At 41.0% G+C, this 288,358-nt stretch overlaps 1 protein-coding gene across 2 annotated transcripts; it reads left to right on the top strand.

The window, feature by feature from the left end:
* Positions 1-152,188: 152,188 nt before the first annotated feature.
* gpr139 (G protein-coupled receptor 139) lies at positions 152,189-268,811 on the top strand. Of its 2 annotated transcripts, none has more exons than XM_073060563.1 (3): positions 152,189-152,283; positions 202,002-202,154; positions 265,340-268,811. In XM_073060563.1, exons 2-3 carry the CDS (start codon positions 202,028-202,030, stop codon positions 266,272-266,274), a joined length of 1,062 nt encoding a protein of 353 aa, XP_072916664.1. In that variant the 5' UTR covers positions 152,189-152,283; positions 202,002-202,027; the 3' UTR covers positions 266,275-268,811. The 2 variants fall into 2 exon arrangements, with proteins under 2 accessions (XP_072916664.1, XP_072916663.1); XM_073060562.1 differs by lacking the exon at positions 152,189-152,283 and adding an exon at positions 201,467-201,591.
* The last annotated feature ends 19,547 nt before the right edge of the window (positions 268,812-288,358 follow it).

The raw sequence follows: 288,358 nt of genomic DNA, 5'->3' as shown, positions 1-288,358 counted from the left end.
CACCCTCTCACCCAATATCAGCAAGACCAAGGAGCTGATTATAGACTTCAGGAGAAGGAAACCGGAGGTCCATGAGTCCGTCATCATTGGAGGATCAGGGGTGGAGAGGGTCAGTAATTTTAAATTTCTAAGCATTATTATTTTGGAGGATCTATCCTGGGTCTAGCATCTAAGTGCAATTATGAAGCAAACATGGCAACATTTCTATTTCCTTAAGCATTTGTGGAGACTCGGAATGACATCTAAAACTTTGACAAACTTCTATAGATGTGTAGTGGCGAGTATACTTACTGGCTGTATCAGAGCCTGGTATGGAAGCACCATGGCCCTTGAATGGAAAATACAAAATAAGTCATGGATATGGCCCAGTCCATCATGATAGGCTACATGAAACCCAGTTGCATCCCCACCACTCAGGACAAGCTCTCTTCTTACGGCTTCCATCAGGAAGAAGGTACAAGAGCCTCAGGCTCACACCGCCAGATGTAGGAACAGTTACTACCCCTCAAACATAAGGCTTTTGATCCAAAGGGGATACTTCTCTCAACTTCACTTGCTGCATCATTGAAATGTTTCCACGACCAATGCATTCATTTTCAAGGACTCTTCATCTCATGTTCTCAATATTTATTGCTTCTTTATTTATTATTATTATTTTTTTTCTTTTTGTATTTGCACAACTTGCTGTTTTCTGCACGCTGGTTGAACACCCTAGTTGGGTGATCTTTCATAGATTCTGTTATGGTTATTATTCTAAAGATCCATAGAGCATTCCCACAAAAAATGAATATCAGGGATATATATGACATATATGCACTTTGATAATACAATTTGAATTTTACTATATGTTTTGATGCTTTGATTAACATGTGACAAATACAGCTAATCTTTTCTTTAAGTACTGTGTACATACGAATTACAGAAAATAATAAACTGCAAAAGTATTTTCACAGAGCATGGTGCAGTGGTACTTTGGTAGATACAGTGACAATAGAAACTTGGCTGGAAATTCAGTAATAGACCTTTTTTTTACAGAATAATGCTTTGGAATATCAATTATTGTACGGAGTGAAATACAGTAACAACTATTTCCGGGTCACTTCAAGTCACTCGTAAGCTACACCAGATGTTTATCAGCATCAATATCTTCTGTGATCCTAATGTGATTCTGCTCTAGGAATGCATGATTTGGTACAATTCATTTCAGAGCGCTGAAGCAAAACTTGGATTAAATTGTCAAGGGAGCAGCTGTCACTGAGCACTCCCAAGTAACTAGACATTATCAGCACAGTGTGAAACTAAGACACTGAAAGGTAGGCAATATATTTCACTCTTTCTTTGCCCACTCTACACTGCATCATTTCTATTGCCTTTTTCCTATGCTGCCTATATCCAGTCCACCCCATAATTTTAGGATGCTTCTTTGAATGCAAAATCCAAATCCTATTCATACTCCATTTTCAGAAAATCAAGATCTATCCTTACTCATCTCACCAGGACCCCCATCTCCTAACCAACTCAAATATTAGTCTACCCCTTCAAGTCCTCCCAGGCTGGGCTCTCATGGCCTCTAACCAGAGAAGATGTTAGCCTCCAGGAAAGGAGTATTGGATGGCACATTTCCTGCTATTGCGCAAGAGTCCTTGGTTGTCGACTACAACTGAACATTTCAAATGGGGGTGTAGGCCATCAATGATCAAAATAACTGATAATGCCCTACTGCTGCATCATCTTAACTTTACCAGATCTATAGAAAATTTTCAGAGATGATAATGTTCAGCTGCAAGTTGAACCGGAGAAATGGGTTTGCTCTTGGAAGAGAAAATTTTGAGAAAAAAATTTGATAGAGTATGTAAGTTTGTGCTAGGTTTAGATAGGATTAGCTGTTCCCATTGGTGAATGGTTCATGGCTAACTGACATAAAATGACAAGCTAAAGATAAGATCATAAGCTTAGGAGTATGCTTAGGAGGATGATGGCACCTAATGGTGACTCCTTTGCTTGTATCTTTGGAAACAGCTCTATTTCTATCTTTAATATATCTGTTTTTCCTTTTCAGGGTTCTTTTGAAGACCCTGACCTGGAGTTACAGGCTGACTTCAGTTCTTTGCAGGAATGGGACCTGCTCTTGGAGTCTCACAACTGGCCGCTTTTTGATATGCCAAGGGCATGGCCTAGAAGACTAGCCCACCTTCAGGGTGCCGGTTTTTCGTGGCTCTCAAGATGGGCGGACTTGAGGTTGGTGCTGCTGCCTGGTGCGTCACGGGAAACGGAAGATCGAAAGCAATGAGCTGGCTGTGAGCTGTGTGCCCAGAGACCCGAAATCTTTGGGTACAGAGCTTGAAAGAAGCAATGCAGCAGACTTTTTAACACCATAAATTGGTGAGTTGTTTTGTTATGTCTCCCCCCTCACTGCGAAACAGGGACACCTCTTTTTCGCTTATTGGGGAGAGAGAGAGCCTGTGTCGAATTACCAGGTGAACAAGTAGTCTTTGGGGTACTGCATGTCTGTGTCTTTATTGATGCTTTGCTGCACGCTTGAGTGTTCAGTGGGGGGGGGGGGTGCCGATGCTTTTTTTGCTGGTGGGGGAGGGGGGCATTGCTTTGCTGCTGCTTATGCTCGGGAAGGGGGAGCTGGGAGGGACTTTGGGATTCTAACATTTAACTGTCATTCATTCTTTGAGGCACTCCTCAGTTTTTGTGGATGTTTGCAGGGAAAAAAATTTTAGAAAGTATTTTGTATACATTTCTTTGAAAGTAAATATACCTATTGAACCTATTGAAGACATACAGTAGGAGTAACATTCGGCCATTTTTCCCATTGTGTCTGTCCCACCATTCCAACATGGCAGATTTATTAGCCCTCTGAACCCCATTCTCCTGCCTTCTCCCTGTAACCTTTCACACCCTTAATAAACAAGAACCTATCAACGTCTGCTTTAAATATACCCAATGATTTGGCCTCCACAGTTGTCAGTGACAATGAATTCTACAGGTTCACCACTCTCTGGCTGAAAAAAATCCTTCCCAACTTTATTCTAAATGGATGTCCCTCTATTCTGGTGCTGCACCTCCTGGTTTTAGACTCAACCACTATAGGAAACATTTTCTTCCCTTCCATTCTCTCTTGGCCTTTCAATATTCAATAAGTCTCAATGAGATTCCACCTAAACTCCAGTGAGTACAGGCCTCAAGATCCTGATAGATTCAACACCCTCTGGCTAAAGAAATTCCTCCTCATCTCTGTTCTGAAGGGACATCATTATATTCTGAGGCTGTGTCCTCTTGTTCTGGACTCTCTCACTTTTCACCTCTGCTCTATCTAGGCCTTTCAATATTCAATAGGTTTCAATAACATCTATTCTTCTGAACTCCAGTGAGTACAAGTCCAGAGCCTTCAAACTTTCTCCATTCATTAACCCTTTCATTCCAGGAATCATTCTCATGAACCACCTCTGGACCCTCTTCAATGCCAGGACATCCTTTCAGAGATTAGGGGCCTAAAACTGCTCACAACAATACCAGTTTGGTCAAACTAATGCCTTATAGAACCTCAGCATTATACTCTAGTTCTCTCGCAATGAAAGCTAACATTGTATTTGTTCTCTTTACCACTGACTCAACCTGCAAGTTAACCTTTAAAGAATACCACACAAGAACTCCCAATATATTTTGCTCCTCTGATTTTTGAATTTTCTCCCCATTTAGAAAATTATCTACATCTTTATTCTTTCTACCAAAATGCATGACCTTACATTTCCCTAACCTATATTTTATCTGCCACTCTTTGTCCATTCTCCCAATCTGTCCGTCTTTCTGTAGACTCTCTGCTTCTTCAACACTACCTGGCCCTCCACCTATCTTTGTAACGTCAGTAAACCTGGCCACAAAGCCATCAGTTCTGTCATCCAAATCGTTGACATATAATGTGAAAAGGAGTGGTCCCAATACTAACCCCTGCGGAACACCATTAGTCACCATCAGCCAACCACAATAGGCCTCCTTTATTCCCAATCTTTTCTTCCTATCAGTCAGCCTTCCTGTCAATGCTGGCATCTTTCCTGTAGTACCATGGGCTCTTATCTTGTTGAGCAGACTCATGTGTGACACCTTGTCAAAGAGTTTCTGAAAATCCAAGTAAACAACATCCTCTGACTCTCCTTTGTCTATTCTGCTCTGCCATTTCATCATGGCTGAACCAATTTTCCTCTCAGTCCCAGTCTCCTGCTTTCTTCCCGTATCCCTTCATGCCCTGATCAATCAATGACCTATCAACCTCAGCTTTAAATATACATAAAGACTTGGCAATCATAGCTACCTGTTGCAAAGAATTCCACAGGTTCACCATATCTGGCTAAAGGAATTCCTCCTCATCTCTGTTCTTAAAGGACACCCCTCTATTCAGAGGGCTGTGCCCTCTGGTCTTAGAATTTCCCACCATAGGAAACATCCTCTCCACATCCACTTTATCAAGGCCTTTCACCGTTCAATAGGTTTCAATGAGTTCACCCCTTATTCTTCTGAATTCCAGTGAGTTCAGGCCCAGAGTCATCAAACGCTCTTCATATGTCAAGCCATTGAATTCTGGAATCATTTTTGTGAACCTCCTTTTAACCCTCTTCAGTTTCAGCACATCCTTTCTACGATAAGAGGTCCAAAACTACTCACAGTACTCCAAGTGAGCTCTCACTAGTGCTTTATAAAGTCTCAACATTGCATCCTTGCTTTTGTATTGTAGTCCTCCTGAAATGATTGCTAACATTGCATTTCCTTCCTCACCACAGACTCAACCTGCAAGTTAGCTTTTAAGAAATCCTGCACAAGTACTCCCAAGTCCCCTTGCACCTTAGTTCTTTTTTTAATTTTCTCTCCATTTAGAAAATAGTCAGCCTTTCATTACTTCTGCCAAAGTGCATGACCATACACTTCATGACACTACGTTCCACCTGCCATTTCTTTGCTCATTCTCCTCATCTCTGTAAGTCCTTCTGTAGCCTCTCTACTTCCTCAAAACTACCTGCCCATCCACATTTCTTCATATTATCTGCAAACGTTGCAACAAATGCATCAATTTCATCATCCAAATCACTGATATATAACATAAAAGGAATAGTTCCCAACACAGACCCATTTGGAACACCACTAATCACCAGCAGCCAGCCAGAAAAGGCTCCCTTTATTCCTACGCTTTGCCTCCTGCCAATAAGCCACTGCTTCATCCATGCTGGAATATTTCTTCTAATTCCTTAAGCTCACTAATCAAATCCTGTTCATTACACTGCACCCATTCCAGAATAACCTTTCCCCCACTGGGCTCAACCACAAGCTGCTCTGAAAAGCCAGCTTGGATGTAAAGGAATAGATCATAGAAATATAGCTAAAACCCACCATGTCCACAACAAGCTTAAGTACCAAACTATATGTCCCATTTACCAGCTCTTGGTCCACAGCCCTCTATGCCTTGGTAATGCAAATACTTGTCCAGGAGCTGTGACAGTCCCCTGTGGAAGCATGGGTCTCCACCACCTACTGGGATAGCGCAAATCTTTTATGGAAAAGTTGTTACATTCTGGGACTGATTATCTGCAGGATTGGTAAGAACTAATGAGAGCTTTCAAAATGGAACTGGATCGATATTTGAGAAAAACTACTATTAGTAGCCACCTTATTAGGTACCTCCAGTATTTCTGTACATTCATTGTCTTCTGCTGCTGTAGCGCATTCATTTCAAGATTCAACATGTTGCACATCCGGGGAATCTCTTCTGCACACCACTGTTGTAATGTGTGGTTATTTGACTTACTGTTGTCTTCCTGCCAGCTTAAACCAATCTTGCCATTCTCCTCTGAACTCTCTAATTAACAAGGCATATTTGCCCACAGAACTCTCACTCACTGCATGTTTTTATTTTGTTTTTGCACCAGTCTCTGTAAACTCTAGAGACGGTTGAACATGAAAATCCCAGGAGATCAGCAGTTTCTGAGATACTCAAACCATCCTGTCTGGCACAAATGATCATTCCACAGTCGGAGTCGCTTACATCACATTTCTTCCCCCATTCTGCTGTTTGGTCTGAACAACAACTGAACCTGCTGACCATGTCTGCATGCTTTTATGCATTGAGTTGCTGCCAGACGGTTGGCTGATTAGGTATTTACATGAATGAGCAGGAGGACGAGTATACATAATGAAGTGGCCACTGAGTGTAAATTGCAGTGCTATGGAAAGAAGAACGAATGAACAAAACTTACTGGATTTCTCTGCAAAGAGCTGGCAGGGATTCGGTGGGCCAAATGATCGCTTCCTTTGAAATTATGATTCTACTTTCATATGTCAAAGCCAAACAAAAATGCAACAAAAGGATTCCATTCTGAGTAGCTCTAAATTTTATTCAGGATGAAAAATATTGCTATTATCTAAACAAAATAGATATATTTACAGGCTATCTCTGATTAACGGACACCCATAGATTTGAATGAGTTCCCATATTATTATTAAATTCAAATGTCTGAGGAGTAGTTCACTTGTTTTCTACACTTTTAGTAATTGTTCTTTCTGTTGAGTTATTTTAAGTAGTACAGGTGTTTGTCCCAACCATAATACCAATAACAATTAACTTGGGTGGGAGGAAGAAACGCATCCAATCTATGGTTATCTATTTATTTATTTATTGAGAAACAGCACGGAATAGGCCTTTCTGGCCCTCTGAGCTGTGCCACCCAGCTATCCCTGATTTAACCCTAATCTAATCACAGGATTTGCAATGACCGATTAACTTAACAACTGGTACATCTTTGGACTGTGAGAGGAAACTGGAGCACCTGGAGGAAACCCTCATGGTCACGGGGAGAAGGCACAAACTGCTTACAGGCAGCGGCAGGAACTGAACCCGGGTCACTGGTACTGTAAAGTGTCGTGCTAACCACTATGCTACCATGCTGCCCCAAGGTATTGAATTTGATATAAATTTAATATCAAAGAGAAGAGCAAGCAAAGTAGACTTAAACATAACGAGTAATTTTTGTTGGCCAAAATTATAGCATTCAATTGCAATGACAGGATCTCTTCAATGAGAATAGGATTTATCTGTAATATTTCAGACACTGGTGAAGTGAAACCAGGTACAGATCAGTTTTGCTTTATTTTACATCCAGCAGGTAAATATACAGAGTTGAAGGCCTTTTAGTCGTACTTGTCTCTTCAATAAAAAAAGGAAAAGGAATCAGCCGTAAATCCTTTCATGTGTTAACTTGAATTTACAGGATCATGACTTGTTTAGATAGGGTAAACAGAGGGAAAGTGTTTACATGGACAAACAGTTGAAGGACTCAAGGCAGAGATTTAAGGTTCCAAGCAAGAAACAAAAGGAAAGAGCAAGAGAAAAAACAACTTTTTTACATAATTTGCAATCTCCCTGTAGCGACGATGGATACAAAATCAATCAGGGCTTCTAAAAGAGAACTAGGTGGGCTCTTGAGAGAATAATTTGCAGAATAATGGGGAAAGAGCCAGGGGAAGGGACTAATGGTAACAGGAATGCATAGTATGAGTCAACATCAACTCAATGGGTTGAATAATTAGAACATGAACATTACAGCACAAACAAGAGAAAATCTGCAGATGCTGGAAATCCAAGCAACATACACAAAATGCTGGAGAAGTGCAGCAGGCCAGGCAACATCTGTGGAAAAAAGGTGACGTTTTGGGCCAAAACCTTTTGGCAGGACTGGAGAAAAAAAGCTGAGGAGTAGATTTGAAAGGTGGGGGGGGAGGGGAGAGAGAAACACCAGGCGATAGGTGAGACTTGGAGAGGGAGAGATGAAGCAAAGAACTAGGAAGTTGGTCCCCACTGACCTCTCTCCTGGCACTTATCCTTGCAAGCGGAACAAGTGTTACACCTCAGGGCCATTCAGGGCCCCAAATAGTCCTTCCAGGTGAGGCGACACTTAACCTGTGAGTCTGTTGGGGTCATTTTCTGTGTTTGGTGTTCCCAGTGTGGCTTCTTGTTTATCAGTGAAACCTGATGTAGATTGGGAGACCGCTTCGCCAAGCATTTATGCTCCGTCTGCCAGAACAAGCGGGATCTCCCAGTGGCCACCCATTTTAATTCCACTTCCCATTCCCATTCCAATATTCTGATATGTCCATCCATGGCCTCCTCCACTGTTGGTGATAAGGCCACACTTAGGTTGGAGGAACAACACCTTATATTCCGTTTGGGTAGCCTCCAACCTGATAGCATGGACATTGATTTCTCAAACCGAGTAATGCCTCCACGACCGCCCCCCCCCCACCACCATTTCCCATCCCCTTGTCCCTCTCTCATGTCCACCCATTGCCTCCTGCTGTTGCTCCTCCCCATTTTCCCTTTCTTAATTTTTCCGCAGCCTTCTGTCTCTTTCATCAACTTCCGAGCTCTTCTCCAGTCCTGCCGAAGGGTTTCAGCCTGAAAGGTCAACTGTACTTTTTTTCCAAAGATGCTGCCTGGCCTGCTGAGTTCCTCCAACATTACAACACAATGCAGGCTTGTTGGTATATGATGTGCCAACCTTTTAACCTGTGCTAAGATCAATTTAACCCTTCCCTCACACATAGCCCTCAAATTTTCATTCGTCGTTGTGCTTATCTAAGAGTTTCTTAAATGCCCCTAATGTATCTAGCTGGCTGGTGGCATAGTGGCAACAGCACCGGACTTCGGAGCGAAAGCTCCCGAGTTCGAATCCAGCCAACTCCCTTGCACGCTTTCCATCCGTGCTGGGTTGAGCATCGAGCTAGCAACTTGGCCTCGTAAAAACAAGAAAGCCTGCGAAAAAAATGTTGGGAAATTAACCTGGTCAGGTGTCAGATCTCTCAGTGGGAGAGCACTTTGGAGACCGTGATCATAATTCTATCTCCTTTACAATAGCATTAGAGAGAGATAGGAACAGACAAGTTAGAAAAGCGTTTAATTGCAGTAAGGGGAATTATGAGGCTATTAGAACTGATGTTCTTAGGGAAAAATACAAAAGAAATGTGGCAAATATTCAGAGGATATTTGAGTAGGGTTCTGTATAAGTACGTTCCAATGAGACAGGGAAGTTATCATAACTTCTGTGTACAAAGGCTGTAATAAATCTAGTTAAGAAGAAAAGAAAAGCTTACAAAAGGTTCAGAGAGCTAGATAATGTTAGAAATCTAGAAGATTATAAGGCTAGTAGGAAGGAACTTAAGAAGGAAATTAGGAGAGTCAGAAGGGGCCATGAGAAGGCATTAGCGGGCAGAATTAAGGAAATAGCCAAGGCATTCTACAACTACGTGAAGAGCAAGAGGATAAGACGTGAAAGAATAGGACCTATCAAGCGGGAAAGTGTCTATGGAACCGGAGGAAATAGCAGAGTTACTTAATGAATACTTTACTTCAGTATTCACTATGGAAAAGGATCTTAGTGATTGTAGTAATAACTTGCAGCAGACTGAAAAGCTTGAGCATGTAGATATTAAGAAAGAGGATGTGCTGGAGCTTTTGGAAAACATCAAGTTGGGTAAGTCACCGGGACTGGATGAGATGTACCCCAGGCTACTGTGGGAGGTGAGGGGTGAGATTGCTGAGCCTCTGGCAATGATCTTTACATCATCAATGGGGATGAGAGAGGTTCCAGAGGACTGGAGGGTTGCAGATGTTGTTCCTTTATTCAAGAGCGGGAATAGAGATAGCGCAGGAAATCATTGACCAGTGAGTCTTACCTCAGTGGTTGGTAAGTTGATGGAGAAGATCCTGAGAGGCAGGATTTATGAACATTTGGAGAGGTACAATATGATTAGGAGTAGTCAGCATGGCTTTGTCAAGGGCAGGTTGTGCCTTACGAGCCTGATTGAATTTTTTGAGGATGTGACTAAACTCATTGATGAAGGAAGAGCAGTAGATGTAGTGTATATGGATTTCAGCAAGGCATTTGAAAAGATACCCCATGCAAGGCTTATTGAGAAAGTAAGGAGGCATGGGATCCAAGTGGACATTGCTTTGTGGATCCAGAACTGGCTTGCCCACAGAAGGCAAAGAGTGGTTGTAGACAGGTCATGTTCTGCATGGAGGTTGGTCACCAGTGGAGTGCCTCAGGGATCTGTTCTGGGACCCTTACTCTTCGTGACTTTTATAAATGACCTGGATGAGGAAATGGAGGGATGGGTTAGTAAATTTCCTGATGACACAAAGGTTGGGGGTGTTGTGGATAGTGTGGAGGGCTGTCAAAGGTTACAGCAGGACATTGATAGGATGCAAAACTGGACTGAGAAGTGGCAGATGGATTTCAACCCAGATAAGTTTGAAGTGGTTCATTTTGGTAGGTCAAATATGATGGCAGAATATAGTATTAATGGTAAGCCTCTTGGCAGTGTGGAGGATCAGAGGGATCTTGGGATCTGATTCCATAGGATGCTCAAAGCAGCTGCGCAGGTTGACTCTGTGGTTAAGAAGGCGTATGGTGTATTGGCCTTCATCAATCATGGAATTGAATTTAGGAGCTGAGAGGTAATGTTGCAGCTATATAGGACCCTGGTCAGACCCCACTTGGAGTACTGTGCTCAGTTCTGGTCGCCTCACTACAGGAAGGATGTGGAAGCCATAGAAATGGTGCAGAGGAGATTTACAAGGATGTTGCCTGGATTGGGGAGCATGTCTTATAAGAATAGGTTGAGTGAACTCGGCCTTTTCTCCTTGGAGCGACGGAGGATGAGAGGTGACCTGATCGAGGTGTATAAGATGATGAGAGGCATTGATCGTGTGGATAGTCAGAGGCTTTTTCCCAGGGCTGAAATGGTTGCCACAAGAGGACACCAGTTTAAGATGCTGGGGAGTAGGTACAGAGGAGATGTCAGGGGTAAGTTTTTTACTCAGAGAGTGGTGAGTGCGTGGAATGGGCTGCCGGCAACGGTGGTGGAGGCAGATACGATAGGTTCTTATCAGAGGATTTCAGATAGGTACATGGAGCTTAGTAAAATAGAGGGCTATGGGTAAGCCTAGTAATTTCTGAGGTAGGAACATGTTCAGCACAGCTTTGTGGGCCGAAGGGCCTGTATTGTGCTGTAGGTTTTTTATGTTCTATGTTTCTAAGATGGTGTGCAACCACTTTTACTTGTACATCTGCATCCACCAATCATTTTAGTTCTGCTGGTGATCCTGTTATAGGGTCATAGTCATAGAACACTACAGCACAGAAATGGGACCTTTGGCCCACCTAATCCCCATCCTGAAATATTAATCCACCTGGTCTCATCAGTCTGCACCCGAGCCATAGTTCTCCATACTCCTCCTATCCATGTATCTATTCAAATCTTTCTTAAAAGTTGAAATTGAACCCAAATCCACCACTTCCTCTGGCTGCTTGTTCCACACACTCACTGCCTTCTGAGGGAAGAAGTATCCCCTCATGTTCCGCTTAAACATTTCACCTTTCATCCTTAACCTATGACCTCAAGTTCTAGTCTCACCCAATGTCAGTGGAAAAAAAGTATTTGCATTTACCCTACCTATACCACTCATTATTTTATACACCTCTATCAAACCTTTCCTCATTCTCCTACACTGTAGGGAATAAAGTCCTAACCTAATCAACCTTTCCCTGGAGCTCAGGTCCTCATGACCTGGCAACATGCTTGTAAATTTTCTCTGCACTCTTCCAATCTTATTGATATTTTTCTGTAGATAGGTGACCAGAATTGAACACAATACTCCAAATTAGACCTTGCCAACGTCTTTTCCAACTTCAGCATAACAATCTCCTGTACTCAGTACTTTGATTTATGAAGGCCAATTTGCCAAAACCTCTCCTTACAACCCTATCCGCCTGTGATGCCACTTTCAAGGAATTATGGATCTGTATTCTCAGATTCTTCCATTCTACCATGCTCCTCAGTGCCCTACCGCTCACTGTGTCAGTTCTACCCTGGTGCAATATCACGCACTTGTTTGCATTAAATTCTATCTGCCATTTTTCAGCCCATTTTTCCAGCAGATCCAGATCCCATTGCAAGCTTCCCATCAGCCTTCCTCGCTGTCCACTAGATCCCCAAGGTTGGTGTCATACCTCAAAATGTGCCTGTTTTCAAGACATTGGTGATATGCAGTAATGAAGTCACAGACACCATTTATTCAGGCTGGTTACACCCACTAAACCTGCCACTAACAGAAAATAAAGGTTTAATAAAAGAAGACTTTCAAGTGTATTGGATCTACAGATGATCCACATCAGTTTCCATTAATTATTAACCGACTGCCCTGACCACAAAGCTGCTCCCATTTCTGAAATGTCAAAGCTTCTCTGAGCTCAACATGGTGCAAATCTATCAGAGTAATTTATTTACGTCAGTAACAAATGACCATGTGCAATTTCATAGACGATATTAGATTTATCTTAATCCACCTGCACAGACAGGATGAAAATATAAGCATTTACACACTATTGGCTGATGAATAGATACCATTTCAATTTTGTTCAGTTATACAGCTGCCAAGTTTTCAGGTACTATCTCCCTGGTCGAATTTTGCACTCTACAACAGCTTTCATTCTATTAATAAGTAATGAGAGGACTAATTTAATCAGAATTCCTCATACTTATCATGGACGTAGCTTTACCAGAATTTTTATGGATCTTCTTTTTAATCTCACAACATGGGGGACTACTGCACAGCGGGCTATTATGAACAGATCACGTAATTTATTCTTTTTTGTTCCTGTTGTGAGTTTAAATTAAGCGGAGATCTTGAACACCGACAATGAAATTTCAAGATCTTGGCCTACTTATGAAACAATTGCCTGGAGGCTTGGCTAAAGAGAACTATGTTTTTCATTACTTTTAGATTTAAATACAGTTTTTAGTGGAGAAGTAGAATTTAGAAATATACTTACCATACAAGCCAAACTCTGATATTATTATTCCATGTTAATTAGTTTGCCTAGAATTATCTGTGTAGCCTCTTCCCTAATGGGAGTGGAACAAACAGTATATGAGCAGGGTAGGTGTGGTCTTTCAAGTTGTTACTGGCCTTATAGTGCTTCTCACTACCTCTGTAGAGTAGACAGCATGATCAAAGCCCCTCTCTCCCCACACATTCTCTCTTCCCCTTTCTTCCGTTAGGCAGGAGATACAAATCCTGACAGCACTACCACCAGATTTAAGGACAACTTCTACTCTGCTGTTATAAGTCTATTAAATGATTCCCCAATACGATTAGATAGACTTTTAACCTCACAATCCATCTTGCTATGATTTCGCACCTTCTCGTTTACTTGCCTTGCACCTACTCTGTAGCCGTTAGACTTTGTTCTGCGTTCTATTTTACTTTGTTCTACCTCAATGCATTGTTTAGTGATTTCAGCTGTATGAGCATAATGCACTCTTGAAGTGCTCACAATCTCACAACATGGGTAGAAATTTTACACTATTGCTACCACCACCTCTTCCTCACAGTACTTACCTGTCAATCTACTGGGCTTGCTCATCCGCTATGTGCAGTCTCCCAGATGCGCCATCACGAAATTGTACAATATCCCTGTCTCTCCTCTCCCTGTCACAAGAATTGCACCTGCTTCCCGATATTCTCTGCTGATGGATGAAGCAATGCACAAGCACGAGTCACCAACTCCAGTCATAGGCTCAATCGACTCCTGATCCTAGCCTTCGTAGGGGAGGACCAGCTACCACATCTGAGTGTGAAACTGTGCACTGTCAAATGTGTTACGACTCGTCACTGTTCCCCTGTATGAATGTCATTCAGTTCACTTCTGGGGTTATCCTGGAATTTTTTTTTTTAATTTCAGGAGTTCTGTGAATGATGGTAAACTCAAAATTAATCCTAACAGAAGCAACAGAGTGAACGAAAAGATATTATCATCTGATAACGTCACCTCAACTCGTCATGAGATATTTGTGACCTAACCTCCCAGCTCGATGAACAAACCTACAAACAACAACTTAGCAACTCTTTACAAACTCAGAAGGGTTCCTTCTAGTCCAGGTGGAACAGAAATACATCTTTGGGCACTAGTCCAGTTTGGACTAGCATGCCTTCTGTACGTCTTTTGCAGCTTTCACTGGCATGTACAGAGGAATCTGACTTCACATCACAAACCATTCTCCTGGTACAGGTGAGTTCTGCATCTCATTCTCACTTCTGCCTGCCAGCCTAAATTTTGCTCTAGTTTTACAAGCACCAGAGAAAATTAAACTGTGGCAGTCATTTATACTAGTTGGGCTTTGCTCCATTCTTTATTGCAGATGTTTCACTTGCCTTACTTTATTCTCTTGTGAACCCATTTATTCCTCTGCGAGTGAAAGAGTGGATTTATGTTTTTTTACAGCCTAGGCATTTGTATGGAGGACAGATTATAACATTTGTAATGAAGATCACAAATGCTCTTTACGTGCCAGATACAATTTTCTATCACTTGAAAAGGAGGAAAATCAAATGTATTTTCCTGTTGACAGTCAATGCCTAACAAAAATCAATAACACTGAAATTAAAGGAAATGTTTTTTTTACCCCTAAAGCAAATAGACAGTCTCAACTGCAAACTTTAATGCATTTGGTATCTTGGGAATATTGGGCTGAATCTTGAGCAGGGCACACAAAATGTTGGAGGAACTCAGCCAGTCAGACAGCTTCTGTGCAGGGGAATAAACAGTTGATATTTCAGGCTGAGACCCTTCAGTAGGATGGAAAAGAAAGCAGAATGAGAGGGTGAGGGGAGGGGAAAGAGTACTAGCTGGTAGGTGATAGGCTGAGTGAATGCCTGCTATGCATGATTTGACAAAATGTGACATCAAACAGTGTCGCCTCTCCCCCGAGGAACAGGCAGCCTGTCTGGCTGAGGCTGAGGAGAGGAGAAGCCCATGCAAAGTTGCAGGGTCAGAGGACATACCTGTTCAGGTGCTGAGGGATCGTGCAGCCCAGGTAACAGACATCTTAATGGACATCTTTAATATCTCTTTGCAACAATCCACTGTCCCTGCAGGCTTCAATACAGCCACCATCATGCTGGTGCCCAAGAGAGTGACTGAACTGCCTGACTGATTACGACCCAGTGTTGCAGGCCTCAACGATTATGCTTTGAGTAGCTAGTAATGGATCGTATAAAATCCCACCTAACAGCTTCATTAGACCCTTTCCAGCTCACCTACTGCCCTGACTGGTTCACTGATAACGTCAGCACTCCACTCCATCCTGTCCTACCAAGAAAACACTGCCTTATACACCAGGACGTTGTTCATCGACTTCTGCTCAGCATTTATCCCTCTGAGGATGGTGGGCAACTTGTCCTCATTGGGACTCAACACCCCTCTCTGATAGAAAGACCCCAGTCAGTCCACGTTGGCAGCAACAACTCAAGCTCCATTACGCTGAGCACTGGTTCCTCTCCCCCCCAGGGCTGTGTGCTCAGCTCACTGCTGTTCATGATGCCAACTCACAACTACACTGCCAGATCCAACTCGAACCGCATCATCAAGTACGCTGATGATACAACCTCAACGGCATTAATGATGCGTCAGCGTACAGGGAGGAGGTAGAGAAACTTGTCAAATGGTGTAAGAACAACAGCCTGAATCTCACCATGGACAAGACAAAAGAGATGATTCTGGATTTCAGGAAGGCATGGGTCGACCACTCTCCATTGTACATCAATGGCTCTGCCGTGGAAAAAACAAAACTGAAACTGAAAAGCACGAAGTTCCTTGTAGCACACATAATGGATGATCTCGTCTGGACCTACAACTTCTCCTCACTGGTCAAGGAGACATAGCAACTCCTCACCCCGTTCCAACGACTGTCTACAGGAGCGCCTTTGAGAGTGTCCTATCTGGCTGCGTGATTGTGTGGGATGGAAGCAGCAAGGCACTGAAACTCAAAACCCTGAAGAGGATAGTAAAACCCACCGAGAAGATCAATAGGGTCTCCACTCCCCTATTTGTGTCATTTATGAAGGACACAAATCATTATTGAGACCTCTACCACCCATCCCACAATCTGTTTGACCCACTACTTTCAGAAAGGAAGTACAGGAGCATTAGGTCTAGGACTACCAGACTGGGTAATGGTTTCTTCCCCATCATGTGAGACTAATGAAGACTTTGTCACTAGGACAGTGAGCTATTTACTGTGTTGTGCACGACATGCATTTTGGAATTCTATTTTATTAACTTAACTGTTTTATGTGCTGTGTGTGATATATGTTTGTATTGTGGGTGCACTGTAGTCTGGAGGGACATTGTTTCATTTGGTTATGTAAATGTATAGTCAGATGACAATAAACAAAATGATGGAGTAGATGGGTGGGTAAGCGGGGAGGGGGAGAAGTGAGAAGCTGGGAGGTAATGGAGGTCAAGGGCTGAAGAAGAAGACGTCTGATAGAAGAGGACAACGGAATATGGGGGAAAGGTGAAAAGGAGGGGCACCAGAGGGAGTTGATGAACTGGTGAGCAGAAGAGAAGGGGTGAGAAGGGGTAACTTGTCTTTAAAGTCTTCGCCCTCAGCTACATGCCCCCCTTCTCTATAAATATGAACTGCACATGACCTCGCTTCTGAAGGGTCTCCCAACCTATCAGGCAGTGTGACTTCAGACATGTCACTGCTATTGTGGGCTAACACGACACCCTTGGCAGCCGATTGGTCAAAACAATGTTCAATCTGCATAACTTTTCCCATATCTTTAATAGAATTTAGTACTCTGGACACCCGTTCACTGGGAGTTTGGACATCCACCCCACTCAAAACACAAGCATTATTTGTGGGTATTCTCTTTGAAGTGCACGAAAGCTTAATCCCTGTAGCATCCGTAATAAAGCACCTTAATCTCTCTCCCTGACACTAGTTTAAACACAGGCTTAAACACACAAACTGCTTAATCGATTCTTACAGCAATTACACAGAATTCAGCGAACCCTGGACAAAACCCCACAATGAAGCCCCCTCACCAGGCTCGCATGTGAATTTGGCTTGTAGCCAGCCACGGGACTCAGGCTGCCCATCATAAACAATAGGTGACCAGGGTTGGTATGATTTGGGGTCCGACCAGACTGGAACATTGTGAAGATCTGATTAAAGAAACCTCAACGTGAGTGAATGCTGTGTAAATACTGCACTTACACAATTGTCGGTCAGCAAGAAATAACAAATCGTGCACTGCATAAAGTTATAAAGAAAGTATATTTTCAAATTTCAGCTTTATCAGACAGTTAGTAGGAAAAAGAAAAGGAAAAAAAATAAAAGGGCCCACTATAGTTAACTCAGTCCAAATATGCACATTTAGTTGGAGTTCATACTGGCGTCTGTAACTCACACCACTGAACCCACGGTTTGTGTGAGAGCACACACCACATTCCGAATTTCCCTTGAAATCCATCTTGAAGAAAAGGGCACACAGTTGGGCATATTGGCCCTTCCTCCTTGGAGCATTTCATCTTCACAAAGCACCTTGTGCAAAAGAGATGTTCCTTCCCATGGCATCCTCATCCGTCTTCCCTTCTGTTTTGTCTGCACACCCACCGATAAAAAAACAGGGAACCGCACTGTCCGTCACAAATCTCTCTCCGCCCGGCTCTCTCAAACTTCCTCCTGATTCTGCCATCCTGAGCGGCTGGCACAACATTCCTAAGTTGAATATTACAGACCCTTATACTTACCTGAAACCCAAACACGCTATCAGCAGGCCTCACTGCTTCTACAGAAAGCTACTAAAAGAAATGCTCTACAGTATTAACAGTAAAAGTCTTAACCAGTGCATTACATTTACCCAATGACTTGGCCTCTGCATTATATCCTTGCTTTCATAGTCTAGTTCTCTCAAAATGAATGCTAACATTACGTTGGCCTTTCTTAACTAACTTAACTTGCAATTTAACCTTCATGAAATCCAGCACGATGACTCCCAAGTCCCTTTACACCTCTGATTTCTGAATTTGCTGCCTTTCTAACAAATTGTCTGTGCCTTTATTTCTTCTACCAAAGTGTATGAGCATACAATTCCCTACACTACAGTGCTTCATTTGGCTGAAATCTTTAGTTAGAAAATGGCATTCACAAAAACTATTATGAATAATCTGGCAGAAACCTCGTCTCTAATATACGTTTGTCTGTCTTCCCTGAATTCAACATTTTGGTGTATCACAAAGTTTGGGAATTGTATACTCAATAATGAGACATTATTAAGTATACAATTGACTGTCAAGGTCATATAATGACATAACAAAACCATTGTGGGGGCGTGTTAAATGCTGTCAAAGAAGTTGAAGAGTTATAAGTTTGCTGCATGAAGCAAGCGACCGGAGGAGACAGCTGAAGAAAATGTGTTCAAACTCAAGACACTGGCAACAATATGTAATTTCCAGGCTTATTCAGATAAGATGATGTGAGAATATTTATGATGGAGTCTGACATGATGTGAGAATTCATGAGAAGCCATTTCACATTTTGGACTTTCCATTTAAAGGAGGGTTTATAATAGGCAATGGGCCTCAGTAGTTCAGTTATGAACCAACGGCCCTAGTAATCCATCGGTCAACAGATAGAGTAGGTAACAAATAGAAACAGAAAGCACTCAGAAAAACTTTCAGCCCGGTTGAAATGCAAGCAGTTTATGTTTCAAGCTCAGGAACTTTTGCGAAAAATGGGAAGAAAAGTCAACGTAGAAGTTAGGATCAGGTTTTGCTTCTCAGTCTGAGAGATGTGTTGTTTATGCTTAGACTGTGGGACATGCTCAGAAGACAAGACTACACCAACAGAAAAAGATTAGGTGAGCCAAAATTTTGATAGAATGAAATGGAAAGTTCTGATACAGACAGACGTTACTAAAAGTCGGGGAATTTGATATTGAATCTATAAGGCTGCAATGCCCAAGAGGAAGATGAGATGTTGTTACTCAAGCTTGCACTGGACCTTGTTGGAACAGTGCAGGAGGTGAGAGACAGAAGGTCAGCATGGATGTACAATAGTGCAGTAAAGTGCCAGCAGCCAGAAATTTAGGGACCCTGCTGTAGAGAGAACTCTCATGTGCTCTGCAAACCAATGACCAATATTTGTTTGGTTTCTCCAGTCTAGAGGAGACCACGTTGTGAACGTCGAATGTAGACAATACAACATACAGTGGTAAATACTTTGAAATGTTTTCTCCTTAAAATCATTGACTGCCTTACCCCAAGGTGACTATCCAACTCATTTACACCCCTATGATTGTATATAACTCCAGGGAAAAGTTTCTGTGCCTACGCAGCCCCACCTTATATGTCAAGACCTTCAGTCCCATTAACATCGTTGTGCATCTTTCCAGTTTAATGACTTCTTTATTATAGCTTGGAGACCAGAAATGCCCACAGTTTTCCAAGGGTCACCTCACCAATGTAACCTGATGTCTCAGCCTCTATACCAGATGAAGATACCAGATATACTGATGAAGCAAACTATGCCGAACTGTTTCTCCATCACGCTGCCTAATTGTGTCACCGCTTTCAGGGAACTTTGTGTTTGTAACCATTTAAGAAAGTGAAAAGCACAACTCTGTCTGTTGAAGAGTAGCAGGCAAATCCTGGCTTTGATAATACATTTATCAGATGTTGAGACACTTGAGCAAATGGAATTAGAGAGCTCCTTGGAGACTAATCCCTGCCCCCTTTGTTTCAAACAAACCTTGCTAGAATATATTATAATTTTCTCTCAGCTATCAAGATGCAAAATAGAAGACTGCTAAGAGGATCAAGAAGGGGTAGCCAATATGTTTAGATATTGTCAATAATCTCCAAGATATTTGCATATCCTTTAAAAAATTGGACTGGATTTATACCTGGAGTTTAAGTGTTCTTAGTAGCAAGAACCTAAATATTTAAGAAGAATTTAATAGACAACTTAAAAGGGATGAAGCATGAAACTGCCTAAATTCTGGGACTTTTTAAAAATAATTTGCCAAAAAACAAGTGGTATTTTCTTCATAATTAGATTAAACATTGTTTATTTACTTGTCTTACCCCAATCTTAGACTATCAGGAGTTGGGTCCATAGGTGACAATTACATAGTAACTTTAGTCCACTAAAAGGAGGCAGACTCAATTATTAATAAACATGAAAGCTGAATTAATTGCAGGAGATTTCTTTGAATTTTAATTTTTAATTTTAAGTAGATGGAAATGCAAAATGCTTCACTGCTGTGTTTCTTTGCAGCTCAAATCCAAACCAAGACCACCCTCGATGAAGCAGCTAATTAAGTACCTACACAGCTCATCATTTCTTGCTGTTCTATATTGATTATAATTTCATGTGATGATCGCTTCATTTTTCATTCTTTCATAAATCTTGATCAGGCAGTGAATGAAAGGCTTTTGATAGAATGTGGGAAATAAAAAGAAGAAACACACATCAGAGAATTAATTTCAAATGACTTTTATTTGGTTCGTTTAAAACATAGGAGCAAATTAGGCCATTCGGCCCATGAAGTCTGCTCTGCCATTCCATCATGACTGATATATTATCCCTCTCAACCCCATTTTCTAGCCTTCTTGCTGTAACCTTTGACGTCCTTACTAATGAAGAACAAATCAACACCCACTTTAAATATACTGAATGACTTGGCCTCCATAGCCATCTGTGGCAATGAATACACAAATTCACCAACAAATGGCTAAAGAAATTCCTCCTCATCTCTGTTCTAAATGGACGTCCTTCTATTCTGAGGCTGTGCCGTCTAATCCGAGACTCAACCACTAGAGGAAACATTGTCTGCACATCCACTCTATCTAGGCCTTTCAATATTCAATAGGTTTCAATGAGCTCCCCCCTCATCTTTCTAAAGTCCATTGAGTACAGGTCCAGAGCTATCAAATGCTCCTCATATGTTAACACTTTCATTCCTGGAATATTCACGTGAACCTCCTCTGGACCCTCTCCAATGCTAGCACATCTTTTTTTAAATTTGGAGTCCAAAACTGCTCACAATATTTTGGTTAAGCATCGGTCTAACCAATGCCTTATAAAGTCTCAGTATTACATCCTTGCTTTTATATTCTAGTTCTCTCAAAATTAATGTTAACATTTAATTTGCCTTCCTTAATGATGACTCAAACTGCAAGTTAACCTTCAGGGAATCCTGCACAAGGACTCCCAAGACCCTTTGCATCTCTGATTTTTGAATTTTCTCCCTGTTTAGAAAATAGTTTATTCTTTTATTCCTTCTACCAAAATGCATGACCATACATTTCCCTGCACTATCTTCTGTCTTCCACTTCTTTGTCCATTCTCCTAATTGGTCTAAATCCTTCTGCAGACTTTCTGCTTCCTCAACTCTACCTGACCATTCAGCTACCTTTTATCATACATGAACTTGACAGTAAGGCCATTCATTCTGTCTTCCAAATCATTGACATATAATGTGAAAAGAAGCGGTCTCAATAGCAGATGTGGCCAAACACCACTAGTCACTGGCAGCTATTCGGAATAGACCTATTTTAATCCCACACTTTGCTTCCTGCCAATGCTAGTATCTTTCCTGTAATACCATGGGTTCTTATCTTGTTAAGCAGCCTCATGTGCAGCACTGTGTGTCTCCGAAAATCTAAGTAAACAACATCCATTGATTCTCCTTCGTCTATCATGCCTGTTATTTCCTAAAAGAATACCAACAGATTTGTTAGAAAATACTTTCCCCTAAGGAAACCATGATGACTTTGGCCTACTTTATCATGTGCCTGCAAGTATCCTGAAATCTCATCCTTAATAATGGACTCAAACATCTTTCCATCCACCTAAATCAGGCTAACTGGCCTATAATTTGCCTTCTTCTGCATCTCTCCCTTCTTAAAGAGTAGAGTGACATTTGCAATTTTGCAATCCTCCAGAACCATTCCAGAATCACTACTAATCCCTCCACAATCTCTTCAAGTACCTCTTTCAGAACCCTGGTGCATAGTCCACTGGTCTATTTAACTTATCTACCTTTTGACTTCTCAGCTTCCAAGCAGATTCTCCTTAGTAATAGCAACTACACTCACACTTATAATAGTCCCCTGACACTCTGCATGTAGAACCTCCCCCCCACAATACTATTGTAACATTGCTCATTTTACATGCCTTTTCTATCTCCCATATATCCAATATCCTGGCTACCATTCAGAGGCCTAAATATAATCCCTTTTTACCCTTGCAGTTTCTCAACTCTAACCACAAGGATTCTACATCCAGACGTGTTTGTTTATTACTGTAAATAAAAGTTCTCTATTTCTTCCAGAACATGATTCCTTACTGTTAACCCACAGTACATTTAAACAGAAGTAACATAACAGCGCACCTCAAGACTGTGTGCTTAGCTCCCTGCTCTTCTCTGTTTTCACAAATGACTGCATGGCTAAGCTCAGCTCCCATGCCACCGTCAAACTTTCTGACAACACTGCGGTTGTTGGATGAGTCACAGGTGGTAATGAGTCAGTTTACCAGTGTGAGATAGGTCATCTGGTTGACTGGCACTGTAAAAAATGCATTATTCATTTCTGTTTTTGTTGTGAATGCTGCTTATATGATGCTATGCACCTGTGAGGCTGTTGCAGGTAAGTTATCCATTGCATCTGTGCATAAACATATTTGTGTACATGACAAAAACTGGACTTTAACTTTGATATGTGTTCCTTTGAACAGCTCAGTATATTTCTGTGAAGCTGATCTCAGCATGATTGTGAAACACTGGCATGTGTTCATCTAATCCATCTTCAGTTCTTTGAGTCAATCTTCCCCTAACAGGATTAATCTGTTAGGGTAAGATTGACTCAAAGAATTAAAAGTGGATTGGAAAATCATGTTCATGATTAATTTGTTTGAGAAATCTACTTCTCTGGTTTGTCACTTCACCTTAGAATCAGAATTATGTTTAATATCACTGGCATATATTATGAAATTTGCTGTTTCACAGCAGCAGCACATTGCAATACATAATAATAATTAAAAAACCTAAAAATTACAATAAGAAAATATATTAAAATAAGTAGAGCAAAAAAAAATAGTGAGGAAGAGTTCATGGGTTCATTGTCCATTCAGAAATCTGATTGCAGAGTGAAAGAAACTTCTTAAAGCATTGAGTGTGTTTCTTCAGTCTTCTCTGCCTCTCCTCGATGGTAGCAATGAAAAAAGATCATGTCCTGGGTAATCGTCCAGCACAAATTCTGTCAATGTATATCTTCTATCTATAATCAGATAGTCACCATCTGATGTAATCTCCATTGTAAGGCACCAATAATAAATATATATGAGTAAGTATGGAGCAATATTGACTCAAGAATTTCAGCTTGTACTGATAAGAATAAAGTGGTTGTTGATTCATCTAATTTCCTGTTGGATCAAACATCTAATTGCAAGGTGGCCAGATCACTTCTGAAACAGGGAAGAGCCTTGTAAATGTATCCTTAGGTGACACTAGTGGAAACCTGTCACATACAGATTCCCTTCTGAGTTATGGAGCATCCTGATTGGTAAATAAATCATCACTAGGTCTAAATCCTGGAACGTCCTGATGAAGGGTCTCGGCCCAAAACATCGACAGTGCTTCTCCTTATAGATGCTGCCTGGCCTGCTGTGTTCCACCAGCATTCCACCAGCACTTCAAACAAGCACCAGTTGTTTGAATTTCCAGCATCTGCAGATTTCCTCGTGTTTGCCCTGGAACGTCCTACTGAGTAGCACATTATCTTTATCAGAAGCATTTCTATCGGTAGCTCAGCACCGCATTCAATTCAGGATGGTCAAGAAGCATTAGACATGTTGGTAACAGCTATTGATTAGAGGAGCAGGAGCTAAAGATGGCACCAGAGGTTTTTGCAGACCTAGGCAACTTCTTCTGGTTCATCTGTGGAAAGGCTTATTCCTCTCTTCTCATGTCTTTTTTTTTCTCTTCAGGGTGGCTAGGGTCCAGTCAGAGTCCATGATCTACAGCTGCAGCTCAGACTGCCATTCTTCACTCGTGGGTTCTCTCTCTCCACTCGCTGTGCAGCCTGGTGTTTCGATATCTCCAGGCACAGCCTGTAAGACGTGTGTCTTCGTGGATAACCTGGTTCCTCGCCTATGTCAGTGATTGAAATGTCATGGAGATTGAAACGTCAAGGCGGCAGGTGGTGTACACTGCTGTTAGAAGAAGGCCCCTGCATTTGAGTGTTCTTTCTCTCTCTCGATGGTGAGTGAGACTCTGCTGGTCCTCAAGTGGGGGAACTTGGAGAAGCGATGCAGCAGATTGTAACATCAAAACAGTGAGCCGCTGGTGTCCGCTCTCACTGCTGCATGAGCAATGTCTCTCTCTTTCTCATCTCAGAGACAGCCTGTCTGAGGTGTCAACGTGTTGAGATGGACTCCAGATCATGGTCTCCTTAGGGTCTTTATGATGGGTGGTGGGGGGGGGGGGGGGGTTGTTGCTTTTGCTGGAACAAGTGGTAGGAGGGGAGGGGGGAGGTTTAATGCTTTTGTTGCTACTTGATTGTGGGAGAGGGGGGTGCTTTGGAGTTCTAATGTTTTCTGTCATTCTAACTTTAGGATTTTTTTTCTGTTTCGTGGATGTCTGCAAAGAGTGAAAATTTCAGGTTGTAAGCTATACATTCTTGATATTAAATTGAGTATAGACATTTAGATCCCAAAGGCATTTACTGCCCTAATCCTCAGCCCACCACATCCCCTCCTATAATTGAGCAATATCTGGATTAACAGTGGGATATTCAGAAGTATCTCCAGCTATTCTCTTACAAAACTCCAGAAAAATGGTGGGTTTTTTCTTGAACTAGCTTGAGGGTTCAGACAATAAAGGTCTGCTGGAGATTCCACCACTCCAGAATATCACATCTTCCCTTTCAGTTGCAGATCATTGAGATGGTCTTTTGGTGTTGTAACTCACCTACAATTTTCCTCAAGGCAACTGCTACTCACGTGTAACCTGCCTATTCCCTCACCCCACTACCCATTTATACTTGGGTAAGAAGATGCACAACACTTTTTTAACCAATGCAGGATTAAAGATGAATTTTGATTTAACTTTGCACTGTAGACTCCCATCATTAGTTGGCTTGCAGAGGCTGATTTAAAATTTAATTACTTTAATTACATAATTAATTAAGTTGATTTAATCAATTAAGTTAAGTTTTTAATTAACTCATATTGTAATTCTAGTGTGGCACCTCAGACTGGTACACACTTGTGCAATTTGCATTAAACATACTCTCTAATATACTTCACTGATGTTGCAGAGTGGTTGATAATGCTGGTATGAAACAATTTGACATTGATGCTAAGGAAGCAGGAACAGCGTGTATTTTGGGTAATTTCATCCTCATGTATAACCCTATAGGTTAAATCTCCTGGTAGGAAATTACTTAATAAATATTACAAATCCACATCTTGTCAAAAAATTAGCATTTTAGTCTAATGCACATGGAGAGAAGTGAATGGGTTTGGGTCAATGAGCACCCTGTCCAAATGGCACAAAGAAAAGGTAGTGACTTAGCCAGCTTGCTATCTTTAAATTGGATCAGATCAAAGTCCTTCCTTTAAATTTCCAATCTTACATATCAGAGTACTGGTCTGAAGCCCTAGTCCATAAACCATCATCCAAGACTTTTTAAGCAAACTGCCATCATCAACACCCCAACATCTTGAATTGTGAATTTTTCAAAATGGTGTGATCAGACTTCTTTGTGTAATGATCCATTGGGACAATGTTGGCATGACATATGCTAGTGAATTACTCACTGCACGCTTTCAAAGGTGCTGTGTTTAGTTCATTAGGTGTAACCTCTGCTGTTGGCGACTGGGGAGTGTTGCTGTTTACTGAATAGATGTTACAGTATGCAGTGGGGGTTGAGGAGGACTGTCACTGGGTTTTAAAGAACCTGGAAAGATTTTTCTACAGAAGGTATGTTCTTTGTGTGGGCAGAAGGGAAATAGGTAAGGGACTGCCATAAGGTAGAAGTTGCCAGGGGGAATCCTTCCTCTTACTGGCCTTCCTGATCACAACAGAAGAAGGACAATTGACAGAGGATGAAAGAACAGGCTGCTGCACAGGAGTCTGTATCAAGAATATGTTTACAGAAGTTCCCAATTTATTATATTATCGCCTTGCTATTAAGTAATTTTATGTTTAACCAATTAAGTGAACTGAAATTCATACAACCAATTCTAAGGTTTAATAAACTTAAAAGCATCCCAATTTGTAACTCTAGTAACTAATTGACTTTTATACAATTTGATTCCATTGTACCAAATGGAAGTTCTAAAGATGAATCATACCTTATTTTGTATTTTTGGTGATGGATAGTCATTAGAAATAAACACTAAATGCCTTCTTAAATCATGGGAATTTAATACGTAAATGTATTTTAATAATTCATTTTAATGGACAGCACCTGCATTATTTCTTTGAGCAATCTACATTGATGGAAGCATAAAAGTATAATTTTAAATATTATACATTGTTACAGGATGACCCCTCAATAATAATGATCTGTTTGGCATAGAAAGAAGCTGTATTTACCAAAAAGCATCTTTGTTGGCTCAGTTCACAAGCACATGAATTTACAGAATTCAACACCTGTGTGCATACCTACTAGGTTTCCATGACCCTCCATGAACATTCAAAAAAGAGAAAAGGTAATGCCAGGATAAAATGTCTACACTAGCCAAGTGTTTCTCGTGGACCTGATATCATTTCCATGTTTCCAACGTATAGTCATCCACCTCTGTGATTGTTGGTTTCCAGAGTCGTCACTGCCTGTGCTCCCAAAATCCTCATTCTTATTCTTATCCTTATCAGATCAGTCTACGATGTTTCGATGTCATTAGCTCAAGGTCATCTGACTGACCTGTCTCTGCTTCTGATTGTAAGTGGCCCAAGACTACAAGCAGTATTACTTCCCATTCCCATTCTGATATGTCTATCCATGGCCTCTTCTACTGTCAAAATGAATCCAAGCTCAGGTTGGAGGAACAACACCTTATATACCGGCTGAGTAGCCTCCAACCTGATGGCATGAACATTGATTTCTCTAACTTCCGTTAATGCCCCTCCTCCCCTTCTTACCCCATCCCTGACATATTTAGTTGTTTGCCTGTTTTCCATCTCCCTCTAGTGCTTCCCCCCTCCCCCTTTCTTTCTCCCGAGGCCTCCCATCCCATGATCCTTTCCCTTCTCCAGCTCTGTATCACTTTCGCCAATCACCTTTCCAGCTTTTAGCTTCATCCTACCCCCTCCTGTCTTCTCCTATCATTTCGGATTTCCCCCTCCCCCTCCTACTTTCAAATCTTCTAGAATCTTTCCTTTCAGTTAGTCCTGACGAAGGGTCTCAGCCCGAAACGACGACAGTGCTTCTCCTTATAGATGCTGCCTGGCCTGCTGTGTTCCACCAGCATTTTGTGTGTGAAGCAGTATTACTTCATGGCTCTCCCTTCAGCCTTAGGAGATTTCTTTTGTTCTGACCAGCTCAGACTAGCTCAGACTAGTCTAACCCTGTCACTCAAGCACTGAGTCCAGCCGACCAGATCACAGGCTGCTCCTTCTGCAAAACTGCTATTTACAAAATAAAACGCTTCTTTGACGAGAATGGTCTCAGGTCTAGCAGATCATTAGTAAAACCTCCTTGTGTCCACGTTCAACTGCTCTGGTTAAGTTATCCTGGAGCAAAAATCAATTCACCAAATAGTTCACAAAATGGCTGCTACAAGGACAGTCTCACAAAATGATCACCTTCATTCCCGTCACATGGCAAGAACAAAAACCTTTGCTTCTGTCTGTTTCCACCACCCTTGCCTCACTTGCCTGTTTCCACCACCCTGTTCACTTGTAGTTTATAGTTCTTTCTGGCCAACAACCTGTCAGCTTTAGACATAAAAACACTAAAATTAGAGAAATTTTATAGATATTTACTGAGATAAACCAAATTTATTTACACTCAATATGTTTAACTTCCTCGTTTACATCCTATAGCATTTTAATACCCAGAGCCAGAGTGATTTGCCACGTATTGGCTGATGCAAGATGGCAAAGTAAGCAAAAATAAAACTCCACAGCTTTTCTGACTACAGTTTTGCCTATAAAATATAGGCTGGTGAATTTTTCCCTGCATAAAGCCTGTAACAGTGCAGCATAGGTACAGTATAACATTAAATAACATTCAAGGTTTTTGTGAACTCGTAAGTATCTGAACACAGGTTAGTGATTCAGCCCCTCAACACTGTGGCATTGTTCAGTCTGATTACAGTTAATCTGCATCTTAGTTCTCCTAACCTGCCACCTAATTTATTTTCTGTTACCTGATGTAACAAAAAAACTATGCATTCTTAATCCTTAAAATTAACCCTTTCAGAGGAAAAGAGTTGCTCCCTGTATTATCCATGCAGAAACATGAAGTCAAATTCCATGTAGTTTAAGAAAAGTGCCTGTTGCTCACAGGTTTATTAGTTTATAAGGGGAATTTATCACTTTGCATGGTTTCCTTAAGGGGAAATTTAGCTTGACAAATCTGTTGAAATTATTTAAGAAAATAACAGGTAGAATAAACAAAAGGAAGTCAGAGGATGTTTTTACTTTGATTTTCAGAGGGCCTTTGACAATGAGGCTACTAAGCAAGATAAAAGCCGATGGTATTACAGGAAAGACATTGGCATGGACTGCAGATCGACTGACCTGCAGAAGGCAAAGAGTATGTGTGGTGAACTAGATATACCTGTCTGACTGCTCCTGTGGCTCCTCCCACAGACCCTGCTGACTGCTCCTGTGGCTCCTCCCACAGACCCCTGTATAAAGGCGACTGTGGGCTGCTGCTCTCCCTCATTTTCCCCAGGATGTAGAATGCCACAGTGTGGAAGTATGAATAAAGGGGGCCCATTCTGGTTGGTTACTGGTGATAGTGGTGTCCCGCAGAGGTTGGTGTTGGTTCTGCTACTTTTCACATTATACGTTAATGATCTGGATGCAGGAATTGCTGGTCTTATGGCCAAGTTTGCATATGATACAAAGATGGGTGAAGGGACAGGAAGTGTTGAGGAAGCAGGGAGCCTGCAGAAGGACATGGACAGACATGGGCATGGAATTGTCAGATGGAATATAGTGTAGGGAAGTGTATGGTCAAGAACTTCGGTAGAAGAAATAAAGGCATAGACTATTTTCTAAAGGAGGAGAAAACTCAATAATCAGACCTGCAAAGGGACTTGGGAATCCTTGTGCAAGATCCCCTAAAGTAGTGGTCACCAACCTTTTCAAGCCCAAGATCCCCTACTTCGGCCTTAGTGAAAGGCAAGATCGACCTACTAAATCGTTTAGAGAAAAAACAGCTCGGATTGTACTTCCAACTTGAGGCCCTTTATTTGGGCTAATTGTATTTTAATTATATAAAATGCTTTTGTCAAACTTTCAAATTAATTCAACCAAGAAAACACTGTAACTAGCATATCAAACAGGCCATAGTGGCATCGAGCTCATCCAATAACTCCTTGAATAAGCGGTGCTGAAGCACTTTTGCTCGAATCAAGTTTATCAGTTTGACCACCAGTGTCATTACATGAGAAAAGTCCACGACCTTCCCAGCCAAGGGCTGCTGATGAATCACACAGTGATAATCCAGGAAGTCGGGAAAATCAGGGTCATTACGGCACAGTGCTATACAAACCAACGCGCACATCGCGCATTGCTGGGGCTCCATCAGTAATTGCCACCAGTTTATGAATGGGGATGTCATATTCACAGACATTTTTTAAACTCATTGTAAATATCCTCACCTCTAATTCTCTCCTTTAAGTGCAAAAGAGTGAGCAAGTCCTCCTTTGTTGTAAAATCCTGGTAAGCCATTCTGACAAATACAACAAGCTGAGCTGTTGGCATTACATCCAGGGATCATCAAACTGTCGTGAAAAAATATTCGCAAAGTGACAAGTCCTTTTACACTTGTCGATCCACGTCCTCTGAGCAGCATGTTTGCTGGGTCTTCAACCCCAATTTCAGCTCCTCAACCTTTCTGGTATTGGTAAACTTACTGAGAAACTAGTGTAAGTTTCAGGGGTACGCAAGCTAATGACACCACTGTTTTTGGTCCCCATTTCTTGTACATTTGGGGAATGCTGGAATTTAAAGGGGGAGAAGGGTTGTAATATGAGTATTATAAAGATAAGTTAATACCCATTAGGATCATGGTAATATAGCAATACTCCCACTACGAAAACTGTTTGTAAAGAGAGATTGTTTCCGGGGTTGCGGAGTTTTCCTTCCGGTCTTTTCTGCCCGGTGCACATTAGTGAAAACCTCTGTTTGCGAATATCGTTCTACCTTCCTAGATAAAGTTGTTCCTTTTGGGCATGAAGTTGTCAAGTGGTCCTTTTTCGAAGTAGAAGTTACTACATATTTACATCAAAAGGTTTATCAGGCATAATGTATTTGTGTATTTATTTTTCATTATTTTTCGGGACCTACTGGGAAAGCCTCAAAGATCGACCGGTCCATCGCAATCGACTGGTTGGCGACCACTACACTAAAGGTTAATTTGCAGGTTGAATTGGTGGTAAGGAAGAAAAAAGCAATGTTAACATTTTGTTTGAGAAATTAGAATATAAGAACAAGGATGTAATGCTGAGGTTTTATAAGGAAATGCTCATTTGGAGTACTTTGAGCAGGTTTGGGAGACCATACCTAATAAAGGATGGGCTACCATTGAAGAGAGTCCAAGGAGGTTTATGAGGAAGATCCCAGGAATGAAAAGATATGAGGAGCATTTGATGGCTCTGGGCCTATGCTCACTGGAGTTTATATGACTGAGGGGGATTGGAGATCTTATTGAAATCTACCAGCTCTTGAAAGGCAACATAGCGTGACAAATAGAGGGTGATTTTATAGTGAGGAAGTCTAGCATCAGAGGGCATGGTTTCAGAATAGAAGCACTCCCCTTTAGAACAGAGATGAAGAGGAATTTTTTTCGTCAGTGGGTGGTCAATCTTTGGAATTCATTACCATAGGTGGCTTTGGAGGTCAATTTATTTGGTATATTTGAAAAAAGGTTCAAAGTTCAAAGGTTCAATGGTTCATTTATTATCAAAGTATGTATGCAATATACAGCTCTGAGATTCGCCTTCCCCAGATCGCCACAAAACAAAGAAAACCATGGAAAGCTGTTCAGTGTAACAGCAAACTCCCGCGCAATATAAATAATGGTAACATAATCATCAGCCCTAAAAATCCCTCCCTTCACACAAAAAGACTAACAAAATGCAACAATAACATCAACCCCCCACACAAAAAAATCAAGAAGGAAAGAATATAAAAACCATAAGAATGAAAAATCTATAGTCCATTGTCCAATCTATAAATGTCCTCTGACATTGAAAGAGGGAGACACCACTTGAACGTAGAGGCCTACCTCCGCCCCCCGCCCCCCCAGGCATGGTGAGCCACCACAGAGCAATAGGCAGCTACAGTCTTCTCCAGCAGCGGAGGAGTCTCATCAGTGATCAAACGGCGGGCAGTCGGTGCTGATTTCTCACTCGTCTTCCGCATTTCCCTTAATGTTTCAATCTTCCTCGACACTTCGATCGGCGATTAATGGACGCTTTAATCAGTGAAATGGAGTCGTACATCGGTGTCTCGAAGTTTCTTTGAAGTTTTCTTTCTCAAAGTGGCTTTCAAACTCACTTTGCGGAATCTTCTCAGATGTAGTAAAGCGCTGGATCACTTATTCGATCTCCAAACTGTAAATCGCAGGCTCTAACAGTTCCAGAAACACATTCAAGATGAAAAGCAGATGGAAAAGAAGTGAAGTAAGCATTTTTTGGACTATCTGGAAGACGTTGACTGAGGGAGCATCTTACACAGGTGCCACGTTGACTGGAAATGGAAGTTGGTAGATTTTTGATTAGAAAGGTGTCAAAGGTTACAGGAAGCAGGCAGGAGAATGGAGTTGAGAGGGAAAAGATATCATCCATGATCAAATGGTGGAACATACTCAATTGGCCAAATGGCCTAATTTTGCTCCTATGTTTTACGGTCTCACTTCACCAGATTAAGGTAAATAAAATATCCCAAAGACAGGTGATGTACAATCTTGGGAGAGAGAAATGACAATGAAACATCATATCATCATTTTTCTTCATAACATAATTACAGTTTACAGATGAGATATTATACTAAGGCCTTGAGCAACAATATTAATTACTAAAACTTACTCCAAGTCTTCCTCGGCTATGAACATGTGTACAGCTTATACAAATGAAAGTGAGTTTGGGAAACCAGTGATATGAATTAGGCTGGTTACATTTCTGATTTGCGAACTGTTCAGGTTACAAGCAATTCAGGGAATGGAACCCTGTTCTAACCTGGGAGGATCTTGCAGTACCTGCATACAAGTGACAGTTAATCCTCACTAAAAAAAGTAATTCCTCTTCCCACCCTGTCTCTTGCGAAAATGCCATCCCCTTCTTGCAATTCCTCCGTCCCCGCCGCATCTGCTCTCAGGATGAGGCTTTTCATTCCAGGACGAAGGAGATGTCTTCCTTTTTTAAAGAAAGGGGCTTCCCTTCCTCCACCATTAACTCCGCTCCCAAACGCATCTCTCCCATTTCACGCACATCTGCTCTCACCCCATCTGCCCGCCACTCCACACGGGATAGGGTTCCCCTTGTCCTCACCTACCACCCCACCAGCCTCCAGGTCCAACGTATAATTCTCGGTAACTTCCGCCACCTCTAACAGGATCCCACTACCAAGCACATCTTTCACTCCCCCCCCCCCATTTCTGCTTTCTGCTGGGATCGCTCCCTATGCGACTCCCTTGTCCACTCGTCCCCCCCCATCCCTTCCCACCGATCTCCCTCCTGGCACTTATCCTCGTAAGCAGAACAAGTGCTACACCTGCCCTTACACTTCCTCCCTCACCACCACTCAGGGCCCCAGACAGTCCTTCCAGGTGAGGCGACACTTCACCTGTGAGTCAGTTGGTGTGGTATACTGCGTCCGGTGCTCCCGGTGCGGCCTTTTAAATATTGGTGAGACCCGACGCAGACTGGGAGACCGTTTCGCTGAACACCTACGCTCTATCTGCCAGAGAAAGCAGGATCTCCCAGTGGCCACACATTTTAATTCCACATCCCATTCCCATTCTGATATTTCTATCCATGGCCTCCTCCACTGTCAAGATGAAGCCACACTCAGGTTGGAGGAACAACACCTTATATACCAGCTGGGTAGCTTCCAACCTGATGGCATGAACATTGACTTCTCTAACTTCCGTTAATGCCCCTCCTCCTCTTCTTACCCCATCGCTGATTTATTTATTCCCCCTCCTTTTTTTTTTCTCTCTGCCATTACTCTTTGCTTGTTCTCCATCTCCCTCTGGTGCTCCTCTCCCTCTTTCTTTTTCCCTAGGCCTCCTGTCCCATGAATCTTTCCCTTCTCCAGCTCTGTATTCCTTTTTCCAATCACCTTTCCAGCACCTCCGGTATTCTCCTATCATTTCGGATTTCCCCCTCCCCATCCTACTTTCAAATCTCTTACTATCTTTTCTTTCAGTTAATCCTGACGAAGGGTCTTGGCCCGAAACGTCGACAGTGCTTCTTCTTATAGATGCTGCCTGGCCTGCTGCGTTCCACCAGCATTTTGTGTATGTTATAGAAGTAATTCCTTACCTGGAAATTTCCTTCAACAATCTGATATACATCATCCAAATCTAAGGAATTCCATTTTAGTGTTTATGTGTAGTAAGCTTCCCTACATATTTTCCTCCATTATCTTCTACTGAATATGAAACCAAAAAGCAGAATAAATATCCTGGTGATGTGTCACTCATTAGACTGGGGATTCCCAACCTGGGGTGCACAAACCCCCAGGTTAATGATGAATGATGGGGGTCCATGGCATAAAATAAGTTGGGGAACTCCTGCATTAGACTGAGTATCAAGGGAGGAATTGGCATTTTGGTCGTGATTACATCTGGATTAAATAACAAAATGCAAAGAGTGGTTGTAGACAGGTCATATTCTGCATGGAGGTCGGTGACCAGTGGTGTGCCTCAGGGATCTGTTCTGGGACCCCTACTCTTTGTGAATTTTATAAATGACCTCAATGAGGAAGTGGAGGGATGGTTTAGTAAATTTGCTGATGACACAAAGGTTGGGGGTGTTGTGGATAGTGTGGAGGGCTGTCAGAGGTTACAATGGGACATTGATATGATGCAAAACTGGGCTGAGAAATGGCAGATGGCGTTCAACGCAGATAAGTATGAGGTGGTTCATTTTGGTAGGCCAAATATGATGGCAGAATATAGCATTAATGGTAAGACTCTTGGCAGTGTGGAGGACCAGAGGGATCTTGAGGTCCGAGTCCATAGGACAATCAAAGCTGCTGCGAAGGGTGACTGTGTGGTTAAGAAGGCATACAGTGCATTGGACTTCATCAATCGTGGGATTGAGTTTAAGAGTTGAGAGGTAATGTTGCAGTTATATAGGACACTGGTCAGACCCCACTTGGAATACTGTGCTCAATTCTGGTCGCCTCACTATTGAAAGAACGTGGAAACCATTGAAATGGTGCAGAGGAGATTGACAAGGATGTTGCCTGGATTGGGGAGCATGGCTTATGAGAGTAGGTTGAGTGAACTTGACCTTTTCTCCTTGGAGCAATGGAGATGAGAGGTGACCTGACAGAGCTGATCAAGATGATGAGAGGCATTGATCATGTGGATAGTCAGAGGCTTTTTCCCCAGGGCTGGAATGGCTAGCACAAGGGGGCATAGTTTTAAGGTTCTTGGAAGTAGGTACAGAAGAGATATCGGGGTAAGTTTTTTACTCAGAGCGTGGTGACTACGTGGAATGGGCTGCCAGTGGCAGCGGTGGAGGCGGAAATGATAGGTCTCTTAAATCTTTTAAGAGACTCCTGGATGGCTACATGGCTCTTAGAAAAATAGAGGGCTATGGGTAAAGCCTAGGTAGTTCGAAGGTAGGGACATGTTCGGCACAGCTTTGTGGGCCGAAGGGCCTGTATTGTGCTGTATGTTTTCTGTTTCCAATAATTTCTGCTTTTGTGGAGAAATCTCAAAACATTTATTGAAGCAAAAGAAGAATAAATAATTAAATTTAGATTTTTTTTTAGTGTCAACGATTAAATCCCATAAGAAAACTTAAATAAGGCAATGGTTATTTATCTCCATATACTGAAAACAAGTACGGTAATTATATGATTGGAATTAATGATGAGAATGTGAAATGTAGAAATCTAGAAAATTTGAGTCACTAGTACTTCAGTTCTCCAGGAGATGTTCTGTTGCAATCCTCTGCTGCAATTATTCCATTGTGAAAAACTTAGCTATTCATAAGAAAATAGAACATTTGCACACCCTACGGTCCTCAAGCCTAATCCATTCAGCGCATACAACTGATATAGAAATCTTTTCAGACTAATTTCACCTTCCACATCTCTTGCTTTTCCACCTGGCATTATCTATTCTCAATGCAAAATGGCTTTGCTTCCCAGGTTATTACAGAAAATTAAAGCTCATTAAAATTAAAGGCATGAATAGAAGAGTGACTGGCTAACAGGAAACAGATGGCAAGTATAAATCTTCTTTTCTACTGGCTAGATGCAATGAGAGGTCCACCACAGGGATTGACAATAGTGCCTCAGCTTTTAACAATTTATATAAATTGATTGCATGAAAGACCCAAAGGTATGTTTGCTAAATTTGCAGATGATAAGTAGGCTAGTTGAACATGAAGGGATAAAAAAAGTCAAGTGAATAGCCAAAGATCTGATAGAATGAGCATAATGTGAAACTGCTCATTTGGCAGGTAAAGGTGAAGAAAGAAGCAGTCTATCTAAATGGTGGAGCATTGCAAAGTCCTCAGTTGCAGAGAGACCTGAGGGTTGTATACTTTGATTCACAAAAGACAAGAAGCAGGTACTGCAAGTAAATTGGAATGATTACAGATTGTCCCTGGTCATTGCTAGAGGAATTTGAACACAGGGAGATTATGCTTCAACTGTATATGGTACTGGTGAGAACATACAGTACAGAAACAGGCCCTTTGGCCCATGATGTTAGACCAGCTGTGGAGAGAATATTATACACATTATTGATTTCCTTATTTAAGAATGTTAATGTGTTTGCATGCCAAAAACATAGAATAGGAAGTTTTTCTGAGTAAAGATTGGACAGAGCTGGTTTGTGTGTGTTGGAGTTTAGAAGAGTAAGAGGGGACATGATTGAATCGTACAATATCCTGAGGGCAATGTGAAACTGATAGCAGAATCTAGAACAAGGTTTAGAACACTGCTTTAAAATAAAGAGTAGTCCACCTTACACGGAGTTGAGCTGTTTTTTTTTCTCAGCAGATCATGAATCTCAAAGGGCTGCAAATGAGAAATCTTTCAATATTTTTAAGTCAGGATAGAAAAAATTCAGTAAACAAGGAAATGGTTATGATAATTTGTTGGAAATCAAGATCTGTAGCCATAAACTGATTCAGCTCCTAATTCATGTACCCCATTAACAACCAATCTGATCTTAAAAAGCTGCCCTTGTGAAATTTGAACTGCTATTCCCTCATAACTATTTCAAAATTCTATAGTTTCAAGTTATAACTTTATTTAAAGTTTGTAAGTTTATGGTATTTCAGCTTTTACCTTGGTATGTTAATATTTCAAATGTTTTAAAGGTCAATTAAAAAGTAGTACACTTTAATTATTCATTCGCAGGTTAGACTGCAGCTGATGAAAAATAGCATTAGTTATGGCACAATGAAGATGGATGTTAAAGTTTGTGTCACTTCCACAGCATTGGTGCAAACCACCTGCAACGTTTCCTGCTTTACTGAGCTAAACTAAAAGACTAATGAAATACTGCTCATTTCATCTCCTCTACAGAACCAAGGTCATGTTACCTCAGCAGCTGGAATTGGTCAGATTTATTAGCACTGATAAATTTGCCACAGGTGGCTGTGGAGGCCAATTCAACGGGTATAATTAAGGCAGAGACAGATAGGCTCTTGATTAGTCAGGTCATGAAGGGCTATGGGGAGAAGGCAGGAGCTTGGGGCTGATAGGAAAATAGATAGGTCATGATGAAATGGTGGAGCAGACTCAATGGGCCAAATGGCCTAATTCTGCTCTTATATCTTGTGGTCTAAACTTTATTGTTTTGTGAGCAGTAGTACTGTGCAAGATATTTTTAAAAAATTACTATATCTTGATATAATTATTTGTTATAATAAGTAAATAAATAATGTGAGGTAGCTTTCATGGATTCATGGACCATACAGAAATCTGATGGAGGGGAGGAAGTTGTACCTGAAATATCTAGTGTGTGATATCAGGCTCTGGTATCTCTTTAATGGTAGAAACGAGATGAGGGCTTATCTTGGCTGGTAAGGGTTGTTAATGATGGACAGCTCCTTCCTGAGGCACTGCCTTTTGAAGAGGTTTGTGCCCATGATGTTGCTGGCTGAGCCTACAACTGTCTACAGCCTTTTTGAATCTGTGCATTGGAGCCTCCATAGGAAATAAAACCTGTATTTGCATATGTTCAGAAGGTAAACTCTATCAATATCAGCTCATTCACTGGGACATACAAAAGAATGAATATTACATTTATCCCAATCCACATTCACTTTTTTAAATATTTTAAAACCAAACTTTATTCATAATATAACATATTCAAGAGACTTATAGATAAGATATGGATGCATGGAGTCAGGGGAAGTGTATTGGCATGAATAGTGGATTGATTAACCAATAGAAGGCAGAGAGTTGGTACAAAATAAATGGGTGTTTTTTTCCAGTTGGCAGTCAGTGGTGAGTGGGGTGCTGCAGGGGTTGGTGCTGTTTACCATTTACATTGATGATTTGGAAGAGAGGACTGAGTATAGCATCGCAAAATTTGCTGATGACACTAAACTGAGTGGAAAAGCAAATTGTACAGAGGATGTGGAGTGTCTGCAGAGGGACATAGATAGGTTAAGTGAGTGGGCCAAGGTCTGGCAGATGGAATGCAACATTGGTAAATGTGAGATCATCCACTTTGGAAAGAATAATAGAAGATCAGATTATTATTTAAATGGTGAAAGATTGCAGCATGCTGTTGTGCAGAGGGACTTGGGAGTGCTTGTGCATGAATCACAATGTTGGCTTGCAGGTACAATAGGTTATTAAGGCAAATGGCATGTTGGCCTTCATTGCTAGAGAGATTGAATTCAAGAGCTGGGAGATCATGCTGCAACTATGCAGGGTACTGGTGAGGCTGCATTTGTAGTACTGTGCAGTTCTGGTCTCCATACTTGAAGGATAAACTGGCTTTGGAGGCAGTGCAGAGGAGGTTCACCAGCTTGATTCCAGGGATGAAGGGGTTAACCTATGAGGAGCGATTGAGTCACCTGGGACTATACTGTCTGGAGTTCAGAAGAATGAGGGGATCTTATAGAAACATACAAAATTTTGAAAGGGATAAATAAGATAGAAGTGGGAAAATTTGTTTCCATTGGTAGGTGAGACTGGAACTAGAGGACATTGCCTCAAGATTCAGGTGAGAAGATTTAGGATGGAGGTGAGGAGAAACTGTTTTTCCCAGAGAGTGGTGAATCTGTGGAATTCTCTGCCCAGGGAAGCAGTTGAGGCTTCCTCACTAAATATATTTAAAATACAGTTAGATAGGTTTTTACATAGTAAGGGAATTAAGGGTTATGGGGAAAAGGCAGGTAGATGGAGCAGAGTTTACTGACAGATCTGCCATGATCTTATTGAATGGTGGGGCAGGCTCGATGGGCCAGATGGCCTACTCCTCCTATTTCTTATGTAAAATATACAAAAGAAGAAACAGTGCAAAACTTTCACATTCATAGGCATTACTGTTGGGGAGTATTCTGAAGTTGTGTGAATAGAGCAGATTAATTCAAGCAAGAACTACGGTAGTCTTTAGTTCTTATTGTAAAATGCAAGCAGTAATTTGAAGTTAAACTGTCCCACAGACTAAGAGATATGGTTTGCAAAGTGGTGACCATGAGACATTTGTATATGAACAGGCACTGGAGTCGTGTTAATTGCCCTGCAGTAATCCAGGCAGTTTTGAGTTTAAGTAATTTGTACCATTGTAAATAAGTTCAGAGAAGCTTGCAATTAGCAGAAGTATTTGAACGTTCAGAGGAGTCTCCCACTGTAGATCTGTACTTCAAAGGAAGCATTGTCAACCCAAAGTATTGAAGTAAATGATTTAATTGTAATTGTTGAAACACCTCCTGTTACCATTAGCCAGCCAGTGGTGTAGTGGCACCTGCACTTTGAGGTGCGTGGTCCTGACTTTGAATCCTAGCACACTTTCCATCCATACTGGGTTGAGTGTCGAGCTAGCGACAGGGCCAGGTTAAAAACAGACAAATGCTATAGAAATGTCGGGGTTGCTGCCCAATGTGCAACAAGGCACGGAGGGGAACAGCAACTGTTATCATTGATCTTAAGGGTATAAAAATAAATGTGATTGTGCTTTAAGTTTGTAAGCACCTACCAAGAGTGTCTCTAGAATGATGCCCCGCTTGATGTGATGAATAAAGACTTGTATATCACCAGTTTCAATGTCTCTCCAGTGACTTTGACTACAGTCACAACATTGTGACCCACTGTGTGGCCAGACACTTAGCAATCTAAGGGAATTGGGGAGGGTGAGTATTTTTAAGTGTAGCACCCATACTTACATTTGTTCAGGTCAATTACCACAGGAACATGAAGTATCAAAGAACACAGCAGAGAACTAAACTGGTAGATATAAAAGTGTGGTGCATTTGTCCACATGCATTTGTGTTGGCGCGTGGCCAAGTGGTTAAGGTGTTCATCTAGTGATCTGAAGGTTGCTAGTTCGAGCCTTGGCTGAGGCTGTGTGTGTGTCCTTGAGCAAGGCACTTAACCACATTGCTCTGCGACAACACTGGTGCCAAGCTGTATGGGTCCTACTGCCTTACCCTTGGACAACATTGGTGATGTGGAGAGGGGAGACTTGCAGCTTGGGTAACTGCCGGTCTTCCATTTATAAAAAAAAAACCTTTCCTAGGCTTGCGCCCTGGAAATTTTCCAAGGTGCAATGGTCTATCAAGACTAACGGAGGCCTACATTTGTGTGAGGAACCAGCTATCAGACAGTGTTGGGTAGTTTGGTGAGACATGGCCACCAGTTGCGAAAGATGGTTACTGACCATTTGGGATGCCAGAGGGGTGGGTATGTACTCATTTTGATGATCTGTACAGTAGTGTATGTTTTGTGAGTTTTTGTTTTTAAGAATTTGCTTGTGAAGACAGCATCCAGGTCAGAAAAACGGCTGGTGGCAGCCTCCATTGCCAGTAGTGGTTACCCACAGGTATACACAAGGTTTTTTTAGGGGAGAATGTGTAGATCAGTGTCAATAACTGATCTACCCTTGCCTACAACTGGAGAGGCTAGTTACATTACCAGTGCAGGAGGTGTATCAATGGGGGCAGAGAGAAGTGACCATCAGGTAATAGAGGGAGTGCAGCTTCCTGTGGATTTTTGGGTGTGCCCAAACAATGAGGGTACTGACCTGAGGATAGGCAGGTGCTATCATAGATTTAGGCAAGGGAGAAATAACATGGACACGACAGGGACAGTGAACATGTGTGACTCACAGGATAGAAATAAAGGTGCACCGAGCTGCAGTTTCTGAGAGAATGTCTTAAGGAACCGGAGCTGCAACTCGATGACCTTCAAGGAGAATGAAGAGGTGATAGAACAGAGCTACAGGGAGGTTGTTACCCATAGGTTGCAGGAGACAGGTAACTGGGTGACTGTCAGGAGAAGGAGGGGAAATGCACAGCCAGTGCTGAGTACACCTCGGGCCGTTTCCATCAATAATAAGTATGTTACTATTCAGGGGACAACCTACCTCTAGCACTGTGTCTGGTGCTGAGGCTCAGAAGATGAGAGGTGAAGAGCACTACAGTGTTGATAGAAGATTCAGAGGAACAGATGAGGTTCTGTGGTCACAGTAGAGACACTCAGATGGTATGTTGCTTCCCTGGTGCCAGAATCAAGGATGCTTTGGATCATGTCCATGGCATTCTCAAGGGCAAGGATGAGCAGCCAGAAGTCTTGGTACATATCGGCACCAATGATGTGGGTAGACAAGGTGAGGAAGTCCTGAAGAGAGATTTTGGGGAGCTGTGTAGAAAGCTGAGAAGCAGAACCTCTGGGGTGGTAACTTCTGGATTGCTGCTGTGCCACGTGCGAGTGAGTTAAGAATGGGATTATTTGGCAGGTGAATACTTTGCTGAGAAACAGGTGCAGGGGGCAGTGGCTCAGATTTATGGATCATTGCGATCTCTTCTGGGGAAGGAATGACCTGTTCAAAAGGGGTGGATTACACCTGAATCTGAGGGGGTCCAAGATCTTTGTGGGCAAGTTGGCTAGCTTTGTTTGGCTGGGTTTAAACTAATTTGGCAGGGAGATGGGAACTGCAGCGATAGTGCTGAAGATGAGGTAGTAGGTTTACAAACAGAGGCAATGTATAGTGAGATTCCTAGAAAGGAGAGGCTGATCATAGGGGAAAATTGCAGTCAACGGGATGAGTTGCAATGTAAAAGGTGGATAAAATCAAAAATGTGTTGTATTTGAATGCGCACAGTATACTAAATAAAGTCGTTGAAGTTGTATCATAGTTACAGATTGGCAAGTATGATGTTGCATCACTGAGTTATGGCTGAAAGAAGATTATAGCTGGTAGCTTAATGTCCAAGGATACACATTGTATCAAAAAGATGGGGAGGAAGGCATACCTCTGTTGATAAAAAAAAAATGAAATTATATCATTAGAAAGAGGTGACAAAGGATCTGAAGGTGTTGAATTGTTGTGGGTAGAGCTAAGGAACTGCAAATGTAAAAAGATCCTGATGGGAATTTCATACAGACCTCCCAAACAATAGTAAGGATGGGATCTACAAGTTACAATGGGTGATAGAAAATGCATGCCAAAAGGGTAATGTTACAATAGTCATGGGGGGATTTCAATATGTACATAGATTGGGAAAATCAGATTGGTGCAGGATTCCAAAGGATTGATTTTCTAGATAGCCTATGTGATGACTTTTTAGAGTCATTTTTAGATTGAGCCCATAAGGGGATCAACTGTTTGGGATTGTTGTGCAGTGAATTGGAATTGATTAGAGAACTTAAGGTAAAAGAACCCTTATGGGTGAATGATCATGATATGATCGAATTCACTCTGCAATTTGAGTAGGAGAAGCTAAAATCAGATGTATCAGTATTACAGTAGAGTAAAGGGAGTTACAGAGACATGAGTGAGGAGTTAGCCAGATTGGAAAAGAATACTGGAAGGGATGACAGCAGAGTAGCAACGGCTGGAAATTTGGAGTGCTTAGAGGCACATGATAAAATAGGGCATAGTCGGCATAGCTGTCTCAAGGGAAAATCTTGCCTGACAAATCTGTTGGAAATCTTTGAAGAAATAACAAGCAGGATGGACAAAGGAGAGTCGTTTGATGTTGTGTACATGGATTTTCAGAAGACCTTAGACAAGCTACCACGCATGAGGCCGCTTAACAAGCTAAGAGCCCATGGTATTACAGGAAAGATTTTAGCATGGATCAAGCAGTGGCTGACTTGCAGGAGACAAAGTGGGAATAAAGGGAGCCATTTCTGGCTGGCTGCTGGTGACTAGGAGTATTCCATAGGGGTCTGTGATGAGGACCAATTCTTTTTACGTTATGTCAATGATTTGGATGATGGAATTGATGGCTTTGTTGCAAAACTTGTAGACAATATAAAGATAGGAGCAGGGGCAGGTAGTTTTCAGGTAGTAGGGAGGCTATAGAAGGACTTAGACAGATGAGGAGAAATGGCAGATGGAACATAGTGATGGGAAAGTGCATGATCATGCAGTTTGGTAGAAATGAAAGGGTTGAATATTTTCAAAATGGAGAGAAAATATAAAAATCTGAGGTGCACAGGGATTTGGAAGTCATTGTGCAGGATTCCCTAAAGGTTAATTTGCAGGTCAAGTCTGTGGTGAGGAAGGCAAATGCAATGTTAGCATTCATTTTAAGAGGGCTAGAATATAAAAGCAAGGAGATAAAGTTGAGGCTTTATAAAGCTCTGATGAAGCCTCATGGAGTATTGTGAGCAGTCTTGGGCACCTTATCTTGGAAAGGATGTGCTGAAACTGGAGAGGGTTTACAGGAGGTTCCCGAAGATGTTTCCAGGGTTCAATGGCTTATTATATAAAGTGTATTTGATGGCTCTGGTCCTGGATTCAGAAGAATGAGGGGTGACCTTATTGAAACCTGTCGAATGATGAAAGGCCTTGACAGAGTGAATGTGGAGAGGATCTTTCCTATGGTGGGTAAATCTAAGACCAAAGGGGACAGCCTCAGAATAGAGGGGCATCCTTTTAGAATGGGGATGAAGAGCAATTTCTTTAGCCAGAAAGAGGTGAATCTGTGAAATTCATTACAACAGGTAGCTGTGGAGGCCAACTCTTTATGAATATTTAAGGAAGAATGTGATGGATTCTCGATTAGTCAGGGCATGAAGGGATTTGGGGGAAGGCAGGAGATGGGGGCTGAGTGGAAGACTGGATCAGCCATGATGAAATGGGCAGAGCAGGCTCGATGGGTCAAATAGCTGAATTCTGCTCCTATATCTTGTAGTCTTTTGGTCTTATGGTCTAAAACATGGCCCACAGAGAGACAGCTGCCCCAAGCAGGGACAGGAGACAGGACAGTGTGTGTGGATGATGGCAGGAGTTCCCAAGTGTAGAGGTCAAACACAGTGAAGGATTGTTAGAAGCAGTGCAGTTGCCTGCAGAGAGAGCAGCAAGTAAAGAAACTTCAGAAAGGGGAGAATAAAGAGCAGAAAAGGAATGAGTGTGAGATTACAGGGTAAAGAGAGCAACAGAAAGACGTGAGGTGACAGACACTGCAAGTGTGGAGAAGGAAACTACTGAAACCAATTCAGTAATATCATATGGAGATGTGAAGGACATTGTAACCAGGGTAACACTGCGGGATTAAGGAAAACAGCAGTGACATATCGCTGATCAGAAAAAGCCTGACGGAGAGAAGATAATCCTCACACAGCTGGGTGACCAAGTTGTTGTAAGCGAGCTGCCTGAAAAGAGACCGTTCACTCCCAGGTGGTTAGGACCACAGGCGATGCTCCGGACAAACAACGCTAATGTCTGTGTGCAGACCCGACGAGGCATTAATAATGCCTTACACAGAATCTAAATAATGAACACCAACCTGTTGCATCACATTGGACCACACCTGACAGAAGATGAAAGAGAATGGAAAGTCAAAAGTCAAAAAGATCAAAATATAAACATATTGAGAAAATGGATGAGAAGGGACCTGAGTTAAGACAGACTCCAAGTTCCAGAACCTCGATGGCAAGGTAGTTCGAGAAAGAGGGAAGAAACTGCACACGGTGTCAGAAGACAGCCACCCCAGCTGAATGGGGAGTGAACACAAATGAGCTGGGCCCATTTGGTTCTTGGGCCAGCAATCGAAAGGGCCATCCAAGAGTGGGTGCCACTGGAGTGAGGTCATTACAACCATTCAAATAGAGACCATCCCAAACCTGCACAGAGACTGAGACTTGTTGTCAGATTATTCTGACAATCCACTCTCATGCAATTTACAATAAGAACTGTTGCCTGTGAGCCTAATGCATTTACCTTACTGTGCCTGTACCCACAGAGTAACTGATAGTTACTGCTGAGGCTTGAATGAGGCAAATATAAGGAAGTTTATACAGCAATGGGCCAACAGGGAAGGAGGCAACAAGCACATGAATGACAAAGCTGCATTCTAAAGACTGGTTGGCACTGAGAGGACTGAAGTATCCAAGAAAGGGATATGAACAAATTTTTGGAACATTTTATTGCCATCTCTGCTTGGACTTGTAGATAGCCAGTTAGGGATGATAGAGTTGATGTAGATGCACATAGGGTCATGATGGGTTAGTAAATGGGGAAGGGATCCAAAGTGAAGAGCATTTTCACTACCCTACTTAATTAGATCCTCGAAGTTTGGCCTTCCTGGGACAGATTTGTGTCCAGGGGCCAAAAGGAGGGTATGTTAGTGAGTATTCTGGAGTTGTGTGAATATATCTGATATTAATTTGAGCAAGAACTAGTCTTCAATTATTATTGTAAATTGCAAATAGTAAATTGAAGTTGAACTGACCCACAGAATGAGAGATGTTTATTTACTTAGCAATACAGCACGGAGTAGGCCCTCCTGAGCCTTCGAGTTGTGCCATCCCAACAACCTCGATTTAACCCTAACCTACTCAATTTGCAATGACCAACTAACCTACCTGGTACATCTTTGGACTGTGGGAGGAAACTGGAGCACCCAGGGAAAACCCACATATTCCATGGGGAGGACATACAGAGACTCCTTAAAGAGGACACTAGAATGAACTCCAAACTCCGGTGCCTGAGCTGTAATAGCATTGCACTAACTGTTATGCTACTGTGGTTTGCAAAGTGGTGACTGGGATGTTTGCAAATGCATCAGACAATGGGGTTAATTGCCCTGCAGTAATCTAGGCAACAATTGGCCTAAGTAACTTGCACTAATGTAAATAAGTTCAGGAAAACTTGCAATTAGCAAAACTATTTGAACATTGAGGTGTCTCCCACTATAGATATGTAATAATAAGCATTGTCAACTGAAAGTATTGTAACTGTTGAAGCTGTATTGAATCACCAACTGTTAACCATTGATCAAAAATGTGATGTTCCTTGAGTTTGTGAACCTCTACCAAGAGAGTATCCAGAATGATGACAACAACACACACAAAATGCTGGTGGAACGCAGCAGGCCAGGCAGCATCTATAGGGAGAAGCACTGTCAACGTTTCGGGCCGAGACCCTTCGTCAGGACTCGGGGTCTCAGGGTCCTGACGAAGGGTCTCGGCCCGAAACGTCGACAGTGCTTCTCCCTATAGATGCTGCCTGGCCTGCTGTGTTCCACCAGCATTTTGTGTGTGTTGCTTGATTTCCAGCATCTGCAGATTTCCTCGTGTTTATTCAGAATGATGGCCTGCTTGTTGCGATGAATAATTACTTCTATATCACCAACTTCAATGTCTCTCCAGTGACTTCAATCACAGTTAAAACAATTACATTCAGTAGTGCCAACTTTTATTTTAAAACCATGGCACCACTTTTGCTCGTGCCCTCTAGAGTAATACACCATTTTAATATTTTATGGGTTTCCCTACCTGAATTATCCCCTCCTGTAGTGGAAGAAGCTTGGATTGTGGGACTTCACACTGAGCTGTAGCATTGACTGCACCAAGTTTTGATATGCACTCCTGCAGCCAGTCAACAACATACCTTTAGAGACTCTCACTGTACAAGAAGACCAGCAAGATTTGGTCAGACCGAAAGGCATCCTTCACTGAGATGAAAACTTTCCAGAGCACTAGATGTCTGTCTCAGTTAGAGCCTCTTGGTGAAGCTCATAGGTTGGCTCATAGATGCCAGAGTTGAACCAAAACATCCTTCTCCACAGCCTCTTAGCAAATCTGCAGCCACCTAGAGCAATCCATGAGATGCAGATGATGGGCCAGCTGTAAGAAGGATTTAATTGTAAAGGCACCTCTCACCACTAGCCAAGCGAGCTCTTGGTGCTTTGCTGGTGATGAGGCATTCTGCCAGATGATACAGGCAGTTTACTCGGGGAACCACCCTACAGGCTCCATGGAGTCCCTGTTCATCAGTGTTTGCAGCACCATCCATACTGACCTCTGCCTGAAGGACATGTGGTTAAAGGTGTTTGGAAGAACTATTCCACAAAGGACAGATGGTGCAGCATCATCCACCTGACTGGGTCTTACACAGCACAGGGCCCAGACCTATTCATCTGCAACAACAGGGAAAGATAGAACATCAGCACATCGTGACATTTGGTGCCCACTTAATTTGGTTCTGCACACAGCCTGCTTGTCTGTCTATTTACTGAGACACAGCTCAGAATAGACCCTTCCAGCCCTTCGAGCCATGACAACCAGCAAGTCCCCAAATTAATCTTAGCCAAATCATAGGACGATTTACCATGACCAATTTAACCTACCAACTGGTACATCTTTGAACTATTGGAGGAAACTGGAGCACCCAGAGGAAACCCGCATAGTCACGAGGAAAATGTACAAATGCTTTACAGCCACACATGGAGGTGCTCATCAGGATGAGGGCAATCATCCTGGTTATTGTATACACTTTTGCCACAGCTGTCTTGGGACCCACTGTACTGCACCACCACCTTCCGATAAATCTTCATTGAGAAACCCTATAAAGCAATTACAACTTCCTCTTTCCTGGATTCACCGCTCAAAGACGTTGTAGATCAGGAACATAAAAAATTTATAGCACATACATGTCCTTTGGCCCACAATGCTGTGCTGAACATGTATGTACTTTAGAGATTACCTAGGCTTACCCATAGCCCTCTATTTTTCTAAGCTTCATGTGCCTATCCAGGAGACTCTTAAAAGACCCTATTATATCTGCATCCACAACAGATGCCGGCAGCCCATTCCACACATTCACCACTTTTACTTACATAGAAACATAGAAAACCTACGGCACAATACAGGCCTTTCAGCTTACAAAGTTGCGCCAAACATGTCCCTACCTTAGAAATTACTAGGCTTACCCATAGCCCTCTACCCCTGACATCCCCTCTGTACCTACTTCCAAACTGTAAAACTGTGCCCTCATGTTAGCCATTTCAGCCCTGGGGGAAAAAGCCTCTGACTATTCCACACAATCAATGCCTCTCATCATCCTGTATGCATCTCTCGGGTCACCTCTCATCTTCTGTTGCTCCAAGGAGAAAAGGCCAAGTTCACTCAACCTATTCTCGTAAGGCATGCTCCCTAATCCAGACAACATCCTTGTAAATCTCCTCTGTACCCCTTCTATAGTTTCCACATCCTTCCTGTAGGGAGGTGACTAGAAGTGAGCACAGTACTTCAAGTGGGGTCTGACCAGGGTTCTATACAGCTGTAACATGTTAATGTTAAACAGATTAGATATGGCAAAGTTATTTTCCATGGTAGAGGATTCTAGGACAAAAGGGCACGACTTCAGGATTGAAGGACATCCACTTAGAACTGAGATGAGGAGAAATTAGTTTAGTCAGAAGGTGGAATATGTTGCCATGAGCAGCTGTGGAGGCCAAGTCATTGGGTGTATTTAAGGCAGAGATAGATAGGCTCTTGATTAGCCAGGGCATCAAAGGGTATGAGGTGAAAGCAGAGGAGTGATGATGACTGGAAGAATTGGATCAACCCATGGTTGAATGATAGAGCAGGCTCGATGGGCCAAATGGCCGCCTCCTGCTCCTATATCTTATGATCTAACATTACCTCTCAGATCTTGAACTCAATCCCACAGTTAATGAAGGCCAATGCAGCGTACGCCTCCTTAACCACAGTCAACATACGCAGCAGTTTTGAATGTCCTATGGACTCAGACCCCAACATCCCTCTGTACCTCCACACTGCCAAGAGTCTTATCATTAATACAACATTCCATCATATTTCACCTGCCAAAATGAACCACCTCACACTTAACTGGGTTGAATTCCATCTGCCACTTCTCAGCCCAGTTTTGCATCCCATCGATGTCCCCTGTAACCTCTTCAGCCCTCCACACTATCCACAACACCACCAACCTTTGTGTCATCAGTAAATTTACTCACACATCCCTCCACTTCCTCAACCAGGTCATTTATAAAAAATCACGAAGAGCAGGGGTCCCAGAACATCCCTGAGGCACAACAATGGTCACCAACCTCCATGCAAAGTATGACCCATCTACAACCACTGTCTTCTGTGGGAAAGTCAATTGTGGATCCACAAAGCAAGGTCCCCTTGGATCCCAGGCCTCCTTACTTTTTCAATAAGCCTCGCATGGGGTACCTTATCAAATGCCTTCCTGAAATCCATGTCCACTACATCTCCTGCTCTTCCTTCATCAATGCGTTTAGTCACATCCTCAAAAAAAATTCAATCAGGCTCGTAAGTCATGATCTGCCTTCCACAAAGCCAGGCTGGCTATTCCTAAATGTATTTTACCTCTCCAAATGTTCATAAACCCTGCATCTCAGGATCTTCTCCATCAACTTACCAACCACTGTAGTAAGACTCGCTGGCCTATAATTTCCTGGGCTATCTCTACTCCCTTTCCTGAATAAGGGAACAACATCTGCAATCCTCCAGAACCTCTCCCGTCCCCATTGATGATGCAAGGATCATTGCCAGATGCTAGGCAATCTCTTTGCTTGCTTCCCACAGTAGCCTGAGCTATATCTCATCCAGTCCCGGTGACTTATCCAACTTGATACTTTCCAAAAGCTCCAGCTCATCCTTTTTCCTAATGTCTATATACTCAAGTTTTTCAGTCCACAGTAAATCATTCCTACAGTCACCAAGATCCTTTAGTGAATACTGAAGCAAAGTATTCCTTAAGTATCTCTGCTCTCTCCTCCAGTTCCATACACACTTTTCCCCTGTCACACTTGATTGGTCCTATTCTCTCATGTCTTATCCTCTTGTTCTTCAAATACTTGTAGAATGCCTTGGGAGTTTTCCAAATCCTGCTTGCCAAAGCCTTCCCATGGCCCCTTCTGGCTCTCCTAATTTCATTCTTAAGTTCCTTCCTACTAGGCTAATAATCTTCTAGATCTCTATCATCACCCAGTTTTTTGAACCTTTCATAAGCTCTTCTTGACTAAATTTACAACAGCCTTTGTACACCCATGGTTCCTGTACCCTACTATCCTTTCCCTGTCTCACTGGAATGTACCTATGCAGAACCTCACACAAATATCCCCTGAACATTTCCTGAGAACATCTGTTCCCAATTTATGCTTCCAAGTTCTTGCTTGATAGCTTCATATTTCCCCTTACTCCAATTAAACGCTTTCCTAACTTGTCTGTTCCTATCTCTCTCCAAAACTATGGTAAAGGAGATAGAATTATAATCACTTTCTCCAAAAAACTCTCCCACCGAGAGACCTGACCAGGTTCATTTCTCAATGCCGGATAAAGTACAACCACTCCTCTCTTATCTCTATATTGTGTCAGGAAACCTTCCTGAACACATCTAACAAACTCCAGCCCATCTAAACCCCTTGCTCTAGGGATTTGCCAATCAATATTGGGGAAATTAAAATCTCCCACCACAATAACCCCACTATTATTGTATCTTTCCCGAATCTGTCTCCTTATCTGCTCCTCGATGTCCGTTACTATTGGGTGGTCTATAAAAAAAACACCCAGTAGAGTTATTGACCCTTTCTATTTCTAACTTCCACCCACAGAGACTCAGTTGACAATCTCTCCTCTGCAACCGTGACCCTATCTCTGATCAACAGTGCCACGTCCCCACCTCTCGACTCCCTCCCCGTCCTTTCTGAAACATCTAAAGCCTGGCACACTAAGTATCCATTCCTGCCCCTGAACCATCCAAGTCTCTGTAATGGCCACAATATCATAGTTCCAAGTACTAATCCACACTCTAAACTCATCCACTTTGTTCATGATACACCTTGCATTAAAATAGACACATCTCAAACCATCAGTGTGAGCATATCCCTTCTCTATCACCTGCCTATCCTCCGTTTCGCACTGTCTATAAGCTTTCTCTATTTGTGAGCCAACTGCCCCTTCCTCCGTCTCTTCAGTTCAGTTCCCACCCCCCAGCAATTCTAGTTTAAACTCTCCCCGATAACCTTGGCAAACCTCCCTGGTAGGATATTGGTCCCCTCAGATTCAAGTGCAAACTGGCCTTTTTGTACAAGTCACTTCTGCCCCAAAAGATGTCCCAATGATCCAGAAATCTGAATCCCTGCACCCTGCTCCAATCCCTCAGCCATGCATATATCCTCCATCTCACTGTCTTCCTATATTCACTGTCGCGTGTCACAGGCACTAATTCTGAGATCGCTACCTTTGAGGACCTGCTTCTCAACTTCCTTTCTAACTCCCTGGTGTCTATTTTCAAGACCTCTTCCCTTTTCCTACCCATTTTGTTGGTACCAATTGGCTTCATTGGTTCATGAAATGGCTTCAGTGTACCAGCATGGTTTTAGAAAAAAAGAGGAACTGCAAATCAAGACCTCAAACATGAAACAAATCTCATGGTGTATTGAGCAACCCTAATATAATTTGAATATGTTGATGCCATTTTATCAACTGCTTTGCTCTCCTCAACATGTTTCACTTTGCACTGGAACAAACCATCACAAATATCTACAGAAGTAATGTTGCTGAATGTTTGATTGTCTTAGTATGATTACAAATTTTTGTATCAGAAATATCTCCAAACAATAATCTCTTGGATCAGTAGTCACTATACCAGTTTTTTTTTCATTACAAAGCTAATATATTTATCTCCATGCTCAGCATCTAGATTTCTTTTATGTGCCAAATCACCTAGTTTTTTTTAAAAATGCTTAATTCAGAGGTGAAGCAAGGCCAGCAATTAATGCCTATTCTTGAAAAGTAGTGGTGAGCCAACTTCTTCAACTTGTGTAGCTGTTCCGATGAGGGTACTCGTAATGCTGTTTTGTGGGAAGTTTTAAGATTTAGAACCAGCAACACCCATATATTTCTAAAGTTAAATAGTGTGTGACCTGGAGGAAACCTGTAGCAGTTAGCATTCCCCTCTGCCTGCTGACTGGTCCTTGGTGGATTTGTAGATTTGAGAGGTGTTAGTCAAAACGTTAGAAGTGCCCTTGACAAGTAACAGAACAAATTGAGCCATGGTGTGTCAGCGGTGGAGGTAGTGAATTTTTAGGAGGGTGAATGGGGAACCAATCAAGTGAAACAATTTGAACTAGATGACTCAAACTTCCTAAGTGTTGTTTAAAATTATTTAAGAAAAGTTATTTTGAACTTTCATGTTACATTCAAAGGGTACAATGTAAAGCAGTAACAATATGGGCACTGGAGCGCATCTTGAAATGAATAAATTTAACCTGACGCACTGAAGTGGCACCGTTTTCTTCTGATATTATGGTCCAGCTACATTACAGGAGATTGAACTGGGAGCTGGAATTAATATCTTTGTGCTGTTCCTAGATCTTGAGTTGCTGTGTCCAAGACTATCAGTACATGCTTTAACTAGAAGCCATGGATGACCACGGAGGTGCGTGCGCTGCTGAGGACCCATGACTCCACATTCAGAGCAGGCGACAAGGCAGCCCTAACAACAGCGAGGGCCAAACTGTCCCGGGCCATCAGAGAGACAAAGCACGCACACGCCCAGCGAATCCACAGCCACTTCAAGGACAGCGGTGACTCACGGCGCATGTGGGAGGGCATCCAGGACATCAACTACAGGACAACAACACCTGCCTGTGCTGGTGATGCCTCCCTCCCAGATGTGTTGAACAACTTCTACACACGTTTCGAGGTGGAAAATGATGTGGCGAGGAACACCACTCCTCCTCCCCATGACCAAGTGCTGTGTCTCACCGTGGCCAATGTGAGGAGAACCCTGTGCAGGGTCAACCCATGGAAGGCTACTGGACCAGACAATATTCCTGGCAGAGTGCTCAGAGGGTGTGCAGACCAGCTAGTAGATCTTCTCACTGACATCTTCAACATCTTCCTGAGCAGCACCATCATTCCAATGTGCTTCAAGGCCACCACCATTGTCCCCGTGCAGAAGTCTTCAGTGTCCTGCCTCAACGACTACTGTCCCGTTGCACTCCCATCCATCTTCATGAAGTATTTTGAGAGGCTCATCATGAGGCACATCAAGACCCTGCTGCCCCCCTCACTGGACCCCCTGCAGTCTGTGTAACATCCCAACTGCTCAACAGACGACACCATTGCCATCACCCTTCACATGGCCCTAACCCACCTGGACAAAAAGGACACGTATGTTCAAATGCTATTCATAGTTCAGCATTCAACACAATCATTTCTCAGCACCTGATTGGAAACCTGAAACTGCTGGGTCTGAACACCTCCCTCTGCAACTGGATCCTAGACTTCCTGACTGGGAGACCTCAGTCAGTCCAGATTGGGAGCAACATCTCCAACACGATCACACTGAGCACAGGGGCTCCCCAGGGCTGTGTGCTCAGTCCACTGCTGTTCACTCTGCTGACCCACGACTGTGCAGCAATACACAGCTCGAACCACATCATCAAGTTTGCCGATGACACGACAATGGCGGGTCTCATCAGCAAGAACGACGAGTCAGCTTATGGAGAGGAGGTGCAGTGGCTAATGGACTGGTGCAGGGTCCACAACCTGTCTCTGAATGTGAACAAAAGAAAAGAGATGGTTGTTGACTTCAGGAGAGCATGGAGTGACCACTCTCCGCTGAACATTGACGGCTCCCCGTTGAGATCGTTAAGAGCACCAAATTTTTTGGTGTTCGCCTGGAGGAGAATCTCACCTTGTTCCTCAGCACCAGCTCTATAGCCAAGAAAGTCCAGCAGCATCTCTACTTTCTGCAAAGGCTGAGAAAAGTCCATCACCCACTTCCCATCCTCATCACATTCTACAGGGGTTGTATTGAGAGCATCCTGAGAAGCTGCGTCACTGCCTGGTTTGGAAATTGCACCATCTCAGATCGCAAGACTCTGCAGCGGATAGTGAGGTCAGCTGAGATCATCGGGGTCTCTCTTCCCGCCATTACATTTACACTACACGCTGCATCCACAAAGCTAACAGCATTGTGAAGGACCCCACACTCCCCTTATACAAACTCTTCTCCCTCCTGCCATCTGGCAAAAGGTACAGAAGCATTCGGGCTCTCACGACCAGACTGTGCAACAGTTTCTTCCCCCAAGTCATCAGACTCCTCAATACCCAGAGTCTAGACAGACATCTACATCATTTATTATTATATTGAAATTTGTCCTCTACTGTGCCTATTGTCTTGTTTATTAATTATTTATTAATTAATTATTGTACTACTCTGCACTGTTTTGTGCACTATGTAGTCCTATGTAGATTTGTGTTGTTTCATGTAGCACCAGGGTCCTGGAAGAACGTTGTTTCATTTTTACTGTGTACTGTACCAGCAATTTATGGTTGAAATGACAATAGAGAGACTTGACTTAATCCTGTTGTTAAATATCAATAAGCAATTCAAGTTTATTTGGAGAATATTGGATGAGTAGATCATGTGCAATATAATCAGGATTAGCTGATGATACAATATTGATGGGAGTTTTGGCTTTGAAAAAGATAGAGAATTTCAAGGAAGATTTGAATAGGTCAAGTGAATGCGTAGGTACGTAATATAACATTGCATAAAAATGTGAGGCCGTTCATTTGTTATGATAAAAATGTAAGATTGCTTTTTTTTTTAAAAAGGTGAGAATTCAAAATGTGTTCTGAGGGAGAATTCAAAGAGTTCAATGCATATAAATTTTTATGAAGTTAATATGAAGGTATGGAAAGGAATTATGAAAGCAATTAGTCTGTTGCTGTATATTGCAAAAGGGTTTAAATTTAAGCACAGAAAAGCCTTGCTGTAATCATGGCTGCAGAGACTGCATCTGGAACATTGTTTATTGTCTGGTTACCTTGCATAAAGAAGGATAAACTTGCAATGGGCGGACTATAGCAAAGATTCATTGGATTGATTTCAGGGATAGTTTGTTGTGTGAAGAGAAGTTAAGCAGACCAGGCCTATACTCCTTTGTATTTAGAAGAATATAAATTGTTTTTTTAAATATATATTTTCACATGTACTGGAGTACAGTGAAGAATTTTGTTTTGCATGCCATCCATACTGACCATTCATCTCATCAAAGCATTGAGATTATGCCAGGGAAAGCAATCACAGAATGCAGAGCAATGTGTTAGAGTTATAGAAGGGTGCCGTGATAATAAAACGCAAAGACATAGAAGAGCACAGAAGTATTATGGAGCTTGACAATGCAAGTCCAGTGACGATGTTTCCATTGGCTGTGGTTTCAAGAACTGGGGTCACAATTGGTTGCTGATATTATTCAAGGTAGGTATTTACAGATGTTCTTGCATATTAAAAGAAACAGTAAGAGATGATTATCACAGGAAAATTGCGCCAAGGAGAACATTCAACCGTGATTTCATTGTGAAGTGAAGCAGGGTCAAGTCGTCCAGTCCTGTTTCTAATTCTTATTCCTTTCAGATTATAGCTTTCATCCAGGCCTAACTGAATCACAAAGGAAGATGTAGTTTGGTGAAAAAAGTTCAGAAAATACAAATTGAGTTTTGGCAGAACTTGAAATGATTTTATAGTACTGCCAGTATTTGAAGTCTAGTTCTCAAATGATTACATTCAGTTGGTTTTCTCTACTTGGGTCAATAGAAAAGGCTTAAATCATTTTAAATTGAATAAATGCAATCAAGTGTTTTCCCAAAAGACTTCAAGTGAATATAAAATCACTGCAAAACATGGGTTGCCTTGCAGATATCATCTTCACACTGGCTAAATTTTATTGTGAGCAAATACAGCAGATGATTCATAGTTAGAATTTCCCCCACTCACACCCCAGTGCTTTGTCACTTCCCTGTTTTATGTAAATAATACTTTTGCTGTGAAATTTCTACTCTGTGAGTTCCTCAGATTTCTGATGAGCAGAAAGAAAAGCAGTAAACCTTAATAATCTGCAGATGAAGGGAAGTGGTTTATTTCTGACTTATCACCTGTAGGCCAAACGTGAAGGTGCAAAGTGTTGACAAGAATTTCAATAATTTGAGATAAATGATGATGAGTTGAAGTTTGTATTCCTTACGGGATGGTAGCTTGAAAAAATACTGTTATGGATGGTGGTTTATTGATTAAAATATCTGAAAGTTCTGTGAAATGTCAAATATCTCAGCCAGCTTTGATGCTCATGCTACTGTCTATGTTAATGGTGTTGGGGGTTCAAAGGTTTGTGAGTTTCACATTCCTAGAAGTGAGCATCAATAAATTTTCCTGGTCCAGTCACATAGATGTCACAGCCAAGAAACCTCTCCAACACCTTTGCTTCCTTATGAAATTAAATAAATTTGGCATGTTCCCACTGACCCTTGCCAACTTTTATTGATATATCATAGAAAGCATTCTATATGGATGCGTAATGGCTTGCGATGGCAGCAACTCTGCATGTGACCACAAGAAACTGCAGATAGTTGTGGGCACAACTCAAGCACATAACAGTATGTCACTGTGTTTGGATATGACCCAAGTGTGGAGCGAGAGACACTGAAGCGGGTCGATAGTTCACAGACTTTAATGCGAACAGAGTTAGAGGGAAAAGAAAATTATAAACAGAGCCGTTAACTAAAACTTTCAAATGGAAAATGAAGCCAACATTGCAGCTGAAAGGAATCACTAAATATGAAACAAATACCATTAGTCTTCGGAGTCGGTTGACTCGACAGTCCAATTTCTCAGGCAAAGCCAAATGCAAGCAGGCAGCAAAACTTTGCTCAAGTCTCGTCAAGCACTGCAATGAAAAGACCGGAGTTAAATACCATCACAACGAAATAATAATTAGCTGACACATTCACATTCACAATTGCCATATCTGCTGTGCTGCCAAATCTGTGGTTGTGAAACTGACCTTGCCTGTATGGACTCTGTCTATACTTCTCATTGTCTCAGTAAAGCAGTCAGCATAATCAAAGACCTCACCCATCCCAGACATTATCCCTTCTCCCCTTTCCATCTGGCAGAAGATACAAAAGCCGGAAATCACGTACCACTTGGATCAAGAACAGCTGCATCCCCCACCCCCATTATCAATCTCTTGAATGGACCCCTGTAATATAATATGGACTCTTAACCTCACAATCTACCTCATTTTGATCTTGCACTTTATTCTTACTTGCAATGCACTTTCTCTGTAACCTTTACACTTAATTCTGGACTATTGTTGTTTTACCTTGGTCTAATTCAATGCACTGTGTAATGATTTAATGCAAGAAAAGCCTTTCACTGTATCGTGGTACATGTGACAATAATAAACCATACCATTACCTTTTCACACTTTAGTCAAAGACTGGTGTGGAAGGAAGCAAATGGGGACTGAATCTTGTGAACAAAGAATCATGGAGACTGATAAATGTTCCCTTAATCTATGGTAGGTTCTGCTCATAACTGCACTGAGGAGTATCATAAACCCTCCTAAAGCTGCAAAAGAACAACCTTCCACAACCTTGTGGAAGTTAAATATCTAACTGGAATTGAAGCAAGACATATGCATTTTTAAGGTAACCATATGAAAAATCTTTTTAAAGCAAAAGCAATCCAACAGCCTTTAACAAATAGCTAGAAAAATTAGTTACAAAATAATATTCACCCTGGATTACTTAACCTTGAAAAGAAATGATAAACAATACTGTGCAGATTGATCAAAAATATTGAGAGGAATAATTAATACACTATCAAGTTAGCAGTTTGATCTTGTAAGTCTAATTACATTCAAGGACATGGGTACTCATAGACACTAACTTCAGGACACATTTTGGGTTGTCTTCTCTTTAGAGGCACCTGTTTGCTTTCAACTTCATTTCACTAGTCTCATCACTTCCCATGGGACATCAGGAATAATGTTGTTTTGCAATCAATTGCAGTATCAGTGTTTATTGTCATATGCTGACCATTTGTACTGATGGTCGTTTTACATTACTGTAGTCCTCTTCTTTCACAATATTTGACAAAAGAACATCTAACATGCATTTTTGAATGTTTTCATTTGCTTCTCTGATAATAAAAGCCAATGTTCTTGTTATATTTTGCCTAATTATATCTATGCTACCAAGAAATCCAGGTTCATAGCTATGAGTACTTACTGTATTCTACCTACTTTCACAAATTTGTCCTATCACATTGCAGTTTTAGTAATGGACTGTTCTAAATGGTCAAATTAAAATTGTGCAATTTTCCCTGACGCTGAAAGTAGGGATTCCCAAACTTGCAATCATGTTATCCATAGATCTCCTGCCTTTTGAGTCCTACTGAATCTGACTTTGGCTCTCCTGTGATCAAGTTGTGAAGATGACTAGGACCACGAGGAGATTGGAAAAGGGCTCTAGCAGAGATTTTTACATCCCCTTTAGTCAAAGTGTGTGGTTTCAGAAGATGTGAGAATAATTAATGGTGTTCCTTTGTTTAAGAGATTGACCTGTAGGCCAGTGGGTAGCAGTGGAGGTAATTGTGGTGAACTACATATACCTGTCTGGACACGCCCCCCCCCCCCCCCCCCCGCTGACTGCTCCTGTGGCTCCTCCCACAGACCCCGGTATAAAGGCGATTGGAGGCACAGACCCTTCCTCAGTCTCCAGGATGTGTGATGATCAATTGCTGCTTGTGCTTTCTTCCAGCCAATGAAAGCCTACCTTAACCCACGTCTCAGAGTTATTGATGGTGCATCAGTAATCCTTTTTGATTGTAAGTTTGTAACCAATGGTGCACCATGAGGATTGGTGTTGGCATGTTTGTTGTTGGTGATATATACCCACAACTTGGAGGTGAATATGAAAGGTATGATTGGTAAGTTTGCAGATAACACTAAAATTGTTGGTTGCATGGAAAGCAAAGAAAGTTCTCTAAAGCTGCAGCAGAAATGTGGATTGAACAGTGTCAGGTGGAATTTAATTCTGAGAAATGCATTTATGAAAGTCGATAAAGGGCAGGAAATATACTGTAAATGGCTGGGCCCCAAGTTGATGAAAAGGAGACCTTGTTTCAGTCCACAGTTCCCTGAACATGGCAACAGAGATAGTTAGGGTGGTAACAAACATACCTTCTTAGATCAGGACATAGAGCTGGGAGGTTGTCTTAAAACTCTACAAAACACTGGTTATACTGCACGTGGAGAATTGCGTGTGGTTCTGATTTCTGCAATGGTTATGGTTGCATTGGAGAGAGTGGAGAGAAGATTCACCAAGATCTTTCCTCAGAGAAATTTAGTTAAGGGCAGATTGCAGTGAAGGAGTCTCCAGAATGAGCTAGTAGGGGTAATTAAAATTATAAGAAGCATAATTATACAGTAGATTATCAGAATATTTTTTCACATGGGGTTATTAAAAAGGCAGAAGTTTAATGTGAGTAAGCAGAGTCTTAAAGAGCATTTGAGAGGAATCTTTTGTACAAAGAGGAGTTGGTATCAGAAGCTTGTGCTAAAGAAAGTGGTAAGTCAGATACAATCATTATGTTTAAGAGAAAGTTAGACAGACACTTAAATAGTCAAAGCACAGAACAGTGTGGGCAAGTGAGAGTAATGTCGATAGGCAAGGCACCATTTCTGTATTCTATGATTCTAAGCCATTTAATGCTGCAATTGCTGCACCTGTAAGATTACTTGTTCTTATGTCTGCATCTTAAACTGACTGAAAATATCTCTCATTCTTGAAATTGTAATCTTATTCACTTTTGCAAATGTAACATCTGGAGTATTAAAGAGCTTGGTGTGTATTAGGTCGTTAGCTGATCCAGACTCTGATCTGTCCCTCGACACCAGGCCAAAAATGTTTAACATTACAACATTTTGCTGGGACTCTTTAAACTGACAATGTAATTATCGATATTCATTGTGAGATATTATATTTTTGTCTGTGCCATCAATCAGATACCAACATGGTGGTTGGTAACATCTATGCTCAAGCCAGTTTCCACTCAGAGTAAGAGATTCTTTCAAATACAGATCTCTGCATTTTGTTCTTTAGAATTTTTGCCTGTTACTTCTACAATATTACAGGTTTTGAAGAAAACATCCAATCAATTGCAGTAAATACTAAACACATTTTGCATTCTGCTATACAGTAATTATTGACTTCCCTAATGTACTGTTCGTGCTATTGGTGACATTTCATCTTCATTCATTTTTACATATGCTGACCCCTATTTCACTCTTGAAAGACTCTTCTACACTTAATGTCACAGCCTAGCCAATATTATTCCGGAGTACAGATTGTGACAATAGGTATCCATTCCTTTTGCCAGTATGGGATTCTTCTTGTAACCATACTGTTGAGAATAATATAAAGGGGACACACCAGCAAGCTAAACTGAAGCACGGTGTATACAACTTTGCAAAGTTAACCACATGATGCAGCGTATTAAGGTAATTGCAGCCCAGCAAGATAATGGATATACATAGCAATGTTTATACATGAGCCATAAGGCAATAAACCTACACCGCAATCTATAATCCCAAGGTAAGAGAGAATTTGGAGCTAGAAATTTTAAAAAATAGTCACAGAAAACTAGCATTGTATATAGTTCTAATACATAACACTGTCCAATCATCTCTTAAATACATCTTTCAACGGATGCTGTCTCGCCTGCTGAGTCCATCCAGCTTTTTTTGTACGTCTTGATTTGACCACAGCATCTGCAGTGCACTTTGTGTTTACATCTCTTAAATATAGTGGATGTATCTGACATTATCTTCTCCTTTGACAGTGAGTTCTTGAGTTCTAGATATCAATCATTCATTGTGTAAAAACCTTCCACTGAAATCCTCTTTGAAACTCGTTCCTCTCACCTCGTAACTAGCCCTTAATGCAGAACCTGAAATGTCAACCAACCCTTTGTCTCCACAGATGTTGTTTGGCCTGCTGAGTTCGTCCAGCAGATTATTTTTGCACCAGCACACTGAGTGCATGGTTGTAAAGCTTTCTAGGAAGTATGTGAAAGCAGTACAACATTCGGATCTGTGAAGCACAGTTCTGGGAGGATACTTATGCTGATTGTATTTGAAGTAGATTAGATTAGATTCAACTTTATTGTCATTGTGCCGAGTACAGATACAAAGCCAATGAAATGCAGTTAGCATCTAACCAGAAATGCAAAGAATAGCGTTATTTACAAAATAACTGCAAATAAAAAGTAAATACAATGCAAGCATAGACATGGAGTCACACTGAATGCCACACTGATGAAAATCTCAAAGCTAAGATTGATATTTCAACCAGACAAATCAAAGAGTGTGACAAGTTGAAATGACAGCAGCCTTACTATTTTGATATTTTCCCCTACAGATGACACCTGTTATTGGGCTATAGTCAAATAATTGGCAGAGCCAAGAAAGGGACCCTTTCCAACACTATTTAAAAAGGCCATTCACGATGCAGGTTCCGTAGGTTCTTTTGTAGTGCTGATGGGTTAAGCAAATATACAGAGGTAATAAAAAGAATATCTGTTATTTAAAGCAACATACACAAAATGATGGAGGAACTCAGCAAGTCAAGCAGCATCCATGGAAATGAATAATCAGTCGACTCTTCTTTGGAACTGAAGAAAGCCTCAGCTTGAAATAACGACCACTTGGTCATTTCCATAGAAGCTGCCTTACTCGCTAAGTTCCTGTAGCGTGTGTGTGTTGCTTTGGATTTCCAGCATTTGCAGAATTTTTTGTTTATCCTTTATTGAAAGATCTAATTCTCAGCTAACAATCAGGGCCTCGTACAATAATATATTAAAGATGTGGCAGTTAGTACACAGTGTCAAGTTACTCTTACAAACATTGAATTGCTTCCATTTAAAATTCCATCAAATCCATCAAATATGGATGTTAAACGATGCAGTTGGTTAACTATTCATTTCAGTATTCAATCATAAATAAAGCAACACACCGGAACAGCCAGTGGAGCCACTGTGTCACAACACCCGAGAACCAAGTGCAATCCTGACTTCAGGTACTATTTGTGTGGAGTTTGTTCATTCTACTTGTTTTTCCCCAGGAGCTGATTTCCTCCCATATTCCAAGAATGTGCATGCTGGTAATGGGTCACTGTGAATTGTCCCTGGTGTGTTGATAAGCAGTAACTCTGGGGAGAGTTAAATGAAGTATGGGGAAAATAAAAAATGGGATTAGTGAAGAATTAGTGTAAATAACTGGTTGATAATTTGTTCTACGTTAGTGTCTTCAAAATAATTTTCAGAGCATAGTGTTTCATGTCCTGAATCATCTTCTGAATGTCACCTTGTAAAACAATCCAGAGCTCAGAGGCTAATAATATCTATGATTAAATACAGTAAATACAATTATATATTGTATTCAGTACATTAGCAGATTTCATGAATCAGTAGCAACAATCCTAGCTTTGCCTTTCATTATGTTTTCTATGCATGTGTTTTTGTTTCCACGGTCACGCACAGATCTTTCTTTATTCGTATTATTATTTTTTAATTCATGGAATTATGTTTTCTGACCATCCCTTTGTCCATCACCTCTGAGGTTTTCAACTCTGACATGACTGCCTTCAGTCTATACTGTTGTATTTGGGCTAGATTACACAGGGATGATTTTAATAAGCCCAGGACTGGCCTAAAATATTTCAAAAGCTGTTCGAAGAATTGGAACTGATTCCATGTTGAAATGAGTTTCTCTCTTCAAGCAAACTGCTCACTCGGTTTTAGTTTGACTATTCAGTAATTCTGTAAGGACTGACAGCCTTGTGGGGACAGAGCTTTTCATGAGCACTTGAGCAATCACATCCCCTCTGCAAGTAACGTCTCTACCAGACTCGATATCACCTCATTACAATACCTTGAGCAAAGCCTTTTACTTTACAACTTGTTGCAAGCCATTGGTGTTCTGAAAATTCTGGTGCCATTTAGACTTACTTCATCTGTGATCAGCCCCTCATCCTGAAATTGCCAGGTCACGTGAGAATTGTACTCTAACTGCTCACATGGACCATCTGCTGTGGGCATGGGCCACCTTTTCCTCAGGGACACCTCACATCGGATGATTTCCTGATCAAGTTGTCACATTGAAGATGTATTTCTCCTGTGGTAGCTTCATTCACCCCTTGGTAGGTGGAGTTAAGATGGTGCCAAGTAACTGCCTCTTCGAGCTCATCTGCAGAAACAACTTAAATTCCTCTCTTTGATGTCTCTTTTACTTTCCTTTTCAAGGTAGTTGGGATTCTATCAAGGTCCTGGTCTGCAAGTGGGACTCAAACTGTGGTTTTCTTTTTTCAGTGGTTGAGTTCCTTTTCCTGAAGCTCACCAGCTGACCATTTTCTGACATTCTCCAGGCGTGGCTTGGAAGGGGTGCGGCCCTGTGGATGACCGGTTCCAGGCTGTTATTGCCGAATGAGGCGTCGCGGGAGATGGAACATCGGGATTTTGCTGCAGTGGATGTATGTACGGGGATCTCTGTAGTTGAGCAGTCACACTCTCTCAGTGGTGGGGAGAGTTTGCTTCCAATGCTCAAATCGAAAAATCTCATAACAAACAGTGACGTGGCGGTCTGTAATATAGTAACAGCGACTGTCAGTCTCCTGTTTCGCTGTGAAAATGGGTGATGTATCTCTATCCCTCTTTAGTGAGAGAGAGAGAGAGAGACTTTGGTAAGTCTAACTGTTGGGTGAAAAATAGTTTTTGTTGACTTTAGGTCATGGTGTCTCTTTGGGTGCTTTGCTGTTTGCTTGGTGAGTGGTGGGCATTGATGCTTTTTGCTGAAATGGGTAGGAGGGAGGTTGATGTGTATGCTTGATACTTCAAAGTGGATAGTAATAGGTTTTTCAAGTATGTGTAAAAAAAAAAAAATTTAAAAAATTTAAAAAAAGTGGATATAGGACTGCTGGAAAATGAGGCCAGAGAAATAATAAGGGGGGGGGGATGGCAGATAAACTAAAAGACTGATTTTTGCATCAATCTTCACTGTGGAAGACACTAGTCGTGTGCCAGATGTTGAAGGGTGTGAGGGAAAAGAAGTGAGTGCAGTTACTATACAATGGAGAAGGTGTGCAAAAAGATGAAAGATCTAAGTGTACCTAAATCACCGGACCAGATGAACTGCATCCTAGGGTTCTGAAAGATGTAGCGGTAGAGATTCTGGATGCTTTAGTAATAATCTATGAAAATATCATTGGACTCTGGCATGGTGCTAGAGGAATGGAAAATTGCAATTTTCACGCCACTCTTTAAGAAAGAAGGAAGGCAGCAGAAAGGAAATTATAGACCAGTGAGCCTGACCTCAGTGGTTGGGAAGATGTTGGAGTCAATTGTTGGGGATGAAGTTATGGAGTACTTGGTGACACAAGGCAAGATGGGACAAAGTCAGCATGGTTTCCTTAAAGGAAAATCTTATCTGATGAACCTGTTGGAATTCTTTGAGGAGATTACAAATAGGATAGATAAAGGGGATGTAGTAGATGCTGTATATTTGGGCTTTCAGAAGGCCTTTGACAAGGTGCCATATATGAGGCTGCTTACCAAGTTAAGAGCCAATTGCATTACAGGAAAGTTACTAACGTGGTTAGAACATTGGCTGATTGGTAGGAGGCAGTGAGTGGGAATAACAGGATCCTTTTCTGATTGGCTGCCAGTGACTAGTGGTGTTCTGCAGGGGCTGGTGTTGGGACTGATTCTTTTGATGTATATCAATGACTGAGATGATGGAACAGATGGCTTTGTTGCCAGTTTTGCAGATGATATGAAGATTGGTGGAGGGGCAGGTAGTGTTGAGGAAACAAGTAGGCTGCAGAAGGACTTGGACAAATTAGGAGAATGGGCATGAGAGTGGCAAATGAAATACAATGTTGAAAAATGCATGGTCATGCACTTTGGTGGTAGAAATAAATGTGTAGACTATTTTCTCAAACGGGGAGAAAATCCAGGAATCTGAGATGCAGAGGGACTTGGGAGTCCTTGTGCAGAACACCCTGAAGGTTAACTTGCAGGTAGAGTTGGTGGAGAGGAAGGTAAATGCAAGGTTAGCATTCATTTCAAAAGGTCTAGAATACAAGAGCAGGACTGTGATGCTGAGCCTTTATAAGGCACTGGTGAAGTCACACATTGAGTATTATGAACAGTTTTGGGCCCCTCATCTAAGAAAAGATGTGCTGACAGTGAAGGCCAAACTGATGAGAGGGTTCAGAGGAGATTCACAAGGACAGTTCTGGGAATTAGAGTTATCATACAAGGAACATTTGATAGCTCTGGGTCTGTACTTGCTGGAATTAAGAAGGATGAGAAGGAATCTCATTGAAAAAATTTTGAATGTTGAAAGGCCAGTAGATGTGGAAATGATGTCACATTGACAAGAGTCCTGGACAAGAGGACACAGCCTCAGGATGGAGGGTGTCCATTTGAAACAGATGCAGAGAAATTTCTTTAGCCAGAGTGTGGTGAATTTGTGGAATTTATTACCACAGGCAGTTGTGGAAGCCGGGTCACTGGGTGTATTTAAAGCAGAGCTTAATAGGTTCTTGATTGGACACTGCATCAACATGGTTCTAACAGTGATGTGCAGAAGAGCATCTCTGAATGCACATGTTAAACCTTCAAGTGGATCGGCTACAGAATTAGAGGAACATGAACATATAGTCAGTGACCACTGTATTAGATACAGGAAGTTCCTAATAAAGTGGCCACCGTGAGGATTCTTCATTGAAGCAAGTAACTTTCAATTAATAGCAGGATCCTGTATAAAAATGTACCATACACATAACACATGGGACTCTTAGTTCTTACAGCTCCACCCACATTGAGACACTTTAGAAATTATTTATGGTTGAGGCTTAATTTCTTTTAGTTCGGAGGTTTACAACAGATGTTTAATGCTTGATTGCAAATCCGTTATTTTGCTGGATCATAAATCACTTCAACTTCATATTGAAACCAAGGTCCCTTAATGTCTATTTGTGTGTGACCGTGGATTGTTTGCAGCAGATAGAATGACTTCATTTTGTGGATTCTGTGTAATATGTGCACTTAAGCCAGCAAATCAATGGGTGAATAGTATGCAAAATAGATTACTCGTTGACAAGGCTCGCAATCATATAATGCGATCGCTCGAGTCGAGTATAATGTTCTCCTAAAGCTGGGGTTCCAAACCTAGGATCCACCCACCCCTTACTTGTGGTATTGATCCATGGCATAAAAAAAGTTGGGAACCCCTGTCCTAAAGTGTTGTCTGTTCAATGGTTCAGTGCTTTCAGAGAATGTATACGGTATACAAGCTGAAATTCTTACTCTTTACAGAATCCACAAAACAGAAGAAAAACCTCAAAGGATAAATTAACAGTAAAATATTAGAACCCAAAGCTGCTGCCCATGTATAAGTAGCAGTAAAGCATCAACCCTCCCCCTTCCCCTCCTCATCTGCCTCAGCAAAAGCATTGACTTTTGTCGTGGTTTCTTAAAATAACCAGGAGACACAGAAGATTCTTCGAGAAGTTTAAGCCTTTATTTGCAAACAAAAGCTGAGACAATGAGTGTGTCACTAATTGTCCACCGAGCCCTAGTTCACAGCACTCTTTATAGTAATTTCTTATCTTAGTCGCATTAGCATATACTTCTAGTGCCTTGAATGCTCCCCATACCATCACACCACTCCACGATCCTGTCTACCACCGTTATCTCTACATTGCTTACTTTCACTGTTAGCTACATTCTCAAGGCATTGATGTGTTCAATAGTACAGAGACAATACAGAGATTTCATTCTGGCTGATAAGTTGGATACATACATAGCAAATAGCAAACACAAAGCTGGCTACATAGTTTTGGTTACACAGCAAACAATGCAACTTTATTCTCCAATACTTTCCACCAACTGCCATGCAAGCAATAGCAAAGCTGCCAAAGAGACCATGATCTAATCTAAAGTCCATCAAAACCACCGTTCATCCCAACAGTTCGACATGCCACAGGCTCTCTCCCTCACTGAGGGAAAGAGAGATCTTGCTCCTGCCACAGCAAGAGAGGAGACAAATATCTCACTGTTTCAATGCTATGGTCTGCAGTGTCATTTATTTCAACAGCAGCGTACATTGCTGTCTCAACATCTGTTGGTGGGTCCTCAAGTGTCTGTAGAGGCTGATCCAGGATCTACAAACTCTGGTGCAGTGTGTGCGATAGTAAGTGGTGGTGGTGGTTAGTAGTTGGCTCTTTTGCTTATTCACCCTCTCCTTTATCAGCTGCCACTTGTTCTCTATGACACCATGGAGGTTGTTCTCATGTAGCACTGCACCCTCTTCAACAGATTTCTTCCAGATGCATCTATTGAATGCAAAGTCTTCCCAGTATTTAGACAGAATCTTGAATTTCTTCAGGCTGATTTTGATGTTATCTTTGAACCATTACCTTTGCCCACCTGGGTCGCTCTGACCTTGCTTTAATTGGGAGTAAATGATGTGCTTGAGAAGACATGAAGTAGGCATTCGGATTACATGATCTATCCATTAGAACACAAAATGCTGGAGGAACTCAGCAGGACAAGCAGCATCAATGGAAAAGAGTAAACTGTTAGTGTTTCAGGCTGAGACTCCTCATCAGGAATGGCAAAAGAGATGATCAGAGTAAGAATGTGAAGGAAGGGGAGGAAGAAGTACAAAGTGGTGGTGATGGGTGAAATGGAGAGTGGGGTACATTAAGGAGCTGGAAAGTTGATTGGTGAAAGAGATAAAGGGCTGGAGGAGGGGGAATCTGATAGGAGAGGGTAGAAGACCATGGAAGAAAGGGAAAGAGGAGGAGAAGGAGAACCAGAGGGAAGTGATGAGCGGGTAATCCATTGTAGTTGATATCACTTTATTGAGGTGGAGTTGCTGCTTATGTTGGCCACCTCCAGTATGCTGGCATTTGTGCATCTGTCCTTCCAGCTGATTCTCAAAATCTTTCATTAGAACTTTTGGTAGTATTGTTCCAGGGCTTTCAGGTGGGTACTGTAGGTTGTCCATGTTTCAACTCCATACAGTAATGTAACAAGGCTTGCACAAGCAATGCACACTATAACAGTATAGTACGTATACTTGTCATGACACCATGTGAGATGTGATAGAGCAGAGCATTGCCTCACCTTCATTGGAGAAGCCATACTGTTCTCGGCAGAGTTAATGTCACGATACTAGGTAGTCCAGAATGCTATAAAAATTATACATCATTTAGGAGCAATACTTGCCACCAACAATGTAGTGAATGGGAGGTAATGGGAAAAAGTAATTCATTGCAATAAATTTGCCATATAAATGCAGGTTCTTAATACAGTAAATCTTCTGCCTTTAAATCGTACTTTTTGTGTGATATAATTTTATGTTAAATATAAAGACATAAATAAAAATAAGGGTAATTTTAAAAAGACATGCAGTAGTGAAGGCCCCAGTTCCTTTCAAAAAGAACACATCGCTCACATTTTAAAGTCAGTCAGCTGTAATTAATCTTTGTAATATAATATAACAGAAATCAGAAGATAAGCAAATTACACTTATTCCAAAGTCAACACCATGGATCAAATACTTGTTCTGACTCCTTATCATCTCCATTACAAATTAGCACCTGGGAACCACAATGAGTTGGTAAAACACAATGAGTTCTATAATACCATCATTGTTATGTTTATATGCAGAAAATCCAGTAGAATTGTGCGGCCATGAAGGCAGCAGTGTGGTGCTGCAGGTAGTGCAGCTGCCTCACAGTTTCCACTCTGATCTCTCGCGTTGCTGGTATGGACTTTACACTTTTGCCCAATGACCATGTGGGTTTCCACTGCCTATTCTGATTTCTTCCCACTCTCCAAAAGTGGGCTGGTTAATTGGAAATTTTTGAATAATATGTTACAGACTTTTTCGAATTCATACCCAACTGATATCACGGAAAGAATTTTAGGTTTAAGCCCTTATCAGGAGGGTTTAATAGCAACTATTTATGATATGATCATGAAAATACAGCCAGGTATATCAGATAAAATTAAGAATGAATGGGAAAAAGAATTTCAACTTTCCTTACCTACAGAGAAATAGGAGAACATTTTACATTTAGTTAACTCCTCCTCTATATGTGCTAAACACGCATTGATACAACTTAAGGTGGTGCATAGGGCCCATATGTCTAAGGACAAACTTACTCGTTTTTACTCCCACATTAATCCTATCTGTGATAGATGCCATTCTGAAGTAGCCTCTTTGACTTGTATGTTCTGGTCTTGCCCTTTTATGGAGAAATTGGCATCTGTGTAGTCTCTTGCAGTGTGGGTGAGTGGCAGGAAGTAAAGGGAGGGCTTTAATGGATTTATGTGTGAGTGAATAGGTTGCAGGAAATAAAGTGGGGTGTGGAATTGATGAAACTGTTCTGAAGTCTACTTTAGATAGGTTAAATTACCTTTTATGTTGAAGGGAATATATGTCATAATCAAATTTTGTCAAGTACAGTCATCAGATTATACTGTAACATTTTACAAACATTCTCAAGCAGCTAAGATTTTTCATGTGCAAATATAGTGAAACCTCTGTTTACAACTGCAAGATGTACCAATGTGTCATTTTGATTGATCATTGCTGCTTTACCTGATGTAATCAGACAAAAAAACAGAAGTAGATTTGAACCTTCTATTATATCAAATGACAAAAAACCTAAAATGAAGTCAGTGCATTTAAGGGGTTGGCAGAACAACTCTGTCAATTCATAAACTTCAGTCCTAAAAGTACAAAGTGTAGGGAACAATTTGCATTAATATAGATGTTAATAGTGATAAACCAGAAGAGATACTGCAGATGCTGGAAATCCAGAGCAACACATAGAAAATACTGCGAAGACCCAGCAGGTCAGGCAGCATCTATGGAAATCAATGAACAATGTTTTGAGCCGGGACCCTTCATCAAGACAGGAAAGAAAGGGGAAAGATGCCAAAATAAAAAGGTGGGGAGGGAAAGGTGTTGTAATGTGAGTATTATTAAAAGTAAGTTAATACTAATCGGAAGCTGTTGGTAACAAGAGGCTGGCTCCGGGGTTGACGGGGTTTTACTCCCAGTATGCGTTGTATGTAGTTCCTCCACCCATGTCGCACGAGGTACCTGGAAGCCTCTGTATTGTAAATATCATTTGCCGTCCCAGATAAAGATGTTCTCTTGGTCATTAAATTGTCGAGTGGTCCTTTTTTTAAAGTAGAAGTTAGCGCAGGAGGGAAGAGGACAAGCTAGAAGGTGGTAGGCGAAGCCAGGTGGCTGGAGGACATGAGGATGAAGTAAGAAGCTGGGAGGTGATAAGTGGAAAAGTTAACTGGCTGGATAAGAAGGAATCCGACAGGAGAGGAGAATAGACCGTGGGAGTAAGGGAAGGAGGATGTGCATCAGGAGAAGGTGACAGCCAGGTGATAGAGGTAAGAGGGGGACCGTATTATGGAAATGAAGAAGGAAGGGAGAAGGGGAAAAACAATTGCCCCCTCCAACTTGAGAGTGGCCTCATCATGACAGAAGAGGAGACCGTGGACCAGCATGTCAGAATGGGAATCAGGATTGGAATTGAAATAGTTGACCTCTGGGAAATTCTGCTTTTTTGCAGATGGAACTGAGGTGCTCGGCAAAGCACTCTGCCAATCTGTGTCAGGTCTCACCAATATGGAGAAGGCTCCATTGGGAGCAATAGATACAGCAGGTGGACCCCAGCACATCCACAGGCAAAGTGTCGCCTCAGTCCGTGGTCCTGAGTGGAGGTGAATGGGCAGCTGCAGCATTTCCTTCCCTTGCAGTGGTAAGTGCCAGCAGGGGGATTAGTGGGGTGGGACAGAAAAATGATGGAGGGAGTGATAAAGCGGAGAGTGGCAGTAAGGTAAAGGTATGCTTCGTGGTAGGATACCTGTACATTCAACACATCATGCTCCACAACTTCTGCCATCTTCAATGGGACCTTGCCACCAGACACATCTTTACCCCCTCCCGCCCACCCCCACTCTCCACTAACAGACTCACTTTAACACTGATAATAGGAGCAGGGTGAGGCTGTACAATATACAGTATTGACGTAAGTGTGATGCCACTGGATGATGTGATTGAACATGTGCATAGGTGCGCTCTCTAAGAAAAACTATGAATATTGGAGACTCACCTTCCACATTCTTCGTGTTTCCTGAACTCTCTACAAATTATTTAACTGAAGACAAGAAACCACCTAGAAAGCAATGAGGACCTAGAGGCTGGATATTCTATGAATAATGAACCACCCACCAACATTAAAACCTTCTGCAAGACTCGTACCAAGAGGGCGGTAATTTTTGTTATCAGACCATGAGATGGCAAGATCTGCCATAGGAGCAGAATTAAGTCATTTAGCCCATTGAGTCAGCTCCGAAATTCCATCATGGCTGATTTATTATCCATCTCAACTCACTTTCCTGCCTTTTCCTCATAACCTTTGACATGCCTACTAATCACGAACTTCTCAAACTCTGCTTTTAAATATCTTCAATGACTCGGCCTCCCCAGCCATCAAGAGTATTGAATTCCACAGATTCACCACCCTCTGGTTAAAGAAATTCCTTCTCATCCTTGTTCTAAAGAGCTATCCCTCTAAGGCTGTGACCTCTGGTCATAAACTCCCCCACTATAGGACACAGTCCCTCCACATCGACTCTTTCAACGTCTGGGCAAAATACAGGCAGTTTTCAGGCAATTCTTCAGTTCAGAACTACCATGAAAATGGCCCAAGTCACACTGAATAATGGAATTACATGTTTTTTTACTTGTCGAGACCCATCAAAAGTTACTTATTAACCATTTTAGTTTAGAGCACCTATCGAGTTCTTTTAAAACAGCTGCCAATAATGGAAAGTGCAAAAGCAAAAAGATGATTATTCGATGTACTGTCAGTGTAAAAATTGTTAAAGCTTATGGTCTAAAAATTCTATCAGCTACGAGTACAAAAAATAGTATTTCTTTGAGAAACCAATCATAAAGTTTAATCAGGTGTCTACTGTGAGGCCTGAGAGTTTTCCTATGTGCTAACACATTGAACTACCCTGTTACATGCTGTGGTATCCAGTGGTGTGCAGCATATGTCCGAAACCCAATCTCCTATACTGAATTGATGCAAATGTGAAAGGGGAGCAGAATCTTCACAGTATATGTGGCACTTGCTTCTGCATAACTTAAGCGGAAGCTTGTTGTCTGTTTCCCAGCCTGTTCAATCTAGCTGCAGGAAGGGTCCTTTGGGTGAAAATCTTACCCTTGATGGCAGCTCTCTCTCAGCTAGCTGTCTGAAACCCTCTTTTCTCCATCACCACGTGTTGTGACCACCAACCTGATTCAACCTGACTCTGAAGATCCCCAGTACCCACTTTCAACTGATGCCCTGACCCTTTCCAGCATCCATTTTCCAAAAACTAGATCCCACAATTTACTTGTTTCTCCCTGCTAATTCCTGCATACCTGTTGTGCACAACATGTTGATATTGTGAGCGCATAGAATTTTGTAGCAATAAAATAGAATAGAACTTTAATATCATTGCTCAAGACAACTAGATTGCAGTGCTACTCCTGTCCAGGCAAAACAGATATTTACAAAGCATGTAGTATAGCTTAATTAAAAAATAAATTTCCTATATTTACATAATGACTTCCTGTAGTGACTTCAATAGTCTATAACACTCGAAGGCCATTGGCAAGCTGGGGTGTAGCATTATTAAGCTGCACAACAGCCCTTGTGAAGAACCTATTTTTCAGGCTTACTGTCTTGGCTGAGTTGTTTCTCTAACCCCTACCAGATGGAAGGAGATTGAATAGTGTCTGGGGTGGGATGGGTCTTTAAAGATGTTACAACCGAGCCGTAACATTGAAGTTGTAGATCATCTCCAGGTCTGGTCATTGGGTCCCAGTGATGTGTTGAGCCATCCTAATCACAAATTGGAGTGTTTTGTTATCTGTCTTCCTGCATCTAGAATGCCATCCTGTCATTCCACATGTCAGTAGGCGCTCTATAGCATATCATTAAAAGTTGGCTAGCAATTTTTGGGACAGATTAGCTCTCCGTAAGCGCTTTGGGTAGGACGGTCTTTGTTGTACCTTCCCTGCTATTGAGGTTGTGTTGACGGATGAATAGAGCTGATAGTGGATTACAGGAGGAATGGAGACAGGCTCAGCCCAATCAACATCAATGGGTTTGTCATTGAGAGGGTGAATAGTTTCAGGTTCCTTGATCCACCAATCAATCATCTCCACCAAACACCACCAATGATCTCCCCTGGACTGTACACACCGGCTTTGTGGCAAAGAAAAAGCACAACAGCGTTCTTCCACCTCAGGCAACTGAAGAAGTTCAGCATGGCCTCCCAAATCCTTAAGACCTTCCAAGGGGTCCGTTGAGAGCATACTGACTGGCTGTATCACTGCCTGGTACGGGAACTGCACATGCAGAGAGTGGTACGGACAACCTAGCACATCTGTGGATCTGAACTTCCCTCCATTGAGGACATTTACAGCAGTTGGTGCAGAAAGAAGGCCTGGAAGATCATCTGGGGCATCACGTACAAACAAGCTGGATGAACTCAGCAGGTCGGGCAGCATCCGTTGACTGCTCGTTTCAACGGATGCTGCTCAATCTGCTGAGTTCATCCAGCTTGTTTGTACATGTTGATCTGACCACAGCATCTGCAGTGTACTTTGTGTTTACTATCTGGGGCACCAGTCACCCCCAAACTTAAACTATTTCAGCTGCTTCCGTCTGGCAAACAGTATCACAGGATTAAAGCCAGGACCAACAAGCTATGGGACAGCTTCTTTCTACAAGCCATTAGACTTTTAAATTCATATGTCTGTACATTGCAACAAAATCATAACGAAAAGATTTTTACTCCATCACATTGTGGGATAGATGTAAGATTTTGGTCAATTCTAAATTCGGTGATGTTCATTCCCAAAAAATTGAAACTGGAGACCCCTTCCGCTAGCTCAGCATTAACGAAAAGTGGGGCTTGTTTAGGACCCCTTGCCTTCCTGAAGTCAATTATTTCTTTTGTCATCTTAATGTTGAGTGATAGTAGTTTCTGCACCAATCAGACGATTTCAGCATCGCCTCTCTATGTACAGATTCATTGTTGTTTGTGATCAGGCTAATCTGCGAATTTGACGATTTGAATTTGTAGTATGAGCAGGAGTGCAGTCATAGGTGAAGAGAGTGGAGAGGTGGGTTCAGTACACACCCCGTGGAGCACTTGTGTTCAGAGCTGGCGGGGTGGGGTCGGGTTGATGTGCATTTGCCTAGTTTCACCTTCTGGGTACAATTAGTGAGGAAGTCCAGGATTCAATTGCAGGTTAATGTACCGAGAGCTAGATTGTTGAGCTTGAGAGTCAGCTTGTTCGGTAGTGTGGTGTTAAAGACCAAGCTGTAATCAATGAAAAGCACCTTGATCTTTGTGCTCCAGGTGTTCCAAGATAATTTGAAGGGTGATAGAAATGCGTCTTCAGGCCCTTGAGGCGAACATTCATTAGCTGACCATACAGTGCACGCTTAATGAGTCTTTTAATTAACTGAATATCGTCTTGGTCTATGGATTTACAATGCATAAGACACAGGAGCAAAATTCCACCATTCTGCTCCACATTCCACCATTTATCATCCCTCTCAACCCCACTCTCCTGCCTTCTGCCTGTAACCTTTTATACGCTTACTAATCAAGAACCTATCAACCTCTGCTTTTAATATATCTAATGGTTTGACCTCCACAGCCATCTATGGTGATGAATTCCACAAATTCACCGCCTCTTGCTAAACAGTTTTCTCCTCATCCCTGTTCTAAAGGGATATCCTTCAATTCTAAGGCTGTGCCCTCTGGTCCTACACTCCAGTCTATAGGAAACATCCTCTCCACGTCCTCTCTGTCCAGGTGTTGAAGAATTTCATAACCAATTTACTGTAAGAGAATTTTGTCACTGATTTACTGCAAGAGACTTTATCTTGTTTTCAAAAAGAAAGAAAGACTCAGTCCTCTTTAAAACATGATCATGGGGAGCTATTCTTTGAATCCACCAATGTCTGGTTATGCCTTAGATTTCTACAGTAAATTTTGGACAATAGCCAACAGCTAAATATACTTAGTCAACGATTTCAAGAAGCACTCATTAGGTATCAGTCAGTTCATAAATGTTTTTGTGCGGTACGCAAAATTAGAACTGCACATCCACATTCAGTCCCTCTATTAGCCAGACAGATTCAGACAAAGGTTAACAATACCTCATTATTGGCATGGGACAGGCTGTAAGTCACTTTGTTTCTCGGACAAAGGTCAGCAATACCTCATTATTGGCATGACCTATCATTAGCTAGCACAAGCTAGGCAGCGAATGCCTCTTATCCTGTCACTCTCATGACCCAAATCTTAGGCAATACTTAGCTAGCCAAGCTTGATAACAAAATTTAATTTTCTTCTACACTGGGCCATTCAATATTTAGTAGGTTTCAATGTGATTCCCCTCATTCTTCTAAACTCCAGTGAGTACAAACCTAGAGCCATCTAACGTTCCTTATTATACATTAGCCCCTACATTCCCAGGATCAATCTCATGAAGTTCAAAGTTCCTCCTCACAATTGCAAATTGGTAATGATTACAAATAATCCCAATCAAATTTTGCTAAGTGATTATAGAGACAGATTGATTAAGTAGATTCAAACACAACAGCTGTCCATCAACCAACCTCCCCATCACGTCCATCCACTCCCATGTGATCGTCAGCTCAGTACTTTCACAGCCACTTCAGCTGATTTATAGCAACAAAACTCTGCTGCTTGCTGTTACTGTGCAATTTGCCGAAATTGTAAGTAACTGCAATATAACATCTTTCCACACTGATTTGTTGAATGGATAAACGATTCCATATCAAATTTGCTCTTTTCCATGAATTTTAAAAATGAAAATCAGCATTTAAAAAATAATAAATCAGTTATGACCACATTTAGATTTAAATGGTTATAAATTAATTTTCTGCAGGTCCTTTTGCTTCAGATTTAATATCACAATATTTCCACCTTGGAGCATTCTCATTTTCAGTTATCATAGGAACACAAGAATGTCCTTACTAATTAACACATACAACACGCCACAGATGAGGAGCAGTGAGAGAAGGTCTCACTGAACTTTGACCCCAGCATCTGCAGAGTATTTTGTGTTGTCCTTACTAATTGCTGTCTTGCTTTAATTTTCAGTTCAGAATTTGAGAGATTTAGAAGATCAAAATGGAGATGGTCATTGGGTAAATAAATAAAAGTTCCATGAGACAATAATTTGAGGACTAGAGACATAGATGTGAAACAAAGGTAAAAAAAAAACATGGAAGATGTGAGTAGATTCTTTGATTCTTTCTTTTACATAGAAAGTGACTGCAGGAGAAGTGGAAGCACTTTCAGTTGAACTTGGACAGGCACTAGAAGGAAAGTAGTTTAGTAGACCATGGGGAAAGAATAGGGGAATAAAATAGAATGATTTGTTTTACAATGGACTCAACAGGAAACGTGGCCTTGTACTGATGATAGATCATTGAAGCAAAATGTTAACTTCTCTATCCACAGACATATGACTTGATGAGTAGTTCCTGCATTTTCTGTTTTTATTTCAGATTTCCAGCAGCTTCATTTTTCTTTTAGATTGCACACCTTTCTGAGCTGTGCTAAAATTCTATCACTTTATTTTCTGCTCTGGGAGATCTTGCTATCATGCAGTGTACATAGCCAGCAGGTATAGCAATGTGTTTCATTGTTTCCGTGAAGTGGGTTTTATTAGCAACTCGGTTAAAGCAATTTCTTTTATTTTCTGTCTGGAAATTCATAACAATTTCAGGCCTTTAAGCTGGCAATGGGTAATATCAGTGGTAAAATCTTTTTCTCACATCAAAGCCACAAGGAGTTCATTCCTCGTCTTTTACACTGATGGTGTTTTGTACGGATATCACATAGTTCCCATTTGAATATTAATTTTGTATACTCCATGTTATGTTTCGTAACTTCAAAACATTAAGCTAATTCAAAGGAAAACACAAGAATCCAAAAATGCGGGTCTAACTTCGAGTTTAATTTAAGCAAGGTGTGTTGTTATCACATGGCAATGTGATGTTGTAGGCAATTTGCGTATCTATACATATAACCCGTAATGATTTATTTAAAGAAAAAAAAATGCTTAATCAACCAATATATATACACAAGATTACTCAAGTATAATTAAGTATTAGATACACAACACTCCAATCAATATAGAAGAAGTGTGGGGTATAAATTTTGACAGCCTAGAAATTGGATCCTTATCACCCTTTGTCCATGTCCAAATTCAGCATAAGAGAATTTTAACCTGGGTTGGATCATGCTGGTAATTATGTCCAGGTTTTCTTTCACCCACAGGGATATGACTTGATGCTACGCCTTAGACAGTTGATGTTTTCCTTGCAGCCATCACACACCTAACAAAGCACTAGTTGGGTACTGTACATTTCCTTTTCAATATACTTTGGAACACTTTGCTCAAACATATAGCCACTGCTGAATTTTCATAGAAGTATCGAGAAGGACAACATGATTAAATGAGCAAGAGATGTCAAATCAGGAGATCTGCGCTATGATGCTGATGTCCTGTATCCAGCAACTGCCAGCCTCAGCTTTCAATCCTTAGGTTAATGGAAACGCATCAGTAATTGCTCCATTACTGTCTGCAATCGTTGTTTATACAATTACTATCAGAACTGCATACCGTGATCTCCGATTCACTTGAGCATCCTTCAACTTGGCCTTCTGGGGCCCATTAATGCTACAAGGCTCAATGCCCTGTGCCTTTAGCATATCACTTTGTATCTATGTCCCTCTGTGCTTACGTGCTCCCCAAGAGATCACCATGTTTCATCTCTCCCTCGTTTTCTCTCAGTTTCTGGCAGTCTTTTATTTTGTTGGTCTATTGCTGTCACAGGGAGGCTTCCCTTTGGGCCTAGTTTTATTCCCAGTGCTGGAGTGATGTGACAGCTGTGAGCTTCTCAAGTAGTTCCCTATGGGAACTGCTCAGGTCACATTTTTGCACATAATTCCAGGTGCAAACTGCTCTGGGCTGCTTGTAATATACTTCCAATCAATTTCTCATTTTATTTGCTGGAGATCCAATTATGCTTTTGCACAATACACCGCACATGTTTAGAGCTCCAATAAATGAGACGAATCCAATTTCTAAGCTGTCAGCACTTTTCTGATATCAAAATACATTGATCTGAAGAGGGTCCACTGATTTTCCAAACTTTTAAATCAGGGTGATATTGCTCACAGAGTCTGCATTGTTTCCAATCAGCTTCTTTGAGCTGGGTTCTGAATGAGTCCGACATGGAATTCGCATTTTCTCTACGTGCCATCTCTGTGTTCATACTAAACCTTTGACAGTGCTACCCCAATGTCCTGAAGCTGTTGGCACCTATTCCACAAAGCAGTGATCATGAATGATTAGCATACCTCAACCAATGAATCCTGAAGCCCTGTTCCCCAGTCATCCAAATGTCCTGCTGATTTTGAATCAGTTCTATCATAAACTGCATTGAATCACTGCCACTAAGTTAACAAATTTCACAACATATGCCAGTGATATTAAAAACCTGATTCTGATCATGACAGCTCATACTGTTTAGGTATTTAAATATATATATATTCTATTTAGCTCATGTAAATTAAATACATGAGTGTATTTTTATAAAAAGGAAATAATAAACCACTAAGAGTTATTTTTAATGAAGGTCAATAATCTTGGTCAACAGAATGAGGCTGTATTAAATGTGCTGAACATTTCTGGCATAAAGATGAGGAGACAGATGGGAAGATTATCTGACCAATCAGTTCAGTACAATCGGGGGCCAAGTATGCTACGAAGCAGCACATAGCATAGTCTAGCAGTCAGTGCAAGGCCTTGAAGCCCTGGTGACCACAGATCAGGGTTTGATTCCCGATGCTGTCTGTATGGAGTTTGTACATATTCCCCCTGGTTACTTTCCCCAGATTCCTCCCACATTCCAAAGCCCCACGGTTAGGGTTAGCGAAGTGTGGACATGCTATGTGGGCGCCGGACCTGTGGCAGCACTTGTGGGATTACTCCAGCACAATCATATAACCACAACAATTACAGCACAGAAACAGGCCATCTCGGCCCATCTAGTCCATGCCGAACACTTACTCTCACCTAGTCCCACTGACCTGCACTCAGCCCATAACCCTCCATTCCTTTCCTGTCCATATACCTATCCAATTTTACTTTAAATGACAATATTGAGCTTGCCTCTACCACTTCTACTGGAAGCTCATTCCACACAGCTACCACTCTCTGAGTAAAGAAGTTCACCCTCGTGTTACCCCTAAACTTTTGCCCCCTAACTCTCAACTCATGTCCTCTTGTTTGAATCTCCCCTACTCTTAATGGAAAAAGCCTATCAACATCAACTCTATCTATCCCCCCATAATTTTAAATATTCTATCAAGTCTCCCCTCAACCTTGTACGCTCCAAAGAATAAAGACCTGACTGACTAATCCTCTGTCTGTGATTGTCCTTGACATTTCTCTGTGTACGGCAATGCTTCAATGTACAACAATGCTAATCTCAATATTGCATGTATTCTGTCCTGTGCTAATTCAGAAGTCTGAAGTACACAGCAGTCAGCCACCAGTTCCCAATTGTACCACCAGCTAAGGATCATCAGAACCAGGTCAATGTCCCTGGGAGTAAAATTCAAAGGATGTTTTGGATGATATATTCTCACCTTTGTATTGTTTTACACTTAGGTTAGTTTTGACCTTTCTAGGATCTAGAACAAGACGAAGGGAAATTGTTGTGTCCAACTTATAGCATTCTTATAACTTCAACTTGCACTTTGATCTTATTAACTTTTCTAATTTCCCCTGATGTACCTAAAGTCAGGCATTTTATATTTTTCCTGAATGGCACAGAATATTTAATCATAACTTTGATTTTTTTTTAAATGTATCACTATTCATTGGTGTATGGGTAGGGATTCAGAAGACATGCCATGAATCTTTCATTATTTTTCATATATCAGTGAAGAAAATTTATTCATCATTAGTTTTATTTACGATGCGTTCCTTAATTAGAATGGAATCATATTTCACCACAATTGATGAAATCAGTGGATTGATCAATTCAGAATTACTGTGTAAACCTGCTGCACAAAATCAAGTTCTGCAGTTGCTAGCGATCTGAGGCACAAATTAGAACGCAGTGGAAATACTCAGCAGATCAGACAGCATCTCTGAAAGGGGAAACTGACAATGCCTCAAGTCTATAATTTTCCCTATTTATTTTAATGACTTCTCTGCAAAATTACTCTATTGGCCTTGAAGAGCATTGCTACATTCTAGAAAACAAAGCTAGAATCCCTGCAACAATTGTCAGGGAGAAGTGCAAACTAAAGAATTTGAATTTCTTTTCTCTGCTCCCACTGAAGTCAGTGCTCAATTTTGTTCATTCGGCATGATATCAGAAAACAGCTGAATGTACTGGAAGCAGTGCATCCTGGGGTCACCATGACGAGAAATCTAACGGGTCACCACAAAATGATTGTGGTTGTAAGGGAAGTTCAGAAGTACGATGAGTGACTAATTCCCAGCTCCTCAAAGCCTTTCTGGCAACAATATAAACTGCAATGTCCTCCACTTGCTTGGATGCATCAAGCTTACAGGAATCTCATCCCATCTGCTGTGCTAAGTGTGCATTCACTTAATTATTTTGTCACTATTGGTGTTCAGGGTACTACAGAGATTAACCAAAGTTTCTTCAAGTGTTATACAGACTCTGGGCAATCACAGAATCTGGCCATTCAGCTAATCACATCCATACTGACCTGTGGAGTCTCAGCCATACCAATCCCACCTTCCAGCACTTGCACCATTGCCTTCTATGTTTAGGCAATTGAAATGCTTGTCCAGACACTAAATCAACGATCTCTATACTAGCAGGTGTATGGAACATAGTGTTATGAACCCCGTAACTGGGTGTCTTACCAGCAAAGATAGAAGTGTCTGTTGGAGTCTGGTGATACTATTTTCAACAGTATTTATTAGTAAAAATACACAAAAATAATATCAATGCAAATATACAGATAATATACGTCATCAATACTAAACCTAAAAGTGTGGGTATAATAATAATCAATAAGAAACAAGCTCTATCATTGTCTAAGGGATAATGAATTGTCAGATGGAAATATAAAGTTCAGTTCATGCTGGCTGCGGTAGTGGTCGGTCGATGTGTTGCAATTGTTGGAGAGAGAGAGAGAGACGAGAGAACATGTGAACAGTAACAGCTATTATCTTGCCAACCTTCCTTTACGATTTTGATCCGTCGATGTGTTGTTGTTGTTGTGGCCATTCACGTATGACCCCTCCGTCCTTTAGCTAGACCGTTCTTCCGTGGTGGACTCATCACCCAGGCAAGGGTGGACACACACGCAAGCCCCCACCGGTCTCGCTACAAAACACTGAGAGTTACAATTTACCGACCCTTCGTTCTGTCTCCGATCTCCCACCCTGTCTCGTGGGTTTCTGATGCTCACTAGCGTTCCTCCTGGTGCGTCTGAGGGGTGTTCCCCAGACCTCACTTTTATCCCCACTTACGGGGTCTCAGGTGTCAATCAGGTTGAGATGATGTAACCCATCAAACCAGCCCACTCTGGTTGTCCCCTGAGGGGTTTCAATGAATTGAACAGTACCAAGTACACAATTCTTCTCCAAAAGACAATAGCAGTAATCAATGGTTCCATTCCACTTTTGTTAGTAGGAGACATTCCACTTTGTGTATCTCTGAGCTGTCTCTCTCTCATTAACTTTCATGAGCTGTTATCAATAACAACTGCCCTGGCAGCTGTCCTGTGTCTCTCTCACTTCCTTGATAACAGCATCGGAATAGTAGCGATTTGTGATTCTCCAAAAGGGGGGCATGGGTGGCTCTGCACCCTTCTGCCCATCAGAGTTGTTCATCCTTCGTAACAATAGCTGCTTCACTTTCTAATCACACCTATTGCTTTTCTTGAAATCAATCCACTGATTTCATCAATTGTGGCGAAATATGATTCCATTCTAATTAAGGAACACATCGTAAATAAAACTAATGATGAATATATTTTCTTCACTGCCTTCATCGGCGTGAGGTCAAAACTGTGGTACAAGGTTTAAAAACCTTCAATATATTGATTGGAGCTAGTGGCTTATCGCCACCTTCTCAAAGGCTATTATAGATAGGCAAAAATACAGTTCTTGCAGTGTTGTCACATTCCAGGAAGTAATAGGGAAACAAAATGAACTCAGATATCACACTCCAGGAAGTAATGGAAACAAAATCAACTTAGAGAATGAACTTGTGTATGGAAGTTCATTCCAAGTTGACAAGGAATGCATTATGTAATAGTGACACTTAACCCAATGGGACAAATATATCAGGGCACAGTCCAGTGTGCTGATCCTGTCATATACAATATTTGGTATTAGTGGCCAAGATTAATCTTTAGGCAGTAGTTTTAGACCATGCTTTCTCCATATGGGTGAAGTCTGAGTTGAATGGCTGAATGACAGTAGCGAAGTTCTACCAAAAGTATAAACACTATAGCAGAAGCAAAATTTGATTTTAAAAAAATCTACTCCATATAAGTTTTGAAAATTGTACTTAATCTTCCAAAAGTAAATGAAGATTGGTGTTGGAACCTCCTGAAAGGGTTCCATGATTCTGTGAATGGAATTCACTCATTTTTATTCTGTGGACTCATCAATACTTTTTATTAATAATGAAATGCCCATTTAATTATGCAGTATCTCCTAATTTTATTGTTATCCATTATTGAACTAAATTCTGATTAATATGCATCATTTTTTGACCTCGACACCAAAATGATTTATTCATTACCTTAATGCCAACGGTTTCAGCCAGTTATAAAGCACTACTATAGTGTTTCTATTGATTTTTCTAACTCAGCCATAGGTCAGAAAATATAATCTCTCAGAGGGAAGAACAGCAATATCAACATTCATCATAAACTTTATAATTATGTTTTGGAATTTCCTTTAACTGTCTCATTGTCATTGTATGACTTCGATTTTGTTTGTTTATTCTGTGAATAGGTCTGGGTTTTTCTGCAACAATAATAGATTCCCCTTTTCCTTGTTAGCTTGTCTCTATTGTGTTGTGAACCTCTGTATCTTTAGGGTGTAGGACCTTTTAATGGATGTAAGATAGTTCTAAAGAAGCCAAAGCAATTTATAATTAAAGCCTCTTATGTCATGACATGCAACATAATTGACAAAAGATAAAATTGATTCCTAACCAGAGTTATCAGGACTGTTGATAAAGGTGATCAAACTGGAAGGGACAGACATGGATAGAAACACAAAGGGGATTCCAGACCTTAGAGGTCAGACAAGTTAACTGCAAAGCTACAAAAGGGGAGGGGGAGAAAAGAAAGGACGTACAGGATTCCAGAATTAGAGGCATGCAGTTGGCCAGAGTATATTGAAGCATTAGCAAGAGGGAAAGCTATGAAGCGATTCATACCTGTGAGGGCAAGTTTGAAATTCAAGCTGTTGGTGCACATGAAACTGGTGTTTAAAATGCCCCCTAGCTCATGGGGTGGATGGACCGTGAAACTGACAAAGCCTCATGTCTCAACATGCTTGGAGGAATTTTTGAGCTTCTAAATGAACTTTTAAAGCTGTCTGTGAGCTAGAAGAGATGCTGGAGAGGCTGTTCAGACAGACACTAACATGATGAATCTCACATTACCAGATCACACACCAATATCTGTTTGGTGGATTTTCACTGTCTGTTCCCTTCATTTACCTATAATGCAACCCTTAAGCTTCTGGAAATGTTAGTGCCCAGGTTACTGTACAAGTAAACCCCCTCATCAGCATTTCAACACATTGATCAATCCACATAAAAAATCATTTCAATGTCATTATGATCAAAATATCAAATCAGCTGACATATACTTGAGTGGATCACAGTTTAATTTATGGGCACAGGAGGACCACTTCACAGACTTAGAGGACCAGGTTAAGATAAAGACGGTATAATCAAAGGTAGCGAACTGCATCCAATCAAATTATCACTGGTTTGATCTATATTATTAAAAAGGAGAGTTCAGGGGAAATTCTAGTAGGTTATGTAGAAATGGCAAGCAGGATTAATCCCTACAGAGACAAAAGGAGTTGAAATCATTGGGAGTTAAAGGGAAGTATATATGTGCATAATAAAGGAAATAGTAGGCTATAGTGGAAATCAAATAACTATTTTACATTAATTATGTAAGTATAATAACTATGAAAGAAACGCAGTTGTAAGCCTTGGCAAACTTTACTTTACTGGACAGGTTCAAATTGATATCAGGAATTAGGCTATTAAACAGGAGTTTAAGGTTACCTGTCGGCATACCCTGAGATAGGGGTGTGTACAGTTCTGGTATATATTTGCAAGTCTTTGTTGTGTGGATCGATAGTTTTCCCTTTGACTGCTTTGGCAATTTAGATAAGCAATTTCAAGGTTCTTTAACTTCCGCTTTAATAATAGCAATTTATCTTTGAGGAAGAAAGTGCAGATCTCATGTCTTTGGTGCTGAAGATTTGGGATTCAGACTTCCCTTGGAGTAGCTAGACTGAAGCTCTTTGAATTCTGTACTGACGTCCAGCAGACTGCTTCTGCACACAGGGCAAGGCTACCTACTTCTCATTTTGTGCTTATGGACCTCCCAAATTTCTCAACTAGGTAGGTGAACCACCCTTTCAGATGAAAAATATGTTCACCAACATGGCAGGAGCAATCAGTTCATGAACAGTTAGATTGATAATCAGACCGCAAATCCTCATTCGTTGAGAAATAGTGTGACAGTGCATTGCAGCAAATGAACTGTTTTAAACACGAGATTCTGCAGGTGTTGGAAATCCAAAGTAACACGCACGCACGCAATACTGGAGGAACTCAGCAAGTCAGTCAGCATCTATGGAAATGAATAAAGAGTCGATGTTTCAGGCGGAGACACTTCTTTGGAACTTACTTTTCACCCCGAAACGTTGAGTCTTAATTCTTCTCCATAGATGCTTCCTGGCCTGCTGAGTTCCCCAGAATTTTGTGTATTACAAAATTATGTTTTCTTCATTCCTAAATATAATCTAATTTTCCATAAAACTTGGCAATCCATATTTGTACAGTTCTAGCTAGCAGACATCAAGATCGAGTCACATCAAGGGATGTTCCAAATGTAAATTTATAGATTACAGAAATAAATTAAAACTGAAGATTAATTGAAAATACAGATTGTCATTCTGCACCCTTCATAATACTGGTGTTTCAAGGAAAGGTAAATGAATGTAGTGACAACAGGAGAATCTGGGTTAAGGGGTTGATGCGAACTTGGGGAGAATCAAATGCAGTTTGTGAATTGATGTAAATAGGTGTTTTATACTCCATCAGATGAAGGGCCCATTTACAGTCCTTAATTCATTTTTTTTCTGAGTGCACTGGCCCATTTTAAACTGGTAAACAGAAAGAGTCAAGTTAAATTAAATAAAAGCAATCTAAGCAAGTGCTTCATTAGTGTGAAGTGTGAAGCATAAAATTTCACTCTTCTCTATAGAATACTACAGCACAGTACAGGCCCTTCAGCCCTCCATGTTGTGCCGACCCATATAATCCTTAAAGTACTAAACCCACACTACCACATAACCCTCCATTTTCCTTTCATCCACGTGCCTGTCCAAGAGGCTCTTAAATACCCCTAATGTTTTAGCCTCCACCACCATCCCTGGCAAGTCATTTCAGGCACTCACAACCCTCTGTGTGTTTTTAAAAAAAAACTTACCCCGATGTCTCCCCTAAACTTCTCTCCCTTAATTTTGTACATATGCCCTCTGGTGTTTGCTATTGGTGCCCTGGGAAACAGGTACTGACTATCCACCCTATCTATGCCTCTCATAATCTTGTAGACCTCTATCAAGTCCCCTCTCATTCTTCTACGCTCCAAAGAGAAAAGTCCCAGCTCTGCTAACCTTGCTTCATGTGACTTGTTCTGCAACCCAGGCAACATCCTGGTAAAGCTCCTCTGCACCATCTCCATAGCTTCCACATTCCTTCCTATAATGAGGTGACCAGAATTGAACACAATTGAACACTATGGTCCAGAACTTTTAAGATTCATCAAATTTTCTTTAAAGTTAATCATTTGCATGCTTATCCCATTACACACTACCCCAAATTTTATATTTTCTTCGTCCAGATGTTGAGTGTATGCTGGGATTATATTTTTTTTCCTCACTGGCCTTGCTGAAGTGACAATTATTCTGAATGCTCTGAAGATATTTGGTATCTGCAATGGGAAAAGGCAGGCATTTCAATGGATCCTGACAAATACCTTATGGCTATTTGCACAGGGGTCCGGAAACTTGCCTGTATTTAAAATAAGAACTACTTAATGCAGAAATAAATCAAGTAAACAGGAAGCAAGGTTGAAAAGTGATGGAAGATTGCAAATGTAATACCAAGAATCATCTGGGAGGACTGTGTCACAGATTTCAATGGACAGGCAGTAACTAATCGTAAAGAGAAAACAACACCACATCACTCACACTGAAGCAAAAGAATGCTATGTCACACCAGAGTAAAATGATCATTAGAAATTATTTGGGAAATGTGCATGCAATTTAATACATTTAATTTAGGAAGGAAGTTAAATAGATATTTAATGTTTTTATCTGTAACTTAAGGGAACAATTTAGATAGCTTCATTTTCCGGATAACATCATGTCAACAAATGCAATTTTAATGACTACAGACTGATCTTGTCTCTACATTAAACTAAATTTTGTAATAGTGAGGGATTAGCCCTCTTTAAATCTATTGTTCAATCCAAGAAAAATAAAAGGAACAATTAAGATAAGAATTACTATTCATTTTAAACTATCACACAAAATCAAGATCTATCCCAGTAGATAATATTTCCTTAACATATGAGACACTCCTTATTTTAAAACCATGAATGCAAGTTGATCTTAATTTGGCTATCATCTCCCTGGTAGACTTGTGTCTATCTAAGATGGGTATTCTATCATTGCTCCTTGCTTCTGTAGTCAAAGGCATTAATCCCACTTGCCATTTCTTTACAAGTTTCTTTAATTTCCCTTGAACTTGCCTTTTTAGTAATACATAGATCACTAATAATAGATAGTGACAATTTGATTGTTGCAGTTCCCCACCTTTGATTATAACATCTTTATGCTTGGGGCTTAATTGTGTTTGAAGAAGATATGGCATTTTGCTTCTTTATTAGATAATAAGTAGATGACCTGAAGAACTATTCACCCCTTTATATCAATTTCAAAATAAGCTGCTTATTCTTTGTCTTCCAACCTTCAAGTAAAAATATTACCTTTATTTGGTATAATAATTTTGCACATGGCACCTCACACTATTTTGAAATCCAGATTTGCTACATTCTCCATGTTAACAGTCCTATTGCTTACATATCCACACTTTATCAAGCACCACTTCCTTTTGTCAAGCTATTTATGTCAAGTAAATATAGGCGCAATCCATCGACATTATTTACAAATAGAAGGAAACCAATATGAGTCTGTGCTACCTCAAAGAACAATTGCAGCTTCCCTCAAATTGTCCATATAACCTTTTGTTCCTACAATGCCATCAATTTTCCCTAATGCTACCAGTCACCTGCACACAAGAAGCAACAGGCTAACTAACGGACCACCCCACATGTCTGTGCAGTGTTGAAAGAAGTCAGACCGTGCAAAGAAAACCATGCAGTCATAGGGAGAACATGCAAGCTCAACGCAGAGGGCAACTGAGGCCAGGCTTGAATGAGTTGTTCAATCTGTAAGACAACACAGTGTGCCACTATGTATCCGAAGATCAAGACTTCAGACTGGTCACAAAACACATGGTCTATCAGGCAGCAGTGATTCCTGCCCTCCTACTAATCCTAAGCCCTGGGCCTACTGTGAGTATCTGAAGGAATGGGAATGTTGCCACCAAATCTGTTTCCACAAAGTCCTTCAAATTCACTAGAGGTGCAAGTGAAAATAGTGATATTACAGAAATGGATGGTTTTTCCCTTTATCTAAGTCAGGGATTCCCAACCTGGGGAACACAGGCCCCTTGCTTAATGGTATTGGTCCATAGTATAAAAAAAGGTAGGGGATCCCTGATCTAGATGCTTTATTAACATGACCTGTCTATTGGTCTCAAAGCATTTCTCGTCAGTTAATGTCAAGCTAATCAGCCTGTGAATCCCTGTTTCCATTCTCCCTCCTATCATAACATTAGAGTCATAGAGGAGTGTAGCACAGAAAACAGGCCCTTCGGCCCATCCAGTCCATGCCAAAATCATTTAATTGCCTATTCGCATTGACCTGCACTGGGACCATAGCACTCCATATCCCTACTATCCATGTACCCATCAAAACTTCTCTTAAGCTTTGAAATCAAGCTTGCATGAACCACTTGTGCTGGCAGCTCATTCCATACACTCACGACCCTCTGAGTGAAGAAGTTTCCCATCATGTTCCCCTTTAACTTCCCATCTTCCACCCTTAACCCATGACCTCAGGTTGCAATCCCACCCAACCTCATTGGAAAAATGCTGCTTGCATTCACCCTGTCTATACCACTCATAACTGTGTATATGTTTATCAAATGTCCTCTCAATCATCTATGTTCTAAAAAATACAGTCATAACCTATTCAATCTTTCCTTATAACTCAGGTTCTCCAGACCCAGCAACACCCTTGTAAATTTTCTCTGCACTCTTTCAAACCTGTTTACATCATTCCTGTAGGTGGGTATCCAAAACTACACACAATACTCCAAATTAGGCCTCACCAATGTCTTATACAACTACAACGTAACATCCCATCGTCTGTACTCAATGAATTGATTTATGAAGGCTAATGTGCTAAAAAATTTCTTTACGATCCTCTCTACCTGTGATGCCACTTTCAATGAAATATGTACCTGTATTCCCAGATCCCTTTTTCCTACCATATTCTTCTGCGCCCTACCGTTTACTGTGTAAGACCTACCATAATTGGGCCTACTGCAGTGCCACACATCGACTTTCCTGCATTAAATTCCATCTGCCATTTTTCTGCCCATTTTCCAGCTGATGCAGATCCCTCTGCAAGCTATGGTAGCCTTCCTCACTATCTTCTACATCCCCATACTTGTTGTCATCCACAAATTTGGTGATCCAGTTTACCACAGTATCATCCAGATCATTGATATAGATGACAAACAACAAAGGACCCAGCACTGATCCCTGAGGCACTCCACTATAGACATCTCTCCAATCATAGAGGCAACCATTTACTACCATTCTCTGACTTCTCCCACAAAGCCAATGTCTAATCTAATTTGCTACCTCATCCTGTATGCTGAGCAACTGAATCCTCTTGACCAGCCTTCCATATGGGACCTTGTCAAATGCCTTACTAAAGTCCACGTAGACAACATCCACTTTCCTGTTAACTTCCTCAAAAACTCTAATAGACTGGTGTGACATGACCTAGCATGCATGAAGCCATGCTGACTACCTTTAATTTGTGCATGTCTATTCAAGCGTTCTAAATCACAATGACTTGCGGAGGGCTATTTCAAGGGTGAAGAGACGATTTCCAGTGAGGTTTGATTCGACATCGGATGCACGACAACTCTGCTAGGGTCTGCAGGACATTACTTCCTACAAAGTGAAACCCAATAGTATGAATGGCAGTAATGCTTCACTATCAGATGAAGTCAATGTCTTCGATGCACGCTTTGAAAGGGAGAACATAAAAGAAGCTGTAAAGATCCCTGCTGCACCTAGTGACCCTGTGATTTCTGTCTCAGAGGCCGATGTTAGGCTGTCTTTAAAGAGGGTGAACCTCCGCAAGGTGGAAAGTCCTGATGGAGTACCTGGTAAGGCTTTAAAAATCTGTACCAACCAATTGGCGGGAGTATTCAAGGACATTTTCAACCTCCCACTGCTACGAGCAGAAGTTCCTACTTGCTTCAAAAAGGCAACAATTATAACAGTACCTAAGAAGAATAATGTGAGCTGCCTTAATGACTATTGCCCAGTAGCACTCACATCTACATTGATGAAAAGCTTTGAAAGGTTGGTCATGATTAGACTGAACTCCTACCTCAGCAAGGACCTAGACCCATTGCAATTTGCCTATCGCCACAATAAGTCAGCAGCAGATGCAATCTCGATGGCTCTCCACACGGCTTCAGACCACCTTGACAACACAAACACCTACTGTTCATTGACTATAGCTCAGCATTTAATACCATCATTCCCACAATACTGATTGAGAAGTTGCAGAACTTGGGCCTCTGTACCTCCCTCTGCAACTGGATCCTCGACTTCCTAACTGGAAGACCACAATCTGTGCAAATTGGTGATAATATCTCCTCCTTACTGAAAATCAACACTGGTGCACCTCAGGTGTGTGCTTAGCCCATTGCTCTACACCTTCTATACCCATGACTGTGTGGCTAGGCATAGCTCAAATACCATCTATAAATTTTCTGACGATACAACCATTGTTGGTAGAATCTCAGATGGTGATGAGAGGGTGTTGGGATCAAGATATACCAACTAGTGGAGTGGTGTCACAGCAACAACCTTGCACTCAATGTCAGTAAGACGAAAGAGCTGATATTGGACTTCAGGAAGGGTAAGATGAAGGAACACACTCCAATCCTCATAGAGGGATAAGAAATGATTTCAAGTTCTGGGTGTTAAGATCTCTGAGGACTTAACCTGGTCCCAGCATGTCGATGCAGCTATAAAGAAGGCAAGACAGCGACTGTACTTCATTAGGAGTTTGAAGAGATTGGTACGTCAACAAATATACTCAAAAACTTCTATAGATGTACCGTGGCGAGCATTCTGACAGGCTGCATCACTGGCAGGTATGGGGAGGGGTGAGATATTGCACAGAACCGAAAGTAGCTGTGGTGGCATCAATTAGTCTCGCGAGACCATGAATCTGCGCCTGGAAATTCTGCTGGAGTGTCTTCTCCAGGACGCAGGCCTGGCCAAGGTTGTATGGAAGACCGACAGTTGCCCATGCAGCAAGTCTCCCCTCTCCACAACACCGTTGTCCGAGGGAAGGGCAAGGGCCGATACAGCTTGGCACCAGTGTCTTCGCAGGAGTTGCCAGAACGAGGTTGAAGGCAACGTCGGACTGCCTTAGGGACTCCAACTCCGGATTTGTCCTCAGGGTTTACTCCCGAAGCCTTTCCCATGAGTGGGTATGGCCGCAAGGCAGCGGAGGTTTGAAATCTCTTAGATGGACTGCCTTCCCAGGCTGTCGAGCTCCATCTACCCGAAGCGCTGGTTTTAAGGCACCAGGACCCGCCTTCACCCCTTCTCCTTGTCAGTAGAAAGTTTTTTTTAAACAAAATATAGTTTATTCAAAAATAAAATTATGTACAATAAACCACTCAATGCCTCTTAATCCTTTACAAATGTTTCCATCACGGTCTTTACATTTCCACACTTTTAGCCACCCATGTGGCACTCTATTATTTCATATTTACATACCCTTGTTGAGGGGTATACTCCCCGCCACCCTACCCCTCAATTCCCGCGGGAGAAGAACTCTAAACTGTGGTCCTTCCTCACCAGGCCCTTGCAGTGGCTGCACCAAGTGTCAGTGCATCCCTCAGCACGTACTCCTGCAGCTGAGAATCTACCATTTGGTAGCATTCTCCCACAGACGTCTCCATGTGCTGGTAGATCATCAAGTTTCAGGCCGACCAAAGAGCGTCTTTCACTGAGTTGATGATCTGCCAGCAGCACCAGTTGTTTGTCTCTGTGTGCGTCCCAGTTCTACCGAGCTTAGAGGCTAAGCCACATGAGAAGGACAGGAGTTGGACTTGGTTGTCAGAGACTATCTGAGGCGCATGCCGTGAGGAGCACTTTTAGGTAGTGAGAGCTTGTCACCACTACCACCCCTCGGCTTGACAACCTTGGAAAGTAGCTGTAGAGGATCATAAATTTAGTCAGCTCCATCTTGGATACTAGTCTACAAAGCACCCAGGACATCTTCAACAACAGTGTCTCTGAAAGGCAGCATCCATTATTAAGGACCCTCAGCACCCAGGGCATGCCCTTTTCTCACTGTTACCATCAGGTAGGAGGTACAAAGGACTGAAGGCACACTCAGTGATTCAAGAACAGCTTCTTCCCCTCTGCATTCCGATTCCTAAATGGACATTGAACCCATGAACATTACCTCAGTTTTTAATGTATATTGTTCTGTTTTTGCAGTTTTTAACCTATTCAATATACATATACTCATTAATTTACTTATTTATTTATCTTTACTACTTTTTCTTCTATATTATGTATTGCTTTGAACTGCTGCTGCTAAGTTAACAAATTTCATGACACATGCCGGTGATAATAAACCTGATTCTGATTCAAATATAAGTATTTGAATCAGAATCAGAATCAAAATCAGCTTCAGTCCCTTAGAAAACCTCCCTATAGCTTTCTCACAACTGATGTCAGAGTCACAGGATTATAATTTTCTGGTTTCTGTTTCATGCCAGATCATTTCCGATACCATCAAAATTGGCCTTTCTCCAATTTAGAATCTCAACTTGTGGACCAGACCTTTCTTTTTGCATATTTACTTTGAAACTAATGCTTTGTGGTCACTGGATGCAAAGAGTTTCTTCCAAGTTATCCAAATTAATTACCTTCCAAACCAATACTCAATCCCAATGAAGGAATTGTCAATGGAGAATCATTGTCAATGCATCCACCAGTTCAATAGCCAGATACTCTAAGACTTGAGTCATAAGGTCCAGAGAGTTTCCTGCACCCAGTCCTTATGCAGGGTTTCAACCCAAAACAATTCCTCTACCCCTGCAGATGCAGCTTGACTTGCTGAATTCCATCAGCAGATTGTTTATTGCTCCAGATTCCAGCATCCATTTATGTCTTCAGAGAGCTTGTTACCTTTCGTTCTTACTCATTTCTCCCAAACTTTAATCCTAAAGATTTTTATTTATGCTCCTCACTCTCATTAGCTCCCTAGTTCCCCACCGGTTTGGTATGTATATTGTGCATTTTATTGCGATGACAGATACTAAATATTTGTTCAACGCCTTCCACAGGAAGCATAGCTTTTAATGCAAAGCAGCCATGAATACTAAGCAGCAATGCTTAGCAAGCTGAATACCAATAGGCAGACCTGTAACCAAAGTGGAAGAACTGAATTAAACCATCGACATGCTTCATCACAGATCAGATCCAAAGCTTCAGAATGTATTTCTTCAGGTTTACTTTTCTGCATTTTAATTTTCCGATATATAACAGAGAAAATGCTGTCAAAGGAGAATTGTATCTACCTTCTGTGTAGTTCTTGAGTTGTTTAATGTATACATCCATAAATCTAATTGCATAAACTACTGCATATATTCTTGTGTGTCTGATAGTGGAAAGAATTACTTAGATGTCAAAGTTAAATCCCAAAAACTGGGAAACTGAAGAAAGAAAATGTTTATAGCAGGGTGCGAGTAGAAAAAACATAATTGTCTTCCACTCCCACCATCTTCTTATTCTGCTTCTTTGTCTTCCTTTCCAATCCTGATGAAGGGTCTCGGCCTGAAACATCAACTGTTTATTCCTCTTCATAGATGTTGCCTCCTGCCCTTCTGAATTCATCCTGCATTTTGTGTTTATTGCTCTGGATTTCCAGCATCTGCAGAATCTCTTGTGTTAAGATAGATAGCTAGTGATAGATATATACTTTATTTATCCCAAAGGAAATTACAGTGTTGCAGTAGCATTACAAGTACAGAGCTATAAATATTAGAAGAGAAGTAGACAGAATATAAAATAAGTTACCACAAACAGTCTAACAGGAAGGGATCATCACTTCCCTAGCTATAGGTTGATTCATTATAGAGCCTAACAGCTGAGGGTAAGAATGACCTCATATACCACCCTTTGGAGCAGCACACTCGAAAAGGTATATTATTAAAAGTGCTCCTCTGTTCACCCAAGTTGGCATGCAGAATTGCCAAGATTCTGCCACAGCCTCCAATGTGTCCAGTTTGACTCCTATAACAGGGCCATCCTTCCTAATCAATTTATTGAGCCTGTTGGCATCACCCAAGTTGATGCCATTGCCCCAGCACACCACCGCATAGAAGATTGTACTGTCGACAACAGACTGGTAATACATGTGAAGGGGTGGGCCTCAGTCTCCTCAGGAAGTAGAGGTGACTCTGGCCCTTTTTGTACGCAGCCTCTGTGTTGGTGCACTACTCAAGTTTGTCATCCAAGTGCACACCCAGGTACTTGAAGCATAATCATTGGCAGTATTTGCTGAAAAGCAGAGGATTTCCAAATTATATATTTGGAAATTAATATAAAGTAATGTTATAAAATTCCAAACTTGGGTATTATGTTTTTGGTATAGGGAAGAATTGTAGGTATGTCTGAAATAGAAAGGAGAGAGAGAAAAGTACAAAATGGAAATGGGATATTCTCACCACATCCACAACAGTTAGTGCATACCCATCCAGATCAGCTCACCACATAGCACTCAGCCCATACCAATGCCTAAATAATGCATGCACTCATCTAGAGGCTTCTTAAAAGCTGTAAGTGATACAATTCCCACCATACTTTCAGCTACTGCATTCCAGGTACTTAACCGATATCAGGATGGAAGCAGTTTCCTTCATATCCCCAGCAACATGTACCAAATGTTGGAGGAACTCAGTGGGTCAGGCAACATTCATGAAGGTAAATGAGCAACCACCACTTTGGGTTAAAACCCTTCATCAGCACTAGGAAGGAAGAGGGCAGGAGCCAGAATAAAAAAGTAAGTGATGGAGAGGAGCACAGTCTGATAGGTAACAGGTGAGTCCAGGTGAGGGAGAAAGGTAGGGGGATGGGGGAGGAGAAATGCTTGAAGCCTGGTGGAAAGGGAAAAAGACTGAAGAAGGTATCTAATCGGTGAGGATAGTAGGCCATGGAATAAAGGGAAAGAGTTGTGGAAATGGAATAGGGTGATGAGCAAGTTGTGAAGGGCAAGGGAGAGAGCATGAATGAAAAGAGTTTGGAAGAAAATATTGGAAGAAGAGTAAAGGTCTTCTCTTGACATTTATCTGTTGGTAATATTTTGATACAATTGAGGTAAAAGAATGACAAGGAGGGTTAGAACTGAAACACTTATTTCAATTATATAAAATGATAAACTTGATTGGACAGTAAAATGTCTATTGAGTTGAGCATTGCTTATAAAGATCAATAACTCTATTCACCATGGTTCTCTCACATAATGGGAGTATTATTAAAATGATAAGTTCATTAATGGTTTGGCTATCATTTCCTTCATTTTTCCATTATGAGATAGTAAAAAGTTCTAATCACCTGGAATGCATTGGTTGGGTTAATTTTCATCACTAACATACATTTCATTGGCTAATATTTGTTTGCAAATGTGTAGACTTGCTTATGACACTGAAGAATAAAGTTCAGTTGGGTCTTGTAATTCAAAGAAGTAAAATAAAGCATACTTGGATCACATTGTGAGATTAATCTTCTAAATTGTAAATTGTGCAAGCAATAGAAATATTCTACGCTGTCAAGGGCAGCTCATTCTTTATGTCCAAGTATTTTTACTATAGAGGATCCATAGATGGAATAAGTATTCATATGAAGGAATGATTCCTTTGATCCTGTTTAACATGTGACCTCACTATTGCTTAAGAATTCATTTGTGTTGATCGAAATTTGCCTAAAACTCAAAGGACCACTTTCACATCACTCACAGCACTTCTTACAGCAGCGACGCAGAATCTGAATCTGAATCAGGTTTAATATCGCTGGTATATCTTGCAAAATTTCTTGTTTTATGGCAGCATTACATTGCAATATATAATAATAAAAATTAAATTACAGCAAGAACTATATATATAGCTAAATAAGTAGTGCAAAAAAGAGGGGGAGAAAAGTAGTGAGATAGTTTTCATGTGTTTATTCTCCATTCAGGAATCTGATGGCAGAGAAATAGCAAGTGTTCCTGAATCATTGGGCATGTGCCTTCAGTCTCCTTGAACTCCTCTCTGATGGTAGCAATGAGAAAAGAGCATGTCCTGGGTGATCGAGGTCCTTAATGACAGATGCCGCCTTTTTGACACATCACTGATTGAAGATGTTCTGGATGCTGGGGAGTCTAGTGCCCATGGTGGAGCTGACTGTGTTTACAACTTACTACAGCTAATTTCTATCCTGTGCAGTGTCACCCCCCCCCCCATACCAGATAGTGATGCAACCAATTATAGTGCTCCCCATCTATAGAAATTTGTGAGAGTATTTGGATACATATCAAATCTCCTCAAACTCTGAATGAAATATACCGTAGTTGCTGTAGTGCCTGCTTGAAAACTGTTTTGATATGTTGGGCCCAGGATAGATCCTCAGAAATGTTGACACCCAGGAACTTGAAATTGCTCATCCTTTCCACTTCTGATCCCTCGATGAGAGCTGGTCTGTGTTGCCTCATCTTACCCTTCCTGAAGTTCATGATCAATTCTTTAGTCTTACTGATGCTGAGTGCAAGGGTGTTGCTGTGACACCACTCAGCAAGCTGATCTGTCTCACTCCTGTGTGCCTTCTCGCCACTATCTGAAAATCTGTCAGCAATAGTTGAGTTGTAAATGAAAACAATGCACCCCAGTGCCAGATGTCATCAGTGGAAACTGTGAGCAGTTTCAAACTCCTGGGGGTGCACATCTTACACAACCTCTCATGTTCTCAGAACATATCCTACACAATCAAGAAAGATCACCAGCCCACTGAGGAAGCTGAAGAGAGTTGGACTATGCACATCAATACTCACAACCTTCTGCAGATGCACTGTAGAGAGCATCCGAACATGCTGCATCACTGCTTGTTACAGAAGCTGCTCTGTCGTGGACAGGAAGGCTCTACAATGGATAGTCCAACGCATCACCAGTACTGGCCTCCTCACATTCAAGGGCATATATACAGAAAGGTGCAAGAGATAGGCCAGCAATATCATGAAGGATCCCACCCACCCTGCTCATGGACTGTTTCTCCCTCTCCTGTCAGGGAGGAGGTTATGTAGCACCCACGGCAGGACCACCAAACTCAAAAACAGTTACTTACCCTAAGAAATAAAACTAATCAATGTCTCTGCCTACTAACCCAACCACCACAGCTTCCACCACCTCTATTTTATCATTCACTGTAAGAGTCACCTTATGTACAGACACTCCTGTACCTAGCATCACTTTATGTACATACAGTCTATGTATATAAGCTATACAGAGATATAAACTATCCTTACAAGCTACTGTGTCTTTTTTATTATTGTATTCTTTTTACTTTAGCTGCATTGGGTCCAGAGTACCCCTTATTTCATTCTTCTTAACACTTGTGTACCAGAAGTGACATTAAACAATTTTGAATCTTGAAAGCTTCTTAACATTGGCTTTACATAATGTAAATTATTTATTTTGTATTCAACAAACTGGAAAGAAAATAGGGTCAAAGGTTACCATAATTTTATTCATCAATAGACAATTTAGTTTTTATTATCCAACACTAAGTAATCATAATTGCATCTGATTGAATGCTTTTGTGGTGAATTGTTTTGATCCTATTTGGAGCAATGTGGGGTTTTCTACATTTTCAAAGGAAACCTGGCTGTGACCATGCCTGTATCGAGATTGCCTTTGTTTTCCATTCTGCACTAGATTTTAATACAGTAAGACCAAAAGGGTAATGCATATTCCATTGAATTTGAGCTGTGAAATATTCTTCATTGTGTTTAATAATATAATGAAAACAGAATTTGTCTCGCTATGAAACCAGCAAATTCAAAAGTTAAATGATAAATCGCCATTGTGTAATCTTCCACAGATAATTTTGGTGGGATTTTCCCTATCACTAGAAATAACAACAGCAGAAGACATGCGAGAGTTCTAGAATAGGGAGAGCTCCATTGAAAATCCAAGCTATCTCCCTCTCAATGAGGATCATTAGTGACTCTGCCTGGAATATTTCACACATTCCTTTTCCACTTTCCTGCTTTCTGCCCTTTGCCTAACATCATTAACTCAAAACGGACTTGAATGAGAATGTTTAGAGACTCAACAGACATCAAAGGTATATTTTTTTCACCTGCAAGAAGTGCATCCAACTGCAGCTTCTAACACTCTGTGTTAAGGAGTTGGACCCTGGAACTAGATGAACTCTGAATCATTTGGGAGACTGAGGGTTCATAGATAGGACATAGCGAGGTAGTTACACCCAAGGTTTAGGTGACAGGAGGGTGAAAGGGGATAGGCAGCCTGTGCAGAGAACCCTTATGGCCATCCCTCTCAACAACATGTATACCACTTTGAATATCATTGCGTGGTGGGGGCGGGAGGGGAAGTGACCTAGCAGAAGAAAGTCACAGCTGTCAGGTCTCTGGCACTGAGGCTGGGCCCGTGGCTCAGAAGGGAAGTGGTGGTGCGGGGAAAGAGGTGAGCTGTGGTGATAGGGGATTCGTTACTCTGGAGGTTCTGAGGATGAGAATGAGATTCACACATGGTATGTTGCCTCCCAGGTGCGAAGGTCTGGGACATCTTGGATCATGTCCTCAGCATTCTGAAGCTGGTACAGGAAGGAGGGCTTTGGATTTTTGGATTATTGGGCTCTCTTCCAAGGAAGGTGGGAACAGTACAGAAAAGATGGTTTGCATCTAAACTGGGGTGGTGGGGAAGGGTGGAAAACAGGGACTATTAATCTAGCAGGAAGGTTTGTTAGTACTGCACGGAAGGATTTCAATTAGAATTACAAGAGGTTGGGAACCAGAACGTATGAACGGTTAGCAGAGTAGTGTGGTGATAAGACATTGTTAAGATCTCAAACAAAGTCAGGGATCAAAAGGTTGAGCATGGTGGGACTAATGTTCTGAGTTGCATATATTTCAATGCAAGGAGTGTTGTAGGAAGGCAGATGGGCTCAGGGCATGGATCAACACATGGAATTATATTATAGCCACTAGTGAGACACAGTTTGAAGGAGGAGCAAAGAGTAACAGATCCCTGTGCAATATTTATGCCTCACCCTTGTAAAAGAAACAGGACTAATATTTCAATGTTTTTCTGTTTCCGATCATAACAACAAAAGATCTTCAATTCTAGAATTGAATGCAGACAAGTGTGAGATGATGCCCTTCAGGAGGACCAACCAGGGTAGCTCTTACATAGGAGCAGCTGGGCACTGAGGAGTGTGGTAGAATAAAGGGATCTGGGATTACTTCATTGAAAATGGTGTCACAAGTAGATAGGGATATAATTAGAGCTCATGGCACATTGGCCTTCAACAATCAAAGTATTGAGTACAGGAGTTGGGATGTTATGATGAAGTTGTACAAAACATTGTTGAGGCCTAATATGGAGCATTGTGTGCAGATTTGGTCACCTTCCTACACGAAAGAGGTAAATCAGATTGAAAGAGTAGAGAGAAAATTTACAAGGAATGCTGTTGGGATTTGAGTAACTGAGTTATAGGAAAAGGTTGAATAGATTAGGACTTTATTTCCTAGAATGTAGAAGATTGAGGGGATATTTGGTAGAGATATATAAGATTATGGGGTTATTGATAGGGTAAGTGCAAGCAGGTTAGGTGAGACTACAACTAGAGGTCATGGGTTAAAGGCAAAGGATGAAATGTTTAAGGGGATCATGCGGGTGATCTTCTTCATTCGGAGTGTAAGTAGTGAGAGTGTAGAATCAGCTACCAGCAGAAGTGGTGGATGTGGGCTTCATTGCATAAAGTTATTAATATAGTTATTATCATTTATTATCGAAGTATGTAAACATTATACCAACTTGAGATTCGTCTCCTCCAAAACAAAGAAACCTCCAAAAGAACCCATTTAAAAAAGACCATCAAACGCCTGATATGCAGAGATAGAAAAAAAAACAAATTGTGCAAACAATAAAAGTAAGCAAATAGCTTCAGAGCTGGAGTTTTATGAAAAACACAAAGCCAGGCATCACTGCAGATGCAGCAGGCAACAGCCATAGTTTATCACAAAGCTGAGTAAACATTCTGAGGTTACAGACGTGAAGCCAGGCGCTACTGTAGCTGGCGTTGCAGTTCAGCGTAGAGCTGAGTAAACATCGCAGATCAGCAAGCAAAACCGGCTCTTGCCTCTCCTCCGGTCCTGACACCCTGCTCTTTTAAATCTGGCCCAGCGCTTAAATGGTCCAAACATCATGTCATTCCTGACTCTCAGACTGGTCCGGGGCCTGGACCCTGCCACCATGATTCAGCCCGTACCTGACCTTTCCAGTTCACTCCTGCACCTAAATCGATCGGACATCAGGACTTAGCTCGCTCTTGGGGACACTGTGACACTGTGTTGACTCTGCTTCAACTTCAGCATTTAAGAGAAATGTGGATAGGTATGTGGATGGGTTGGTTATGGAGGGCTTGGTCCGGCTGCAGATCAATGGGACTAGGCAGTTTAAGTGGTTCGGCACGGACTAGATTCGCTGAAGGTCCTGTTTCTATGCTGTGGTTTTCTATGACTATAATTTAGGTGAGCCAAGAAAATCTTATACTAGTCTCACCTACCCCAGGCACTTTCTGTAGAATCGGACTGATATTTAGACATGTTTTTTGCTTGTGTTACTGCCGTATCTGCTGAAGAGATGGAGAAGAATACTTTTTAAGCATTTAAGATCCTAGGAAGAATTTACAGGTTAGATGCTTGGATGTTACCATCTGTGAGAGAGTATTGAATGAGGGAACATAATTATTAAATAAGGAGACAGTCATTTACAACTGAGGTGCTGATGAATCTCTGAAATCCTCTGACTCGGAAACTTATGGAGGTTTGATCTCTGTGGGTAGTTAAAGCAGAGCTGGATAAGTTTTTGAAAGATTGGGGAATTAATAGCATGGGAAGGAGCACAATGAGCACCTGTGGAAAATCAGTCATAATCTTATTGAATGTTAGGGTGTACTTCAGTAGCTTGGGTGTTGCTTTTGATCAAATTTTATTATGTTCTTGTCTTCATAGAAAAGGAGTCAATACAATACATGTATTGACACAAAAACTCTTTTCAATAACCCTTAAGTCTACTCTAGAGCAATACAGCATAGAAACATTCTCCTCAGACCAACTGGTCCCTGCAGTCTGAGCATCCACCCATTGCCCATGTTCAGGCCATATCCATCCAAGCCCCTCCCCTTGATATCCAAATGCATCTTAACTGTTGCAGTTGTACCTGCATCAACCATTTCCCTCTGGCAGTTCACTACCTTCTGTCTAAAGAAGTTACCTCTCAGGTCTCTTTTAAATCTCTCCCTTCTTGTGTCTGTATCCTCTAATTTTGGATTCCCCAACTTTGGGGAAAAGACTATGACTGTCTACCTTATCCATACCTCTCATAATTTTATGAACTTCTATGAGGTCACCTCTATTGCTCCATGGAATGAAGATCCAGTGTGGCCAACCTCTCCCTATATTTCAGAACCTCTAATCCAGGTGGCATTCTTGTAAATCCTGCACCTATCCAGTTTGACAATGTCTGCTATAACAGAGTAACCAAAAAACCATACACCATACTCCAAGTATGGCCTCACCAATGACTGCAACATAATGATCTTACTCTTAAATTCAGTGCCTTGACTGATGAAGGCCAGCATGCTGAGTGTCTTCTTCAACACTCTGTCTACTTGTGTGGCCACGTTCAATGAATTGTACACTTGAACTCACAAGTGCCTCTGTTTCTCAACACTATCCAGTGCTCTGCCATTCACTGCCTAAGTCCAACCCTGTTTGGAATGGCCAAAATGCATAAACTCACGTTCACCTAAGTTGAAATCTATTTCTCAGCTCAGCTCCCTAACTGATAAAGATCTCTTTGCTATTCATTATAACCTGCTTCACTATCAACAAATCCCCTAATTTAATATCAAATTTTATGAACAATAATAGATCATATTGAGTTACATTGGCTAATTTTTTAAACTATACTTTTATGTCTAGAAAACGTTGATACAAGCACAAAGCAAATATAATTCTCATTAGCTTTATCAGGCACATTTTATTTATAAGTGGAAAAATTACCATTAGTGAAGCTAATTTAATCTACCTAAATGTTTGAAGGATTTGGTTGCATTCATATCACATCATGAGTCACTTAAGGTCGCATTGTACCTCGAGTTATTTCAATTCCTCACCATGTCTGTTTTTCAATTTTTCTATAAGAAATACAAGTAAAATCAGAAGATATTTTTTATTGACTAGTGTGCAGTGTCAGCTAGAAGGCACACAGGCACACTCTCTGGAGAATATTATAGCACTTGCTTTAGGCTGTACATTCTTCAAGTGCAGTTCACCTTCTGAAAATTAATTGCGACTGGTCCAAAAGAATCCAATGTAAAAATCCAAAAAAAAAATCAGCAATGGATTAAAAACCCAATCTACTACTGTATGTCCTGAAAAAAAAAGAAATATATCTGTCAATAACATGCCAAGTGAAAATAAGTAATGCACTGTTTGACCAGAAGACAGAGTATAAATGGCATTTTTCAAACCAAAGGGAAATATGCAGTGCAGCCCCCAAGTCTTGGTAATACGATGGCTTCCATTTGTGATGTGTACTGGCACAGTGAGCATAATTATGAAGTTTGAAAATAGTTTGCAGTTTGCAGATGTACTATACAGCAAGGAGGATAGTTAGACTCTTTAGAAGGGTGTTGGTAGGCTATCGCAGTTTAAATGCAAAGAGCAAAGTATTCCATTTCTGAAAGGAAATTGAACAGATGGAGTCTAAACTAAATGATAATAACTAAACTCTGAATGCAGAGCTGGAAGTTCATACATGGAGACAAAAGAAGCTCTACCTACTCCCCCCACCCCCCCCCCCCCCAATGATTACTGTATTCCAAATCTACCCTCTCTCTCACCTTTTTATACTGTCCATCTCCCCTCAATACTCGCTGTCCCAAATGCAGGATCTTAACCCTAAGCATCAGCTATCTCTTTGCCTCCACAGATGCTGCCTGACCTGCTGAGTTCCTCCGCAATTCTTTCTTTGCTATATTTTTCTGTTGTCATCTCATTGAATCTATTGAAACTGCAGCTTATTCCAGTTGTTATTTTAGGCTTGTCAATTCACCTTCAGTCTCAGTACTGGGATGGAAGTACACTTTAACATTGATATACTTTCATTTCCCAAGAGACACGGGGATGAGATTTGCACCTTGCTCAGAAGTGATGGCTGCTTTTGCAGCATTCTGTTCTTCCCATTGGATGGATTGGTGTTTCTGTATTTGTGAATTCCTATGTAGACACAGACTTTGCAAACCCAAATGCAGTAAATGGAAGTAAGTTATCTGTCACTTCCTTCTGAGGATATCACATTTCACAAACTTGGTCTTCAGCTTGTGAACGGCATCTGAAAATGCAGTTGAAATCAATGAGACAATTTTTCAGACGTTGGAGAAAAATAACTACTCTTACCAGGTGCTATTTTATTGCCTTGACCTATTACCATCACCCAGACTTTCTCAGGTGCTTTAAGTTCAAACATACGCTTCCTCTGCTGCCGTATCGCTATAGATCTGAATGTGTCACAGGTCTATGTGAAGCCTTTCAAAATCGCATTAACTCCTGGGTAATTTTAATATTCACGAACTGCTCAGACAGAATTTGTATTTGCACTCTGGGGCTTTTTCCCCTCATGGACTTTTGTTCTGATGAATCATTGAGCTCAGAGCAACCGTGGGAGTAGAGGGTAGAATTGTGTGGGGTCTCCTGCTACATCTCTGTCCCCGTGCAGGATCTTGATCCTAAATGTCCACCATCTCTCTGCTTCCAGAGATACCGCCTGACCTGCTGAGTTCCTCAGCAGACCTTTTCTGCTACATTTTTCGGTCGTCACCTCATTGAATCTTCTAATGATTCATTCATGATAAATTGTGCAGCATTGTATCAAATGGGGTGCCTTTTTGTAACTTTTTCAAAGGCTTGCTCTAAGTAAATCCTTCAGGAAGTGTAATTGTGCTTGTAGTCTGTCTAACAAGATGGCATATGTGACTTGGTATCTGCCATGGACATGGAGAAATTCAGTCCACTGAATATGCACAGATACACATCAGTCACTAGCATCCTTGAGACTTAGTGGAGTTTCTTCCTCTCATTAGCAATCCCTTTTGACCTTTTTGTCACAGTATATCCCTTCCTCTGCAGCAGCCTGTTCTCCAAAGTCAAGATTATAATTTGCTATGTCTTTTTATGCTAGGAGGTCCTGCAGTCATCCAATCTATCCATTTTGAAGGATGGTACTAATCCCAGAAGATATTCTCAGTTGCCATTATTTCCTGAAAGACGTGTGAAAGGTCAAGGGAGGCAAACTTCCACTGTTGAGCTCTGCATGCAAGACCTTGCATCCAGCATATTGGCTTTTGTTACTTTAATCAGTACTGACAGGACATCTTCAACCGTGGTTCCTCTTTCAAGCCTCAACTAAGCAAATCCTCAGTTTATTTAACTTATTCATACCAAGCATGATATCCAACATCTCTACCATTGTAGTGATCTCTGCCTCTATCAGTCTTTCAAATGTAGTTAACAATTTCTCTTTGGCAGCTGTGCTGTGTAAATGAGTCTCAAGCAATGTACTACCAGCTGCTTATTCTTATATATCCCTGGACGTTACTTCTCTTCCATCTATCTAGTTCCATTAAAGACCTCTATGAATTCATCTAGCAACTATTTTGTGTTGCGAGAAAGACAACTCAACACAAACTGACTTCACAGCATGTGAAGTCAGCTCTGGCAAACTGGGCAGATAAGATTGACAGTGAGATCAAAGGTGTTTCTGCAATGTTTTGTGGAGGGCGAAGGGCATGGCAAAGCACAGAAGAAGTCATGATCATCCACTGCATCCAAGGAAGACCACAGTTGTGATGACCACTTGTACCATTGGACTTCCACAGTCAATAGAGTGGAACTGCCTCAGTACAATGGCCTTTGCACTTTAAAAACCCTCCCACACAGGTTTACTGTCATCATTGGATATGATGGATAAGTAGCATCAAAAGTTACATCTGCAGTTGCCTGGTGTGTCATCAGGTTTTCTGTTAACACTATTACCAATTTTATTTGCCTGGCTCCAAGGTTGATGAAGACTGGCATGCAATTCCGTTGAAGTCAGAAAAATTCTAATTTGTATTTTTCCATTCCTTACCTTAGTCCAATTGTTTTACAGTCAAGCTTATGGCAGTACATTGTCAGGGACTTTTATCTTTTCAAATTCATCTTCTTACAGATAATATTACGCGCTTCACTACAGTCTTCCTCGAGACATGGTTCACTTTCTTCTACAAGAGGAACAAAGATGTTGACAGGAAAGGGACATTTGCAGGAAGGACAGCAGAACAGCAATGGCTGGAGTTTCTGTGAAAAATGAGGGAAGTGCAAGGCAGATATATTCCAAATAAGAAGAAAATTTCAAAGGGAAGGACACTACCGTGGCTGACAAGTGAAATCTGAGCCAAAGAAAAAGCAAAGGAGAGGGCATACGAGGAAGCTAGAGCTGGTGGGAAGATAGAGGATTGGGAAGTTATTAAAAACTTGCAGAAGGAAACTAAGAAGGTCATTAGGAAGGAAACGATGAATTATGAAAGGAAGCTGGCGACTAATATCAAAGAAGATACTAAAAGCTTTTTTAGTATACAAAGGGTAAAAGAGAGTCAAGGGTAGATATAGGACCAATACAAAATGATGCTGGAGATATTGTAATGAGAGATGCAGAGATGGCAGAGGAACTGAATGCATATTTTGCATCAGTCTTCACAGTGGAAGACATCTGCAGTATACCGGACATTCAAGAGTGTCAGGGAAGTGAAGCTTGTGCAGTGAAAATTACAACTGAGAAGGTGTTCAGGAAGCTTAATGGTCTGAGGGTGGATAAATCTCCTGGACCTGATGGAATGCACCCTCGCTTCTGAAGGAAGTAACTGGAGAGATTGCGGAGGCATTAACGATGATGTTTCAAGAATCAATAGATTCTGGCATTGTACTGGATGACTGGAAAATTGCAAATGTTACTCCGCTACTTAAGAAGGGTGGGAGGCAGCAGAAAGGAAACTATAGACCTGTTAGCCTGACATCAGTGGTTGGGAAGTTGTTGGAATCGATTGTTAGGGATGAGATTACTGAATACCTGGAGGCACATAACAAGATAGGCCAAAGCCAGCATGGCTTCCTGAAAGGAAAATCATGCCTGACAACCCTACTGCAATTCTTTGAGGAAATTACAAGCAGGGTAGACAAAGGAGATGCAGTAGGTTTGGTGTACTTGGATTTTCAGAAGGCCTTTGACAAGGTGCCACACATGAGGCTGCTTAGCAAGATAAAAGACATGGAATTACATGGAAGTTACTAGCATGGGTGGAGCATTGGCTGGTCGGAAGAAAACAGAGAGTGGGAATAAAGGGATCCTATTCTGGCTGGCTGCCGGTTACTAGTGGAGTTCCACAGTGGTTGGTGTTGGGACCACTGCTTTTTACGATGTATGTCAATGATTTGGACTATGGGATTAATGGATTTGTGGCTAAATTTGCCAATGATACAAAGATAGGTGGAGAAATGGGTAGTGTTGAGGGAACAGAGAGCCTGCAGAGTGACTTAGATAGTTTAGGGGAATGGGCAAAGAAGTGGCAAATAAAATGCAATGTTGGAAAGTGTATGGCCATGCACTTTGGTGGAAGAAATTAATGGGCAGACTATTATTTAGATGGGGAGAGAATTCAAAATATTGAGATGCAAAGGACTTAGGAGTCCTTGTGCAAGATACACTAAAGGTTAACCTCCAGGTTGAGTCGGTTGTGAATAAGGTGAATGCAATGTTGGCATTTGTTTCTTGAAGTATAGAATATAAGAGCAGGGATGTGATGTTGAGGCTCTATAAGGCACTCATGAAACCACACTTAGAGTATCGTGTGCAGTTTTGGGCTCCTTATTTTAGAAAGGATATACTGACATTGGAGAAGGTTCAGAGAAGATTCACAAGAATAATTGCAAGAATGAAAGGGTTACTGTTTGAAGAATATCTGGCAGCTCTTAGGTTGTATTCCCTGGAGTTCAGGGGAATGAAGGGGGATGTCATAGAAACATTCCAAATGTTAAAAGGCCTGAAGAGATTAGATATGGCAAAGTTATTTCCAATGGTAGGGGATTCTAGGACAAGAGGGTACAACTTCAGGATTGAAGGACATCCACTTAGAACTGAGATGCGGAAAAATATCTTTAGTCAGGGGGTGGTAAATCTGTGGAATTTATTGCCATGAGCAGCTGTGGAGGCTAATTCATTGGGTGTATTTAAGGCAGAGATAGACAGGTTCTTGATTAGCCAGGGCAACAAAGGGTATGGGGTGAAGGCACAGGAGTGGGTATGACTGGAAGAATTGGATCAGCTCATGACTGAATGGCAAAGCAGACTTGACGGGCTGAATGGCCTACTTCTGCTCCTATATCTTGCGTTCTTATGGTCTTATGTGTGCTGGCTATTTGGCCTTATCTACTTTGTTCACTGATAGGACTTGTTCTCAGTCTGTGTTCAGTGACATGCCTTTAGTTGTATCATTATCTTCCTCATTACCAATGGAGAATAATGTTGATGAATAAGCTGTACACAAAAGCAATTGCAATTTCTGGAGATCTGAAACAAAATGCCAGAAATGCTCAGCAAGTCAGGCAGCAACTGTGGAAAGAGAAACAGAGTTGAGAACACGAGAAACTAACCATGTTGCGAAACATACACATTTTTAACAATGCTGCTAAGAGGCCTTGTGGGCCCGGTGAGGAGGAGGGCTGCAAAGAACAATGAAGGACACTCGGAATAGAGATGGGAAGCTTGTTCATCAAGCAAGAAGTGAACATTTGATGCTATACCCAAAACAAGATTATGGCACTTTATAAACATGAGGAATTCTGCAGATGCTGGAAATCTAATGCGACACGTACAAGATGCTGGAGGAACTCAGCAGGTTAGGCAGCATCTATGGAAGTGAATAAACAGGCGACTTTTCAGGCTGAGGCCCTTCTTCAGGACTGGAAAAGAAGGGGGAAGATTCCAGATTAAAAAGGTGTGAGGAGGATAGCTGGAAGGTGATAGGTGAAACCAGATGGTAGGAAAGGTAAAGGGCTGGAAAGGAAGGAATCTGTTAGGAGAGAAGAGTGAATCATAGGAGAAAAGGAAGGAGGAAGGGACCCAGGGGGAGGTGATAAGCAGGTGAGAAGAGGTAAGAGGCCAGAGTCAGAATAGAAGAAGAGGGCATGTGGAGGGAAAATATTTTTTTACCGGAAGGAGAAATTGATATACATGCCCATCCTGTTGGAGGCTACCCAGACAGAATATAAGGTGTTGCTCCTCCACCCTGAGGGTGGTCTTATTGTGGTATAAGAGGAGGTCTTGGAGTGGCATGTCGGAATGGAAATAGGAATTGGAATTAAAAGTTTCGCTTTTGGTAGATGAAGTGGAGGTGCTCGACAAAGCAGTTTCCCAGCTTACAATGGATCTCACCAATGGAGAGGAGGCTGCATTGGGAGCATCAGACTCAACAGTCGATTCGCAGGTGAAGTGTTGCCTCACCTGAAAGGACTATTTAGGGCCCTGAACGGAGGTGAATGGGCAGTTTATTAAATGATGATATTTTAGATAGCGTTTGGAAATTAAGCGAAGTGAAGGATCTGGAGTTTAATAGAGAAAAGTGCTGTTGATATAAAAGATCGGCCATTAATTTATTGAATGCTGGAGTAGGCCTGAGGACTTGGATGGCACCGAGACCTGGGGCGTGGTAGACAGTAAGGAAGGTTATCAAAGCTTGGAGTGGGATTTGCCCCTGTAAAACTGAAGGTGGAATTTAATGCAGACAAATTGGAGGTATTGCACTTTGGGAGGACAAACCTGGGTCAAACTTACACAGTAATTGGTAGGGCACTGCAGAATGGAGTAGAGTAAAGGGATCGAGGAATACAGGTCTAATTCCTTGAAAGTGGTATCACAGGTGGCTAGGATGGTAATGAGAGCTTTTGACACATTGGCCTTCATAAAGCAAAGTACTGAGTACTGGAGTTGGGATGTCATTTTGAATTTGGATAAGAGCTGGTAAGATGGTTTTATCTGCTTCATCCTCCACAATCAGAATCAGATTTAATATTATCAGCATATGTCAGGAAATTTGTTGTCTTAGCAACAGTACAGTGTAATACATAATAATAGAGAAAAAACTGTGAATTACAGTAAGTATATATCAAAAATAGTCAAATTAAATAAGTAGTGCAAAAATAACAATAAAAAGTAGTGAGGTAGTGTTAATAGGTTCAATGAGAAATGTGAGAGGGTGATAAAATATCTTAAGGAATAAAGCCATATCCTGTCACATTATTGCTTTTCTCTTTTTATACTTCATCCTGTAAGTTACACTTTTTATCATTATTTATTTCAATGTACTGCTACCACATAGCAGCTAATTTCATGATGTATGCCTATGAAATTAAACCTGATTCTGATTCTGACTTGCAGGAAATAGAAGCTCATGTGGTTTATTCATGTCCTTCATGGAACTTAGGAAGCAATTCTGCCATCCTTACCTAATCTACACTATATGGGTCTCTAAAACACTAGTGTGGCTGACTCTTAACTGTCCTCTGAAATAGCACAGCAAGTCCTTATTACCAATTTCTACATCATATCTATTGGATCCCATGATAACTTAAAATTCTTTCGTAACTCAGTTTTATTTCAAGATGTCTGCAGGAAACATAGGCAAACTTAACGCATCACAAGTTTTACATATTGAATCTGTGAGCTACATCTTGTTTCTTTGCATTCTGACTGTTCAGTAAGAACTTCTCACGCCTCACTTCCCGCAAAGACAAAGGTGAAGGATTGCCTGCGTTGCTGATGTTTGATAGATGACTGGATAAGTTAATGTAATTGACATCTGAAGGCCATTATATTTTCTGATTATCCCTAATATGATCAAATTTTGATAATGGCAAAGATGTTTGTTTCAAAGAACAGAGGTGAACAAAACTGAGATTCATTGTCAGATAGTTAAGCACATATATTCAAAAGAGCGATGAAAAACTTATTTGTGGCAGCATCACAGGCACATAGTGTCTTATAAGCTGCATTAAGAAAAAGAAACGATTATACATAAATTTTACACAGCTTTAAAAAAATACAAGAAAAAATACAAAAGTCATGCTTCAGCCTATAAATTGTGCAAAAGTCACTTACCTGCTTCCAGTTTAATATTTTTTGTAACAGAGGTTAGTCCAACCATCTGAATAGAATAATTGCAGACTGGTTTTGCCTCACTGGAACTTCTCAGCCTGCAGCCTGTCTAGTCAGTTGAGGGTGAAAGGTTCTGTTTCTAATTTTTAGGTTTTATTTGCTGTTATTTCTGAGCATCAATGTGTTAGATTTACTGCTGTGACAAGTGCTAAGCCTCCATTCTACACTCAGATAAGGAAACGGAAAAGAGGAGACGTTATTCCGAATTACAGAGTATTAATTTCTCATCACTTGGATAAAAAAAACAGCATGTTCTATGGCTCTGGGATGACATGCTGGTACAACAATTAGTGTTGCTGATTCACAGCTCCAAGGAGCCAGGTTAGATCCTAATTTAAGGTGCAGTTCATTCAGAGTCTGCTTGTTCTCTCCAATAACAGTATGCACCTCTTCTGAGTATTCCTGTTTCCTCCCACATTTCAATCATGTGCTGGTAAGTTAATGGCTAAAAAAAATGAAAGGGACATTAGCAGGTCTGCCAACACCTATGGAAAGGAATAATGAATCAACCTTTCGGCTGAGACCTTTCATAAAGAGTTGGCCCGAAACGCCAACTCTTTATTCCTGTCCATAGATGCTGCCTGACCTGCTGAGTTCCTCCGGCATTTTGTGTGGAGGAACACAAAACTGGATTTACTGCATCTGCAGAATTTTTTTGTTTTTATAAAAGAGAATTTGATGGACAACTGAGATAGAATAAATAAAAGAAGTGCAGAAAATAAAGAGAGGGAATGTGAATAATTGCTCCCATTGGCAATGGTATTTACCCAATGGACTGAATGGCCTTATTCTGTGTCAGAAGAATAAATATAATACCCCTGTTATACGGTACTGCATGTGCCAGTATTATCATTGTTTACGTTAGAAAGTGTTGAAATTATGCACGATATGATATTGATACTTCACAGAACTTCCACTCTTTGAATTGTGTTTTCATATAAAACAGGTGAAATATGGTTTAATTTACTTATCATTTTCTTAACTTCATTTGTGAAGTTATTCTTTCCTCAAGTAAAAGACAGTGAGTAGCCAGTTTCAACATCCTGAGCATTACCCTGTTCTTGAAGCTTGATTGAAGCAACCATATTAAGACTAAAGGCACCAGAACAGTTCAGAGATTGTGGGCTTTGTGGCTAGTAACTCACTCTCTGAAACTTCAGTATCACTGCACATCAACCATGTTCAGTCATCAGAGTAATGTAATGTTTAGTCTGAATGCTGTGTTAGAACACAAAAATATAAACAGCCCAATGATATTGGGCTCAATGTTTACTTGCTTCACCACTGTCTATCCTTCACTTTATCTAAATAAAATCCCTGATCTACACCAACTCGCTATCACCAAACTGCTTCCAAATAATGAAAGAGAAGACCACAGATTTGCTTTCTCAGAGCCAAAAGAAATGGACAAGAAATGAAGCAACACTAAGAAAACCCACATTCCCTGAATGAATGAAATCCAATGGATCAACGGAAATATTTCAACATTGCCAATTCCTCTGATACTAGCATAGATGAAAAAAAACATCTGTGGACACTGGAAATCTGAAGTAAAAATAGAAAATGGCAGAAGCACTCACCAGGTCAAGCAGTAGTTGTAGAAATATTAACTGTGTTTCTCTTTCCATGGATTCTGCCTTTCCCAGTGAGTGTTTCCAGCATTTTTAATTTTATTTCTCAGCTAAAGGTATCTTATTGTTCACTATATAATACATGGGATATTGGATGATGAAGTTCTTCCATGGCTCCCAATAAAGTATACATAATATGGCTGGGAACATTTTGAAATAGCAATTTGAAAATCACACTGATAAATAGGTAGGGATCAAATTGGCTGAGTGGAAGATGTTTGTGTGCACAGAAAACATTCTAAAAATTGTTTGGAAAGTGTAACTGAGTATCGCTAACTGATCATTTTCACTTGAAAGTGTTATGTGCTTGCCAATGGACTTTATGTTTAAAGAGAAGCTCATTTGATAATCTGTGGTTGACACATTACAACAAATAAGGCATGATAAGTAAAATCTCGAGAGTTACTCTGGTTTTTTTTGATAAGAATGTCCAGGAAATGAATGATTCATTATGCCAGGTTACATGTGTGGCTTGCTACAGAGAATTGTGTGTGTGCAAGTAGAATTAGTTATGGGTTTGCAATGAAGAATAGCCTTCAGACACAGCACAGTTTATTGAAAACAACACAAATGGAAATGGTTAATGTTGCAGAGCAAATTGAGACAGCTTTTAAATTATCAAGGCGTTGACACATCCATCGTGAAGAAATACTTCAACTTGAATGTTTCATTAATCACTCCTGATAAGGTATGGTGCAATGGGGAGAGACATTGAATTTAGACTGACATTTGAGAAGTACTTTGTCATAGTTTTCTATGGAATAGATTGAATTAAAAAGGAATAATGGAAGAACTTATGCTCATTATTGTGATTATATGTTAAACTACAACTTCCTGTATGTTTCAGTTATCTTTGTATTATTTCTCCCAAGTACATACTATATTTTAAACATTTACATTTTGTGTACATACAACATTTTGTGCATGTTGCACGGATTTCCAGCATCTGCAGATTTTCTCTTATCTATATTTTAAACTAGTGTCTTTCTAATTCTGATCCTAATAAAAAAAGTAAGTAACAGCTGTGCTTCTTTTCAATATAAATTCTGTCACACGTAGTGTCTAGTCATTTAAGTAAACTGGCATAACCAACATATCTTTTTTAAGGTGTGGTTCCTGTTCTATAAACTGCTTTTTTAATTAAAAAAAAACACTTTTTCTAAAATGTTCACAATTCTAAGCAGTTTGATGTAACTCCAAAATATCTTTTATTTCCTAATACAAATAAAGCCCAGTATTTCATTAACCTTCTTGAATTCCTTTGCTCTGTCCATGTCATTTTAATGGTTTTTGTACACAGAATCTCATATTTCTCTGGGTCTCCATTACATGTGGCCTTTATCATTTACTATAGCTGCATTAAAATAGCTTGACTGAAGGCCAGCTGGATTAAGTACATAGGATCCCTTATATTCAGTTACTTCTTAATGAAATTAATTGGCTGGATCCTGATGTCTACGATTTCTGCAAGTTTTGATGGAAGACAAGTAGGGTTTTCCACTTGGCAAACAGTTCAGCCATTATTGAAATGCTGAGTTTTGCACTGGCAGAGAATGGGGATTCTGGAGGTAAGGGTGGGTCTCCTCCTTGGTCGTGCTCCTTATATATGGGGTGGCTTGGGATAACACTATTACACCACCAGCAACCTGGGTTCAATTCCGCCACTGTCTGTAAGGATTTTGTGTGTTCTTTCTGTGACCTCATCGGTTTCTGGATGCTCCAGTTTCTTCCCACATTCCAAAGGCATACAGGTTAGGGCTAGTGAGTTGTCGGCTTGCTTCATTGGTACCAGAAGCATGAAGACACTTGCAACTGCCCAGCACAACCCTCACTGATTTCACACTGTGGTGAACTACATATACCTGTCTGGACACGCCCCTGATGACTGCTCCTGTGGCTCCTCCCACAGACCCCTGTATAAAGGTGATGGAGGTCTGAGCCCGGCCTCTCAGTCTCCAGGATGTAGTATGGTGGTCACTCACTGCTTGTTCCTTCTTCCAGTCAATAAAAGCCGATACCTCGCTTTTACGTCTCAGAGTGAGTTATTGATGGTGCATCACACACGATGCAATCAATACTTCTTATTGTACTTTTAGAGGTACGTGTGACAAATAAAGCTAATCTATTTTCTTTTTTTTTACTTGGCTGGTTGTCTGGATTATTCAAAACTGAATGCTGATCCAGGATGCACAATCTGAACCATTGGTTGTAGACAATTGTAGAACTATCCAAAGCCACAATGCGATGTTTGGCATAGGCTGCCCCATTTTCCCTCTTTTAAATACGAGGGGTGATTGATAGGTTCATGGCCTAAGGTAGAAGTTTAGAAAATCTACCACATTTATTTTCCTATATTTACACACTTAATCCAGTGGTTGTGGAGCATACGAATCCCTTCTTTGTAGAAGTCAGTGTCTTGGAATTCCAGAAGTGGTCCACAGCTTGGGTGATTGATAAGTTCGTGGCCTAAGGTAGAAGGAGATGAGTTATTAACTTCAAACTTTTTGCATTTTCACTCAAAGAGTTGAACTGCACGTGCATGTAATGAGGGCTGGATAACTCCTCCTACCTTAGGCCACGAACTTATCAATCACCCCCTACTGTGGATCACTCCTACAAAGAAGGGGTCCATATGCTCCACAACTGCTGGACTAAGTGTGTAAATGTAGGAGGGGACTACATTGAAAAATAAATGTGCTAGGTTTTCTAAAATGGACTCCTTCTACCTTAGGCCATGAACTTATAAATCACCCCTCGTATAGCTGGGGTTGTTTTATAGCATCCTTCTACGTTACCGCAACTACCCTCGCCCAACCCACTCTCCAGATAAGTATGGACAGAAGTATACCTAGTAACTTGTGCAATGGTTTTGAGTATTATGTTACCGATAATAAAAAATTTAGAAAACAGCAGATGCTGGATAAAAAATAATGCTGAAATCATGCAATTATCACTTGTGAGTAAAGTTGAATTTATACCTTGGGCATAAAAATTGAACTGCTCTGTAAGTTAAATTGCATTTAATATGAGCAGCTGGGCAAATCTAACATTTTAATTATGTTTAGTCTGGACTCGGTCACGGTTCATTTACAACTGTGAGCTCACAATGGGTGTCTCAACATGGAAGTCTGAGATTGACCCAAAATTTTCCTTTGGCTTTATAAACATTTTGCCAAGCAGCCAATCAGCAGAGATCTGAAGTTAGTTCCCAGGAGGGATCTTGATCAGTAAATAGGGCCCCAAACAGTTATGTACAGGTGCTGCAGGTACAAAAGAGGATGTTGCTCTTCCTCACGACACAACAGCTTTTCTTTTCAAAAGAAATAGACTTTTTTCCTTTAGAGTCACAGAATAATACAGCTCAGAACAGGCTGTTCAGCCTGACTCATCCATACTAACCATGGTACTCACAAACCTAGTCCTTTGTGGCCATGTTTGGTCCTTATCTCTCTAAATGTTTCCTCTCCATGTACTTATCCAAATGTCTCTGACTGATAAAATTAATGAATAATCTTTGATCACTCACTTCAAACCAATTTTTCCAACTGAGCTTACAAATTCCCACGTAATGACTGGGACTCCCATACTTACAGGGCTGGATGGGATAGGGTTTGGCAAATGTGTTCAGGAAAGTTTCTTTAATCTGGAAATAGAAGACCCAAAGAGAGAACGTGTGATCATATTAGTGAATGAGACAGGGCAGATGACAAAAGTCTGTGTAGGGCAGAGTTCCCAGCCTGGGGTCCACTTCCCTCGGTTAATGGTAGGGGTCCATGTCTTTAAAAAAAGTTCAGAACCCCTGGTGTAGAGGAACACTTTGATAATTTTAAGTTGATTATGGAGAAGGATAGGTCTGGTCCTTGGGTTGAGATTCTAAATTGGAGAAAGGCCAATTTTGATGATATTGGAAAGGATCTAGCAAGTGTGATCGGGACAGGCTGTTGGCTAGCGAAAGTGTACTCGGTAACTGGGAGGCTTTAAAAAGTGAAATTTTGAGAGTACAGAGTTTGTATGTTCCTGTCAGAATAAAAGGCAAGGATAACATGTTTAGGGAACCTTGATTTTTGAGAGATATTGAGGCCCCGATTAAGGAAAAGAAGGAGGTGTATAGTATGTATAGACAAGAAGGAGCAAATTAGGTACTTGAGGAGTATTAAGAAGTATTAAGTACTTAAGAAGAGGGTGGGGAACATCATAAAGGACTCCTCCCATCCTGCGCACGGACTGTTTGATCTGCTTCCGTCTGGTAGGCGCTTCAGATCCCTCCAGACTAAGACTATTAGGCACTGGAGAAGTTTTTTCCCTACTGCGGTCACTTTGCTGAACAGTTAACTGCCGATTAACTGTCGGCTAACTATTACTTGGATTGCACTACCTGTATGTATAATCTATATTTTCATTTATATTTATCATTATTATTGTTATGAGCAGAGAGACAACATCTGCCGGAAGTAAATTCCTTGTATGTGCATAGGTACTTGGCGATTAAAGTCTGATTCTGATTCTGATTCTGATAAGAAATGCAAAAGAACACTTAACAAAATCAAGTAGGCTAAAAGAAGACATAAGATTGCCCTAGGAGACAAGGTGAAGGAAAATCCCAAGGGCTTCTGCAGATAAACTAAAAGCAAAAGGATAGCAAGGGACAAAGCAGGTTTTCTGGAAGATCAGAATGGTCATCTATGCATGGAATTGAAAGAGATGGTGGGGGGAAGATCTTAAATAGATTTTTTGCATGTGTATTTACTTAGGAAATGGACACAGAGCCTACAGAAGTGATGCAAAGCAACAATGAGGTCATTGTCCCCATACAGATTACAGAGGAGGAGACAGATTAGGGTAGATAAATCCCCAAAGTCTGACAAGGTGTTCCCTCATGCAGAAATTGCAGGAGCCTTAACAGAGGGATTTCTAATGTCCTTAACCACCAGTGAGGTACTGGAGGATTTTGAGGGTAGCTAATGTTGCTCCACTGTTTAAGAAAAGCTTTAAGAATTAGCCAGGAACTTATATCCCAGTGAGCCTGTCATCAGTATTGGGTAAGTTATTGGAAGGTATTTTAAGGAACCAGATATATAAGTACTTGGATAGACCGGGAATGATTAAGGATAGTCAACATGGTTTTGTTCAATGTAGATAGTGTCTAACCATCTTTTTAGAGTTTTTTGCACAAGTTATCAGGGGAAGTTGATGAAGGCAATTGCAGTGGATATTGTCCACATGGACTTTAGCACGGCCTTTGACAAGGTCTCACATGGGAGGTTGGTCAAGAAGGTTCAGTCGCTTGGCATTCAAGATGAAGTAGTAAATTGGATTAGACATTGACTTTATGAGAGAGACCAGAGTGTACTAATAGATGGCTGCCTCTCTTACTGGAGGCCTGTGAATAGTGCTGTGCTGCAGGAAATGGTGCTGGGTCCATTGTTGTTTATCACCTGGATCAATGATCTGGATGATAATGTGGTAAATCGCATCAGTGTATTTGCGGATGACACCAAGATTGCAGGGATAGTGGACAACAAGGAAGACCATCAATGCTTGCAGCGGGATCTGGACCACTGAGATTGGGGTGAGACTAGAATTAAAGGTCATGTGCTAAGGATGAAAGGTGAAATGTTTAAGAGGAACATTGGGGGACTTCTTCACTCAGAGGGTAGTGAGAATGTTGTACGAGCTGCAAGCAGAAGTGGTGGACACAAACATGAGAAAATCTTGCAGATGCTGGAAGTCCAGGGCAACCCACACAAAATGCTGCTGGAGCTTAGCAGGTCAGGCATCATCAGTGGTGGTTGTGGGTTCAATTTCAAAATTTAAGACAAATTTGGATGGGAGGGCTATGGACCAGGTACAGGTCGATGGGACTGGGCAGATTAATAGATTGGCATAGTCTAGATGGGCTGAAAGGTCTGTTTCTGTGCTGTAGTATTTTATCTCTTTAAGACTCTAATAGGCATAGGGCATCTCCTTGATGTGGCATGAATGTCTTAGATAACCAATTGCACTGCCCGCAAAGCCATCTTGAACAAAATATACCTAGTACAGATGTACAAAACATAGACCCTAAAGGGGCCAGGATAATGAAGAACAAAAATGATTTACTTTTGTTTGTGAGGTCCAGAAACTGGATAAAGTTCAGTTCTCTTTTGTGTTTATTTTGGAAAGATACAATATTTACACTTCTATCTCGAGAATTTTACATTTCACCATCCAATGGATATAAGGTATTGTAGCAGAATTAGGCCATCTGGCCCATCGAGTCTGCTTCACCATTCAATCATTTCTGATCCTTTTTTTCCCTCCTCAACCCCAGGTCCCAGCCTTCTCCCAGTAACCTTTGATACCATGTCCAATCTCTGCCTTAAATACACCCAACGACCTGGCCTCCATAGCTGCATGTGGCAACAAATTCCACAAATTCACCACCCTTTGGCTAAAGAGATTTCTCTGCATCTCTGCTTTGAAATGGCGCCTCACTAACCTGAGGCTGTGCCTCTGGTCCTAGACTATCCTACTATGGGAAATGTCCTTTCCACATCTACTCTGTCTAAGCCTTTCAACATTCGAAAGGTTTCAATGAGATCCCCCTCATCTTTCTGAATTCCAATGAGTACAGACCCAGAGCCATCAAACGTTCCTCGTATGATAACCCCTTCATTCCTGGAATCATCCTTGTGAACCTCCTCTGGACCCTCTCCAATGCCAGCACATCTTTTCTAAGATAAGATGCCCAAAACTGTTCACAATACTCAAGGTTGAGTCCAGTACCAGTGCCTGATAAATCCTCAGCATCACATCCTTGCTCTTGGATTCTAGACCTCTTGAAATGGATGCGAACATGGCATTTGCCTTCCTCACCACCGACTCAACCTACAAGTTAACCTTCAGGGTGTTCTGCACAAGGACCCCAGGTTCCTCTGCATCTCAAATTCCTGGATTTTCTGTCCATTAGGAAAATAGTATACATATTTATTTCTACTACCAAAGTGCACAACCATGCCTTTTCCAACATTGTATTTCATTTGCTACTTTCTTGCCCATTCTCCTAATCTGTCTAAGTCCTTCTGCATCCTACCTGTTTCCTCAGCACTACCTGCTCCTCCACCAATCTTCATATCATCTGCAAACTTGGCAACAAAGCCATCTATTCCATCATCTAAATCATTTACTATATATACAGCATAAAAAGAAGTTGTCCCAACACTGACCCCTGCAGAATACCACTAGTCACTGGCAGCCAACCAGAAAAAGAATCCTTTTATTCCCATTCGCTGCCTCCTGCCAATCAGCCAATGCTCTAACCATGTTAGTAACTTTCCTGTAATACCTTGGGCTCTTAACTTGGTAAGCAGCCTCATGTGTGTCACCTTGTCAAAGGCCTTCTGAAAGTCCAAATACACAACATCCACTGCATCCCCTTTATCTATACTATTTGTAATCTCAAAAATAGCATAAACTAAAGTAATTAGAACCACGTAACTATTTTAAAATGTAGCATTTTTATTTTCTATTATTTTTATTAAAACTGGTTCTGTAAGTTAAACCGAATTTAATATGAACAGCCGGACAATACTAATGCGACAAGTAATGTTTAGTCTAGACTCAGTCACTGTTCACTTCCAAACACCATGTCTCACAGCTGCCAGGAAATAGTGTGGTGTAAGGGCTTGCATATTGTAACCAAATATCAATTGAAACACCAAGGAAGTCGGTTTTTAGATAGATAGATAGATAGATAGATAGATAGATACTTTATTCATCCCCATGGGGAAATTCAACATTTTTTCCAATGTCCCATACACTTGTTGTAGCAAAAACTCATTACATACAATACTTAACTCAGTAATAATATGATATGCATCTAAATCACTAACTCAAAAAGCATTAATAATAGCTTTAAAAAAAGTTCTTAAGTCCTGGCAGTTGAATTGTAAAGCCTAATGGCATTGGGGAGTATTGACCTCTTCATCCTGTCTGAGGAGCATTGCATCGACAGTAACCTGTCGCTGAAATTGCTTCTCTGTCTCTGGATGGTGCTATGTAGAGGATGTTCAGGGTTTTCCATAATTGACCGTAGCCTACTCAGCGCCCTTCGCTCAGCTACCGATGTTAAACTCTCCAGTACTTTGCCCACGACAGAGCCCGCCTTCCTTATCAGCTTATTAAGACGTGAGGCGTCCTTCTTCTTAATGCTTCCTCCCCAACACGCCACCACAAAGAAGAGGGCGCTCTCAACAACTGACCTATAGAACATCTTCAGCATCTCACTGCAGACATTGAATGACGCCAACCTTCTAAGTTCTAATTAAGCTATTTCTCTGACTCTCCACTTATCTCCCTGGCATTATAAAATTTAAACATTTAGTCTAGTTCACTTTATTCCCGTAAGACCTGCAAAATTCATATAATTTCATTTCTAGAGTTTCTCTTTTTCAGCTGGGGTTGAGTAAGGACAAATTTTTTTGGGACATATCTGGTGAATGCTTGCAATTGTAGGACAATTTTGATCATAAAGCTTGTTACATGGCCTATGTTCCAATATGAACTGCAGAAGTAATTTTATATCCCATCATGTTAGTTCAGTTCCATTTTATATTGAATTATAGAGCATTAGGAGCTATTTTTTATTGTTTGATGGCTAATGTATTAGTGGAACAACCACAGATGTACACAAAGACCATTTATGTTTCTATGAATTGAGTAAGTGTAAGCGAGGCCTCTGTCTGACTGACCATGGATATTGCATCCTAGCTGTCTATGTGATACGCAAGCCTGGGCAGTACGATATGGAGAGCAAGCCGTCGCTCATGTAGCAGGCTCCCCCTCTCCATGCAACTGATGAATCCAAAGGAATAGCAGAGACCAATACAGCTTAGCGCCACTTGCATCGCAGGAGCTGCCATTCAGCATTGAACTCAATGTAGGACTGCCTTAGGGTCTCTATCTCTGGATTTTTCCCTCAGGGTTTACTCTCTAAGTCTTCCCCATGAGTGGGTATAGCTACAAGGCAGCGGAGGTTTGAGATCAGAGTTTTCCTTCTCCTAGATGAGTTACCAACCATGGCTGATGAGCCCCATCTCCCCGCAGCAACTGGTTTTAAGGCGCCAGTAACCTGCCTTTGCCCCTTCTCCTGTCAGTACAAACAGTTCTGCTGGGCTTAGTAGCTAAGCCTCACATGAAGGCCAGGAGCTGGACCTGATTGTCAGAGGCTATTTGAGGAGCATGCCATTAGGAGCATTTAATAGGTAGTGGGGGGCTTGTCCCCACTACCACCCCTTGGCTATAATAACTTTAAGGAACCACTTCTATGTATAAATGTATTGTATATCGTCTCTAACAAGAATTTCATGCTCTAGGTATCACATCAAGCCAAACACAAGAAAAGCAAGGATTGATGAGGGTTAGTCAACATGGCTTTGTGCATGACAAATTGTCGCTTTATAAATTCAAGTTTTTTGAAGAGGAGACCAAGAGAATTGATGAGATCAGAGCAGTAGATATTGTCGTCATGGTCTTGAAAAACATTTCACAGGATCCCATGTGGTAATCCAGGGTGAGTTAGTCAATTTAGTCCAAAGTTGGTTCGGTGGAAAGAGTCAGAAGGTGGTGATTCAGGATTGCTTTTCAGATTAGTCAAGTCAAGTCGCTTTTATTGTCATTTCAACCATAGCTACTGTTACAGTACACAGTAAAAATGAAACAACGTTCCTCCAGGAACATATATGAAAGGTGCTATATGAAACAACACAAAACTACACTAGACTACCCGAAATGACATGAAACTACACTAGACTACGTGAAACAACATAAAACTATATTAGACTTCAGACCTAAAGTGCACAAAACAGTGCAAGACAGTACAATAATTAATAAACAAGACCATAGACACAATAAAGGGCAAATTACAATATAATAATAAATGATGTAAATGTAAACAATGTAAACAATGTTTTAGCAGGAATTGAGAAATAAATGAGCAAAAATTGCAAACGGAGTGGGGTGGTGTTCAGTTGTCTGTGTAAGTTGGTGTCAGTCTAGACTCTGGGAATTGAGGAGTCTAATGGCTTGGGGGAAGAAACTGTTACACAGTCTGGTCGTGAGAGCACAAATGCTTGGGTACCTTTTGCCAGATGGCAGGAGGGAGAAGAGTTTGTATGAGGGGTGCTTGGGGTCCTTCACAGTGCTGTTAGCTTTGCAGATGCAGCGTGTGGTGTAAATGTCTGTAATGGCTGGAAGAAAGACCCCAATGTTCCCTTCAGCTGACCTCACTATCTGCTGCAGAGTCTTACGATCTGAGATGGTGCAATTTCCGAACCAGGCAGTAATGCAGCTGCTCAGGATACTCTCGATACATCCTCTGTAGAACGTGGTGAGGATGGGGGGGGGGGGGGGGTGGGAGATGGACTTTTCTCAGCCTTCGTAGAAAGTAGAGACGCTGCTGGGCTTTCTTTGCTGTGAAGCTGATGTTGAGGGACCAAGTGAGATTCTCCGCCAGGTGAACACCAAGAAATTTGGTGCTCTTAACGATCTCAACGGAGGAGCCGTCGATGTTCAGCGGAGAGTGGTCGCTCCATGCTCTCCTGAAGTCAACAACCATCTCTTTTGTTTTGTTCACATTCAGAGACAGGTTGTTGGCTCTGCACCAGTCCATTAGCCACTGCACCTCCTCTCTGTATGCTGACTCGTTGTTCTTGCAGATGGGACCCACCATGGTCGTGTCATCAGCGAACTTGATGTGATTTGAGCTGTGTATTGCTGCACAGTCGTGGGTCAGCGGAGTGAACAGCAGTGGATTGAGCCCACAGCCCTGGGGGGCCACCGTGCTCAGTGTGATGGTGTTGGAGATGCTGCTCCTGATCCGGCCTGTGATCAGTGGTGGACTGAAAGAATTGTTGCTGAGTCCACTGTTGTTGTCATACACATTAAGGATTTAGACAAGAGGGAAAGTGGCATGATTAGTAAATTTGCTCCTGACACCAAAATTGGTAGCATAGTGGATAGTGAAGCGGGTAGTCTAAGATTACAACAGGATCTAGATCAACTTGGGAAATAGACCAGGGAATGGCAGATAAAAGTTAACTCAAACAAGTGCAAATGATGTATTGTGAGTAGTGAAACTAGGACGGGGGCCTGAAAAGTGTTGCAGAGCGAACAGCCTAGGAGTACTTGTACACAGTTCACTTGACCATCAGATCTTCTTTAAATGTCTTCTTCCTCACCTTAAATATGTGCCTCTAGTACTAGGAACCCTTGCCCTGTGTAAAAGATTATCTATGCTATTTATAACCCTTTTAATTTTATAAACCTCAAAAAGATCATCCCTCAGCTTCATACACCTCCAAAGAGACAAAGGTATATCCAATCATGTTCCAATGAAGGGTCTTGTTCCCAAGTGTCGAAAGTTTATTGCTCACTACTGACCTACTGAGTTCCTCCAGCATTTTATGGGCTTTGCTCAAGATTTCCAGCATCTGCAGAATCTCATGACTCTATCCAGTCTCCTCATAACTACAACCCTCTGTTGCTGGTAATTACCTGACAAATCTCTTCTGCTACTGAAGATACAGCCAAATGCACCAGCCAGAATGCAATGAAATTATTTCATTCAATAATTCTGCATTAATTCTGTTAATAAAAGGCCAGATCACTTGTGGTGGTAGAGAATGACAGAAGCCCAAGATAATAATCAATTTGTGTGGCGAGATGAAGCAGTAAGGGTAAGGAAGAACCATAAACCTAGTATTTGATTTTAACAGTAATTATGATGCAGAAATGAGTTATTGGCTGGAAGAATTGGAAATATTGAAATATCAGCAAAATATGAATACAATAATAATAAAATAATTAAAAGGAAAAGACAGAATGAGAGCAAATGAGGGAAATTTAAAACTGAATATTAGGTACATAGAACATAGAAAACCTTCAGCACAATACAGGCCCTTTCTTTGGCCAACAAAGCTGTGCCAAACATGTCCATAAGTTAGAAATTACCTAGGGTTACCCATAGCCCTCTATTTTTCTAAGCTCCATGCACCCATCTAGGAGTCTCTTAAAAGACCCTATCGTTTCTGCCTCCACCACTGAGCCAGCAGCCCATTCCATGTACTCACCACTCTCTGTGTAAAATACTTACCCTTGACATCTCCCCTGTACCTACTTCCAAGTACCTTAAAGCTGTGTCCTCTTGTGCTGGCCATTTTAGCCCTGGGAAGAAGTCTCTGACTATCCACACGATCAATGCCCCTCATCATCTTGTACACCCCTATCAGGTCACCTCTCATCCTCCGTCACTCCAAGGAGAAAAGGCCGAGTTCACTCAACCTATTCTCATAAGGCATGCTCCCCAAACCAGGCAACATCCTTGTAAACCTCCTCTGCACCTTTTCTATGGTTTCCACGTCCTTCCTGTATTGAGGCAACCAGAACTAAGCACAGTACTTGAAGTGGGGTCTGAGCAGGGTCCTATATAGTTGCAACATTACTTCTCGTTCTCAAACTCAATCCCATAGTTGACGAAGGCTGGTGTACCGTATGCCTTCTTAACCACAGAGTCAACCTGCATAGCAGCTTTGAGTGTCCTATGGACTCAGACTCCAAGATCCCTCTGATCCTCCACACTGCCAAGAGTCTTACCATTAATACTATATTCTGCCATCATATTTGACCTACCAAAATGAACCACCTCACACTTATCTGGGTTGAACTCCATCTTCCACTTCTCATCCCAGTTTTGCATCCTATCAATGTCCTGCTGTAACATCTGACAGTCCTCCACACTATCCACAACACCCTCCTACCTTTGTGTCATCATCAAATTTACTAACCCATCCCTCTAGTTCCTCATCCAGGTCATTTATAAAATTCACGAAGAGAAGGGGTCCCAAAACAGATCCCTGAGGCACACCACTGGTCACTGACCTCTATGCAGAACATGACCCATCTACAACCACTCTTTGCCTTCTGTGGACAAGCCAGTTCTGGATCCACAAAGCAATGTCACCTTGGATCCCATTCCTCCTTACTTTCTCAATAAGCCTTGCATGGGGTACTTTATCAAATGTCTTGCTGAAATTCATACACACTACACCTACAGCTCTACTTTCATCAATGTGTTTAATCATATCCTCAAAAAATTCAGTTAGGCTCGTAAGTCATGACTTGCCTTTGAAAAAGCCATGCTGACTATTCCTAATCATATGATGCCTCTCCAACTGTTCATAAATCCTGCCTCTCAGGATCTTCTCCATCAACTTACCAACCACTGAAGCAAGACTCACTGGTCTATAATTTCCTGGGCTATCTCTACGCCCTTTCTTGAATTAGGGAACAACATCCACAACCCTCCAGTCCTTCAAAGCCACTCCCATCCCCATTGATGATGCAAAGATCAATGCCAGAGGCTCAGCAATCTCCTCCATCACCTCCCGCAGTAGCTTGGGGTACATCTTGTCCAGTGCCAGTGACTTATCCAACTTTATGCTTTCCAAAAGCTCCAGCACATCTTCTTTCTTAAAATCTATATGCTCAAGCTTTTCAGTCTGCTGCAAGTCATCAGTACAATCGCCAAGATCCTTTTCTGTTGTGAATACTGAAGCAAGGTACTCATTTAGTACCCTGCTATCTCCTCCGGTTCCATGCACACTGTTCCACTGTCACACTTTTACAGGTAAATAGAACGAGATTGCTCGTACTGAATATTAATTCCCAGAGCAGGGTTTCCCAACCTTTTTTATGCCATGGACATGTCATTATGTCATTAAGCATAATTGGTGGACCCCAGATTGGAAACCCTTTTCTAGAGGATGAAATTGATAAATTAGCAATAAAGAAATGATCGACAGTCTAAATAATTATTTCAGGATAACCATCGTGGTGGAAGACACTAAAGAAATCCAAATAATATCTGAAAGTATCGGAAAAAAATTACATCTCTATTCTTTACACCATTGGTACACAGTGGAGAGGAGGTTGCAAGTTTGATGTTGTTGCTTTTTTTGTGGGGTTTTTGATGCTCTAGCTCCCCATTCTCTGTGTGGGTGATCTGTTAGATTTTTTTGTGAGGGAAGTGTTGGGGATTTTGGGTTTGTGAGTTTTGTTTCTTTTTTTCCTTTTCATGCAGGAATGGGAGTTGATTTATATTCTTTCAACAATTCCCACAGTTTTTCTGTATTTTCTCTCTATCTGAAAAAGACGAATATCAGATCTGAACTGTACATGCATATTTTGACAATAAAATGAACCTTTGAACTTTTTTTCTGTATCATCTACAAAGTACACTGCAGCTACTCACCCCGACTACACTGATCACACCTCCACAAACCTGCAACAAATATCTCTAAAAAGAGAAGGGCAGCAGATACATGGGGTTACCATTCCTAGCAGTTTCCCCTCCAAGCTATGCACTCTGCTGATATTGAAATGAGGCAGCAAACATGAGGAAATCTGCAGATCCTGGAAATTCAAACAACACACACAAAATGCTGGTGGAACACAGTAGGCCAGGCAGCATCTATAGGGAGAAGCACTGTCGACATTTCGGGCCGAGACCCTTCGTCAGGACACTTCAGTCCTGACGAAGGGTCTCAGCCTGAAACGTCTATAGTGCTTCTCCTTATAGATGCTGCCTGGCCTGCTGTGTTCCACCAGCATTTTGCGTGTGTTGTTAGAAATGAGGCAGCATGACTTTGAACTGGTCTTTCATCGAATCTGAATGCTGAAGCTCCCTATCTAACATCAGTGTAGGAGGACCTTAACCAGAGGGGCTGCAGCAATTCAAGAAGATGACTCACCATTAACCAAGGGCAATTAGAAAAAGCATTCGCACATCATAAAAAAGACTGCAAGAAGTAAACTTGCCATAGATTATAAAGTGTATATTAATCCACAGTGTTTATGTAGCTGGGCCAGTTAAATTTCTGGTCAAGTGTGACTCTCCACCTCAACCCACCCCAAGGATGCTGATGATGAGGGACTCAGATAGTAATGCCATTGATTTTCAAGAGTAGGTGTTAAAGCATCCATTTTTGGAGTGTCTTGGCCTTGCACGTTAATGCATGAATGTGACCTGCCATTTATCAGCTGAGTGTTGTTATGATCTCACTGCATGCAGCCATGAGACTATAAGAGATAGGGCAGAATTAAGCTGTTCGGCCCATCATGTCTGCTCTACAATTTCATCACAGCTGATTCATTTTCCCTCCCAACCCCTCTGCCCACTGGTTCTGGACTCCCCCGCTATTGGAAACATCCTCTCCACATCCACTGAATCTAGGCCTTTCAACATTCAATAGGTTTCATGGCAATAACCCCTCAATCTTCTAAAGTACAGTCAGCACAGGCCTAGAGCGATCAAACTCTCCTCATACGATAACCCTTTCATTCCCAGAATCATTCTCGTGAACCTCCTCTAAACCCTCTCCAACGTCAACATATCCTTTCTTAGGCAGGGGCCCAAAACTGTTCACAATACCACAAGTGAGACCTCACCAGTCCAGACAATATGGAATACTGTGGCTAAATCTAGACAACTTTCCCAACTAGGAGCAATGTATGAAATGCCACCTTCTTGTCATAGAATTTTATCTCAGTTGCTTTTGTCCAAAACCAGCAGTTGAATAAAGCATGAAACTTTGCTCAAATTCCAGGCTTCTCCATGGTTACAGGCTCCAGCTGACTACACATACATTGCTCTGCATGTGCATTACTTTATTTGCATCTTCTATTGTGTTGTTTTCAGTCACAGTGTTACCACACACCGTGCAGGTTGCCGACTTCATCTCAGAGATAGTCGTGTCTCCTTATTTCCACAGCAGAGGACATAACAGCTGCACTTGGCACACCTGGCTAGCACAAGGCCTGGCTACTGAGCAACAAAGATTATCTTGTCATATGTAGTTCACATCCCAGAATCCATACACATGAGCTCAAGTTGGCCTAGAGTGAGAGCTATACAGGTACTGTGATGATTGTGGACTACCCCATCAGCAACCATGAGCTACCCAAACTAGTCTGCAGAAACTTGCCAACTCTCTGGTTGCTACATTAGATACAATAAGATGGCTATCATAGTTAATTGGCTGCTAGGTCCATGACATGAGAGTGAATTTTGCAACACTGGCAAACGTTAGAGGGAGAATAACAGTTAAGGCATTAGGTTACATGGGTGGTAAAGGAGCAGAGGGATTCTGGTTGAATACAGGCAAATGGGGTTAGCAACACAGTCAACATGGATATTTTGGGTGACATTCCTGTTCTGTATAGCTCTGTGACTCTATAAAAGATACAGTAGTTAGTGATAATTCTAATTGACAGAGTTAAAGTTGAAGTCTGTCCCGAGCCTTTTAGGCTAATCATGCCAGTGCTTATGCTGGTTTCTGTGGCATGAAGCAACTGAGAGTACGAGACTCCCACCCCACCAGATAGGACGCCAGTCTATCATGAGGTTGCCCATTTTCATCTGGGTGGACTGGAGCAATGTGTGGTTAAGTGCCTTGCTCAAGGACACAACACACTGCCTCGGCTGGGGCTCAAACTCACAACCTGCACAACTACATATAGCAATTAAATAAAAGCACGCACATAGGAGATGGCTTTAACTGGTGTATTCACATAACTGTGAGAGAAAGAGAAAGAGAGAACAATGCGGATGCCTAGACAACAGCACACACACAGACAACAGGTCAAGGTGTAGAGCTGGGGGGAATTCATTGCTTTAAAAGAAATAGATCCATACATTATACTTCCTCCCCACTTAGATTAATGCAAAATAAAACTGCATATGTACAAAACATTCAATTTCCCTTTCATAAACCCATATTCCAAATAAACATACTTTCACAATAACAGTCCATAACTAACTTCACGATTCTAAAGGTTGTCTTTTGGGTGGTGCTCTGTCTCTTTCAGGACATCGCCTCTGGACCTGTGGAGTGGAATCAGGATTGGCAGGTATCTTGTCAGCAATAAAATTCTTGTTGTACCCCTGGGCCTGTGGAGTGGCATCAGGTTTGGTAGGCGTCTTTTCTAAGACAACATTCTCATTTCCAGTGTCATGTTGCCGTCAGTGACATTATATCCGAGAGGTAAGTCCGGTGACTGTAACGTATCCATCTTGTTGGATGCAGTCAACTCAGATGTGTTCTTTGGCTGAGCATCCAGAATCTAGTCTGCATGACATCTCCATGCCTGATCTCCAACACCCACTGTGTACATCAGTGGTCCATTTCTTGTAGCTATCCTACCAGGTATCTACTTGTCTTCTTGGTAATCATATGCTAGGACTTCCTGTCCAAACTCGAAGCTCCTTGCTGCTTCACTTGGCAACTGGCTGAACGGTTTATTTTGCACTTCTCTCTGGAGGTCTGGTTTCAGGAGGTCCATGTGAGATCTCAGATTCCCACTCATGAACAGCATTGTAGGTATTTGATTTGTCATTGCATGAGCAGAGTTCCGATACACAAAAAGGAAGTTGCCCACCTTGTGCTGTAGAGAAATGTCCTCCTTGTCCATCGCTTTAGTAGACTTCCTGAAGGTTTAGATAAAGCTTTTGGCGAACCCAGTCATTGTTGGGAGGTGAGGAGCTGACTTGAAATGTCTAATGCCATTTTTCTTCATGAACAGTTGTAATTCTTCTGATATGTATTGTGATCCGTTGTCACACACAATTTGTTCTGGTAAGCCATTTCTGGTGAAGATAGTCCTCAGAGCAGAGACAATCTTTGCTGAGGTGGTTGACTTCATTGGTATAACCTCCAGCCACTTTGAATGAACATCCATAGTAATCAGAAACATGGAGTTCATGAATGGCCGCACAAAGTTAATATGTACTCTTTGCCATAGTGAGGACAACCACTCCCATGGGTGTAACTGTGCCTGGGAGGGTGCATTTTGAACTTTTTGACATCCTAAATAGCTTTTGGCCAAGTCCTCAATATACGTATCTCTTCCCAGCCACCACAGGTAGCTCAAGGCAAGACACTTAACCTTGACTGTACGCAAGGTGTCCTTCATGCAAGTTTTCTAACATTTGCGCAGTTTAGAGGGAACCACAACACAAGATCCACACACTAGCATCCTTTGACATACTGACATCTCACTGAGAACTCTGAAAACATAGGGTTACCATGAGCTGGCCACCCTTGCATGCTGATTTCATACTTCTGACAATGTCGGGTCATTCCTTGCTTCGCTTTGTATTTCAAAATTTGTTACCAGCAACTGGTCCACCAATGCTGTGTGGAACACTTCTGCTGGGTCACAGTCTGAAGACTTTTGTTGCCAATAGTGGAAGACATTGCGTTGCTGTGTTGATTGGTACCCCTGAACTCTATGTCATAAGAGTGGGCTCCTAGGAACAATGCCTAATTTTGTAACTGGGTAGCAATCGTCACGGGAATTGCCTGCCTGGGATTGAAAATGGACACAAGGTGGGGGGGGGGGGGTTATCTGCCACTAGCCTAAACTTTTTGTCTGTAGAGGTAGTGGTGCAACTTCTTTATTCCCCACACTAGACCAAGGGCCTCTTGGTCGATCTGTGCGTAATTGCATTCTGTGCTCATCAGTGATCTTGAAAATCCATCTTTCATGATTTGTTCGCATTACAAGAAATGCGAACGTGCATTACACTGATAAAGTGCATTGGACTGTTAAACATCTTCCTGCACAGTGTGCAGTGTGTAGTGTAGGCCTCCATTAGTCTTGATAGACCATGGATTTGTGCCTTGGAAAGTTTCCAGGGCGCAAGCCTGGGCAGGGTTTTTTTTATGGAAGACTGGCAGTTGCCAATAGTCTCCCTCTCCCCTCTCCACGTTGTCCAAGGGTAAGGCAGTAGGACCCATACAGCTTGGCACCGGTGTTGTCGCAGAGCAATGTGGTTAAGTGCCTTGCTCAAGGACACACACGCAGCCTTAGCCAAGGCTCGAACCAGCAACCTTCAGATCACTAGACGAACGCCTTAACCACTTGACCACATGTCAACACTCCTGCATGGTAACCATCACTTGTTGCAACCCTCCTGGAAAAGGCCGTAATTTCTATTTATTTCCTCCCCTTCCCTGTGTGTATCTTGAGGTCTTCTGCTGTCCTGCTGATACAGGACCTTCCACTGCTGCCTGCAAGAAAATGAATTTCAAGATAGTGTATTTAAACACAGACAGACTTTTATAATAAATTTACATTGAACATTGAACTTTGTTCCATTTCTAATCAAGTTCTCCAGCATTTTATCAGAAAATTTTAGAGCATGCTTTCAATGTTGTCTAATCCTTGAATGCGGTTAGTCATTGTCAAAGTAAAATTCAAACAGCTCCTTCACCTGAAGTACACTTCCCTTTAAGAGAAACAGGCTGCCAGAAAAGTAGTAGAAATAGAATAGATGCTGGAATACTGAAAAAGGAAAGTTAAGCGCTGGAAATACTCAGTATTCAAGTGGGAATGGAATATAATTTTCAGGTTAACTGGTTTCAGGATAGGAGTTTAAAGTGAGAATTTGTCCAAATATACTTTTAACATATTGAGAAAATAACTACCTTGAGGATTCTTGAAACAGCACATGGTTTCTGAAACAATGAAACAAAAATTAATTGATCCATTTTACTGACCTACATTCAGATCAGAATAAAATGTCTGACTTATTTCATGATAAATAGCCAAAACTTGCTTCTCTCCACATTCAGATTGGCTGCAGAGTATTTTCTTTCATTAACTAGTTCTTGCAACCTGTGATATCTGTTTTCATCCATATGAAGCAACCAATCAACAGTGTGGGAAGTGCTGCCTTCACCTGGCCGTCCTTTGAAACATCTGGCTATGATAGTATCACACACAGCCTACAAAGTAACATACGGGCATGCGTTTATCAATCATTGCAGCCCTTGCCTCCAATTTCAGGTTTCATTCGAGTGTTTTAAAGTGCTACCCTGAAACACCTAGTCACACCTGGTCAGATGATGAAGGATTGTGCAGCCCAGCTAACAGAGGGGTTAATGGACAGTTTTAAAATGTCTGTTTGCAACAGTCCTCTATCCCTGCAGGGTTCAAGGCAGCCACCATCATTCTGGTGCATAAGAGAATGACAGTAACTGGCCTGAAGGATTACACCCAGTGGCATTGACTTTAAAAACCATGAATGGCTGGAAATGGATTGAATAAATGCCCAACTTCCAGCTACAACATTGGATCCTTTCCAGTTTGTCTACTGCTCAAACCAGTCCATTGATGATGCCATAGCCTTGTCCCTCCACTCCATCTTGTCCCACATAGAACGTGGTGCCTCATACAGCAGGATGTTTTCTTTGACTTCAGAGCAGCATTTAACACAAATACCTCTCAAAGACTGGAGGGTAAACAGTCCTTGTTAGGACTCATCACCCCTCTCTCCAACTGGATCTTGGACTTCTTGTTAGTCCAAGCTGGCAGCAATAACTCAAGCTCCATTGTGCTGAGCAATGGTGCCCCCCACCCCCAAGGACGGAGTGCTGAGCCTGCTGCTAGCTCAAGACTGCACTGCCAGACCCAGCTCAAACTGCATCGTGCTCACTGATGATACAACAGTGGTTGGCTCATTGGCAACAATGACGAGTCAGCATACAGAGTGGAGGTAGAGAGGCTTATCAGATAGTGTGAGATCAACAACCTGTAGTTCAATGTGGACAAGACAAAAGCGATGACTGTGGACTTCAGGAAGGCATGGGTCAACCAATGCATATCAAAGGCTTTGCTGTGGAGAAAGTGAAGAGCACAAATCCCCTGATTTGCACATAATGGATGATCTAAACAGGACCCATAACACTTATAAGACCTTAAGATATAGGAGCAGAATTAGGCCATTCAGCCCATTGAGTCTGCTCTGACATTCCATCATAACTGATTTATTATCCCTCTCAACCTCATTCTCCTGTCTGCTCCCCACATCTTTTGAAGCCCTGATAATCAAGAACCTATCAACCTCCATTTTAAATATACTTATCCACAACAGCCGCCTGTGACAATGAATTCCATAGATTCACTACTGTAATGTATAGACTCCAGGTAGGATAGCGACAAGAACTGGACCACTGATGTACATAGTTGTTGTAGGAGGGCAGGCATGGAGGCCTCAGGTGGACCAGATACTGGATGCTCAACCAAAGGAGACACCTGAGTCGACTGTATCCTACAAGACGGAGACATTACAGTCACCAGATCATCAGTGATGATCATGTCACTGACAGCAACGTGACATGGGAAACCGAGGATGTTGTCTTAGACAAGACACCTACCACACCTGATGACATCCCACAGGCACAGAGAAAGAAGCAGAGCACCACCCAATAGAATGAGTCTTTAGAACTGCAATGTTAGTTATGGACTGTTATTGTGAAAGCATGTTTGTTTGGAATATGGGTTTATGAAAGGGAAATTAACTGTTTTGTATACATATAGTTTTAAGTTGCATTAATCTAAAGGGGGAGGAAATGTAATGAATGAATCTATTTCTTTTAGAGCAATGACTCCCCCCCCCCCCTTAGCAGCTATCTTTAGGCTAAAGAAATTCCTCCTCATCTCTGTTCAAACTTGACATCACTCTAGTATGAGACTGTGCCCTCTGGTCCTAGACTCACCCACCATAGGAAACATCTTCCCTCCATTCCATTCATCCAGACCTTCCAATATTTGATAGATTTCAATGAGATCCCCCTCATTTTTCTGAACTCTACAAGTACAGGCCTAGAGCCATCAAACATGCTTCATATGTTAACCCTTTCATTCCTGGAAACATTCACTTGAACCTCTTCTGGACTCTCTCCAATGCTGGTATATCTTTTCTTAGATAAGGGACACAAAACTGCTTACAATACACCAAGTACAGTCTGACCGAAGCCTTATAAAGTCTTAGCATTTCATTTTTGATGTCATATTCTAGTCCTCTTGAAATGAATGCTAACATTGCACTTGCCTTTCTTACCATCTCAACCTGCAAGTTAATCTTTAGGGAATCTGACACAATGACTCGCAAGTCCCTTTGCACCTCAGATTTTTGAGTTTTCTCCCCATCTTAGAAAACAGTCTATGCCTTTATTCCTTCTACCAAAATGCATGACCATACACTTCTCTGCACTATATTCCATCTGCCATTTCTTTGCCCATTCTCTCAATCTGTATATGTCCTTCTGCAGACTCACTGCTTCCTCAACACTACCTGCTCCTCCACTTATCTTTGTATCATCTGCAGACTTGGCCACAAAGCCATCAGTTGGTCATCCAAATCATCCACATGTTGCCAAGTTTTCAGATGATACAAAGATAACACCTCCTCATTGGTCAAGAAGGCTCAGCAGCATCCACACTTTCTGAGAAGAGTGAGCTGTACAAGGCTCCCTGCACCCATTCTAGCAACTTTCTACAGGAGCACCATCAAGAGAATCCTGTCTGGCTGAATCATCTTGTGGTATCGGACTGCGAGACTCTACTCTGACTCTGCGAGACAGGAAAAACCACTGAGAATATCACCAAGATCTCCATTCCTCCCCACCCCCACTGGAGAAATTACTGGGAGCATTGTATTTGAAGGACCCAAAGCATTGTTGAGGATCACTACCACCATTCCCACAATCTCTTTGACCCACTACTGTCAGGAAGGAGGTACATGAGCATCAGGACTAGAACTGCCAGGTTGGGTAACAGCTTCTTCGCCCAGGCTGTGAGACTAATGAATATCCTGCCGCCACCGAGGTTTCGCCACTAGGTCAGCAAGCTTTGTCAATGTTTACTGTTTACCTCTGCTGCATACTTCTTGGGCATTTTGAATGATATTTTATTCACTTATTGGTGCTAATAATTTGTTTTATGTGCTCCATGTGAGATGTTTATTGTGGGTGCACCATGGTCTGGAAGAACATTGTTTTATTTGGTTGTATATAGGTACAGATAGATTTCAATAAATTTGAACTTGAAATGTTCACTTTCATGTAGTCCACTTGAGCAAGTTAGTGCAGGGATCACACATTACAGGTTCAGATTCTACCGTAACACTAACCTTCCTTTCAAAGAAAAAAAATTAAGCCCATGCTGTTAGAACAAAAGCATTATTATCAGACAAGCTATGGATCAAAATTAATTTAAAAACTGATAATTACATTATCAAATTAATTTTTGTGTCACTTTTTTGAATCTTTTGAAATCTTTGTTTAAACAGAAAATGTTTATATTATTAAAGGCATGTCTTGAAAGAATTCTAATTACAATAAAAGAGCAAATTGATATGTAGACTGCATAAGTCATCATACACCAGGTTATTGAATAGTATCAATGCTGTTAATTTATCTCCTCAACCTGTTACAATCAGCTGATATTCCAAACGCAAATATCAACAGAATTATGGAATACTCTTTGGGAGCTTATCAAGTGCTTACTGCAAATCTGGGTGTGGCATGCCTATTGTACTTCCTCTGCTCAGTACATTTATCATCCCCTCAAATGAGTATTCATCTTATTTCAGTCTCCCTCTTTGAAAAATCGTTATAAAAATTGTCTGCTTCCCAGATGTTTACCAATTATTGGTGGGTTCCCAATAAAGCTCTGACCAGTGGCCAATCTGGGCATCAGAAGTTTGGAGAGGAGGGCGCTACAATCGGGTCCACTGCCCAAGGATAAAAGGCAGAAGCAGTTGGAAGCAACATAATAGAGGTTTAATCAGCGGCCAGTTGGTGTTTGAGATTGATTAGTAAGAGCAAATTAAAGGAAAGCGGGGCAAGCCTTATTTTTCCTTCCCTTTATATCTGCTCAGCTAGGACAGTAGAGATATCAGGCAGAATAGAGAAGTGCTCCTCTTGCGGGTTGTGGGAAAGCAGAGAGACCTCCAGTGTCCCTGACCACTAGAGCTCTGAGAAGTGCATCCTGCTAACAATCAGTGATAAAAAGTTGGAGCTGGAAATGGACGAACTCCGGATTGTTTGGTAGGCCAAAAGGGGGAAAATAAGACATATAGAGAAGTAGTTAAACCCAAGGTGCAGGACACAGGAAACTGGGTGACAATCAGGAAGGAGAAAGGGTTTAAGGAGCACAGTGCAGAGTACCCCTGTGGCTATGCCCCTCAACAGCAGCGTCATCACTTTGAATACTGTTGGGGGGGAGGAACCTAACAGAGGAAAGTCGCAGTGTTTGGGTATCTGGAACTGAGTCTAGCCTCTATGATTCATAAGGGAAGGGGGAAGAAGAGGCACGTTGTGGCAATAGGGGATTCATTAGTTAGGGGAATGGGTAGGAGGTTCTGTAGGCGAGAACAAGATTCCTGGATGGTATGTTGCCTCCTGGGTGCCAGGGTCCAGGATATCTTGGATCAAGTCCTCAGCATTCTGAAGTGGGAGGGTGAACGGCCAGAAGTCGTGTTCCATGTAGGTACCAATGACATGGCACCTACTTTTAATATAGCACCTTCAGTTCAACTGACGAGGTTCTGCATAAGGAATTCAGGGAGTTAGGTGCTAAATTAAAGGGAAGAACTCCAGGGTTATGATCTCAGATTGCTACCTATACCACATGCTATTGAGGCTAGAATTAGGAAGATTATGCAGTTTAACACATGGCTAAGGAGCTGGGAAACTGAAAGGTCTGAAGTTAGATAAGTCACCTGGACCAGATGGTGTACACCACCAAGTTCTAAAAGATGTGGCTGAAGAGATTGTGGAGGCATTAGTAATGATATTTCAAGAATCATAAGATTTTGGAATGGTTCCAGAAGACTGGAAAATTGTAAATGTGACTCCACTCTTCAAGAAGAGAGAGAAAGGAAAGTATAGGCCAGTTAGTCTTACCTGTGTGTTTGGGAAGATAGTGGGGTCGATTATTAAGGACGAGGTCTCAGGGCACTTGGAGGCACATGATAAAATAGGGTGTAGTCAGCATGGTTTCCCCAAGGGAAGATCTTGACTGACAAATCTGTTGGAATTCTTTGAAGAAGTAACAGGCAGGATAGACAAAGGTGGATGTTGTGTACTTGGATTTTCACACGACCTTTGACAAGGTCCCTCACATAGGCTGCTTAACAAGTTACAAACCCATTGTATTACAGGAAAGATTCTAGCATGGATAAAGCGGTGGCTGATTGGCAGGAGGCAAAAAGTGGGAATAAAGCAAACCTTTTCTGGCTGGCTGCCAGTGACAAGTGGTGTTCCACAGAGGTCTGTGTTGGGACTGGTTCTTTTTATGTTATGCTTTGTTGCAAAGTTATCAGACGATACAAAGATAGATGGAGGGGCAGGTAGTTTTGAGGATGTAGAGACACTGTAGAAGGACTTAGACTAGAAGAATGGGCAAAGGAATGGCAGATGGAATACGGAGTTAGGAAATGTGTGGTCATGCACTTTGGTAGAAGAAATGAAAGGGTTAACTGTTTTCTAAATGGAGAGAAAATCCAAAAAATTGAGGTGCAAAGAGATATGGGAGTCCTTGTGCATGATTCCCTAAAAATTAATTTGCAGGTTGGATCTGTGGTGAGAAAGGCAAATGCAATGTTAGCATTTATTTCAAGAGGACTAGAATATAAAAGCAAGGATGTAATGTTGAAACTTTATAAAACACTGGTGAGGCCTCACTTAGGATATTGTGACCAGGTTTGGGCCCTTTATCTTGGAAAGGATGTGCTGAAACTGGAGTGAGTTCAAAGGAGGTTCATGAAAATGATTCTAGGATTGAATGGCTTGTCATGTGAAGACCGTTTGATGGCTCTGGAATTCACTGGAATTCAGAAGAATGAGGGGTGACCTCACTGAAACCTGTCGAATGGTGAAAAGGCTTGTTAGAGTGGATGTCGAGAGGATGTTTCCTATGATGGGAGAGTGTAAGACCAGAGAACATAGCCTCAGAATAGAGGAGCATCCTTTTAGAATGCAGATGAGGAGGAATTCCTTTAGCCAGCAGTAGAGCTCAAGTATTAATGTATATTTAAGGCAGAGATTGATAGATTCTTGATTGGTCAGGGCATGACGGGATAGAGGGAGAAGGCAGGAGATGGGGGCTTTGGATCAGCCGTGATGAAATGGCAGAGCAGACGTGATGGGCCAAATGGCCTAATTCTCTCCTATATCTTATGGTCTTATGGTCTAAAGCTTTCCAGCAAGTTCATTATCCTTGACTCCTAGGGATCTTTGAAGGTAACTCACCTTTGGCTTTGGTAATATGTAAAACTTCTATTATTTTAATATCATATATCTTACTTCTAATTAATTCAGGATTTGCATGCTTCTTGACATTTGCAAACTCTGAAGAGAATTCAAGCTTTAATTATCTTCAAATTCTCAGAAGACAATAAGTTCAAATTGGTTCTTTAATAAGCATCCTAAGTGAGGGATATCCAAGCATGCTTACCACATATTTCAAAAAAGAAACAACTAGTCTAAGGATTCCAATGTGGTGCACAATTTCAAAGAAAAAAAGTACTTTGAGAAAACTAATGCACGTTGATTACTATCAATATTCAAAATTTTAACATATTTGGAATGAGCTATGTTGTTGCATAATTGTGCTGTTAGACAATGATAAACCAATGTGTCAATGTCCATGAACACTTCTGCAGTAAATTAGGACTTTGGAATAACTGACATTTTGATTTGCAGGAGAACCCTTGCTAGTATGTTACACTTTAACCTACATGTCAAGAACACCAGCCAATGTAATTACATATTTTATATTCTTATTCATAGAAATGTAGCCATATTCAGTTTGCTTATCTTACTAAAATTACCCAATGCTGTTTAATTTTTGGCCTTTGACATTTCATTTCCATGATGTGTGATTATTAGATAAACTAATTTGTAATCTATTGTACTTGTATAACAATAGAAATCCAAGATTGATTGACCTGAGAATATTAAAGCCCGATGTTTAACTGCAGAAATACTAGAAAGGCTCCTTGATCAAGTGCACAACAATTGTTAGCATTGGACAAGTAAAGAAATGGTAGATGTGTTCAAGGAAGATATAAACTGAGAGAACAGAATAACAGAATTGAATAAGAAACCTATCAAAGGAATAGATCCTTTGTTTGAAAAAAGACAAGTGGTTAAGATAATAGCATATGAATTTAAAGCTGCGAACAATCTGAAACACAGTGTTAGACTTCCTTAAAATACATGCTGTGACCTTGAACTACCTATCAGCTGCCACTTTAATTGTCATCACACTCCCATTCTGCCTTCTCTGTCCTTGGTTGCAGTGAAGCTAAGGAACTGCATCTTTTCCCTTTCCCAGCACTTTACATTTTTTAGCTTCAGCTCTGAATTTAATAACTGTGATCATTTACTATTACTCCCACTTTCTTACAGACAGCAATTGCCAGGAATAATTGTAGTTGCATCAGAACCACTGGGAGCAAAAGGATGTGAAGCAGCAAGCACCTACTGAGTAAACAACCTACACAGCAGTCTGTCTCCTTCAGGTTCTCATTACCTTTCTTCCATTATATTCTGGATATGGCTGGGATCTAGCCTAGAGTCCCTCTTATTCCTCATTCATGTTGCTCCTCAATGCACTATCCAGATTCCACACGCAAACTGATAAAATCCAATTCACCCCATTGCTCACACCTCCTAATGCCTTTTTCTAAACTGTCATCTGACATTCTGTAGTGGATGTGTAGTTGTTTCTTCCAGCTAAGTGGTGGCAATAGGAAATTATCATGGCTCTTTAATAGACTTCATGACCATTGACTTCATTCCCTCCCTGATAAGTGTTTCAGATGGAAACAACTTCCACTGCGATAACATGTATTTCCACCATCTCCTATCTCTATGATCTTCTCTGGCTCTGCAATACTACTGAAATCTTCACAATGTTTTGTTTCAGGTTTTTGTATGTCCCCACCTTTTATTTGTTCCTCAAACTCTGGAGCTGGTTATCTGTTATTTGTGAAGTGGGGTGCCGTGCGCAATCATAATCGATTGAATACGGATGTGGGAGCACGGAGGAACATCGGGAAATCTCCAGGAAGTCCTTCTTTGTTGCTGCTACTGCTGTGAGGTCCGGGACTCTGCGGGGAAGAACAGGCCCCCAGTCCTCGGGGTCACGTTGCCAATGGCCGTTGATGGGGCTGTCTGAATACGCTCAGCAGAAGATGGTGCTCGGAGAAGCTGTGCTGGAGGGGATGGTCGTCAGCTCAGAGGTTCGACAGACTCAGAGTCCACTGCAGTCAGGTCGCTTTTGGTGTGTGCTACGTCTGCGAGGCTGGGTTCGACGGAGTTTTCATTGTGTGCTGCGCCTGTGAGGCTGAGTCAGGCGGCGCCGTGGAAGTCCATAGCGGGGGTACTCCCTTCTGCTGCCGATGTGGGATGGCGAGCCTGTCGGGACCCTGGGGACTTGTGGAAACTGTGTGGTGATTTCTTTTGAACTTATAGTCCTTTAACATCTTTGGACTATTTTTACTGTGCCCATGGTCTGTTTTTTTATCAATTATGCTATTGTTTGCACTGTTGTAACTATGTGGTTTTGTGCAGGTCTTGTAGCTTTAGTTTTTGTTCTTGTTTGTCTGGTGGATTTGGAGCTCCTTTCCGGGGAACGCGCTAAGACAGTAGCGCGATATTAAAACGCAGCAGCCTCTCCGGACTCTGGATTGGGGATTGACAAACGTTATGTGGATTTTCTGGTGTAGTCTGTTTTGTCATATGCTTTTGTGATATCATTCTGGAGGAACGTTGTCTCATTTTTAACTGCACTGCATTTGTGGTTTCTAAATGACAATAAACTGAATCTGAATCTGATCTGAAATGCAGATGTACCCTCAGCTGTCGAAATTTAAAGCTCTGAAATTCTCCTCCTTAAATAGTGCTCCTTGACCATCCTATTTTCACTCTTATCTGAAACTTTAATCAGTCTTCTTCTGCCTGTGGCACCACTGGCATTTGGGCAGCAATGAAGTTCCTCCATCTCCGGAGACATTCACTGCTTCCTTCATTGTGTCAGTAGCTTCCTTTCAGGTTTAGTGTCAGTCATGCAAGTCCCAGGTGGAGACTCAGGAACACTCTCACACACAGATGCAGAAGAATTCGTCATTGCTGTTTCCGTAACAGTTTTGTTTGACCAGTCAGTGTTCTTAGCCCTGAGCTGAACCCCCGAATCTGGATGAATAGTGGACCACCCTTCATCTGGCCTCTACCATTTCACCTGTTTGGCATGGGTGACCCTACCAAAAGCCAAAGCATAAAGGCCTGACTTCAGCCAGCATAACTCTCTGGGTCGTTGAGACACGCAAGCCTCCAAACCACAACAAGGTTGTGGTCCACTTGAAGGTTCATCAGTCTTCATAACAGCTTAATATGCCTTGATTGATAACATTGTTATGTAGAACCTTGGAATATTTTATGTAGGTGGCCACATGTCACTGCAAATTCTGACCGTTGTTGCTCATCTCAAAGATCTCCCACATCTGATGAAAGATTATTGATCCAAAACCATAATGACAGACTGTAAGTAAATGAAAGAAAGCTTTCTAGGAAAAAAGCATCATTATACAAAATATTATTGAACAATTTGCTTTCAAGGCTAAAAATTGATAAGGCAGCTTAATGGATGATATAATGGCAGTGTAACATAACAGTGGCTTTCATCAGGATAAGAACTTGTACAAACTGACTTGCAATCTTTATGAACAGACTCTTCTCAGGCTTCCAGCCAGGTACAGTTATTGAATTTAATCGAGGTTTTGATGAAAAGCTCTCCCATCTTCATCAGGGATGATGCTCGGGCATGTCTAGTCCAGTGCCCCCATCGTCCGTCCCTCCTGATTGGTTAATACTCATCCAATCAGGTTTCTACTGTCCTGTCCCACCTTGCTTATAATTGAATTCCAGTTCTTACTTAAAGTGAGACTTCCATCTTTGTTAAAATTCTTTTCCTCTAGTTTTATTTCAAAATTACAAAGTTTTAGGGTTGGTTTTTATAATTTTGGATACATTCTCTGACATTAAATTGGACCTTTGAACCTTAGTAATCTTTCATCCTGAAAGACCCCAGAATTAATCATATTAAAGTCTTCAGGTCCTGAGTTTTCCTAACTTGGGTGAATATAAAAGGTATCACGACACTATTCAATTAGTAGTTGAGTTCTTGCTGTGCCTTACACACTACCCCAGACAACTAATCACCAGTGTTCTCTGCCTTCCATCACTTGACTAATTTTGATTTCACACTGGCCTGTAGTTTTAATCCCAAAGATTTCAATAATCTTTGTGCTATGTTGGAACAAACCTTTGGGCAAATCCACTGCTCTGTTTCCTGACATTACTTTGACTAGATTTGAACACGAACTATCTATATTTTGTAGTAGCAAGTTCATGATCACATAATTCATACAGCAAGAAAGTCACATTATGCATCTGTTGTAGCCTCCTACTCTCCACCAGCAGGATGCTGTGGCAATAGATAAGACATGCCTTGGCCTCTTTTGGCCACAGAATCACAGACATATACCCCTCATAATTTTGTATACCACTATCAAATCTCCCCTCAGTCTTCTATGTTCTTGGGAATAATATCCTAACCTATTTAACCTTTTCCTATAGCTTAGTACCTCATTCTTTTTTCTCTGCACTCTTTCAATCTTATTTACATCTTTCCTGTAAGTAGGTGACCAAAACTGTACACAATACTCCAAATTAGGCCTCACCAATATCTTATACAATTTCAATTTAACATCCTATCACTTGTACTCAGTGCATTGATTTATAAAAGCCAATGTGCCAAAAGTTTTTTTTAACGATCCTATCAACCTGTAATGCCACTTTCAAGGAGTTATGTGTATGTATTCCCTAATTCTTCTGTTCTGTTCACAGGCCAGGATTGCATGAAGAAAATGTGAAGTGATATCAGCATCCTTTCCCAAAGCAACGTCCCAGTACTGTGGCCCTTGTTACTCTCAGCCAGTCGCACCACACAGACCACATCGGTCTCAGGCCCGACAGCTAACTCTCAAAATAGACTTATTTTCCCAGCTCAGTCTCAGCAGGAGATTGCTAGGCAAAAACAGAGAAAAAAAAATTCAACGATGTGTTTCAAGCTTCATTGAGGAAGTTCAGCAGTGGAAGTTTCTGATTGGCTAGCTGCGAGGGAGGTCCATTGGAAATGTTTGCTTCGCTGACCAGATCCTGAGATTACTGGTGATTCATTGATTGTTGATGCCATTGTTTCTCTTTTCTCTGTAAGGCGTGGTTCTCCACAGAAGAATCCATCAACAAAAACATCGACATAGATCTGATATACAAACTTTTACAGAGAAAATAGGTAGAACAATGTCAACAATCAGTGAATCACCAGATCTGGACAGCAAGCCAAACATTTCCAATGGACCTCCCTCAAAGCTAGAGAATCAGAATCTTCCACTGCTAAACCATTCACAGTGTTTTAAACCAGCCATCCAGATCACAACATCTAATCAATATCCATTTGGACCCTGGAAGAGTATATAATCCGGCATTCTGAGGTGACAACTCCCTCAACTGCTCACTGATGATGACTTTTCAATTGAAGCTGAAGTGTTTTCAAACATTTTGCCAAGTTCGGCGACCAACCAACCTTCCAAATAGCCAACCCAACCTGCCAAAATTCCACAATGAAATTCTGTTTCATGCAGGTCCAGCCTTAAACCAACTGTGCCTGATCACCCTGCTGTCAAGTCAGGTCAAAAAAGTATTCTTGGAGTCCACAAGAATTTTAGGTCTTTGAGACTTTCTTCTGTGCATTGGAAATGTCCAATGTTTACACTGTGGAAGTAGATCAAATAAGCTTGAGTGCCAAGCCTCTCTCCTGGCTGCCAGGGTGTGATTTCAGGACATGGGAATCAAGCAATATTGATTGGAAATCACACTCAGCAGCTACTAGTCCAAGACAAGTGCCAAGTAAATCTGCACCCTCCTCTCTAATGTTTTCCAGGCTAGCAGATAACTGCAGGGCAGGTTTAATACTTGAAGTCTGTTTTAACATTTAATGAATAGTTAACTCCCAAATATTACACTAAACCTATCCATTTGCCAACTGAAAACAGCAACTAATTTTGTTCATTGGATGAAGAGGCCGAACTACAATTAGAATAAGCTTTGGCTGCTACTTCACACTATTTATTTTACTAGGGTTGGAAGCTGTCACTATCAACCAGTTAACTCATTTGAAAGCAGGGGAAGAAGCTGTCAAAAGCAATGAAACTGACTGGAGAGTTGGGAGATTGGGAAGGTGGAACTGTAGCCAACTGGGTCATCTAGGTGACATGTTGAAACCTATCAAATTGGCCAGGCGTTGCTGGATTAGACCAAGGAGGAGAGCTCCCATTACTGTTAGGCGCTCTTAAATTCCAGCCTGATTATTTTTTTCCAAGGTGGCACTGGTGATCTACGGTGACGTGTTGTGGGCTGCTTTTACAAAACTTATAAATGTACTTCTTCTGAATTACTCTCACTGCCATCTGCAGGCTGCTCCTCCCCACCCTCCCCCAGTGTTCACTCAGCAGATGACTAACTGTATTGTGGTCTCTGCAGATTTTGGTAGCACCGGATGGCTTGAGTTTGGACTCTTTTATTGAGTGGCTGAATCATTCTATCTTAAATGTGCTATGTGTGCTTTGTGCTGCGTGTGACTGTTGGTACTGTGTTTTACACCTTGACCCCAGAGTATCGTTGTCTCGTTTGGCTGTATTCATGAGAATTCATGATTGGCTGAATGACAATTAAACTTGAACTGATTTGAAGAGGTCCAGGTACAATTTCTGGAAAGCTAACTCACTTTCAAAGTGGCAATTCCGGACCAACTTGAATCACTGAAGGATGTTTGACATCCGTGGCATGGTTTGAATGCTATCACATCCTACAAAGTGGAACAAATCAACATAGGTGACAACAAGGGTTCACTCTAAAATGACCTCATTGCCTTTTATGCTACCATTGACCATTTAAAAATGGAAGCACCTTCATAAGCCTCTACAGCCCCTAATGATCCTGTGATCTCAGTCTCTGAAGCTAGTCTGAGATCGTCCTTCGGGAGGGTGAATCCATGGAAAGCATCCAGCCCAGACGGGGTACCCAGTCGAGTTCTAAGGACCTGTGCTGGTCAAGTGGTTGGAGTGTTTACCGAGATCTTTAACCTCTTGCTTCAGGAGCCTAAGGTACCACCTGTTTCAAGTAGGCTTTCATAAATCCAGTGCCCAAGAAGAACATGGTAACCTGCTCGATGATTATCATCCAATAGCACTTACATCCACTCTGATGAAATGTTTTGAGGGGTTGATGATGAAACACAACAACTCCTGTCTGAGAAGCAACTTGGATCTACTCCAATTTGCCTACCATCACAACAGGTCAATAGCAGATGACATTTCGTTGCCTGTTCACACAAGTTGCGTACACCAGGATGCTCTTTATTGACTACAGCTCAGCATTCAATGCCATCATCCCCTCAAAACTAATCAATAAGCTTCAGGACTTTGGCCTCAATACCTCCTTGTGCAATTGGATACTCGATTTCCTCACTTGCAGTCAGTTTGGATTGGCAACAACGTCTCCTCCGCAATCTCCCTCAGCTCAGGGGCATCACAAGGCTGTGTGCCTAGCCTCCTGCTTTACTCACTTTATACTTAAGGGCTAAGCACAGCTCAAATGCCAGATTTAAGGATGACATCACTGTCATTGGCCGAATCAAAGGTGGTGACAAATCAGCACGTAGGAGGGAGACTGAAAATCTGGCTGATCACCATCCCTCACTCAATATCAGCAAGACCAAGAAGATGATTATTGACTTCAGGACGAGGAAACCAGAGGTCCATGAGCCAGTCCTCACTGGGGGAATAGAATTGGAGAGAGTCAGCAACTTTAGTTTTCATTGAATTGAATTTATTTAAATCTTACATCTATTGCACAACATGAGGGAGTAAAACTCTTTGCATTATGACTCTGTTGCAATGTACAGACGTATGGATCCATAAGTCAAATAGCTTGTAGAAAGAAGCTGTTCTGCAGCCTGTTTGTTCTGGCTTTAATGCTGCAGTACCATTTGTCAGACAGAAGCAGCTGAAACAGTTTATGGTTGGGGTGACTGGTGTCCCCGATGTTCTTCCAGACCTTCTTTCTTCAGCTGCTGCTGTAAATGTCTTCAATGGAGGGAAGTTCACATCCATAGATGAGCTGGGCTGTCCGTACCACTTTCAGCAGTGCCCAGTGATCAAGGTTGGTGCAGTTCCCGTACCAGGCAATGATACAGCCAATCAAGATACTCTCAATGGCTCTCAAATTCCTCAGTATTATTATTTCAGGGGATTTGTCCTGGGTCCAGCATGTATCTGCCATTAGAAAGAAAGCACAGCAATGCCTCTACTTTCTTAGAAGTTTGCAAAGATTTGTCATGTCAAACTTTGACAGAAGTTCTTAGATGTGTGGTGGAGAAAGTATTGACAGGTTGCATCAAGGTTGGCAATGCAATACCTGTGTCTTTGTTCAGAAAAGCCTACAAAAAGTAGTGGATATGACCCAGTCCATCATGGGTAAAGCTCTCCTCATTATTGAGCACATCTACATGGAGTGTTGTTGCAGGAAAGCAGAATTCATCATCATGGACCTCTGCCATGCTCTCTTCTCACTGCTGCCATCAGAAGGAAGGCACAGGAGCCTCAAGACCCATACCACCAGGTCAGGAATAGTTATTACCCCTCAAACATCGAGCTCTAAAAGCAGAGTGGATAACTTTACTCCCCCATCATTGAACTGTTCCACAATCTATAGACTCACTTTCAAGGACTTTTCATCTCATGTTCTCAATATGTTATTGCTTATTTACTTATTATTATTATTATTATTATTATTATTATTATTATTGTATTTGCACAGTTTTTTGGGGGTTTTTTTGCACATTGGTTGTTGTCCATACTGTTGGGTGTGGTCTTTCCTTGATTCTATTATGTTTTTTATGATTGCCCACAAGAAGAAGAATCTCAGGGTTTTATACAGTGATATATGTGTACTTTGATAATAAATTCATTTAGAACTTTGAACTTTGAAATTAAAAATGGATATTAGCTTTTAAAGTTGAAAATGGATTTGTGTAAAGCCAGTAGTCAAAGGTGCAGTTTATTTATATGTTCTAAAAATGGTCTTCTAATCAGCTTTTAGTTGGAGATCATATATCATCTGTTCCACATTCAAGATCCTCTTTATTGATTCCTGAGGTACTGCAAATTACAACTATGCAGGCTGCCATGAAAGATTACAACTTACAGCATAGTGTATAACTTAATCTCACACTCCCAGTAGATCTGAAGCCTAATTCATTGACTTCAGATGTCAGCAGGCCCTTATGTAGGCAGCTACTGATTTGAAAGATTTTACCTTCATTGTGCGCCAGTTTTTGCTGTTTCTTTTCATATTGATTGGGGAACAACTGACTCTTTAAAGGAAAGTTGAAATCTTATCCTATTAATTAAGCTTTATGTGAATAAATTTAAAATAAGCCTTGGTATGTTTTGGCAGGATCCAAGATTTCCAACACTCTCTAATCAATCTGTGGTTCAGATTGTAGACAATAGCTGCTCCATTGTCAGCTTGCTTCAATCTTAGCTCAACAACACAAACTCATACATGAAAGGGAAAATTGTCAAATCCATGTTAAAGCCATCATTCAATGCTTCTGGAACATCTCTGTTGATGTAGTAACATCTAAGCAACCATTTTGCTCTGTTATTGGCAAAATACAGAAACCTATAAATTCTGCCACAAGATTTGAACTGTGTCTTCCCCTTTAATAAAACACATAAAGTGTTGGAGGAACTCCATTGGAAGCATCTATGGAAAGTCCTGATGAAGAGACTTGGCCCGAAATGTCGACGCTTTATGCCTTTTCATAAATGCAGCCTGACCTGCTGAGTTCCTCCAGGATTTTGAATGTGCGACTCTGAACTTCCAGCATCTGTAGAGCCTTGTCTGTTCACGGCCTGCCCCTTTAAGTACTTTCATGTTTGTAGCTGATAAGATACCGCTGCTCCTCAGCCTCTGCCTTCACCTCTGCTGAAGTGAAAAGGGAACAAATCCTCTTGATTGATATGGAGAGACATTAGGGGTTCAAGTTCATTGTTCCCCCAAAAATTGGAGAAGTATAACTAACACTCTCTAATCCAGGCAACGTCTTGATGAACCGTTTCTACATCTTATCCAAAGATTCCACATCTTCCCTACAATACAGCAGCCAGAACTGCACATAATACTTCAAAAGTGGCCACACTAAAATTTAATCATCTGCAGCATGACTTCCCAACTCAGAAGTTTTATACTTTAAAATGTAAAAGTGCTTGCCTCTGTGCCACTTCTGTTATTCATTTACACCCAAGACCAAGCTCTTGACATTTGTTCTACTTGGAGCTCGCAGGCAAAGGAAGGCAAAATTACACTCTGTCTGGCAACTGGCATTATAAGCAACAATTCTTCTCATATCTCTATCACATTTTTTATTAGCAAGTTCTCCAAACCTCTCTTGAATCTGCTGATGTGATGAGCCCACGGTTTCTCCCTTGGCTGTCTACTCCACATATTGATGGCTCTTTCTGTAAAGCAGTTATATCAAACTTATGTTTTCCCCCTTCTTCATCTTGTAGATGGGGTTGCCAAGGGGGCAGACTTATTGTAGAATATACGACTATGTTAGGTAAATGGATACTTATTTGTAACCTTTGGCTGAATATCTGGAGTCAACTGTGTCTGTATGTGTGTGAATTTTTTTTAATATGAAGCGTCTCAGCTGCTACGGCTCTCTCATAAGCAGAGTGCCTAAACCCAGCTCTTGATATAGTGGCTGTACTACTTCCAATTACTGCATGTTTGCACCTAATCAATAACAAAAATCATGACAAAATTAATATAAAATTGGAATTAATTCCTGAGACTTGTGCCTCTGTCGCTCCTCCTGTTATGATACATTAACATCTGTTGTATCCACAAACATGAGGAAATCTGCAGATGCTGGAAATTCAAGCAACACACACAAAATGCTACACATACAACAAGCTGGAGGAACTCAGCAGGTCGGGCAGCATCCGTGGAAATGAGCAGTCAACATCTCGGGCCGAGACCTTTCATCAGGACTGAAGATGGAGAGGGCAAGGGCCTTATAAAGAAGGTGGGGGGAGGGTGGGGAAGGAGAAGGCTGGTTTGTGTCAGGTTAAAAACCAATCAGAGGAAAGATCAAGGGGTGGGGGAGGGGAAGCAGGGAGGGGATAGGCAGGAAAGATGAAGAAGGAATGTAAGGGGAAAGCACTATGGGTAGTAGAAGAAGGCAGAATCATGAGAGAGGTGATAGGCAGCTAGAGGAGGAGGCAGAGTGAAACTGGGATGGGTGAAGGGAGAGGGAGGGAATTACTGGAAGTTGGAGAATTCAATGTTCATACTAAGGGGCTGGAGACTACCCAGACGGTATATGAGGTGAGGCTCCTCCAACCTGAGTTTGGCTTCATCATGGCAGTAGAGGAGACCATGCATGGACATATCCAAATGGGAATATGAAGCAGAGTTGAAGTGGGTGGCAACCGGGAGATCCTGTCTGTTGTGGCGGACGGAGTGGAGGTGTTCAATGAAGTGGTCCCCCAATCTGCGTCGGGTCTCGCCGATGTAGAGGAGGCCGCACTGGGAGCACCGGATGCAATAGATGACACCAACAGACTCACAAGTGAAGTGTTGCCTCACCTGGAAGGACTGTTTGGGGCCCTGAATGGTGGTAAGAGAGGAGGTGTAGGGACAGGTGTAGCAATTATGCCTCCTGCCCCTCCTTTCCTTCTTACCCCATTCCTTATTTATTTATTTATTCCCCCACTCCTTGTTTTTCTCTTTCTGCCCCTCTCACAATCACTCTTTGCCTGTTCTCCATCTCTCTCTGGTGCTCCCCTCCCCCTTTCTTTCTCCTTAGGCCTCCTGTCCCATGAACCTTTCCCTTCTCCAGCTGTGTATCCCTTTTGCCAATCACCTTTCCAGCTCTTAGCTTCACCCCTCCCCCTCCTGTCTTCTCCTATCATTTTGGATTTCCCACGCCCTCCTACTTTCAAATCTCTTACTATCTTTTCTTTCAGTTACTCCTGACAAAGGGTCTCGGCCCGAAACGTTGACTGTGCTTCTTCCTATAGATGCTGCCTGGCCTGCTGCGTTCCACAAGCATTTTGTGTGTGTTGCTTGAGCATCTGTTGTAAAATACTAGCAAAAGACTAGCTTAAAATCTCATTTTAATACAAGATTTAGAAGAAGGTAGATGAGAAAAAGAGATATGATAAAAGCAATAGTTCCATTCACATTGGCTTCTGCGAGAGCAGGGGTGTCTTCAATAATCATCATACTTAAGTTGTGCAATGGCCCTTCTTCGCATCCCTTTCCTATTCCCATGAACACAAAGCAATACTGCAAATGTCAGCCACTCTCAAACATCCTACCGCTTGTTGGTCAATATTTCGTTCATCTCTTTCCATTTACTATCAAACATCCCAAAAAGGAGGCTTGCCATCCAACAACCAAACATGTTAAAGTGGAAGCGATAGAAAAGAAGAAAATCTATGCAATTAAACTTAATTCTGATACACCGAAATTTATTATGCAACCATGCAGCTTTTAGACTGTAAAACATGTGACCAATTTAAACTGTATTTTCTTCTGCCTTGTGTCACATCCCTGAATTCCCTGCCTATTAATGTGCCTTCATAAACGCCTCTTAAATGTTACTACCATATCTGCTTCCACCACCTTCCCTGGCTGCACTTTCCCAGTACCTATCCAGATGGAATACAAGGTGTTGCTCCTCCAACCTGACAGTAGCCTCAGCACGCCAGCAGAGGAGACCATGGACCGATGTGTCGGAATAGGAATGGGAAGTAGAACTGAAATGGGTGGCCACTGGGAGATCCCACTTTTTCTGGCGGATGAAGCGAAGGTGCTCAGCAAAGCGGTTTCCCAATCTACGTCGGGTTTCACCAACATACAGGAAGCCACACAGAAGCACAGGATGTGGTAGCTCCCACTTCACCTGTGAGTCTATACGGGCCATCTACTATATCCAGTGGTAAGCGGAATCTCCTGGTGGCCACTCATTTTAATTCTATTTCCCATTCCCATTCCCATTCCAACATTTCAGTTCACGGCCTCCTCTACAGCTGTGATGATACCACACTCAGGTTGCAAGAGCAACACCTTATATTCCATCTGGGTAGCATGACAGCATGTACATCGATTTCTCAAACTTTTAGTAACTACTACACCCTCTTTGTCCTTCACCATTTCCTATTCCAATTTCCCTTTCTCACCTTACCTGCCCATTACCTCCCTCCAGTGCTCTTTCCCCTTCCCTTTCTTACATGGCCTTCTATCCTCTCCTGTCAGATTCCCTTTTCTCCAGCCCTTTATCTCTTCAACCAATTGACTTCCCAGCTCTTTACTTCATCCTCCTCCTCTCCTGGTTTCACCTACCACCAACTATGTTGGACTTTTTCTTCCCTTTCCACCGCATCCCTGTCTTACTCTGAGTTCTCATTTCCTTTTTCCAGTCCTGATGAAGGATCTTGGCCCAAAATATCAACTGTTTATTCTTTTCCATAGGTGCTGTATGGTTGGCTGAGTTCCTCCAGCATTTCATCCTATACCTTCTCTGATGAATGAGATGGTCTTAACTACCAGCCTTTGGCTTTTGCAGCCCTTGAGGTCCACACCAAAGTCTGATCCTCATACAGCTGTGAAGACGTCAAGAAGCAATGAGCATGTCAGGTTATGATGGAGCTGAAGGGAGAGTTGTGGGGATGGGGAAGTGGTGATGAAACAATGGAATATTAAAGCATTTGGAGTCATCTCATTTCTATGTCACCAACTCCCATCATCCTTCTCATCAGCAGTTGCACTTCACACTTATGACTCTACCGAAGAGCTGTATAATGCAGGTGAACTGCAGTCCAAAAGGTGAAGATGAATATTTTATACTCTGTCAACATTCTTAAGGTGCCAGAGCTCTTGAAATAGAGTGTGTGCAGATCCAAGGTCAAGCCATGCATGGAATCATTTGACTGAGATTTGATGTGCCACAAAGCTAGTCTTTCAATGCAAGGAAAAGACTTTATCGTATTCCCCTGCACATCAGCCCACCTACCTGGGCATGGCTCCTACATCTCTCTGCAGCTATGGTCAGTCTGCTTGGAAGGCCTGTTAGTACTTCACATATTCCTCCTCATGATCAATGATTTTCCATTTCATTTTCTGCCCCCGTGTATTTTTCCGTTTCTATTCAGCTGAGAAGGGCTTGGAGAGGGTTGTGCCTGATGCATACAGTCTCCACAACTGCCTCTGCCACCACCATCTGCTCCTGCTCATTCGTGTTACTACATCATGAAGTGAAGACCCACGCTGTCTAATGAATCCCAATGACAGGAGAGTATTTGAACCTGTGTATATTGATCACGAATGCTGTGACTGTGCACTCCAAGAAAGAACCAGGGAATCTCCGTCAATAAACTGCATGAAGGCTGCACACCAGAAGGCCTGGTAGGAGGAAATCATTACTGGCAAGGTAAGGACTTTGCAATTTATTATGACTGGGTTGTTCTCATTGAATAAATGTCAACAGCATTGTCTTTTGTATTCATGGGATCTGACGGCATTTAATACTACTGGGAGCCCGTCATCTCCTCAGCACATATGGAAAGGGACCTGGAAACACCCCTGCTCTCTGTAAGGGCTCTATCTTTGTATGGATTATCCAGTCTATGAAGTGGCAGCTCATTTACTATTCCTGTCCCTACAGTTCTCTGCTCCCTTCTGCTGCAAGGGAGAGCACAGAACTATGAATCATCATAACCATGGAATTAAATAAATAGCAAAGAGGGGGGCTATTTGATATATTGTACTTGTGCTGTTTCTTTGAAAGACAGATAAATTTCAGCTTTGCCTTTTCATTTTAGCCCTTTGAGCTTGCATCCCAAAGAACAAGCACAGTTCCCCTTTTAAACTATTTATTGAATCAGCTTCCACGGTAATTGTAAATAGACTGTTTCAGGTATCAGCTATGTGAATGAAAACATTTCATCAAATCTTTCCTTGAACTCTTCTGCCAAAGAAATGAGTCCACAACCTATGCTTTTTGGACCTTTGCCAAAGATAAAAAGTTTCCTCAATCTACTCTTTTCAAGCTCTTATCATTAAGGAAATATTTTTACTCTGAGGAGAAAGGACCAAAGTCTTCCATCTTTCCTCATCTTTGGTCATATGACAATAAGTCTCTTCTGCTTCATACCTCTCTGGCACTACACTTGCAGTGTTCTACATCTTGTTACTTTAGAGGTCTGTACTTTTATTTAGAAATGCAAATAACTCATATGCATTTTAATTACTTTATTATAATACCCTGTCATCTTTAAGTATTTGAATCTTAAAGGGCTCACTTTTCTTTTCATAGTTATCATTTATTTTACATGTATACTGCCTACACTTGTATATAAATTCATTGCTGGTGGGTAGTAGTATTGAATGTAGTGTCACTGTGTTCTCTGCCTTCAGAATTCAGCTCCATTGATTTCAATTATGCTTTCTTATAGGGTACTTATTGCCATTGAATTACTACACAACAAAATACATTATTCCATATTAGTCCTCCAAAAGTGTATCACTTCTTATTTATTTGCATTCATCTTTATCCTGGTTGTGTCTGTCTTTTTTTTTCTATTCTAAACTCACAGCGATTATTGTCTGCTACTAGTTTTCCAAGTTTTGTGTGACCTGCAAACTTTATAATGAAGCTCTCAATGCCAAATGCATAATCTATATTATGAGATGCATGAATACAGCAGAAGTTTAAGGGTGAGTAACTGCAACGGATGAATAGATAGGGATGTTATAAAATGCATAGAAAGAGAAAAATGGATGTACCTGTAAGTATAAATTTGATAGATTATACATAGATAAAAGATCAAAGAACAGTACAACACTAAGAAAGGGCCTTTGGCCCGCAACATCATGCCAAATTAATTAAGCTAACAATGCCAAATCCCTTCTGTAGTGTATTTAATATTTCAGTAATATTTGAGTAATATAGTAATTGTGTGATTAAGCATTCTTGGTTATTTACATAATTCATCATGGTTTATATGTAAGAAGTACATGAATAGCATATTTCATTACGCCACCACGTCATATGTGAGCCCCACACGAAAGAAAAATTGAGTAGACAAGTTTATCCCGACCCCTGTGTTTTCCTTTGGATTAGTTTCTGGAGTTACAAAACATAACAGTGTCAATGAAAATTTTTAAACCAAACCCAAGGCGACTATCCACCTGTTGAAGTGCATCATGTTTTTCTTCAGAAGGGGAGAAAGAGACGTCTGAGTTAAAAAATAAATGCAGCACATTTTTCTTTGGAAGGGAAGAGAGACATCCATGTCAAAAAAATGAGTAATATCGTTTCCTTCAGAAGAGGAGAGAGCCTTTCAAGTTTAAAAATAAAGGCAGAAAAAGGACAAAATTTAAAAACTGTGAGTACAGCTAAGGGTTGATAAAATAGTGAGTACCTGGTGATAATAATAATAAATTTTAAAAAGCAGAAATGGCTAGCTACATCAGAAAGAGATGCATTCGATTGCACAACAGATAACTGGATGACATATACTAAATGAATTGAGTAGTATTTTGAAGCAAATGAAATACTTAATAAAAATGACTGCTAGTGTTTCTGAGTACAATAGGTAGAGAAGCATACAGTGTGCTTAGAGGTTTAACAGCTTCAACTAAACCAGGTAAAATGGGCTTTGTTGATATCATGAATGTAATGCAGGAATATTTAGAACTAAAACCACTGTTGATTTCAGAATGTTTTAGATTCATTAACAGAAAGGGAGTCCATTTCAGCTTACGTAGCTGAATTGAAGAAGTTGGCTGAGCATTGTCAGTTCAATGATGGGTTTAGTACTGCACTTAGAGATCATAGAACCATAGAACACTACAGCACAATACAGGCCCTTCAGCCCTCCATGTTGTGCCAACCCATATAATCCTTAAAAAATAGCACTAAACCCACACTACCCCATAACCCTCTAATTTTCTTTCATCCATGTGCCTGTCCAAGAGGCTCTTAAATACCCCTAATGTTTTAGCCTCCACCACCATCCCTGGCAAGTCATTCCAGGCACTCACAACCCTCTGTGTAAAAAACTTACCCCTGATGTCTCCCCTAAACTTCCCTCCCTTAATTTTGTACATATGCCCTCTGGTGTTTGCTATTGGTATCCTGGCAAACAGGTACTGACTATCCACCCTATCTATGACTCTCATAATCTTGTAGACCTCTATCAAGTCCCCTCTCATTCTTCTACGCTCCAAAGAGAAAAGTGCCAGCTCTGCTAACCTTGCTTCATGTGACTTGTTCTCCAAACCAGGCAACATCCTGGTAAATTTCCTCTGCACCCTCTCCATAGGTTCCACATCCTTCCTATAATGAGGTGACCAGAACTGAACACAATACTCTAAGTACAGTCTCACCAGAGATTTGTAGAGTTGCAAAATGACCTCTCTACTCTTAAACTCAATCCCCTTGAAGCCTAGCATCCCATAGGCCTTCTTAACTGCCCCTCCTACTTCTTGCTTCTTATATCTAGCATATGCTTCCTTTTTCCTCTTGATGAGTTGCCTCACATGTTTTGTCAGCCACGGTTCCCTTTTCCTACCATTTTTTTCCTTGCCTCAGTGGGACAAACCTATCCTGAACCCAGCTCAAGTGGTCCCTAAACTTCTCCCACATTACTTCTGTGCTTTCCCCTTTGAACATCTGTTTCCAATTTACTCTCACTAGTTCCTGCCTCATCCCTTCAAAGTTAGCCCTTCCCCAGTTAAGCACTTTACCATTTCGTCTGATTTTATCCCTTTCCATAGCTATGCTGAAGCTAAGGGAGTTGTGTTCACTCTCACCAAAATGTTCCCCCACCAAGAGGTCTGTCACCTGACCAGGTTCATTACCCAGAACTAGATCCAGTATAGCCTCTCCTCATGTCAGCCAGTCCACATACTGTGTCAGGAATCCTTCTTGAACACACCTGACAAGTTCAACCCCATCTATCCCCCTTGCACTCAGGAGGTGCCAGTCAATATGAAGTAGGCCACGTACAATGAGCAAGTCGGGCAGACAAAAATAAATGAACTGCACAAGGAAGAGGAAAAGCCAAGTTGCAGTTTCAAAGAGAGCAGTAATCTCTGTCCTTTGATGAAAAACCTGATAAAGATGAGAGTGACACAAGACTAAGTAGCCTTAAGATACACAATGTGAAAACTAACAATAGACAAGCAATATGGCTAACACAAGAACTGAATCTGAGAGGCAAATTTATTAAAATGGAATTAGTCACTGGTTGGCTGTTTCAATCATTTCACAAAATGAGTTTGTACAGCATTTCAAAGATACTGAATTGAAGCCTGCAGCTATCAAACTAAGAACTTATTCTGAAGGAAAGAGAACTCCAGTGGGAATGGTATATGTAACAGTGAAATACAACAACCAATAAGACACATTGGGCTTGAAAGTGGTAAAAACAGGAGAGCAAGCATTGTGGGGCCCTGATTTGCTGAGACAACTACAACTTGATTGGAGATCCATCCACCATTTGCATGCCAAATTCCCTGTAATAAAATGCCACACCCAGGTTTTACAAAGCCCGTCTGGTTTCTTATACCATCCATGATAAAGTAGCCAGTGAGCTAGACTGCATGGAGGCTGAAGGAATTCTTTCTAAGGTTGAGTGGGGCCCATGGGCAATGCCATTGGTCCTAGTAGCCAATAAGGATGGGCCTGTTAAAATAGTGTCATGGAGTCATAGAAAAGTACAGCCCAGAAACAGGTCCTTTGGCCCATCTAGTCCATGCTGAAACCATTTAAACTGCCTATTCCCATCAACCTGCACCAGGACTATAGCCCTCTATTCCCCCACCATCTATGTACCTATCCAAACTTCTCTTAAACATTGAAATCAAGTTCGCATGCATCGGTGGTGATTTTAAGGTCACCACCAACCCAGTACTGAAAGCAGATCAATACCCTCTGCCCAGTATAGAGGATATATTTACAAACCTTCCTGGCGGGAAACATTTCAGCAAAGAGGACTTAGCTGAGGCTTATCTACAGATAGAAATGTAAGAAGAGCCCAAAGTGTTTCTCACCATAAACTCTCACAAAGGGCTTCATCACTATCGTAGGCTTGTTTTTCAAGTAGCATCTACCCTTGCAATCTGGAAGAAAGCTATGGACCAGGTGCAGCACATTCCAGGCATTCATCAATCTCTGTGTCAAAAAAATATTTGCCCTGCACACCTACATGATATAGTATGGTAGGTCTGTTGTGGCAAGGTGGGGGATGTAGACATGCACACAACATGATTTAAGTCCATGTACCTCTGTATGAACCTATACTGATCTGGATAGGTTGATAAAATGTTTCCTACATCCTATTCAAGAGAGAAACACAAACTCCTCTGCTAAACTGCTAGGCTGCATTTTTATTTCCATAGGTGATGAAGAATATCTGAATCCAGTTGCTTCTATTAGTACTCCAGAGAAGGTGTCAAGGAAACATGATCAGTTTTTGACAGCTTAGAATGTGTTTTCATGGCTACTCACTCTTTATCAATTCCAAATGTTACCTTTGGGCTGTCGTTTTGAAAAGTGGAGTACCGACTCCATCAGCTCATTGCATCCTAACCATCAAACCTTGAGTGCATCTCAGCATCATTAAATCCAACTGACTAGATTAAAGAATAATTGCCAACTACACTGAGCAAAACACACAAAATGCTGGAGGAACTCAGCAGACCAGGCAGCATCTATGGAAAAGAGTCCAACTGATCTGTCTTTTTAGGGTTCCCAGACAGCATCAGCTTCACATCCTGAATCTCCCAGTTATTGTCAGCATCCGGAGAAAGTGCAGGAATGTAAATAGTGTAAAGGGACAAATGTGCAGGCATATTTATGACTCCACAACAACTGTAATTATTAGGTGCTTTAGAAAGATATACCCCTGTTTGCCCCAGGTTTCTCATACCCTGGTCTGGGTCTACATATTATTTTGTTTGAGAATGATTTTATAATTTAGGATTGGGTACAAACTACTGAACAAATATTACCTTCGCCTTGCAAAGCCACAGCTTGTGGAAGGAAGCTACAGCAGAACTGGTAGACCCTGGCTATTAATCATTGCGATCTGCAGACAGTCATTGTCTCTGACACTTCCTTGCATTAACAATTCCCAACCTTCAAACATGCACATCCTGCTCTGCAGAGGAAGCCTGTGTAAATTAGCCAGTGACACAAGATGCCCTCAAGCAGACAAGCAAGGACATGTTATAGGAAGTTCTTTTTGAGGCATATTACCTGTGGAATATGACTCATCAATTTTGTTTGACTTCTGTACAATTTCAGAAAGATGCTGCGAATCTGAAAATTCTGAGGATTATTCTCCTTGCAAACAAGCACATTATAACACTGACAAAATGCCAGAGGAACTCCACAAGTGTGATAGAATCTACGGAAATTAATTAGCAGTCAATATTTTGGGCCGAGACCCTTCTTTGGGACTGGAAAAGAATGGGGGAGACTCCAGAATGAAAAGGGTGAGGAGGGAAGGAGAACTAGATAGAGGGTGATAGGTGAAGCTAGGTAGGTGGGAAAGGTAAAGGAATTGGAGAAGAATGAAATTGGTAGGAGAGAAAGCTAGACCTTCAGTTTGGAAGCTAGTCAGACAGAATATAAGGAGCAGTACCTCATATTCCCTCTGGGTAGTCTCTAACCTCACGGGATGAGCATTTATTTCCCTTTCTGGTAAATTCTTTCCCTCACCCTTCCCTTCTATTTCCCACTCTAGTCTCTTAACTCTTCTCCTCACTTGCCAATCATCTCCCGCAGTGCCTTTCTTTCTTCCTTTTCTCTCATGGTCCACTCTCCTCTCCTATCAGCTTCCTTCTTCTCCAGCCCTTTACCTTTCCCTTCCACTTGGCTTCAACCTTATTTATGTATTTATTTTATTTATTTAGTGATACAGTGTAGTGTAGGCCATTCTGTCCCTTCAAGCCATGCTGCCCCAGCAACCCCTAACAAACCTGATTAACCCTAACCTAACCACAGGACAATTTACAATGACCAATTAAATTACCTGGTACACCTTTGGACTTTGGGAGGAAACCAGAGGACTTGGAGAAAATCTATGCATTCCATGGGGAATATGTACAGAGGGTTCTTACAGAAAAGGCGCCAGAGTTGGACACCAAACTCCGAAATGCCCCAAGGTGTTACAGTGTTGGGCTAACCACTACACTATCATGGTGCTCCAATTTCTAGCTAGTTCTCCTTCTCCTCTCTCCACCTTTTTAATCTGGCATCTTCTGTCTTCATTTCCAGTCCTGAAGAAGGGTCACAGCATGAAATGTTGACTGTTTATTCATTTCCATGGATGCTGCCTGGCCTGCTGAGTCCCTCCAGTATTTTGTATGTGTTAATCTGGATTTCCAGCATCTGCAGAATCTCTTGTGCTCATATTGAAATACAGTTTGAAACTTCAGAATTAACTTGTTCAGGATGCAGCTAGAAAAGCACTTTACAGAGGGGAAAAGGTTCTTTAAGTAGATTTATAAAACCCAGAAAAAGAAAGCCATTGTCAACAGTTTTGTTCGCAAATATTTTCAATGGTGAATGATCTTTTGCTGCATTAATTAATACATTTTAATACTAATTAATACATTTGAAGATTACAACAGAGATGGATTTAAAAGGTTACATCATGTAAATAGTGTTTTCATTTGCTGAGTGGGCAGTGAGATTATTTTCAATGTAGGCTATTAAGTCTGAACTTGCTTTCTTGCTCAAAGTCCACTTCTTTAATATTTTTTCCCCAAACAACTATTGGATATCTTTAAGTGAAAGAAATGCTACTTCAACTAGGACCTATGCCACATGATACACATTTTTAACAAATTCCCGTGTAAAGGCATGGCATGAATAAGACACAGCCTCAAATGAGAATGAGAAAGTGAGTAGTTCTGCTGCTATGGGGAGACTGGAACAGCATTGCCAGAACATAACAACATAAGAAATGAGAAGCAGGAATAGACACTTAGCCCATCACGCCTGCCTCAACTTTCAGTGCAATCTTTCCTGATCCATTCCAGTTCCACTGTCTCTTCTCTGCCAGTTCCCAGGTCCCCAATAAAATCTCTACCTCTTCGTTACATACTCCTAGTGACCTAGCTTTCACAACTCTCTTGGAAAATTCCAGAGATGTATCACCTTTATTTATTATTGATGTGTTCTATAAGCTCCTCTTTTACAAATGGCTTTCCTCTAATCTTGAGACTATGTTGTCTCGCTTGAAATTCTCCCACTAGAGAGGACATTTAAATACCTACCCTTGTATGCCTCCATTATCCCTCCTGACAGTGATTGTCACCAGTTCTTCCTGTCAGGCCTGAACAGACAGGCCCGTCCCTCTCTCCACCTGTCAACATTTCCAACTCATCACCTGCAGCCTATTTAAACCCAATTCTCAGTCGCAGTTGTTATTTACCCATTGAACCAGCCAGCCTCAACCAGTTGCTCCTAGCTTTCAGTTCCTTGTTGCCCTTGTTGTCTGTTGTGTTTGTTATCAGTTCTCTCTTGTTTTGAAGCCCTTGTGACTTATTATTTTGCAGTTTTTTATTAAAGTTACCATTCACTGCTGAATTGTCTCTGCTCCTCTGCATTTGGGTCAACACTTCCCTACATTTCTTGACACTTTGATATTATTTCAAACTAGCTCATCAGCAATTTCTGGAATATTAGCAGTGTCCTTAGCCATGAAGTCTGATGCGAAGTATTGATTCAACATACCTTCCAGTTGCTTGTTTCCCATCATAAACTCCCCAGTCTGACCCTCCAAGGATTTAACACGTCCTAACTCTTCTGTTTTTATACAGTAGATCCATAAGATCCTTGGCTGTTTGTTTTGATATGACTTGTCAGTTGTCCTTTGTAACTAATTTTCTACTTATTCACTTTTTATTCTCTCACTTTTCACTCTTGTAAAATTCCCAGTCCAGATGTCAGAATTAGAATCAGATTTAATATTACCAGCATATGTTCATTGTCCATTCAGAAATTGGATGGCAGAAGGCAAGAAGCTGTTCCTGAATCACTGAGCGTGTACCTTCTGTACCTCCATCCTGACAGTAGCAATGAGAACAAGCCTGGGTGATGGGGGGGGGGGGGGCCTTAATGATGGATGCCCCTTTTTGAGGCATCACTCCTTGAAGGTGTCTTAGACACAACAGAAGCTAGAACCCATGATGGAGCTGATTAAGTTTACAACTCTCTGCAGCTTATTTCAATCCTGCACAGTAGCCTTACCAGATGGTGATGCAGCCAGTCAGAATACTCTCCACAGTACATCTGTAGAAATTTGCAAGTCTTTGGTGACATACCAAATCTCCTCAAACTCCTAATGAAATATAGCTGCTGTCGTGCCTTCTTTATAGCTGCAAACCAGAGCATCCGGAGGAAATCCATGTGGTCACAGCATGACCTTGACCATCACCTTGTTCTTCTCCTTCAGCATTCTGAGGAAAGTATTATCCAATTCCTTATCCTGTCCCTTACAAGAGTATGATAAAACTGTCATGTCAGAGTATCACCAAGAGTTTATCATGAAACACAGACCCCTGCTTTTTTGACTTCTCTGATTCAGCAGATCGGTCCATCCTGTGTATCAAGGAGCCTTCTGTCTCACCGATGTATCCGGTGTGTTCAGAGTGATTACAGTGAGAGTAGTTCAGAAGAGGTATACCTAGAAGCTTTGTAAGCAGCCTGCAACACATCGCCATGCTTCACAGGCACCATCTTGCTCATGAAAAATAGCTTTTACAGGATAATAAAGACATAAAATAGAATCTTGAAAACTATACACTAAAAAGTTACAAACAACTCATGTGCAAAAGAAGACAAATTATACAATTTTAAAAAAATAATACTGAGAACACGGGTTAGAGAGTCCTGGAAAATGTGTCTTAGTAGATTGTAGAACTAGTTCAGAGTTGTGGCAAATGAGGTTACCTTCTATTCAGAAGTTGATGGTTGTAGAGGAATGGCTGTTCCTGAATCTGGTGGTGTGGGACCTAAGGCTCCTGTACCTCCTGCCCGAGGGCAGTGAGAGGGGAAAATGACCTGGATGACGGTGTTCCTTGATGATGGATGCTACTTCCTTGGGGCAGCGCTCAATGTGCACAGTGGTGTGAATGGGATTTCCCTATGGTGGACTGGGCTGTGTCCACCACTTTCTGTCTATTTCATTCCTGGAAATTGGGCTTTCCATATCAGTCCATGAAGCAGCCAGTTAGGATATGCTCCACTGTGCTGCTATAGAAGTTTGTCAAAGTTTTAGGTGACATACCGAATCTATGCAAACTTCTAAGACATATGGGCTCAGTCGCGCCTTCTTTATGATGGCAATTCTGTGCTGGTTCCAGGACAGATCCTCTGATAGGACAAGGCAAAGGAATTTTATGTTACTGACCCTCTCTACCTTTGATCCCCTAATGAGGACTGGATCATAGACTTCCAACTTCTCCCTCCTCTAGACGATAATCAGATTTTTGCTTTGGTGACGATCAGTGAGAGACTGTCATGGCACCATTTGACCATAATCTCAGTCACTCTCTATATGGCCTTCTCATTTTGAGAATTTACAGGACCTTCTGTACATACCCTTATGAATGAAAATCAAAGTAATTTCACAAACGTGGAATCCTACGGTTGTGCCTGAACACCTGCCCGTTAATGCAAATATCTAATCAGCCAATCACGTGGCAGCTACTCCATGCATAAAAGCATACAAGCGTGGTCAAGAGGTTCAGTTGTTGTTCAGACCAAACATCAGAATGCGGAAGAAATGTGATTTAAGCGACTTTGACCGTGGAATGATTGTTGGTGCCAGACAGGGCTCTTTAATTATCTCAGAAACTGCTGTTCTCCTGGCATTTTCACACACAGTCTCTAGAGTTTACAGAGAATGATGTGAAAAAATAAAACATCCAGTGAGCTGCAGTTCTGTGGGCAAGAGCACGTCATTAATGAGAGAGGTTAGAGGAGAATGGCCAGACTGCTTCAAGTTAACAGGAAAGTGACAGTACCTCAAATAACCATGCATTAAAAAGTGGAGTAGAAAATGCACAATGTGTCAAATGTTGAAGTGGATGGCCTACAGCAACAGAAGACCACAAACATACACTCTGTGGCAACTTTATTAGGTACAGAAGATAGCCACTGAGTGTGTATTTCCAAATGTATACATCAGGGATCTGAATAAGATCAATTCATATTTGTCTAACAGAGGAAATTATATTCATAGCACGTAATCATTTCAAAATAAGACTGGAGTTTGTGATCTAAAGCTTCCTCCACTTTTCCACACTTCATTCCTTTGTTAACATGGCTCTTAGAACAATTTTTGCCTGTTTCTGTCCTAACAAGGAATGGATGTTAGGTTTCTCTGGATAAGGCTTTTGTGAAGTTCTTTATGATATTTTACACTTTATGCATAAACTTGCTGTTGTTGTAGTTGATATTGGATCTAGAATGCCTATTTTAAGCAATTATATTCTCTTGCTGATGTAACAGTGATAAAGCATATATATGAACTGATACTTTTCAAAATAAAAACAATGAAACATATTGATTCATAGATATCAAATGGCAATAAAAATAAATGTGAACATTTCAATCAGCATAAAGCTCCAACCTTTATTGTGTACAACATAGCATAAGTATCCCTAATGTTTGGAAAAAAAATGATCAAATTTGCTACAGGCAATGGCAGAAAACTACAAATAATATATCAGCAATTGGAGAAGATCTTCTCCTAGTCATTGGATAATAGATATACTTATTCATGGGAATAGCACCTATCATTAGACAATAAAAGACAGCAATACATTCCAATTCTTCAAGTAACTCAAAGAGAAAATTAATGGTAGGAGAGGAAGATGGCATCTGGATGAAAGTTAAAGGGATATGAACAACAGCTGCAGAGGTTGATACAATGATATCTGATCGTCATGATCTCAAACCTTCACAAATATAAAAAATTTTAAACCAACAGCAAAAATGGTGCTCCACAGCAAAAATGAAGTCTGGATTGAAGCTCCAGGAGGTAAAGGAGTCAACCATGCTTTCAGCTGCTATTAGTGTCTGAAGTTGAATGGGAGAAAGGGCCTCAGTTCTTCTCCCAATGATTATCTCCATGGATCAGGATTATATTTGTTTACAAAATATAACAGGTGCATGACTGGCCATTATTGTAATTGCACATTTTAACTATGGGATGTAGTAGTTGGTCTTCCTCAACAAAAGAGAAAAAAGAAATTGTTTAACACCCCTAATTTTCCCAGAACATTCAAGAGCATTTTGTATCTATCTTATTAACTTTAAAATGAACCATGGTTGTAAAATACAATAATAAGATAAATCAGGGGTTTTGATGCAAATAGTTGGAAAGTGAACATTGTGCCATATATAAAGAAGATCAGTTACTGCTCAAAGAGTGCCATGCAAATCTCTACCAACCCAGGCAGAATGTTATTTTAAAGGCTTATATGAAGTACATGAATTCATCAGAAAACACTGGCAACATAGGGTATGTTCCAGCCCTGTTGCAATTCTAAAAGATGGAGCTACCAACTGCGCTAAATTCACACTTTAAGGATTATAAGATTAAAGTTACGGATCAACTGAAAATTATTGAAGATTATTAGTGGGTAAAATAATTGAAACATTATGAAGGATTGGCTGAAGCATTCATTATATGACAATGCTGAATACGCATTCACCTGTATAGATCCAGAGGGGTGGCTTCTGCTTGACAAACTTCCTCAAATCCTTTAAAATGATAAGAGCAGTGGATAATATAGGTATGCTATTTTGAGGTTTTATTTTTTGGGTGAGAGACTGCCTATGAAAATAAAATCAGTCATATTCAAGGTTAAGTATGGAAAAAATATACCAAATGTTGGAGAGACCATTGATGAAAGAAGAAATGATAGCCTGAAGTTGTGAACTATAATGGACTCCAGAGCTTAAAGCCCTTTGTATAGGCATGAAAATCTTTTAGTTTAAGATGATCCTACAATGGCGAGTCTGAAACAAATGAGGGATCGATTTCATCTTTAGAGTAGATTGATTGCTTTTCATTTACATAAAGAAGATGAAACAAACGAGTTTAAGTCAAGTCAAGTCACTTATATTGTCATTTCGACCATAACTGCTGGTACAGTGCACAGTAAAAGTGAGACAATGTTTTTCAGGACCATGGTGTTACATGACACAGTACAAAAACTAGACTGAACTACGTAAAAAAAAAACAACACAGAGAAAGCTACACTAGAATACAGACCTACACAGGACTGCATAAAGTGCACAAAAACAGTGCAGGCATTACAATAAATAATAAACAGGACAATAGGGCAAGGTGTCAGTCCGGGCTTCGGGTATTGAGGAGTCTGATAGCTTGGGGGAAGAAACTGTTATATAGTCTGGTCGTGAGAGCCTGAATGCTTCGGAGCCTTTTCCCAGACAGCAGGAGGGAGAAGAGGTTATATGAGGGGTGCATGGGGTCCTTCATAATGCTGTTTCCTTTGCGGATGCAGGATGTAGTGTAAATGTCCGTGATGGCGGGAAGAGAGACCCTGATGATCTTCTCAGCTGACCTCACTATCTGCTGCAGGGTCTTGCGATCTGAGATGGTGCAATTTACAAACCAGGCAGTGATGCAGCTGCTCAGGATGCTCTCAATACAACCCCTGTAGAATGTGATGAGGATGGGGGGTGGGAGATAGACTTTCCTCAGCCTTCACAGAAAGTAGAGACGCTGTTGGGCTTTCTTTGCTGTGAAGCTGGTGTTGAGGGACCAGGTGAGATTCTCCGTCAGGTGAACACCAAGAAATTTGGTGCTCTTTATGATCTCTACCGAAGAGCCGTCAATGTTCAGCGGGGAGTGGTCACTCCATGCCCTCCTGAAGTCAACAACCATCTCTTTTGTTTTGTTCACATTAAGAGACAGGTTGTTGGCTCTGCACCAGTCCGTTAGCCACTGCACTTCCTCTCTGTATGCTGACTCATCGTTCTTGCTGATGAGACCCACCACAGTCGTGTCATCGGCGAACTTGATGATATGGTTCGAGGTGTGTGTTGCAGCACAGTTGTGGGTCAGTAGAGTGAACAGCAGTGGACTGAGCACACAGCCCTGTGCTCAGTGTGATGGTGTTGGAGATGCTGCTCCCAATCTGGACTGACTGAGTCAGGAAGTCTAGGATCCAGTTGCAGAAGGAGGTGTTCAGGCCCAGTAGGCTCAGCTTTCCAATCAGTTTCTGAGTGATGATTAAAGCTAAAAGGTACAAAATTCTGTATGATGGGAAAGAGGATGTACTGAGCATATGATAGAAATTCTATTATTATGTCACAGACATAGACTGATCATTTTCAATATCTATACAACCTGCAGACTCAGTTATGAAACAAACAAAATGTTACAACAGGCAATACATATTATACTAAGCCTCAATAAATCTGAGAAATTGATGCACCATCAATAACTCTCTCTCTGAGACGTGAAGGCGCGATATCGGCTTTTATTGACTGGAAGAAAGAACAAGCAGTAGTTGACCACCATACTACATCCTGGAGACTGAGCCGGGCTCAGGCCTCAATTGCCTTTATACAGGGGTCTGTGGGAGGAGCCACAGGAGCAGTCAGCAGGGGGCATGTCCAGACAGGTATGTGTAGTTCACCACATTCACCCCCCCCCCCTTTGTTTTAAAAGAGAGTCCCCATGGGGCGAAGTTTCTTACAAGTATATTTACAGGTTAAGTCTATCAGGTGGTCGAATCTGTCGCTGCGATCTACGTAGCACCGGCTGTGATTGCACAGGTGCCGGTGGTGATTGCACCGGAGACGGAGGTTGTGCTGGTTCCGGCCTAACTGGAGGTGTCAGCCCACTGGGCGTCAGTGATCCCTCATGCGTGTGCGAGGCGCCTGGTATAGGAGTGTTGTGAGGAGTCTGTGTAGGGCTTGGTGTGCACGGTGTCACCTCAGGTACAGGGTTCTTAGTTACCGTGGAGTGTTCGGGATAGTGGTCTGCTGCTCCTGCGGGTGCCAGGTCGCAGACGGAGACCGTGTCCTCCCGCCCATCAGGTAAGACCACGTAGGCATACTGGGGGTTCGCATGTAGAAGGTGAACCCTCTCGACCAGCGGGGAGTATTTATTACTCCTCACATGTTTCCGGAGCAGCACTGGCCCTGGGGATGTAAGCCAAGCCGGTAGGGTGGTCCCAGTGACAGACTTCCTGGGAAAAGAAAATAGGCGCTTGTGAGGGGTGGCATTGGTGGACGTACATAACAGGGAGCGGATAGAGTGGAGTGCCTCGGGGAGGACCTCCTGCCATCGAGAGACGGGCAACCCTTTCGACTTAGGGGCTAAAAGTGTGGCCTTCCACACTGTGGCATTCTCCCTCTCCACCTGTCCAATTCCCCAGGGATTATAACTCGTGGTCCGACTAGTAGCAATGCCCCTAGCCAGCAGGTACCAGCGCAGCTCATCACTCATAAAGGAGGACCCTCTATCACTGTGGATATAGCAGGGATATCCAAACAGAGTGAAGAGCTGGCGCAGGGCTTTTATGACGGACGTGGTAGTGGTGTCGGGGCAGGGGATGGCAAAGGGGAACCGCGAGTACTTGTCGATAATGTTGAGAAAGTAGACATTGCGGTCGGTGGAGGGAAGGGGGCCCTTAAAGTCAACACTCAGTCGCTCAAAGGGGCAGGTGGCCTTGATAAGTTGCGCCTTTTCAGGAGGGTAGAAGTGCGGTTTGCACTCAGCGCAGACTTGGCAGTCCCTGGTCATCGTCCTGATGTCCTCAAGGGAGTACGGCAGGGCTTTCACGAAATGGTAAAATCGGGTGACCCCCGGATGGCAAAGATGTGCATGGAGGGCGTATAGCTGGTCGAGCTGTGCACTGGCACACGCTCCCCGGGATAGGGCATCAGGGGGCTCATTGAGCCTTCCAGGCCGGTCCAGGATATCATAGTTGTAGGTGGAGAGTTCTATTCTCCACCGCAAAATTTTATCATTTTTGATTTTGCCCCGCTGTTGGTTGCTGAACATGAACGCAACTGAGCGCTGGTCGGTCAGCAAGGTGAACCTTTTGCCGGCGAGATAGTGCCTCCAGTGCCTAATAGCTTCCACTATGGCTTGGACTTCTTTCTCCACCACGGAGTGCCGAATTTCAGGGCCTTGAAGGGTACGAGAAAAGAATGCTACTGGCCTGCCTGCCTGATTGAGGGTAGCAGCCAGCACGAAATTGGAGGCGTCACTCTCTACTTGGAAGGGAATGGTCTCGTCCACCGCATGCATCGTTGCTTTGGCAATGTCCCCTTTAATGCGGCTGAAGGCCGCGCAGGCCTCGGCAGAGAGGGGAAAAATGGTAGACTTGACCAGGGGGCGGGCCTTGTCTGCATAATGGGGGACCCATTGGGCGTAATAGGAAAAGAAGCCCAGGCACCTTCTGAGGGCTTTGAGGCTGGTGGGAAGAGGGAGTTCTAACAGGGGGCGCATACAGTCGGGATCAGGGCCAATGACCCCGTTCTCCACGACATACCCAAGGATAGCGAGTCAGGTGGTTCCGAACACACACTTGTCCCTATTATAAGTAAGGTTCAGGGCTTTGGCCACTTGGAAAAATCGTTGGAGGTTGGTGTTGTGATCCGGCCAGTCGTGACCACAGATGGTGATGTTATCCAGATAGGGAAATGTGGCCTTCAGTTGGCACTGGTCCACCATCCGGTCCATTTCCCTCTGGAAGACCAAGACACCATTTATGACACCGAATGGGACGCGCAGGAAGTGATAGAGCCTGCTGCCCGCCTCGAAGGCGGTGTAGGGGCGGTCCTCTGGGCGGATGGGGAGCTGGTGATAAGCGGATTTCAGATCTATTGTCGAGTACACCTTGTACTGAGCTATCTGGTTGACCATATCCGCGATGCGGGGTAGGGGGTACGCGTCAAGCTGCGTGAACCTATTGATGGTTTGACTATAGTCCACGACCATCCTATTTTTCTGCCCGGTCAGAACAACAACCACCTGGGCCCTCCAAGGACTTGTGCTTGGCTCAATGATCCCCTCCCCGAGCAGCCGCTGCACCTCTGACTGAATGAAGACCCTGTCCCCCGTGCTGTACCTCCTACTTTTAGTTGCCACAGGTTTACAGTCAGGGGTCAGGTTGGCGAACAGCAGTGGGGGAGGGATCTTGAGGGTGGAGAGGCTGCAAGTGGTGTCGGTAGCGCAGCTGTCGGCATGGTGCTGGGCGGGGTGTGTGGTTCGGTGTGTGTGTGTGGTCAGTAGTGGGGTATATGGCTAAGTCCCACAAAACTGAGGATTCCTGACAGTGAGCGGTGGGAGAGGCCCGTCATATGCCATTGTCACACTTTCGAGGTGGCTCTGGAAGTCCAGCCCCAATAGCACAGGCGCGCACAGTTGAGGCATGACCAGTAACGCAAAGTCCCGATATTCTGTGCCCTGCACCACCAGTGTCACTACACAACCCCCCGGATGTCTGTGGAATGCGACCCAGAAGCCATGGTGACCCTCTGGCTTACCAGCCGTGTCATGGGTCTGCAGCGTTGCACTGTGTCCGGGTCAATAAAACTCTCAGTGCTGCCCGTGTCAAACAGGCAGCTAGTCCTGTGCCCCTCCACCAGGATGTCCATCATTGACCTTGCAAGCTGGTGTGGGGCGTTTTGGTCGAGGGTTACGGAGGCCAGAGTTGAACCGCCGTCTTGGTGCCCGGTAAACACCGGTGGGTAGGGGGCGGGGCATGTTGGCGCCGACAAAGATGGCCACCCACATCCGGGCATGCAAGATGGTGGCCCCCATGTCTCGCACGAGACGGGCAGGCAAGATGGCAGCGACCAAGATGGCAGCCCCCATGCCTCACACGCAGCGCTGCCCGACCCCGCTCGTGGTTTAGACTTACAGACCTTGGCGAAATGGCCCTTCTTCCCGCAGCTGGAGCAGGTAGCTTCTCGGGCCAGGCAGCGTTTTCGGGGGTGCTTTTCGAGTCCACAGAAGTAACACTGCGCGGGCTTGCGACTGGCAGCAGCTGTGGTCGGGTTCGGGGAGTTCGTGGAATCGCGACTGACCACAGAAATAGAAAGCACTCAAAATACTCAGCAGGTCAACTGTAAATGCTGATTTCTCAGCAGCCAGATTTAGCATGATTGTAAAGCCACACAGAGTCCTCAATGGCGTCCTTAGTGTAAAGATGTGACTTTGTCACCAATGCTGTCTTTGAGATGCATCTGCAACAGGACACTCGGCAAGGGCAGCGCCAAGTCGATTTATCCCTTGTATTGCCTCAGACATTGCCACTGCAGTCCCAACATGATAGATCATGTCCTTGAGGCTTCTGTCAGCTTGTTCACTTGGTGCTGCTGCCAACATACTCTCGGTAATGGAAGTTCCCCAACTCAGAGAACCTTTTGTCATTTTGTTACTTTCATAGTTTCTTCCAAGTTCCATAAAACATGGAGGAACAATTGTTCAACGCCTGTATGTGGTAATCAGGAGGAAGTTTCCTTGTTCATATTCGACGTATGTCATGGGACTTTGTGGGTTCCTCGGTTAATGTTGAGAATTCCAAAGGGATGTTCGCTCCAGGACACATTTCTACCTCTTATGAGTGAACAATATCCTTGTTTCAAGAAGATGTCATCATGGTTTATATTCCTCTTTAAGAGCCTTAAAGCCTGACTAGATGGTAGTTGCTTCATTCCAGTGTAGAGTAGCTGGTTCCCATGGAGAACAAAGTATAAGGAGGCAGGGAGATTAAGGAAAAAAGGCAATAGATGGGAAATTGGAGTGGAGTGGATTTGAATCTCTCTGAAAAGTTCATCCCTGATGGTACATTGTGATTACAGCTTCCCCCCGAATTCCTTGAAAAGCATCAGCCAAAGCATTCCCCAGTTCAAGAGATTTATCAACCATATTTATTGACTCTTGTAAGCCTCTTTACAAAGTCTGTCAACGCCACTTAGTATTTAATTGGAATGGGAGAAATTATTAAGAATGGGGCCACTTTAAATCAGTCATGCTGCACTCTCAGCAGGAGGTCACTGTATTCTATTGTGAGTAAATTTCAAATCTTGCAGATCATGACATTTAGATCCAATCAAATACCTGAAGTTAGCTATACCCACTGATGATATCTTCGTGTGCAGGAAATGTAATAGGCATTTACACCAAGGTGAATAACAACCAAAAGTGCTTGGTTGACTTTTCAAGTGGACAGAATATTTGCTAGAAATGGGTACAATTTCTCAAGCAAGGCAGATGTTGTCATTTTATGAAATATAAATGTAGAAAATGCTGGAAAAAAGTCAGCAGTTTAGGCAGCATCGGTGGAAAGAGAAACAGTCAATGTTTCAGGTCTGTGAAGAAGGATCATAGACCCAAACTATTGAGTGCGTCTCTTTTCTCAGATATTGCCTTACCTGCCGAGCTTTCCAATATTTTCTGGTTTTATTTCAGCTTTCCAACATCTGTTGGTTCGTTGATTTTAATTTGTTTTTTTATGAGCAATATATACATAATAAACATGCACAACTGGAACTATTTCCTGAATATTTAAATTATGCAGGTATTACTACTTTCAGCTTGATAAGATTTCTTATTTTATATATATATACACACACACACAGGCTTGAAGCATGGCAATTTGATCCCATTTTCAATCATCAAGTAAACTGGTGCACTGATGGCATTATAACATTTACAAAATATTGTGGGGAAGTGATAGTGGCATTGGGAAGTATCAGGTCCAGTTTGATTTCCAGTGGGTGATATTTCACCACGAAATGTATGTAAACATTATAAACTTTTTGCATTTTGGCATATAGAAGTGCTGCAAACAAATTTTCTCTAAAACGCTTGCTAGCCTTTAGAACTGTGAAGACTTAGCCATTTAAAAGTGATATAATATGCCTCTTATTAATCATGACAAAGGTCAGGACCATATAACGAATACCTGACAGAGAAGATTGCCATAGTTTTCACGGGCTAATAAGATGCAAAGAAGCTGGAGTTCACAATAGCATTATTTCATGAGCAGTTGACATTATTTCTCTACCCACCAGAAATTTTGATTAAATTGCCTCATCATATTTCTTTAAAGATGGGTTTCCCAGGGAATGAAACAATGATAATTACAGTTTTTTTCCCACTTTGTTTTGACTCTTGGATAAAATGTACCTGTGCTCAATGCTTTATAGGAGTAATAGAATATTCCATACTGCTGCCGATGGGGTATTGTCTAACTCTAATCTTAAAGTAAGGCTGGATGAATGAGGAAAAATATAAGCTATAATACTTTGCCTAATCTTGTAGATAAAGGTACTTCTTCAGGAAGAACTAGGAAGGTGATACATCCTTCTCTGTCCATTAAGTTACATGCCAATGGGTGGAGGAGGTACTGGGGGGGTCCTGTTTTTATGTCAGTTGTCAAAATTCACTTCACAAACAAATTGTTGAACTATCCATAGAAGGAACCGTTCATACAACCTAGAATTACCTGGTAATGCTTGCTCCTCCGAAAGATCTTCTAGGTCCTAGTTAACCATATTTGAAGAAATACTTAGAAGATGAAAGCTGCAAGACAGCAGTAAATGTTCCAGGTTCACTCCTGACCTCTGGTGCCATCTGTGTGCAGAGTTCTTATTCACCTCAGACTATATGATTTCCCCCAGGTAACCAGGTAGCCTAATTCAAATAATGGTAACGTAGCAGCCAGCACAACGCTATACAGCTTGGGGCATTGGAGTTCAGTTTCGATGCTGTAAGTAAGAAATTTGCACGTTCTTCCCATGAGTACTTGAGTCTCCTCCAAGTGCTTTGGTTTCCTCCCTCAATCCAAAGAGGTACCAGTTAATTAATCATTGTAAATTGTCCTGTGGTTGCTGGCCTGTGCAGCTCATTGGGCTAGAAGGTCCTGTTTTCTGCTGCACCTCTAAATAACAAATAAATACAGTGGATTCTGGTTAATTGGACCATTCGTCAATCAGTGCGGCCATCTTTTTGGGACAGCTCTTCAAGAATAAAAACTACATTGAGAAAATACTTGGGATTCCCATCATCCATTTGGGACACAATGCCACTTAATTGCAGCAGTGAACCGTTGCCGAGCAGTTTCTAAGTCGCATCAGTCGCGTGCACTTTCATGGCCATTACACATAGCTCCATGCTTAGAGTGATCAGTTTATAAATAGTGTCGGTCACACGTGTTTGTTTTCAAAAGGCAAATGATTTTTGTCACTGATGGTTGGTAAGAAATAAGCAGGAAGACAATTCAGAGCTGTTTTGTTCACTTTGGTTTCAAGTATCCACACCTGAAGATGTTAGAAATGGCCGGGAAAGAAAATGAAACGAGTTCACAATTTCAAAAAGTTAGGAATTATGAAGAATTTGGATGATGCAATCATCTAGAGCATTGTACAAAGGCAATCCGTTATCTGCACCAGGTGCCTGCACTGACTCTGTTCACTTACAGTCCATCATAAGAACATGGTGAATGAATCACTCCATCCATAACTATTAGGAACTGGTACACAGTTGTATAGTAGTGTAGAGGGGTCGGTAGTGTTCTAATTTGTTCTGTATTTCATTTAAATACATAAATTGTCACTGAGTCAAATGATAATTTGTATTTTTTATACTTTTAAATTATTTCTATGAAACTTTGGTTAATTAGGGCAGCGGCTTAATTGGGCCAAAATGTACTGGCCTTGATGTGTCTCAGTAAACCAAAATCCACTGTACATTAAAGCAGGAGTACTGCAAACAAGTACAATATAAAGTTCTGTTTTTAATTCATGGGGTGTGGCCTTTGTCAGCAAAGTCATGATTTAATGCTAATCGTTAATTTCCACTAACATAAACACATTAATAAGTATGTATAGTGAGAGTACTCCCAAGCTGTTATTATGTAGTCCTTCAGGATATTCAACCAGTATGAACGTAATAAAGATAACAAACCTAGTTGGAGGGGAGAATGTTTTGTGACTTGGAGGGAAACTTGCAGGTAATCTTTTAGCGTTCATCCTTCTCAGTACTAAAGTGTATGTGCCTCTGAGATATTGTTAAGGGAACTATGTGGAGGTGCGGCTGGGGGACTTGTAGATCAAACATAATACAACCATGGGGTGTTGATGGTGGATGGAGTGACTATTCAACACAATGGATAGAATATAGAACATAGAATAATACAGCACATTACAGGCCCTTTGGCCCACAATGTTGTGCCAATCCTTAAACCCTGCCTCCCATATAACCCCCATCCTAAATTCTTCCATATACCTGTCTAGTAGTCTCTTAAACTTCACTAGTGTATCTGCCTCCACCACTGACTCAGGCGGTGCATTCCACGCACCAACTACTCTCTGAGTAAAAACACCTTCCTCTAGTATCCCCATTGAACTTCCCACCCCTTACCTTAAAGCCATGTCCTCTTGTATTGAGCAGTGGTGCCCTGGGGAAGAGGCACTGGCTGTCCACTCTATCTATTCCTCTTAATATCTTGTACACCTGTATCATGTCTCCTCTCATCCTCCTTCTCTCCAAAGAGTAAAGCCCTAGCTCCCTTAATCTCTGATCATAATCCATACTCTCTAAACCAGGCAGCATCCTGGTAAATCTCCTCTGTACCCTTTCCAATGCTTCAACATCCTTCCTATAGTGAGGCAACCAGAACTGGACACAGCACTCCAAGTGTGGCCCAACCAGAGTTTCATAGAGCTGCATCATTACCTTGTGACTCTTAAACTCTTTTCTGTAAAATTATTAATAGTTAAATATCAGTCTTCTATTTGTTCCAAAGATATAAATATTGACATCAGAACTAGAAATTATCATTGGCATACCGAAGGCTTTACAGATTAATATAGTTGAATTAATTGGCTGAATTTCATTTTTGATTATTGTATTTTATCCAAGCTTAATAAAATTGCTATCATAGTAGTTAAAAATGCTGAACCAACAAAACACAAGAGAGAAATTTGTGCAAAAAATGTCATAAGTTGTAAAATTGGATTTCTGTGTCCTTGCATATAATTTTCAATGAAGTCTGTTGTGTAGCTTGCAGTCATTTCCTGGATAGATTTCACAGAAGTGCCTGAGTTTGAATTAGTTGTGTACAGAATGTTGATTGAGGTAATGCATTCAGTAGAAAGCAGCCTTCAAAGAAAACAAATATCAAAGAACTATGAAAACAGGAAGGAATGTCTGCTAGGCATACCAAAACCTTATTATTATTTCAGGAAGTGAAAATGTTAGAATACATTGGAACGATATAGTACATTAAAATTAATTTGGCATAAATAATATTTCTAAAGACATGGCCATACCTCTATGACTTTGCAAGTATAAAGGTGAAAATTTTATAAGTGAATCACAACTGAATGAAACTCTTCTCTACAATGTCCAAGGTAACTTACACAACACAGACTGTTAGATGAAGCATCCTTGATCTGAATCCTTAACTGTTCCTTTCCACAGATGCTGCCTGATCTGCCAAGTGCTTCCAACAGATTCAGCTTTTGTTTTAGATGTCCTGCATCTGCAGATTTCATTTTTTGTTTTGACCTCCAACCTATGTTCAAATCATGTGCATGTTGTTCTAAGGTCAGAGATGTCAGAGGTCAGACTCAAATATAGGCCAGACTCCATCACTAATTATTCTGAGTCAAATAAATATGGAGAGAATTGAAAAACAATATTGAACTATTATCTGTTTTACACAAGATTTATTCTTATGACATCTTCACCTTAGTAAATCTTCACAAGCTGCAAAATAGCAGTGTCATCAAACAAAAGATAATGTTGTGCTATATAAAGGGATGAAGGAATACTCAGAAAAATAACAAAAAGCTAGTTGAAGTAGTAGCTTTTAAGAAGTGTTATATTGGAGAAAAGTGAAGTAGGTTTAGGAAGTGAATGTAGAGCCCAGAGATTTGGTAGTTGAGTATATGATCAGCATTCTTAGAGCCTTTAAAATTGGAATTGTCAAAGAGGAAACTGATGTCTGGGGGTGGGGAGGGGTGAGATGTATGGCTGAAAGAGATTACATAAACTGTAGTGTTCAACATTGACCTCAATATTCTTGATGATGTCTAACCACATGGCAAAACTTCATTACTTTGATACTCTTTTCTCTGTTAGTAAAGTGATGGATCTTTTACTGATTATCTTTACAGATTTCTCACTTTATCCTACCATCTCCACAGTCTTGGATATATACTCCCACAGGTATCTGTTCTTGTGTCCCCTTCAATACTCTATCACCAATCTTCATTTTTTATTAACCCATGAATCAGTTACCCAGGTTAAATGGGGCCTGTTCTCAGTGTCCTTCCAAAGTCTATTGCTGTCATCCATAGTGGTTACTAAGTTCTGTAAGCTTCAAAATTATGTTTTATATATCTGTATGCAGACCATTAATATACATCACAAAGAACCGTATCTCAGATGTTTATTGGTGGCCTGCATATATATCTATAAAGGCTCCACCATGAGTCCTGAGAACATTTAACATATCCACCTATACTTTACTTACTATCCCTTAGCTAATTTCATATAATCTTCTACCTTTCTAATACTTCAGGTATCAATTTCACTAATATATCTATTATGTAGCTGCTCTACCAGGAGCCTTATATACATTCTGAGTCCTAAATCCTTTTCCACATTTTCCATTATATCTTAGAACATAGAACAGTACAGCACAGGAATAGGTCATTCAGCCCACAAAGTTAAGCCAAAACAGCTAAAAAGCAAATAAAAAACACCAAAAAATTCCCTCCTACCTACACAATGCCCATATCCTTCCATCTTCCTTATATTCATGTGCTTATCTAAACATCTCTTAAAAGCCTCTAATGTATTTTCCTCTACCACCACACCAGGCAGCGCATTCCAGGCATCTATCACTCTCTGAGTAAAAAACTCATGTCCTCTCTGAAACTGCCCCTCTCACCTTCAAGGCATACCTCCTGGTATTAGAGATTTCAACCCTTGGAAAGAGATACTCTCTGTCCACTCTATCCATGCCTCTCATTGCCTTATCATGATCTCCCCTTAGCCCAGGGGTGGCCAACCTTTTACATTCCATGAGTCAACTTTTAAATGCACGAGTTCAGATGCACCATATAACTCTTGTACCCCCACTCAATTCTTGTAAAAATATGTTAATATAGACATATTTAGCATTTTTACATGATATATTTATTTAATATAAAAACCAGATAAACATTACTTACCTTAATGAGACTTTTAACAAATATATTTTATCTGTCCTGACGAAGGGTCTCGGCCTGAACCATTGACAGTGCTTCTCTCTATAGATGCTGCCTGGCCTGCTGTGTTCCACTAGCATTTTGTGTGTGATATTTTATCTTCTTTTGATTTCTTCCTTTTTCTTAATCACATATTCTTTCCGTAACTCAGACCCAAGCACTAGCTTCAGTTTCCTTCTATTTCAGTCTGATGTTGTGTTTTATAGTGTCTATTCAGATCATGTCTTCTATTATGTAAGAAAGTGTTTTCACAAACAATGCACAACAGTTTTCCTGACGGACCCGCTATAAATAAGAACTCATTGTGCCACTGTTCATTGAATTCATGCTTACTATCACTTTCTGCTTTCCTTTTGCTCATTTTCTTTTGCACTGTGATGGGTAACTGAATGTAAAAACAAGGCTTAGTTTTCGAAAAAGTACAAAACTGCAAATGTTCACAAAGGATGAACAAAGCACAACTCCGTAGCACATGGCTGTCAATTGTAAACTGACTGGCAAAAACCTGCGACGCACCGCTGGTGCAGACGCCTGGCCCCTCAGGATCAAACAAGTATCAAATATGTATTGAACAGTTATGGAATGACTGCAGAACAGAAGTCCTTCTTTCCTAGTTTGACTCATTGAACATTTTTTTAAATTGAAAACAGATTAATGTGAAAGAAGATAACAATCGCCAAAAGATGTGCACGAAATAATAAAATCGCTAAAAATAATTGCTAAGTTTTAGATTTATTCTCAGTAAAACCCATTTCTAGCTCTAAGCTACTTGAATTCCGGTTATAGATTTTTTTTTCTATACATCGGTTTTTGTTTAATACTTTTTGCATGAGTAGGCTTACGTTTTTATTATTATCACTGGGTGCAATGCAACACTTCTAATCATCCAATGCGTCACTTTTGCCGCATGTGCCATAGGTTGGCCACCCCTGCCTTAGCCTCTGCCACTTCAGAGCAAACAACCCAAGTTTATCCAGTCTTTCATGATAGCATGTACACTCTAAACCAGACAGTATCCTGGTAAATTGTTTCTGCACCCTCTCAAAAGCCTCAACATCCTTCTAGAACTGTTAGAAACATTGAAACATAGAAAACTTACAACACAATACTAACCCTTCAGCCCATAATGCTGTGCTGAACATGTACCTACTTTCTATGTAATTACCTAGGGTTACCCATAGCCCTCCATTTTTCTAAGCTCCATGTACCTATCCAGGAGTCTCTTAAAAGACCCTATCATTTCCCACTTCCACCACCGTTGCCGGCAGCCCATTCCATGCACTCACCACTCTCAGCATAGAAAGCTTACACCCAAAATCTCCTCTGTACCTGCTTCCAAGCACCTTAAAACTGTGCCTTCTCACGTTAGCCATTTCAGCCCTGGGAAAGAGCCCCTGACTATCCACAAGATCAATGCCTATCATCATCTTATACACCTCTGTCAGGTCACCTCTCATCCTCTGACGCTCCAAGGAGATTTTTAAGTATTAACACATATTTATACAGCCATCAATTCATTTTCTCCTGTCTTCTTGTGCCAGAAGTACTTTTTCCCATCTACATTAGGTTGTAGTATTTACAATTACTGTGTTTATCCCTTTTGTCCTGATTTTTGATTAGCATGGTAACATATGCAATTCTCCAGATCCTCGGATGTCTCTCTCAAGACTGAGGAGGTCTGAGATTGTGATCAGAGCATCTGTCATTTCAATTTACCTTGCTGAGAACCTGGCACGCATACCAAATGGATCGGGAGAGATTCACTGCATACCTTGGGTGATGCCACGTTATTCGATTGCTGCTTTACGTCTTTCTTCAGAGAGATTGGTAGCATCATCTTCAGCTAATATAAATGCAAAGTGTTCAATTAATATGTTAGTCATGCCTTCTGCTTCCAGTAAGATATCTCCTACTAGGACCATAAAGAATGCCATTCTTTGCCTACAATTTTATGGTTTATTTTTAATATAAAAGACTAATCTATTCAAATATACATTCTTATCTCTTTCTATCATTTTCTTTTATGCTTTGTTTATCCATCGTAATACTCTACCAAGTTATGAATCTAAAATTTGTCATAAGATACCTTTTTGATTTGCATTAACCTGAGAGAAGTTGATTATTCAAAGAACTCTGGATTTGGATGTTTTTCACTTCTACTTTATATGACAGTTTCTAGTCTGCACCTGGACCTGCCATTTTCTTTGCTCATTTTCAGTTTTACCTGTAAATCTTTGACTTTAACCCCTCAAAATTGATCTCCTGAAATTAGCACTTATCCATTGAATTTGCCCTTGTGCTTTGTCATAACTATTCTAAACCTAATTGCCTTATGTTCAGTTCTCCCTAAGTTCTCCTCGCCTTATTGCTCTATGTGTTGGCAGGTGGTGTAGTGGCACCAGCACAGGACTTTGTGGACAAGTTCAAATCCAGCTGGCTCCTTGCACGCTTTCCATCTGTGCTGGGATGAGTGTTGAGCTAATAAGTTGGCCTTTTAAAAACAGTCGAAGTGCTATGGTTATGACAAAAATGCCACCCGATGCACCACAGGCATGAAAAAGAAATCATGGTTATTGCTATATAATCTACTCACTCTTTTTTCCTCTCTAGAATTAAATCCAGCTCCACTTCTTTCCTCTTGGGGATGAATTACACTAATGACGACATTCTTTCTATACACAATTCTTCTGTCGCTATTTCTTTTCCTTTACACTATGTGATGAGCACAGAGTCTTGTATGACCAATCTCAGAAAACATAGAACAATTAGCAGCCCACATTCTTCTTCTTCGGTTGTCCATCGGAATCCGTCGACGATATCAACTACTTTAATGGTGAGATCTTTGATGACTGTACAGTCCTATCCTCGACCCACAAGCTCTATTGCAGGTGGGACATGTATACGTGGTATTGGTGGTGGTAGTGATGGCAACCATGGCTGCATTTCTCCTGGCTCTCTTCTGCTGTCTTTTGGTTGTTCTTTCCATCTCCAGAATACCCCATCCCTACACAGCTGTCGCCAAGTGTTACGGTCAGCAGCAACATCCTCCAGGTCCTCAGGTCTGATCTTGTACTTCCTTAAAGCATTCTTCATCTGATCCTTACAGCCCACATACAGTTGGCAAGGTAAACATAAAGACAAAGGACATAGAAGGGTGTTTTTCCCAGATTCCTTTACTAATCCTTATTGTTAAACTCGATATCATCATAAAAAGATGCAGTGTATTTGATCAACAGCTGGTCCCTGTAAATTCTGAATCACAATATTCTCATTGTGGTGCTTACATAAGCTTTAAGTGCGACAAGTACCGAATTCCAAATATTATTCCACGTTATGTCTTTCCAAACACAATTTCACATGCTGCTAATGGGTGGTGGTAAAAATTAGACTATTTTTATTAACTTCAGATACATAGAAGTGTGTGCTTGAAGTATTGCGTGAAGTTGCAATTAATGAAGGCATGATATTCAATATTTTATAATTCCCATGAGAACAATACACATCATGGTAGAGATTTACACATGGGTCCCCGATCTTTTTTATGCCATGGGCCAATACCATGGGTGTCACCATTCATTCCCTCATATTGCATCATTTCAACTCTTGCTATACTTCTTGAACATATGTGCTCTGGGATTTCCTACCTTGGGGATTGTGAAGTCTTCTATTCAAAGCCAGAGCAGGGGATTAAAACCCTAGGGACAGGTACTGACATTCAGCAAGCCAACCAAGCACCAGCATTCCCAGAGGAAATTTAAAGATCCCTGCTAAACAAGCTCACACATTTTCATTTCAAAATACAGGAAGTACTAATAGTTTTTAAGAGTGGGCTTTAGAACACTCTGTTTTGTTCCAATCTGACAGTCATCTGTTCTGCTCCATTCTAACCATCAGTGACTATGCTCCACATACAGTATTTATATCCCATCACTTTTGCCTTCACCAGTACAATAAGGTCAGATGATGCTCATGCAGGGCTAATGTTCCTAGTACAATCCATATATTGTACAACCTGCTGATGCATCTTCCTTCTACACAGCTCAATCAGGATTAAGTCAGTAATTCGATTATTATCCGATACAAAATATGGCAATGTTAGAACTCACTTCAGTCTATTAAAGGTAAATGCTTTACTGGTAAAAGTTCAGTATTCTGGGAACATTGCAAAATTCACACCTAGTTTAACAGAACCTTACCAGCTCATTGTAATTTTCCTGTATAACAAAATGTAACCATGGCAAAACTTGAAGAATTAATAATGATTCACAGTAATATGAAAACTGTAATATACATAATCCATTTATGGCTGTAGCTTTCCAGTGAGCTACAGGGCAATGGTCTGGAAGGAGTACAGAGTTAGCAAGTAGAAGTCCCTGTGGCCTGAAAAAATCATCCTCTGTTGTTAGCCCTGAATGCTTGGTATAGGCACATCGACATGACGAATTCTGCCTTCGAATCCACTGACATCAGTGAAATGGATTGGGGAAGTAAAGCACAGTGTCTTATACCTACAAGAAAACACATGTAACATAATCAAAAGCAAATTGATGTACAGGTAATTGTTACAAAATCAAAATGCAATGAACTGGTTGAATTTCTGTTTTGGATGAAATCTGTACTCCAAGTATAAATTATGTCTAAATTTGAGCCAGTCTGAGAGTGGCTTTTTTTTTTGCAGATTATTGAACATACCTGTCACAAACTAACTCAAGGGGAAGACTGATCAAATCACATCTGTGGCTCTGTAAAACTCTGATAATCTACTAAATGACTATTTTAAAATCCTATGCAGCACACAGAAAATGTTGGAGGAACTCAGGGCAGGCCAGGGAGCATCTATGGAAAAGAGTAAACAGTCAAGGTTTGGGGCCAAGAGCCTTCATCAGGACTGATAATTTACTATCTGGCCTACTAGATGAGTTTTGCCGCACTCCCTTTACAATCACCCGGCTTTGGGTTTCCATGTCACTTTCAACTCACCAGATCCCTACATTCCCGTCCCACTCCCAAGCCCTGATTCATACAATACACTCAGCAAATATCCAGTCCCTGAGCTTCCCTTCCAATCACTGGGTCCTATTTTCCATAATCCTTTTAAACTTATCTGCCTTGCTAAGTTATTTATTATAATACTAAAAATATGTATTAAATGGAGTAACATCCAATACCGTAGTCTGAAATCATTGCCAGTGCAGCAGCACCAAGACCTAAGAATGCCAGATTATCAGTTTTACTGTAGTTTGCTCACTTCTAGTGGGTGATGGATTTTATTCAACATCAGCATTTACAGCCCATCCTAAACATCCCTGAGAAGATTACAGTAAGCTGCTATTCTTAAGGCAATGCTTTCGGGTAGGAATCTCCAACGTTCTTGCTATGAGATGTTACAGATGGCACCATGTTTCCAAAACAAAATTATATGTCTCTCTTTGGGAATCCATGGCAGTCTTGTGTGCCTGTTGGCCTTGTTCTTCTTGGCCCCATGTTTTTGACCTCATGTGGGTTTGAAAGTAAGATTGTCTGCCAAATTAAGTCGCCCGTTTTTCTCCTGGATGTTATCTAGTCTTTTATAGAGCTATGCTAATTCTTGCAAGTACAACACATTTCATCACTTTCCAGACACACTTTGCAGATTGTTTGAAGAGCCTGGGAAATCAAAACATACCTAATTTCATTCATCGTAGAATACCTGGTAGCCATGATATTTATATTCCTGATTCAGATTAGAGATGATTGTCAAGAAGTGTTGGCAGAGGATTTGGTGATCATATTACCACTGAGTAACTAGTTGTACAGATTCCATCTTCCCTGCAAACAGTTACACTGATCCAAAAATCTAATGCTCTCCCTCCCACGCTATCCCTTCATTCTTCTGATCTATGTTTCTATTCCTAATCTCATTAGCATGTGGCACTGTAAGTAATCCGGGGATTACTACGTCAGAGATCCTGTTCTGTAATTCATGACCCAGCTCTTGATCTTTTTGTGTTGCAGGATCTGATTCTCCTTTTCATGTATCTGTTTTTGGCAGCCATATGGACTATGATCTTTGGCTAATTGCCTTCCCCTGAAGCATCTGAAGCATCTCTGGCCCTGGCAGTAAAGAGGCAAATTGCTGTTTGAGAATCACATTTGCAATCATGAAAAAAAGCCTGGCTGCTACTTTTCCAAAGGAATCACCTAGTTTTACTCTCTAAACTGGAAGGCAAAAGGACAAAGATCATGGTCCATATAGCTACTAATGACAAAGGTAAAGAGGAATGATATCCTTCCTGTGCAGTAGAGCCAACCGTGTTGCCTCAAACTTGACTGTTGCTGCTTTCCTGTAGAAAGTTATTCTCCCCTCACACCCTCACCCCCAAAGTATCCAAAACATGATAAAATTTTACTTTATTTTTATTTAGGGGTACAAGACAGTAACAGGCCCATCTGTCTCACTGAGACCATCCTGTCCAATTACACCCATGTGACTACTTAACCTACTAACCCGTACACCTTTGGACTGTGGGAGGAAACCAAAGCACCCAGTGGAATCCCGCGAGATCACAGGGAGAACGTACAAATTCCTTTCAGGCAGAGGCGGAATTGAACCTAGGTTGCTGTCGCAGTAACAGTGTTACAGTAACTAGATAGATAGATAGATAGATAGATACTTTATTCATCCCCATGGGAAATTCAACTTTTTTTCCAATGTCCCATACACTTGTTGTAGCAAAACTAATTACATACAATACTTAACTCAGTAAAAAATATGATATGCATCTAAATCACTATCTCAAAAAGCATTAATAATAGCTTTTAAAAAGTTCTTAAGTCCTGGCGGTTGAATTGTAAAGCCTAATGGCATTGGGGAGTATTGACCTCTTCATCCTGTCTGAGGAGCATTGCATCGATAGTAACCTGTCGCTGAAACTGCTTCTCTGTCTCTGGATGGTGCTATGTAGAGGATGTTCAGAGTTATCCATAATTGACCGTAGCCTACTCAGCGCCCTTCGCTCAGCTACCGATGTTAAACTCTCCAGTACTTTGCCCACGACAGAGCCCGCCTTCCTTACCAGCTTATTAAGACGTGAGGCGTCCCTCTTCTTAATGCTTCCTCCCCAACACGCCACCACGAAGAAGAGGGCGCTCTCCACAACTGACCTATAGAACATCTTCAGCATCTCACTACAGCGCTACCGTCCCGCCCCGAAAACAAAAATCACCTTGAGAAGTGATCAGCCACTGCAGGTTCTGCTGCCTAACCTGCTCGCGCCGATGACGCGAGCTGATAGTCACCCAGTGCTTTTTCAGCGTGTGCAACCAATAATTGTACAGCCACCAGTCCAGTGAACATGCTGTGTGCCATGTCTTCAACATGTTCCTTTCTGAATTCATCCACAACTCCAGATGCATTATAGAGCCAGTTAGGAGCTGCATCTGGACACACTTCCCACACTATGGTTGAGTTCCTTTGCTGTAGATTATCCTTGAATTACCTTAGCACTTTAAATTAAAAGGAATAACTAATTACTCAACTCAGAGTAAAACCTTCTACAACTGGAAGCCCTTACATTTACTTTTAGAACTCAGAAGATGGAGAGGCCTTTTGGACCACGATGTTGAACTGACCTTATAACCTACTCTAACATCAATATAACCCTCCCCTCCTACATAAATCTCCATTTTTCTATCATTCATGTGCCTATTCAATAATTTATTAAATGCCCCTGGTATATCTGCCTCTACTACTACCCCTGGCAAAGAGCTCTAGACTCTCTAGGTAAAGAATTTACCTCTGACATTCTCTCTATACTTTCCTCCAATCACCTTAAATTTTTATTTAGAGAATTAAAGAGTAGAAATACCCACCTGTTGATATTCAGCCATCACCTTCCTCACTGAAATCCTTTATTCACCACCCTCTAGCTTAACGTCGGGAAAATGCTTGAAGCTGTCATTAAGGAAGAAATAGCAAAACATTTAGAAAGATTAGACAGATGTAGCATGGATTCGGAAAGGGCAGGTTCTGTTTGACAGCTTACTGGAGTTCTTTGAGGATATAATGAGTGCAGTGGATAGAGGGGAACAGGTGGATGTCGTATACTTGGATTTCCAGAAGGCTTTTGATAAAGTGCTGCACAAGAGACTTATAAATAAGATGTGAATGCATGGAGTTGAAGGATGTGTATTGGCATGGATAGTGGATTGGTTTGGTTAAGCAATAGAAGGCAGAGAGTTGGTATAAATGTGTGTTTCTCCAGTTGGCAGTCAGTGGTGAGTGGGGTGCCGCAAGGGTCAGTGCTAGGCCCGCAGCTGTTTACCATTTACATTGGTGATTTGGAAGAGAGGACTGAGCGTAGCAATGCAAAATTTGCTGATGACACTAAAATGAGTGGAAAAGCAAATTGTACAGAGGATGTGGAGAGTCTGCAGAGGGATATAGATAGGTTAAGTGAGTGGGCCAAAGTCTGGCAGATGGAATACAATGTTGGTAAATGCAAGATCATCCACTTTGGAAGGAATAATAGAAGAGCAGATTATTACTTAAATGGTGAAAGATTGCAGCGTGCTGTTGTGCAGAGGGACTTGGGAGTGCTTGTGCATAAATCGCAAAAATTGGCTTGCAGGTACAACAGTTTACTAAGAAGGCAAATGGAATGTTGGCCTCCATTGCTAGAGGGATTGTATTCAAGAGCAGGGAGGTCATGCTGCAACTATACAGGGTACTGGTGAGGCCGCACCTAGAGTACTGTGTGCAGTTCCATACCTGAGGAAGGATATACTGGCTTTGGAGGCAGTGCAGAGGAGGTTCACCAGGTTGATTCCAGGGATGAAGGGGTTAACCTGTGAGGAGAGATTGAGTTGCCTGGGACTACACTGTCTGGAGTTCAGAAGAATGAGAGGGGATCTTATAGAAACATACAAAATTTTGAAAGGGATAGATAAGATAGAAGTGGGAAAATTTGTTTCCATTGGTAGGTGAGACTAGAACTAGGGGACATTGCCTCAAGATTCAGGGGAGAAGATTTCGGATGGAGATGAGGAGAAACTGTTTTTCCCAGAGGGTGGTGAGTCTGTGGAATTCTCTGCCCAGGGAAGCAGCTGAAGCTTCCTCACTAAATATATTTAAGAAACAGTTAGATAAGTTTTTACATAGTAAGGGAATTAAGGGTTATGGGGAAAAGGCAGGTAGATGGAGCAGAGTTTACGGACAGATGAGCCATGATCTTATTGAATGGCAGGGCAGGCTTGGTGGGCCGGATACTCCTGCTCCTATTTCTTATGTTCTTACACTTTGAGACTACTGCACTCTTAGATCCCCTGTGCAAAATCCAGGTGGTTCCAAAACCCTTGGCAGTGATCCAAGTGACAACCATCAATTAGCAACATTGTGCTCGAAGGAAAGCCTCTTATCCTTGTAAAGATCTGCACACTCTCTGCTTCCCGTGAGAAAAAAAGTAAAGCATTCAGGTTCTCCCCTTTGAGTAAGGTGCTTCAGTGACATCATAAGGATGAGGTGGGGAGAAATGAGTGGGCAGATGGGAGACAGCCATGTCAACATTCACTAAAGTGATCAGATTGACAGTCCTTGTCCTGCTTTAAAATCTTGTGACTGATGGCAAATCAGTATGTCTGGCCTTATGGACACATAGCCACCTCATGAGCTTTCTTCACTGGGACTCTGCTTCCTGAACACCTTGAGTGGAACTGACTTCCTGCTAATGGTCCTTCCAACTTGTCTGAATCTGCATGAATTCTGCTCATTAACAGCTGATGCTTTGTTTCAAGAGGAAAGTCCATGAAATCGCACATGTCAGGGGATAACTAGCCTTAAATTGCAGCATTAATGCTTGCTATTCCCGTCACCCCATTCCTTGCAACTGAAACAACTTTAGAAAGCATCAAACACCAGTATCATCGCAGCAAAATTCAATGTTCAAATTTCAAAGTGTTGTAATGTGAGTATTAGTTAATACTAATCGGGAAGCTATTGGTAGCAAGAGGCGGGATCTGGGGTTGGCGGGGTCTTTACTTCCGCTCTTTTTACTCCCGGTATGCATTGTATGTAGTTGCTCCACCCATGCCGCACGAGGTACCTGGAAGCCTCTGTATTGTAAATATCATTTGCCGTCCCAGATAAAGATGTTCTCTTGGTCATTAAATTGTTGAGTGGTCCTTTTTTTAAAGTAGAAGTTACCACACATTTTTGGTGACAAAGTAAACGGGTTTTGTGGATGGGTCGGCCCCGTTTTCGATCAGAAGCTGTGAGCGGGTGAGGAGCCTCGTGTTCGGATGGCTGTGTTCAGAACGGTTGGTGTGTTCAACGAGCAAATTGAGGAGTGGCCGGAGTATGAGGAGAGGTTGGGCCACTTTTTCTGTGCGAATGGAATTACTGAGGAGGCTAAGAAGTGCTCTATTCTCCTGAGTGTGTGTGGGGCAAGGACGTACAAGCTGTTACAGAACTTAGCTACACCGTGGAAACCGGGAGAAATTCCATATGACAATCTGGTCAAGCTCGTGGGGAACTACCACAATCTGAAGCCTTCGGTGATAGTTCAACAGTTCAGGTTTCACAGCCATGTCCGGAAGCCAGGTCAGTCTGTGGGCGATTTTGTGGCTGAGCTTCGGCAGCTATCGGAGCATTGCAATTTCGAAGCCATGTTGGATGACATGCTCCGTGATAGATTAGTATGCGGCATTAATAATGTTGCTGTACAACGCCGTTTGTTGGGGGAAACCCCACCGTTGACTTTCAAGACAGCCCTAGAGATTGCTCAAGGCATGGAGTTGGCTGCTGATAATGCCAAGGATATACAGAAAGGACATGGGGGATCGCAGTCGGCGGCAGTGCACCAAGTCAGGAGGGAGACTGGTAAACAGGTAAAGTGGGTGGAATGTTTTCGGTGTGGAGGAACGCACTATGCAAATGTTTGTAAATTCAAAGATACTGTCTGTCATGCTTGTAGCAAGAAGGGACATTTCATTAAAAGGTGCAGGAGCTTAAAGGGTAAGGTTAAGCCTGGGCAGGGGAAAGCTCAACAGACTCAGGCAGCCACACACCACCTAGGAGAAGCAGACAGAGAGGCAGCGTGTGCCTACAACATGTTTGGGGTGGAAACGGATGAGGGACCACCTGAACCATATTATGCCACAGTCAGTGTCAGGAAAGGACATTAAGTTTGATATTGATTCAGGGGCTACTGCATCGGTCATTAGTGAAGAGACCTACAGGATGACATGGGGATCCAACCTGCCTCCCATCAGACCATCTAAGCTCAAACTCAGGACCTATACGGGGCAGCCCATACCTCATTTAGGGGTGTTATATGTGGATATTTCGGCCGGGGGCCAAACGGCTGAAGCCAGGCTGGTGATAGCTAAGGGCAGTGGGCCCAGTCTTCTGGGCCGCAATTGACTTCGCAAAATCCGGCTCAACTGGCATGAATTTAAATATGCACACATGACGGAAGAGCATGAGGTGTAGCATGCAGATGAAGTCGTCGGTGGCAATGTGAATGACAGACATAGTCCGGACACATTTGAGAGTGTGCTCACAGCGCAGCTTATTACAGCCTATTACAGGAGCAATTGAAGTTACCCCCTCAGCACTGAAAGCTAGCATGCCACTTCTAGTACGGCAAAGCCGTGACCCATCTCTTGTACAGTTACAGCAAGGTGCATCTCAGCCTGATGATCCCGCTAACAGGAACCTGCATGTGAAGCCAACCGTAACAGTAGCAAACGGGCACCCGCAGACGATGTAAGGACAGAGCCTCCAGGACCACCAGACAAGCGTTCAGAAAGCACTCTAAGTGATTTGACAAAGAAAGTAGAATTTTCTGGAGGCTGTAGCCCCCTGGGAATCCATGTGCTGCCTTTTAACTCTACGCTGAGTGGAAGATTCCTTGGCCTGAATATTCGTGGTATTGAAGAGAACAGCCGTTCAAGAAAAGAGAACCTGCTCCAGGAGAATGAATGTATCATAAAAATCAATGACTGTGATTTAACAGACCTTTGTTCAAGCACAAGAGGTTTTCCCAAACGAATTGTGATTTCCTGCTGTTGAACTCCAGATAGATCCAAGTTACAACAAGGAACTCTATGAAAAATTTGCAATTGGGTCTATTCTGAGCCACGGTCGTGACGATGGTTCAAAACCCAAAGTTCCTTCTTCAGTGCGTTCCAAGCTAGGTGGCAAACCTGCAGATGCCGTTTATCCCAATAATGCTGAGAATAGCTTGCCACCGATTTCAAAGAAGCTCAGTAGTCCAAAACAGTTAAGGACCAATGGCCACTTAATGCATAACAGGAAAGCATGTCCACCAGTGACTTTGCCAGAGGGAGGGACACTGGTAGAGGGGGCAGAGGATGGACATACTCACGCAGACACACAGACCCCTCTCGTGTCCCCAACACTAGATCCATCCAAAGCATCCTCACCAGCGGTGCCTGCTGGGTCACCGGGGGTAGTGCGTAGATCTCAGTGCCCTCGCAAACCTCCTGACAGACTGAATCTTTGATTGGATAGTTTCTTTTTTTTGTTAGATTGAATGTTGGATTTGCCATGTTTTTTTAGGTGTTTTTGTATTGATAGCCTGTTGCTAATGATACCACTGTTTTTATTTCCCAGTTCTTCCATATTTGGGGAATGTTGGATTTTAAAGGGGGAGAAGTGTTGTAATGTGAGTATTATTAAAAGTAAGTTAATACTAATCGGGGAGCTGTTGGTAGCAAGAGGCGGGATCCGGGGTTGGCGGGTCTTTACTTCTGCTCTTTTTACTCCCGGTACGCATTGTATATAGTTCCTCCACCCATGCCGCACGAGGTACCTGGAAGCCTCTGTATTGTAAATATCATTTGCCATCCCAGATAAAGATGCTCCTTTGGCCATCAAGTTGTCGAGTTGTCTTTTTGTAAAGTAGAAGTTACCACACAAAGTAAATTTATTATCAAGTACATATACTATATGTTTACATATGCTACCTTGAGATTCATCCTCTTGCATGCATTTACAGCTAAATAAAGAAATACAATAGAATTTATGAAAATCAACATAGAAGCAACAACCAATGTCAAACACCAGCGTTCTTGGTTTTGCTGCTCCACTTTGTGCTCAAAGGCCAGTACGTGGATGGGTTACCAAGGGCATCCAAAGTCTAGGCCTATGCTCTGTGCTCAAAGGCCATAACGTGGATGGGTGACAAAGGAGATCCAATGTCTAGGCCTACTCTCTGTGCTTAGAGGCCAGTACGTGGATGGGTGACAAAGGATATCCAAAGTCCAGGCGTCTGCTCTGTGCACAACGGGCAGTGACGTGGGACAAAGGACATTTGTGTATGTCAGGTCAGTGGGTCCTGCAATCAGATGTCCATGTGAACAGCAGGGATGAGGACCAGTGAGGCAGAGGCCTGGAATTTGGGGTCCCATCATCAGCTAGTCCAGGGGTCAATACTGAAGATCAAAGCCCAAAGATCGACATCTCAATGACTGAAGCCTGGAAACTGAAGGCACAGAGGCCTAGGCTTAGAGTACTGTCTGTGTGTGTGTGGGTGGGTGGGTGGGTAGGAGGGAGGAAAGGGGTTTGTTTTGCAGGTGTTGCTTGTTGTGTTCTGTTTTGTTCTGCCGAGCATTGTGGGCATGCTATGCTGGCGCTGGAAGGTGTAGCAACATTTGCAGCCCCTCCCCAGCACATCCTTGGGTATGTTGCTTGCCAACATAAACCACAAATTTCACTGTACATGTGATAAGGAAATGGATCTCAATCTGAATCTGAATGCAGTGTGCAAAAGAAGACAAAATTATGCAAATCAAAAATAATACTGAGAACGAGTTGCAAAGAATCCGTGAAAGTGAATCAGTGGTAAAATAACAAAGCAGTTAGATGAGTAGTGAATAATCCCTTTGGGTAGCACTGGCAACATGTCCTTAATGTTACTTCTAGTTTATGTTGGGGAGTAGAGATCAAAAAATTAGAGGGTGAATGTAGTGTAATAATTTGCTTTTTTTCTGCAAGCTCATGGTGGCTGTTTAGGGAAAAACACACCAATACTTTACCAAATGGATTCTAGCAGATCTGGATTGTGTATACTGTAGCATCTAGAGTAAAAGGGTGCTGCTGCGTGCATCTTTGCGCTCTTGACCTTTAACCAAAGAGAGGCGTGTCATGGAGAATACAACCTGCTCAGTCTTGTCTGTTGACTGCAGTCACTTGTGCAGACAGTACTTTCTGGTTGTGCTTGGCTCATCTTTTCCTCTGTCTCCCTGCTGTCCTTTCTGTACATTGATGTGTTTTTTATTCCTTCAGCTTTGATTTGGAAGCAACTGACAGTAACAGCCAGCCCGTAATATAGCACATGCATGATTGGTCCAAGCAATGACACTTCGGTTCCAATGCTTGGCAATACAGATATAAGCAATGTGTTTGACTCTGCCTGCAAAACCAATGGGCAGGCATTTTAATTCGTTTAATTTGGCATTATCAATACGCTTGTCCTAGGCAAAGAAAATACTATGAGATCAACTTCATCTGTTTGAACTTTATTTGTCAGGCCATCCAGAGAAAGGATGTGACCCCAACACAAGTAAAGCTTAGCATTTTTTGAGGATTTCCTGAAACTGCCCCAAGTCTCCCACTACCCACTGATTCAGAAGTAAATGCTGAGCTCTTTTATCTTCTAAATGCTGCAGGGGGCAGCACAGTAGTGTAGTGGATAGCACAACGGTTTACAGTACAAAGTGCCCCAGGTTCATTTCCCATCACTGCCTATAAGGAATTTGTACATTTTCCCCATGACTGCCTGGGTTTCCTCTGGATGTTCCAGTTTCCTCCCACACTCCAAAGATAGGTTGATGGGTCAATTGGTCGTTTTAAATCAGGGGTTGCTGAGCGACATGGCTCAAAGGGCCGGGAAGGCCTATTCCATGCTGTATCTCAATAAACGAATAAACAAGATCATTCCTCCATTTGCAATATCCTAGCAGCTTACTGCAACATTCCACCATTTAGGGAATGAAACTAAACAGATGCTAAAATGAAATAAAGCCCAAGGAGGTTAAAGCTCCTGTGAACTGCAGTGCTGAGGTCTGGAATGTTTGCAGCCTCTCTTGGTCCCGCTTATCAGGTCCCTATCCAGAGATCAGAATTGAGGTAATTTAAATCTAGTGGCTATGTGTTTGACGGGCCTTGGTTACATCAACTGAGTGAGGTGTTATCTTGAGGCTATGAGCCATAGCTACATAGCAAGGAAAAATAACCTCTGGAGTCACTTTGGCATTTCAAATAATGTTAGTAGCTTTGGCTGCTGACGAATAATAGGAAAGCAAGCACCCATGTCTCTGATTCTGTTCCCTTCGGTACAAACTCTGTATATCAATGTAATTGTATTCTTTTTCCATAATGAATGGTGTACTATTCAGACTGGAGGGCATGCAAGGTCCTATGAGTGCAGTCAATTATTTCCTACGCTGATGATAATTCTACCTTGCAGCGGGGGTTCCTACCGCTGGCTGCTGGAAATTATAGTGAAGCTTGTATTCAGTTTCTGAGCTGACATTGGCTAGATGAATCAAATTGGTCTTTTCTGGTCTTGTATATCACTCTGAAGCTCTCAGTGTGGGGGATTTCCTTGCCCTTCGACAGACAATGTGCCAGCTATTGGTCTGCTAGATCTGTACACTGAAGGTTAATCCTGACTGCAGTCTGCCACAATACAGTTGGAAAAGACTAAAACCTTGACAGCTTGTGACAGTCATTCCGATGCTGGAAGTGTTCTTCCGCTTGCAGCTTGCAGATTAACAGATGATTCAGGGGAAAGACACACATAGTACAACAAATAGAATATATAATAAGGTAGAATTTTTCCACATTTTGTTTATCTAAATGAAAAAGGTACTTAGCACATTATACTCTGTACTGAAATCTAGCTCCATTGTAGTCAACACAATGAAATTTCAGCTGGTGTAATTACATTGCAATTCAGCGTACAGCATATGATTGAGGGCATATTTCTACACTATATCATGTCCACTCCTAATCATTCCCTGAAGAACTGGTGAGAAATCTTTGAACAACAGCATATTTCAGATCATTGACACATTGGAGTTGCTAATATCATGGCTTGTATGGTATAAGCTGCCCTTTCTTTTGATAGCATAGTGCATTCTCACTGTGAAAAATGCCAGCATTCCAAGTTATAATGAAATTCTTAACTTTAATCATCAGAAGACCACTCCAAACAGAACATTTGCTTTCCATCAAAATAGGGAAATGAGCAGAGCTATTGATCATCCAAATGAATCTTTGTCAAATTAACTATTCTTACACCCTGTTTATATCCTTGTTCTGGAAAGATCAACTACAATTATAATAAAGTCAGAACTTAATTATCTTCAATATGAATCACTTCAGTTCAGGAAACACATCATATAGATAATTCATCACATCACTTCAGTACAGTAAAACAATTAAGAAATGATAAATTGTGTCATGCATTACTTAAATACAGTATCTCCAGGATTAGAAAATATAAAAAAAATTAAATTTGAATAATTACTTGTTATGTTCAGTTATAGAAAGTGGTATAAGTTAGTATCTTTGTACTAACTTTAAAGAAATCACTAAATTTCACATTGTATACAACTGCAATTTCTGTACTAACTTAATCTTATGCACACAAGTGGTGTGAGGCTGACTTGCTGAATAATAAATGCAGATTATAAAGTACAACTCAAAGGCATTCCAGGCCCCATGCAGCCAGATAGTTAAATCACTCTGAATTGAACTCGTTCCGTGGTCTGTGTTCTGCTGACTCCAATTGCTCTTAAGTGTCATATTGTGTGGCAGGTGAAAGTGGCAATGACATGGAAGGGGGAGAAGACATTAGTTCTTCCTGCATTGTCACCAGGTCACATTACTACCAAGTCAAAGAAGGAGAATCTACTTACTGTATTCATAATGATATCACAAAAGCAAAAATTCAGATTTAATACCATAACATATTTAGCAAATATGATAAACACTAATAAGATTCTTACTTTTTTACATGCTTCTAAGCAAATATACTAGATATATAAGAGTTCTGAGACAATTCCAAGGCAGTTCATTTTCACAAGTTAATTTTCCATCCAATTGTCCCCTATGTCCATTATTTTTTGATTGATTTGGTGTTAAGAGATCCTCTGACCTCTGAACTAGAACACTGATTATCTATAACTTTCCAAAGAAGGGAATTCTCAGTTTTCAAAACTGGCCAAATAAAGGAATTACTTCGAAAATTTCTGAGGCACAGTACAAGAGCTGATTTCAGAATCAAATTTATTATCACTGACATATGACATGAAATATGTTGTTTTGTGGCTACAGTGCTGTGCAAAGGCGTAAAATTCTTGCCATGATACTGGCAGCTCTAACATGTCAATGATATGAATGCACCAGTGCACTAGGTCCAGGATAGACCTTCTGAAATGTTGATACTCAGGAACTTGAAGCTGCTCACCCTTTCCACCATTCAGCCCTCAGTGAGGATTGGTGTGCGTTCTCCCAACTTTTTCCTGAAATTCACAGTCAGTTTCTTGGTTTTACTGTTGTTGCATGGGAGGTTGTTGATGTGACACCACTCAGTTAGCCAATCTACCTGGCTCCCATGAGCCTTGTCATTGCCTTCTGAGATGATACCAAGAACAGTGGTGTCCTTGCTAAATTATAGATGATATTTGAGCTATGCTCAACCATACTGTCCTATTTAGATTGAGCAGAGCAGAGTATGCATCCATGGAGTTTGCCAGTGTTGATAATTAACGAGTGGGAGATGCTTTTACTTCCCAATAAGGAAGTCAAGAAACCAGCTGCAGATGGAGGTACAGAGGCCCAGGATTTGAACTCACAATCAACTTCTCAAAACATATCATTATGTAGATGTGAGTGCTACTGGGTAATAGTCAATGAGGCAGTTCACCCTGCTCATCTGGGGTACTGAAATGTTTGCTGCCCTTTTGAAGCAGGTGGGGATCTCAGCCTGTGGCAGTGAGAGATTGACAATGCTCTTGAGTACTCTAACCAGTTGGTCAGCACAGCTTTTTGTTACCTGGTGAGGTATACCATTAGAGTCTGATATCTTGATGCCGTCACTCGCTCGAAGGATGTTTGGACATTGGCTTCCAAGAGAGTCATCACAGGGTCACCAGATGCTGTGGGGATTTGTACAGGCGTAGTGGTTATTTTCCATTTCAAAGTGTGCATAAAAGGTGCTGAGCTCATCAGAGAATGAAACATCAATGCCATTTCTGCTGTTAGATCTTGCCTTAGAGAAAGTAGTAACATGCCACAGCTGCCATGTACATGAATCTGCCTCCAGCTTCACTCAGAGTTGCCTTTTCACTATCATACCTAGACTTCTTATAGGATTCTGGATTCTTGAGTGTCACAAATCTAGCCCTCAGCAGACTGAATCTGATTTGGGAAGACTCAATATGTTCTCAAAGTCACACAGAGGTCTTGATGAAGTTGATGATGGTTGTGGCAAACTTATTCAGAACTGAACATGAATCCCTGAATATGGTCCAGTCCACCAAATCAAAGCAGTCCTGTAAACATTCCTCCACCTCCTTTGATCACGGTGCTCACCGTGGGCCTGGGGTCTTCCAGTCTCTGCAGCATGTAGAAGTAAATGCAGGTGATCAGACTTGTCAAAGTACAGGCGAGCTAAGAATTCTTGATGGCCGTACAGTCAGTGGATAATTTATTAAGTACCTCCTGTATCTAATAAAGTGGCCACTGAGTCTTCTGCTCTTGGAACCCACTCACTTCAATGTTCGATGTGCATTCAGAAATGCTCTGCTACACACTACTGCTGTAACACGTGATCATTTGAGTTACCTTTGCCTTCCTGTCCGCTTGAGCCATTCTGGCCACCCTCCTCTGACCTCTCTCGTGAACAAAGCATTTTCACCCACAGAATTGCTGCTCACTGAATGTTGATTTTTCGCACTATTCTCTGTAACCTCTAGAAACTATTGTGTGTGAAAATCCAAGGAAATCGGTAGTTTCTAAGATACTCAAACCACCCCATCTGGCACCAATAATACCTCCATGGTCAAAGTCACTTATTCCTTCCTCATTCTGATGTTTGGTCTGAACAACAATTGAACCTCTTGACCATGGCTGAATGCTTTTATACATTGAGATGCTGCCACATGATTAGTGGATTTGATATTTGCATTAATGAGCAGGTGTACAGGTGTACCTATTAAAGTGTATATTAGTGATTGAGTGTGTTGGCTCCTCTGGTTCTGCAGGCGACATGTTGGTGCAAATTCTTCAAGCTGGCCCAGTTGAAGACTTCCCTGATGTCTAGGGCATTTAGCTTAACTGAGATGACCAGTGATAAATATCCATGTAGTAACACTTATAATGCCCAGGATTTTTGTACTCGCTACTGCTCCCTGTTGTTGCTCTGATTCTCTGATAGTCAGCATTTTATAACTCATAATTGTTTCCTAGTAAACAATGGAAAACCCAATTGGAGTATAACATAGTTAAATTATTCAACGAGTAGCAATGGAAATAGTCTGAACTGATGACCTAGAAAAATAAATTCAAATCCCATTATCTTAATGAATGCATTTAAATTGAGTTAATTAAATATAATTTGGAATGGTAATCATGAATGAAATGCTGGATTATTATTCACTTACGTCCTCTGGGGAGGTGAGGAGGATTTGCTGTCCCTGCCTCATTTCACCTCCATGTCACAATCAGGATCAGAATCAGGTTTATAATCATTGACATATGTTTTTATGTGACAGCAGTACAGAGCAAGACATAAAATTGCTATAAATTACAAAAGAGAGTGCCGAAGAGGAATTCGGGTTCATGCATCACTCATAAATCTGATGGCAGAGGGGAAGAAGCTGTTTCTAAAACAATGAGTGTAAGTCTTCAGGTTTTGTGATACTAAACCCACAGTAACAAACACAAGCCAATCACTCAGTTCAAGAACAATTAACAATGGAAATTAACTCCTGCCTTTGCCAACAAAACCAATTTTCTATGAACAAATGAAAAAATAGCTGTAATTACTGCCCTGACGTAAACATTACACTATTATCCATTATCAGTAACTTCATTCTCCAATTATCACTGTTTTAGATTGAACCAGACTCCTTGCAATGTTGACATTTTTTATTGATGCAGAGCAGAGACTCCAAATTCATATGCTCCCAATGAGTGAGACTATCCCTGTAATCATCCCCACTGTCCTGCTCAGTTCATCTGATGCTAAAACCCCCACCTATACTTTCAGTATTTTCAAATTTAACAATTGTAACTCACTCTCCTGGCAGAGTCCTACCTGTTACAATTAGTAAACATTATCTCATCTAAACTTTTGCTATCTGTGTCATATCCCACTAGTATATCTTCCCTTCCCTACAGTGCTTCACATTTAATAGTGGTGTCAGCTGGGGGCTCACTTGGTAGTTCTCTCATCTCCAAGTCAAATCTCTGCATGGTCTAACCCTTCTCCAGAGAACTGAGTACTGAAACCAGTAATCACAGTATAGCATTGCTTAAAAATTCTTTTCAAATCAAACATTTAACCAAGGTCCTAACTTCTCTCTTAGGTGGCTCAGTAACACTTTTTTTCTATGGATGAAAGAGCAGGGAAATTAGTCCTGCCTGATATTTATCCTTCAGCCAACTTAATAAAAAATAGATTACTTGATCAACATCTTATTCCTGTCCAAATCTGTCATCACATATTAAAGCACAGTCTGCACCACACTTTCAAAGGTTCAAAGGTCCAATTTAATGTCAGAGAAATGTATACAATATACATCCTGAAATGCTTTTTCTTTGCAAACATCCACAAAAACAGAGAAGTGTCCCAAAGAACGAACGACAGATAAACGTAAGAACCCCAAAGTCCCCCCCAGCTCCCCTCCCCCCTGTGTAAGCGGTAGTGAACAACAATGCCCCCTCCTGCCACCACCAAAAAAAGCAAGCACTCAAGCGTGAGCAAAGCAATAGCAAAGACACAGACTTGCAGTTACCCCAGAGAATTCATGTTACACCCAGCATTCGACATACCACAGATTCTCTCTCTCCTTAATAAGGGAGAAAAAGGTGTCTCCATTTATAACAAACAACTCACTGGTTTACGATGTTAAGAAGTCCGTTACATCACTTTTTTCGAGCTCTGTGCCTGAAGATCACAAAGATCTTAGGTCTTCAGGCCCACAGCAGATATCCCAACTCCCCCGACGACACATGGGTCTCCTGTCATGACACCAACCCTCGATCCGCCCGTCTCCAGAGCCCCGAGATCTTAGGCTTCCGAATTCAAGCCGGACTCTCAGGCCAAACCCTTGGCGTGCTGAACAACGGCCAGTCCTGAAACCCCCGCGGGCAAGTCCCATTCTCACAAAGAACCGAAGTCAGCGTGTAACTCCAGGTCAGGGTCTTCAAAGGAACCCTGAAAGGGAACAATAAAGATATTAAAGATTTGAATCATCCTGTTAAAAAGCTGCTTTATAAATGCAAGGATTCTGTGCTATTTTCATCATGGCCTAAAGCCCAGCCCTCCACAGAATCCACCCTTTTTCCTTCCCCTAATTTTGTAAAACTCCTTACCTCTGCAAGGCCTCTGCACCATACGTGTGTTTTCTCCCCTCCCCCCATACTCAAGCCATCCTCTTTGTCTCAGGTTTCTGGTCATACTTACAAAGGCCCAGGTTTAGAATTCACTCTCCATACTCCTCACAGAGCCCGGCATGGAGACTCCAAAGCACTAGATCACAAGAGGCTGCTGAGGGTTGTAGACTGAGCAGACTCCATAATGGCACCACCCTCCCCACCATCAATGATCTCTTCTACAGACAGTGCTTTAAGAAGGCAGCATCCATCACTGAGGACCCTCACCATCCAGAACATGACCTCATTGTGTTACTGTCAATGGGGAGGGGGTACAGGAGGCTGAAGATTCAATAATTTAGGAACAGCTTCTTCCCCTCCAGCACCAGATTTCTAAACGTTTCATGAACATTACTTTGTTATTCCTTTTCTTTGGCACTATTTATTTATTCTGTAATTTATAATGATTTATGTCTTTGCATTCCACTACTACCACAAAACAACAAATTTAGCACTTGTAGACAGGGATAATAACCCTGATTCTAGTGCACTCTCACCTTCCCAATGTTTGTTTAACATCTCACTGGAAATCTACTTTTTAAGACCAAGTATTCTATATTTGTGAACAAACTCCACGACTCACTATCCTGTATTTCTGATAATACAGTAATGGCGAGCATTGGGCATTTGTTCTGCTTTGAAACAATTACATAAATACAGATTGATGCACAATTACAGCTGAGGCCACATGGTGCTAATAAATATGGACAGCTCTGCAGCAAATGGCCTGGACATTCCCACGCAGAAGATGGCAAGATAAGGACTGCACCGAACCAAAAAATAGAACGCTGGAAGACTAAGTGGTTAAATTACAATCTCGGGAGGCAAAAGGAGTAAATCGACATTTTGGATCAAGACCTCAGCGAGGGAAGAGTAAAGAGTGCCAGTGTATAGTAGTACAGGGCAGGGGTGGCTGTTGGTGAGATGGAGGCTGGTAGTTACTAGGCAGAAGCAGATGGAGAGAGGCTGGTGGGCGATGGGGGGGAGGGCGACTGTGGTTATGGCGGTATGCAGAGTTTCAACCCAGAATTACACTTATCTCCCCCTTCTTGATTTGCATAACTGTACATCACAACCAAGTGATTATATGTTATTACATAGGAGGATCACAGGACATATGTATAGAGTAAATAAAACATGTTTAGAGTAAATAATGTCAAAATTGTACCTTTGTGTTTCCCTTTAATTCAAATATCTCATTCTATCGAGTAGCTGACATGTAGTTCAATATGTAAATGGTTCATTCCCCCAGACGAAGGATCTTTAACCTTAAACATTCACACGGTTTATTTTCTCACAGATGCAGACTGAACTGCTGAGTTTTCCCAGCAGTTGTTTTATTGAGAATTTCCACCTTCTGCAGTGTTTCTGTTTGCTTTATTCCCACCTTGTCACCCTATTGACCTATTTAAAGTGACAATTTTTCAACAGAGTGGAACATATGATACACATAATTGGGAACTTTTGAGTGAGCTGTTAACTTTGTGCTTGCTCGAATGATCACAGATATTTCATGGAACTGTTTCCAAGAGCAGGCAAGTTAAGCTGAGTATTCTGACCTCATTCAACATCGCTATAGCATAATTTCTATTTGTTACCGTGTTGTTGCTTGCAGGAGATTGTTGTATGAAAACTGACTGCTGTATTTCCTGCATTGTAAAAATGGCCCTATTTCTTTAGGAAGTCTTGAAAAGGATATAAAGCATGATTAGGAAGCATGTATATCTTCTTTTCATTTTTCCCTTGCAGCAGAAGTTACTAGTTCATATAGGGACTCCTCAGTAAAAGTTAGAATTTTTCTAGCTGACACTGAAGCATTGTCAGCAATAGCATGTGCACGCCACATCAGAACTAATGAACTTTATACCAGTTGAGCAGACAATTAGCTACCTGAAACACTTTAAAGATTTATTGCTGCTGATGAAGTACTCTGCCAGACTTCAACTGCCTACTGCCAACAAAATGTTATACTCAAAAATCCATAAATCTTAGAAGCTTCTATTTGTACAATGTTGCTAGGAAATCAAAACCGCAGAGAGAGAAAAAAATCCCTTTTATCCCCAAAATACCTAACTCCATGTTTCTACATTAGTATCTGCACAGAGGTTGAAAACCAGTCCTAACACTCAGCTTAATGATTTACATTAAAAGAAGATGTTACAAAAATCAGAGACAGATTCAGCCCCACATTACTGTCACAAAACCATCACAAGTGAGAATCCACATAACACAAGGGCACAAAATAGATGCCTCTTTCCTTCCATTACACATTTACTGTCAAACATTGAGAGGGTAAGTATGGTGGGATGAGAACTGCCAATTCCATTTCCAGAACATTTCTGTAGTGACAAAATTCATATTTTTAAAAATAAAGTTAAGAACTTTTGATCCATTTAACTCATGTTGATTCTGCCATTTATTCCAGTCTTAAGTATAAATCAGGGCCAAAGAATGCAGTGAATATTCTTAATTATTCTATATGTCGTGGCCACAGAAATTGTGCAAACAAGCATATAGTTTATTATCTGCAGCTGCAACGTGCCTCTGTTGTACGTCATTGTAATCTTTCATGCTTACCATTCTCAAACCATTTGTCACGTGGATAGGCAAGACACAGTGAGAATGACACTTGATAGAAGTCTACTGTTGCTGTAGGCAATGTATAATAGCCCTACAATCTTCAGAAAGATTTATTTCATTTCACTTGTTTTAAGGAAAATGGTTATTTTCTTATAAACATTCAGTGCCTACTTCACTGCCTTAAGGTAAGTGCTTCAGTTAAAAGCATTTGTAGCAGCAGAGGAAATGAATGAACTGTTTTTAAACCACAACCCGTATTCCAATTACTGTACTGTGTAGCTTACTAAGAAGCAAACCAGTTAAGACGAGGAGGTACTGCTTCAGCACTGTATGAATTATACTCCAGAGATGCTGCCAATTGACTATACATCATCAAATTTTAATTTATTAATTTACCTTCTTTAATGACACTTCAATGCAGTTCCCTTAAGAGTGAGACAGCTAAACCATTGCACTTTCTCCTAATTATGCCACACTAGCAGCAAGCAGCAGGTGGAAGAATCCAAAGATAAACATGTGCTGAAGGATAGAGGTTGAGGCTGGATACAGAAGCTGAGCGAAAGTGCCGGCACTCATTGTCTATGTTCTTCTTCAGTCTGAGCCAGCTGACAAGAAAAGTCCATGGAGCACAATCACATTTTCACCATCAACAGTACTCTACTCTCCCACGATGGAAAGCTGTACGGCTGTGGTTTAGGATATGTGCGTGTTATCTACTACAGTTTTCTTCTCTGCTTAGGTTTGCCAGGTGAGTGCACATTTTTATCTGATTGGGAAGAGTGTCTCTGCAAAAGAGCCTTCACATATAACATTGCCTTACTGTGCTAACACTTACTTGAATTATACCTTTGCAAGAAATTGTGATTAAGATTGTAAATTCATTATTTTACAATAGAAACCTGTGTTTACTAATGGTCTGAAATATATGTATAAAATATGATTGTCAGTCTCTATTTTATTTCTTATAAAATATGAACATTTTATTTAAATTGGAAATCATTAAGTGGGATAAAATCATTTCTAAAAGGTTACAAAAAACCCTACATTTTCAATTAAATCTAATCCGATTAATGAACTGAAGATTTAAAAGGAAATGTCAAAGCTTAATAAAAGGTCAGGGTTTTCTTTTAGATCTCTGAAAATCAAAAGTCCCAGCATGATTTAAATTGCCATTTATTGATGCATTTTTCTTTTCACTGTTAGAGAGAACATTTCACATTGCGGAATTAGTACATAGGTACTTCAAATCACTGCAAAATTTTAGACGTAGACTGAATAATAGTGAACATGCAATTAATTTAATTCATGAATGGTAATAATTGCTTAACAAAAAATGCACAATGTGCCTGAGATTTAGACATTTTTGGGAGTGTGACCCTCTGTTTTCATGCATGAAAGATGACATATGTAAAAGTAATTTATGGCAAAGGTGGCAATCAGTGTAAAACAGAGAAAAGCTCTAATAATTCTAGCATCCGTCAGGCTGGGAGATGTGACATGAATTGCTGATCACAGCATATTGAATCTGATCTTTTCATTAGTAAAAACAGAGTTAAAATGTAATTAGTATCATTTACATGATTATTTTGTTGGTATAGTCATAATGACATAGAAATTGATCGTCATTTCATTGGCTTCATTTAATATTAAAATTCTACAGCACCAGAGGTCAGTACAAAGGGATGATTTGTGTTTACCTTTTTTAAGTAGTTAATTTCAGAGAAGGCAGATATTGTTATTTCTTGAACATACTTTATTGGTTAATCGGACACAATGGTGTTAAGGGATGCATTCTAACACCCAGGCAGTATACCTGTTAATAACGATGAACTGCGGAACCTGAGTGAATCTTCTTCACACAAGTACTTGAATTCCAAATGGACTGCCTCATAGAATTGAGAATACAGAATCAATAGTTCTTTTCAGTATAGAATTGGTCAGCCAAGTCATGGAGAAAGGGAGAAAAGTAACTGCAGTATGTGGAAAACAAAACATTAAGTGGGTCTAACTGGATTGCTCTACAAAGGAGCCTTTACAGAATTGATGGGCTGAATGATGTCCTTCATTGCTACCTTAATTTTATGATATTGTGTTGGTCACCTGAGGTTTTGTTCATTCCGAAGAGTGGACTTTACGTGCAAATGTGTCTCGCGCCTAGCTGGTCCCTTGAGAAGATGGAGCTGAAAGCTATGGGGACTTCCGAACTGGGGAGCAGGGGAAGTGGGATGGAGGTGAGCTGCTGGAATGCACCACTTTGATGATGCAAGATCCCAGAGTTGTAAGGACTCATATTACTCCATTTCAGAGAATCTTTCCCCCCACAAAAAAAATAATCTTATGATTTACTTCCTTCATGTCAATAAAGTGGAGAGTTCCAAGGCACAGAGTCTGCTCAGCAGGTGATTCAAATTGTACTGGACCCATGCAGATATAACCCTGATCCACATGGATTCCTTAAGCTTATTTTTACTTACAAGCTATTTACAATGAAAAGGTACTTCAACTTTATCTGGACCAACATAGTCACGGAAAATAAAGTTGGTATTTAAATGTATTTGTTCTATTTTTTAAAAAAAGATGTGTGGTCAATATGTAGTTGTTATGGGCTAATATATTGATATATGAATGACCCAAGTCAGTATTTGCAAAAATGAGAATTACGTTCTTCCAGTGTATTTTATCATATCTTAAAAGATAAAGAAGTATGAATTACTGCAAGTGGGAAAAGCCCTCACCAATATGGATATGTTTTTCAATGTTTTTCCAAGGCAAAGAAGACATATAATTATGAATACATAAGATTGGTTTCCTTCATTATTCAAAAGACTTTAAAATGCTTCAAAAATTGAATCCTCTATTACCTGGTAGGATTTAAATAATTTCTTTCCTGAACAATGAATCAGTTTTGTTTAAAACTGAAGCCTACATTCTCCTTCTAACATTGAACTACCTTAGCTCCATTCATGAGCAATAAACTGCTTCAGCTGTCAGTATTTCATTGTGAAGATCTTCCTTTGGGAATAAAAAGAACTGGAGAGGTATAGCTTCATAGCAACTGCACATCTGGAGAAAGGATATGTTTGTATTTGCTGCAAAGCTGTACTTCATCTTTAAAAAGGGAAGGTCTATGATTGGTTAGAGGGCAGGAGGAATTAAGTGACTGAAGTAATGATGGAACATGACTGAATGGAGTGAAGGAACAGCAAAATGACATGTACAGGAAAGAAGGATTGGTCCAGCTGAGATGTAAATAGGCTAGCCAAATATCTAAGAAGTAGGGAAACATTGAAAATGTAATAGAGAGGAAAAGTCTCCCAGTTTGCAGAGACCCCAGTAAGTGCATACCACCCTAAACATCCAGCCACGTACGGACGTTGAGAGGAATCCTTTCCCAATTACAAACCTACACCTTTTCCATCGCCATTGCCACTGGCTGTGAAGAAAAATTACTCCGTCACCAAAACTATGATCACTACAAGGAAATGAATGTTTTGGTTAGAAATTAAACCTATCAGAGCTGAGGCCACGAGTCTGACCTATCACAGACTTCTCTCGTTACTCCTCAATACTATGGACACATGCTCAATCTCTCACCGTAATCTCACGTCTTTCTCTGGCTCTATCCTTACAATGGGGGTTCCCCACCCGTCAGTTAATGGTTAGGGTCCACGGCTTAAAAAAGTCTTACATTAAAACAATTCATCTCTACCATTACTTTCTGTTTTTATTTCGGGTTTCCAGAATTTGAATTTTTTTTAGTTGTTCAGTAGATAAGGTTATTGAAATGGTGCTGAAGCATTCACTGGTCACTAGTGAAAAAATGGGAAGACTTACTAGCCTTAGCATCAAACACACAGTAAATAATATTCAGTTCCTAATCCTTACAATTGAGTATTTGCTTTTTCCCTTAAAATTGCTTCCACCATGAAGCATAAAGAACTACTAAATTAACAGGAATATTGTCTACCTTTGATTTTACTAAAGTTCAATTCCATCAAGGCATTATATTTCTTTTATCTCTGTCTTTCTTGAGAAAGGCATAAAGTGTGAAAATTGGATACAAAATTAATTCAATTTGTTTTATTTTATCACTCATTATTGCTAATATTTTTGTATTCTCCCACCCCAGGCAATTTGGACCTCAATATAGAGGACAGACAAGTGGCTGCATATACCTTCTAAGCAACTGTGAATTCCAGTCTGTCCCCAGCCACCAACAAGCACCCTTGTGGTCCCAAACTGATTTTCAGTTCCTTTAATTTTCTACACACTTCATATCTGCGCATAACTGTGGCCAATGGATGATCCAAAACTGATGAGTCACCACAGACCTGCAGATTTCCTTCAAAGATAGGACACAGCCTTTGTTTCTCACATCACTCTTTAATTAGAATAAAGCAGATTATAGAATGGGCAAAAATTGTGATAGTTGCCGGATTTGCTATTTAAAGCTATTGCTTACACTTTATAGTCACGTCGCTATTTGAAAGTCACTTACTGAAATATAGTTGTTAAAAGGAATTGTGGTTTTAAAAGAAATTAGAATTTTCAATGACAGAGTGGTATTTTTAGCATTCATTTTCTGAATGCTATGAGATCACAATAGACAATAGACAGTAGGTGCAGGAGTAGGCCATTCAGCCCTTCTAGCCAGCACCACTATTCACTGTGATCATGGCTGATCATACACAATCAGTACCCCATTCCTGCCCTCTCCCCATATCCCTTGACCCCGCTATCTGTAAGAGCTCTATCCAACTCTCTCTTGAATGCATCCAGAGACTTGGCCTCCACGGCCTTCTGGGGCAGAGCATTCCACATATCCACCACTCTCTGGGTGAAAAAGTTTTTCCGCATCTCTGTTCTAAATGGCCTACCCCTTATTCTTAAACTGTGGCCTCTAGTTCTGGACTCACCCATCAGCGGGAACATGCTTCCTGCCTCCAGTGTGTCCAATCCCTTAATAATCTTACATGTTTCTTCCACTTCTTCTCTCAGAGAGTTGTGGGGGTCTGGAATGCACTGCCTCGGAAGGCAGTGGAGGCCAGTTCTCTGGATGCTTTCAAGAAGGAGCTAGATAGGTATCTTATGGATAGGGGAATCAAGGGATATGGGGACAAGGCAGGAACCGGGTATTGATAGTAGATGATCAGCCATGATCTCAAAATGGCGGTGCAGGCTCGAAGGGTCAAATGGTCTACTTCTGCACCTATTGTCTATTGTCTATTGTTTCAATCGGATCCCCTCTCATCCTTCTAAAATCCAGTGTATACAAGCCCAGTCGCTCCAATCTTTCAACATATGACAGTCCCGCCATTCCGGGAATTAACCTTGTGAACCTACGCTGCACTCCCTCAATAGCAAGAATGTCCTTCCTCAAATTTGGAGACCAAAACTGCACACAATACTCCAGGTGGGGTTTCACCAGGGCCCTGTACAGCTGCAGAAGGACCTCTTTACTCCTATACTCAATTCCTCTTGTTATAAAAGCCAGCATGCCATTAGCTTTCTTCACTGCCTGCTGTACCTGCATGCTTGCTTTCATTGACTGATGTACAAGAACACCTAGATCTCGTTGTACTTCCCCTTTTCCTAACTTGACTCCATTTAGATAGTAATCTGTCTTTCTGTTCTTGCCACCAAAGTGGATAACCTCACATTTATCCACATTAAACTGCATCTGCCATACATTTGCCCACTCACCCAACCTGTCCAAGTCACCCTGCATTCTCATAACATCCTCCTGACATTTCACACTGCCACCCAGCTTTGCGTCATCAGCAAATTTGCTAATGTTACTTTTAATCCCTAATCTAAATCATTAATGTGTATTGTAAACAGCTGCAGTCCCAGCACCGAACTTTGCGGTACCCCACTGGTCACAGCCTGCCATTCCGAAAGGGACCCGTTAATCGCTACTCTTTGTTTCCTGTCAGCCAGCCAATTTTCAATCCATGTCAGTACTCTGCCCCCAATACCATGTGCCCTAATTTTGCCCACTAATCTCCTATGTGGGACTTTATCAAAAGCTTTCTGGAAGTCCAGGTACACTACATCCACATCACATCATTCTTCCAGGTGAAACATATATTTTACACATACAATATAGGGTGAATCGTGCCATTTCTATACTGGTTCGAGTACTTTGGTGTGATGAGAGCCTGTCAGGTCTTGACATCACCTACTCTGAAACTCCTTTAATGTCACGTGACTGAATATGGGTTCGGTTGCAGGAAAGGCTCCCATCAGGAATATTGAGTAGGATCAGACATTGCTTTGTGGTGCGTTGTGTCTGAATAGTTCTTTTATTCACTTTTCTTCAAGGAAAGGGGGCTATCAAGTAGTTTCCTCCACAGATATTGCCGGAACTGCTGAGTTCCTTCAGCAGTCAGCATTAAACCAATCACCCCCACCTCCTCCTCTATTCCCTGCTCTGACTTTTTACCTCTTCTCACTGGCCTATTATTTCCCCCTGGGTCCCCTCCTCCTTCGCTTTCTCCACTGGTCCACTCTCTCCTGTCGGATTCTGTCTTCTCCAGCCTTTGATCTTTCTCTCCCACCTGGCTTCACCTATCACCTTCCAGCTAGTCTCTTTCCCCCACCGCCACATTCTCATTCTGGTATCTTCTCCAATTCTTCTCAGTTCTGGTCAGCCCAAAATGGTGACTGTTTATTCTTTGGCATGGATGCTGCCTGGCCTGCTGAGTTCCTCCACCATTTTGTGTGTGTCAATTCTACGAAGCTTGCAGCAGATTGTGGAGTATTACCATTGGCCACTGCTGAGAGAAACACACTGAGTGGCCTCTTTATTAGGTACACCGGTACACCTACTTGTTAATGCAAATATCTAATCAATCAATCATGTGGCAGCAACTAAATGCATAAAAAAAGCATGCAGATATAATCAAAATGAACAGTTGCTGTTCACGTCAAACATCAAAACGGGGAAGAAATGTAATCTAAGTGACTTTGACCGCCGAATAATTGTTGGTGCCAGACAGGGTGGTTTGAGGTTCTCAGAAGCTCTGGGATTTTCACACAACAGTCTCTAAAGTTTACAGATAGTGGTGCAAAAAACAAATAAAATATTCCAGCGAGCACTAGTTCTGTTGGCAAAAACACCTTGTTAATGAGAGAGGTCTGAGGAGAAAGGCCAGACTGGCTCGAGCTGACAGTGAGGTGACAGTAACTCACATAACCATGTGTTACATCAGTTGTGTGCAGAAGAGCATCTCTGAATGCACAACATGACAAAACTTGAAGTGGGTGGATGACAGCAGCAGAAGACCATGAACATGCACTCAGTGGCCGCTTTGTTAGATGCAGGGGTTAACTAATAAAGTGACCACTCAGTGTGCATCCTGAATTTGAGCTGACTAAGTTTTTAAGAGCAGGAAAGGGTGTGTCTATGCTAGCCATTCTTTCAAAAGTGTTGAAGCAGATTGTACAAGTAAGAGATAGATGTTCAAGATGGGAGAATTAGAAGACGGCTGGGTAAATACAGAACTTTTGCCTGAAATGGTGTTTGATACAGAATGCAGTTAACTCTGTGATATTTGAGATTGTTTGAGCTTCATTACTTTATGAATATTTATTCTGTGAAATGTTCTAGACAGTCACAGAGAAAGATTAGAAATATCTGAAAATGGACTGAATTGAGTTTGAAGTTTCTGAGCTTATGGAATGTACAACACACACGAGTGAAGAGGAACATGGAGGCCCCCATTCAACGTAGGCAGAAGCACTCAATTAGAGACAGCCCAAGAAACACAATCAGTAGGTTGAGGTCTGATGATGTCGGATGGATTTACAGTTCAGGACATCATTAAGGTAGAATGAACGAGAGGAAGATTGTAAGCAATGGCCCAGCAACAACTAAAATAAATCAGAAAATACTGTAGATATGCAACAGGTTAGGCCACATCTGAGGGTAAAAATTCAGAGTTAACATTTCAGATTGGTGATCTTTTTTGAGAATTGAAAAGGAAATAAAAGAAATTTGAAGGGATGGTGGGATTTTCAATCCGAAACAATACCACCCAACTTGTTGGGTTTCAATTTACATTTCTAGCCTCAGCAGATTTTTAAATCTTCTGCGTCATGTATGAAGGAAAGTCATGAGTATGAATACAATAGTAGTGACAGACTCATTAGCATTGTAAACAGGATTCTCAAATACCGTGAAGAAAATAAAGAGCATACAGAACAATTCGGAAGTGCGGGTTAATCAGAGGTCATGCTACTTGTCAAAATCTACATATGATTCAGAGTTTGCATTAAGCATTCCAAGAGTTACAGATAGATTTAACATTCAGGCCTCAAATTTAGTAATGTTAGAAATATTATCAGGTTAATTATCATGAGCAATCTGATGAGATTTGAATTCATGAATGGATGGAAATCAGATGTCAGGGCATCATCTCCAAAACTGAAGTTCCTTACAAAGCTGATATGACATGCCTTGACTCTCTGACTGCGAAGTCGTGGTCAGACTGGTCGGATCGTACAACACGAGTGCCGGATGAATAAATTGGAAGAAAATATCTTATGCCGTTGGGATGACAGGAATTGATTTTGTGGTAGAAAGAAAAAAAAGACATTAACACTGTTTTACAGAAATGCAATCAGATAGATATACTTCAACGGAAAAAAAATTGCTTCAAACATACTATGAAGATAGGTATTTGACTACCAGCCTGTTGTGGATGGGAAGGGTTCAGATTGTTGGAAAATTGTGACAGGTTCCAAAACATAAACTGTGCTTGAAGTAGATTCATTAATTTTCTCTAAAAGGAATTTGAGAGAATCAGTGAAAGGTATCAAAGTGCAGGTAAATTTGAAACAACGGAAACAGGTTTTTTCTTCTATCCAAAATATTAGGCCTAAAGTTATGGACACAAAAACAGTAGGTCTGTTCTGAAGAAAAGTCACCAACATGAAACTGTCTCTCATTTCTCTGACGCTGGCAGAGCTTCTTGGTGTTCCCAGTATTTTTACACCTTTCCAGCAGTCACAGTTTTTTGCTTTGCTGAGATTGGACAGAAATGACTAACCACTTTCTGCCTTTATACCAGAAATTTAGTCCAGCAAATTTTCAGATCAGGATTCTACCCATTGACTGTGGCCTGTTACATTCCAGTCATTTGTGGGCAGATCTTCAACTCAATTTGTCAAGGTGGAAATTCCAGGTTACCTGAGGAATTCTGCCCTCTACATTTGCCGTGGGTCTCAGTGGATCTCACATCTGGAAGTGAAGGCAACTACAAGAGGAACTGCAATAAAATAGATCTTTCATGGAATTTTTTTTACATTCCAAAGGAAGTTTTCTTAGTTTGTTAGAAAAGCAGAAATTCCTTTTGGGCCTCTTGTCACGAGGGAACTCTCTGGCGTTGATTTTCTGAACAGATGGATGTCAATGATATTTCCTTACAGGTTGGAAGTATGCACCCTGCGAGACTATACTCCTGCAGTCTAGATCTGTTGCTTCATCTTAGGCTTAAGATTGATAGGGACTTCACACAACCACACTAAAACTGACAGGTTACACAAGTAATAACACACTCACACACCCTTTAAATTTCAGCACCATCATGTCTATTTTTGAAAATGCTGACAGTAAAAGGAAAATTGTAGATATGGAGCCTTCAACCAGCACTCATCTCTCACCATTCCTTCAAAGAGCATTGCAACTGAATCTCTAGCAAGTACGCAGTTCCTTAGGGAAAAAAACATATTTTGCAAAATTACCTATTAGGTTCAGTCATTTCAAAGTATCCGATTAAAAGAATTTTATCAGTTACATCAATTCACATACCAAATGTTTTGCACCGAAAAACAGTAGCTATGCGCTAATGGCTGCCCCCATTAAGCCATTTCAACTCATCCTATCATAGACATTCCCTTTGTTCTACACATCCCTCCGCCTATCTTCCCTCCTGCTGCAAAGCTACATGCATCTGTCTTTTTCCCCAACTCTGACAAAAGTCACAGATCTGAAATTTTGGCTGCTTCTCTTTCCATAGATGTTGTCTCATTTGCTGAGTTTTTCTAGAACTTCCTGTTTATGCTTCTCATGAAAACATATTATTTCATCAGAACTCCCATATACACTAAGGAATTAGTGATTGTAGAAACTTATGACATGAAAACCTCCGTCTGTATTTAACTGAAGATTCGTTTTTCAAGTTCAATAAAAAAAAGCATTGAACTTCTCTATTCTGTCAGAAATCTATTGTTTCATTAGATTTCAGAATGAGCACAGAGCAAAAGTGAAAACCCCAAAACACTTCAAAGAGTAAACATAGAAACATAGAAAATAGGTGCAGGAGTAGGCCATTCAGCCCTTCGATCCTGCACCGCCATTCAGTATGATCATGGTTGATCATTCAACTCAGAACCCTGTACCTGCTTTCTCTCCATACCCCCGATCCCTTTAGCCACAAGGGCCATATCTAACTTCCTCTTAAATATAGCCAATGAACCGGCGTCAACTGTTTCCTGTGGCAGAGAATTCCACAGATTCACCACTCTGTGTGAAGAAGTTTTTCCTCATCTCGGTCCTAAAAGGCTTCGCCTTTATCTTTAAACTGTGACCCCGCGTTCTGGACTTCCCCAACATCGGAAACAATCTTCCTGCATCTAGCCTGTCCAATCCGTTTAGAATTTTATATGTTTCAATACGATCCCCCCTCAATCTTCTAAATTCCAGTGAGTATAAGCCTAGTCGATCCAGTCTTTCTTCATATGAAAGTCCTGCCATGCCAGGAATTAATCTGGTGAACCTTCTTTGTACTCCTTCTATGGCAAGAATGTCTTTCCTCAGATTAGGGGATCAAAACTGCACACAATATTCTAGGTGCGGTCTCACCAAGGCCTTGTACAACTGCAGTAGAACCTCCCTGCTCCTGTACTCAAATCCTTTTCCTATGAATGCCAACATACCATTTGCCTTTTTCACCGCCTGCTATACCTGCATGCCCACCTTCAATGACTGGTGTACAATGACACCCAGGTCTCGTTGCATCTCCCCTTTTCCTAATCGGCCACCATTCAGATAATAATCTGTTTTCCTGTTCTTGCAACCAAAGTGGATGACCTCACATTTATCCACATTAAATTGCATCTGCCATGAATTTGCCCACTCACCTAACCTATCCAAGTCACCCTGCATCCTCTTAGCATCCTCCTCACAGCTAACACCGCCGCCCAGCTTCGTGTCATCCGCAAACTTGGAGATGCTGCATTTAATTCCCTGGTCTAAATCATTAATATATATTGTAAACAACTGGGGTCCCAGCACTGAGCCTTGCGGTACCCCACTAGTCACTGCCTGCCATTTTGAAAAGGTCCTGTTTACTCCCACTCTTTGCTTCCTGTCTTGCTTGAGATCTTATTTTAGCTGTCTCTCATTTCCGGTGCCACTAGCTTACATTCACCCCAGCTCTCCTTGAACCAGTAAAACCACCAGCAAAGTCCGTTTCCAAGATATACGTCAACCACTGATTGTCACCTTTCATGGATGAACCTTCCATCTGCATATGCCTGTCCCAAAGGTAAATTCAGGCATGTGTGGAGTTAGCATGACACTATTATATAAATGGGCTCTACGGTAGCATAGCAGTTAGCCTGACGCTCTTAGAGTGTTGGAGTTTAGAGTTCAATTCCTGCAGCCTCTCTAAAGAATTTGTACGTCCTTCCCATGAATCTGTGTGTTTCCTCCGGGTGCTTCAGTTTGCTCCCTCATTCCAAAGACACAATAGTTAGTAGGTTAATTGGTCATTGTAAACTGCTCTGTGATTAAGTTAGGGTTAAATAGAAGGGTTGATGGGTGGTGCGGCTCATTGGGCAGGAAGGACTTGTTCTGCGCTGCATCGTTAAATAAATAAATAAATAAATAAATAAGGATATGCAAAAGCACAGATTTCTCAGCCGGGGGCAGTAAACAGCATTAAGGATGTGCGTGCATTTGCATAATATGGAATGAGAGTCCTCTTAACTTCATTTCATCCACAGCTTTTCTGGCTTAAGTTGTGATCAAAAATGAAATTGGGTTAAAGAACAATCTTATGAAAACAGATTACCTTAATATTGATATTTGGAGGAACGTGTATGAGTATTTTACTGAATAGTATAAGTTAAAGGGGAGGCAGCACAGAAGTATAGTGGTTAGTGTAATGTTTTTACAGCATCAGTGATCTGGGTTCAACTCTGCCACTACCTGTAAGGAGATTGTATGTTCTCCCCATGACTGATGGGTTTCCTCCAGGTGCTCTAGTTTCCTCCCTCATTCCAAAGACGTATGAGTTAGATTATCTGGTCCTATGGTTGTAATCGGGCAGAACAAACTCATTGGGCTGGAAGGGGCTGTTACTATACTGCATCTCTAAAAAAAAAAGCAACTCAGTGCAGTACTAGGATACTGCTGAACTACCAGGGGTAGTATCAAGGTATGAGAAGAAGTTAAACTGTTCATGGATTTAATAGAAACAAGAGAAAAGCTGCAGATGCTGAGTTCCTCCAGCATTTTGGATGAGCTGCATGGATTTAATAGATCCTTCCTCACAACTTCAAAGGAGCTCATGAAAGTTTTCCAGTCTTATACTCGTATTTATCCTTGAACCTATGTGGTCAAAGATAGTTTCTGCTTACAATGTTTTTTATTGTTTGTGGATTCTTGGAGTCCACAGGTGATGTTTAACTACATCACCTCAGTGACTGCACATCAAAAGTGTTTTATTGACTACGTAGATACGCTGAACCTGTGAAAAACACTATCTTTATTTATTTTTTTTGTATAGGTTGCAACAATTTTGAAAGAGCACTTTCTGAAATGAAAGCTCTTTGGAGAATAGCTGTTATTCAATTAACTCTTTCTGGTTTACAATGTACTTGAACTTTACAAAGGTCTTTTTATAAATGTTTGCGTTTAAAGGTTTTTAAGACAATTGAAGCCCGCTAATAATAATTAAATAAATAAATCAAAGATTGATATGCCATTAAAAAAAGCTGATAATGATGAATTGTCTCAGTTTGCCTCAGAGGAAATAGGCAAAGGACTGAGAAAAGGGAGATGAATTTTAATTATAAAAGCAATAACATAGTGAAGGAAGCATGAGATCTATGACCAAAAGGAGAAGAATTGATTATTACAAAAAACATATTAAATGAGTTTTTTTAAGAGTTCAGAGGGAATATGTACATTGGCTGATAAAATTGGCTGACTAGTGTCCTGTACACCAATTTAGATCAGGTCAATTAGGTTTGATTTTTGGAGGTCTGTGTCAAATTTGGTAAAATTGTGTGTGCACTGTTTTTCCAGATCCCTGGGACTTTCTATCATGACTTGCTGTGATATCTTGAGAACTGGTAATTAATTTCCTTTAACATAATTTAATGTGGATTTTAGAGAATTGGGACAGCCCCATCTAACTCCACAATAACATGGTTTGTCATTCTTCACCCACACCATGAGCCCCATTCCAAATGATCAGTCACTATGGCTCAAGGACCACTTTTCAATGAGTCTAGCCCCATGGCTTCAGACTGATCTAATGGACTTTTGAAGAAGTGTGGTTTAAAGCGATATTTATCATTTGAAACTGTTGAGTACTTCAGGCATATTGTAAAAGGAATTAATGATTCATCCCAAAGCATATTGAATTAATTCTGGGCCATGTGAAAACTGAGCCTAGAATTACCTCTGGCATCAATACTTTCTTTGATGAATCTTTCTGGGTGGCCAGTGCTGAGACCTCAAGTTTTCACAGTTGTAGGGGTTGTTGATAAATTTACTGAGGACATAATGGTTGCTTGGAAAATAAGTTGTGAAGAGAAGATAAGCAACTGTTAAAGGATATGGATAGGTTAAGTGAAGGGCAAATATCTTACAAAATGAAGATAATGTGGGAAATGGGGAAAACCTAGATTGGGATGAAAAGTAAAAATAAATACAGGTTATCCTGAGGATGAGCAGTTGCAGAGTTCTAAGCTGCTGAACAATCTGTGTATTCAGATGCATGATCTGCAAAAGGCTAATACAGGCAACCTCCATGTTACAGCCATTTGAATAACAAAAAGTTGTCCTTGTAGAATTCACTGATCACTCTCCAAGACTGAAACTCACTATCACAGAGTTTATATGAACAAATTAAGAAATGAATTCAATTTTAACTTATGTTTCTTGACCTCTACAAATGACATGTACTAAGGAAAGTCGTCATACAGATAGTACCTAAAAATCCCTGAGACCAATTAAACTTTAACTATTATTGGAACCATTTTCCCCTATTCTGCCAAGCTAAAAAAGATTTATGCAATTTCTAACAGTTGCCTCATATTTGATGCTAATTGAGTGGCTTATTGATGCATAGCTGAGTGAGTATCAACCTGAAAGTGCACTGTCTATTCATTAACTGCGATTCCAATACAGAGACTGAAATACACAGGGAAGGAGGGCCACATGTGTACTCTAGGCCTAGCCATACTACTCTATCTATGCATTCTCTTCCAATCATCAAGGAGACCCCAAGTCATTTTTAAAGCAGAACAATATAGAGATCAAAGTAGAGATCTTAGCAGCTGATGTTCTTCTACTCAGGCAATCCCTCAGGACAGAGGGTGACTCTCTTCCACTTCAGCTTTGTGGGCAGTGATGTGGCTGATGAGTCGATGTGTACTCTTCACAGATGGGGTAGAAGATGGCTGATTGGTAGTGAGTACATGGTTAACATGGAAGGCGGTAACTCCCTCCATTGCTTACTGTGTCCTCCTGATGCTTGGCATCAATGTTCTCTTCACCATTCTGAAGGCTCCTTCTCCACATTGAGCTGTCGTGGGCCAGAGGTTACAAGCAGTTGGTGCCAGTGTTATAGTTCTTCAAGAATGCTTTGACACATCCTTAAATTATTTTTCTCTTTCCACCACTGTAAGAGCTCATGACATATGGGTGGGGTGCTGGTGTTGGGAGCCTTGTGATGGGCATGCGAATGATGTAGTCAGCCTAATGTAGTCCTATGTAGTTACTTGTCAGTAACCAGGGCCTCAGAGACTGACAGCTGAGGATGTAGCCTGGGAGACAACACTGTCATTGTTTAGCTTATCCTTCACATCCTTTCAGTGAACCTGGTGTAGTTTCAGAATCCAGTCCTCCTGGGCAACTTCAGAATCAAAGGGGAAAGGGATGAACCCATGGCATGACATGATGAGCCAGAAAGGAATAGTGAAGACTATAACTGAGTCTTTTTCCTTAAAAATATACCTGACCAGGTACACACTCCATTTTACTGGAGGAGCAAGCTCAAGATGCCATGGCAACACACCAGGCCCTTGCACTGTCACATCTAGATTACATCATTATCTGAGCAAATATCCACAGCTACCCTCAGAGGCACCAATGACTGCTGGTCTGGTCATCCTCCCTATTATTTTGTTCCAGCTCGCCTTAAAATATCAACCTCAATGTGAGTGATGCTGTGAGAAGATCAATGTCAAAGTTTGCAAAGACCTCTCAAAGGCAGCTGATATCAGGCAGCGCTCAATGAACAACCTGTCAAGTCCCCACTCACATGAGCCACCAAATGTTCACAACTGCTCTGAAGCTTGTAGTAGTTGGCACTGAAAACAGATCTATTTCTCTTTTACCAAGAAAAACCAGAAGTGCTCTGACGACCATGATAAGGAGATGGAGGAATTAATCAAACACAAACTAGAAGTGTTCTTATAATTGAAGTTCCACCTTTAATCACCAGAAGAGATAAACCACAGAGGCAGCTGATGTAGGAAGTCAAACACAAGTTAATGATTTCTTCATGAGCATTAATCAATTAGGGAGACACAACTCAATCCCGACTATTGAAGAATAACACGCCATATGCCTTCTTAACCATCCTATCAACATGTGCAGAAACTTTGAGGGATCTATTGAGGGTTGAGAGTTGATAGCAAATGAAGATTGCTATGAATATCCAACAGATCAGGTAGCACCTGGAAATAGAGATATAGAGACAGAGAGAGATAAAGAGAGATAGACAGAGACAGGAGCTAGAGAGTGATAGAGAGAGAAGAAAATACATATAACAGATAAATATCTTAAAACAGAAGAGGCCAGTTCTGACAGAAACCTGGAAAAGCTAGCTGTCAAAAGTTGTTAAATTCATTATCGAGTTGTGAAGGCTGCAACATGCCCAGACAGAAAATGGGGTGCATTTCCTCAAGTTTTTGGTGAGGTTCATTTGAACATTGAATAAGGGCACAGACTTAGAGGTCAGAGCAGGTGGGATAGAGAATTAATGTGATTTGACTACACCTTTTGTTAGTATCCCACAGATAATTCCCATGCATGAGCTGTCACAATAACTTCACAGAATTGAGATCCTTTTTCAATGTTGGCAAAAAGATGAAGGGGAGACGTGATTCAGGTGCTTTTAAAGAAATAATTAAAACTACAAAAACTACAATTACAAATAAATAGCATTAAGTCTATATAACGCAACAGCAGTACATGAATAAGTGATTAGATGGTCAGAGAAATGTGGGAATGGGTTTGCAATGAGAACAAAAGGTCAAAGCTTAAAATGAATGATTGAAGTCTTTAAATGCTAAGCGGTTTGGATAATGCAGATGTAAACAAGATACTAAAGTTAAACTTTGATAAAGCATTAAAAAGACTGAATACTTAACAAGCTAATTTTAAAAGGGATCACAGACAGCAGTCTTTTTCTCCCCACAAGAATGAAAGGTATATAGAACAGATCCACATGAAAAGAATTGCATTTTGATTATTTATTTACAAAAGATGATGGTCAATATCTGATTAAGAAAATGATTGAGGTTTATTAGAATAACCAATCATTCACATGGATAACTATGAGCTGTGAAACAGCATAGGTTCCAGACTTGGAAGCGAGATGAAAAAGTCACCTTCAATATAAAATATAATACAGCAGATGATCATGTTTTAGGAAGTCAGAAGAGAATTTTCAAATAATCTTCTATTTTAATGTTTTCATCGCTCTCAGGAAATTAAACATATGAGGGTTGGATATAAAATATACTGCAGTTGCCAAAAAGAAGTAGCTTGATGTATTGAATGTCCTTGTTGTCCCTTCTATTCTGACTTGTATACTTTTTAAACTCCAGAGCCTTATGAATTCAAGAGAGAGTTAGATAGAGCTTTTAAAGATAGCGGAGTCAAGGGATATGGGGAGAAGGCAGGAACGGGGTACTGATTGTGGATGATCAGCCATGATCACAGTGAATGGCGGTGCTGGCTCGAAGGGCCGAATGGCCTACTCCTGCACCTATTGTCTATTGTCTAATTAAATCACCACCAAATGGAGCAGTGTATGATTGTAGGGGAAAAAAAACTGATTATTTGTGACTAAAACCTTTGGTTGCTGGAATCTAACCACGCAGTGACAACCTCATCAATTGGCATCAGGTTTCTTAAATAGAGGACTCCATAAAGATCCGTTTAAACACTAAAGGCCAATACATTGAAACAGAAGAAGCACATCAACAGAGTGCCATTGGGGGTCGGGAGCAGTAAAGTCACAATGAATAGACAATAACCAAGTCAACAAATGCTTAAACTTCCAAAAATAAAGCCAAGCAAATATTATTTTCAGTTGTATTTAGGATTGGGCTAAGTTCATAGGACGGCTTCTCCTGCTTCCTTCCACAAATGACTGGATATATTGCTGCACAAGCATAGGCACAGATGATGTGAGATGTCCATTGTCCAGAAGCATCATTTGTGCAGTTCACAATTTCACCATATATTTAAAGATTATGATTATCAATGTTTCCAATGGATGTCTAATAGAGTTTAGTCATTTTTGCATGTTTTAATCACCTATGTCTGCTAGAATATGCCAACTATAATTCTTTCATTAGTCCATCCCTATTGCAGCACATCAGTGCCTAATCTACCAAACACTGTTTAAGGAAGACAGCAATTTCTCAAACTTCCAGTAATGCCCCCACCTTCATCATTCCCCATTCCCATTTCCCTCTCACCTTATCTCCTTACCAGCATATCACCTCTCTCCCTCTGGTGCTCCTCCCACTTTACTTTCTGAGACCAGTAAACTTTTGAATGTGCTGGATCAATGGGCAGGAAAATGAAGTATGGTATAACTATAATTTACTACATTAATTTGGCTTTTTGAGAGCACAAAGAAAAATAATATTTAACTTTGTACTTCTTCTGTATAAAGACATCACCAGCTCACTGAGAAATAAGCTTAAGCCAAGGAGAGTTCTCTGGTCATGTGGCCAATTGGCAATCCTGGTCTGGATGCTGAGTGCTAATAAGATCTGGTGAGCAATATCAGCTTCCATAAAATGTTAACAGCGAGCACCAGATCTTACTGAAAGTTATCAAACATTGTAAATACTTGACCAGGTTAAACTTAATTTGGACAAGGCAGGGGATATATACATCTTTATTTAACAAAGAGAGCATCACTGCAAGTGTAGTGAGTTGCAGTCAATGAACCATATTGCAAAATCCAACTTTGTACAGTCACATTGTTGTATCAGTGATGCACCATCAATAACTCTCGGAGACGTGAGGCGAGATATAGGCTTTTATTGGCTGGAAGAAAGAACAAGCAGCAAGTGACCATCACACAACATCCTGGAGACTGAGGCTGGGGCTGTGCCTCCAATCGCCTTTATACCGGGGTCTGTGGGAGGAGCCACAGGAGCAGTCAGCGGGGGGGGGGGGGGGGGGGGGGCGTGTCCAGACAGGTATATGTAGTTCACCACAATCAGGCATAGAAGAAATCCACTTTCCCTTCCTAGATTTCATCAATTGGATACTAAGCCTCCATTTACAACGTTAAATGCCTGCTATTTCTTGTCCGAATCATATTTATTACCGAGTCAAACAAGCTATGCTGCAATCCCCAGCCTTGACATATATTGACAAAGCTACAAGTGCAAGTTCAGGTTCAAATTATCATTCAACCACACACGTGAATACGGCTAGACAAGCGACATTCCTCCAGGGCCTCTGGTGCAAAACACAGTGCCAACAGCACATAGCATGTATATTTACTCTTGTGTCTGTGCACAAACACATATCAATTAAATAAAGGCACACACGTGGGAGATGGCTTTAACTGGTGCATTCACATCGCAGCGAGAGCGAGAGAGAACAATGCACGTGTGTAGACAACAGCACATGCACAGACAACAGATCAATATGTAGTGGGGTGGGGGCGTCATTACTCCAAAACAGATAGATCCATACATTACACTTCCTCCCCCTTCAGATTAATGCAACATAAAACTGTATATATACATTCAATTTCCCTTTCATAAGCCCGTATTCCACATAAACATACTTCCACAATAGCAATCACAATAACTAACTTCACAGTTCTAAAGATTCTGTGTTTTGAGTGGCGCTCTGTTTCTCGTAGGATAGAGCCTCTGGACCTGTGCAGTGACATCAGGTTTAGTAGAAGTCTTGTCTAAGACAACGTTCTCAGTTTCTGGTGCCACGTTGCTGTCGGTGACATCATCACTGAGAGTTTAGTCCAATGACTGCAATGTCTGTCCTGTTGGATTCATTCACTGAGGTGTGTTCTTCAGTTGAGCATCCAGTATCCACATGACATCTCTGTGTCTGATCTCCAACATCCACTCTCTACATCAGTGGTCCAGTTCTTGTAGCTATCCTACCAGGTGTCCACTTGTCTTCTCAGTAATAATGTGCTAGGAATTCCTGTCCAATCTCGAAACTCCTTGGTGCTTCACTTGGAAACTGGCTGAATGGTTTATTCTGTACTTCCCTCTGGAGGTCTATGTGTGATTTCAGATGCCTGCTCCTGGACAGAATTTCAGGTGTTTGATTTGTCATTGCCTGAACAGAGTTCAGACACACAAAAAGGAAGCTGTCCACCTTGTGCTGCAGAGAAATGCCCTCTTTGTCCATCGCTTTAATGGACTTCTTGAAGATTTGGATAAGCTTTTCAGCCAACCCATTCTTTGCTGGGTGGTGACTTGAAATGTCTGATGCCATTTTTCTTTATGGACAGTCGGAATTCTTCTTACGTGTATTGTGGTCCATTGTCACTCACAATTTGCTCTGGTAAGACATTTCTGGCAAAGATAGTACTCAGAGCGGAGACAGTCTTTACTGAGGTGGTTGACGTCATTGATATGACCTCCGGCCACTTCGAATGAGAATCCACAGCAATCAGAAACATAGGCTCCATGAATGGCCCCACAACATCTTCGTCATGGTGATGACAGCCACACCCACAGGTGTAACGGTGTCTGTGGAGGGTACATTTTGAACTTTTTAGCATCTTGATCTGCTTTGGGCCAAGTCTTCAATCTGTTTATCTATTCCCAGCCTCTGGTGAGTGTTACCATTTGGGCTGCCATTGCCTGTGATGTCATACTGAGAACATTTTGGAGATAGAGATCATAATTCCTTCTCCTTTACAATAGCATTGGAGAGAGATATGAACAGACAAGTTAGAAAAATGTTTAATTGGAGTAAGGGGAATTATGAGGTTATCAGGTAGGAACTTGGAAGCTTAAATTGGGAACAGATGTTCTCAGGGAAAGGTATGCAAGAAATGTGGCAAATGTTCAGAGGATATTTGTGTGGAGTTCTGCATAGTTATGTTCTAATGAGATGGGGAAGTTATGATAGGGTACAGGAACTGTGGTGTACAAAGGCTGTAATAAATCTAGTCAAGAAGAAAAGAAAAGCTTACGAAAGGTTCAGAGAGCTAGGTAATGTTAGAGATCTGGAAGATTATAAGACTAACAGGAAGGAGCTTCAGAAAGAAATTAGAAGAACCAGAAGGGGCCATGAGAAGGCCTTGGCAGGCAGGATTATGGAAAGCCCCAAAGCATTCTACAAGTATGTGAAAAGCAAGAGGATAAGACGTGAAAGAATAGGACCTATCAAGTGTGACAGTGGGAAAGTGTGTAAGGAACTGGAGGAAATTGCAGAGGTACTTAATGAATACTTCACTTCAGTATTCATTATGGAACAGGATCTTGATAGTTGTAGTGATGAATTGCAGCGGACTGAAAAGCTTGAGCATGTAGATATTCAGAAAGAGGATGTGCTGGAGCTTTTGGGAATCATCAAGTCGGATAAGTCACCAGGACCGGATGAGATGTACCCCAAGCTACAGTGGGAGATGAGGGAGGAGATTGCTGAGCCTCTGGCAATGATCTTTGCATCATCAATGGGGATGGAAGAGGTTCCGTAAATTCTGGAAATAGCCCAGGAAATTATAGACCAGTGAGTCTTACTTCAGTGGTTGGTAAATTGATGGAGAAGATCCTGAGAGGCAGGATTTATGAACAGTTGGAGAGGCATAATATGATTAGCAATAGTCAGCATGGCTTTGTCAAGGGCAGGTAATGCCTTACAAGCCTGATTGAATTTTTTGAGGATGTGACTAAACACATTGATGAAGGAAGAGCAGTAGATGTAGTGTATATAGATTTCAGCAAGGCATTTGATAAGGTACCCCATGCAAGGCTTATTGAGAAAGTAAGGAGCCATGGGATCCAGAACTGGCTTGCCCACAGAAGGCAAAGAGCGGTTGCAGACAGGTCACATTCTGCATGGAGGCCGGTAACCGGTGGTATGCTTTGGGACCTGTTCTGGGACCCTTACTCTTCGTGATTTTTATATATGACCTGGATGAGGAAGTGGAGGGATAGATTAGTAAGTTTGCTGATGACACAAAGGTTGGGGGTGTTGTGGATAGTGTGGAGGGCTGTCAGAGGTTACAACAGGATATTGATAGGATGCAAAACTGGGCTGAGAAGTGGCAGATGGAGGTCAGCACAGATAGGTGTGAATTGGTTCATTCTGGTAGGTCAAATATGATGGCAGAATATAATATTAATGGTAAGACTCTTGGCAGTGTGGAGGATCTGAGGGATCTTGGGGTCTGAGTCCATAGGACACTCAAAGCAGCGGCACAAGTTGACTCTATGGTTAAGCAGGCATATGATATATTGGCCTTCATCAATCATGGAATTGCATTTAAGAGCCGAGAGGTAATGTTGCAGCTATATTGGACTTTGGGTCAGACCCCACTTGAAGTACTGTGCTCAATTCTGGTCGTCTCACTACAGGAAGGATGTGGAAACCATAGAAAGGGTGCTGAGGAGATCTACAAAGATGTTGCCTGGATGGGGGAGCATGTCTTATGAGAATAGGTTGAGTGAACTCGGCCTTTTCTCCTTGAAGTGACGGAGGATGAGAGGTGACCTGATAGAGGTGTATAAGATGATGAGAGGCATTGATCATGTGGATAGTCAGAGGCTTTTTCCCAGGGCTGAAATGGCTGCCACAGGAGGGCACAGGTTTAAATTGCTTGGGAGTAGGTACAGAGGAGATATCAGGGGTAAGTTTTTTGCGCAGAGAGTGGTGAGTGCGTGGAATGAGCTGCTGACAACGGTGGTGGAGGATGATACAATCAGGTCCTAAGAGACTTTTGGATATGTACATGGAGCTTAGAAAAATAGAGGGCTATGGGTAACCCTAGTAATTTCTAAAGTAGGGACATGTTCGGCACAACTTTGTGGGCCGAAGTGCCTGTATTGTGCTGTAGGTTTTCTATGTTTCTATGTCTCTTTTGAAATAATAGCCTCTTTTGCCACACACATGTCTGTCCCTTAATGCATTAGAAAGTCCATCTGTAAAGTCACAGTACTGGGAAGGTTTGTATTGTTCTGCAATGTATTCAGAAATGCTTTCATCTTTTGACTGGCTCTTTTTGTAAAATCTAAATATTTCAGCTTTTGCCAGCAGCTTAGGGCTCATGAGATTTTGTAAAATTGTAACAATTTAATCAAATGTCTTGTTTGCAGGCTTTGCAGGGGTTAATAAGTTGTGGAAGAGACTTCATTCTTGGGCCCATTGAACTAAGGCTACATCCACACTACGCCGGATAAATCCATAACCGAAGCTTTTTCTCTTCATTTTTACCCTTCATCCACACTAAAACGGCGTTTTCGTCCCCCGAAACCAGAGCTTTACAGAAACGCTTTCCAGGGTGGGTATTTTTGAAAACGCTGCTCGAGCAGATCAGTGTGGACGAGGTAACCGGAGACTTTTGAAAACGCTGTCAGACAGCAGCACGCTACTTCATTGTTTTCTTGAATGCAACCTAACAATTTCAGAACAGACGGCAATGAGACTGAAGCCAGAAGAGTTAGAAATGTACTCACCAAATATTTTGACCCATAACTTACTGAATAAATAAATATACTCACTTTTTCTGATTTCTATCCTTGCTTGTATGAAGGTGGTTTACCTATTTATGCAAGTACTTCTCTGACAATAGATGTGTAACAGCCAAATGTAACATTGTATGGAAATACAAGATAACACTGATGCAGACATTAAAACATTCATACATTTAACAAGGTGCTTTATTAATGCAACAGAGTTAGTCAGTTTTTCAATGTTCGTCGTCAGCCGGGTCAATCTGACCATGAACTCCCTGTCAGTTGCCTCCGTACACTCCAGTGTTTGTTTTTTTTTTAGTTTCAAGTTCTCCTGCGTGAGAGCCAACAGCCGTCCGTCGTTTTAAGTTTTTCTAGTCTGTAACTACACAAACATGCACTTTTCTCGACACCAAACATGTCGCTTGTTTTCGGTAGGTGTGTCCTGTGCATGCGCAGGAGGAGGAGATTCGCCGAAATCTCCGTTTCAGTGTGGATAGAGATATTTTCAAAAACGCATAGTGTGGACGCCTGTCGTTTTTACGCGAAACCAGCGTTTTCAAAATTATCCGGTCTAGTGTGGATGTAGCCTAAAAAGTGTAAGGGCTTTCCTTTGCTCCTCTACATTGTTTGCGTTACAATACAGTTCCACTCTCTCGATTTATGACTCCCTGCCTTCATTAGACCTATCAAATTCCTCAGCTTTCCTGACTGAAGCCATTGCCACGTTATTTTCACTTTAATTCAGCTCACCTTTCACTGTGTGAAATGCAGGTAGTGTCTCACACATCCCTTTGTTAGTGTCTGTGATGGCCTTCTCCATACTGTTTAACACTCTTTGTTTCCTTCCATAACTGGTCATATTGTCTGACACTCTGGTTCAAAGTTGTTGCCAATTTGTTCTGTCTGTGCACAACTATGTATGAATTAAATAAAGGACACACACAGGAGATAGCTTTAACTGGTGTATTCATTTTGGCAGCAAGAGAGAGAGAAAACAATGCACATGCATAGACAATAGAGCAATACATAGTGTTAAGGGGTTTATTGTTCAAAAAGAAATAGATCCATACATTACATTTACGATAGAAGAAAAACATAGTCTCAAAAAAACAAAATGGCCCAAGTCCTCGAGTGGCATGGCCTGTAGATTGATGGCGCATGGGTTGTTGTCCTGGTCCAGCTTGTCTTTCACTGAATGAACACTGGAGGGCAGCACCAACAGGAGGGGCCAGCCCTCAGCGCAGTATGGATTCCAGCACACCCACAGAGGCCTCTGCTCTCTCCCACACCACCTCTGGCATCTCCTCTCCTGGGCGGCTTCAACAGGCTTCCCTGCGGCCTGAGGGCCTGGTCCCAGCATCATCCGAGGCAATGCAACTCCCCCACCAACAGACTTGCCAATGAACCAGTGAACCAGACTTGCAGTATTCTAGATTATCAATGCCCAACAGAGTCATGCGGTCACAATAAAAACACCTAAGCCAATCATTTAATCGCAATATATATTTTTAAAAATCTGACATAGAGGAATGTTTACCACCAAATCTAATCCAGGTCTTTTCAGAATGAGAATTGGGACAACTATACTCATAACCTTTTCGTAGCATTTATTTTAATTTTCAGGCAAAAATGAATGTAGGTTTCCTGGTTTATTGCAGATGAAGCGTAATCCATGTTCTTCTGAATGGAAAAGCGAAGTTCATAAAGTAGATTTGAGGAGAGAATTCCTTGACCAATTATATTTTCTTTGACCAGAAAAGCTTTATAAAGGTAAGTATTTAGTTAGGAGCAGCATCAAACCAGCTCTGCTTACATTTGTAAAGCAAGCCCCCTGATCTTACAATGGATGTAATCCAAACTGACAATTGCTCATAGGTTAGAAAGATGATATGATTGACTAAATTAATGGAATTAACTAGCAAGACTATAAATAAACTAAATGGTGTCTGGCTTTGACTGTCAGAGTAGGCAAGAAACCTGGTGTTTAATATTAAAAGCAAATTAAATTTTAGGATGCACAGTTAAAGATCTGACACAGAATCTTAAAATTATGATGACTAAATTGTGCCTTCCCTTTATTGGACCACCTCAGGGTTATATCGTTCAGCTCTGACACCAAATGAAGCTGGAAGAAATGCTATCAAAAGACTGAATCTGAATCCTGAACTTCAGGTGTGTGGTTAGAAAAAAGTTGACAGAAGAAGTTCAGGGATGAAGTTTTGACAGAAGTGTTTAAAATGCTCATGAATACAAAGAAACACACACAAAATGCTGGAGGAACTCAGCAGGCCAGGCAGCATCTATGGAAAGGAGTACAGTCGACGTTTCGGGCCAAAACCCTTCAACGGGACTGGCCAAAGGGTTTCGGCCTGAAGTGTCGACTGTACTCCCTTCCATATCTGCTGCCTGACCTGCTGAATCCCTCCAGCATTTTGTTTGTGTTGCTCAGACTTCCAGCATCTGCAGATTTTCTCTTGTTCATGAGTATATAGAATTTGGACATAAGAATTTCTTCTATCAACTTTGGCTTCAAGGCTAGACGTACTGTTTAAAATTAGACAGTTACCTACAAGAATGATTTTAATACAAAAAATTATATTAAATGTGTTTCACATTTGTAAACTCTGAATGAAAACTTGGAAAATTTTACTTTTTCCATGATATCTGTACCAAATGTATCAACAATAAACTGGTAATGATAGATTATATGCAATTACCAAGCAGAAAAAAGGTACAAATTTGCTTCATGAATGCTAAGTCTGAGTTGAAGATATGAATGGAGTGATGAATTATGAGGAAGGTGAATCATTTTGTGACGGGTCTTATAGAAAGGGAGGATCTTGTAATTCATTATAATTCTTCTCTGTGGAACCCAACTCAAATTGACCCTTATTGGGATGATTCACAAATTTGAAAAATGTTTTCTGATTCCACATTGAATAATGTTAAGAAAAATGATTCCTGAAGCTGAAATTTCTAGGGACTCCACTTTCCATCTTCTGCCACTTCACGTTTTGCACTCTGCTATCCTTGATGCAGTGAGCTAACGAACCATTTGTATTGACTCTGCAGGCTCTGGCGTAATACACAGAGCTTTTTAGAAATCTAGTTAAACTGGGTAAATTGCTTCCACGACATTACTCTCATGCACTTCATCACCAATTCAAAGAAAGATCAAAGAAGGTTTGTTAAAGCAATGCCAACTATCCCTGGAGTTCCCTTTAATGGAAGCTCAATTATGCTTCCTGCCATTGGTGTTAAGTTGACGTTTTGATGTAGATGTCCACCTTCTTTCATTAATATAGATGTATTAGTTTATAGTTCTTTATCCTTTAGAACAACATAACTTTCTCACAAATTATCAAATATATTTAGCAATTATTAAATATTACCTTATTTTAAACATAATAACTGGCCACTTTAGTTGGTGCCTCCTGTACCTATTAAAGTTGCCACTGAGTATATGTTCATGATCCTCTGCTGCTAGAGTAATCCACCTCAAGCTTCAACACGTGCATCCAGAAACACTCTTCTGCACACCACTGTCGTAACGTGTGATTATATGAGTTACTGTTGTCACCTTCCTGTCAGCTTGAACCAGCCTGGCCTTTCTCCTCCGACATCTCTCATTAATAAAGCTTTTCTGCAAACAGAACTGCAGCTCACTGGATTTTTCTGCTTCTCACACCATTCCATGTAAACTCTGGAGTCTGTTGCGTGTGAAAATTCCACAGGGTGGGCAGCTTCTGAGATACTCAAATCATCCCATCTGGCACCAACAATCATTTCACGGTCAAAGTCACTTAGATCACATTTCTTCCCCATTCTGATTTTTGGTCTGAACAACAACTGAACCTCTTGACCATGTCTGCATGATTTATGCATTGAGTTGCTACCATAAGATCGACTGATTAGATATTTGCATTAACAAGCAGATGTACAGGTGTACCTAATAAATTGGTCACTGAGTGTTCACCATTTCCTATCTCATCTTCATGATCATCTAACCTGTTTTATCAGTGGATGATGGTCGAAAACTGATTTGGTACTAGAGGTCAAGGATGCAGTCAATGATAGTGTTTCCATTCTTAATAAGGAAATTGCTTAGTCTAAGATTAAAGGCAGAATGGCAAAAACAGCACATAAAATTCCTTGCCTAACTGAAAAGGAATGATTAATTTTCAAGCTCCCTTGGTTGATCTGGTATGTGGCAAAGTTTGTTTACAGCATCTTCATATTGACTAGATACCTCCAGTGCATGATCAATAATTACAGACTGAATATAACCCTTTCCAATGGATAACAGGTTTCCCTCTTTTGTCAATTGTGACAAATTTTGCTATCTCCACTCTTTTTTAATTCTAACTTCCTTTTCTCTTTTCCTGCAGATTTAAAGGGACTTAATTGATTGTACACTTTGAAATAGACTTCACTGCTTCTTCAATAATTTGTACTCATTGTGAAATAATGACTGACCACATCTATTGAGACACAGAAACATAGGAAAACCTACAGCATAATACAGGCCCTTCGGCTCACAAAGATGTGCCAAACATGTACCTGTCCAGGAGTCTCTTAAAAGTGCCTATCATTTCCACCAGCAGCCCATTCCATTCACTCACCATTCTCTGCATAAAAAAACTTACCCCTGACATCTCCTCTGTACCTACTTCCAAGCACCTTAAAACTATGCCCTCTCGGGCTAGCTACTTCAGCCCTGGAAAAAGCCTCTGACTATCCACATGATCAATGCCTCTCATCATCTTATATACCTCTATCAGGTCACCTCGCATCCTCCATCGCTCCAAGGAGAAAAGGCCGAGTTCACTCAATCTATTTTCATCAATCATGCTCTCCAATCCAGGCATCAGCTTTGAATGTCCTATGGACTCAGACCCCAGATCCCTCTGATCCTCCACACTGCCAAGAGTCTTAACATTAATGCTATATTCTACCATCATATTTGACCTACCAAAATAAACCACCTCACACTTACCTGGGTTGAACTCCATTTGCCACTTCAGCCCAGTTTTGCATCCTATCAATGAACCGCTGTAACCTCTGACAGCCCTCCACACTGTCCACTGTTACAATCCGGCAACAATGAATATAGAATTGAGACAGGTTTTTTATAGCAAATAAAACATTTATTAAACACTGCTAAAAAAAAACCCAAAGGTAAACAAACGACTAACTTAACGGGAAGTCGGCTGCTATACAGCAGATCGGACAGTTCTTAAAACGAAAAATGCGAACACAGTTCTTTAAAGTAATAGATGCAAAAGTCCAAATGATTTACACAGTCAGTTAGGAGAGACTTTCCTTGAAGTAATGAATTCTCTTACATGACGTTACTGCTGATCCCAGCCGAAATATGCCTTGCCCGAAGGATTTGTGATGAAGGAAATAAAATGGCTTAAAGGCACTGACCTTTCCTTGGTGAAACGCTGCATCCAGCTCTTTCTGCTCTTTTAGCAATGCAGGAGCTATCTTGGATTGCAGGTTACTAATTCTTTCTGAATGAGGATCAAATAAGGTCGAACCTGTTTCACCGCTGACAACACCAACTTTTCTCGATCCTTCGGCTTCCCTAACTTTGATAATTCTTCACTCTCCGACTGGACTTTAACTGGCAGCGACTTTCAGAACTGCCGGCACAACGATTCTTACAGTAGAAATTAAAACTCCACTTTTAAAATGAAACTGCGTCATAAAATCAAATACACAGCAGAACGGAGTCACTGACGAAGTAAACCACGAACTGACCTGCATCACAGGGAGGGATCCTCCTTTTATACCCTGTTGAAACATGACCTCTCACTGGCAGGAAAATTACATCACTCCACCATCACAAGATCATTACATCATGCCCAGCAAAGCCTCAATTACATCATGGTCATGTGACAATCACAGGATACCCATGGGTACGTAACACCATAACACCCCCAACCTTTGTGTCATCAGCGAATTTACTAACCCATCCCTCCACTTCCTCATACAGGTCATTTATAAAAATGAAGAAGAGTAAGGGTCCCAGAACAGATCCCTGAGGCACACCACTGGTTACTGATCTCCATGTAGAATATGACCTGTCTATAACCACTCTTTGCCTTCTGTGGGCAAGCCAGTTCTGGATCCACAAAGCCATGTCCCCTTGGATCCCATGCCTTCTTAATTTCTCAATAAGCCTTGCATGGGGTACCTTATCAAATGCCTTGTTGAAATCTATATACACTACATCTACTGCTGTTCCTTCATCAATGTGTTTAGTCACATCCTCAAAAAGTTCAATCAGGCTCGTAAGGCATGACCTGCCCTTGACAAAGCCATGCTGACTATTGTTAATCATATTATGCCTCTCCAAGTGTTCATAAATCCTGCCTCTCAGGATCTACTCCATCAATTTACCAACCACTGAAGTAAGACTCACTGGTCTATAATTTCCTGAGCTATCTCTACTCCCTTTCTTCAATAAGGGAACAACATCCACAATCCTCCAATCATGTGGAACCTCTCCCTATCACACACGATCATTGGGAGCAGACCCAAATGGAAGACACAGACAGTGAAGTAATATGAACAGAACTATGTTTATTAAGAATACTAAGGTAGACAAGGAGCGAGGACAAATATAACTGGACATGAACATAAAATAACAAACCGGAAAACCTGGACTAGGACTTGGGACTTGGCTTGACTGAGAACTCGGGTCTTGGCAGAGACTAGGTAGCTGGGTCTTGACTTGGCTCTTGACTTAGAACTTGGATTTAGCTTGACCAGGAACTTGGGCTTGACCTGGAACTCGAGCTTGGCTTGACCTGCAACTTGCACTCAAGCTCAGACTCAGACTTGACTAGACTTGAACTCTTCTTGGACACAGAGCCGGCACTCGACCTTGGACACAGGACATAGAGTTGGGACTCTTCTTGGACACAGGACACAGAGCCAGGTCTCTTCTTGGACACAGGACACAGAGCCGGGACCCTTCTTGGACACAGGACACAGAGCCGGGACCCTTCTTGGACACAGGACACAGAGCTGGGGCTCTTCTTGGACACAAGACAGAGTGGCAACCTAGAGGATCATCTGTCTCAATCAAGATGCCCAACGGAACAAAGGGAAAAAGGAATAACCGGAATGCGGACTTCACAGACCAGATCTTGACACTCCTGTCATCATTGATGATGCAAAGATCATCACCAGAGGCTCAGCAATCTCTTAACTCACCTCCCACAGTAGCCTGGGGTACATCTCGTCTAGTCCCAGTGACATCCAACTTGATGCTTCCCAAAAGATCCAGCACATCCTCTTCCTTAATATCTTCATGCTCATGCTTTTCAGTCTGCTGCAAGCCATCCCTACAATCAGCTAGATCCTTTTCTGCGGTGAATACTGAAGCATAGTATTCATTAAGTACCTCTGCTATCTTCTCCAATTCCATACACATTTTTCCACTGCCACACTTGATTGGTCCTAATCTCTCACATCTTATCCTTGTAGACTTGTATCCTTCATGTACTTGTAGAATGCCTTGGGGTTTTCCTTAATCCTGTCCACGAATATCTTCTCATGGCCCCTCCTGGCTCTCCTAATTTCATTCTTAATCTCCTTCCTGCTACCCTTATAGCCGCCTAGATCTCTATCATTACCTAGTTTTTTGAACCTTTTGTAAGCTCTTCTTTTCTTCTTGACTAGGTTTACAACAGCCTTTGTATACCACGTTTCCTATATCCTACCATCCTTTCCCTATCTCATTGGAATGTACCTAAGCAGAACCGCACACAAATATTCCCTGAACATTTGTCATATTTCTTCCGTATGTTTCCCTGAGAACATCTGTTTCCAATTTATGCTTCCAAGTTCCTGCCTGATAGCCTGAATTAAAATAACCTCCAATTAAACATTTCCCTAACTTGTCTGTTCCTATCCCTCTCCAATGCTACGGTAAAGGAGATAGAAATGTGATCACAATCTCCAAAATGCTCTCCCACTGAGAGACCTGACACCAGACCAAGTTCATTTCCCAATACCAGATCAAGTACAGCCTCTCCTCTTGTTGGCTTATCTACATATTGTGTCAAGAAAACTTCCTGAACACATCTAACAAAGTCCACCCCATCTAAACCCCTCACTCTAGTGAGATGTCAATCAATATTTGGGAAATTAAAATCTCCCACCACAACAACCCTGTTATTATTTCTCCTTTCCATAATCTGTCTCCCTATCTTCTCCTCAATGTCCCTGTTATTATTGGGTGGTCTATAAAAAACACCCAGTAGAGTTATTGACACCTTCCTATTCCTAACTTCCACCCACAGAGACTCCGTTGAAAATCCCTCCCTGACTTCCTCCTTTTCTGAAGCAGTGACACTATCTCTGATCAGCAGTGCCATGTCCCCAGCTCTTTTGCCTCCGTCCCTGTCCTTTCCAAAACATCTAAAGCCTGGCACATGAAGTAGCCATTCCTGCCCCTGCACCATCTAAGTCTCTGTAATGGCCACAACATTTTAGCTCCAAATGCTGATCCACACTTGAAGCTCATCCGCTTTGTTCATAATATTCCTTGCATTAAAATAGACACATCTCAAACCATCTGGCTGAGCACGTCCCTTCTCTATCACCTGCCTATCCTTCCTCTCACACTGTCTCCAAGCTTTCTCTAATTGTGAGCCAAACACCCCTGCCTACATCACTTCGGTTTGGTTCCCAACCCCCAGCAATTCTAGTTTAAACTCTTCCCAATAACCTTTGCAAACCTCCCTGCCAGGATATTGATCCCCCTGTGATTCAGATGAAGCTGTGACACTATCTCTGATCAGTCCTTTTTGTACAGGTCCCACCTGCCCCAAAAGAGGTCCCAATGATCCAGAAATCTGAATCCCTTCCTCCTGCTCCAATCCCTCAGCTATGTATTTATCCCCCATCTCACAATATTCCTGTACTCATTGTCATGTGGCACAGGCAGTAATCCCAAGATTACTACCTTTGAGGTCCTGCTTCTCAACTTCCTTCCTAACTCCCTGTAGTCTGTTTTCAGAACCTTCTCCCTTTTTCCTACCCACGTCGTTGGTACCAATATGTACCACGACCTCTGGCTGTTCTCCTTCCCACTTCAGGATATCATGGATGTGATCAGAAACATCCCAGACCCTGGCAGCTGGGAGGCAAACTACCATCCGCGTTTCCTTCCTGCATCAACAGAATCTCTTGTCTGTCCTCCTAACTCTAGAGTCCCCTATCACTACTGCCATCCTCTTCCTTTCCCTACCCTTCTGAGCCACAGGGCCAGACTCTGTGCTAGAGGGACGACCACTGTTGTTTCCCCCAAGTAGGCTGTCTCCTGCAACAATACTCAAACAAGAGTACTAATTGCTAAGGGGGACAGCCACTGGGGTACTCTCTAGAATCTGCCTCTTGCCCTTCCCCCTCCTGACTGTTACCCACTTATCTGTCTCCCGAGGCCCCATCATGAATACCTGCCTATAGCTTCTCTTTATCACCTCCTCACTCTCACTGACCAGACAAAGGTCATCGAGCTGCATCTCCAGTTCCCTCATGCGGTCCCTAAGGAGCTACAGCTCGATGCACCTGGTGCTGATGTGGTCGTCCAGGAGGCTGGGAGTCTCCAGGACCTCCCACATCTGGCACCGAGCACAGAAATCCGGCCTCACACACATACTTTCTGTCTGTATTTTACACAGATAACCTACCTCCCCTCAACCCTTTATCACCTAAGCCCCGTTGAGCCAAAGCCTTCATACTCTGTCTCCCGCTCTATAAAGCTGTCGTCTTTTTAAACTCTTCTCTCTGCTCTCACTGGCTGACTTCCACGCGTTTGCACAGTCATACCCCAATCAAACCACTGAAGAAATAACCGTCTCCTTTTAAGCTCTTCTTGCTTTTAAACTCTTCTCACTGTTCTCACTGGCTAATGTTCATGCGCTTGTGCAGTCTGCCCTGATCAAACCACTGAAGAGATAACCCTAAAATTCACATGTGCATTTTTATCCGATCCACAAAATTCATAAAAGATTTGATAGATTCAGACAAGAAGTCAACATCTGGACTTCATGTCTTCACTCATATCTCTGTTATTAAAAGTACATAAAAACCTCTGTTTTAGAATGACAGGATTTGGATACTCTTTAAATTAACTTCTTCAGTCAACCTGATGCAACCCGATTTATATTGGTGAAGTGTTTCTACTTTATCATATATGCTTCAGGCCTTTCAACCCTATCTATGTAGGCTTGACATTCTGTAATTTAATTGACAAAATGGCAATGGGTGACCAGGAAGCTACCGTGGCAAGGAAATAAAATCTAAGCTGTTTATGGGGATTTTGGGAAAGAGCCTGCAGGATTACCAATATTTTAAAGAGCAGCTCATTCTCCAGCAACCCTGATTCAGCATGACTGCATCCAATTAAAATTAATAACCAAAATAAATGGAAGATTGAGCAAAAAGAAACATTCAGAAGAGAATATTTATCTCAGAGTGAAGTTCTTTTATTCCAAGTGATTATCTTTCCTAGTAATAAACCTCAATGGATCCAACAAATTTCCAGCTGGTATTAAAGCTGGTAGGAGAACACTACTGCAGAAAGGGTAATTACAGCCCACAAGTGGAGAAAAGAATGACCAGGCCTCATTAAGCTCCATTAGTAGGCTTCTCGGTTCCCGAAAGCATTCATGGTGACTGAATCAGGTTGAAGAATTGAAGTCATTTCCGAAAAATGTAATGTAACAGATGCTAGTGCTTGTGAAATTATGAAATGATATAATAGTAATGTGGGTTAGCTACCTACTGATGGGGAAAAGACTTGAAAGAATTCAATAAAAGCGTTTGGGAATGTAATGTTGAATGCAAGAAATATATCCATGCACCAACTGAGCCTTAAAGCCTCCTGTGACAGAGATCTCTAGAGGCTCTTGATTATATACATAAGATAATATATCTTAGGTCAAATTCTTTTTTTTTGCATGTAGGCACATAGGATGACAGAAGGTCTGACAGTCATGGCAAGATTTTAGCAAATGAAGTTTAGAAATTTTTGGGGAAATACATGACTCTATAAAGAATTATTGGAGATGAATGACTCATTTGACTAAGTTCATGGTCAATATTTGTTGTCCATTTCTGTTTGTGTTCAATCTTACATAGATATGGTAAAGATCTACCGGTAATTTTGTAAATACCTTTGATCCACTTAGTTTGGCATGCAAATCTTTATTCTTTATTCTTTGGTCTTTATTCTTTGGAGCGTAGAAGGTTGAGGGGGGACTTGATAGAGATATTTAAAATAATGAGGGGGATAGATCGAGTTGACGTGGATAGGCTTTTTCCATTGAGAGTAGGGGAGATTCAAACAAGAGGACATGATTTGAGAGTTGGGGGCAAAAGTTTAAGGTAGCACAAGGGGGAATTTCTTTACTCAGAGAGTGGTAGCTGTGTGGGATGAGTTTCCAATAGAAGTTGTAGAGGCAGGTTCGGTATTGTCATTTAAAGTAAAATTGGCTAAGTATATGGACATGAAAGGAATGGAGGGTTATGGGCTGAATGCGGGCCACTGGGACTAGGTAAGCGTCAGCACGGACTAGAAGGGCCGAGATGCCCTGTTTCCGTGCTGTAATTTTTATGTGGTTATATGATAACATTCATTGTCTACAGCTAGGTTTCTACTCTTCACACCATTTCCCTTTCTTCAGCACAAAACATTCTTGACATAGCCCTCCCACTATGATGGTTTTCAATAGCACAGCATTTTATTTTGACCTATCCAGTCCTTCTCAGCTGAAGCATAGAGGGTCAGAGAGTGGAAAAAAACTAACTTTGCAGCTAGACTGGTGTGAATATGTACATTGAAACCCATGGATCTGTTTGCTATCATACAATTACAAAAATGCCATCAAGGTATGACTCTGAAGCATTAATACTGAAACCTTCTTCCATTCCAGCTTGAGATGTCTCAACAAATCCTTCGCCATTGGTGGCCTTCCATTGGTCGAAATCAATTATGGCTGTTGAGTCCTATCTGACTATGTTGGTGGTGCAACGGCATCTGTGGTTGATGAACCCAATGCGCGAGTGGCAGTGTCTATCGCAAAGGTCCCACCTAGAAATTTTATCAGCTCTGCTGGAGCTGCAGTGTCCTTTCTTTCGTTTTTTTTCGTTACTCTCCTGCAGCGTTCAAGGGTTTTTCTTTGCCTGATTTAAGGCAATGCTTCAGGGTGCTTCTCCAACCAGTGTGGTCAGCTGTAAGCTCGTCCCAGGATTCAATGTTGACGTCCAGTGGCAGCTCACCTTAGAGGATGTCTCTTGGGATGCAGCCATCCTGCACATGGCAGATGTGGTCCAGTCACCGCAGTCTATGCTGCCTGAGCTAGGAAGGCTGGTATGAGAGACAGACTCAGCATTGGACACTCTGTCTCTCCAAGAGACGCCCAATATATGATGAAGGCACCTTAAGTGGAAGGTATTGAGCCTTCTCTCCTGTTTAACATATGTTGACTAGGCTTTGCTGCCATACAACAGTGTGCTGGTGACACAAGCATTGTACACTGCCATCATTTTTTTGACTGAGAGTTTGGAGTTCTCCCAGACACATATAGCAAAATGGACAAGAGTTGTTGCAGCCTTCCCGATGTGCTTGTCAATTTTTGTGTCCAAGGAGAGGTTGTCATTGATGATGGACCCCAGAACTTAACAACAACATCCAGGTGGAAGTTATCAGTGGTATAACTGCTGGTGCCTCCATGTTTTATCCCAAGACGTTTGCATTTTTCAGGCTGATAGTCAGACAGTGTTCCTTGCAGGCCTGAGGGAAGCAATCCATCCAGATTTGGAGGTGCTGCAGCATGTCTCTGATCCTAGCCTCACAAACTCTGGTTTTGGCTGTTAGGCAGCCAGGTTAAAAAGCCTGCCACCTGATCTAGTGTGCAGGCAGATCAGCTCTGATGCAGTGCCAAATGCCTCAGGAAAAGGGCAAAGAAGATCCCAAAGAGCATTGGGGCAAGTACACAGCTTATGTCGAAGGATTCTGAAGAGCTGCCGTTGCACTGCGGTGTCCCCTTCATGTTGTTGTTGAAGGATTTGACCATGTTCTGTAGTGTTGGTGAACATCCTACCTTGGAGAGCCCGTCTCTGCTAGCCAAGTCAAGTGCCTTGGTGAAATCGATAAGGACAATGTAGCAGCTTATTTTGTTGTCTGCACTTCTGGAGTTGGAAGAGAGAAAAAATCATATCTACAGTTGACCCAACACGGAAGCCACTCTGTGACTCCAAGTAGCCATGTTCAGCCAGCTTCTGTAGGTGGACCAAGAAGACTCAAGCAAAGGCTGTCAACAAAGAGGAAGATGCCCCTGTAATTGTAACAGTTGCTTCTCTCACCTTTTTTTTGTACAGGGTAATGATCTTGACATCCCTCATACCCTGTGGTACAGCTCCTTCCCACCAAATCTGACAGAGGACTTCACACAGCATGTGCAGTAGGGTAGTCATGCAGTGCTTGATCCGGTCTGGGGGAATCCCATCGTTGTCTGTTGTCTTCCCTGAATCCAAGCTGCCAATGGCCTTGCTGAGCTCATCTAGGGTCGACTAATCCTGGCAGTCAGTGATGTCCAGGGCTGAAGTGGTGACACTGTTCATTGGAGTAGAGGTCAGAGCAATGTTATAGCCATCTCTCCTTCTGTTTACCCCTGCCTGTGATTATTTCCCCATTGATGGATTTCAGGAGAGACGTCTTGCTCTGAGAGGGGCCAAGGGCTTTCCTGATGTCATCATACGTATGACTGATATTGCTTGTTAGTGCTGCAGTCTGGAAGTCTTCACTGTTGCATACTCATTGGCAAGCACTCTGAACTTTACTTCTAGCATCCCTGAGGCTCTGTGGGCTCCTCTCATTTGGTGAACATATACACACAGGGTTGAACATTTGGCTTCAATAACAGAGGTCATGGATACCTCTAAACCTCATCCTTAATAACGGACTCTAACATCTTGCCAGCTACTGGAATATGGCTAACTGCTCTATATTTCCTGTCTTTTGGCATGCTCTCTTCTTAAAGAGTGGAGTGACAAATTCTCCAGCCCTCCGGAACTATCCCAGAACCTAGTGATTCTTGGAAGATCACTACTACTGCTTCCACAATCTCTTCGGCTACTTCTTTCAGAATCCTGGGGTGTAGTTCATCTGGTACAGCTGACGTATCTATATTCAGACCTTGCAGCTTCCCATGCTCCTTCTCCTTAGCAATAGTAAATACACTCACTTCTGCCCCGACGCTCCCGCATTGCTATCTTTGACAATGATAAGCCAAGTACTCATTGAGTTCCTTACGCCTTAGTGCTCTTCTTTGTGCCTTAGTACTAACTATCCAGCACCATTTTCCATTGGTCCATATCCACTCTTGTCTCTTTCTACAGGATATCTGAAATAAACAATTAATCTCCTCTTTTATATCATTGGCTAGCTTACCTTCATATATAATCCTTTCTCTTATAGCTGTTTTTAATTGCCTTCTGTTAGTTTTTAAGTGCTACCCAATTATCTAGCTTCCCACTATTATTTGATTTTTTTTTGTGCATTTTTGCTGACTTTGACTTCCCTTGTCAGCTACAGTTGCCTCATTCCTGCTTTCGAATGCTTCTTCTTCTCTGGGATGAACTGATTCTAAACGTTATGAATTAGTTTCAGAAACTCCAACCACTACTGCTCCACTATCATCCCTGCTATTGGCCTTCCAATCAACTTTGGCCAGCAACTCTCCCATGCCTGTGTAGTTTCCTTTACTCCACTGTAGTACCAGTGCATCTGGTTTTAGCTTTCCCCTCTCAAAATGCAAAGTGAATTCTATCATATTATGATCACTGACTCCTAAGGGTTCCTTTACCTTAAACTCCCTAATGTAATCTGGATTAATTACACAACACCCAGTCCAGAATTGCCTTTCCCCCAGAAGGCTCAACTACAAGCTGCTCTAAAAAGCCATCTTGTAGGCATTCTACAAATTCCTTTTCTTGGGATCCAGCATCAACCTGACTTCCTCTCAATTCACCTGCACATCGGAACTCCTCATGACCATCATAACATTGCCATTTTTACATGCCTTTTCCATATGCCATTAAAATATGTGCTCCACACTGTTCAGTAGCCTGTATATAACCCCCATCAGGGTCTTCTTACTCTCGCAGTTTCTTAGCTCTGCCCACAATGACTTGACATCATCTTATCCCATGCCACTTCTTTCTAAGGGTTTTATTTCATTTTTCTGAACCAACGGAGCCACTCCAACCACTCTGTCCACCTGGCTGTCCTTTCAATATGATGTGTATCCTTGGATGTTAAGCTCCCAGATGTGATCTTCTTTCAGCCACGACTCAGTGATGCCCACAACATCATACCTGCCAATTCCTGACTGTGCTATAAGATCTTGTAAAATCTATACAAGATAAGTTTTTGATGTGAAGGTGCTTTCTGTCAATAGTAAGTTTCTTGATATAATAGCACTAGATGTGGCAGTATCAGATTGATTGACACAGCTTGGTTGTTAATCAGCGCCAGTTCTTGAAAATCTTATTGCTGCAATCATTGTTTTTTGACTATTCACCTTTCTCAATGTCAGAATGAACTTCTAAACTATGAAATCTACTCTTCTGATATCATTTGGAAATACTACAGTTTTTATTCTGTTTATATTCCTTCTCTTTGTTTGGATCTACAGGTTGACAGGACCGAGGTCAATAATGGCTAATACGAAGACAGGAACAGACTGAATTAGTCTCATCATTATACTTCAGTTTTAGTTTTATATTCTTGACCATGGACAGCTCTTGACTATGGAATGCAACTGTACTGATCACAGTTTATGTGCATGCATTTTTCTAGTATTTCCATCAAAGCAGCAATTTTACATACAAGTTAATACATCGATAGCTTTGACTGAATTTATCCAGCTTCCAATCAATGCACAATCCTATTGCATAATGCACAATTCAAAAAGCATCCAAATTATTATTCAGGGTTAAGTTTGTTAATAAAACCCTTTGATCACAAATTTCCTGCTCTTTCTCATAAACTTATAGTTTTATGTTGTTTCATGTCATGAAAAATCACTAATCAATTGAGCTAATTCAAATACGTATGTATTTTGGAAGGAAAATTGCATAACAAAATATGGGCAAATTAGTACTATTTTAAAGGAAGTTGGATAAATAACAAATTAAACTTGTCTCAGGCTTCCAGCTGGGTACAGTATCAATTATAACCTAAGTTTCAATGACAAACTCTGACATCTTCTTCAGGGATGATGCCAGGGCATGTCTAGTGTGGTAGTATTTATACCTCCGTATTCCATCCTTCCTGATTGGTTAGTCCTCATCGAATCAGGTTTCCTTCTGCTCTCTCACTTTGCTTACAATCTAATTCCAGTTCTTACTTAGAGGAGGACCTTTGTCTTCGTTAAAACTCTTTTCCTCTAGTTTTATTTCAATGGCTTCCTTTACCAGACGGTGCCAAAAGCCATCGGCGCAGCACAGTAGTTTTGTGCCGAGAGAGTTAATGCTATGGCCATTACAAATGCACTGTTCTGCTACCACCAATTTCTCTGGGAAACCCAAACAGATATACCTTCTGTGCTCCTTGATGCAGGTTTCCACCATGTGTCCTGTCTGGTCGATATACGCTGCTCTGCATTCACAGGGAATCCTGTAAACACCAGCCGACCTGAGTCCCACTTCACCTTTGACCCACATAAGCTGTGATTTGAGCTTCTTTACAGGTTTGTGGATGGTATTAATCCGGTATCTCTTCAGGATCCTGGAAATTCTTCCAGAAACTGTGGAAATCTAGAGAAGACAGGTTATAATATATAGGTTAAATATAGGTTGAATAAGTTGAAAAGCTGCTACTAACGGAAAACATACAGGGATGTGGGACTTTATAAAAACAGGCATTGAGTAAAAATGCATAGAATTATCCTAAGGGTTTCCATACCATTACGTCTTAGCCAGAGCATCCTGTCCATGTTGGGACACCAGCAGATTAACCGGAATGGTGCTGGGGATGAGAAATTTCATAAACTCAGGTTATCTCCTCTGTGTAGAGAAGGTTAATGATGAATTTGAGACATATTTCTTCATGAGGTATTTTGATAAAGTGGTTATAGAGAAAATGGTTTCTGGTGGTAGACAAGTTGGTAACCAAGGGATGTAGATATAAAATCATTGGAAGAATTACCAGACATATTTTAGGATGTGGTGATCTCAAAAGATTTCTTGAAAAGTCAATGCAATCGGAATCAATTTAAACCTTAATTAGACTGGTATGTTGCATCTCAGCATAGCTTCATACCATACAATAAAATACTTACAGGTGTCTTAAAAAAGCACAAGTGGATTTAAATAATTAATATTTCTTTCCAAGTCCCTTCAGAGCTCAATGAGTTAGCCTCCATCAGTAATTTTCTCATGTTTTAAGATATCCATGCTCTTTGTTATTTTATTTGCATCTAAATCATTACAATTGCAAAAGAATCAAGTGTTAATTTCATCTACTGCATTACATTTCCACCTTTCTATTGCCTGCTGCACAGAAAAGTTAGTCTTGAATCTGACACACTGCTTTTCCCATTCCCACCTATCACCCTCCACAGTAGGAATTTCACAACAAACCTGTTTCAGCCTCACAATGCCAGGGTGAATAGACATTATGCTCTACCTCATATGTTGTGGGGCCTTTTGCATCACTGCAATTTTTTTTGGTCCATCATCTTTCATATGAGGAAAGATGTCACACTAACGGACAGAGTTTCCCTGATGGAAAAGGAACTAATTAAAGTATAAACTCAGGCATTTACCAAACTTGGGCCCTTCTCCACAGCATACCTCTGAAAGCAAGGGAGTCCCAACAACATACAAATGTATTTTGAGATAATTTAAATTCACTAAATACCATGCCAGAATTAAAGACAAATTCCATGTACTGGCTTTCAAGCATATTGTTGTTCAGTAAATATCTAACACTTTTTTCCCTCATTACTTTCTTAATGAATATGATCATAATATCATGCTAATCTGAGATATGCAGATTTGAATTTTATTTTGAATTCATCGCACAGCCTTATCTGCAAAAAATCCACACAGGCCTAATTCAAGTGACCTAAAGCTTCACAATTGTCCTGAAAAATGAACTAAGATGAACAAATCAAATAAGGCACACACAATTTTGCAATGTTGAAAGAAAGAGGCCAATGTTTTACACCTTTTTTCAGCTGATTCACTGTTATTTTATAATAAGGCACTATATGTTGAAAACTAATCACAGTGCTAACTGACTTCTCCACACCTTAAGCATAAGGAGTATTTGATTTCTAGGGCTGTTCTTGATGATATGTCCCTTGCTTTTATTATTTTCAATGTGATGGAAGTGCAAGTTCAAACTTCACTTGAAAGAAAAAGGATCTAGTGCTTTCCTGCTGTATATGATAAACTCTTCGATTTTAACCAATTACAAACTTTACCACCTTCATTGGGGATGATGCCTGGGCACGTCTAGTCCAGTGGTATTTATACCTCCGTCGTCCATCCTTTCTGATTGTTTGGTCCACATCCAATCAGGTTTTTGCTGTCCCACCTTGTTTACAATCAAATTCCAGTTCTTACTTAGTGCGAGACCTTTGCCTTTGTCAAAATTCTTTTCCTCTAGTTTATTTCAATGGCTTCCTTCATCAGGTGTTCCCAAAAGCTATTGGCATGGAACAGTAGTTTTGTGCCATCAGAGTCAATCCTATGGCCATTGTGAATGCAGTGTTCTGCTGCCACTGCAAATTTCTCCACGTACCCCAAACAGATACACCTCCCATGCTCCTTGATGCGGGTTTCCACCATGCGTCCTGTCTAGCCAATATATATGTAAAACCAGAGAGGAAGTGCATTGGCGTAAGCTTATGCAGGTCAAAGATGACCCTGGACTCAAGACGAATGGCAATTGCAGGATTCTCTGTGAGAGCAGAGCATCATATGTCAGCCAGGTGGAACGCACCTTTTGCTTTACCTGGAGAAATTAGCAGTAGCAGAACATTGCACTCACAATGGCCATAGGATTGACTTCGACGGCACAAAACTACTGTGCCACTCCAATGGCTTTTGGGACCGCCTGGTAAAGGAAGCCACGAAATAAAACTGGAGGGAAAGTAGTTTAACAAAGATGAAGGCCTCACACTAAGTAAGAACTGGAAGTTGATTGCAAACAAGGTGGGACAGCCTAACCAATCAGGAGGAATGGACAATGAGGGTATAAATACTATCAGTCTAGACATGTGTCATTCCTGTTGAAGATGGCAGAGCTTGTCTTTGAAACATTGCTTAAAATCAATACCTGTACCTGGCTGGAAGCCTGAGAAGAGTTTATTTGTCATACACCTACCTCTATGTTATGAATTGACTCTACCCTCATACCTAGGCCAAAAGTGCGATTTAGAACATTTTTATGTTTTCACTTTCTCTGACTGTAGACCCTGCCAGGTTTTCTTTGGCGTAGAAATGCAGCTGCTTTTCCAAAAATTTTAGATTATCACTCTCGCTCATTAGTTGGTAGCCTGCTAAATGTGCAGTACGCACCTTGGTTTCTCAAATAAAATTGAATACTTTGGCACCAAGCAAAGTTTCACTAAAATCATGGTAAGATTCAAACATTGCATTAATTGTTATTTGACATTGCTAGTAACAGATTTTATGCCTTTAGGGAAAAAAAGCAGTTTTGCTGAAATTCATTTTTGTTACTTTGCCTTTTATTTTTTCATATAAATTCAGATGTATAAGTCAATCTTACACTAATTGTGAGGTTCTTGATTATAGTGTTGCAGGGTTGATTTTGATGCACCATGTTAATCAGCCAGCTGGGTGGAATGAGTGTTGATACTATTGATTTTGTTATGAAATCCCATTGTTTTGCAGTTGATGAACAATAAGCAGAGAGCATGAAACCCAGTAGGCAGCTCACTGTCTGGAGTCAGGAAGCAGAGCAGAACAGCTGAATGCAATATAAAGTAGCATGAAACATGTGAAAACCTACAGCAGCAATAATAATTCAACTGAAAATGATTTTGTGCTCCAAAACTAAAGACTCACCCAAGATCATGATGGACCCCGATATTAACCAAGGGGTCTGTGGATGCCAGATTGGGAACCCCTGTTCCAGATTGTAGCATTGTTTGGGTACCTTTCTTTATTATACCAATCTTTATTAAGTAGCAATACAACAATAGTAAGACAAATAGTCTTCATATTGAATTATGATGTACTTAGAGCTTCTTTCTGTTGTATATAAACAATAATTCTTTGTATCATGTGGAGATGTGTGGCTAATTCCAGATTTTCATTACAGTGGGTTAGGCACAATAACTATGTAATGATTGGCTGAAATCTTCCCAAAAAAATCAGAGTAAAATTAGTAATATCCTTCAGTGCAGCCATTTCCCATTCTTTTCTTTATTTATCAAAATTGCACTGCGAATGTGATTATATTTATATTACACAAATTCCCTGACCATTTCACAAGAAAAAAAGTTTTCTGTATATGTCATGAAGGACATCAACAAGAGTATATATAAATAAAGATTGATGTAGCCTAGGGATCCGCGAGAGGATGCAGTGTCTGAGCAGTCCTGTTAGCAATCTCATTAGAGGTCTCTCAGCCCAGTATGGCAGTGCGCAGTAGGGTGGTGTTTATTTGGTTGAGTCCATTCTCAGCTTTTGACACGAGATAGGGGAGGCCGTTGATAATTGGTGAGTGCTCTATGACCACAGGGCACTTCAAAGGGCATTTGCAGCCAACTAGGCACTGTTTTGAAATGTAGTCACTATTGCAGGATGCACAGTTGGCAAGCTGAACTTAGCAAGATCCTGGAACATTAATGTGGTACTTCAATGACTTTGAATGGGTGATAAAAATTGACCAGGAATAGATCTCCTTGTCCTTTTCAAAAGACTGCCATGCCCCTTTAAGGATTTCAGTTTATCATCTTGTTCCATCAGTGTAATACTTACTCAATGCTTATTAAGGTGACAGCTTAAATTTTAAGTTTGAGCCTCTGTTGTGGGACTTGTACCCGTTCTAGACCAGAGGAAAGATAAAATCATAGATAATGCAATCAGTTAATATAACTGAAATTCTGTACATTTAGCCATTAGGAAAAATATACTCATGAAGGACATCAACAAATGTATATTTAAATAAAGATTGAAGTATCCTACTGCAAGGAGTCATATCAAGTAGGTGGATATCCATTAGATAAAACTCCTCCTGACTTTCTGATTCAGTCAACTACAGCAAACATGGATTATTAATGGTTTAGAACTCTTCAAACATTCAAAAAGTAACTGGTGAAGCATATATTTTGAAAGGATATCCATGGATAATCTCCAAATGTATAGACTAATTGACACTCTAGATGTTCTTGGAGAAAGCAGGTGGGACACAATCCATCATAGTTCACATTATTTAGAATTTGAAATCATTGCTTTATTCTGTAGATACCAATGCTATACCAATAAATCGGCATTAAAAAGTTATTATATTAATAAATTATTCTGTACTAATTTATCAATATATAAAAACTTTTATATGATAGATGTGAGTGAGTTTCATCTCTAAGTGAATACTCCAGTGTTCAAGTGACAGGTTTTAGTCTTTTAACTAATCTGCTATCTTTACAGTCCAGTTGTTCAGGTGAATACAGATGCCATGGAATTATCATGCAAAGTAACTGTTGAGTTAATCGAAATCACAGTAATTTAAATATTTCAAATTACCTCACTATATACTGTATGAAGCTCTTTTTTGACCTTTCGCAAGAGCTGTACTGTAAAAAATATGAACTAACTTACCTTATTTGAATACGAATTCTAATCTGCAGTAATTATAGTTAGCCACGACTCAGCTGGTATGACATTTACCTCGGTTAACAAGTTTAAGTACCTTTCTGGACACTTAAGCAGAATTTCTGGTTCTCTGTTGCACTGCCACTGCTGTCCACTGGAGATGTTATCTTTGGATGCCTTATTGAACTGAGTTCATCATTCTTCCTGTGGTTAGAAGTAATATCCCAAAGCACTTGATTTCTCAATGAACATCACTAATGGTCATAATGGAACTGCACCTGCATTGCATATTTTTGTATTCAGCTGCCAGGTAATTGGAACTGAGGTCACGTTCTGAGAAGAAGTGTCTGGGGTGAGTACAATCAAGACCCTGCGTCAATGGATGGGAAGAGATGGTCTGCTTATTAAGGAGGGGAGGAGATCTATCATTGTCACTTCCATGATCTGAGATGTAGGATAACGACAAGTAACAACATATTGTAGTAGATTGTGTTAGAAGGGCAAGGTTGTGGGGGATCTGTTGTTTGAATCCAGTATGGTGATGAATTAAGGAGGGTTTAGGCATTGGTGATGAAGATTAAGGCCTTGAGAGATCCCTGAATCAGTGACTCCAGGAAGTTTGGAAGAACTGGAGAGCTGGGGTGATGGAGAGTTCTGGGTCAAAGTCAGGTTGCCAAGAGTTAAGTGCAACATCAAGTGATGTTCAGGACCTCTGCATTGTGGAGATCAGCTAAACTAGAAATGTAAATTTGTCTTGTATTAGAGACTTAGTGGCTACTTTATTAGGTACACCTGTACACCTGCTTGTTAATGTAAATATCTAATCAGCCAATCGTGTGGCAGTAATTCAATCCATAAATGCATGTAGACATGGTCAAGAGGTTCAGTTGTTTAAACATCAGAATGGGGAGGAAATGCTATATAATGGACTTTGACTGTGGAATGATTGTCGGTGCCATTTGGGATAGTGTAAGTATCTCAGAAACTGCTAATCTCCTTGGATATTCATGTGCAACAGTCTCGAGTTTACAGAGAATGATACAAAAAATTAAAAAAAAACATCCAGTGAGTTGCAGTTCTGTTGGCAAAAATGTCTTGTTAATAGGAAAGATCAGAGGAGAATGACCAGGCTGGTTCCACCTGACAGGAAAGCGACAGTAATTCAGTTACCACACATTACAACAGTGGTGTGCAGAAGAGCATGTATGAACAAAGAACATGTCAAACCTTCAACTGAATGGACTACAGCAGCAGAAGACCATAAACATTCACTTAGTTACCTAATAAAGCGGTCCCTGAGTACATATAGATTACGTAAGCTTGGGTGCCTATCTCTTCAAGATTGGTAGTAGTTCTGGGCAGAAACAACATGCCAACCTAGAACTGAGCTACAACTGTACTTGGTGGTGAAATTTTCTGAAATATCCTTGTTGTCAATTTGAATCACTGCCTTTCAGTATCTGAGAGAGAGAAAGGGACTAACTCCCACTCCATTGTTGCATTAAGAGGCCCTAGCTATCCTGGGATAAATTAATCTGAACACCTCCACAATATTTCAAAAGGATGGGGAATCACATCACTCCATGCATCTCTTTCAATCCCCTTGACCCTGAAATCTTCTTGGCTCTCCAGACTTAACATATCCTCAACCCAGAGATCACATGGAGGGTGCAAGAGTGGCTTATCCTAGGAACAGTGATGTGATCCAGGCCAGAAGTGGTCAAGATTACATTTTACTTTTAAAAAATTTCAAATACATAGTCCAGAAAAACATAATGTTATAAAATTGAACGTCTAAGCTACTGGGTGACATGAATTTATGCTACTTTATTAATTTTAATTTGAATAGCAAAATACCTATTCCTATTCATATAGAAGAGAAAATCTGCAGATGCTGGAAATCCAGGCAACACACACAAAATGCTGGAGGAACTCAGCTGGTCAGGCAACATCTATGGAAAAATGTACAGTTGATGTTTTGAGCTGACTGTACTTTTTTCCATAGATGCTGCCTGGCCTGCTGAGTTCATCCAGCATTTTGTGTGCATTTCTTACTCATATAATCAGTCCTAATCTCTGGAGCTACCTGCATCATGTTCCTTTCCACCTGCTAAAGTCATGCTAGTGGGTGGGTTAATTACCCATTGTAATCTGCTTCTACTGTGTAAGTCAGTATAGTAGGGAGAGATACTGCATGAAAATCAGTCCTTCAGCCAACTGAGTCCATGTCGAAGATCAACCATTAGCCATCCATTTACAAATAGAAACCCACATTGTCACAGGGAAACTCCGCAGCCTCCATACAGAGAACACCCTAGTTCAGAATTGAACACAGGCTTCTGGTCTGTGAATAGAATCTGCAGCTGAATAAAACCAAACTGGTAGGTTTAGTGTAACTAGATACTTTATGGTCAGTGCAACTTCAGTGGGCAGAAGGGCCTGTTTTTATCTTGTATTACACATCAGCTCAACTATCATTTAAAATTACAGTGCAAAAATAAGAAATCATCATACCTGACTAACTATTGAGCCTTTTCATTTGCATATCTCTGCCTTTCAAAAAATATTCTATTCTCTTACACATGGATTTATACGAACCGAATGGCATAAAGTTTTCCCTGTGTTCCGTTAGTAATTCAGAATAACTTTTTAAAATTCAAAACAGAAGAATGCAAAAACTTCTAAGCATTCTACAGTAAAACAACATTCAAATCAAAAATGTTATTTGGCTTAATCAATGGGGATTTATTTGATAACTTAGTTGGTAATGAATTCGGGAAGACTGCGGAATCTTTCCTCTTTGGCTGAACTATCGACCAGTACAATGCTGTACAAAAGAAAAGATAACAATCAGTGTGATTCATCTCGGGAAAGTTTAGGAGTACATTTGGTGATCCATACAGACAAGCCACACACTGTGAGCAAGACTTCTGTGATGGGGGCAGAAGGAGGAGGGAAATGGAAATGTGAATGGCTGTCACAAATAAAATTAAATAGGCTATTCCAGCACAGAATGAGTGTTTCATAGAGCTCATCTACTGTATTGATTTCAGTCCTGTTGTGAGAGAGAGAGAGGGGATTGATAACTCCAAGGTATATGCAGACTCATTTACTTCCTCAGAACTACAAGATACCAGCTGATTTTGAAAAGATATGAAAGCCTGGAACTGAGTTTCATGATAAGAGACCAGACTACAATTAGTAAAGGCAAATAGAATCTAACACTTAGAGAACTGTTAATTTCTTAACTTTATTTTTACAATATTAGATTTAAAATGGATCCTTTGAAACTGTTTCTGCTTTTGCTGTATTAGAATTTTTATTGGATGATAAAGAAAATCACGTTCCATCCATAGATAAATAATAAACACGTTTTAATCACCCTCCTTGGAAAGAAATTATTAAGACGTTATTGTCACAGAGGTTAGCATTTGACTAGTAATACATTAGGTAACATTTTCCAGCAGATTTATATAGCTATTATCTAACCCAAATTGTCTGACACAAAGTACATCCTTAGAACCCACTAATTCTGCTCATGTTTCATCAAATTAAATTCTTCTTTTTGATACAAATCAATATGGGAACAAAGTCATTGTATATTTCAAAATTAAATCTAAAATCATTTCATACTGGAAATTATTTCAGCCTCTCTGTTTAGAAGGTGCAAGTTCAGTTGGCAGAACAGAGGAAGGGTTGCAGGTCAGCCAACTGGAAGCAATAATTAACACTTCTGGTTAAAAATCACTCTTAGTTGACTTCAATAGAACCAACAGAATTAGAAAGTGCCACACGTGTTACGTAGAACATTGAACATAGAAAACCTACAGCACAATACAGGCCCTTCGGCCCACAATCCTGTGCCGAACATGTACTTACTTCAGAAATTACCCAGGGTTACCCATAGCCCTCTATGTTTCTAAGCTCCATGTACCTGTCCAGGAGTCTCTAAAAAGACCCTATCATATCCGCCTCCACCACCGTTGCTGGCAGCCCATTCCATGGACTCACCACTCTGTGTAAAAAACTTACCACTGACATCTCCTCTGTACCTACTTCCTAGCACCTTAAAATTGTGCCCTCTTGTGTTAGCCATTACAGTTCTGGGGAAAAGCCTCTGACTATTCACACAATCAATGACTCTCATCATCTTATGCACCTCTATCAGGTCACCTCTCATCCTCCACCGCTTCAAGGAGAAAAGGCCGAGTTCGTTCTCATAAGGCATGCTCCCCAATACAGGTAACATCCTTGTAAATTTCCTCTGCACCCTTTCTATAGTATCCACATCCTTTCTGTAGTGAGGTGACCAGAACTGAGCGCAGTACTCCAGGTGGGGTCTGAGCAGGGTCCTATATAGCTCTAACATTACCTCTCGGCTCTTAAACACAATCTCATGGTTGATGAAGGCCAATGCACTGTATGCCTTCTTAACCACAGAGTCAACCTGCACAGCAGCTTTGTGTGTCCTATGGAATCAGACCCCAAGATCCCTCTGATCCTCCCCACTACCAAGAGTCTTACCATTAATACTATATTCTGCCATCATATTTGACCTACCAAAATGAACCACCTCACACTTATCAGGGTTGAACTCCATCTGCCACTTCTCAGCCAAGTTTTGCATGCTATTGATGTCCCACTGTAACCTCTGACAGCCCTCCACACTATCCACAACACCACAACCTCTGTGTCATCAGCAAATTTACTAACCCATCCCTCCACTTCCTCATCTAGGTTATTTATATAGAACATAGCATAGTGCAGCGCAGAAACATGCCCTTTGACCCACAGTGTTGTGCCAAACCAGCCAAAAAATAAATCAACCCCATCCCCACAATAACTAATCCCTCCTACCTACTCAATGTTCTTATCCCTCCATCTTCCTCACATTCAGATGCCCATCTAAATATCTCTGAAAAGCCTCTAATCTACTTGCCTCTACCATGACTGGAGACTTCCTTGGCTGCAGTGAGTAGCCATGACACCTTCTGTGCCTTGTCATGCCCTTCGGTCTCCACGAAGCGTTGCAGCACCGCCTTTTTAGCCGTTGGATCTTATGGTTGATCTCATCCACCCAGTCCGCCGCAACTGGCTTTGCATGCTGGAGTAGGCATATCCCTAACTCACTGGGGTTGGAGGTTCCCTGCTACCCTCACCTGGTTTACTGGGATGTGGGATGTCCAGGGAGGGGAAGCACCTCTGGTGATGGGCTTTTCACCCTCCACCCAGAGGCAGCTCATCCAGTTTTGATCCCCACCTGCCACCCAGCTCTCACCTGGGGCTCCAAGTAACTGCATGAAATGCAGTATTGCAGAGTCAATAGTCAGCTATCATTACTTTGAAAAAGGGGTTAGTTATACCACTCCTGCAGAATGTGTACCAGCCTTTTGGTACTGCATCATTTGGCAATAGTTTCCCCTTGTCTCTGCTACATTGCTGAGTCAGAGCCCATGGATCGAGTTGAACGTGTGATGGGAGATAGAGGCAACATGACTCCACATTTAACATCCCTTTTATCATCGATCGTCAAACACTATAACTGCTGCACTTCCCCACGGCTTAATAATTTGCCTTGAAAGCTGTGCCATAAGAGAAACCTACACCAGTCTGGTTTGAAGGCACAAGATTTTACCCCACATAATATACAACACATTGTAGCTGCTAGATCAGCAAATCCCAGAGGCTAATCACACAAAAGAGAATAGAAGCACAAAAAATGATCCCACAAGCTCCCACCATGGATTTTATTCTAAGCTTGGATTCCAGCAATGAGTTGGTTTAACCAGTGGGGCCACTTTGGGACAGAGCTGCCCATAATCTTTGCAGTGAGGGTGAAATGACGCCCAGCACCGTACTCCTGCAGCAAAAATTGTACAGCAAATAGGAACTTCTGCTGAAAGAGGCAGGCATGTTTATGGGCGTCATGCACCTGCAATCCCTCCTCCAGGCCACTAATAGCTAAAGTAATTGATTCATTTACTTTGAAGTTGTAGTTGTACAACAGTTGTAAATTGAAGTTGTAGTTCCTCTGGCTGACTCATAGGCTCCGAATCAAGTCAATGCAGGTATATCACTAGTATGAGCATATGCTGAACAGTCGCATGAGTGATGTCATGGAACATAAATTAGATTTTTGATAAAATTGAATCAAGTAGAGCATAAAATCATTGTACAATGTGAGAGTATTTCTCTGCCCATTTCTTGCCACAAAATAACTTCAAAAAATAACGAGGCATCTTTAAGATTTATAATGGAGACACAATGGGCTGCAGATGCTGAAATCAAGCTAATGGAGGAACTCAATGAACCGAACAGCATCTGTGGAGGTAAAGGGATAAAACCCTGATACAGGGTTATGACCCAAAAGATCAACTACTCTCCAGCAGTTGAGGTATTTCTTCCCCTTTAAGAGTTATAATCTTGACTGCCAACCAACAACCTTTAACAACCATATTAACCTGGCAAACTGGCTGTGACAGGGATGTTTAAAGGCTGTGCCATTTGTAGGAAACACAGAAGACAGCTGAGCCTAATTATGCATAAGCCCAAAGAAGCAGAATTTCTAACCTTCAAAACAGAAAAAATTGAAAAATAATTAACAAATGTCTAAAGATGTTCTGCATGTCAGGCGTGTTCCAGCAAAGTACATATTCATCCAGTGTGAACGTGCACTAGCAAAAAGTCACACAGCTTGATGTAAATAAATGTGAAACAAATTCAGGGAAAATACAAAATGGGCTGCCAATTTTCAGTTATGCGTGAAGATAAATATATACTCATGAAAATTTGTAAATCAATTGGAAGGAAATGTTGACAACCACTTGGGAATGGGCAGGCAGCAAACAGCAGGTGTGCCAGCTATCTAGGCATGCAATCTAAGAAACCTAAGATTCAGCTCCATCTCCCAGCAAGTTGCTCACTATGAATGAGCAGTACCATGGAGCTGTTTGTCATCAGAGGGGAGAGAAAGGGAAAGAGATCTCATTTCCAGTTTCAGAGAACCAGGAAAAAGCTGTTGGCTAGAGAAAAAAGCTCCTGACTGCTTTAGGAGGATTGAACATCAGTCGCTGTAAGATCACTTCTGAAGACTATCAATGCCCAATACAGATGGAGCTTGCAGAATATATGTGTTGATCAAGGCATTGTGCTGTTGTGCTATCTGTTGGATTCCCTCAAGGAGAGTTCAGAGACAGAATAGTCTAAGCTTGAGATTGTACTGAGATCTCACACTTATGTACCCAATAAAGTGGCCACTGAGTGTACGTCCATGGTCTTCTGTTGTTGTAGTCCATCCACTTCAAAGTTCAGCATCCTGAGATCCTCTTCTACACATCACTATTATAATACATGGTTATTTGAGTTACTGTTGCCTTCCTGTCAGCTGGAACTAGTCTGCCCTTTCTCCTCTGACCTCTTATTAACACCGTTTTGCCCACAGAACTGTAGCTCACTGGATGTTTTTTGTTTTTTTGCACTATTTTCTGTGAACTCTAGAGACTGGTATGCATGAATATCCCAGGATATAAGCAGTTTCTGAGATACTCAAACCACCCTGTCTGGCACCAACAATCATTCCACGGTCAAAAGCACATTTCTTCCCCATTCTAATGTTTGGTCTGAACAACAACTGAATCTCTTGACCATGTCTGCATGCTTTTGTGCTTTGAGTTCCTGCCACATGATTGGCTGATTAGATATTTGCATAAATGAGTAGGTGTAGCTAATAAAGTGTCCAATGAGTGTCTGTATATCATAGCTATGTATAGTTTAATAAGAGTCCTGCCTGAGTCACTGAGTACTTGAGCTTCTCTTGAAAGGGCTCAAGACCAAATGAGAGGTATAACAGGATAGTTAGAGCAGTCCCCAATTTACGAAGTGCTCTACTATCACTCCCAGCCATGTCAATTAAAAAGCTTCACTGGTCTCTGAAGTGTTGGATCTGAATAAACAACTCAATAATTTTACCTTACATGTTCTTTTAGATGCCCAAAGTTCCACTCAGCAAACCTGTAAAAATTGTATGAATATATTCCATTGTTCATTATACACTTAAGTACATATATATGCACAGGTATGCTCAGAGCCCAGAATCCAAGACCGGTTCAGAATCAGGTTTAGTATCACCGACATATGTCGTGATAAGAGCTGTCCTTGCGGCAGCAGTGCAATACATAATAACAGAGAAAAGCCATGAATTGCAGTAAGTATATATATATAAATGAGTAGTGCAAACAGAAACATAAGCAAGTAGTAGGGTAGTGTTCATGGGTCAAATGTCAGTTCAGAAACTGGGTGGCAGAGGGGAAGAAGCTGTTTCTGGACCATTGACTGTGTGCCTTCAGGCTTCTGTACCTCCTCCTGTATGAGAACAAGGCAAGACCTGGGTGATGGAGGTCCTTATGAATGCTGCCTTTTTGAGGCATCACTTAGCAGTAGGCTAAGCACACATACCATAGGTGAAATCTGCTATTAATTCTATTTTTTAGTAGGTGAAACACAGAAAAATATAGTAGAAATAAGCTAATCGGCCCTTTGTGCCTGATTCACCATTCAATATGATCATACATAGAAACATAGAAAACCTACTGCACATTTATTCCTCATACAGGCCCTTTAGTCCACAACGCTATGCTGAACATGTACTTACTTTAGAAATTACCAAGGGTTACCCATATCCATCTTGGTTGATACTTTATCTATACCATGTTCCAGCTCTCTCCACACACAAAGTGATGCCTTATATGTCCAAAAGTCCCGTTATTCAACATATTCAACAACACGTCTTCTAGAGTCCTCTGTGGTATAGAATTCCAAGGGTTCACCATCCTCTGAGAGTACATTGATTGGCTGGATCACAGCCTGGTATGGAATCACCAATGTCCTTGAACGGAAAATCTTACAAAACGTAGCATTTATGGCCCAGTCCATCACAGGTAAAGCTCTCCCACGACTGAGCACATCTACATGAAGCATTGTCGCAGGAAAACAGCATCCATCATCAGGAACCCTACTACCCAGGACGTGCTCTTTTCTCACTCCTGCTGTCAGGAAGAAGGGCTCTCCTCCTTCGGTTCAGGAACAGTTATAATCCCTCAACCATCAGGCTCTTGAACCAGAGGGGAATAACTTCTCTCAACTTCACATTCACCATCACCAAACTATTTCCACAACCTATGGATTCACTTTCAAGGACAATTCATCTCATGTTCTCAATATTTATTGGGTTTTTTTCTTTTTGTATTTGCAAAGTTTGTTGTCTTTTGCTCACTGGTGGAACACCCAAGTTGGTGCAGTCTTTCATTGATTCTATTATGGTTATTATTCTATTATGGATTTATTGAATATGCCCACAAGAAAATGAATCTCAGGGTTGTATATGGTGATATATATGTACTTTAAAAATAAATTTACTTTGAACTTTGAAGTAAGCAATTAAAACTGTTTGACTTTTAGAGAAATAAGTTTACGTGAAGAATAATAAATAGTGGAAAATTACAGGCAGACAATGGTCAGGATAAGTGATCAGTTAACACTTCCTAAGAAAGCCAGCAGCAGGATGCCCATAAAAGATTATAATTGTGAACTGTCCTTGATGAGTCAAGGTGAAATACAGTAGTTATGGATCAGTGATGTGAAGATACAGGAATCTACTTGAGGGTGATAATTGTGATGAAGGATAAGTGAATTTGACAGTTGGTAGAGAATAGGCTGAAAGTTTCATTAAAGGATTGCAGAGACTTGAGCAATATGTTCCTCTTGGCATATTTATACTGCTATATAAAAAAACTTAGCTTAGAAACTATTGGAGCTATATCAAACATTATTTACTTCAACTTTATTTAAATCCCTCTTCACACTATAGTAAGGAAAAATGTTGTGCATTGCCCAGGTGCATGCCAATTTGGCCAGCCTTATCACTCAAGTCTATGTAACAGGTTGAACCTCAAAAAAAAGATCATCTCTGTGGCTGTACTCAATAGAAAATTACTTTAGTGTGTGCTGTCCTGAACAGTGGTTGGTTAATAGATCAGAGTAAATTGCCTGCAAGAACATTAGAATGAGTTTCACTTGTAACCAGATCAGAGATTAAGGAAGCTAGGGCTTTACTCTTTGGAGAGAAGGAGGATGAGAGGAGACATGATAGAGATATACAAGATATGAAGAGGAATAGATAGAGTGGACAGCCAGCACCTCTTCCCCAGGGCACCACTGCTCAAGAGGACATGGCTTTAAGGTAAGGGGAGGGAAGTTCAAGGGGGATATTAGAGGAAGGTTTTTCACTCAGAGAGTGGTTGGTGTATGGAATGCACTGCCTGAGTCAGTGGTGGAGCCAGATACACTAGTGAAATTTAAGAGACTACTAGACAGGTATATGGAGGAATTTAAGGTGGGGGGTTATATGGGAGGTAGGGTCTAAGTGTCGGCACAACATTGTGGGCTGAAGGGCCTGTACTGTGCTATACTATTCTACGCTCTATGTAACACATATAAACGGAAATAAAATGGGCATGGTTGGGCCTGGCTTTCAAAAAGCGGGAAAGGGAGGATGAGCTGAAATTCCTCCTATTTGTTCTTCAGTGTGTAACAATCAGCCATCCATAGCTGCTCATAAACTGAATGACTTGCAGCTCTGATTCGTCTCTTTGCTACAGGCCTGGATTCATATAATGACTGAGATTTCCACTATCAAGGGACCTGTCCTTGTTTCACATCAATATCCTAGATTCATAGTCAACATCACTGATATTTGCTTAGAAATTGATTTCTGGTTTGTAGTACTGATCCTCAGCAAATTGTCCTCTGTGTTTAAAATTCAGTTCATTGGCTTCAAAGCTAAATATTTTGGTGATGTTACAATGCATCCATGTAACCATACAGTCCACTGATTGATAACAGTCAGGATATACACTAATTCTTGGCAAGTAGCCCCTTATTTATAGTTTACTTAATTAAATGCTGCTGATGTTATTATGGGATTTACGTTTGGCTTATATCGCTGGACTTTACATCCACACGTCTGTTTAATAGTCTCATAACATAACCACAATGTTTCTTTATTGTCTGTATAATTCTTGATTCTAGAGTGGCTGCAGTCCATCTCCAGGTATGAAACTACTGAAATTGATTCTAGAGGAACGTAACAGAATAGACCTCCCCCTTTAACTAATGAACTTTAAATGGAAATGTATCTATATATTGATGCTTGGGCATTTCTTATTTTTTAAGTACATTTAACATATTGCCAAAACATGTTTAGAAATATTGGCCATTCTACATTGAACTGATGCCATTCATCAGGAGATTTAAGCCACATATGTCCCAAGCATCCTGATCAAACACTCAGTTACATTGGGGACCAAACCACAAAACTGACGTTACAACAGCTCGTCCATGGAATGGAGAGGAATGGTTGTGAGGGAGAAGGGTATGCCTTAGGCACTTCACATTTTCATTGCTATGTTTTCATTTGCTATCATGGTTTCAACTACTTAAGATATTTTGAATGTTTAGGAGACCTTCAGGCTCTTAATTAAAATATTTACTGAGTAGAATATTCTGGTATTTAGATTATTATGATTTTATTTCCTTCTTTGTCAAGGTAGCAAGAAATAAGCTGGAGTCTGGAAAATTGAACACAAATCCATAGCAGAAATAAATTCTGTAAAAAAAAATTAGGCTTGGCAGCTCAGATTTATTGGAGATCCGATACTAGCATAGAACATCTGGGGACAAATGGATATCCTATCTCTCTGCCTCACCTCTAGTTTGGTAAAGACATAAGAGATTCTGCAGATGAAGGAAATCTTGAGCAACAAGATGCTGGAGCAACTCCAGCAGGTCAGGCAGCATCAGTGGAGGGAAATAAACAGTTGAGACCCATCATAGGATGAATGGTCATCAGATTAAGGGTCTCAGGCTGAAATGCCATCTGTTTATTTCCCTCCATAGATGCTGTCTGATCTGCTAAGTTCCTCCAGTGCTTTTTGTCTGTTACTTTAGTTGTTTGCTCACTGGTGCTTTAAGTATGAGCTCATGCAGTACATCTGGGTGAGATAAATAACACAGTTGAATACTTAGCAGTATATACACGCTGTGAGACATGGATGTGAATTTACTTCAGACTGATGGCTTTTCACTGGCTATACGGTATATGTCAACTGCTCTTTGAAAGCTGTATAAGAAACTTCTGGCTAGATTTTTAAATATTAGCATTGCTATATACTTCAAGGTTCTGCCAAGGACTGTTTCCATGTTGCCACTATTATGCAAATTGTGCCAAACTAATCCCACTGTAATTAAAAGAGTTCGAAGAAATTGAATAGTGCATGTTGCAAACCATTCTACAGCAGTAATAACCAAGAGCTGAACTGGTATTCATACATTGATTCAACACTACACAATTGTTTATGAGAACACCTGAACAGTTCAATCAAACTGGTGCCTTCTGTTCCTTGCTAAACATCTATTATTCTCTAAATCCTGTGGCAAATAATCTAAATCACTTGGTACAGAACTGGGTTGACATTTTTATGGAACTATTTTGAAGCAGTTTGCAATTAAATTCTTCAGACACCTAATATATGGTGTCTGCCATCTCCACTAGTTCTTAATTCAAGTATAAAAGCAAAAAAAAAATGCTGGAAATACTCAGCTGCATTTGTCAGAAGAGAAACAAAGTTAGTATTTCAAGTTGAAGATGTTTGATTAAAACTGGGAAGGAGGCTAAAGAAAAGGAGACAGAAGAGACCATTAATGCAGGAATCTGGAGCAAAGAAAAAACATCTGCTGGAAGAACTCAACGGGTCAGGCAGCATCTGTGGAGAGCAAGGGATAATCAAATTTTCAGGCTGAGATCCTGCATAAGGCAGGGTCTGGACCTGAAACATTAACTATCCCTTTGCCCCCATAGTTCCTACTTGACCCACTGAGTTCCTCCAGCAGCTAATCATTTCCAGGAGAGAATAGAAGTGTATAAAGCTGCAAAGAGGATGGAAGAAGGTGAGATGTCGGACAGTGTAAAACTTTGCAGATAAACTAGTCAAAGAGTGACTAGGAGCTGTGAGAGAACATTGACAAAAGAACGTAGGAATAGCAAAATGCAGAGCAGGAGGACATGCTTGGCAGGTCAGACAGATCATGTCTCTCATTCTCAGATTGGAAAAAAGGACTAAACAAATCAATCTAAATCAACGTCACAGATGAACTGAAGAAGACAAAGAAATCAAGCTGCCTGTAATTAGAGAATTCAATATAAAGTCCAGAAGGCTGCAATGTGACCAGTTTTGATTTTTCCATATTTTGTTTCTCCTGGGAGTGAAGGACATTCCCTGCCTGACCGGCTGAGCATGGTTTCCTGCATTGCATTTTGCATTTCCTACATTTGCCAATACCCATGGCAGTGTGGCTAGGCATAGGTCAAATACCATCTATAAATTTGCTGATTATACGATTGTTGGTAGAATTTTAGGTGGTGATGAGAGGGTGTACGGGAGTGAGATATGTCGCAGCATCAGTAAGATGAAAGAGCTGATTATGGACTTCAGGAAGGGTAAGATGAAGGAACACATACCAATCCTCATAGATGGATCAGAAGTGGAGAGAATGAGCAGTTTCAAGCTCCTGGGTGTCAAGATCTCTGAGGATCTAACCTGGTCCCAACATATCGATGCAGCTATAAGGAAGGCAAGACGGCAACTGTACTTCATTAGGGGTTTGAAGAGAGATTTGGTATTGCAACAAAAATATTCAAACTTGGGTGTTGAGGAGGCAAATGGAGGAAGGCAGAAAGCTGCAGCTTATCAACACACACAAAATGCTAGAGGAACACAGCCAGTCAGGTGACATTCATGGAAATGAATAAAGTGTCAATTGACAGTGATTCAGTCCGAGACTGTTCATCGGGCTCTCAAAAATGTGGCATCTGCCATTAAGGACCCCCATCACCCAGGACCTGCCCTCTTCTCATTGCTACTATCAAGGAGGAGGTCCAGGGGCCTGAAGGCACACTCAACATTTCAGGAACAGCTTCTTCCCCTCCGCCATCTTATATTTGAACCCCTGTACGCTACCTCACCTTTTTATTCTGTTCTCTTTTTACACTACTGATTTAATTCAATATATATAATTCCTTATCGTTATTTATAGTTCTTTATGTGATGCAATATACTGCTGCCACAAAACAGTATATTTCATGAAATATGTTAGTGTTATTAAACCTGATTCTGATTCTGAGTTACAGCTCATCAAACTCCCTTTGTCTCCTTTCACCTCTGACAAATAGCCTTCAGTCCAAAATATTACCTCCATTTCACTTCCCACAGATGCGGCCTGACCTGAACCTGCTGAGAGTTTCTTGTATTATCTGATTTTGAGCACCTGCAGCTTTTTTTGATTGCACAAACTTAATTTAGTTAATTTATTCTTTATTTATTTAGCGATACAGAGCAGAACAGGCCCTCCCGTCCCAATGAGCCACACCACCCAGCATCTCACCTGTTTAAACCTAGCCTAATCATAGGGCAATTTACCTACTAACCAGTCTGTCATTGGACTCTGGGAGGGAACTGGAGCACCCAGAGGAAGCTCACGCATTTCATGGGGAGATTGTACAAACTCCTTACAGACTCTCAACGCCGGAAAATCCTGAACTGTAATAACATCGCAATAAACCGCTAAGTTACCATGGCGCCCAAATTCCAGTGCTGCTTTAATACTTGGAAGGGCTAAACTAAAAGAGGAGAAGAAATTGTGTTCGCTAGAATATTGCACAAATGCAAGAGAATATACAGATACTGGAACTCCGGAGCAATACACACGAAAAGCTGGAGGAACTCAACAGGTCAGGCAGCGTCTTTGAGGAATAAATATTTGACATTTTAGGTCAAAACCCTTCTCCAGGACAGGAAAGGAAGGGGGAAGAATCAAGAATAAGAAGGTGGGGGTGGGGCATGGAGTGCAAGCTGGCAGGTGATAAGTGAAGCCAGGAGAGGGTGAAGGTGGCTGTATGGAGAAGAGGGCAAGAAATGAGAAAATGGGAGGTGGAAGAGGTAAAAGGTGGAAGAAGAAGGGATTTGATAGGAGTGAAGATTAGGCCATGGAGAAAAGGAAGGAGGAGAGGAGAAGGGGTAACAGGGAGCCAGAATGGGGAAATGAAAAAGAAAGGGGACACCAGATGTTAGAGGGATTAATGTTCAGGTTGGCAAATGAACAGATGGAATATGAGGAGTTGCTCCTCCAACCTGAAAGAGGCCGTATTGTGGCAGTAGAGAACTGACATGTTGGAATGAGAATGGGAAGGGAATCGAAATGGATAGCCCCTGGGAAAGCCTACCTGTTGTGGGGGATGGAGTGAAGATACTCGATGGAATTTCCATGCAGTAGTAACTGTTCTCTCCACAGTGTTTGATGGCATTCCACTCTCTTAACATCACCTGCTTTTCTCAGGGGTAATTCTCGTACTCAATTCTGGGGAAAGGTGGTCATGGTAGTCTTTGGAGTTTTTGGTAAGTTCAAAGCCTACCACTGTCACCCTTCACCAACACAGAGCCAGCAGTTTGTTTCTGTCGTGCCAATATGGAAGACTATTGCCCTAAGTTGCATTACTAAATTATCATTCCTTCAGTTCTGTTAGTACATAGGACATGGAACAGAATAGCACAGGAACCAACCTTCGTCCCACAATGCCATGCAGAACTCATTAATTAATAATCAAATGCCAACCAAACAAATCCTTTCTGCCTGCGCAATTCTACTTTTTACCAATGCTTCTTTGAGCTTAATCAAGTTAGTAGCATGTGACCTTCCCTGCACAAAGACATGCTGACTGTTCCTAATTAGGCAAGGATTTCCCAAAACCTCATAAATCAAGTCATGTCAAGTTTATTGTCATTTAACTGATGGGGGTGGGGAGCCTTGCAAGCCTCAGTCTCCTTAGAAACTGTAGATGCTACTGTGCTATTTTGACTCGTGAGGAGGTGTGGGTCCAGGTTAGATTGTCTTAAATTCCAAGGTTCCCATCCTTGTGCTTCCTTCTTATTGGAACATTCCTGACTTGTACTTAGTGCTGTTGGTCTTTAAACACCATCCACGTGTCAGATTTGTTCTCTTTATTTCCTGCCTAAAATGTCATATTTTCCCCGCTCCAATTTAATACTTTCATGCAAGTTTCATACATATGCTTATCTATAGTCAGCTTAAAACTTAACGAGTAGTGATTACTGTTCCCTAACTGTTCTACCACTGAAAGTTCAGTCACCTGTCCAGGCTCATTACCTTACATCAGGTCCACTTGTTGGACTATCTACATAAAGCTCTACATGCTGATATTGATCTACATCCAGTTCTGCACATTTTGGAAAAAAGAGTTATGCATACCCTTCCTGGTCCCAGTCTTCTGCCAGAGAAATGCAGAATGAAAGGGATCATCCTACCTTCCGCTCATCCCATTCCACAGACCACCAACCCTCTAACAACAGCACCACTTCCCCACTTGAACCAAGTTAATATTATGATCATACTATAATATCTGTCCTGTCTCACTTCTCCCTCCCTGCAATTCTCTCAGTCTCCACATTCATCTTGAACTAACACTAAAAGATCACTTGGATTGTCGGTCAAATAAATATCTTCAATCACAATTCTGTCACTAAGATTGTTGGTAATAAATTATATATTGCTTTTGAGAGCAAATTGTTAACTAGAGCTAATCTGTCAGACCCAAAGCTAATCAGTAATTACAGGTTTCAGTTTTAATGATTCCTTTTCTATTGATACTCTTGGTGCCTTTGGCAAAATTCTTTATGTCTTATCAATGCAACTGTTAAAGAAAAATCAGGAGATATATTTTTGATGCTTCCATTTAAAATTCAATTTATGCTCAGGATCCTCAGCCCTGAGTCCTCCTTCACCAGAACAATGTTTTCATTTTGGGCTACCATTGGTAAGCTAGTTATTAACTACTAATTAATTTTCAACTGTGCCCAAAATAAGTGGTTTTATTGCTTGTTTCCATTCAAATTCAATTGCATTATCACCAGATACAAATTCCACTGCAATCCAGTGTTCCTGGTTATTGTTTCAGAATATAATATCTGCAAAACAAAAAACTTCTTTATACTAAGTGTATTACTTTGGTGTAGTTTGGTTAATATAGCTAAAATGAGTTTATCAAAAAATGTTTAGACACCCCTGAATGGAAGCTGAATTAAGTAACTGAAAATGACTTTATGACACTATACAGGATTAGTTGCATGTTATGAGTTTACAACAGTCAGATTCTGAGTGCAGGTAAAAATAAAATAATACTCCATTTTTTTTAATATAAATATGTGCCCAAGGAAAATCAGTTTATCCTTTCTAGGCACTATGACGAAGCAGAAATGTGGGGAATTAGCTGAAATTCATTAGTTACATCTGGGAAATTGGCCAGTGCTATAATTTGCAAGCCAATTTCTTTTTCAAACTACCACAAAACATTTTGTAAACTAATGTAACAATTTGCACTGAATTTCATCAAAGCTTTCAGGTATTTTGGGTCAGTGAGAAATCAGTAGAATCTGTTGGAACTTTAGATATTTTACACCTAATTAAGAGAGGTGTAACCAAATCCATTTGGATTCCAGTGGTCCTACTGGGACTGTCCTAGCAAGAGAAATAACTGTACCAATGATGCTTAAGCTTTTTTTTTCTTATATTATTAACTGTTACACCAATTATTTCTAGGATGAGGGTAATTAGTTAGTTATAGTAGCAAGCGAGAACTGAAGCAACATTTCCAAAAATATGAGGACGACCTACACAAATAAAAGGGCCAATATTCCAAGGCACTCATGGAACTAATACCAGAATCAGGTGTATTATCACAAATGCACATCGTGAAATTTGTTGCTTTGCAGCAGCAGTACAGTGTGATATATAAAATTTGTGAGAAATCATAATAAGAAATATATATAAAAAAGATAAGTACTAATAGATAGCAAAAATCTTGAGGTAACGATGATTATGATGTGTTCATGGGTACATTGTCCATTCAGAGCTCTAAAGTTGGAGGAAGAGAATCTGTTTGTTGAGTATGTGTCTTCGGGTTCCTTTACCTCCTCTCTGATGGTAGCAATGAGAAGAGGGCATGTCCTAGGTGGTGGGTGTCCTTAATGATGGATGCCGGTATTTGAGGCATCACCTTATGAAAATGCCCTCAGTGGTGGGGAGGCTAGTGCCCATGATGGAAATGCTGAGACTACAACCCTCTGCAGCTTTATCCAATCTGTACAGTAGCCCATCTACAACAGATGGTGATGCGACCAGCTAGACCAACATTACATCTCTTGAAATTTTCTAAAGTATTTGGTGACATGCCAAATCTCCTCAAGCTCCTAATGAAAATATAGCCACTGCTGTGCCCTCTTTGTAATTGCATCGATACATTGGGCCCAGAAATTAGTACCACTATTAGCTTTGTAGTGTGTGCAGTTTCAGAGAGCAGCCAAATAAACTTTATTACCTTAAAGCAAAGGTAGAGATATGTACCTTTAATATATGTAATATATTTACTGTGTAATATATTTACTATTTATATTAAATATATTTAATATACCTTTTGATATGTACCTTTATATGTACCTTTTTAATGCAGTTTTGCAAGCACAATTCTACTTTTGAAATTCCATTTGCAGAAACAAAGATAAACACGCTAAACTTAATGCACACATTTCACGTTTAAATTGCTCTTCAGGTAAATAGAGCAATCACAATGCAGTAAAATCTTTAAAATATTAATTTATATAGCAGTGTATGAATGAGTAAATAAACATTTTTTTTTGTTTCTTTCCCCAGCTAACATACTGACGGTGATCATCCTCTCTCGCTTGGTGGCTCGGAGACAGAAGTCCTCCTACAATTATCTGCTGGCTCTGGCTGCTGCTGACATATTCATCCTTTTCTTCATTGTCTTTCTTGATTTTCTACTTGAAGACTTCATTCTCGGCCAGCAGATGCCTCAAGTTCTGGATAAGATTATCGGGGTCCTGGAGTTCTCTGCTAATCACACATCTATCTGGATAACAGTTCCTTTAACCATTGACAGATATATTGCCGTATGTCACCCACTTAAATATCATACAGTTTCTTATCCTGCACGCACCCGGAAAGTTATAATGAGTGTCTATGTCACATGTTTTTTGACCAGTATTCCATATTACTGGTGGCCAAATATTTGGACTGAAAACTATACAAGTACTTCCATGCATCAAATTCTGATTTGGGTTCATTGTTTTACCGTATACCTGATCCCATGTTCCATATTCTTTGTTTTGAATTCAATCATTATCCACAAACTGAAAAGGAAAAGCAACTTTCGCATGCGGGGCTACTCCACAGGGAAGACAACAGCTATTTTGCTCACTATAACAACCATTTTTGCAATACTCTGGGCCCCAAGAATGGTGATGATTCTCTACCACCTCTACGTTTTGCCTATAAACAATGGATGGTTGGTGCACATAATATCAGACATAGCCAACATGCTCGCTTTCCTGAATACAGCCATCAATTTCTTCCTATATTGCTTCATCAGTAAACGTTTCCGCACGATGGCAGCTGGAACACTAAAGGCCTTCATTAAGTGCCAGAAACAGCCGGTACAGTTTTATACAAACCATAATTTCTCAATCACCAGCAGTCCATGGATCTCACCTGCCAACTCCCATTGCATCAAGATGCTTGTGTACCAATATGATAAGGATGGAAAGCCTCTGAAGATATCTCCATGAGCTGAAAGGTTGCTGTCTAAGTGGGAAACTAATCTGAATTGTTGGTTGAAGATCACAGTATTCAATCATTTAAAATTCAAATGATTGCATAGTTTAATGTCAACTTCTACCTCTTCCACCATTATAACACAACTTGGTGCACCTTTGAGCTATTAACAACTTCTACACATTTGGCATTAATAACAAATTTGCATTGACAGGAAGTCACTGTGAGATCTTTGCATGAATAACAGAGCAAAAAAGAAATGTGTGGAAGAGGTAGCAAAAATACTTGCAAACTAATAACAGACTGCATAAACTTACTTAGATCGTAATCTACAAACATATACCAAAAGATTGTACGCTATGTATTCTGTAGAGTTGCTAAGGATTTTATAGTACAATTTAGACTGATGAAAATTGTCAAGATCCACAGTGCAGATATAAGAGAATGCTTTCTGCTAATGTATTATATAGTCAATTTATTATGTTATTTGAATTGTTTAGGGATGCACTCAGGTGAAATATTTGGGTAAATTTTAAAGTGTTGCCTGGTCTGTTTTAATTTGAGATTTTAAACATGTATTTTCTGCAAATTCAGAGAAATTTGCTTTAACAATTAATTGTATAAAGGGATGTCGCAGAGCCATTTACAATTTGTGTTCTGAAAGGTTAAGCAAATTAGTAACAGTTGACAGCTGCTCACGGAGCAGTGCACAGCAATTTATTGCAATCTATTGTTTTACAAAGACAATGATTCATTTTCAGAGAATGTATTTTAACAGTTGTGTGGACATTCTAGATAGAGGCAAAGAGTTTGTCTTTGATTGTTTATCCTGAATACAGGAGTTTATTGAACTTTTTGTAACAATCAATAAGGAACAGCTTGTCAGCAAACACCAATTGCACTTCGAAATCTTGAGACGTGATTGATCTGTTAGCAGCACTTCAGACGTTTACTGAAGTACAGATTTTGCAATCGTGTTATTTACAAAATAGTGAAGTATAATATTTGTGCTCATTTTATATTTAGAAAATAAAAGAGCTGAATGGTAGTTCCAGTCTGCTGCAACACACTCATCTATATTCCATTTAAATAACAATCCAATAATCTTATTTTTAAAAGGTTGAAATTGTGCAGAATGAGTACAGGATTTAGTTCTGCACATGATGAAAAGATTGTATATTCTCTCCTTTACTCACACCATCCATAAAATGAGAATAAGACTTTAAAAACTTGTTTGTAATAAAGTAAATGATAGTTGTAATGTGAATGCACTGTGATTGTTGAACACTATTATTCTTGCTTATGACAATTTGCACAATAAACTTAAAAGAATGGTAGCTGAAAGATTTTATATATTCACTAAATGTTAATTTTTTGCCTAGAGGCTAATATTAGTAATTTAAATGATTTTATTGCCTTAATTGTAAACATTTTTTTATTTGGAAATAGGATTCTCATAAGCTACATTTTTGCTGTTAAGAGATACCAAAGCCTACTCTTTCACAAATTACACCCAATCGGAGTTAATTGCCTTTGTTTGGTTATGCTTCTCTGGCACTTAAATCTATTTTTGTTCATGTATGGAGCTCTATCATTTCAGTCTGGGAACATTTTAAACTTGATCAGGACTGAATATGTGAATTTACTTTCTAACCTAGCTATTGTGTTTATAGAGAAATTTTTCCAGTCAGAATGGGAGTATACATTTTAATTTTAAAACAAAACCTGGAATTTGGTACATTCCCCGTGGCAAATCACCAAATATAAGCATATAGTGAACTTCTTTTCTAAATGATTAAAATCATCTGTTTAAAATTTCATATATTTACAGAATACATTATAACAATATGCTTGGATCTAAATGTTTTGCATATTTTATACTGTGGATGTATTGAATAGAATGTGAAATGGCTAGTATTATACTGTATTGCATTATCTCAAGGTACTGGCATCAATGAACAAAAGACTTTTCCAATTGTTGCCGAACGAGTACATTTAAAGTTGATCGCAAAATATAAAAAAAGGGCATAAAATATAATTGTGAACTTTTTCAATATTAATCAGTTACAGAAAGTATATCATTAACATTGTTTTAGGGTCCAATTAAATGATGTATATCATTAGGATATCAACATCTATAGATATCAATAACAGTTAGGTATTGCCAGATTATTCTTGGATCCTCCAATTGCCTGGGACTCCACTGTTGTAAATTTTAAACTAAATATCAATAATAGAGATAGAAAAGGAAGAGCCATAACAAAACAGATTCAATAGAACGTATCCATGTTTCTATGTACATTCCTTCCTCTGTGGATTACTTAACATTGCTGCTCCTGCATACTTCAGACAGGCATTTTACAGAAATTAGTCTTTGAATTAAATTACAGTGTTCTTATTATCACATGCTGTTATGAATAAAAATCGTACTGATTGAAAAATGTCAGTAGACTAAGATGTGGGGCTTGTGCATTAAACAAAATATGTGAACATTTAATATTGAATTGATTTAAACTATGAATACAGTATATTTGACAGTTGTATATGTCTTTAATGCTTCTGTATTTTACAGTGTAGAATATATGGATATTGTTTTTTTTAAATAAAGTGCTGGAAAGAAGGAATTGAGTTGCCTTTTTTAAAGCATCTTTTTTACAATTTCATGACATCTCAGAGCAGTTTACAAACTATTTAGAATTTAGTTCCCACTGTAATGTATGCTGTCAGTTTAAGCACAGTGGGATCCATGTAGTACAATTAAATAGTCACATCATCCTTCTTTGTGATAATGAAGGAAGAACCATGTTCAAAGCATTCAGTTTTGCTTTTCAAAACTAATTTTATTGTGAATTTCTGCAGAAATGCGTGATTATATTTTTGCCATCTGGTAACCCTGGTATTTCGATGTTTGTCTATACTGGTCTTGGCTTTCAGGAATGGTAAGGAGATGGAGAATTAAAACATATGTTCTTTATCATAACAGCAAACGCGAGGAAATCTGCAGATGCTGGAAATTCAAACAACACACACAAAATGCTGGTGGAACACAGCAGGCCAGGCAGCATCTATAAGGAGAAGCACTGTCAAAGCTTCGGGTCGAGACGTCGACAGTGCTTCTCCTTATAGATGCTGCCTGGCCTGCTGTGTTCCACCAGCATTTTGTGTGTGTTGTTTGTACTTTATCATACTTCATGTGCGTTAAATAGTAAAATAAAAGGAGGACATGTGGTATCTTTTTAACACCTTTCACATCTTCATGTAGTTACAAAACCTTTCATGTCCCATGATGTCCAAATGAAACCTGAATTTCTATTCATGAGTAAGCCTTCAATGTCCATTGCATTCCACGCACTTTTTACAGCCAATGAAGAATTTTGTAGGTGTAGTCACTGAGGAACTACAGAATATAGATTAAAGTTCAAAGTAAAGTTATTATCAATGTACATATATGTCACCATATGCTACCTTGAGATTCCTGTGGACAGTTACAGGAGACAAAGAAATACAGAAGAATCAGTGAAAAACTACACACAAAGGCTGATACACAGCCAATGGGCAAAAGAAGGTCAATGGTACAAAACAGGTAGATAGATTATATTGAGAACATGAGCTACGGAGTGCTTGGAAGTGCATCTGTATGTTGTGAAATCAGTACAGTGTTTGTACCAATTGACAGGATGCAGAACTGGACTTAGAAATGGCATGTGGAGTTCAATCTAGAAAAATGTGAAGTGATTCACTTTGGAAGTTCAAATGAAGGCATAGTATAAGGTTAATGGCAAAATTTTTAACAGTGTGGAGAAACAGAAGGATCTTGGGGTCTATGTGCATAGATCCCTCAAAGTTGAGTTACAAGTTGATAGGGTGGTTAAGAAGGCATATGGAAAGTTGCCCTTCATTAATCAGTGGAATGAATTGAAGAGCCAAAAGATAATGTTGCAGCTCTGTAAAACTGGTTAGACCACACTTGGAATATTGTGTTCTGTTTTGGTCCCTTTATAGAAGGATGTGGAAACTTTAGAGAGATTTACCACAATGCACCTGGATTAGAGAGAATGTCCTATGAGGGAAAGGTGAGTGATAGATAGATAGATAGATAGATAGATAGATAGATAGATACTTTATTCATCCCCATGGGGAAATTCAACTTTTTTTCCAATGTCCCATACACTTGTTGTAGCAAAACTAATTACATACAATACTTAACTCAGTAAAAAAATATGATATGCATCTAAATCACTATCTCAAAAAGCATTAATAATAGCTTTTAAAAAGTTCTTAAGTCCTGGCGGTAGAATTGTAAAGCCTAATGGCATTGGGGAGTATTGACCTCTTCATCCTGTCTGAGGAGCATTGTATCGATAGTAACCTGTCGCTGAAACTGCTTCTCTGTCTCTGGATGGTTTTTCTCTTTGGAGCAAAGGAGGATGAGAGATGGCTTGTTAGAGGTGAATAAGATGATAAGAGACATAGATAGAGTAGACATACCGCATCTTTTTTTTCCCCAGAACAGCAATGGCTAATTCAAGAGAGCATAGTTTATAAGTGACTGAATGAAATCATTGCAAGGATGTTAAAGATAGGTTTTTTACATATATAGTGGTAAGTTCATGAAACGCTCTGCTGGGTGGTGGTTCAGGCAGATACATTTGGGTCATTTATGGGAAAGGCACATGATAAACAAAAAATGTAGGGTGACGCAGGAAGGAAGGGTTAGGTTGATTTTGGAGTAGGTTAAAAAGTTTGGCATAATATTGTGAGCCAAAAAGCCGCGACTATGTTGAACTGTTCTGTATGTACTATTTTCTATGTAATTCCAGGCTTATCCCAAAACAATAGAAATGCTGCATTAGCGTCTGAAGTAAGCCAGGGGCTGATGCATGAATGCAGCCTCTGCTGTTCCTTTCTTTTCTGATGTTAGACCTGCTTCAATAGAAAGGTTTCAGCTATAGCTTTAAGCTAAATTTCCCATCTCTCTACTGATAATAGAGTTCTTCTCATTATATCAGTTTTCAGCAAAATCATTATAAATGAATAGGAGAACTTCATCACAACATTAATAAACCATCGCTGTGCCTCCTTAGGTGATCAACGCCAGAAAGCATTGTATTCTCTGCTGCAATGTTTCCCATTTTACCAAAAATAAGAACATTAAATTGATTTCAATTTTTCTGTTCACCTCTTTCAGACGGGAACTGGATGGAGCGAAAATGAAAGTGAAAATCAGCAACAGCAAATGGAGAAAGTAGAGATAAGCAAAAAATCAGGGACCAGAAACTATCGCCTATTGATACTGGGGAAAAGGGATGAAAATAAATGCAGGAAGGGTTGACGGAATAGGAATAGAATTGGCTATACATTTTTTTGTTGTTGTGATTTAGGTGTAAAGTCAGTCCAGAAACTGCTGAAGCAGAGCAAGTTGTAGTGAATGCTGTGAAATGGATTTTCTTCCATCACTGATTTAAATTGCGGCAACAGTGAAAAGACATGACAATGAGGAGGGTCAACAGTCATTTGAGACCAATGTTATATCAGATATATGCCATGATAAAAGATCAAGAAAGGATCTAAGTTAAGAACTGGCCATGAGAGGGTGAACAGGGTATATTTTTTTAAATGACCTGAAAATAACTTTTGGAAGTTAGTGAACTATTTTAAGTCATTTACAAATTTGTTATATTAACTAGAATAATCTTTTTAGTGCTTGACATATAAACCTGTGCTTGGCATGCACAAGTCTTCATAGAAAATCCTTCAAAGATGTCACTACACTTATGTGATTGGAAGATGTCCCACTACTGCTGACATTGATCGAAGAGTGCTATGGATGTGGTTGTGGATGAGGTGCCACCTGCTGTACTCGGCTGGTGCGCTGTGTGCCCTCTCACTGACCGTGAGCAGACTCTTCATCTTCCTCTTCCTGCTAGTTACTCATTCATTGCCTTCAAACACTTTGCAGCTCCTACCCCCTCAGATTGCCATGAACTAGATGGACAAAGAACATAAAGTTACCAGGATGCAGCAGGTTAATTTGCTAAATCACATCAAGGTTATCCTTACATTCTGTGCACAGCAGGGGAAAAGGCCATTTGTCCTGAGTCACCTACAGCAGTGTCCAAATGCTACATAAACATCCTCCACACTCATTTATTTACACATTCTCTGAAGATAAAAGAGTTTTAAAATCCATGGGCTTCAATCCGTGTCCTTACTGTAAACCAATCTCTTCTTGGACAAAGGCATAGTAAAAGTTCCAGTCCTCCTGGGTATGGTATCACATAAATTGGCTCAGGGGAGAGCTTATTCAACCCACTCCTCTGCATCCAAAATTGCCCTGTTCTACACAAGCAGAAAAATATGACAAAGAAAAATGGGGAGCTCTTCAAAGGATTATCTACTTCTGTATTTACTCAGGAGATGGACACAGAAACTATAGGTGAAGCAAGGCAGCAACAAGATCATGGAGCCTATACAGTTTATAAAGGAGGAGGTGTTTGCTATCTTGAGGCAAATTGGGGTGAATAAATCCCCAGGGTTTGACCAGATGTTCCCCCAGAATCTGAAGGAGGCAAGTTGAGCAGCCCTAGCAGAGATATTTAAATCATCCTTAGTAACAGGTGAGATACCAGAGGATTGGAGGATAGCTATGGTTCATATTCTACATGCAGGTCAACAACCAGTGGTATTTCACAGGGATCTGTTCCAAGACCTTTCTTCTTTCAGATTTATATAAGTGACTGGATGAGGAAGTGGAGGGATGGGTTAGTAAGTTTTCTGATGACCCAAAGGTTGGGGGTGTTGTGGATAGTCTGGAGGGTTGTCAGAGGTTACAGCGGGGCATCGATAGAATGCAGAACTGGGCTGGGAAATGACAGATGGACTTCAACCCAGATAAGTCTGAAGTGGTTCATTTTGTTAGGTCCAATTTGAAGACAGAATATAATATTAATTGTAAGCCTCTTGGCAGTGTGGAGGATCTGAGAGATCTTGGGGTCCATGTCCATAGGATACGCAAAGCTGCTGCACAGGTTGACAGTGCTGTTAAGAAGGCGTGTGTTGTGTTGGCATTCATCAGCCATGGGATTGAGTTCAAGAGCCGTGAGGTAATGTTACAGCTATATAAGAATTTGGTCAGACCCCACTTGGAGTACTGTGATCAGTTCTGGTCACCTCACTACAGGAAGGATGTGGATACTATAGGGAGAGTCGGGAGGAGATTTATAAGGTTGTTGCTGGGATTGGAGGGTGTATCTTACGAGAATAGGTTGAGTGAACATGGTCTTTTCTCCTTGGAGTGACGGAGGATGCGAGGTGACCTGATAGAGGTGTATAAGATGATGAAGGGCATTGATTGTATTGATTTCCCAGGGCTGAAATGGCTAACATGAAGGGGCATAGGTTTAAGGTGCTTGGAAATGGGTACCGAGGGATATCAGGGGTAAGTTTGTCACACGAGAGTGGTGGCTGCGTGGAATTCACTGCCAGAACAGTGGTGGAAGCAGATACAATAGGGTCTTTTAAGAGCCTCTTAGATAGGTACATGTAACTTAGAAAAATGGAGGGCTATGCGCTCAGGAAATTCTAGGCCGTTTCTAGAGTAGGTTGCATGGTCGGCACAATATTGTGGCCCAAAGGACCTGTAATGTGCTGTAGATTTCTGTGTTCTATGTTCTAATATTGTTCCACTGTTTAAGAAAGGCTCTAAAAATAAACCAGGAGATTATAGGCCGGTGAGCGTGACATTAGTGGTGGGAAAGCTATAGGAAGGTAATCTATGAGTATTTGGATGGACATGGACTGGTTAAGGATAGTCAACATGGCTTTGTGCATGGTAGGTCATGGCCTAATCTCATAGAGTTTTTGAGGAAGTAACCAGGGAAGTTGATGAAGGCAAGGCAGTGGATGTTGTCTACATGGACTTCAACAAGGCTTTTGACAAGGTTCCGGATGGAAAGTTGGTCAAAATTTGCCGTCACATGGCACTCAAGATGAGGTAGCAAACTGGATTGGACATTGGCTTTGTGGAAGAAGCCAGAGAGTGGTAGTAGATGGTTGTGTCTCTGACTGGAGGCCTGTGACTAGTGGAGAGCCGAAGGAATCGGTGCTGGAGTCCATTGTTGTTTATCATCTATATCAATGATCTGGATGATAATGTGGTAAACTGAATCTGTAAATTTGTGGATGACACCAAGACTCGGGGTGTAGTTGTCAGCAGGAAGTATCAAAGCTTGCAGCAGGATTTCGACCAGTTGGAACAATAAACTGAAAAACTGGAGATGGAACTTAATGCAGACAAGTGCAAGGTTTTGCCCTTCAATAGGACCAACCAGGGTAGGTCTTACACAGTAAACAGTAGGGCCCTGAGTATCTGGGATTACTAATCCACAATTCATTGAAAGTAGTGGCACAGGTAGATAGGGTCGTAAAGAAAGCTTTTGCCATGTTGGTCTTCATAAATAGAAGTATTGAGTACAGGAAATGGGATGTTATGTTGGAGTCGTTTAAAACATTTATGAGGCCTAATTTGAAATTTTGTGTGCAGTTTTCATCACCTTCCTAGAGGAAGGATGTAAATAAGGTTGAAAGAGTACAGAGAAAATTTACAAGCATGTTGCTAGGACTGGAGGACCTGAATTAGAAGGAAAGATAGAATAGGTTGGGATTTTATTCCTGGGAATGTAGAAAATTGAGAGGAGATCTGATAGAGGTATACAAAATTATGAGGGATACAATTAGGGTAAATGCAAGCAGGCGTTTCCCACTAAGGTGGGTGGGACCACAACTAGAGGTTATGGGTTAAGGGTGAAAGATGAAAAGTTTAAGGGGAACATGAGGAGAAACTTCATCACTTAGAGCAGTGATTCTCAACCGTTTTTTGGCCACAGCCCCCTTAGGAGCCCTTCTCAGGTTCCAGGGCCCCCCTTTCAAACAGGGATACAACTCGAGCAGATAGACAGAAAATCTTTTATTATTGAGCACCAAGAAAACTTGAACATTCCTACATACTGGACAAAAGTTTAAAAAAGACTGTATGAAATTAAGCATCTATCAGGCCTAATGTGATCCTTGAGCTTGTTGCTTTTCTGCAAGTTTCATGATATTGGAAGCTTAAGCAATGAATTTACCAGGTGTGTTGGAAAGATATTATAAATAGGAGGGAAACTATTGACTCCAATGAAGGTTGCTGCTTGGGTATTTCATCAGTTCAGTTACCAGGGCCCCCATAAACACTTGGGGCTCCCCTTCTCACAGCTTTCAGTTGGTGGCCCCCTTCAAATGTGCCAGGGCCCCCAAGGGGGCCATATGGCCCACCGTTGAGAATGGCTGACTCGGAGGGTGATAAGAATGTGGAATGAGCTGCCAGTGCAAGTGGTGCATGCGAGCTCAATTTCAACATTTAAGGGAAGTTTGGATGGGTACATGGATGGCAAGGGTCTGAAGGGCTATAGTCCGGGCTCGGGTCAACGGAAGTAAGCAATTTAAATGGCTTGGTATGGACTAGATTAGCCAAAGAGCCTGTTTCTATACAGTACTTTTCTATGACTCTATAAAATGTATTACATTAATTGATGATTGCTGATGGGGAAATGCATTCAAGATAAAAGCTGTGAACTTAATTACAATGGGAAGACCATCTCCCATGGCAACCAAGTTTTACTTCTCACTTAACTTTAATTTAATCTTTCCACAAACCAGCAAAAAAGACATTGATTTGCATGAAGTACAACATAGCCTGCTGCTTTAATATGATACTCTGAAATAAAAAAAATGCATTACATACAACATGGATAAAGCAAACAATGATATATCAGGCAGAGTCTTTAATGAGCAAATCAATAATTTTAGTGAACATTAAAATGGTATTGCAAATAGTGTAATTCACAGTTGCTGAGAAAAAAATGACGACAACAGTTTTTGGAAAATGTTTTCAGTGATTCAATAGGTTACATTAAAAAAAAAGTTCTTCCCCTAGCTGTTCATCCTGGTGTTCAAAATCCTCAGTTTTCTGAACTTTTAACCTGCCTCTAATTCAGATATTTTCTTCTGTTTCTTCTTATTCCCTACAGGTTACTCTAGTATATAAGAAAAATGTGATCGTGAAGTATTGACACTGAAGGCTCACATTATTTCTCTCTGAACAAAAAGTATACTGCAGATGCTGTGGTCAAATCAACACGTACAAACAAGAGGCCAAGAGTCCTGACGAAGGGTCTCGTCCCAAAACGTTAACTGCACATTTCAATGGATGCTGCCCGACCTGCTGAGTTCATCCAGCTTGTTTGTATATGTTGATTTCTCTTTGAGCTGTGGAACAGAAATCAGAGCACAGCAGATTCTACAGTTCAAAGCATGCTTTGGAACAACAGAGTGAATAAATATAGAAATAGGTAAATCTACTCTTCAACTTTCTTTGATTATTTCAGATGGGATGAAGTGATGGAGAGGTTAGGAGAATGCAGATTTCTATTCTATAGGAAGAAAAGAGATGTTAGTGGCCAAAACCTAACTTCTGCGTCAACTCAGGGGACTTCAGGTTGTTTCTCATCTTTTGCTTCGAGATAAACCATATTGCAAATTGGAGAATTGGAATGGAGCCCTGGGAACTGTTTTAGAGGACAGTGATTTACCTATTATTAATGAGACTAACAGCACTTTAAAACAGTTCCAAACACAGACCTGTTGTCAAAAAGGAAAAGAAAATCATACATCAATGCAGATATCAGCCTCTTTCATGAAAGTGATGACAATTAAGGATTACATGACAGCATTTTTACCCCCACTATTATTATATTATTATGGGAAAATTAACTACAAAGGCTCAGGGAACACCCAAGAAAACAGAAGCAGAAGCAGGCCACCTGGACCTTCAAGCTTCTACCACCTGTACCACCACCACCCCCACTATCCCTGTCATCCCGTATTCAATATCATCGCAACTGGTCTACCTTAGGTCCAATCTCTCCTCAATAGCAATTCTGCATGGTCCTCATCCTTCAAAAATTAGTCTACTCCAATATAAATACCTCCTGTAAACATTACCTCCAAGGTAGAGATTTCTGAAGAGTTATCACTCCCTGTGAAAAGTAACTCTGACATATATCTTAGTTTTTCAACAATGCTGAAGAGGTAGTAATGGGGGATGATGAAATGGAGGATGAATGGAATAAATCAGTCTTCACTATGGAAGACACTAGCAATATGGTGGAAGTTCCAAATGTCAGGGCTCGTGAAATGTGTGATGTTACCACTACTTGAGAGAAGGTTCTTGGGAAACTGAAAGTTCTGAAGATAGATAAGTCACCTGGACCAGATGGTGTACACCCCAGGGTTCTGAAAGAGGTGGCTAAAGAGATTGTGGAAGAATCACTAGATTCTAGAATGGTTCCAGAAGACTGTAAAATTGCAAATGTCAGTCTGCTCTGCAAAAAGAGAGAGAGGCAAAAGAAAGGAAATTATAGGCCAGTTAGTCTGACCTCAGTAATTGGGAAGATATTTGAGTTGATTATGAAGGATGTCTCAGGGTACTTGGAAGCACATGATAAAATAGGCAGTAATCAGCATGGTTTCCGCAAAAGAAAACCTTGCCTGACAAATCTGTTGGAACTCTTTGAAGAAATAACAAGCAGGATAGACAAAGGAGAATCAGTTGATGTTGTGCACTTTGCCTTTGACAAGGTGTCACACATGAAGCTGCTTAACAAGTTACAAGTCCATGGTATTACAGAAAAGATTCTAGCATGGATAAAGCAGTGGCTGATTGGCAGGAGGAAAAGAGTGGGAATAAAGGGAGCCTTTTCTATTAGTGACTAGTGATGTTCCACAGCAGTCTGTGTTGGGACTGATTCTTTTTATGTTATATGTCAACAACTTGGATGATGGAATTAATGGCTTTGTTGCAAAGTTTACAGACAGTACGAAGATAGGTGGAGGGGCATGTAGTTTTGAGGAAGTAGAGAGACTACAGAGGACTTAGATTAGAAGAATGGGAAAAGAAGTGACAGATGGAACACAGTTTTGGAAGTGTATTGTCATGCACTTTGGTAGAAGAAATGAAAGGGTGAACTATTTCCTAAATGGAGAGAAAATACAAAAATCTGAGGCACAAAGAGACTTGGGAATCCTTGTGCAGGATTTCTTAAATATTAATTTGCAGGTTAAGTCTGTGGTGAGGAAAGCAAATGCAATGTTAGGATCCATTTCAGGAGAACAAAAATATAAAAGTAAGGATGTAATGTTGAGACTTTATAAAGCTCTGGTGAGGCCTCACTTGGAGTATTGTGAGCAGTTTCTGGCCCATTATCTTAGAAAGGATGTGTTAAAACTGAAGAGGGTTCAAAGGAGGTTCACAAAAACAATTCCAAGATTGAATGCCTTGTCATATGAAGAGCTCTAGGCCAGCATCCACTAGAATTCAGAAGGATAAGGGGTGACCTAATGGAAACCTATGGAATGGTGAAAGGGCTAGATAGAGTGGTGAGAGAGTCTAAGACCAGAGGAGACAGCCACAGAATAGAGTGGTGTCCTTTCAGAACAGAGATGAGGAAGAATTTCTTTAGCCAAAGAGTGGTGAATCTGTGGAATTCCTTGTCACATTTTGCTGTGGAGGCCAAGTCTTCATGTATATTTAAGTCAGAGGTTGATAGATCCTTGATTAGTTAGGGCATGAGGGGATATGGGAGAGAGGCAGGAGACTGGGGCTGAGTGGAAAAATGGATCAGCCATGATGAAATGGTGGAGCAGACTCGATGGGCCAAATGGTCTAATACTGCTCCTATATCTTATGGCCTTATATTATTGTGGGAAAATAAATTACAAAGGTTCAGAGTATGCCCAAGAAAAGAAAAGCAGAAGTAGGCTACCTGGACCGTCAAGCCATTACCACCTGTACCAACACCATCCACACTATCCTTGTCATGCCCCTTTCAATATCATCGTGCCCTTGGTCTAATTCCTGTTCCATGCCAATTCTGCATATCCCTCAATTCTCCAGTCCTTCAAAAGTTAATATATTCCGTTATAAATACCTCCAGTGAGCATTGCCTCCAAGGTAGAGATTTTTGAAGAATTAAACCTCAGCAACTGCAAGTGAAGTGTGGATGGAATGATCATCTGTTGACATGGAAACAGACTCCTTCAAGCGATCACCAGAGTGAGCAGTGTTTGAAATCAACAAGGCACAAAACAAACGATGAGTGTGTGAGTCGTGGCTGAAGTTAGAGAGTTTGGTGTGCATTAGTCTTTCCATGTAATCTGTAGGATAACAACAATGAAAAGAACTATTAGAGTTGAATTCACTAATTTTGATGATTGAATGTGTAGATTCACCCACCTATCAGCTTGCAGCACTTTTACCTTCAGAACCTCTGAGGATTCTGACCGACTTATCTACAATATACCTGTCAATGTACAGAACTAATCTGGCAGGTGATTGGTACCTGTAAACATGCAAGTCAGAATAAATGGGCCCTTAAGATGGCTTTCCATAGGGTGTCATTTGTAAGCCAGGCCAGGGAACCTCAGAATAATAAGGATATTCCTCAACTGCAAGGGCTTACAAACTTTTAATGTGCATCTGCTGTACAGCCATGAGACTCTTTATGTAGCTGTGCATGAGAGTCCCGGGCATGTAATGCCTTTGTCTTTCAGCCGTCCAGTCCCCCGATCTCTTTGAACTAGAAAGCACGTATAGAAAAATGACTGCTGGACAACAAGAGTTAGATATCACACACAAAAAAAGAACTCAGCAGATGAGGCAGCAGCTGTTTAAGTTTATGCTTCAGGTCAAGACACCGCATCTAATCCTGATGCAAGGACACGACATGAAATGTCACCCTGCACCTTTTGCCTCCTCAGCTGATGTTTGATCTCCTGGTTTTTTCCAGCATTCCATTTTTGTTCTGCAGTCTCTTTAATCTTCAACAACGTCACAAACTTAGCTTGTGCCGCTGAAATCCAGCATCATTACAATGATTGCCAAAGCCCTGCCAGCTGAGGTTTGGATCAGCAGATGCCACCAGACAAAGAGTCTGGATGATCTCAGATGAGGTAGAAAGAGGAAAACGGGGGGAAGGGAAGAGGGCATGGGAGAGGAGCTTGCCCATTCTCCAAACATATTTCTACCATTGATGTAAACATGCAAAAATGGAGAAAAGGAGATTGTCAGTGCCAATCCATGTTGCATATCAAGCCATTCCATTTGCTTATGGTTGGCCCAAATCTCTCAAAACACCTATTCATGTATTTATCCAAAATATTCTAATCACTGAAAATCACTTTCCCTAGATGCTCATTACATATGTAAGACCATAAGACATAGGAGCGGAATTACACAATTTGGTCCATTGAGTACGCTCCATCATTCCATCACGGCTGGTTTATTATATATCTCAACCCCATTCTCCTGCCTTCTCCCTGAAATCTTTGATGTCCTGACTAATCAAGAACCTATCAATGTCTGCTTTAAATATACTCAATGGCTTGGCCTCCACAGGTGCCAGCAGCAATGAATTCCACAGATTGACAACCCTCTGGCTAAAGAAATGCCTCTTCATCTCTGTTCTAAAGGTATGTCTTTCTATTCTGAGTCTGTGCCCTCTTGTCCCAAACCCATCCCCCATTTTAGAAAACACCCTCTCCACATCCACTCTATTTAGGACTTCAAATATTCGATGTTTCAAAGAGATCCCCCTGTCATTCTTCTAAATTCCAGCAGGTACAGGCCCAGAGGTATCAAATTATCCTTATACATTCACCCTTTCATTCCGGAATCATTCTTTTGAACCTCCTCTGGACTCTCTCTGAAGTCAGCACAGCTTTTCTTAGATAAAGGATTCAGACCTGCTCACAATACTCTATACATGCACTGTTCTCTGTGTGAAGAAGTTTCTCCTCAAACCCCTCTTAAATCCTTCCATTCCCTGTGAAAAAGGAACATGTGTGTAATAGAGTCATAGAGTACTACAGCATAGAAAAAGGATCTTCAGCCCAGCTAGTCCATGCCAGACTATTATTCTGCCCAGTCCCATCAACCTGGGCACCTGGACCATAGCCCTCCAAATCCCTCTCATCCATGTACCTATCCAAGCTTCTCTTAAATGTTGAAAATGAACCCGTATCCTCCACTTACGCTCTCAGCTCATTCCACCCTCTCACCACCCTCTGACCACCCTCTGAGTGAAGAAGTTTCCCCTCATGTTCCCCTTAAACATTTCACCTAGGCAGGTATGTCTGCATTTGTTTAATATTCTGCTATGATATCAACAAGATATTCAATAAAAGTGTCCACTTGATATACATCCCTCACCATTTTATACATTTCTAGATTGTCACCCTTCAGTCTCATATATTTCACGTAAAAGAGTCTTAACCTGCCCAACTTTTCCCTGTAATTCAGGACCTTGACTCCTGGCAGCATCCTCATACATCTTCTCAGCACTCTTTCTAGTTTAATAATCTCATAAATATAATAAAAAAGTTCAAAGGTGCACCAAGTGGATCTTCTGAGTGGTGTCGCAATAGCATCTGCATAGAATAAGATCCCTTTCTGTTCACATGGTTGAGAAGGACCTATGTGCTCAATTCTTTTGAGTCATAGAAACCATTGAGGACATAACTGAATCTTTTGAAAATCTATTAAGCCATCATATCACCTGTCTTAAATGCTGCAGTTTGGCTAAAAGCTTAATATTGTGGGTCCTTCTGTCGTCAGTGATCTCAGGTGTGCAGACCTTTCCTGATCTCATTCTTAAGTTGTAGAGAGCTCCACATAGTTCCCTGGAAAGTAGACTAAACCTTTTCACTGACCTCCTTGCTACATAGTCAAGCCCAATGCAGAAGCTAAGACTTTTAACGACAATCTTCGCAGCAGGGTAGCAAAGGACCCGTAGATCATTCTGCACAAAGAAGTACACTGACCTGTTTCTTCCTCCATTATAATATCACTAAGTGGGCTGGCTTCACAAAACACCTTCTGGAAACTTTAAAAAGGTCTCAGCTAAATTATGAAAGTCAAATGAAACATCTCAGCAGAAGGGTACCTAATTCTATATTTACATTCTCGGAATAAAATAGTAACATAGTCATTTAAGTCTTATTATCACACACCTATGATTGCAATTTTGAGTAAATATACTAATGTCATTTTCATCTTGAAGAAAAAGGCTTTTGCCGCACAATCACTCCTGATCTACTTCATCTGTAAAATATTCAGTCACAATTAATTACAGTAACAATAAACACGAATGTTCATGTACATTTGGCAAACTGCCAATTTTCTCCACCAGCTACGTGACCAAACTGCTGTCACAGTCTGAGTAAGAACCTCTGCAAGGCATGGTGGTACCATGACAATATTTAAAATTTGACCTCTTTTAGGAACATTGGATGTCTCACAGGTCTTTGTAAATGAATCTGTTGATTCAATGAACCTTGACCAGATGCAGAAGTTAAATAGCTGAAGGCTAGAAATTAGCTGAGAGGAAGTGCCGGGCAGATGAAGTGCAAATAAAGAAAGCTTTAAGAGCCAATATTAAGATGGCGGCTTCATCCTTTTGTAAACGGTGCACAAAAATTAACCTTGATTTTGAAATTTTAACAAATATAACATATAACAATTACAGCATGGAAACAGGCCATCTCAGCCCTTCTAGTCCGTGCCAAACAGATTATCAAATTTTACACAAAATTACATTTCAACCTATCTGACAACAATATTTTCAGTAGGTAAATAACATATTTGGAAATTTTAGTGATAAGAATCAGTCACTTTTAATAATATTTTTATTTTCTTTTTCTCTCACATCAATAACATTCAATATACTTGAGGAACGCGAGGTTGGATCGCAGTGAGTATAAAATGAATACCCCACAGCCAGACATCATTTCTTGGTAGGCACCTGCAATAGTTACTAACAGAAATCAGAAACATTATTTATATCTGATAATAAGATCCTTGCACTACAATTAAAAAGGCATTAACTTCATACCTACGTATGTGCATTTCAATAATCTCTTTCTAAGACTTGCCTCACAATTCTTAATTTCATGGAGAAACTGTCTGTTCTCTTTTTGAAATATATGACCATTATGTTCTCATATTTTCTATTTGATTGAATTATCTTCTTTAAATCAACTCAAACGTATATAAAAATTTTGAAAGGAAAAGTGAAATCACATCACAATGTTGTCCAAGTTCAACAATGCACTCCAGTTGAGTGAGCTCTCACCCAACTGATGTCGTATGTTCCCTCTCCGAGTTATTTAGATACAAGTGTTGATGCAGGAGAAAGGCAGACTGAGAAATAATGATGGGAACAATTAGCAAGCAATTTCACGAGGGGTATTTAACAGAATGCTCTCACCTTTAAGGTATATCCGTAAGGAATGTTTGATCCACCTTTGGCATTGCTTCGGCAACTGTTCAGTTAACACATTTGTATTAAGAGTTTGTGTGGTACCATGCTTGTTTCATGGACTTTTCTTTCTGACTCGCTAATTTTTGCAGTACTTACCACTGAAACTCGAAAATTAGGAACATTGCTGTAGCAAAGGCCCTCAATGTTTTGAATGAAAGGGAAAAAAATTAGGTTTTCGAACACAAGAGCATTAAAAACAAAGGTCAATTTAAAAAAAAGGTCAGTGGCAGTCAAACACACACACACACTAAATACTGCAAGAACTCAGCAGGTGAGAGAGCATCAATGGAGAGGAATAAACAGTAGATATTTCAGGCCGAAACTCTTCATCGGGACTGGAAAGGAAGGAGGAGGAAGCAAGATGAGGTGGGGAGGGGAAGAGTACAAGTAAGCAGATCATACTGTAGGTATGATTGTAGGTATTCCTGGAACGCAGGGACTAACATATGAGGAGTGTTTATCGGCTCTTGGATTGTATTCATTAGAGTATAGAAGAATGAGAGGGGATCTCATAAAAACATTTTGAATGTTGAAAGGGTTGGACAGAGTAGATGTGGAAAGGCTGTTTCCCTTGGTGGGTGAGTCCAGGACAAGAGGTCACAGTCTTAGAATTAAAGGGTACCCATTTAAAACAGAGATGAGGAGAAATTTTTTTAGCCAGAGGGTTGTGGATTTATGGAATTCGTTGCCACATACAGCTGTGAGGCCCAATCATTGATGGTTTTTAAGGAGGAGATTGACAGGTATCTGATTAGTCCGGGTATCAAGGGAAAAAAAGCCGGAAATTGGAACTAGACGGGAGAAAAGTTTAGCTCATGGTGAAGTGGCAGAGCAAACTCGATGGGCCGAATGGCCTACTTCTGCTCCTTTGTCTTGTGATCTTGTGAACCACAAACACAAGCTAGTCTGCAGATGCTGGATATCAAAGTAACCTACAGAAAATGCTGGACGGATCAGACAGGTCCATTGGAGGCAGTGGAGAGAGAGTCTCGTGGTTGTGGAAGCAACTGGGATAGGGACACCAGGTACCTCCTCATTTTCCTCCAGCATTCTGTGTGTGTTGAGATGATAGGGGAAACCAGGTGAAGGGGGAGGTGGGTAGGTAGGGGAGGTGGGGAGAATGAAGCTGCATCCATAGATAAGGATCCTCATTATCCAGGATAATGCCCTCATCTCATTGCTACTGTCAGGGAGGAAGTACAGGAGCCTGAAGGCACACACTCAACATTTAGATTTCTGAACAGACCATGAACAAACACTACTTACCCTTTTGCTCTCTTTTTATATTACTTCTTTATTTTTTATATACATGTACAATGGATTCCAGTAAATTGGGACACATTTTGCTCCAATTGGCCAAAGTTTCATGGAAATAGTGAAAAAGTTATAAAAGAAAGACAAAGAACTATTTAACTGAGCAACAAATTAAATGAAATGCATAACAAACTAGAACACTAGCAATACTACAAATGCACTATTAAACTGTGTATTAGTTCCTAATAGCTATCAACAGAGGAACCCATTGGGTGTGTGCTGCCATGTTCTTTGCATTGTCTGGAGCTTCTTTCCAGAAGCCATTAGACTTTTAAATTCACATGTCTGTACATTGCAATGGTGTCATAACACAAAGATTTTTACTCACTCATGCTGTGGGATGGATGTAAGATTTAGATAAATTCTAAAATTCTAAAATGACCAAAATCAGCACAGACACCTAGTGCAGATAATGGACTGCTTCATACGATACTTTCAATGATTGCATCCTCCAAATCTTCATTTTTGTTGTAATATTCAAGATACCTTCAAATTCTCCTTGGTTCCTAACTTGCTGAAGTACTGAAATGGTTTCATTTTCACTCCTGGGCATTTCTGGCATCTCCAGCCTGAATGTTTGACACTGCAGTGAGCAAAACAGTTCTGAATTGTCTTATTGATTATTTCTCACCAGCTATCAGTGACAAAATTCACTGCTTTTTTGAACCAAATCTATACAACTGATGCAATTGAAAAACAGTTCGCTCTAAGCAGGATGTAGTATCTAACAACCACACAAGTGACATTAGTTAGAAACTATTCTGCAACAGTCCACTGTCCCAATTAAGCAGCATTATATCCCAAATAAACGAATGGAATCCCAGCCACTTCCTCGACTGGCTTGGGATCTTTAAGTGTTGTCCCAAATACGCAGATGCCCTGATTAATCAATGGCCGAATTAACCAGAATCTGCTGTATTTCTTATTGTAACTTATAGTAATTTTTTAATATGTGTTGCACTCTGCTTCTGCCACAAAACAACAAATTTCACAACATACCTGTATGTCAGTGATAATAAACCTGATTCTGATTCTGATTCCAAGAAACTGGGAGGTAATAGGTTACTAATCCTGAACCAGCTCTGTTTTGCAACACAAGGAGCTTCCATTTACTGAATGCTCATCTAGTTTGTGTCTTCAGAAGGCAATGAGGTTCTCACATGGTGCCAAACCACATACAGCCTTGTGCTCCACTCAGATCAACACACACCCGATCGCAAGGCATGTCCTCATTAACCAACCTTCACCCTATCAAAACCATGGGCACAAATGTGGAGTAACAAAATTCTGAGTGACAGGCAACAACAAACACTCTGATTAAATATAACATAAATGTCCTGGAGCAACTGATCTGTTGCCTGAGCTACTCTGTAAATGAAGCAAAGAATTAAATTTGATGTTGTTTATCTGCATGGCCAACAATTTCCCAATCAAATGAAAGTTGCCTGAGGTGGAATAGCTTGAGTAGGAAAATAAAAAGAAAGTGAAAGCTGAAGATGAGGAAGAATCTGTGGAACACTATGCTGGAACTGGAAAGCAGAAGACTGTAAAGAGAGTCTATCTCCCAAGCAAAACTTTTCTTACCCAAACCACCTATATTCCATCCTTTCCACATAATCCATTATATTCCTCTATCACATTATGAAATTCAACAATGCCTCTTCGGAGCCTATGGTCCACAATGAAGTAGATTATGCAGAGTATTATGCAAAAACAATTAGAACTATAGATGCTTACTCAAAATCCTTCTCCGACTACAGGCAATACATAGTCTGATATGTCATGAGATTCTCATATGCTACAATGATCTTGGAGACTCAATGGATGTCGTTGATGTAGTTGTCACCTCTCCACTTTCTTCAGTCCTGTGCTTTATCTTCAAAAACCCTAGGATTGACTTTGGAAGCAACTTCAAACTCACTATCTCATTTTGCTTTTGGGTATCTTGCCCTCAGATCAATTAGTGGGAATATCGAAGTGCCAATAATCTCTCAATGGACTGAATGGCCTCCCTTTAAATTGGGGAAAAAAATGAGATATAAGGGAAGAGCCAGGGGCCACTCCACTGAGAGTCAAGAATACAGGTGAACTAATTAGTGACAGAAAAAGAGCCAATGTTGTCTGGAAAGAACATCTCGAAGAAGTTCCCAGCCATGGCTCTTCACTCCATTTTGCAGCAGGCTATCTAGTTCATCCTTAGCAACATCTCAAGCAGCAAGAAGTTGAAAAAGTTCCTGAACTGAAAAACAACAAAGCTATGGTAGCAAGCATTATGTTTGTTGAAGGTTCATAGCTTGCTTGAGAGAAAATACTGTCACTACCTCATTCCCCATTCCTGACAAGACGAGATCTCAGACATATTGTAATCATGCCATCTTCAGGGAAGGACACATATAAGATTATGAAATAGCAGAGATCTGTTTGATGTTTGTTACATGGAATGTCATCACCTGAGTCCTCCTCAGAAGTAGAGGGCTGCAATCACAGTGTGATCTCTTTCCAACTAGTGGCACACTAGATGTGAACTTCACTGAATGGTAATGCCGTGAGTACCATCCACCACTACGACTGGCTTGTCTTGATATCACAAAAATGTCTGACTATGTCATTGATACTTCTATAAATGTTAAACTATGCTATGATTTTAACCAAATGGCCCACATATGAGTCAATGCATCCTGGTGTCAGCACATTGTTACAATGCATCTCTCAATCTGTCACACCTCAACTTCACCTAGAACAAAATTTATTTTCCACTTTATTCATTTTATGGGATCTGGATGTTCTAATCCTAAATGTTCTGAGACGGTAGTGGTGAGCCTTTACCTTGAACTGCAGCAGGACTTAGACACAGAGATGATAAAAGACCAATTTATCATATGTCTCTAAATCAGGATGATGTGTGACCTGGAGGGGAACATGCAGGTTGTTGTCTGACACTGCACCCGTTTACCTCACCCTTCTTAGTGGTAAGAGGAATGACTTTAGGAGATGTTGTCGGCTTAGTCTAAGTAACTGTCATGTGTCTTGTCAATGACATCTAATGTGACCACAGTATTTTGATGGTGAATGAGATAAATGTTTAGGCTGGTGATTGGGGTACCAATCAAGTGGATTACTTTGACTGAGATGATGTTGAGCTTCTTCAGAGTTGAGGGAATTACACTCATCTGGGCAATTCCCTCGCAATCCCTACTTGTGTCTGAGATGATGAAAAGACTTGGGGTCTCACAGGTTGAGTTATTTACCGTAGGATAGCCAAACCTATTCTTGTTACCATGTGATAGTAATATGGCAGGTCCAGTTGAGTTTCTGAGCAATTGTGAATCCCAAAATGTTCACATTGGGGAACTCAGTAATGGTAATGTCA

The sequence above is a fragment of the Hemitrygon akajei genome, chromosome 11, assembly GCF_048418815.1.
Source record: "Hemitrygon akajei chromosome 11, sHemAka1.3, whole genome shotgun sequence".
Taxonomy (NCBI): domain Eukaryota; kingdom Metazoa; phylum Chordata; class Chondrichthyes; order Myliobatiformes; family Dasyatidae; genus Hemitrygon; species Hemitrygon akajei.
This window is presented reverse-complemented; position numbering and strand designations above follow the sequence as displayed.

Coding starts and splice junctions, on each gene's coding strand:
- gpr139 (XM_073060563.1), top strand. CDS start 202,028: ATGGAGCACAATCACATTTTCACCATCAACAGTACTCTACTCTCCCAC. Junction 202,155..265,339: donor TCTCTGCTTAGGTTTGCCAG/GTGAGTGCACAT, acceptor TTCTTTCCCCAG/CTAACATACTGACGGTGATC.